This window comes from Lissotriton vulgaris, chromosome 10, assembly GCF_964263255.1.
Source record: "Lissotriton vulgaris chromosome 10, aLisVul1.2, whole genome shotgun sequence".
NCBI classification, from domain to species: domain Eukaryota; kingdom Metazoa; phylum Chordata; class Amphibia; order Caudata; family Salamandridae; genus Lissotriton; species Lissotriton vulgaris.
Genome location: NC_141698.1, coordinates 207,691,382 through 207,979,739, shown reverse-complemented (window position 1 = coordinate 207,979,739; position 288,358 = coordinate 207,691,382).

Genomic DNA, 288,358 nt, shown 5'->3' with positions numbered 1-288,358 from the left:
AGAGTATCCTTAAAACTCAGCGGAGTTCAGTGAATGGCAGAATTTGGTGCGTCGTGCTGCTCACCCTGACTTTTGGCATCAGGAGCTTGCCCCGTACTGTAAATCAGCGTGAACTACACCATGTGGCATGCTGGGGGTGCTGCTTCTTTCTGCCACACGAGTAGATTTTCAACTCGAGCGGCTGCTTTCTCAGCACGAGCATCAGCTGTATCAATGCGAGCGGTAGCGACCTGCCGTGACCACTCGCATTGAGAAATCACAATGGAGATGATCTAGCGCTCAATTTTCTTGCTTGTGCTCGCCAACTTAATGTTGGAGAGCCGCATGCAAGAAGAAACTTTGCCGCATGGCGGTTTGGGAGTTTTTCCAAAACTTTGTGAACTGGGTGGGCAAAACTCTGCAAAATCGACCTGAGGAGCAGAGTTTACCGCCCACCCCTACTTTTATGTAATATAAGGAGAGTTTAAGGCTTGGCAAGGGGGATTTACTGTCAGGTCGACGTGGCAGCTTAAAACTGCTTTCAGGCGGTAGTGGCAGATCTGGGATATGTTTTATTGTGCTACCTAAATGGGTGGTACATTAAGTGCTGCATGCCCACTAGCAGACTTTAATTTACAGACCCTGGGTAGATGGAACACCACTCTACAAGGGGCTTAAAAGTAAATCAAATATGCCAATTGGGTTTAAACCAATGAAACCATGTTTTAATAGAGTGAGCCCAAGCACTTTAGCATTGGTTAGTAGTGATAAAGTGCACGGATTCCTAAGGTCAACAAAAATAAATTAAGCAAACAGTGAAGGGTAAAAGGCCAAACATTTGGGAGTGCACCTGCAGAGAGGGCCAGGTCCAACAATGAGGAACACTAATCTCTCTTAAATGTGTTGTAGTGGCAATTAAGAAAAAGCTAAAAATTGTAAGGTCCGAAACATAGTCTTGCATGGGCCATTTTAAAGGAAATATGCTGTTTGCAGCCCCATTCAGTCTTTTGGCATTTCCATTGCGTGCAGTTTGTCCCAGATGATTAAACAATTAACCCTTTCAAAAGCAATGTTTATGTTTAGAAAAAAGCCATAAATTCGATCTAATATATCAGTGAACCTCTGAGCCAAGTTTTAAATGACAGAACAGTGATCCTTAGTGCTAAATCCTACTCTAATACTATTTGGATTTTTTGTAAACAGAATTTTATTGAAGTACCATTCATGTAATCATATGAGAGCATAAGGCTGTATACATCAAGGGAGCTTATGCCACCCTGCACTGCAGCATCATTGACATAGAATGAAGCTCACATCACCTACCATAGTGTTCAGCATGCGGTGTACAATGCCCCGTCAGCCAAGGCAGAGGGCCTGTAGTGGTCTCATCACTTCAACTGAAATATGGCTAAACAGGATACCTCAAACACTGCCTTCCTCCCCCTCCCCCCTCCTCTGAACCATGTGGAGCTCACCCCCTATCCCTGCCAACTATAATGCCATAAGCATGTGGAATGGGGCATGAATCTACACAACCCTATGGAGCTTGCCATCTTGGGCCCACTGATGACCAGAAAGTCATAGTGGGTGTCTGCCAGCCTCGCAATGACAAGGTACCTTTGGGCCAAAGGTCACCCCCGGTTTGAAGCCACCATCCGGTTGCCTATTCCGGACCGGTTGCAACCTGGTTTGTGCTATTCCTACATAACAGATATCAAAGAATAAAAATCAAGCATACCCTCTCCAACTCCACTCCAGTCTATATCAGTGTGCCTCAAGGATCAACGCTCTCTCCTACGCTATTCAATCTCTTTAGGGAACCCCTACGGTAATTCTAAAGCACTCAAATATTCTTTCTCATATGTTTGCTGAAGACAGTCAAATATACTTGAAAATCTCAACCCCAGAAGATGTCAAGACTCTCAAACACACCCTGCTGTAAACCCGGCATTGGCTAACTCACAATCACCTCATGCTCAATGCCCTCAAAACGGATTTGCTCCAGATTACCCCCCCCACAACTGCTCTATCCCAAAACAGGTATGGCCAAAAAACAAGCTTACAGCTCTCAACTGTGTCCCGACTCCCGACCATCATCGACCCCACAAGAGTGCTTGCCATTACTATGGACAAACATCTGAATATGCAAGATCATATCAGCGCAACAACCAAGGGAGCCAACTATCAGCTAAGCATCCTAAAGAAAATGTAACGTTTCTTGCCCCCTTACAACCTTTGCATGGCAGGACAATCCCTTGTCATTTCGAGATTAGAATATGGGATGGCTACTCTTGCAGGCCTGCCCAAAACTAGACTAGCACCATTAAGAGCTGTACTGAACTCAGCAGTTAAGTAGTCTCGGGAACCAGAAAGTTAAGGAAAATTTAAGCTGGCTCCCACTTAAAGCAAGGATCCAGCTGAAAATAGCCTGCATGACTCATAAGGCTATGCCCCACAACACTCCCCTTTACCTGGCCAATAAACTGGAGCGGTCAGGGGGCAGTCACTCTTTGAGACGTGCCAATTCACTATTGCTGAAACCGCAGAAGCTTAACAAGAAGACAATATACATCCGCCCATTCTCTGGCCTAGCACCTAGAATTTGGAACTCACAGCCACCTACTATCAGAACTAATCCCTTGATTTCTGCCTTCAAATTGGAAATGAAAAGATTTCTGATAAACAAATATCTCTATTAACAATTTTACTGAACACAGGATGAATCTTTTGTTGACAATATTTGATCGCGCTTCAACATACTAAATCTATGCTCTGCAGTTGCTGCTCTCACTCATTACTATCTTTGCCATTTACTCTGTATGTATAACCTGTCAACGATTTGTTCAGTGCCCTGATACCCAGATGGGTCACGTTTGTGCTTTATAAAACTTTTAAATAAAAATATATATAAAAATAAGATAGCAACTAATGCAACTCTCCATCCCCATCACAGTCCTCCCCTCACCTTCAATGCCTTAGTTAACCCCTCCCAAGCCCAGCAATGCCCATACGTCTCCTGCCATGGTGTGCTTCCCTTAGAAATGTGCCCCCCCCATTGCTAACTCCTGGTCCAGCAGTTTCTTTCCACTGCATTGATATCTGTCTCTCGGTAAGCACCAGGGCCAAGTCAATGCACCTGGATGCCACTCTTTGCTTAGCCTACTGGGGATAAATCCCCAGCAAATGGAGCCTGGGAGAGGGTTCCAGGGGATGTTTCATAACCTCAGCTCATAAATGCAGCACCTAGGACCAATACGAGGCTAAGTAGATACATCTCAACAGCATGTGAAGCAGATCTCCACCCTCCATGTGGCATTGAGGCTATGCATAGGCAGTAAACAGGAAATAGGCATTAAGTTGGCTAGGATGTAATAGTGAATGAGCTTGAAGAGAGCAGTAGGGACACCTTAGGTGCAACTTCCCACATTTTAAACCAGAGTCCATCTGCCAAGATTGACCCCAAGTTGGTCTCACACTTTTCTCACAGTAGAGTAAAAGGTAACAGCATGTCTGCCCGAAGTGCCCCATAATGCCCGGAGACCAGTCTCCAAGTGGCAGCAGTATCGCAAAAAAATGGCAACTACAATGCATCTGAGGGTCGTTATCACGCTTCCCCCAGAGACTCCGCACTGGCGCAGTCGGAGTGCCATGCAACAGACATTGCCCCGCCAGGGGGTCAAACTCTACCTGCAGATCCTCAAAGAAGCACAGTCCTCCATCTACTTAAAGTGCACCCACTGTAACTAGGCCTGCTGCCAACCGAGTCCTGCAGGTCACTTCACTTGAGCCCCCACCCCCATGCAAGCAGGGTCCAAAGCGGCTGCCTCAGAGAATACAAAGCACTCAACCTCATTTGGCAGAGCACCCTCAGCCAACAGTTCTAGAGCACAGCCAGGTCCTGTTGGCCAGCAGTAGGTGCCATTTTAGGGTCAAGCAATAGGGTCCAAAGTAGGGTCCAATCCGAGGCACCTGGCAAGTGCAGTGCCTTTGGATTCTCCAGCCCCCGAAACCACCCATACACATGTGCAGCTGGGCATTGATCCTCCCAGCCTTGGACGCATGCTGCAGCTTAGCCAGTGCCCCCCACAGCTGGCCTCTACCCCATCTTGAGTCAATCAGAATTGTGCACTAGTCCCGAAACATACACTGAGGCTCAATCACAGAGAGTACATCAAAAGAAAAGGATAGGCAGCGCTATCATTTTAGTTATCGTTACCCGGCTAGCCGCCAAAATTGGAAGAGACTTCCAGAATCCTGCACTAGCCTGAAATGCTGGAACGGCTGCCCCTACATTTCCCTTCAAAATCTCAGGGTTTGTGCGGTACACGTGGATCCCCAGATTCTGCACTTCCCCCTCCTCCCAGCGCATGCTGCACAAATCTGGTGACTTACCTAGGTCTGCCCTGGTCAGGAATAAGCTAGTCTTGAGCCAATTGACATGCAGTCTGGAGGCCTCTCTGAACCATGTGAGGAGATGCACAGCTTTCCCAGGTTCCGTATGCATGTCCCCTAAAGTCCAGCTCTCAAACTAACCTGTTTCCATGGAATAATTGGACCAAATTTGGCCCATTTTTGAAGGTGCATTAAATCCCTTTTTGCAAAGTTTGAACATATTATATTTAGTAATACTACTCAACAGACTACTGACCAATACCCCTCTTTTTGCAATGGCTTTATTTTTTTTACACTACCACGAATTAGGGGCCATGCCGTTTTCAAATACACAAGAGCACAGTGGTTTGAAATTGAGAAACACTCAAGAATGATTCATCTCAATTGTAAACGCAGGCAAGGTTTGGGCTAGATTTCAAATTTTCAATATTCTTTTAAAAACGTATGGTTACCACAACATAACTGAATGAACTGGGAATATATGAGATTTTGTGTGACATGTTAACACTCCATCGGAAGCAAGGAGGAAATCTACGTGTGTCCCCTTCGGGAAACATCCTTTACAACACGGTGAGTACACCGTGATGCTGTTCCAACGCAGCGGTTAAAACACAAGTCGTTACATCCACTTGCGCTGGATGGCCCTATAACCTTCAGCGCCTTGAGACCCTCTGGGTAAGTAGTGCGCTATATAAATGCGATGATTGATTGATTATAACCTCAGGAATAGTAAGATTTACTATTCCAACACCTTCTCTACTGTACAAAGACTGGTGTTGGAATAGTAAGTCTTACTACTCCTAAGTCTAGCGCAAGTCATTGTAACAACTTGCGTTGTAAGAACTGCAATGTAACATACCGCAATCATTTTGATCGCGCTGTTACATCACATATTCATCTCATTACAAATTACCTAAATCTAGAGAAGTGTGTGAATCAAAACATTAAAAATTAACTAACCGACAGCGATTCTCTACAGAGTGCATATGCACCATCATTTTCCATGAGGTGATTATTGAACACATGTTTTTAAATGTTTCTCTTCATGTGTTTAGATATAGTCAAATTATTTCCACTGCCAGAATCAAGATACCTTTAGAGTAACAGTAGAAGATTATCTTTTAACTTTCTGTACAGAAAACCTTCCCTATCTTCTTCTCTTTCTTTGTTTCCCTGTATATAAATTATATAAGTCATTATAATTTAACGTATCTATGATATAAAATATTAAAATTAATACCACATATTAACACATTCTTAGTTTTAATATGAGGGACCCATTCAGGTTTTGTTAAGAGATACCTGATTGTAACTGGCCCATTTTTAGGTCTGGGCTAGAGAAAGTTTTATATGTATGCATATATTGATAGGCTGTTGGCCATCTCTCTTCATCCATTGGTCTCCTCAGCTGTTACTCATATTTTGCTTGTTTGAAATCTAAAATGCAATTTTCTCTTTTACATTGTAAGTGCATGGTCACGTGCGTATCCTTCTACGAAGGAATGCACTCCAATGCCAGGGCTTATGGGCCAATGTTTCACTGTTTACAAAGAAGAATGAGAGGGACCCCTTAGATCATGGGTACTCACAAACTTTCTCTGGGGGGCCAAATTGAAAGTGTGGTTTGTGGCCGAGGGCCGCACCGGTGGGGGCGGCCCTAGAGGGGGAAAAAAAATCACTGCCGTTTCAAAACATTACTAGACAATGCTGTATTTCCAAAGCAGTTGTAACTACATGGAGCACATGTTTATAACATGTTTTTATTAGCAGACAATAGCAATGTAAGAATGCAGTTTGTTGTTCTGAAAAAGATCATGCCACAGACAGTTCTGGATGGCTCACTCTGCAACATTTGCAGTCACTTCTTTCATTCTGGTAAAAACTTGCTGTTTTTCAGGGACAGAACATCAGTCACGGGAATACAAACCTTTTTAGATAACCGTCTTGTACATCAGCAGACCTAAAGCAATTGTTTTGCAATGTAGCAGGGTTTTCAAAATGCATTTGCAGGGAAACAAAGGTAATGCGTAAATGTCCTTTTCATGTTAGGAATGAGGAAAGGAATAGTAACCACTAAAAACGCCATATCTGTCCTCAATGATGATTTCAACATGAAAAAGAGTAGAATTAATCTAATATTCAGTTGCATATGGCAGTCGCATTAGAATTTTCCTCACTGCAGACATTGAACAACATAATATGCTCCTATTCTTAATGCCATCTGCCATTTGAGGACATATCAGTTGGCAAATTATTTGGCAATTAGCGGGCATAGAAACACAAACACACATATGCCCCCCACCTTCCACCTCAAGTTATTTTCTCTTCTCCCTTGCTTCTCCTCTATGCTCTTTGCTTCCTTTCTTTGCCCTCATTTTGTGTCTCCTGTTCTTGCCATCCCTTTGAGTTCCCTCTTTTATTCCCCGATTTCCTAGTTTCTGTTCCCTCATTTGCTCCTCCAATCTCACTTTGCTCCTCCACTCCTCTCTCCTTCATCTTCTCCTGAACATACAATGAAGCAGATTTACAGTGATATAATTTCGATGCAATCTATCAGCAAAACAAATTCTACAACTGCTGGAATATATTAAATGCATATGTTATTCTTCATGGCATTTTGGAGTGTACCAGACAACAAGACCCAGGAAAAATCTCTGAAGTTGCCGCGGAATCGGCTCTGTGAAGTAATAAGGCCTGATTGATTGTTGCTTGAACTAATATGACATGAAATATTTTACATTACAAATGCCCGGGACTTCTGGAACTAACTGCACATACAATTTGTGGCCGCTCGTGGACGGCGGCAGGTGCCTCACCACAAATCACCCAACCTGCGGGCCAGGCTTTGCATTAACACAGTGCAGGTTATCTCCTGTGCTCGGAGTGAGGGGTCAGAGGCCAGGAGTGAGGGGTCAGAGGCCAGTGAGATGAGGCGCAGCCCATACATCTGCCACATTATGCAACTGCCGGTTGTATTTCAGTGCACTCGACAATATGACCTTTACACATAAGAAGCGGGCATTCCTTCCCTCTAAGCCGGAAATGGGATGTTTCAGCAAAATGCATTTAACATTCAGTTATAACCCATAGTACTGCCCGCGTTTCACATACCTGCAACTAGAGTGATGCTGAAGATTCTCCGGGGCTGCGAGGACGTCGACTCAGACACAGAAAGCTTCTTAAAAGGTCCTTTAAAAGTCAGCTGCAACAGCGCTAGTAACAGCTGACTTTTAAAGGGTCTGTGCTTCGCGCCGTGTGTGACGTCTCTGAAGCTCAGGCAAATGAGAGGCAAGCATAAACAGAGAAGATGGTCGCAGGAGCAAACGTTGTGTATACGTATTCACTACGTGTGCCCCTGCGTTCGGCCATCTTCTCTGTTTACAGGTAGGAACTCCTGCACATACACGAGCATGTGTATGACTCGTATGGTAAAGAGGTCCGCGGGCCGCCAGTGAAGGCCAGGCGGGCCGCCACTGGCCCGCGGGCCGTACTATGAGTACCCCTGCCTTAGATTAACCAAGGGAAATAAGGTACATGTACCGGATTAAAAGAAAGGTTCCCTTGAGCGCAATATCGTCCAGTACATCTAATTACTATGCAACACAATAATTCTAAACTATAATCAGCAAGTGTCAAATACTACAGCAAAAAAGTTATTTTTTTCTAAAAAAACATTTATCTTTATTTATATGCCTTTGGCAATTTCAATAAACTTCATCAGATACTTTCACAAATAATAAGATCCAAACATTCCTAAGTCATAACAAAATATGTACACATTTAATATAATTTAATATAATTATCTAGTTCTATTGTACATCGATTTTGGGTGTACAATAGAACTAGATAATTTTTATGTCTTTTATTGTTATGTAATGTTATTATAAGCTTGTAGAGCGCTATATCACCCAGGGGTATCTAAGGTTGTTCTTGTCTCGATTGTGCAGGTCATAATTGATTTATAATAAGTGTGCACATGCTTTGTTATGACTTAGGAATGTTTGGATTTTATTATTTGTGAAAGTATCAGATGTGATTGTGCTTTGTACACACTTGCACAAAATGTGTTGTTTTAAAAAAAAATGGAAGTTTATTGAAATTGCCAAAGGCATATAAATAAAGATAAATGTTTTTTTAGAAAAAAAATCTTTTTTGCTGTAGTATTTGACACTTGCTGAATATAGTTTAGAATTAATGTGCCGCATAGTAATTAGATATCCTGGACAATATCGCGATCAAGGGAACCTTTCTTTTAATTCAGCCAATGTTTCACTGTCCCAATGCTTTTTCTTTCTATCATTATCTATTTTAATTGTTAGTCATCCTTATATTTTGAAGCTATGTCAGAATACTGTAATTTAAACCCGATATTACTTTTTCGTTATGCCAATAAGAATAATATTTTCCTGTAACGTGAACTAGAACTCAAAAGTTTTTCAATAGCTCTTCTGTACACCTGACTGTTAGGATGCAACTTTACTGTTCTGTTAAAATGTTAAGTGATAAGTAGATTTTTTCAGCTTAAAATTGTATTGCAACCACAGGACCATCTCGATTAGACCGCAGAAGGTGTTATTTTCTTATTTTTGAGGCATATACTTGGAAATAAAAAACAAAAACAATTTTATAATCACACCAGATTGCCAATACCAGGCCTAATGACTATGCCAGGTTTTGGGAGATTTTGGTTGCATTGTCTACTGCTTTATGAGTAGGATTCTTTCCTACAATGTTAACTTTTGTAAGGATCACTGACATAACATCCTAACCAAAAATATCATGTGAACAGAATATTGTGTCAAAAATATGGAGGACCAGAATATTGAAAAGGTAAGTGCAAAAAGGTAAGTATAGATTTAGGGGCATTTTTATAAATTTTGTGGCGCAGGGCAGCACAGCAAGTCACATTGCTCTGCTGCCATGCATCACTGGGAAAGGGCAGGAAATTATCTGAATTTATCCAACACAGCACATTTGTGTCCTTTACACTTACAATGGAGCCGTTTTGGCAGCCTAGCGTTGACACAGGCGCCCTTGCACAATGGTGCATGGGTGCCTCCATTGCATGCAGGATTGTTTTTGTACAGGAAGGGACAGCTTCCTGCACAAACTCATACTTAAGAGGCTTTTCACTCTTTCTATGTGTATTGCAGAATGCAGCACTTGAAGAAAGGGGAACAAACAAGGAGAAATTGAGCTATTTCTCCTTGTTACACATGACCTGTGGAGTCATAGGATTTTGGTAAATTCCCAAGTTTACAAGTCCTTGTAAATTTAGGAATACGTCAAAAATCATGGGAGTCACACGGGAACACTCACCGGGATGCACATGGAACACCTCCCTTGTGCAGAGTAAGGCAAAGCAGCAATTTACACTGCGGTGCCTTACTCCAGCTTTTTGAGGCCATTTAAAGCCATGCAAAGTGGCTTTGTGTGGCTTTAAAAATATGACTTAGAGGCATGCCTGACGCTTGTATCACTTTGCATGAGGCAAATGTAATGCAACCCTCTCATAAATATGTCCTTTACTAGTCTTGACTCCACATCTGCGCACCTTAAAGGTATATATTTATTGGAAGAGCGCAATTTTGGCTCCACCCCACCACGTCACAATACACAATATATATGTGCATTTAGCTCTACATATTAAAAGTGTCCTTACGTTATTAATGTAAATTGTTGCACTTGAATTAAATAATGAAGGGCATTCACTGTAGAAATTAGAGATTCATATACACACAGTGTACCTTCATCTTATTAAATTAATGTTGTTTTAGAGATTGATGAACCATCCTCACACCACTAAAATGTATTTACATTAGAAATGGGAGTTATGTAATGTGTGCACTTATGTTTTCGCATTGGTGTTCATAATGTAGTTCTCAGTTACACTTTTATTCATAAATTCAACGTTACTTTACATTTATTTAAACTGCAATATGAATCTAGATTTGAATCTAATTGAATGGCATTTCCATTTATTTGTAGTTAGTTATGTGTGCACAAATTAGACATATATTTAATGTGCATCATTGAATGAGATGCTTAAGTTGACTAGAGTAGGCCAGTATTTCTTTAAAAAAATATTGCTTTTCAATTTTTGCTTGTGCGTTTTTTCGTTGCAGGTGCAGTCGCATGGTTTGTTAGTTTGAGAATAGATGTAACACTATATTAGTGATAGAGAGCCTGAGAAGAAGACCTTGATAAAGAACATGGAGAGACTGACCGGCTCTATTCATTAATGTTGCGAGGAGTTACAGGTACCCAAGGATGATATCCTTCCTAGGTTTGGTCTGGGATAATTCACAAATGTTGCAGCTCACAATGTGAGAATGGAAAGGACAAGGGAACCCAGAATCATGTGAGCATGGGGTGTTACCCGGGAGAGTTGTGAGCTTACCTCCTTGATTCTTTGCTGAGTGTGGCTTAAGTTAGCTTGTATTTCCCTATCCCTAGAAGCGGCATGACCAGGCTTCTGAAATGCTGACACCTTCCCGCATACTTCGCAGAATATTCTCTTTTTTCAACATTTTTCTGACCCTTTGAGATCCCTTTAACTTAACCATCCTCTTTAGTTTGCACTTTAAATTAGAGGATTTTAGACTTTATGACTATGAGAGAGGGTCAGAGACTCTTCTGCGATCATCAAATCTTAATATTGATCTTCTGTATTGCTGTAACTGTAATTCTTGTTTGCTGTATGCTAATGTCCCTGAACTTCTTTATGAGGTTGGGCTATCCCGTTGTTGTTCTCATCTTTTCAGCATGGTTTGAGATTAATTTACCTGAATTTGAATGCTAACTTGTAATAACTCATTTAACTTTATTCATTAATTCCTGTTCCTCATTGTGTAACCAAATGGGTCACACTGTTAATTAAATGTGTTTGACCAAGCGCTAACTCCCTTCAAAACTCAGTAGCATAGAAAGACCTATCAGATAACCAATGATAGGAGGGTTGGCCCAGCGCTGGATCAATATCGTCAAGGTGGTTAATCTGTAAAGCGATCTCCTCGTTCTTAGACAAAATTCTGGATACCTTTGATTTAGAGTGAGGTTTTCCAACCCTCCTGGATACAGCATTTTCTGAAAGTAGCAATAGCCAAGCTATGAATTGAGATGGCAACCAAAACAATGTATGGGCCTATTCACAAACTACATTTTAGAGTATGCAAATTAGCAAGGTATTTGTACATGCATTTGTGAGATAGCAGCAAAATATCCAAAATGGGAATAAAATGTTAGTAATCATGGAATATACATACACAATTGGTACAAATAGAAAGAACTGAGGGGTATATTCACAAGAACATGTGATAACTACCGCAAGAGTAGTGTAACGCAACGTTCAACATCGCAGCCTATCGCTGGGAAAAAAACAGTGTCGAGGGTGGAATTCACAACGCAGCGGTGGCATGCGGTAGACACCAGATAACGCGTCACATGTCAGCGCGAAAATCAATGCCACACTGCAAAAATGCGATACGCAAATGCTAAAAAACATGCATTGAGGCCAACCGTGGTACAAAAATCAGAGAAAACCAGCCACAGGCCTGCAAACGCCACACATCTGGTGGGAAAATGCACTATGAAAGAAAGAAAAAAAAACAAAAAACAACATGGTTGTACCCGGACCGAGTGCAGAGTACAAGCCGAACTCCACAAGTCCCAATGAGGTACTGCCAGGAACCCCATGTTCGGGAAAGGGCAAGGACAAGAGGAAGACGGGGTTCAGTCTGCAGGAAGACTGGCTCATCGTCATGAAGGTGATAGGACACCATCAACAACTGTTCGGCACTGGCAACCCAAAAGGAAATATGGCAGGCCATCGTCACCAACGTCAATGCAGTTGGAGTGTCGAGGAGGTCACTGGAGGAGGTCAAGAGGCGCTGGCATGAAGTGCACAGCCAAACCAAGGAGAAGCTCTCCACCAACAGGAAGGCAGCAAGGGCGGGTGGAGGTGGGAGTCCTGCAACACAGGAGGAGATTGATGAGCTGTAGGAAATGGTGGCCACAGTCAGCAGTGTGGAGAAGGTGGGAGAAATGAGGTACAAAGTGCGATACCATCACCATAGGACACAGCTCTCAACAGGTCCTGCACATGCGCAGTAACTGTCCGCTCACATCTGGCATTGCCTGACACTGTGAGATGATAATGTACGGGTACTACCACACATCCGTCATGTAGTGGAAAAACACACTGACTGCCATCAAATAGCCAGCTCCACCAAAACAGTGACAATGTACATTGGGATGCAGTCTGAATGGAAACATCTGCAAATCCTCAACAGACATGTGCAACTCCATTAACCTGCATCTCCCCTTTCACATTGCAGAGGGACAAACAACGCCACCTGCAGGGCACACCACACTTCACAGCATTGATGATGAAGAGGAAAACCTGCATATATGTCAAGACACCCTCCAAGGGATAATGGACAGCCTCCGCACTCCATACCCAGGAGCAGGGCAGGCCAGCTGCCCCAAGGTGAGCCCACCACCTGCACAGACCACACAGCAGGAAACACACACACCCACAGCTGTCTCCCAGCACCCCCAACCAATACATGGAGTTCCAACAATGTTTGTGGGGTTGCCAGGTGGAGTTGGCTGAACAGCTGTGGGTGGGTTTCGAACTCGTGGCTGCCAAACTTAATGACATACTTGGGTGTCTGAGTCCCATCAGAGACCAGGTACAGTCCCTATCGGACAACCCCTTTAAAGCACCATTCTCCGCCACAGACCTTGGCTGACCTCGCTGGGGCAATGAATCGAATACAAGAACTGTCTGGTCAGACAGGCACCAGTGATTATAGCACAGAGTTGGCACGGATGCAGAGGTCAATGGAAACCATAGAGCAGATGCGGGCTGGAAGTATGTCTGCGATTGCTGGACACCAGAGAGTAGTGTCTGGGAATTACAATATCCTGCAGTACTTCGTCTTGCCATTGCTGGCACTGAGCTGTTCCCAGATGACTGCAGCGGGAACATCGACACCCACAGCTCATACCCCTGATGTGTCCGTGGCACACAATGATGCTGCCCCATCACCCTCGCAGTCTGTTGTGTCAGTGGCACACAGTGATGCAACCATCACCCCTACAACACACACCGGACACACCGGACACAGAACCTATATCTGGGGAGTAAGTAGGGGATGGGAATTACTGTGTGAGGAAGGAGGCAGTAGCATCCATCACCGCCATATGCCCTTTCCCTGCCTGGTTATGACATATGCATCATGCCCTGGAAAATATCTCCTACTGACCCCCGGGAACACTCTGCAACATTCACCGGGACCCCGACACAGACTCCCATTTCATCACTGCTGGCCAATGACACAGCAATCCTGCTGTGTACTGCACTCTCCCACTTACTAGTCACATCACTATCCCCAAAGCACTCTGGTTGGTCCACCACTTGGCTTCCATGTGATGTGGGCTTGGATGGCCATGTACAGCTCCAAGTCAGTCAATCACCTGAATGTGAATAAAACATTCTAATTCACACAGATGTGTCATTACTATGTTCACTCACGTATGGGAGTATGGCTAGATGTAGGGACAATGATTGCACATGAAGGTACACCATGGTAACTGACATCTTTGCACATGTGTATCCCTTAGACACATGGAAAATTGGATGACTGTGAAGGTGAGCACTAGCTGTGTCCCCATTGCACATCAACAACAATCTCACGACCACCCAACGTAGGCCCACGACCATGTGTTGAATGGGGCTGTGTGTAGGAGTGATCAAATCGGTAGCAGGCCAGGAGTGGTGTCCTACTTCACATATGACAACAGAACTTCACAACGCATACCTACTTACACACATCTGTGTGGACGCATTCTGACATGATATATGACACTGCTCTACATGGTTAGAGGTTGGACACCATATTCACATTGCTGAAGTCGGCCAGCACCTATCCCATAACAATGTCTGCCTCACAGAGGTTGAGCTTGCAAAAGGATCCAACCCCCATTGCACATGCGTCAGTCAGTTCCTTCCTGTGTAGGGACGATGTTCATTGTGGCACGAGAGTGGACAATCTAATGAGCACACCTCACAGTTAGACACCTGTGGGGTGGCATAGACTTTAATGGCAAGTGCAGGTCAGTCCAGATGAGGCAACGAACACAACAGGCAGGGACATGCTTAAGACACATACAAGCAGCATGGGTACATGTCGAGGTTCAGACAATGTTGGTGCGAAAATGGAAAACAATCATCACAATGGCAATGCCCCACCCCACCTGCCTTGCTGGATGAGTCAATGTATGGCATCTGCCCATTGCCCCGTGTGGGGGGGCACCACTCACTGCCCATGGTATCTGCTTAGTGCTCTGCCACCAGAGTGCGCCGATTGTCTACTCTGCTGACAGTGATCAGGTGAAAGGGTCCGAAAGGTTCACATGTCATGCTAGGTTGCCATGTGTGTGTTCAACCCCAAGCAGTGTGTCCGACTTGGCAATGTTGCAAAACGACACTTTGTTGCTCTGACCATGGACCTGCATCACCTTGCACAAGTGTGTGTACACACGCGTTGTTCCACGCACATGCATCCGGACGATGGCAGACGTGTCCACTGTTGTGGTAGGCTATGTGAGCATCTCCACAACGCAACAAGTTGTTGTGACCTGTGGCTAACAATCGGATGTAGCTGCAGGAACATAGTTACTCATCCATGAATGCAAGGGCAGCTTCATGTGTCATGTGTTCCAATAGTACGTTTTTGTCATGTTCAAGGAACACCAGGGTGAGCCAATTCATTAACTGGTCCGGGCAGGTGTGCTCAGCCCACACCATTTCACCAATCTACAACACAGCCCAATAGGGGAGCACCTCAATATGGTCACTACACACGAGGAATTGTGCAATCTCCTGTGCACAACTTCCAATACATATGCAGTATGTCAAGGCATCTCATGCACAACTGTCTGGGTTACATTCCTGTTCGTGATCCAACAGGGGGCACAGGCACAAGTCATAATCCAATTCATCCACAGTTGTGTTGGATAGGCAGACTTCCATGGGACACTCAAATGTTCATGTTCGGCAGTAGAACCAGGGCTGGACGCAGGTGACGTAGGCAATGCGGAACCTGAGCCGATAACTGATCCGGTGCAGTGCCAGTGGCACTGCACCCAGTAAATGCAGCATACATGCACAGTAGTGATCCACGTGATGGGGGTTGTGCATGTGCCCGGTATGGCTTGCCATTGCCTTGGTGCGTCTCGTGCAACCGGCACTCCTCTGAACTGCAGCAGTTGTGTGGAGGATATGCCACAGCTCTGGGCAATGATTTGAATGCGTGTACTACGTCGGGCTGAATGGGTTGCTGTTTCTGTGTGTGTCAAGGGCATCCCATGTGGGGGTCCATCAGGCAGGGGCTTCTGTGTGTGGGGTGTGGATGAGTCGGATAGTTCATTTGCCAATGCGTGGTGTGGGAGTCGTCCACATCTGCCATGGCATCTCTCTCAGAGTGTTCCAGGCATATTCTGGACCAAGGTCAGAGGTGCAGGTGTCCTCCCGCCTTCTGCATTGGGACGATGGAGCTTTCATCCATGTAGTCCATCTGACTGCTACTTGCATTTTCGGAATGTGATGTGGCTTTGGCGCTGAGATTGGGACATGGCCTTGGGCTCATGGGGTACGGATGACGATACACACACACTTGTTGGCATGTGGAGCCAGGTGCCCTGCAAGGCCTTGCGCTGCTTGTGCAATCTCACTCCATCTCTCTCCCTCGCTCTCTACCTCTCTTTCCTTTGTGGTGCGCATGGCACACCATCTTCTCTTGGATTATTCTTCCAGGCTGTGTCCTACGGATTGCCCAGTGAGGACCCACTAGGACTCATCCAAATGGTTGTTTTGGCTTTTGTTTGGCGATGTTTTTTGCGGCTGCTATCGCTGGTATACTGGTGCTGTGGGCTGTTAGCACCAGCTTCTGAATGGGGGGTAAATTTATCACAACTTTGGCTGCAATAAACTGCAGTTAATTCGGCGATAGCTCCTTGTGAATATGCCCCTGAGTCCTCATGCACTTCTACTGATAGAACTTTCTGGGCTGATTCGCTCCTGAAGAACTACCTTCCCTAGTCATAAATGCTTTTATGAATTGGCCACTGCAGCTTTATGTATACGCGGAATAATTCCTTTCATGTGATGTCAATGAGAACAAAAACATCCATTGATGAAATAACATTGAGTTATTTTAAGAGATGCTCTTTAAGGCCTTATAATTCTAAACATTGCTGACGTCTTCGGATACATAATTTCATCAAGCTCTCAAACAGATATCTCAAGAATGAGTAGTCTATCGCCGACGAGCAGCTCCCCTCTATAGTTATTAGGTTTGCTGTTGTTCTGAACTGAAAAATTGTAAAGATGTCAATTTACTGGAAAATACATGCCTTTCGTGGCGACGTTTCCCTCAAAGCCTAATGTATGTATTTTACTGAGGAGTTTAAATGACAGTGAATTGTACTAATGAGTGAAATCCGGGGTCTAGGTAAGACCTTAATTTGTATAATTACATGTAATGCATAGAATGCACCACTTTGGCAAATAAGACCACTTATTTCCTTCCAGGAAGCTGCAGCATTCACGTTCAAGGAAAAAGATGAAAAGGCGCACATTTTTAGTCCATAAACCACATCAAGACATAAAGATTGATGGAACAGAGGACGGTGAGTTCGAGGTACTCGGAATGCCTCTTACAATACACGAAAAGCAATGTCTGCGGGCATTTATGACCATTGCATGAATAATGCATGTGACTATTGTTTATTTTTTAGAATGTTTGTATAGTAGACCATATACTACTAAATACCACTATCGGTTTCCATAGTAAATTGTGCAAAAAGTCACCAGTAATGAATAACATCCGTCTCAGAGTGTACATCCAGCAGCATGTAACCGTTTAATAAAAATATAAATTTAGTATCTTTTTATTTTACACTTTGCGGTTGCCACAGGAAGGAAATAATTATGCAAAATAATATATGCTATGTATTTATTATATTGATTTAAAAAAAAATATATGTAAGCATTAAGGCAACAAGAAGGGCCTTCACTCTGCAATGAGTGTTCGTAGCATCTGTACTTGTATTACAGTAAATCATTTTCCAACAAACAGTGGAATGGCAGATCACTGTACAAAATGTTTATAGGTTCCACTGTGTGTATATCTTTAAATGGGCGTGGGGAAGGCAAGAATAGATCAGCTGAGCCATTCTTGAATCATCTAAAGACAATAGAGTCTTTGTCAGTGTCGATTTGAGTCTTAGCTGGAAGAACGCTCCAGTACCCCACCCAATTAGAACTGACTAAATATACAAAAACAAACAAGCATTGGCAATGCCAATTCATCTTCCTCACCTTCACATGCAAGCTCGAGCAGTAGGCATTGTCTATGCTTATTTATAGTAGAATTTCGAGATCTATGTTGTACCTTCCACATTTCTTTTACAGTTTTTCAATTGACCACTAGTGACAATGGAGGCAGCAAACTGGTGTTGCTTAAACGTGGCTCTGTTTGCAGTGCTGCATTCAGAGCAGGAAGAATGGCGAATCTACTTGTAGCAAAAGCAAAAAGCTCCTGTGGGTGGATCAAACACACAAATGGAGGAAAGCAACACATAACTTAGACTGACAAGAAATGCATACACTCTTGAGCAAGGATTGGCTCTACGAAGTAAGGTATACAATACTGTCTCCCTACAGTTATACGGAGGGTGTCTGTAGTGAGACCACAAACATGACCGGGATGAGGCGCCATTTGCAGGCAAAAATGCAACATTACTGCAGAAATTACAAAGCTTTTCTCATGGTTCTTTCACCTGGCTTAGGTTGTAATTAAACAAATCCCACTTTGTCCTATTCTTCATATCTCATAGCAAAGGTAGTTTTTTTTTTGCATAGCTTTTTGGCTTTAGGATAGAATGTCAATGACCTCTTAGACAGGTCTAAACCTTTTCTTAACAATGTCCCTATATTCGTTTAATCTGAATTATGCTGCTCGATGTTTCTTGATGCTGTTATCTGTATATAAGAAAAGACGTTCCTAATTATGCCCTCATTAGTGGACTGGAAGAAATCCAGTGGCGTAGCTAGGGGGGGGGGCGGTGAGGTTAGACCTCTTCAGGCGGCATGAGATTTTGGGGCGGCGGCCAGCCCCCCCTCTTTGACCTTGCGGCCGTCGCGGCCACAAGAATGGGCAGCACCCCTCCACACTCCGCTCTTACCTGCGGCCTTTGCACCCCCATGAGTCACCAACACCAGCCTCCCACCCCACCACTCCACTGCTCTCGGATCAGGCAGCCGCGGGAAGCAAATGCAGGGGCAGCCACGGACGGCCTAAGGCAGGGGTCTCCAAACCGGTCCTGGAGGGCCGGATCCATGCCAGATTTTTCAAATTACTACATGTATCTCAATGGGGATATCCAAAAAATCTTGCATGGATCCTGCCCTCCAGGACCGGTTCGGAGACCCCTGGCCTAAGGCCTAGCAGCATCACTGAAGTAATCGCTCAAGATTGGGCCAGTAAATATGTGAGATATATCTGCGGAAATTGATGTGAAGACAATGAATGTCAAGGTTATTCCCCATTCCAGCCTCTGAAAGTGCTGGTAGAGCGATAATACCACACTCTGGAATTACCTCACTGAGTTCTATCGGGAAGTTGAGTTGAGATATGTAATATGGACCTTCTACGCTTCAGATTTTTCACCGCCGATTGGTGTTTGTCATCACCCTTGGTAGTACTCAGCCCTCTTGACTTTCCTCTTATAGGGCCATATGTACAGAATTTAGGGATTGTGAGTCACAACTAGGAAATCACAATTCTTAAAGTACAAAATGTACAAGTTACTAATAGTGATTCCTAATGGGATCGCAATAGACGTTCCTCATGCATATTAATGAGGTAGGATTCAATTTGAAACCCATTAGGAATTGCAGCCATCAGAGGAATGGTGGCCTCCCCATGTCAGCAGACCACCATGTCCGTGTGAGAAGGCTTTTTAACAAAGCAATCTTTTTTTCAACACAGGCCATTTTCCTTAGAGAAAAAACAGGATGAATTTAAAAAGAAATAAAATTTTATATTTTTAAGTTGCAAATTTTAATAGAATACAGTGGTCCATGGATAGTGAAAATGCTTCAAACTTAAGTAGCCTCTCTGTGCCTGATGTCTGAAACCTTAGGCACACACGCCAGCATAAATCAAGTACAGATGTTGGTGATACTACACAGGCAGGCAATGCTGAGGAAAATAGTGAAAGAATAGGTAGAAGACAGAACTAATCTGTTTGTTGTCGATTCATACTCATTCCACTTCCGAATCAAAACAATTGTGTAAGCAGTTGTTCACTATGTACATTTTTTTTTATCTTTCAACACAAAATGATAATTAATCTATACTAATATAATAAAGAAAGAGCCCAAACCTTTGAGGCGGGTAATCTCAGGAACCACAGCACCAATCACAACACCCAATACAGCGTTGGAAAGGGCAGTTGCAGCAGAAGGACATTGGCTATGCAGACGCCCATCATATACATTTAAAAGGTAAAAGAACCATGCCAGTAAAGTAGTCCCTTGTGGGCATGTCTGCGTTGTGCTGTGGGCTTGTGCTGGGGGCGTGACAAACGCTGGAGGCGTGTGGTACGTTCCGCCCTTCATGCCATGTCTCATATCGTGTGCTGTGTACGTGTGCTGGGGGCGTGGGCGTGTGCGGGCGCGGGATTCCGAAAAAAAAGTGAGCGTTGAGCCCAATATTTCATTGTTTTTTCGGGCCAGGTTCAGTACATTCCAGCTCCGGGTGTGCTTGCCCCACGCTCCCAGTGACGTGCACCTGCTTTACTGTATGGATGTCAGGCATGGCGCTATTCCCAAGGGCCGGAAGGAGCACAAACAGGGGCCATTGTGCAGGAAATCTAATCTCACCTTAACTTCCGGTGATGCCTGAAGCGCACACTGGAGATTTTCCACTTCTGTTGCGCACAGGCCTCGCGCTATGCACATCCGGACACAAGGCCCGCCTCCACAGAAATAGCAAGAAAGGGACTATCCCTCCCCTTGTAAGTATATTGGTGGCACGGCAGCCAACATCTCCAGCAACATACTCATATTTTTTCACCACCCATTTTAAAAATGCACAGGTCTCTCTCATTGATGGCCAGCACCGACATACACTTTTTGACACACCTCCCGCCAGAAGTTCTTTCGAACTTTAGAGCTGGGGAGCTACATTCGAATCTCGGCATCAGCTCAACATCCTGTGATTCCAGGCAAATCGCTTTGTCTCCCCGTGCCTACCAAAAATGAATGTGTTCTTCTGTAATGTAAATTGTTCTCATGCCATGTTGTCGAGTTCGCGCTATATAATATTGCAAGGAAAAATAAGGTAGGGAAACTCGAGTTCACACACTACTGACCGAGCACTCTTAAGTGCATCGGCAGTGCACTGTGAATCGGAGCGTTTCACAGGCCTGTCACAGATAAGAAATGCTATCAAAACGAAATGTTACAAAACAATATACTAAAAAAACACAAGAGGGTCAAAGGGGAATATTTAACGACCTGACTGCTCGCTCCCCTACTGCAAAGATACAAAACACACAACAGAGCAGACCAGGTCTGGGAATGGTGTGTAGCTAAACTGGTAAATGTGAGACCCTTGGGTGCATGTGTGGCCGTATGCTGTTGAGTAACAAAGGCCAAAACAATCCCCTCAGCCCACCCTTATGGTGGAATTTCATCATGTGGGGATTGTTGATCACTAGATATCAAACCCAACTACAAAATGCCGGGAATGGATATCGGTGCTCAGGCCATAATGTTTCTCAAAAGGAGATGTGAATGAAGTGCAGTGCTTAAGTGATCGTGGTGAATAAAATTGACTACCAAGACTCAGGAAAATGTTCAGACAGAAATATCGGTGTCAAAAGTTAAAAACGCGCCAAGTAGTTATACATTGGGACTACTTTCTTGCGCTGTGCATAGCGGTCGACATGTTTCAGCCTATAAGGGGAATTACCCCGGCTTTCTTCAGGACCTTCGATATGGTATAGCTAATTCTGAGCCAAGCGGAAGTGGACCTCCACTTCCGCTTGGCTCAGAATTAGGGGCACCGACGGACAGAGCGGGGCCTCATTCTCCCGAGCGGTCGCCGGGTGAGGTGAGGTCTTCACCCACACAAAGCTGGGAAGAAGACATGTCCCTCTTCCCCTAGTGGACATTGGAGCACAAGTTCCTGGTAGATATGTAACTTCTCCTTAGTACATCTCATGTTATTCCTCATTTCACAAAGTACTTTTAGTTGCAGTAGCTATACCATATCGAAGGTCCTGAAGAAAGCCGGGGTAATTCCCCTTATAGGCTGAAACATGTCGACCGCTATGCACAGCGCAAGAAAGTAGTCCCAATGTATAACTACTTGGCGCTGTTTTAACTTTTGACACCGATATTTCTGTCTGAACATTTTCCTGAGTCTTGGTAGTCAATTTTATTCACCACGATCACTTAAGCACTGCACTTCATTCACATCTCCTTTTGAGAAACATTATGGCCTGAGCACCGATATCCATTCCCGGCATTTTGTAGTTGGGTTTGATATCTAGTGATCAACAATCCCCACATGATGAAATTCCACCATAAGGGTGGGCTGAGGGGATTGTTTTGGCCTTTGTTACTCAACAGCATACGGCCACACATGCACCCAAGGGTCTCACATTTACCAGTTTAGCTACACACCATTCCCAGACCTGGTCTGCTCTGTTGTGTGTTTTGTACAAAACAATATACTACTGGCCGGCAGCAATTCATACCCGGACAACGTCGGACAGGCTGCTAGTCCTGAATAAATGGATGATTTTGATTTAAAACCTTCTTCAAACATGTGGTACTGTTTCCATTTTCAATATTCCCTTTGCTGCCATTGTGAAAGGGTCTGATGCATTTTGGAACAGATTATATAGGTTGCACCTGATTAACACCTAATTGAAATTGATGGTAATTGAATTTCCTAACACTGCATTTTGTAACTAGTCACAATTAGGAAATGCTTCCTACATAAAAATTTAGATTTGCAATTTGGAAATCCCTATTTGCTATTCCCTATTTGGAATCGCAAAAATAGGGATTTCCAAAAGGAAGGAATTGCAATTTAGACTGGCCAAATTGCCTTTCGTACATTACGAAAGGGGCTTCTGCATTTGCAAATAGCGATTCAGTCCATTTCTGAATGCAAAAACTTTTTCATACATCTAGCCCTTAGTGACTCCAAATAGTGATTCACAATTGCAAAGTTGTTATTTGCAAATAGTTATTCATATGTTAATCACTGGCGCACAAAGATAACAGTGGCAAAAACAGCAACATGCACAGTCAATTTGGTACCACCTCGACCCAGGTGGTAATCATGTGCACACTATATGAAGCGCCCCAAAATGCAACAGAGCTTTTCCAAAATGGCTGCTCTTTATGTTATGGCATGGAGAATGAGGATTTTGGCTGCATTGCATAGAAGGCAGAGAAGACAGAAGAGGATTTTCAGAGTGAGGTTTTCACTGCTTGAACAAACAGAGGAGATATACACAATGGCTGAGTAAAGTCCTAGAGAGATTCATCAACGGCCAACTGGTCGCTTACCTAGAAAACAACCAACTGTTAGACCCCACCCAGACAGGCTTCAGACCGAAGCATGGAACTGAAACCACCCTTCTCATGGTCACCGAGGAATCCAGAAACATCCTGGACCAAGGAGGATCAGTGGCAGTGATCCTCCTCGACCTCAGTGCGGCCTTTGACACCGTCAGCCATGACATCTTGCTGAATCATCTGACTAGTATTGGTATTAAACACAAGGCATGGCTATGGTTCGAGTCCTTCTTGAAGGACAGATCCTTTCGGGTATTCGATGGCGAGTCAATGTCCACAAGCAGACCATTAAGATGCGGGGTCCCACAAGGTTCCTCATTAAGCACTGCGCTCTTTAACATTTATATGAGGCCACTGGCTGAGGTTGTCCGTCCGTTTGGAGTTAAGATCATTTCCTACGCTGACGACACCCAGCTAGTGGTCTCATTTGCGCAGGAAGCCAATATGCCAATGGGAGGAGGGCTCAGAAAATGTCTAGAGGAGGTAAAGAGCTGGATGTCCTCCTCGTCACTTAAACTAAACGGGGACAAGACCGAGCTGATGCTTCTGGGCCCGCTGATCCTAGTTCTTTCAATGCCCTATGGCCACCATGTCTGGGCACCCCCCCCGGCACCTAAGGATAACATCAAGAGCCTTGGGGTGTGGCTGGACAGATCCCTTTCATTTGGCATTCAAGCTACCAAACTCTCGGCTACCTGCTTTGGCCTTCTTAGGATGCTAAAGAAAGTTCTTCATCTTTTACCCATGGAAGCTAAGCAGGTAGCCATCCAGGGTCTGATCCAGTCCCGCCTGGACTTTAACAACGCCCTCTACCTTGCTGCCCCAGATTATACACTGCGGAGACTTCAAACAGTGCAGAATTGTGCAGCTCGCACACTACTTCAGCTCCCTCGTCGACAATCAGTTAGAGCTGGCTTTATCAGCCTACACTGGTTGCCAGTACGCCAAAGAATCCACTTCAAAGCCATGTGTATCGCCTACCAGGCTTTCTGGGACACAGGTCCTCTGATCACCCACAACCTAGTCTCCCATTACCAACCAAGCAGAAACCTCCGCTCAAACCAGGCCTTTATGGACACAGCACCCAGAATAAAAAAGGCCAGATCAGGTGGTAGGACCTTCAACCATAATGCTTCCAGGACGTGGAATGCCCTACCCCTTCATCTGAGAGCCAACCCCAATCTCTCCTCATTCCGGAAACAGCTCAAAACATTCCTCTTCAACTCCCCACAGTAATTCTCAGCTAGCCCTCCTGCTTCCGCCAATCACCTCTGCTGGTTCCTAGCGCTTGGACTCCCCCGGGCAGCAATCGAGCTCTTCAAATCCACATACAGATACAAATACAATTACAATGTGTAGGCTAAGTAGTGAAGTATTCCTAGATCTAATTACTAAATTAAAGCCTCAGCTTGAGAGACACACCTTATGTAGTAAGGCCAACCCTGAGCCTTTGCAGGTGTTATACTACAGTTTGCATCTATTACCGTCTGGTAGCTCTCAAGGTGTAATTGGAGAAGCTGGGTGTGTGTCCCTGAGTACACTGTCCCAATGTTTCTGTGCATTCCTTTATTCTATGTTAATGAGAATTAATACCGACATATATTTACCTAGAAATGACCATGAACTGCATACAGTCAAGCTTCAATTTTGCAGGATAGCAACATTTCCAAACGTCATTGGATGTGTAGATGGTACACATGTGTCAATCTGCTCACCCTCGACCATAGAGTATTTATTCTGCAACTGTAAAAATAATCATTCTATTACTATACAAGTTTTGTTTGAAGCAACACATCTAATCACAGACATAGGGGCATGATATCCTGGGAGCACCCATGATTCATTTACTTTCTGAAACAGTGGCATCTATGCAAGGCTGCAAAGTGGAGATTTCGATTATGCATACATTTTTGGTAATAAGCCTTTGTTATTTTTTGACATTACAGAACATTCTTTTTTGTGATGTGTAACAATATACTTTACTATTTCAGGTGATAGTGGATATGCAAAACACCCTTAAAAAGGACTCCATCCATATTCAGTGAGTGTGGCTACAATGTGGCACATAGAAAAACCAGAAGTGTGATTGAGCGCACATTTTTAATCCTGAAAAGTAGATGTAGGTGCCTGCACAAGAGTGGTTTTACCCTACAGTACTCTCGACATCTGTTGCAAGATTGGTGCAATTTTTATCAATCTAGCAACACTCAGAGGTTTACTGTATCTGACTCTGAAACTGATGAGGATAAAGAAAAAGCTACCGCCATGTTTGCAATATGATGAATTTGGAGCAGCAGAGGGTCGCAAGCACCATGCCAAAATTTACAGAGAATTTGTTTTATGAATAAGGGAAATCTTGGCAAACTAATACTAAATATAACGAAAAGCCTTTTTTTGCAGCAACAAACAATCTAAATCTAATCTTACGATTTTCTACGAGTGTAAGCATAAAATTAAATTACTTCATGTCACACGTAGTATAGAAACATAATTTGACATATGGGTAATGACAAACAGGACAATCAACATAGGCACAAGGATATCAAACCATGACTTCTGTTTGGTACAACCAGAAGTGCTGGCACCAAGATTTTATCCTCAAGCAGTGCAAAACCTAGTTTCACTTGCACTAATAGTGTCACTGGCAGACATACTACTCACACTAGAGTGGTCCTCACTCTCAGGACGTACTACTTGGCTGATACCTGCTATCTGAGTGGTTTGAAACATATACACAGCATTTGTGATCTATACCGGTTCATGGGCCCCATCCCCGCTGTAGTGTCCTAATTCAACCCATCGGTTCACAGTATATCTTGAGAACTCAGATATTGCATGTGCAAGTTTATTTATTGCTCTTATTAAGCCATCCATGTGGGTAGACTGCTGGCGTTCCCTGCACCTGTGTTCTACATAGTTGGTATTGATATCTAGACATAGGGTCTTCACAGCTTCTGAACAGATTATCACTGTGAGCATTCATGTGTTATTCATTACCAGGTAGGGGTGCTGCAAAGTTCTCCAATCCTGCTGCCATGCTATTCTCAATATTAGTGGGTTTGTTATTAATCTGCCTTATTTCCCTCTGTTGTAGGCACTGAACTTTCAGCATCGATGCCTCCAATCCACCAAACACTGTAACATTTGTGTGATGTCAACATGTTCATGGTTTGAGGGGGATGGATATGTGGAAATACAGCAAGTGTGACATCTACGTCTGCCCCAATGTTCCCGTGGCCTGACTACAGGTTCCCAGCTCAGTCTAAAAGTGCTTTCTGCACTCCATACATTGGATGGCCGTGAGAGTACTAGCACTGTGGTGCTGAATGGTGTAAATTATGGAATTGTGTCTTCACTATCATCCACAAATGACTCTTCTTCGTGCATTGGGATCTCCTCAAGGGCCTCCCCTTCAGACACATCAGTCCCATGGGTATGGATAGATGTTTAAAATGGAATAAGTATTATTTACTGTAATAAGGCTGTTTTGTAAATGTTTAATTTTATTGTGTTGCTTTATTCAAGTTTCGGAACTTTACGGCAGTTTTTTGTGAATGCACTACACCACTCATAAAGCACTGTTTATGTGGAAGGATATTTTAATCACACTGGCATTTCTGTGGGGGCCCCATATCATATGCATTTGGTGTTTGATACACACACTTTCACTATCTTTTGCTAAAGGTCAGTGCTTAATATGCATTTGGTGTGGTGATTAGAATATTGCAGTGCACTTACCTTGATAGCTACCTGCCATCTCAGAAGTTTCAATGGTTCTGAAGCCTTCCAGTGCCGTTGGTTCCAATGTTGTTTTAATATGTTCCGTAAGAGCAATGTCGGGGGGGACATTGGGAGGGCCTCCTCCACTTCCTCTGGCCTCAGTTAGCTGGGTTACCTCAGTTAGCAACCTTCTACTTTGTCCGGGAACTTAGGTTGTATCATCTTTATCTTCTCTCCTCAATGGACCTCTGTGTAACTCTCACCCCACATAGGGGCATATTTATGTTGAAGACACACAGCACGGCAAGTCATCTTGCTGCGCTGCTTGAGACGGAAAGGGCAGGAATGCACTGTATTTAACATATTATGCCACATACCTGCCTTTTCTCAGCGCTGGCACACAATGTGCTGGTTGCCCCAATGCAAGAACTCTTGCACCATCATGCAAGGATACTGCATTGTAAGCAGGATTGTTTTTGTGCAGGAAGGGACATGTTCCTGCACAAAAAAATCCCCTGAGGCATTTTTCTCTTTCTATGTTATGTTATGTTATCTGGTTTTATGCAGCGCACGGCTACTCAGAGAGTGTTCTAAGTATGGTGCAGAATTCAGCACACATAGACAGAGAAAAAAAGGAATAAATAAAGCTATTTCTGCTCATTACGCCTCCTCCGGCAAGGCGTAGCATTTTGGTGCATTCCCGTGTCTACCAGTAATGGTAAATCTGTGAATGCTTCAAAATCCATGGGTGTTGCATTGGAACACCCACACACTACCCATAGAGTGCCTCCCTGGGTCAGAGTAACACAACGCTGTGATTTGCACTGCGTTGTGTTACTCTGGAATTACCATTCATTCATTAAATTCTTTATTTCGGCTAATATGCCATAAAAGACAGTGCATACATTACATTACGATTCATTAGTAATTAAAAACATGTTATCACATAAATACATAAAACACAAAATATAAAATACAGTACAAGTTGGAAGGTAATTTGAGCAGAAGGATACATTCATAAAGGATATAGTGGACCATCCTGAAAAACCCAACATCGATACAGTTACAATTGATGCCCAACTTTTTTCCTTTGATAAAAGATAGAGAGCAAAAATCTGCTAACACTAAATACCATTTGTTGAGATGTGTTTGTTAATAGGATTCTCAGAGCCTGGGAGCATGACCTCAAGCCCAGAAGTAAGCATATTGGTTTAATCCACCTCCCTCTAGCATGTGCGTAGAGGGGACAGAAAAAAAGAATATGCTGTTCATTTTCGGTCTGATTTAGGTCACACAATGGGCAGAGTTCATCCATTACTGGGGATGTTGAATCGCGATTTCTAGCCCACCGTGCCAAGGTAGTTTTAATCAATAGATTTCCATACCGAAATTTTAGAAATAAAGTTTTGGCAAGTGGCGGCTCGATCTCATCCATAAACATCTCGTAGAGCGGTTCATCCTTAAAGTTTAGGAACTTTGCAACTAATGTGCCACTGGTTGTAATATTTACAGTTCTACTTAACATAAAGCTCCAAAATGCTCTTTTTAGGATTAATTTGGGATTAACAGGTAATTGCTCGGGATTCTCCCAAAAGTGTTTCAATCCTATATTATTCATCCAAGTCTTGATGTGCCTTAGCCATGGAGTGGTGCTCTGACTGTCAAGAGTCATAATTTCCTTTAACCCGTCTCGGTAGTCCCGAAGTTCGGGCACTTTCCATAGTCTTACCCACAGCATTAAAGGTCGGATCAAAACTTGGTGATCAGTCCTTTTGAAGTTTAAGTCAAGCTCCAGGGGAACTAACGGGGTACCTCTAGGGACTCTTACCAGGCTACGCATAAAATTATTATCCAAAACACTGAAAGACTCCCTAGACCCGGAGCCCCATATTTCAGCACCATAAAGAGCAGATGCTTGAACCTTGAATTTGAATAATTCCATCACTGGGGATACCGCTTTACTGGTGCTCATACTTTGCTCCCTAAGTATTGGTTTTACATTTTGCACATAGGTTAGTTTGCTTTTATCAATTTGGGCTTTCCAAGTAAAGTTTGAATCCAGAGTCACCCCTAAATAAGAGAAATGTGGCACTGATTCAAGCGTAACTCCTTTGAGTGTTAAACAGCCCTTATCTGGTTTAATAGGATTTAGGGCCATACATTTGGTCTTCTTGCCATTGATCTCCAATCCCTTTTGGCTACAATATTCATTAAAGGTATTTAATAATGTCTGCAACCCATTTTTTGTTTGGGAGATCAGAATGGTGTCATCGGCAAAAAGCAAGGATGTCACCTTCTCGCCATTCAGTTTTGGAGAACCGTTTTTACATCTCTCTAAAAAGGAGGGGATGTCGTTTACAAAAAGGGAAAATAGCGTCGGGGCCAGAACAAAACCCTGGCGTACTCCTCGTTCGATGGGTATTTTTTGGGTTAATTCACCATTTGGACCCCATCTAACTCTCGCGAAGTTCCCTTCATGTAATTCTTTGATCTGGACGACAAGGTTTTTTGGTATGCCTGCTGCACTCAAGGTTGCCCATAGAAGACTGCGAGGCACCAAATCAAATGCAGCCCTTAAATCTACAAAGGCTACATATAAATGGCACCTCTTAATCACTACGTACTTCCAGTAGAGGCAGCAAAATCTAAAAATTTGGTCTATTGTACTGACCTTCGATCTAAATCCAGCTTGGAATTTAGTTAAAAAGGAATTTTCATCTAGCCAATTACTCACTCTTATTAAAATGTGTCGTGAGTATATCTTCTGTAAAATGTCCATTAGACTTATTGGCCGATAATTACATGGATCCATCCTATCTCCTTTTTTAAAAATTAAAACAATTTCCGCTCCCTTCCAACTTTCTGGGAATACTAAAGTTCGAGAAAATGTATTGCACAAATAATTAATATAAGGTGCCCATACTTCAAGGTTGTGCTTGTACAGGTCCCCTGGGATTTTATCCAGACCTGGAGCTTTCCCGGATTTGATTTGTGATATTGCTAGCTCTGTTTCCCCTATAGTGAAGACCAGACGTTCGGCTGGGGATTCAAGATTTTCTACGCTCGTATTCATGTGTGGGTCATCGTATTTTTTATATAAATTCGAGAAGTGTGTGACCCATGTTAGCTCATCCAAAAAAACATCTTTGGTTACCCTGCCTACATGGTTCCCATTAGCGACCAGCCTCCAAAAGGCCACATTATCACGTGACTTGGCGGCTAGTAGCAAATCGGCCCATTTGTCTTCCTCCCAAGCTGTCTTTGCGGCCCTTTGAGCGGATTTGTAGTCATTCCTTGCTTTTTTTACGTATATTGAAGATTTGGTCTTAATTGCCAATAGTAATTCCCTCTTTGACTCTCTACAGGATCTGTCATACCATGGCTTACTATGGGACAGATTCTGGGTCTTCTGCTGGATTTTTTTTGGCATCTTTGTGACTAGTAACTTTAGGTCAGAAAAAAAACTTTGATGGATTTGGAGAAATGAAGTATTTCTTTCATTATCGCCTGTACTTTCTAAGTAAGGACCAAAAGTGTCTGCCAAAAGCGAGTAGATTTCTCTTAAAATATCGCTATGATCCAATATAAATGGCCATTTTAGGGACCTTCTATTATTACTGATATGGATCTCGGAGTTAGCAACTTCATCTTCCCCAGATGTTGATTGTTGGCCCATGTCATTTAACAAATGGGCATCCAATATCAAGTTTAAGGGAAAGTGGTCACTTTCAAACCGTTCCATTACTTTGAGGTCTAGAAGATGAGGCCAGAGGGGAATAGAGCAATCACAAAATCCAAATTGCTTTTATAATTATTCCTGGTGAATGTTGTTTTTTTTTTGCTGTCGGAGGATAACCGTCCGTTACATGCCCTAAGGGCGTGTTCCGTACATAGGTTAATAAGTTGTAAGCCCAGTGTTGTACATTTAACCTGTTTTACATTCTCCAGGATAGGAATGTTGTTTGCTTGATCTTCATCATTAAAGATTTCGCTAAGACCCAGGACTGGCTCAAAATTACAATTTAGATCACCAGCCAAGATGACAAGATTCTCCCTGGGATCTAATCTACTCAGAAAACAATCCAACTTGGCAATGGTCGGTGATTCTTTTGAAGGGGGTGAAGGCCTGTTGTAGACATTTATAAGAAAAAGGATCCTCCCATTGCAAGCTGTGATCTTTAAAGCTAATATGTCTACCGAGTCAGTGGGTATCTCCTCTATGTGAACCCTTAAATTTATTTTCACCCATATCAGAAGCCCCCCTGACGCCCTACCACTTCTAGAGGGTATCGCACCAATCCCATAAGTCTTATAACCCACCCTATGAGGCGTCACCACTGCCCAAGTTTCCTGAAAGAGGCAGAAATCAAAGGACTCTATATAAGAAGCCCACTCCGGGTCCCTTAAGTTTTTATCAACTCCGGCTATATTCCAACAGATCATTTTTATCGGAATTTCAGGAGTAGCTAATCTCTCAATGAAGGGCCTGGGCGTCACTGCCTGAGAATTTAGGATGACATCATGGGGTACATTAACATTGTCATTATTAGTTTTGCCCATACAAGAGGGAGCTGTATTAACCAATACATCATTCACATCATCGAAAAACACAGCATTAGCCAATACATTCTGAGTGGTATTACTCACATCATCGCAACTCAATATATCTGACCCCACACACCCCAACACCTCATGGCATCAATCACAGTCCTCTAGACCGCTGAAGATGTCATATCTATTAGAGGTTTCTAGCGGTGTAAATGGTTTCAGATTATCCATCCTGCCCCTCTGGATTTTATGAGTTTTGGCCGATACATAGTTCCATCCCATTGGATCTGGTGCTATCATGGGGCATGGTATGTAGTGCATGTTGTTTACACTCTGCAGAGGTGGGGGATATGGTGCGTAACAATTACTCCCAGCGTTCTGTACAATAGGATGGTTATTTGGTTGAGTTGTGGGTATGTGATGTAGTTGCTGATATTGCGGCAAGTGAAGCTGTGGCGGAAAAACCACTGACCTCGGGTAGAAGTAGGTCAATGGTTTGGGGATTATTATGTTATTAGTATTTCCAACCTGCCAGTTCAATATAAACTGGACAGCGTTTGGATCCCTAAAATTCACCACCACTATGTCACCATCAATGTCTTTGGGTCTACCCCCCAACCATTGAAGGCGACGTACATGAACAATTTCTCCGTTGACGTGATTTGCAATAGGCCTATATAGGCTAAGCCAATGCATAATCTTATTTTTTAATTGGGCAAAGCCTTCCCTCTTGTTTGGTCCGAGCGCAGGCACCCCTGTTAAAACTACCACAAAGGGTACTGCCTCTGGTGGAAGTTCGGGCAGAGGTGCCCTTCTAGCTGTCCCCCAAGCATGGCTAGTGTCACCCACCTCCCTTGTTGGTTTCACCAAGGGTGGATTGGATATGTTACCAGTATTTTTATTTGTAACATTTGATGACGATGTAGGTGCAAGGTTTTTTTTTTGGTGTGGAGGATTAGGGGGTGGGTGAGTTTGTGCAGTCGTCATCTGCTTGTTCACCGTAGATTTAGAAGTAGATGCAATTGGGGGAGGGATATTAATAGGAGTAGTGGTAGCTTTGGCTGCTTGGGCTTTAGCTGATGTGGTTTGTAGGATATTTGCTACAGTTGTTTTGGTCGCATTATTCAAACCGGTGTTAATTACATCGTCCTTTTTGCCCAATGCACGCTCAATATTACACAACCTACATTCCACCTCCATCAACCTCTCCAGTATGCTTGCTGAGTAAGATTTAATCAAACTCTCTATATCAAATATGGACACAGGATCCCTGCTCACAGTAGGTGCATTAACAACCACAGACGTGTCCATAGAATCTTCGTTGGCTAACGGGGTAGTTGGTATAGCGGAAACTATCATTGGAGCATTACCCCCCTTGCTGTCTGTATGTGAAGTACAGAGATCTTTAACAGCATTACTTGTTTTCTTGCCAAAATCGCGACAACTTAGTTTTGGTTGAAGCGGGTCTCCCCTTTTCCGCTGTTTTTTATTCGGTGGTGGACCATATGTTTTTGGGGCAGGATTCAGTTTTTTAACCTTAGTGCGAGATATTTTTACAACAGGCGAGGCTTCTCCTTTTGATGTACTTTGATTATTAGAAGGTAGAGATGATCCACTCGCATCCTCTGTAGGTAAGGGACTTTGTGTGAGCACAGTTACATTAGCTTCCAAGAGCTGACTATCCAATAAGAAGGACAAATTATTTACTGTCGCATCAGTGTCATTTTCATTGGAACCGTTAGCTGGAAGCGAAGACAAAGGGACTAAGCCATTTTTTATATTTTCCACAGAGTGATGTCGGTCAGCCCTCCTCTCAGCCAGGGCAGATTCCTTAGCGATGTCAGGGGATGATTTGGAAAAATAATTGTCTAAGGTACCATTTAACAGCACTCCCTGTTTATCAGGTCCAGGCAGGTCTAAGTTTACCGACGCCATTAGCAAAGGCTGGGGTGGGGGAACCAAGGCAGTCAAGCGTAATAGAGGGAGATGGCAACAAAAAGTACCTTATAGGCCAGGAAATCAGGCCAGTCCGGTCTCCTCGGTTCTCGGAGGGTCTCAGAGGGTCCGCCCTTAGTCCGGGCTTTGTCCCGTGTGATGTCCCGCACACGCGTCCCGCTAACGCGTGGCTAAGCCAGATCTTATACAGGATGAAGAAGGGAGGGGGCGGAGACACGGGAAGAGGCAGCAGGTGTGCTTGGTGGAACGCGCACAGCCTGGTGGGCCTCGCAGTCCCGTCCTCCTGCAACAAGCACTCCCCAACAGCGTTTTCGATGTCCTACGGGGCTCCAGACGGCCAGCAGCAGCACAGGTCAGTGACTCCTTAACGAGCGGCACCCGCGGAGCGGGGGCCGCGAGGAGTTTTCAGCGGCAGCACAAGCAGGGGGCGGAGACACGGGAAGAGGCAGCAGGTGTGCTTGGTGGAACGCGCACAGCCTGGTGGGCCTCGCAGTCCCGTCCTCCTGCAGCAAGCACTCCCCAACAGCGTTTTCGATGTCCTACGGGGCTCCAGACGGCCAGCAGCAGCACAGGTCAGTGACTCCTTAACGAGCGGCTCCCGCGGAGCGGGGGCCGCGAGGAGTTTTCAGCGGCAGCACAAGCAGGGGGCGGAGACATGGGAAGAGGCAGCAGGTGTGCTTGGTGGAACGCGCACAGCCTGGTGGGCCTCGCAGTCCCGTCCTCCTGCAGCAAGCACTCCCCAACAGCGTTTTCGATGTCCTACGGGGCTCCAGACGGCCAGCAGCAGCACAGGTCAGTGACTCCTTAACGAGCGGCACCAAGCCACTCAGGGCTACGCAAGGTGACCTTGCATGGCTTGATGAAGTGCATTTTAGGGTTGCATCTCTCATGCATCCCATTGTGTTGTGCAAAAGAGATGCAACCCATACATAAATATGGCCCTTATTTTTCCCTGCATTGGATTCCATTTTTTTGTGAGAATCAAGCACAGCAAGGGAGGTTTTCTCAAACAGTTTATCATGGTGGGACACATACTTCTCTGTAAGGATCTCTGTAAGGATCTCCAACTCCTTTTCCTTACGTGACATGTTCAGCTTCTTTAGGGCTGTATGGCAAGCTCTCTGTGAGATTGAGAGTGTATTCTCAGCCATTCTCCCAACAGCAATTTGGCTTTTGTACATTTTAGAAACTTTTTTGCAGGCACAAAAAGTCTGATTCTACAAATCGGGCAATTCATGACCTTTTAAAAAGGTTTTGTACATATGGCCCTTAGTCCCTATTCTTAGATAGACAGTTATCAAAATACAAGTGTTTTGTTTGAACATCAGCAGATTCACTCTTATTTTTGCTTGTCTCAGTCTCTGTGACCAATTACCTCTTGACTTGTGAGGTATCCATGTTAGTAAGACTAAAATGGTTGCACCTTACTAGGCATATGAGAACTAAGGGCCATGTGTACCTTACATAGATCAATCACAACTGACATTTTACTCTGCAAGTTCCTAAATAGAGCTTGTGGTTCTGTTTCGAGATGTTAAGGATTTGAGAGTTCTATGCTCATTCAACCCTTCTTGAGCTACATCATGCTTTCTATCTCTTAGTTGTCAGTTGTGTCTAACGAGGTGAGTGTTGGCTCCGGCAACCAGTGGAATCAACGCCTGCGTTTTGGATACAAGCCCATAGTTTGGTCCAGATTACATCACAAGAGCTTATAATGTGAAGGTGACCACTCCTTTCAATACTGTGCACAAGTGCCAAGCATTCGACTAGTGTGTCTGTGTGGTTTATTCTCGCCCTTGGCCAAGCGTTGACATGCTGCACGGCTTGCCTATGCAACACTTCTCTATTCGACATATAATTGCATATTATACTTCATTTCAGCAGCAGCCGGTGCAGGTAAGCGTGGTGGGCCAGGGCGGGTGGGGGGACGTGGGGGGGAGGGGGGGTGTCGACAGACGATGGAATAGGATTTCTTTCTTTCTTTCATTTTCCCTATTCTGTCGTCTGTTGACATCCCCCAGTCCCGCCCCACCGCCCGCTGCCCTTACCTGCACAGGCCCCTGGTGCTTAATGTCAAACACTTTTATTGAGCTGTCATTTGTACAGTTCTCTGATGCAAGCAGGCTTTTTGGATCTAAGCTCTAATGAGTGGAAACTTTTATGACATGTAATCCTCTCAGGGTTCTTTCTTCATCAATACAGATTTGGAGTTTGGTGTGATTTTTTAAATTTTACAACATATGTCTGCCCTTTAAATGCCCTCTTTCTGTGTTGAGCGAGTGGATTCATTGAATGTTTTAATATATTAAAACCATTCTGCACAATTGCAAGTGTTACTGGTATGGCAGTGCTAAATTCGAACTAGTGATTGCTGGATGGGCAAACCTGCACTCATTTTTGAGGACTGGCACTTATTTTCCCTCAGTAGACATTTCTCGAGAGCGTGAGTGGGAAAAACATATAAAATGGATAGAAGGAGGAAGAGAAAGATGGAATAAAACTTCCCAAACGGAAAAAGAAGGATCCTGCATGAGTGACATAAAGGGGCATTGAGTGTCTGGTGGTGAATTAAAGAGGCCCGAAGTAAATTCAACACTATGGAGCCTAGGTATTCGGGGCACCTACATTTGATAGTGTTGGACGTGGGCATCTGTGCAGAACTTTGGGCACTGGTACTCATTCTTTTATAAATTAAACCCTGGTGTATGGAATTACCAGGTGGTCTTATTACTTGCCATTCTGGTCACAAATTGAATACGCTCAGACCAGTTGCAATTTCTCAATGGAAAATTTCATTGGAATTCAGGATCGCAAGCTGTAAATAGCCCAGTTATACCAAGTACTGGATATTATTCACAATTCCACGCTCTAAAATTGTAATGACCAGTAAATGGGACTGTAAATACTGCATGGTAGCAATAACTGCTGGACTGGTACTATCACACATATTTTAACAACTGACATATAATGAGACCCTTGCTGAGCACCAATACTTTTGTTTTCCACGGTCATCGTATATTTGAAGATGCAAACTGCTGCAGTCATTCATTTGGGGCCTCCTCAACAGCTTTGTGTCACATCTTTGACCAAATGGCAAGATTACTAAACAGCAATCACACTCCCCCCCCCCCAGCCAACCCGAAATCATGTAATGAATGTCAAAAGATTGTTCTCTTAGGTTAAGTTGCAGAATGTGTAACTAAATGGTTAGATACCATGTCCCATTTTATGCCTCTCATGCACCCCTTCTATAATTTATTACATTTAAACAGGCATAAAGTTAGACAAAGAACATACACACTTTGGTGAAGAACTACTACATTTTATGGATGCTCTTATTTTTTTCGCCGGGTTTTCTTGCAGTGTCTGCTCATGTCCCATGCAGACAATGCTGGACAATCCACTGTTTGGTCAAGTATCGATGTATGAAACTATCTCCTGGAATAAAACTCTTAAAGAATGCTGTACTCCACCTTTAAAGTTTGTGTCCACGTCACTGCCCAAAACAATCAGTCTCTGTCATTTTTGTAAATCTGTCAGAAGAATAAATGACACAACACTCATAGTGAATATGTCTATTGCAATATGTATGTGGTAATATATATTCCATGTTGCACGATGATTCTCGCCTATACATTCTCCTCATATACCCAGAGGCAAAGTCACCAATAGAGGAAACGGGAAATTGAATTAATCAGTACAAATCTCAGACCCCATACTCACACACATAATTTATGTATATATGTGTTGTTTGAATTGTGCAAACCTAGCCAAAAAGTAAGAGTGTTCTGTAGTATTAGTAAGATAGCTGGTATCTGGGAGCAGAAGTGTACTGTTACTGAATTGTGAAGTTGAGCTTTTTAAAAAGGTGCGTTTTCAGCTCTTTACTTAAGTGGGCCAGGCAAGCGGTGGTCCTGTATTTAGAGCTGAAATATCCTCTCATGCCACATCACAGCCTCCTCCTCATTTCATAAATTCCAGAAGAAGTTGAAGACCTGCCCTTTCAATTCAGAACCTATCCTCTGCAGGACTAGGCACACACACCTGCTCAATCCCAGGATACCCTTACAGGTGATAGTCCACTTCACAAATGAACGTAACGAATCACTGTCAAAATATCGACCTACAAAATATCGACCTACAGGAATATCGATGCAGAAATATAGGAGGCAAGAATATCGACATCCTATCTACAACATGGTAAGTACAAAAATATAGAGAAAAACAATATAGATGTTAAAAATATCGATGTTAAAAATATTGTTTTTTTTCTGTAAAAATATCAATGTAAAATAAAGTAAATAACGCTAATAAATAAAATAAACATAACTAAAAATATCTAATAATGCTTAAAATTAATAAATAATACATATATAATAAGAATACATTAATTAAACATATACATAAAATATATAAAGTATACATACTTAATAAATTGTAATCATTATTTTAATAATTTATCAATTAAAAAATATTATAAATTACAAATACATTTACAAACATAAAACAAAAACATAAATAAAAAGTAAAGAATTACGTTGAATAAATTAAAAAAATTAAATATACCTTTAATAATTTAATGATATACTACATAATCTAAATTTATACAAAATAAATTAAATAACTAAATAAATAAAAATACTATTCAAAATCCATAAGTAAAAAAATGCAGTAATAAAAATGTTGGATAGCATAGAATTTAAAATAACCATTCCCACTCAATAGAGCGCAACAGTAGAGAAATCGCTGTATAGCGTAGAGGTAAAAATTACTATTCCAACTCCAGAGAGTGGTACAGTAGGGAAAACATTGGATAGCGTAGGGGAAAAAATTACTATTCCAACTCCAAAAAGTACAACAGTAGGGAAAGCGTTGAATAGCGTAGGGGTAAAAATTACTATTCAAACTCCAAAAAGTGCAACAGTAGGGAAAGCGTTGGATAGCGTAGGGGTGAAAATTACTATTCCAACTCCAAAAAGTGCAACATTAGGGAAAATATTAGATAGCGTAGAGGTACAAATTACTATTCCAACTCCAGAGAGTGCAACAGTAGGGAAAGTGTTGGATAGCATAGGGGTAAAAATTACTATTCCAACTCCAGAGAGTGCGACAGTAGGGAAAACGTTGTATAGCGTATGGGTAAAAATTACTATTCCAACTCCAGAGAGTGCAACAGTAGAGAAAGCGTTAAATAGCGTAGGGGTAAAAATTACTATTCCATCTCCAGAGAGTGCGACAGTAGGGAAAACGTTGGATAGCGTATGGGTAAAAATTACTATTCCCACTCCAGAGAGTGCAACCGTAGAGAAAACATTGCATAGCGTAGGGGTAAAAATTACTATTCCAACTCCAGAGAGTGCAACAGTAGAGAAAGCGTTGGTTAGTGTAGGGGTAAAAATGAGTATTCCATTTCCAGAGAGTGCGACAGTAGGGAAAACGTTGGATAGCATAGGGGTAAAAATTACTATTCCAACTCCAGAGAGTGCAACAGTAGGGAAAGCGTTGGATAGCGTAGGGGTAAAAAGTACGATTCCAACTCCAGAGAGTGCAACAGTAGGGAAAACATTGGATAGCATAGGGGTAAAAATTACGATTCCAACTCCAGAGAGTGCAACAGTAGGGAAAACATTGGATAGCATAGGGGTAAAAATTACTATTCCAACTCCAAAAAGTGCAACATTAGGGAAAACATTAGATAGCGTAGAGGTAAAAATTACTATTCCAACTCCAGAGAGTGCAACAGTAGGGAAAGCGTTGGATAGCATAGGGGTAAAAATTTCTATTCCAACTCCAGGATGTGCAACAGTAAGGAAAGTGTTGGATAGCGTAGGGGTGAAACTTACTATTCCCACTCCAGAAAGTGCAACAGTAGAGAAAACATTGGATAGCGTATGGGCAAAAATTACTATTCCAACTCCAGAGAGTGCAACAGTAGGGAAAGCGTTGGATAGCGTAGAGGTAAAAATTACTATTCCAGCTCCAGAGAGTGCAACAGTAGAGAAAGCGTTGAATAGCGTAGGGGTAAAAATTACTATTCCATCTCCAGAGAGTGTGACAGTAGGGAAAACGTTGGATAGCGTATGGGTAAAAATTACTATTCCAACTCCAGAGAGTGCAACAGTAGGGAAAGCGTTGGATAGTGTAGGGGTAAAAATGAGTATTCCATCTCCAGAGAGTGCGACAGTAGGGAAAACATTGGATAGCATAGGGGTAAAAATTAGTATTCCAACTCCAGAGAGTGCAACAGTAGGGAAAGCGTTGGATAGCGTAGGGGTAAAAATTACGATTCCAATTCCAGAGAGTGCAACAGTAGGGAAAACATTGGATAGCATAAGGGTAAAAATTACAATTCCAACTCCAGAGAGTGCAACAGTAGGGAAAGGGTTGGATAGCGTAGCGGTGAAAATTACTATTCCCACTCCAGAGAGTGCAACAGTAGGGAAAGCGTTGGATAGAGTAGGGGTAAAAATTAATATTCCAACTCCAGAGAGTGCAACAGTAGGGAAAGCATTGGATAGCGTAGGGGTAAACATTACTATTCCAACTCCAGAGATTGCAACAGTAGGGAAAACACTGGATAGAGTAGCGGTAAAAATTACTATTCCAACTCCAGAGAGTGCAACAGTAGGGAAAGCGTTGGATAGTGTAGGGGTAAAAATTACTATTCCGACTCCAGAGAGTGCAACAGTAAGGAAAGCGTTGGATAGCATAGGGGTAAAAATTACGATTCCAACTCCAGAGAGTGCAACAGTAGGGAAAACATTGGATAGCATAGGGGTAAAAATTATGATTCCAGCTCCAGAGAGTGCAACAGTAGGGAAAACATTGGAGAGCATAGGGGTAAAAATTACTATATCAACTCCAGAGAGTGCAACCGTAGGGAAAGTGTTGGATAGCTTAGGGGTAAAAATTACTATTCCAACTTCAGAGAGTGCAACAGTAGGGAAAAGGTTGGATAGCGTAGGGGTAAAAATTACTATTCCCACTCCACAGAGTGCAACAGTAGGGGAAGCGTTGGATAGCATATGGGTAAAAATTACTATTCGAACTCCAGAGAGTGCAACAGTAGGGAAAGCGTTGGATAGTGTAGGGGTAAAAATTACTATTCCGACTCCAGAGAGTGCAACAGTAAGGAAAGCGTTGGATAGCGTAGCAGTAAAAATTACTATTCCCACTCCAGAGAGTGCAACAGTAGAGAAAACATTGGATAGCGTAGGGGTAAAAATTGCTATTCCAACTCCAGAGAGTGCAACAGTAAGGAAAGCGTTGGATAGTGTAGGGCTAAAAATTTACTATTCCATCTCCAGAGAGTGCGACAGCAGGGAAAACGTTGGATAGCATAGGGGTAAAAATTACTATTACAACTCCAGAGTGCAACAGTAGGGAAAGCGTTGGATAGCGTAGGGGTAAAAAATTACTATTTCAACTCCAGAGAGTGCAACAGTAGGGAAAGTGTTGGATAGCGTAGGGGTAAAAATTACTATTCCAACTCTAGAGAGTGCAACAGTAGGGAAAGCGTTGGATAGCGTAGGGGTAAAAATTATTATTTCCACTCCAGAGAGTGCAACAGTAGGGAAAGCGTTGGATAGCGTAGGGGTAAAATGTACTATTCCAAATCCAGAGAGTGCAACAGTAGGGAAAGCATTGGATAGCATAGAAGTTAAATATAACATACTTCTAAATAATTGTTGTAAATAAAAAATAAAAAAATGTTTTAAATATCTCTACATCATTTGCAAATACCCATTAATAATTACTAACAATGTATTTAAAATTTAATAATTAATGAACAATAAATTAACAATAAATACCAATAAATATGAATTAATGAATATAAATGACCACCTAATAAATATTGAACACTTAAATATTTTTCAAAACAAAAAACATATTGATAATTAAAAATTAATTAACAATTAAAAAATGGTAAACAATAAATTTATTTTTAAATAAAAAACATGTTTTATGGAAAATGTATTTCCAAAAATAAAATACATTTCCAAATAATAAAAAGTAATTAACAATGAAAAATATCAATTATCAATTGTAAAAAATGTATTACAATGAAAAAAAAATAATTGGCGATTAAAAAATGTAATTTCCAACTAATTAAAAACCTAATTACCATTTAAGACAATGAATTGCCAATTACAAAATGCAATTATCATTTACAAACCCTAATTACCAGTAAAACAATTAATTACCAATTAAAATAATTATTTACCAATTATTAATTAATTAGAAATTAAAAAATTATCAATACCAATACAAAATAAATAATTACTTAATTACAATTAAATTACTTCCCACTCAATTCCCCTATAAACCCACAACCCACTACAGAACTTAAACGCAAAAATCCATTAAAATTAAATTACAATTACTAAAAATTAATAATTTACTATAATTAAATTACTTTCCACCCTATTCCCCTATAAACCCGCAAACCGCTCCAGTACTAAAACATAAAATTAAATTAAAAATAACATTTTAGTATACAAAAAATAGTACACATATAATTTAAAACAAATAAAATACTTAAAAAAACATATAAAACATACATATAAAATACATAATATAATACATAACAACAAACAAATTTCGATATTAGTAACATTGATATAATAGATATCAATATTACTAAGTTCGATATTACTTACATCTATATAAAAAATCGTTATTACTTACCTTAGGGTCGATATTCTGTCCAACGATATTCTTGACCTCGATATTCTTCACCTTCGATATTTTAAACTCGATATTAATGTAACTCGATAATTAGGGATCGATATTTTGACTGTGCAACCCACTTAACATAAGTAGAAAATTGCACTACTCGCTCAGGGGGGTGAAACCCTTCTCAAGCATCAACCACAATTCTCGTCAGGGTGAAACACTAGCAAACCACAAATTAACCTGTGTTTAACCCTCTGGTAATGTGGCACAAAAGCTGTCATCTTAGAGGCAATCTGTAAATTATCTATGCAGTACTTCAAACAGTAATAGAGTGATAACTCAACGGAAGGAAAATCTACACCAAATTTGAAAAAACAAAGTAAAATGTAATAAATTATTTGACACCAAAACATAAAGAAACTCCAGGCAGTAGAATTAAAGATATACAAGATATATGTAGAAACAGTGCTAAAAATCACAAAGTGTCGGACTGGGACAAAGTCACAAGTTCAAACCAACTGCAGTAGAGCGCAAGCTGGACACAGGGACCAAGTTAAACCTGTTGGACAAAGTACCTTAAATCCTGGTTGCGGAACCTTGTGAGGCCCTGCGTCAAGGATGTGTTGCACATCTGCTTTTCTGAGGATCTGCTGACTGTGATTTGAGGTCCTACATTGAGGTTGGTCCTGGGTTCAAGATGCAGGTCTAGTCATTCTCACTCAGGCCACAGGACAATTGGGCAGCAGGGCAGCAGAGTAGCAGTCCTTCTTACAGCAGAGCAGTCCTTCTCCTGAGTCTTCCATTGGTTCAGATGTGTACCAAAGAGTTGAGTCTCAGGGGTCAGTACTTATCCTTGATGCCAGCTTTGAAGTAGCTGATGTTTGTAAAGGGTTTCACCCCCAAAGGTGATTTTTCTGCCTCCTTGGCCCCATCTTATCTGGGGGCCCAAAAGACTAGAGTGAAACCTTTTGTGAGTGCACTGTGGCAAAGCCTTTGTGTTGTGCCAGCGTGATAGGTGACAGCTCCACTACCTATCAAGTCAGAGATTTCCCATCCTGCCAACACCTGTTACCCCTTTGTCTCACTGTCTGGGAGGAATTCACAAGGACCAACTGCCAGCTACATCTTGTCAAGTGACCCAGGCTCCAGGTGTCAGGCACCAAATTGTTGGGACAAGAAAATGTCAACTTTCTAAAAGTAACATTTTCGGAATTGGACTTAAAATCCAACTTTACCATTAAAGAGGGTTTTAAATAAAATTCTTTAAAGACCAGACTCAACAAGACTTAGGTACATATTGGGAATGTATTTGCCCAAGATAACTATGAAATGTAAAATCATTCAGTTTAAATGGGACAAAACATTGTGATTGATGTCAAGTTTTATCACTCATGCACCTTTAAATGAGTTAACTGTCTTTTTAGGTGTAAGGCAGCAAACTCTGAAGTTCCATAACTGAGCAGATATTAAAGCATTAAATATAGTGCATGAAACATCTATTTACCTTTCACCTCAGAATAACACATGGAAATATCATTCCTGCTTGTCATAAATCTGTATTTGCCAACGTTTTTATGGATGAACCTTTTAAGACTCAAGGACAATTATTACACTTCACTTTTATGCTTTGTTTACACAGTATCCGGAGAAGAGTCTCTAAATACAAAAAGAACTTGGAAAACTCTGTCCACGAAACAGAAAAGCTACAGTAGAAACCCAGGGCAGTTGGAATATTGATAACGTCACAGGTGAACAATTAGTCTAATATAAGTCTGTAGCAAGTCACATCTGCTCTTTCTTGATGTAGTGCCGCTCAGTTCATATTGTGGAAAAACAGAAGCATTATATAGAAAAACGGAAGAAGATCAAAAGGAAGTCCACAAATATTTTCCATCCTGAGCAGAAAATCATGTAGTCTATTGTCCCATATCTATAGTGCCCAGAAATAATTAGATCTAGTCAAGAAATATATAAAGGAAGCGATGCGAAACCTCCAAAAATCCGGTTTCTATTTGAATGTATAAAAGTAGCGGTGGTATAATACTCGACTCAGTCTTGAATACAAAATTGGGACTATCAGGAGGCTTGTGTTATGCTTTTTAAAGCACGCCTATACCATTGGCTAAAAACAAACATGTTTTGAATGTTGATAGTGAAGACCCATCAGCTGCTCTCAGAATGTCCTTTAATCATGAACTGACGAGAAAAACTTGAGAGGCCATTGTTGTTCTAGATGGTGATGTTACCAGAACCCACCCCTTACAAGGTGAAGGCATTTTCAAGCTATTGGAATGTCAGTACATTTCATGCATTATTCTTAAACAACGGCTTTCCAGTTACAGCTTTTACTTTGTGCATGACTGCTGAATGTGAGTACTATCGTAAAATCTTTAATTTTACATTATGCGAAAATATCCTTAAATGGTACACATTGAAATACCTAAACATTCCAAGCAGCTACCCAAGCCTCACTTGAACTCAGTGTCACTTGAATGCTTCATCGCTGCCACAAGGAGTTCTCAATGTATTAATTATGTCGTAGCGTCTCAAGGTCTCATCCGCTGTTTTTGTCTGGGCATTTCAGGTTAACACACTCTAACTTCACGTTCTATTTGTATTTTAACTTGCAATCCTCTTTACAAGATGGACACAGGGAATGTGTAGATTCTCACTTTCTAACAGGCTTTTTAACCATCTTCAACGGAGTCAACTATGAAATGAGAAGCATGGCATGAATATTTTGGTAATTATATTTGTACATGTGAGTATTATGACCTCACACCAGATAAGAAGAGGATTCTTCTACATTGTTTGGGTCAGTCCAATTGTGTAGAAAAGAAGCAGAGGCAACCCTGTCAGGGAGATGCATTCACCAATACTCTGGAAGACTTAGACAGGTATTTCACTCTGACTTTTTGTGAAGCTTTCACTGGGTATAGGTTTTATCACAGAAAACAGAATACATTATATTTGGTTGAAGGTTATGTTACAGCTTTAGCAATCTTAGCCCTCAATTTGAGTTATGACAATCTACTTGATGAAATGATATGCAATCAAATTATTGTGCATACAGTGAATTGCAGCTTTCAAGAGAAGTTATGGGTCAAGAGTGAATCTCCCTTGCAGGATGTTATCGACATAGTAAAAAGGGCAGAACTCACTAGACAATGTGCTAAAGCTGTTCTGTGTAAGTAAGAGGAAGAGAATCGGATCGACAAAACCTACATCACACAATCAACATGTTACTGGAAGGTCAGATTTTTTCCAGTGTAAAAATCAACTACAATAAGAAACCAGTTTAAAACACTCATTCGGGAAAGTGTTACCTTTGAGGCAATACTTGTCATTTGAAACTTGACAAAAATTGCCATGTCACAAGCAGAAATGTTCTGGGTGTAGAGTAATTGTGATAAAGTATGTTGTAAATGTTGTATAAAGTAGGATAAATGCGTGAAGCTTGGACAACAAGATTCAAACTCTGAATCCGATAACACAGATGAAGGAGAAGACTTAAACTTATGTGTTTTAAGTATTGACTTTGACGTGTTAAATGTTAATGTGGATAGAATAAATAAGAAACCCATGTGTGACATGTCTATTGGCAGAGTGACCATTTTCATAGTTGCAGACACAGGTTCTCCCTACCCAATTGTAATTAATGAGGTTTGGCTCTGTAAGTTTGCTCCTGCTTCAGGGGTGCATTCTAGAGGCTGCTGACATTGCTCCAAAAACTTTCCCTAGAGAAACAATTGACATGGTTGGTTATTGGAAACTGCTGTTGAGATTTAAGGATGGGGAATCTTATGGTACATTTTATGTGTCAGTCAATGGACTGTCAGCTCTGGGTTGAAAAAATAAGGGTGAACTGGGTATCACTTTATATGCCTGAAGCCCTAGTCTAGTTTTATCAATTCATACTGTAGAAGAATTTGAATGATGCATTTTAAATTCCCTCCCCAAATATTTTCAGGAAAAATTAGCAAATTGTTAGGGTTCTAAAATGAAGTTATCCTTAAACATAACACCGTCATTTGTATGCACAAAATAAGGAATATATCAGTAACATTAGGAGAAGAAGTGACAAAAGAGCTTGAAAAATTGCATATGGCTGCTGTTATTATAATATCAGTAGAATCCCCCAAATGGGTTGCATCCATAGTAGTGGCACAACGCACTAATGGGAAGTTGAGATAATGTGTTGATATGGGAGACCTTCACAGGAATATTTTAGTGGACTAATTTAGCTAACGGAAAGTAATCAAACGCTGTCCTTAATAAAAAGGAGTTCAATGGTTCACCACTTGGTACCACTACATCCTGAGAGTAGGAGGTTCACAACTTTTGTTACCCCATTTCGATTTTACCATTTTATAAGAGTACTGTCGCCCTTGCCACTGCTGCGGCCATGTTTCAAAGGGTAATGCACAATTTGTTTAAGGATGTAAAAAATCTGATGTTCTTTTAGGATGACATCCTAATTCTGGGTAGGAGTAGAACTGAGCATTGCTCAAAATTGACATTTGTTTTGAACATATTAAAACTGATGGAGCAAGGTTTCACTCGTAAAGAGACTTGCTTGGATTCAACCCTCTCGAAATAAACTGTAATTCACTAATAAACATGTTTTGTATTACTAATAATGCAACACAGAACATTTCTAGTATCCAGAGGAAGCTTTCCTATGTGCTTTTTTACTAACCATAACTCAAGTGTCCTAATATGGCCGCTGCAACGCGGGAACCTTTCTGCGTATGCGTCTGTCACACTCACATGACATGACATATTTTCTGCTTTGGAGGGAAAAACTTTGGTTCTGCGCACTAGAACTAAAGATGGCTGCTCTATGTTTTCATGTGCTAACGCTTGCATTACAGCTTTTACTAAATTGTTCGTTCTGCCTAAAACCTAACGATGTAGTTAAAATAAAGTAATGGGAATAGAGTAGAGATTAGTGTTATATAGTGCATTCATTTATTCTTCGTTTTAAAACTGTTCTTCTTTGATTTTGCTATTAGCTCATGTTTGGACCAATCAAGTACAATGTTACTCTATCTTGAGTCCTGCGAATGCGCATGAACTGCATTTTCAAGAGTCCACAAGCCATGGCATTGAATCTATGGCAACGACAGTCTTGCCTGCGATGCGCCTGGGAAAGTGAACTATTGGCCCACAGAAAGGAAGACAACTTACCAATCTTGGTATACATTGTATTTGTTACTGAAACATCCATTGTTGGGAGGAATAAAAATGCATGGGAAAATAAAATCATGTGAGGGAACATTAATTTTAATATTTGAATGAAATGACCTCATAACTAGTGTGGTGTGATGACCTCTCCTCGTCATTTGACCAATCAAATTGAGGGAATACACACATTTGCAATATTGGGGGGTGGTACACTGCCCTAGAAAATGGTATAACTAAGGTAGGCTTAGCTAGTTAGATTTTCTGACTTGTCCGAATAGCTGACCTGTCACTGACCCAACGCACTCAATAGGCGATCAAGAACAGAGGTGCAGGCGGAGCACTCTGTCAGAAGATTCGGGAGCAGAGGTGCTGGTGGAGCACTCTGTCAGAAGAATCGATAACCCAATCGGGGTACTGGGAAGGAGTTTGATTACCCAATCGGGGTTCCTGAAGGAGAAGGTTCGCTAACCCAATCGGGGTCCAACTGTTAGCCGCAGAGAGGGGTGTAACGCTGGTGTTGCACTTAGCCGAGGGTACCTGGTTCCATCATGAATCCATCCTAATTTAGTCTTCACTATTCTTGATCTACACCTGTGCCATCTTACTGGCATCTGAACTACAAGAAGTCCTATCTTTTATCCCAGCCCGTGGCAGAGGGTTGGTCTTCACACCATTCTAGGTAAATATAAAATTCATGTGGGTATGTCATTGTACTGTTTCCCTTTTCTTACCTTTCCTGTGTTTCAATGCTTAAAGAAAGTTTCATAATATGTTTGCATAATCTTGCTTTGATTATATTCTTTCTAATTGAATGCACTTTAATCAAATTGGTAGGGACTCTGGCATTTAGGAATTTACATAGATAAAGTGTTTAAATCTTTCCCGAGTCTGTGGTTATTTTATGAGTGCAAATGTTTATTTACTGCCTATTTTCTTGCTAACTCCCTTGATCCCTTAGGACTCTAGGTACTAGTGACTAGGATTGGTAAGTCAAAGGTATAGGTCCTAAAAGGTTAAATAAAATCCTGATTTAGCGTAGGTTTACCTGTTCAAAGTGTGTATGCTTTATGGGCCCAGGTAAGTATGGTAAAATCTCGAGCAGGTGAGCCCACGCTCTATCAGAAGAGAAAGGCTCACCCGCTGAGTAGAGCACATGCACATTGACAAAGAATAATGTAACATACCTGTAGAGGGCATTAAACCCAAAAAATAACTAGTGGGGACCATAAGAGATTCACCCATACCTAAAAACAAGGATGATGTAAGGGTATTTTTAGGACTGCCTACATTTTATAAGACATTTGTCGAAGATTTATCAAATCAAACACACCATATTTGTCAACTTTCGCAAATTAAAAACAAATATGAGTGGCCAACTGAGTGTCAAACCATGTTTCAGATGATAAAATCTGGCACCTGCTGTGCACTGCCCCTACAGGGTTTTCACCCTGGCTGAAAAAGTGCAGTTGCCACAGAGGCAAGCTAGAGAGGCAGTGGTGCTGTTTTAACTCAATCAACAAGGGCACAAGTGGGAAAGACAGTGTTTTGTTTTTGTTTCTTGTTCCTTAACACCTACTTAAGAAAAGTAGTCTGTAATTCAGTGAGAAGCACTAGCATATGTGTAGGGTCTAGAGCAGTGTAGGCAATACATTGGGATCACAAACGCCTAACAAAAGTACTACCTACCAGAGGGTTGTGCAGTGCGTCCCCATGTTGGACACACATGTCAGTTAGGTTATTGGATTATAAACATGAAGTACAGCACACTCCTGGGGTAAACATTAAGTTGATAATTTTTTAAGTCATTTGCCTCTGCCTTTGAAGTGTGTTGCCAAAGATGATCTTGAGAAATACACTGTATGTAATCTGTCAATAGCAAGATTTGAGGTATTGCTGATAAAGAATGTTCTGTCTCAAAGGAAGAAGATTAAGTGCTGGTGAAGATATGTGAAATAGTTGTTAATGGTTGGCCATAAAGGAAATTACGTGACAATGACTTACAAGAATTTTGGGAACTTAAAGAAGACCTGTCAGCAGAAAATGGAAAAGTGTTAAGGAATGGTAGAGTTATTCCACCAGAGAGTTTTAAATCTAGATTACTGATATTTGACATGAAGGTCACCTGAGTTTTGGCAAGACTAAGAGCAGAATGAAATAATTATATTTGTGGCCAGGTTTAGGCAAGGCATTCAAAAGGAAAGTCAGGAATTGTGCTCAGTGCAATAACTCAGACAAATCATTAACCACTTTCTACCACCACTATGGCCCGTCACCAGTCCCAGTATTTGATGGAAATGATTGTGATAGATAATATAATGCAATTCATGAAAAAGGATAATCTAGATTCTTTATTGTCATCATAGACCACTTTTCAAAATGGCCGGAGCTTGAAATTGTGGATAAAACTGATACTGTGGAGAAGTGTGGCTCAATGGTTAGAGCGGCAGACCCTGATGCAGTAGTCTGGCCGGGACCAGGGTTCAATTCCTGCCTCGGCGGGTCTTGGCTCAATTTCCTCAGACCTGATATTTCTTGCCTCAGTGCCTATTCTGATCATGAGCCCCACTCTGCACCTCTGGGCAATAGCGTGCTTAATCTCGACAACGGCCCCAACAACGCTGAGGATGCCTGACTTCACCTTTGGGGTGCCCAGGAGTGGGCTCCTCACAGGGAAAGGCCAGGAAGGGTTCCTCGGCGGTATTCGTACAAGCGCCGAGATGCCTCCGGGTAGTCGTGCGCTATATAAGTGCGTAATTAATTAATTAATTAATTACTGTTACCATGGTAAAATGTCTTACAATGAAATTACTTGGGAAAGGACTACCAAACTGTGAAGTCAGCAATAATGGGAAATAGTTCTTGTCAGATACTTTCAAAGCTTTCTTGAATAGGAATGGTATTACACATAAGCTACTTCTGTTTATCATCTGTTAGGGTGTGTTCTCAGCAAAGAGCCAGTCATTTTACTGCTCATTAAACCTGGCATGTAATATGTAATAGTATTTCTTATTATTTCTTGTTCATGTGCCTATATACAGCAGAGAAATGAATATCATGTTTGGGATGATGCAAAGCACAATATCATTCAAATGTATGCTGGTATATTTATTGAAAAAACATCATGCTCTTTTTCATGCTCCTTCTCCACATAACATCTGGCCTCAAGACTCAATAGCATTTAGAAGCCTGTTTTTGTAAAGCTCTGCATCACGTGTAAACGGAAAGCTCTCCTCTGCAGTTTACACGTGCAGAAACCCGACCCCACCCTTGAGCACTTATAAAAGGCAGCGCGGATCACAAGGCGGCGCTTGTGTTCGTCGTCAGTTATCCGGCTCACCTGCGATCCAGCTCAGCGACCTGTCAGACTTACCCAGTGGCTCACCCAGCAGCATTCCTCGGCCGAGGCAGCTCCTGGGTACCTGGCGACATCTTTTTCCCAGCGTCTTCATTGCTTTACACTCCCTCGTCCTTCTTCGGCTTGTTCCTACCTGCTCGCATCCCCTGGAGACCCGGAAACGATTCCTGCACCCTGCAAAATAAACACATAAAACTGTAAAACGAGGCTCGGAGTAAGAGCATCAGAACTGTAAGTACTTTACCTGATAAAACAAGTGCAAACACCATTTGCTACAAGCGACTTTGGAACTTAAGATATCGTGAATATAATCAAGCGGAAAAGACATTGCAAATCTATGGAGATGAGACTTTATGCAGATCTTATTTATGCACATGATGGTTACTGTCTTGGAAGCCCCATTCCTTTGTAAAAACTGATAATACATATGGGATATTTTATGATTGGACAGCTTCTCAGGGTGATAAGAAAAATAAGCAAAGAACAGAGACATTAAGGTTTAGAATTCTGTCAAGTAGATTGTATAGGTTTATTTGTTTTTTCTCTTTCTTTTGTTCAAGATTCTTTAGGAAAGAGAAGATCATATCTTTCCTAAAGCGCCCTATCTGGTGACATTGAAAAGGTACATTAATGTTTAGACTGCTCTTGATGTGTTTGCTGTAACTGCTTTGTGTTAATTGTACTTTACAAACAGAAGCAGTTAAGTAATGGGTATTTTATTCTCATTCTTTTGTTGAAGACATCGCTCCACAGACAAGCCGTTCCTCGCTCCTAAAAAATGAAGACAGAGTGATAGGAAGAGAGTCAAGAGGAGCAGTGTTTCTCTTTTGTTATTTTATCCACTTCCCCCTTCCTTTGGGCTTCTTTCACTACTGCATATTGCTGTCAGCTGTGCAGTGGGGATTGAGGTTTAAGAGAGGGTGCAAATTATCATCTCATCCTTCGGGCAAAAATGGATGTGCAGGTGAGTGAGACAGTGATATCACCCTGCTGTAAATGGTGCAGTTGAGCAATTTCACCTAGTGAATAAGGAGTTCATTTAACTAGTCAAAAACAACAAGTTGGGTTGGAGGAAAGAATTGTTGTTCACTATATGGTCATATAGAATTGCTTATCAAATGATATCGGACATAGCTCTTTAAAACTAATACCAGGGAGGGCACCATTTTCTTAGGATGACATAGGGTGGATACCAAGTTCAAAGAAAGTGGGTTCCTCAACAGAAGTAATTAAGAAAAAGCTAGTGCATGAAAACCAATCTACAAAAAACATAATGATGAGAAACATAACTGTAAATCCGATCACATTAAGGTGGTGGATCAGTTCAGAGCAAAGTAATCTCGAGGTTTTTTAAAAAGTCAAGTAAAGTTCTCTGAACCGCTTGTTGAGAAACTGATCTTCTGTAATTCAGTGCTTCTTACTGATGGTATAGTGTGGAATATTAATTCCATTTTGTTGTGCAGGAAAGGCATTATAGTACATGGATTATCGAGTACCTCACATGCTAAGAATGTAAGTAGAAGGTATGAAGGGATGCATGATGAAGATATGAGTGGGCATTGCGAGGAGCAAGAAAGGGATGTTAACATGCAGAATGGTAACAGTTCAGGTAATAATTTAGAGAGAGGTGAACAAAAGCAATCTGGGTCTGGGAAAAGAAGCAGCATTGACAGTTCTGTAATTAAACCAATGAGGTTAAGAAATTATGTTTGTGAGTGACTCCACTCATTTTAATGCATCTGGTCCCTTTACTTGTATAGGATGAAATATGTTTTTTATGATGTTGTTAGGATATTTCATAACATTCTTTCCATCTGAATAGTATACTTTAATGTTCTTTTGATTTTATTTACACTGTAGTAAGAAAGGTAGGGGATGTGTTGTGATGGAATCTCTTATGTATGCATGTAGTAGCAATTTATGTACAATATACATGTAGCACCAGCATGTCCCTGTGTGGGTGCTATACAGTGGTATCTATGATGTAATAAAGAACTGAGAAGAGTGGCCATTCTGGAAGATGGGCTTTTGGGAGCTGTGTTACCGACAAGCTGCTTGGTCATATTATGGTGCTAGGATCATTTCATTATAAGAATAATACTAGTTCTGGAGTATTCATTTTTACACAAGGACATCAGGTGAGATCCGGATACCATATCTGTGAAGGTCAGAGAGGGATCATAATCACTTGAGATCCTGACTCTCTCCTGAGCTGTGACAGACAGCAGAAATTGTTATGAAGGAGGAAATGCATAAGAAAGACCTTGAATCTAAGTGTGAGAGTAGCCATAAGTTCCCCGAGCCACTGAATCTGGTCTCCAACTGCAAAAGAGATTAAGTAGGGTGTTAATTCTGGATGTGAACAACTCAATCAACAATGGTTTTGGAGAGAATGAACAATAGAGATATGAAGCTGCCAGTTGCTGATGTCTTGAGCTGACATGAAAACAAATAAACCTTGAAATGTATAGATCCGGGGATACGCTCTGCTGTAACTGAGTCGTGGCGTTGAAGACAGTATTCCTAAATTCGTTTTGCCATTTCAGATACAGATTTTGAATGACTGCTTCCTAGATGGTTTATGTATCTTTTTGTTGTAGGTTTATCCATCCAGAGAAGAATTGACCAGCCAGCCCTGTGTTTTGTGAATGCTTGTATGACAAAAGTGCTGACAAACAGCTCTACACAGTTGATATTCAACTGACTGCTGAGACCATGCAACTCTGTTTAAATGTTGGCCGTGAAAAGCACCCAAAACTGACAAATTTGCATCAGAGTCTGGTGGAAGTTAAAGATGAAAATAAAAAAGGCTCAATAATTCCAGGTGCGGGATGTTCAAGTTTCTTCTTTTGTTTCTAAATCCAAAGGAATTGCATCTGAGTGCCTCGTCTGAGATGACTTCTTTTTAGGCTTTGCGAGGCCCAGTAATGAAGGTGATCCAGGAAGTCTGCTTGGATTGAAAATGGCAATAAACCCATAATTCTGCTTAGGCAACAGCACAAAATATGGGCAATGTTATGAAATAAGCTACTTTTTTCTGGTATTTGGACAATAGAAGAAAGGGAATTCGCCTAAAAACCCAGAAATTGCAATGACTAAGCTAGGAGAAGTAAGGATTTCTCCTTGTTTACTAAAAATCCCAGACTACCAGTGATCAATAGATACAAATGTTGTAGAAAGATATACTTAACCTGGGTCCCAATGACAATTTGGGGTCAAATGTGCAAAGCATTTTTGAGGTTCCAAATGGCCCGATTCACAGAATCAGGCAGTTTGCAACCTAAAAAATATTATTTTTAGAGTAAAAACCTCAAATTGCAATTCAGTAGCAAGTTACTGAATCACAATTTGGGTTTGTGAATCGGTATTGGGAAGGGGGTGTTTAGGGCATCTCTTACAAATACCGATTTGCAGTGGTATGCATTAATGTTTTGCAACTGAATTCCGGTCGCATAAGATTCATATTGTGTCTGCACCTCGAAGGTGCAAATGGGAAGTGGTCTACTTCCAAAGTGACCCTTCTCCTTTGAGAATGTAAAAAAAATATTTTTGAGAGCAAGCAGTGGTCCCAACTGCCACTGCGTTGTCTAAAAATTGAAACATAAAAGTTTCATTTTAGTTTTTTAAACACATCCCATTTTCCATTAAGAAAATGGGCTGTATTGAACAAAAAGATTACTTTTTGAAAAAACAATCATAGACATGGTAGTTTGCTGACCCCAGCAGGTCACCATCCCTGTGTGTCCTAGTTGGTCTCAAATTGAGATTTACCTCATTATTGTTAATGAATTAGGTATGTTTGCAACTCACTTCTAATCACTAATTCGGAAATAAGGGCCAGATAAAATTTTAGTACATCAGAAATAGCGATGACCAAATAGCAATTTGCAGAAGATCACTGTTTGATCATTGTAATTACTAATGTTAGTACATCTGGGCCACGGAGACTGATTAAGAGTGTGGTGAATGGGATACTCCATCACAAACATGGATGATATCTCAACAATTGTATTACGTGTGGCATAGCATTTACTCCACTTACACTATGGCAGAGGGATCGATCACATTGTGACAAAGTAACCCATCCGCCAAACCCTAAATCAGGCCCACATTTTAAGTGAATGGTTAGAAACCTTTGATAGGCCTCCACTGGTTTGACTAGCTAAGAGAAATGCCAAAGAGATGAAGATAATCCAAGTGTGAGGGAAGAAAACTGATATCTTTGATCACTCCAACTAATTTGAAGGAATTTCCTTTGTTGGGTGTAATTTGAAGCAGATGGATATGCATATTTGTGGTCCAGATGGAGAATGCCATCCTGAGGATGAAGGCAATCCCTTAAATAGAGAATAATCTCCATCTTTAAATGATGATAAGTAACTAAAGAATTGATATGCTTTAGGTTGATTACTGAGCATAACTTATTTTATCAAAAAAGCATTGCTTGCAAAATACAATATATCTAAAGTTACTTGTGCGACAGAACCCTTTATTAACAGATCCTGAATCTCCTGGTGGGCTAATGCATGGTCTATGAGCAAAAGATTAAAAGAGTTTGGAAGCAAGGTCTGAATGGGTTCTTTGACGAATGTGGTAACACCTATTCAGGGATTTGTGGAAATAGAATCCCAGGTTTGAAGAAAAAATTGGATTTACCCCCTGTACATGGAGGTCGACAGTCCTTATAAGGTTGCACAATTACAAGGACTGTTATTGACTTCTACATTATCCTTGGAATTAATCCCTTCTTTTTCAGTCGAAGAAGGTAGTTCTGGATTGGAATACAAATGTCCTCCTTTGTTGAAGAACTGGGCCATGTTGTAAAATGAGAAGTGATCTTTTGGACACCATTTTTACTGGTCCTGACAAAATGATGTTGCCAAAAAACTTTACAGATAGCAGCCTGGACATTATCAATAGATGTAAATGTATTTATATTTTTGGAGAATCATTGTATAAAGTTGTCTCAGAACAAAAGTCCCTGAGCTGAAGGACCAGGTTCCAATTGCGGCAATTCTTCATGCTTTTGATCTATTTTGATTAACATCCCCTTACAGCGTTCTTGAGATACTGATGTATTAGGACTGTTGATTGAATATTTCATTCTCTGAATTAAGCTACCTACTTCAGCATGGTTGATGGAGATCATGACTTCATTGGACTGCACAGCATTGTCAAACATTTTAAACACTAGACCCATAACTTTGAGTAACTAATCTTGGTACAAGGACTAGGCTCTATCTATACCCTTGTTTGTGTCTTCGATGTATTTAGGAAAGAACACCAGGTGTTTTGATCAATAACCAGTGTGGCAAGGACCAGATCTAGATTTGACAGATGCGGACACTCAGATTCCAGCCTGTTTCTGGCTGGATCATCAAGGGGAATCCTTATTCTGGCCCTGATTTAGGCTGCTTCATGAGGGAGGGCAGTCCAGTCAGAGGAGAAAGGATGAAAGAATGGGGGAGAGTCAACTAAAAGGTTTACCAGCTCCCTTTGAATATCTCAGACGCCCTCTGAGGAACATTCTCATTGGAGAACTACAAAATTATTTTAACTTATTTTTAGTGGGACCAAGCCAATTTTAGTCTATGCCAGCTCCTTTGAAAAAGTCTCTGTCGGTGGTGTAGGTAAAATCATCAACATCCCCTAAGTTCATGAGTTGAGAGACGATGCATCAGTTTTTTTGGACATCTAGACCCTGTCAGAGGGTTTAGACAATGACTGACAGAATCTGAAAAGGATGTAGCATCCACACTCATAGGGGCTGATTACAATGACGGCCAGACAAAGTCCGCCTGCCTTCGCAGCTGCAAAAGGGACCGCCCGTCATAGGTGCGGCTGTCCCACCATACAAATTAGGATGCGCCCGCCACACTGGCAGGCGCATCCTGTATTTTATCATTGCGGCCGGTGGTAGCACCGGCCACAATGTGAAAAAACATGTTGTGCTTTTGTATGTACAACGTGACAGGCACTGTGCAGTGCCTGCCACCTTGTACATGCAAAGGCAGGTACCCCCCATGTGCAGCAACCAGGGGGCCCACAACAGGCCCCCAAAGGTATTCACTGCCTGTCTTTGTGCGGGGGCATCGCCGCCAAAAAAGACAGGCATCCTAATGCCCATGGTGGTGCCTGCACGGCACCGCCACCATTGCCCCATTGTACCTGGTCACGTAAGGCGGGCGGAAAAGGCCCGCCTTGCGGGACGGCAGCGGTACCTTTCCCATTCCCACCACCATCCTAATTTGGCGGTGCAAATATTCAGGATGATGGTGGGAAGTCCGTCACCGCTGGACCGGCGGTCCTCACCACCGACCTAGCGGTGGCGGTCTTCCCGCGATCGTAATCGGCCCCCATAGCTCTGCAGAGGTCAGAACTCAATTGAGCAAACTTTGAAGCTGTGCCCATATTGATATTAGATTTGTATATTCTTTTTGCATCTTAAGCCACCTCCTGTTCATTGGAAAAGACAACACATAGAAATCAGGAGAGTCATCTTCACTTTTAATGAGGGATGACTTGTACCCTATACCACCAGCAGGTTGGGTCTGGCAAGAATCACTTCCGTGATGTTTTTCCCAATGTTCTAAATCAATATATTTATGGAGGCTGCAATACCATCTTTTTTTACAGAATCACCGACAGTTTTCAATACATTTCCCTTGAAAATCTCTTTGCTCTTATCAATATATGACTCAGAATCTATGATATCCAATCTTTTCTGTGCTTTTTATTAGAAAAAGGGATTATACAGAGTCGGAAAAAATACCTAGAGGCGAATAGACTGAAATGTGCTGTAATTTGAATTGCTTTTAAATAAAAGGTATTTTTCCCTCAAAAAGCATTTAATAAAACGTTCCATAGATCTTTTAAGTTCTACTTTCAATGAACAATATATGTGGGATTCCCACCTCCAACTCAAGTAATTACAGGTCGGCGCCACCTCAGCTGAATTAAATAAACTGAGAGGCCTTAATGCTCTGTAAAAATAAAAGTATTTGCCGCTACAACAAAGTATCCTGGGGGCGACTTACTAGCAAAAGTGGTGCAAGCGGCTTGTAAATAAGCCCCCTTGTATATTATAAAGCCAGTGCTCTCTTGCGTGTCACAGAAGAAAGACAGTGTCCATTTTGAGGATGCGAGAGAGTAAGAAGGTCCCGTGTCTGCAACGCTGCACGAGGACTAGCCGAAGCGGAACTGCCGCGTGACTAGGGTGGCCCCAGGTGACAGGACTCGTTCCTGAAAAGGACACAGTGGTCAAAGAAAAAAAAAGTCGCCTGCGGCACAACATGGAGTAAAACCTGATGGAAATAAAGCAGTAAAGTACAAAATTAATCTTACCACATCCACATCAAATTTATGGGGAAAAAAATCTTTGGCTGCACAGCAGCAAAGGAAGAGGATGACGTGCTATAGACGCATATGAGTAATTGTTCACATGTGATGTTATCAGTAGTTCACATGCCCAGTATTTATGAGTAGTGTAGGTTTTCTTTTTTGAGCACAGAAATTTCCCCTGTCCTTTTTTTCTGTTTTGGTGTTCTTATCTTGCTGCTGTTTAAATAGAATAAGAAAGTAAGGCATAATATGAGCCTCCAGTCTTTTAATAACATGTGAGTAAGTTTGCCTAATATGGATATTGGTCAAGCGCCCCTGCGTGTGTCACACATTCTCAAACAGACCATTAAACCGTGTAATTTCAGCATACAGGAATAGCCTGAGAGGAGGCAAGTGGTACAGAAATTATTTAAAACAAATGAAATTCAGACGAATGCTTCCACTGGAGTAATATAGCATGGCAAACGATTCGCATGGCCAGACTCACCTAACGCAGTAAAATAACCAACAATATTGTTATCCCTAAGGGTCTGTTCTACTTGTCCACCAGAATCCGTAAATTGTATTGCTCCCTGATTTTTTCCCAGGTACCTGCACATCAATTATTTATTTTTGGTGTCATGATCCTGTTTCACCACTGCATTTTGAAAATGTAACTTAACTGTTGCTTGTTCTAATTCGGTGTGCACTGCTTTTGACAATGATTTCAGTTAACATCTCTGTCACACCGAGTTCCCCCTTACTTCATAGACAAAGGGCGCATGCTGCTTGCTGTGTAACTGGTGAAATGCTTCTGTTCTTTTACACCGTGAATTGTCTAATCCAGTGGTTCCCAACCTGTGGTCCGTGGACTCCTCTGGTTCCGCCACGCCTCCTCAGGAGATCCGTAACTACTTAGGAAATTTAATATTATTAGCAGATTAATAAAGTGTATATAAATAAAGAGGTTAGTTGTACATTTTGAAATGTACTATAAATGCGAATGAATTTGAAATTGGAGGCTAAAAATTAAACTATTATCCTCAGATTGGTTCATGGGAGCAATGCAGGTGCATTAAACAGAATATAGTATGGACGATGAGTGGCCTCAATCGAATTTAGAAAAGCTCCAACCGTTCTATTAGAAGTGTTTGTGAATTAAATAAAATGTGTCATTATTTGTGTATTTGTTTGATGAATGTTTTTTCAGCATTTTTTGTGTTTTGTCTTGGGGTTCAAATCATGGACAATGCTTATGCTGATGCATCCAGTAATGTCTCAGTTGGGGGGGTTCCCAGATTCAACTTTGTTTTCCTCAACCGTCATCTCTATCCCTCTGGACAATAGTCACACTAAATTCCTCGTAATTATATTGACCTGAGAAATACCCAAAATCTAACTTTATTAGTGTACTGTGACTGTTTAAGTTTCTATTCATGTACGTTGATGTAAAGCGCTCTTATGTCCCTCGGGTCATTTAAGCGCTATATAAAACTCCTAAAAGAAAAAAATATAATTAGATTAAAAGAAAAGAAACATATTGATTTACTAGGGTCCTGGGGTTCCAGTAATGATCAAATGAGTGTCCCCTGAAGTCAAAGGAGTAGAAGGTGGGTCTGTGTTCTAGCATGGCGCTTTTTATTTTAAATGGCACATTGCAGTCTATTGCACTGAATCATTTTTAAATGCTTTTTAATTGAGTTTGCTGTTTTAAATATGTACGGACAGATTTATATTAACTGGCGCATCCCTGCATATCAGCAGGGATGCACCAGTAATTGTGCGCCGCGGCTCCGCCACCATAGATGCGCCACATTTACATTGCGGTGCACCATGGGGCAAAAACGGCACAGATGCGTGACGCATCTGTAGCATGAGGAATGGGACCCCCTCAAAAGGATAATTTGTGACCAAGGAACAGAGGGGAAGAGAGAAATTTGTTCTAGAAAGTTGTTCCTTCAGTGGTCATATATATCTGTAGGCAATATACATCAGATAATTTTGAGAAAGGTGACAGACTTATATAAACATGTTTATTTTGTCATAGTTTTTATTTTCATTTGCTTAAGTTTTTTTCATTTCAATTTCTCATATACAAATTACATAATTCATCATAAATACATTTTACAGACTCAAACATTTTTTGGGGTTTTTAAAACACACATTATTGATAACACACCAGAAATACAAGAAAGAATTATTTATACACCAAAGAAATTGATTGATTTTTAAGAAAGCCACCTGATATACAAATACACAACTCAATTTGCAAACATACACACATGCATACCACAATTACACTACCAAAAGGGGAAAAAAGGGAAGAAAAACTACGTATGGACTGACAAGTTCACAGGTTGTCGGGTTTTAGGGTCTCAGAAAAACTTAAGACCCCCGCACATGATTGGTCGACGCGCATTTCGGTGGATAACCACCTTCCTCGGGACCTTTTTTTCTCTTGTGGGTCAAAGATATCAGGGGACCTAAAAGGAGTTTATTTACAAGAAAAGACAAGAAAAAATATCTGTCACCAACACTTCTTCTTATTGATTTACAAATACAAAAATTTACAAATACAACTATATAAAACATTGCCTAGGTCTAACATGGCTGCACCCCACATGCCCGACAAGTTTTGGAAACATCAGAGCCACTGACTCTGGTAAGCATGGGTCGTAGATGATTAATTTGTTATAATGAGAGGCCAACAGGGACTTGAAAGGAGAGTTCCAATTATTTAGGAATAGAAGACAGGTAGTGCTCTTTTTGATTGAGGACCCTCTATGCTAGTTTAAAATACAGGGATTATTATCATGTAAACCAGGACATAGTGCTACTCACAAGAAAGGGTAGGCCAATATGGATTCCTTGCGTGCTCAGTTGCTAGATTTTCAGATTGAATACTTGTTAAAAACACCTGCATGGAGAATACAATATTCCATGTTTTTATCATTTGTAACTCAATATGTACAATATATAATACCCAATAGGCTGTCATTCTTACCACTTTTCATTGTGAGACAGGGTTCGATTACTTCAACCTGTTCAGAGAAGATTATTTATTCTCCAGGGAGTCAATTAAAAACTATAAGGCAAGAAAAGTGTCCATATATAGTATTTGGTTTCTCCTTTCGATATGTACATACACTATATAAGCGGAATATAATTAGCCTAAATGGCGTAATGTGTGGAGATATACCTTTAAATGGCTGATGATGCCCTCAGTAGTACAAAATGAATTGGTAAGATGTGGTCTCAGTAGTTGCGGTCTACACAGGTAGAGAAAGGAAACACAAGAACCACATTTCATCAGATCTATTGCACTTTTGGTCCCACAAGTTCTACAGATGGATACTCATAAAGTGAACTTACGTCTCGTTATTTACATAGACGAAGGAATCATTCCTTTATATGGCTAGTGATCTGCTGCCAGTTCCTGGACCGGGAATAGTGATAATACTTTTCTCAGCTTGATGAATCTGACCCCGTTCTTTACACTGCATCCATCTAATAGCTAGAAAGATTAGAGACATTTGTACGAACTGAAGCAGTGTGGTGGATTTAAGCTACTATACTGTTCGAAGTCTCTCCTATTTTTTGCAAGAAAGAGTCGATGTAATTTAAATGCTAAGGTCGGACAGTTAAAGATAAATAGCAGGGTTTTTAACTACAGCGCGGTGGGGTCTAAGCATTAAACTCTCTACCATATTTTTTACCAAAAGAAACCTCGGTGGAGTTTAAATGCTAAGGTAGGACAGTTAGGGATAAGTAGCAGGGTTTTTAACACGAACGTGGTGGAATCTAAGCGTAAAACTCAGGCAGTTGATGCGCGATAGTCTAAGGACTTCTAGTGGTGTAAGATTACTAACAACGTGGGCGCGGCAAAGGTTCCGGTCGGACTAGCAACTAAACCGCGTTCCAGATGGCGACATACCTGTACATGTGGGGTCTCGGAGTTTACTCGGATCTTCCTCGGTCCTTGGCGGTAAGCGTCCTGCAGTGTCTCTAGTCCGGTTTATAACGCCGTCCCATTGTATCGCGAGAGGACGATTGGCCGGTGCGAGTTAACATAAATGATGGACTCTTATTTCGAAGTGTCACAAACATAAAAGACGGACGTAAATCTATTTACCCGGCAGAGCGGAAAAGAAAAAAATACTAATTCTTTTTCATTTGTTTTGATCGAGCAGAGACGGGGGCTGGACAATCATTTATTATTCTATTACAAAACATTAGACCATCCCCAAAGTTCTAATAGGGTAGAGTGGCCATGCTGGAAACCGGAAAGAGTGGGTGTTGAACCATCATTGAATGGTCAGTTTCGAAATATATCACTATCTCATATGTCCTAAAGGCACATAATGGTTGTGATACTCACTGATTATTACGCTGGAACCTAATTCAAAAATAAGTTAAAAAATGAAGAAAATTTTAACAATTTTTAATTAAAGGAGATGGACCAGACGTATTCATGTGATTAATTAAGAGTGAGTGATAGGGGTCCAAGGATTTAATGGGTACATCCCACAGGGTCTGCCACTGAAGTTTTGTTATTAGCATAAGTTGAATGTCGCGCTGGGAGGACAACTGGCATGTGATTTGGGCATGATTCTGCAGGGTAGTAATGTGTACACAGTAACACCGAGGGTATAGTGTAACCCAGAAGAGCGGGAGGACCTGGGTTATATGGAGTAATCAGAGGAAGGTCACATTGGCTAAGTACTGGATATGAATGAGGTATGCGTGAGTTTATTTTGTAACATACCATGAGATTTCCTCATTCAGTCCATGTTTCACAGTGTCAAGATGGAATATCCAAAATGTTTCTCGCTTCTTGCGAGTCACTTCATTGGGTTGACCTGTTTTGGTGATTACTTTCTCCAATATCGACCATTTAATGTCTTGCTCAGAATGATTGTTATCCAAACAGTGTTGGACCAGGGGTGCCAGCAATTTTTTCGTCTTAATGGCAGACTTGTGTTCGCTATAACGGACGCGAAATTCACGACCCGTTTCTCCCACATAGGCCAAGCCGCAACTGCAAAAAAGAATATAGACAATGTTGCTACTACGGCAGTTTGTCAGATGGCGTAGTTTAATCTTTCTGTCATTATAGGTTATGGTATCTGAGGTGATCGCTGTATCACATGCGTGGCAAGAGCCACATCTGTGATTACCTAGGACTACCGGTAAGCCAGTAATTGAACGTTGATTTTCTAATGGGACATTTTTGTTTTGTCTAGTGTGTACTAGCATGTCCCTGAGGTTTCTATTTCTTCTATAGGCTACCAATGGTAATGGTAGAGGGGACGTGTTTTCATCACAATTTAGGATTCTCCAGTTTTTGTTGATGATATTCCTGATTTTGAAATTCAGGGTGGAGTGATTAATTACGCATGTAATCCTATTTTGTTTCATCCTTTTGGTGCCTTGAAGTAATGCTGACCTGTCAAAATATTTGGCTCTTTTATAAGCATGTCGCACAAGGCGATGGGGATATCCTCTTTTGAGGAGTCTATCTTGGAGGGCATCTCCATGCTTATGGAAGGATTTTATGTCTGTGCAGTTGCGACGGATGCGCAAGAATTCCCCAAAGGGGATAGATTCCCTTTGACAGTTGGGGTGGTAGCTGTCAAATTTTAGAATAGTATTCTTGGCTGTGTTTTTTCTGAACAGGCTTACTGACAGTTGGCCATTGGTGTTCTCAATGCTAATGTCTAGGAAATCCACTTTCTGTTTGTTGAAGTTCACTGTGAATTTCAGATTCGTGTCACTGGCATTCAACCAAAGAATAAAAGATTGTAAAAGATCTTCCGGGCCTTTCCAAACAAAAAAAATATCGTCTATGAAACGTTTCCAATAGGAAACGTTTTCAAAGAATGGGGCCAGTTCGTTGTAGATGTTCTTAAGCTCCCATTCTCCCATAAAGGTATTAGCTACACTAGGGGCACAAGAAGCCCCCATTGATGTCCCTTTAATCTGTTTGTAAAGGCGGCCATTACACTCAAAAAAGTTGTTCAGTAAGACGACCTCCAGACATTGTAGGATAAACATGTCTGGACGGTCCGACGGATATCTCTGTAAGAGGTCTGAGACTGCCTGTAACGCTCGGCATTGAGGGATATTTGTATATAATGCCTCAATGTTGAGCGTCACTAGGATGTCTGAGTTGGAGTTGAATGGTAGGCCCTCTATTTTGTTGATTATGTCCCCAGTATCTCGGATATAAGAGGTATACTTCTGGGTCAGGGGGCAGAGGAATCTATCCACATACTTGGACAGTGGTTCCGTACAGGACCCGATAGTCGATATTATAGGTCGCATGGGTGGATTTGTTTCTGATTTATGAGTTTTAGGCAGGCCATAAAGGGCCGAGGTCACAGGGGAAGATTTATTCAAAAAGACATATTCCTCATCACAGATGAGCCCATCTGTGAGTGCCACACGAGTTAGTTCTTGAATATGTTTGTTTAGTCTTTCTAATTCTTTTCGTTGAGCTGGTCTATAGTGATCTGTCACTGATAGCATCTCTGACATTTTTTCATCATAGGTGACTCTATCAAATATGGTGATACCCCCACCTTTATCACAAGGTTTGATAATGACTGAAGGATTAATTTTCAAATCATTAAGGGATGCGATTTCTGAGCTTGATAGATTAGGTTTGGGTTTGTATGGGTTTTTCACAATCTTAGCAATATCTTGAAGAACGGTTCGTTCGAATATACCTACGTCAGCACTAACCATGTCCAATGTCGGGGTGAAGGTCGATGGAGGTTTACATCCTGAGAGATTATTATCTTCCTCCTGTTGAGGTCGGTCTAAAAAGAATTTGTTTAATCTCACCTTCCGGAAGAAGGAAAACAAATCTTGGTGTAATTTAAATTTGTTCAGGTATGTGCTTGGGACAAAAGATAGTCCTTTGCTTAGAATTTGTATATCCTCGGGTTTGAGTGGTATGGAGGACAAGTTGTAAATAGGTAGATTCTCTTCAGTAGTGGAAGTAGGGTCATTTGTATTACCTACCACCAGTACTGCTGATTGCGTGTCCTCACATACTGTTGTGGAGGTTGAGGGCTCATTTGGGCTTGTGCTTGGTCTTGCCATCGTACATTCCTCCCTCTGTACTGGCCCCGGGGTAAAAAACCCCTTCCATTAAATGGGCGTTGGGTGGATCTACCTCTAAATGGTCTGGGGTTGTTTTGCCCATTGTTCATTTCCTGATAGTTGTCTCCATCTGATCCCGAGGAGCCAGAGTCTGAGAAGTTAGTGTATCTCCTCCCAGGGTGACTATTAAAGTTAGAATTGTAGTTACTTTGGGCTCCTTCTTGATAGTAATTGGGGGTAAGATAAGGATAGATCTTTTCCTTTGTGAACCACCTAACATCCTTTCTCAGTTTCTCTGTTTTTTTGTTAGTTATGTAAGCCTCAAAGTCCTTCATCTCAGTTTGTATTTTTTCTAGGCTGATCTTAGCCTCATCCACTGCTGTGGATGAGTTTAGTTTAGTTTCTAGGTCATTGATTTCCTGTAGGAGTGTGGATGCTATATCTTTAGCTGTTTCTATTATCAGCATCATCCAGTCCCTGGAGCAGCGGTTAGAAATAAGGGACCACCGCTCCAGGAACTTTCTGATGTCGACAAAAAGTGCTGGGGCATTCCGTACTCTCAATCCTGTGGGGATTACTCCTGCCTTGAGATACTCAAACATATAAAATGCATGAGATTCTATCCGTTTTAGTTTTTTCCGCATATTAAGGAGATTTTGCCAATCGCTATTACCTAATTGGTGCGAGGGGACGGGTACATTATCCCCCGTAACCTTACCCATCAGAGCATTAAAGTCATCATCGGAAAATCCAAAGGTTTGGAAATTATCCATTATGAGATACTTTACAGAGGCCTATTTCTGTTTAGACAGATACAATATTACAATTTCTTTATGAGTTACCCTGAAATCAATCAATGGAAGTTGTTTACAGACCAGTTCTGTAGACGGAAGAAAGAAGAGATAGTTCTTATTAAATAAGGGAAGTGCCAATCAAGTGTCTCAAAGTGAGACGACCCCTATCATCAAAAAGGCTGATTTGGCGGACATGCGAGGGAAGCCAGTGATTACCCAAACAATGTAAAATCTTGCACATCAACAACAAAAAACAACATCAAATTACTAAAGAAAGTTACTTCTATAAACAAGGAAGAAAATCCCACGGTTAAAAAACCGCGAATGCTACAGCATGAGGAATGGGACCCCCTCAAAAGGATAATTTGCGACCAAGGAACAGAGGGGAAGAGAGAAATTTGTTCTAGAAAGTTGTTCCTTCAGTGGTCATATATATCTGTAGGCAATATACATCAGATAATTTTGAGAAAGGTGACAGACTTATATAAACATGTTTATTTTGTCATAGTTTTTATTTTCATTTGCTTAAGTTTTTTTCATTTCAATTTCTCATATACAAATTACATAATTCATCATAAATACATTTTACAGACTCAAAAATTTTTTTGGGTTTTTAAAACACACATTATTGATAACACACCAGAAATACAAGAAAGAATTATTTATACACCAAAGAAATTGATTGATTTTTAAGAAAGCCACCTGATATACAAATACACAACTCAATTTGCAAACATACACACATGCATACCAGAATTACACTACCAAAAGGGGAAAAAAGGGAAGAAAAACTACGTATGGACTGACAAGTTCACAGGTTGTCAGGTTTTAGGGTCTCAGAAAAACTTAAGACCCCCGCACATGATTGGTCGACGCGCGTTTCGGTGGATAACCACCTTCCTCAGGACCTTTTTTTCTCTTGTGGGTCAAAGATATCAGGGGACCTAAAATGAGTTTATTTACAAGAAAAGACAAGAAAAAATATCTGTCACCAACACTTCTTCTTATTGATTTACAAATACAAAAATTTACAAATACAACAATATAAAACATTGCCTAGGTCTAACATGGCTGCACCCCACATGCCCGACAAGTTTTGGAAACATCAGAGCCACTGACTCTGGTAAGCGTGGGTCGTAGATGATTAATTTGTTATAATGAGAGGCCAACAGGGACTTGAAAGGAGAGTTCCAATTATTTAGGAATAGAAGACAGGTAGTGCTCTTTTTGATTGAGGACCCTCTATGCTAGTTTAAAATACAGGGATTATTATCATGTAAACCAGGACATAGTGCTACTCACAAGAAAGGGTAGGCCAATATGGATTCCTTGCGTGCTCAGTTGCTAGATTTTCAGATTGAATACTTGTTAAAAACACCTGCATGGAGAATACAATATTCCATGTTTTTATCATTTGTAACTCAATATGTACAATATATAATACCCAATAGGCTGTCATTCTTACCACTTTTCATTGTGAGACAGGGTTCGATTACTTCAACCTGTTCAGAGACGATTATTTATTCTCCAGGGAGTCAATTAAAAACTATAAGGCAAGAAAAGTGTCCATATATAGTATTTGGTTTCTCCTTTCGATATGTACATACACTATATAAGCGGAATATAATTAGCCTAAATGGCGTAATGTGTGGAGATATACCTTTAAATGGCTGATGATGCCCTCAGTAGTACAAAATGAATTGGTAAGATGTGGTCTCAGTAGTTGCGGTCTACACAGGTAGAGAAAGGAAACACAAGAACCACATTTCATCAGATCTATTGCACTTTTGGTCCCACAAGTTCTACAGATGGATACTCATAAAGTGAACTTACGTCTCGTTATTTGCATAGATGAAGGAATCATTCCTTTATATGGCTAGTGATCTGCTGCCAGTTCCTGGACCGGGAATAGTGATAATACTTTTCTCAGCTTGATGAATCTGACCCCGTTCTTTACACTGCATCCATCTAATAGCTAGAAAGATTAGAGACATTTGTACGAACTGAAGCAGTGTGGTGGATTTAAGCTACTATACTGTTCGAAGTCTCTCCTATTTTTTGCAAGAAAGAGTCGATGTAATTTAAATGCTAAGGTCGGACAGTTAAAGATAAATAGCAGGGTTTTTAACTACAGCGCGGTGGGGTCTAAGCATTAAACTCTCTACCATATTTTTTACCAAAAGAAACCTCGGTGGAGTTTAAATGCTAAGGTAGGACAGTTAGGGATAAGTAGCAGGGTTTTTAACACGAACGTGGTGGAATCTAAGCGTAAAACTCAGGCAGTTGATGCGCGATAGTCTAAGGACTTCTAGTGGTGTAGGATTACTAACAACGTGGGCGCGGCAAAGGTTCCGGTCGGACTAGCAACTAAACCGCGTCCCAGATGGCGACATACCTGTACATGTGGGGTCTCGGAGTTTACTCGGATCTTCCTCGGTCCTTGGCGGTAAGCATCCTGCAGTGTCTCTAGTCCGGTTTATAACGCCGTCCCATTGTATCGCGAGAGGACGATTGGCCGGTGCGAGTTAACATAAATGATGGACTCTTATTTCGAAGTGTCACAAACATAAAAGACGGACGTAAATCTATTTACCCGGCAGAGCGGAAAAGAAAGAAATACTAATTCTTTTTCATTTGTTTTGATCGAGCAGAGACGGGGGCTGGACAATCATTTATTATTCTATTACAAAACATTAGACCATCTCCAAAGTTCTAATAGGGTAGAGTGGCCATGCTGGAAACCGGAAAAAGTGGGTGTTGAACCATCATTGAATGGTCAGTTTCGAAATATATCACTATCTCATATGTCCTAAAGGCACATAATGGTTGTGATACTCACTGATTATTACGCTGGAACCTAATTCAAAAATAAGTTAAAAAATGAAGAAAATTTTAACAATTTTTAATTAAAGGAGATGGACCAGACGTATTCATGTGATTAATTAAGAGTGAGTGATAGGGGTCCAAGGATTTAATGGGTACATCCCACAGGGTCTGCCACTGAAGTTTTGTTATTAGCATAAGTTGAATGTCGCGCTGGGAGGACAACTGGCATGTGATTTGGGCATGATTCTGCAGGGTAGTAATGTGTACACAGTAACACCGAGGGTATAGTGTAACCCAGAAGAGCGGGAGGACCTGGGTTATATGGAGTAATCAGAGGAAGGTCACATTGGCTAAGTACTGGATATGAATGAGGTATGCGTGAGTTTATTTTGTAACATACCATGAGATTTCCTCATTCAGTCCATGTTTCACAGTGTCAAGATGGAATATCCAAAATGTTTCTCGCTTCTTGCGAGTCACTTCATTGGGTTGACCTGTTTTGGTGATTACTTTCTCCAATATCGACCATTTAATGTCTTGCTCAGAATGATTGTTATCCAAACAGTGTTGGACCAGGGGTGCCAGCAATTTTTTCGTCTTAATGGCAGACTTGTGTTCGCTATAACGGACGCGAAATTCACGACCCGTTTCTCCCACATAGGCCAAGCCGCAACTGCAAAAAAGAATATAGACAATGTTGCTACTACGGCAGTTTGTCAGATGGCGTAGTTTAATCTTTCTGTCATTATAGGTTATGGTATCTGAGGTGATCGCTGTATCACATGCGTGGCAAGAGCCACATCTGTGATTACCTAGGACTACCGGTAAGCCAGTAATTGAACGTTGATTTTCTAATGGGACATTTTTGTTTTGTCTAGTGTGTACTAGCATGTCCCTGAGGTTTCTATTTCTTCTATAGGCTACCAATGGTAATGGTAGAGGGGACGTGTTTTCATCACAATTTAGGATTCTCCAGTTTTTGTTGATGATATTCCTGATTTTGAAATTCAGGGTGGAGTGATTAATTACGCATGTAATCCTATTTTGTTTCATCCTTTTGGTGCCTTGAAGTAATGCTGACCTGTCAAAATATTTGGCTCTTTTATAAGCATGTCGCACAAGGCGATGGGGATATCCTCTTTTGAGGAGTCTATCTTGGAGGGCATCTCCATGCTTATGGAAGGATTTTATGTCTGTGCAGTTGCGACGGATGCGCAAGAATTCCCCAAAGGGGATAGATTCCCTTTGACAGTTGGGGTGGTAGCTGTCAAATTTTAGAATAGTATTCTTGGCTGTGTTTTTTCTGAACAGGCTTACTGACAGTTGGCCATTGGTGTTCTCAATGCTAATGTCTAGGAAATCCACTTTCTGTTTGTTGAAGTTCACTGTGAATTTCAGATTCGTGTCACTGGCATTCAACCAAAGAATAAAAGATTGTAAAAGATCTTCCGGGCCTTTCCAAACAAAAAAAATATCGTCTATGAAACGTTTCCAATAGGAAACGTTTTCAAAGAATGGGGCCAGTTCGTTGTAGATGTTCTTAAGCTCCCATTCTCCCATAAAGGTATTAGCTACACTAGGGGCACAAGAAGCCCCCATTGATGTCCCTTTAATCTGTTTGTAAAGGCGGCCATTACACTCAAAAAAGTTGTTCAGTAAGACGACCTCCAGACATTGTAGGATAAACATGTCTGGACGGTCCGACGGATATCTCTGTAAGAGGTCTGAGACTGCCTGTAACGCTCGGCATTGAGGGATATTTGTATATAATGCCTCAATGTTGAGCGTCACTAGGATGTCTGAGTTGGAGTTGAATGGTAGGCCCTCTATTTTGTTGATTATGTCCCCAGTATCTCGGATATAAGAGGTATACTTCTGGGTCAGGGGGCAGAGGAATCTATCCACATAGTTGGACAGTGGTTCCGTACAGGACCCGATAGTCGATATTATAGGTCGCATGGGTGGATTTGTTTCTGATTTATGAGTTTTAGGCAGGCCATAAAGGGCCGAGGTCACAGGGGAAGATTTATTCAAAAAGACATATTCCTCATCACAGATGAGCCCATCTGTGAGTGCCACACGAGTTAGTTCTTGAATATGTTTGTTTAGTCTTTCTAATTCTTTTCGTTGAGCTGGTCTATAGTGATCTGTCACTGATAGCATCTCTGACATTTTTTCATCATAGGTGACTCTATCAAATATGGTGATACCCCCACCTTTATCACAAGGTTTGATAATGACTGAAGGATTAATTTTCAAATCATTAAGGGATGCGATTTCTGAGCTTGATAGATTAGGTTTGGGTTTGTATGGGTTTTTCACAATCTTAGCAATATCTTGAAGAACGGTTCGTTCGAATATACCTACGTCAGCACTAACCATGTCCAATGTCGGGGTGAAGGTCGATGGAGGTTTACATCCTGAGAGATTATTATCTTCCTCCTGTTGAGGTCGGTCTAAAAAGAATTTGTTTAATCTCACCTTCCGGAAGAAGGAAAACAAATCTTGGTGTAATTTAAATTTGTTCAGGTATGTGCTTGGGACAAAAGATAGTCCTTTGCTTAGAATTTGTATATCCTCGGGTTTGAGTGGTATGGAGGACAAGTTGTAAATAGGTAGATTCTCTTCAGTAGTGGAAGTAGGGTCATTTGTATTACCTACCACCAGTACTGCTGATTGCGTGTCCTCACATACTGTTGTGGAGGTTGAGGGCTCATTTGGGCTTGTGCTTGGTCTTGCCATCGTACATTCCTCCCTCTGTACTGGCCCCGGGGTAAAAAACCCCTTCCATTAAATGGGCGTTGGGTGGATCTACCTCTAAATGGTCTGGGGTTGTATTGCCCATTGTTCATTTTCTGATAGTTGTCTCCATCTGATCCCGAGGAGCCAGAGTCTGAGAAGTTAGTGTATCTCCTCCCAGGGTGACTATTAAAGTTAGAATTGTAGTTACTTTGGGCTCCTTCTTGATAGTAATTGGGGGTAAGATAAGGATAGATCTTTTCCTTTGTGAACCACCTAACATCCTTTCTCAGTTTCTCTGTTTTTTTGTTAGTTATGTAAGCCTCAAAGTCCTTCATCTCAGTTTGTATTTTTTCTAGGCTGATCTTAGCCTCATCCACTGCTGTGGATGAGTTTAGTTTAGTTTCTAGGTCATTGATTTCCTGTAGGAGTGTGGATGCTATATCTTTAGCTGTTTCTATTATCAGCATCATCCAGTCCCTGGAGCAGCGGTTAGAAATAAGGGACCACCGCTCCAGGAACTTTCTGATGTCGACAAAAAGTGCTGGGGCATTCCGTACTCTCAATCCTGTGGGGATTACTCCTGCCTTGAGATACTCAAACATATAAAATGCATGAGATTCTATCCGTTTTAGTTTTTTCCGCATATTAAGGAGATTTTGCCAATCGCTATTACCTAATTGGTGCGAGGGGACGGGTACATTATCCCCCGTAACCTTACCCATCAGAGCATTAAAGTCATCATCGGAAAATCCAAAGGTTTGGAAATTATCCATTATGAGATACTTTACAGAGGCCTATTTCTGTTTAGACAGATACAATATTACAATTTCTTTATGGGTTACCCTGAAATCAATCAATGGAAGTTGTTTACAGACCAGTTCTGTAGACGGAAGAAAGAAGAGATAGTTCTTATTAAATAAGGGAAGTGCCAATCAAGTGTCTCAAAGTGAGACGACCCCTATCATCAAAAAGGCTGATTTGGCGGACATGCGAGGGAAGCCAGTGATTACCCAAACAATGTAAAATCTTGCACATCAACAACAAAAAACAACATCAAATTACTAAAGAAAGTTACTTCTATAAACAAGGAAGAAAATCCCACGGTTAAAAAACCGCGAATGCTACAGCATGAGGAATGGGACCCCCTCAAAAGGATAATTTGCGACCAAGGAACAGAGGGGAAGAGAGAAATTTGTTCTAGAAAGTTGTTCCTTCAGTGGTCATATATATCTGTAGGCAATATACATCAGATAATTTTGAGAAAGGTGACAGACTTATATAAACATGTTTATTTTGTCATAGTTTTTATTTTCATTTGCTTAAGTTTTTTTCATTTCAATTTCTCATATACAAATTACATAATTCATCATAAATACATTTTACAGACTCAAAATTTTTTTGGGGTTTTTAAAACACACATTATTGATAACACACCAGAAATACAAGAAATAATTATTTATACACCAAAGAAATTGATTGATTTTTAAGAAAGCCACCTGATATACAAATACACAACTCAATTTGCAAACATACACACATGCATACCACAATTACACTACCAAAAGGGGAAAAAAGGGAAGAAAAACTACGTATGGACTGACAAGTTCACAGGTTGTCAGGTTTTAGGGTCTCAGAAAAACTTAAGACCCCCGCACATGATTGGTCGACGCGCGTTTCGGTGGATAACCACCTTCCTCAGGACCTTTTTTTCTCTTGTGGGTCAAAGATATCAGGGGACCTAAAATGAGTTTATTTACAAGAAAAGACAAGAAAAAATATCTGTCACCAACACTTCTTCTTATTGATTTACAAATACAAAAGTTTACAAATACAACAATATAAAACATTGCCTAGGTCTAACATGGCTGCACCCCACATGCCCGACAAGTTTTGGAAACATCAGAGCCACTGACTCTGGTAAGCGTGGGTCGTAGATGATTAATTTGTTATAATGAGAGGCCAACAGGGACTTGAAAGGAGAGTTCCAATTATTTAGGAATAGAAGACAGGTAGTGCTCTTTTTGATTGAGGACCCTCTATGCTAGTTTAAAATACAGGGATTATTATCATGTAAACCAGGACATAGTGCTACTCACAAGAAAGGGTAGGCCAATATGGATTCCTTGCGTGCTCAGTTGCTAGATTTTCAGATTGAATACTTGTTAAAAACACCTGCATGGAGAATACAATATTCCATGTTTTTATCATTTGTAACTCAATATGTACAATATATAATACCCAATAGGCTGTCATTCTTACCACTTTTCATTGTGAGACAGGGTTCGATTACTTCAACCTGTTCAGAGACGATTATTTATTCTCCAGGGAGTCAATTAAAAACTATAAGGCAAGAAAAGTGTCCATATATAGTATTTGGTTTCTCCTTTCGATATGTACATACACTATATAAGCGGAATATAATTAGCCTAAATGGCGTAATGTGTGGAGATATACCTTTAAATGGCTGATGATGCCCTCAGTAGTACAAAATGAATTGGTAAGATGTGGTCTCAGTAGTTGCGGTCTACACAGGTAGAGAAAGGAAACACAAGAACCACATTTCATCAGATCTATTGCACTTTTGGTCCCACAAGTTCTACAGATGGATACTCATAAAGTGAACTTACGTCTCGTTATTTGCATAGACGAAGGAATCATTCCTTTATATGGCTAGTGATCTGCTGCCAGTTCCTGGACCGGGAATAGTGATAATACTTTTCTCAGCTTGATGAATCTGACCCCGTTCTTTACACTGCATCCATCTAATAGCTAGAAAGATTAGAGACATTTGTACGAACTGAAGCAGTGTGGTGGATTTAAGCTACTATACTGTTCGAAGTCTCTCCTATTTTTTGCAAGAAAGAGTCGATGTAATTTAAATGCTAAGGTCGGACAGTTAAAGATAAATAGCAGGGTTTTTAACTACAGCGCGGTGGGGTCTAAGCATTAAATTCTCTACCATATTTTTTACCAAAAGAAACCTCGGTGGAGTTTAAATGCTAAGGTAGGACAGTTAGGGATAAGTAGCAGGGTTTTTAACACGAACGTGGTGGAATCTAAGCGTAAAACTCAGGCAGTTGATGCGCGATAGTCTAAGGACTTCTAGTGGTGTAGGATTACTAACAACGTGGGCGCGGCAAAGGTTCCGGTCGGACTAGCAACTAAACCGCGTCCCAGATGGCGACATACCTGTACATGTGGGGTCTCGGAGTTTACTCGGATCTTCCTCGGTCCTTGGCGGTAAGCGTCCTGCAGTGTCTCTAGTCCGGTTTATAACGCCGTCCCATTGTATCGCGAGAGGACGATTGGCCGGTGCGAGTTAACATAAATGATGGACTCTTATTTCGAAGTGTCACAAACATAAAAGACGGACGTAAATCTATTTACCCGGCAGAGCGGAAAAGAAAGAAATACTAATTCTTTTTCATTTGTTTTGATCGAGCAGAGACGGGGGCTGGACAATCATTTATTATTCTATTACAAAACATTAGACCATCTCCAAAGTTCTAATAGGGTAGAGTGGCCATGCTGGAAACCGGAAAAAGTGGGTGTTGAACCATCATTGAATGGTCAGTTTCGAAATATATCACTATCTCATATGTCCTAAAGGCACATAATGGTTGTGATACTCACTGATTATTACGCTGGAACCTAATTCAAAAATAAGTTAAAAAATGAAGAAAATTTTAACAATTTTTAATTAAAGGAGATGGACCAGACGTATTCATGTGATTAATTAAGAGTGAGTGATAGGGGTCCAAGGATTTAATGGGTACATCCCACAGGGTCTGCCACTGAAGTTTTGTTATTAGCATAAGTTGAATGTCGCGCTGGGAGGACAACTGGCATGTGATTTGGGCATGATTCTGCAGGGTAGTAATGTGTACACAGTAACACCGAGGGTATAGTGTAACCCAGAAGAGCGGGAGGACCTGGGTTATATGGAGTAATCAGAGGAAGGTCACATTGGCTAAGTACTGGATATGAATGAGGTATGCGTGAGTTTATTTTGTAACATACCATGAGATTTCCTCATTCAGTCCATGTTTCACAGTGTCAAGATGGAATATCCAAAATGTTTCTCGCTTCTTGCGAGTCACTTCATTGGGTTGACCTGTTTTGGTGATTACTTTCTCCAATATCGACCATTTAATGTCTTGCTCAGAATGATTGTTATCCAAACAGTGTTGGACCAGGGGTGCCAGCAATTTTTTCGTCTTAATGGCAGACTTGTGTTCGCTATAACGGACGCGAAATTCACGACCCGTTTCTCCCACATAGGCCAAGCCGCAACTGCAAAAAAGAATATAGACAATGTTGCTACTACGGCAGTTTGTCAGATGGCGTAGTTTAATCTTTCTGTCATTATAGGTTATGGTATCTGAGGTGATCGCTGTATCACATGCGTGGCAAGAGCCACATCTGTGATTACCTAGGACTACCGGTAAGCCAGTAATTGAACGTTGATTTTCTAATGGGACATTTTTCTTTTGTCTAGTGTGTACTAGCATGTCCCTGAGGTTTCTATTTCTTCTATAGGCTACCAATGGTAATGGTAAAGGGGACGTGTTTTCATCACAATTTAGGATTCTCCAGTTTTTGTTGATGATATTCCTGATTTTGAAATTCAGGGTGGAGTGATTAATTACGCATGTAATCCTATTTTGTTTCATCCTTTTGGTGCCTTGAAGTAATGCTGACCTGTCAAAATATTTGGCTCTTTTATAAGCATGTCGCACAAGGCGATGGGGATATCCTCTTTTGAGGAGTCTATCTTGGAGGGCATCTCCATGCTTATGGAAGGATTTTATGTCTGTGCAGTTGCGACGGATGCGCAAGAATTCCCCAAAGGGGATAGATTCCCTTTGACAGTTGGGGTGGTAGCTGTCAAATTTTAGAATAGTATTCTTGGCTGTGTTTTTTCTGAACAGGCTTACTGACAGTTGGCCATTGGTGTTCTCAATGCAAATGTCTAGGAAATCCACTTTCTGTTTGTTGAAGTTCACTGTGAATTTCAGATTCGTGTCACTGGCATTCAACCAAAGAATAAAAGATTGTAAAAGATCTTCCGGGCCTTTCCAAACAAAAAAAATATCGTCTATGAAACGTTTCCAATAGGAAACGTTTTCAAAGAATGGGGCCAGTTCGTTGTAGATGTTCTTAAGCTCCCATTCTCCCATAAAGGTATTAGCTACACTAGGGGCACAAGAAGCCCCCATTGATGTCCCTTTAATCTGTTTGTAAAGGCGGCCATTACACTCAAAAAAGTTGTTCAGTAAGACGACCTCCAGACATTGTAGGATAAACATGTCTGGACGGTCCGACGGATATCTCTGTAAGAGGTCTGAGACTGCCTGTAACGCTCGGCATTGAGGGATATTTGTATATAATGCCTCAATGTCGAGCGTCACTAGGATGTCTGAGTTGGAGTTGAATGGTAGGCCCTCTATTTTGTTGATTATGTCCCCAGTATCTCGGATATAAGAGGTATACTTCTGGGTCAGGGGGCAGAGGAATCTATCCACATACTTGGACAGTGGTTCCGTACAGGACCCGATAGTCGATATTATAGGTCGCATGGGTGGATTTGTTTCTGATTTATGAGTTTTAGGCAGGCCATAAAGGGCCGAGGTCACAGGGGAAGATTTATTCAAAAAGACATATTCCTCATCACAGATGAGCCCATCTGTGAGTGCCACACGAGTTAGTTCTTGAATATGTTTGTTTAGTCTTTCTAATTCTTTTCGTTGAGCTGGTCTATAGTGATCTGTCACTGATAGCATCTCTGACATTTTTTCATCATAGGTGACTCTATCAAATATGGTGATACCCCCACCTTTATCACAAGGTTTGATAATGACTGAAGGATTAATTTTCAAATCATTAAGGGATGCGATTTCTGAGCTTGATAGATTAGGTTTGGGTTTGTATGGGTTTTTCACAATATTAGCAATATCTTGAAGAACGGTTCGTTCGAATATACCTACGTCAGCACTAACCATGTCCAATGTCGGGGTGAAGGTCGATGGAGGTTTACATCCTGAGAGATTATTATCTTCCTCCTGTTGAGGTCGGTCTAAAAAGAATTTGTTTAATCTCACCTTCCGGAAGAAGGAAAACAAATCTTGGTGTAATTTAAATTTGTTCAGGTATGTGCTTGGGACAAAAGATAGTCCTTTGCTTAGAATTTGTATATCCTCGGGTTTGAGTGGTATGGAGGACAAGTTGTAAATAGGTAGATTCTCTTCAGTAGTGGAAGTAGGGTCATTTGTATTACCTACCACCAGTACTGCTGATTGCGTGTCCTCACATACTGTTGTGGAGGTTGAGGGCTCATTTGGGCTTGTGCTTGGTCTTGCCATCGTACATTCCTCCCTCTGTACTGGCCCCGGGGTAAAAAACCCCTTCCATTAAATGGGCGTTGGGTGGATCTACCTCTAAATGGTCTGGGGTTGTATTGCCCATTGTTCATTTCCTGATAGTTGTCTCCATCTGATCCCGAGGAGCCAGAGTCTGAGAAGTTAGTGTATCTCCTCCCAGGGTGACTATTAAAGTTAGAATTGTAGTTACTTTGGGCTCCTTCTTGATAGTAATTGGGGGTAAGATAAGGATAGATCTTTTCCTTTGTGAACCACCTAACATCCTTTCTCAGTTTCTCTGTTTTTTTGTTAGTTATGTAAGCCTCAAAGTCCTTCATCTCAGTTTGTATTTTTTCTAGGCTGATCTTAGCCTCATCCACTGCTGTGGATGAGTTTAGTTTAGTTTCTAGGTCATTGATTTCCTGTAGGAGTGTGGATGCTATATCTTTAGCTGTTTCTATTATCAGCATCATCCAGTCCCTGGAGCAGCGGTTAGAAATAAGGAACCACCGCTCCAGGAACTTTCTGATGTCGACAAAAAGTGCTGGGGCATTCCGTACTCTCAATCCTGTGGGGATTACTCCTGCCTTGAGATACTCAAACATATAAAATGCATGACATTCTATCCGTTTTAGTTTTTTCCGCATATTAAGGAGATTTTGCCAATCGCTATTACCTAATTGGTGCGAGGGGACGGGTACATTATCCCCCGTAACCTTACCCATCAGAGCATTAAAGTCATCATCGGAAAATCCAAAGGTTTGGAAATTATCCATTATGAGATACTTTACAGAGGCCTATTTCTGTTTAGACAGATACAATATTACAATTTCTTTATGAGTTACCCTGAAATCAATCAATGGAAGTTGTTTACAGACCAGTTCTGTAGACGGAAGAAGGAAGAGATAGTTCTTATTAAATAAGGGAAGTGCCAATCAAGTGTCTCAAAGTGAGACGACCCCTATCATCAAAAAGGCTGATTTGGCGGACATGCGAGGGAAGCCAGTGATTACCCAAACAATGTAAAATCTTGCACATCAACAACAAAAAACAACATCAAATTACTAAAGAAAGTTACTTCTATAAACAAGGAAGAAAATCCCACGGTTAAAAAACCGCGAATGCTACAGCATGAGGAATGGGACCCCCTCAAAGGATAATTTGCGACCAAGGAACAGAGGGGAAGAGAGAAATTTGTTCTAGAAAGTTGTTCCTTCAGTGGTCATATATATCTGTAGGCAATATACATCAGATAATTTTGAGAAAGGTGACAGACTTATATAAACATGTTTATTTTGTCATAGTTTTTATTTTCATTTGCTTAAGTTTTTTTCATTTCAATTTCTCATATACAAATTACATAATTCATCATAAATACATTTTACAGACTCAAAATTTTTTTGGGGTTTTTAAAACACACATTATTGATAACACACCAGAAATACAAGAAAGAATTATTTATACACCAAAGAAATTGATTGATTTTTAAGAAAGCCACCTGATATACAAATACACAACTCAATTTGCAAACATACACACATGCATACCACAATTACACTACCAAAAGGGGAAAAAAGGGAAGAAAAACTACGTATGGACTGACAAGTTCACAGGTTGTCAGGTTTTAGCGTCTCAGAAAAACTTAAGACCCCCGCACATGATTGGTCGACGCGCGTTTCGGTGGATAACCACCTTCCTCAGGACCTTTTTTTCTCTTGTGGGTCAAAGATATCAGGGGACCTAAAAGGAGTTTATTTACAAGAAAAGACAAGAAAAAATATCTGTCACCAACACTTCTTCTTATTGATTTACAAATACAAAAATTTACAAATACAACAATATAAAACATTGCCTAGGTCTAACATGGCTGCACCCCACATGCCCGACAAGTTTTGGAAACATCAGAGCCACTGACTCTGGTAAGCGTGGGTCGTAGATGATTAATTTGTTATAATGAGAGGCCAACAGGGACTTGAAAGGAGAGTTCCAATTATTTAGGAATAGAAGACAGGTAGTGCTCTTTTTGATTGAGGACCCTCTATGCTAGTTTAAAATACAGGGATTATTATCATGTAAACCAGGACATAGTGCTACTCACAAGAAAGGGTAGGCCAATATGGATTCCTTGCGTGCTCAGTTGCTAGATTTTCAGATTGAATACTTGTTAAAAACACCTGCATGGAGAATACAATATTCCATGTTTTTATCATTTGTAACTCAATATGTACAATATATAATACCCAATAGGCTGTCATTCTTACCACTTTTCATTGTGAGACAGGGTTCGATTACTTCAACCTGTTCAGAGACGATTATTTATTCTCCAGGGAGTCAATTAAAAACTATAAGGCAAGAAAAGTGTCCATATATAGTATTTGGTTTCTCCTTTCGATATGTACATACACTATATAAGCGGAATATAATTAGCCTAAATGGCGTAATGTGTGGAGATATACCTTTAAATGGCTGATGATGCCCTGTGAACTTGTCAGTCCATACGTAGTTTTTCTTCCCTTTTTTCCCCTTTTGGTAGTGTAATTGTGGTATGCATGTGTGTATGTTTGCAAATTGAGTTGTGTATTTGTATATTAGGTGGCTTTCTTAAAAATCAATCAATTTCTTTGGTGTATAAATAATTCTTTCTTGTATTTCTGGTGTGTTATCAATAATGTGTGTTTTAAAAACCAAAAAAATTTTTTGAGTCTGTAAAATGTATTTATGATGAATTATGTAATTTGTATATGAGAAATTGAAATGAAAAAAATTAAGCAAATGAAAATAAAAACTATGACAAAATAAACATGTTTATATAAGTCTGTCACCTTTCTCAAAATTATCTGATGTATATTGCCTGCAGATATATATGACCACTGAAGGAACAACTTTCTAGAACAAATTTCTCTCTTCCCCTCTGTTCCTTGGTCGCAAATTATCATTTTGAGGGGGTCCCATTCCTCATGCTGTAGCATTCGCGGTTTTTTAACCGTGGGATTTTCCTCCTTGTTTATAGAAGTAACTTTCTTTAGTAATTTGATGTTGTTTTTTGTTGTTGATGTGCAAGATTTTACATTGTTTGGGTAATCACTGGCTTCCCTCGCATGTCCGCCAAATCAGCCTTTTTGATGATAGGGGTCGTCTCACTTTGAGACACTTGATTGGCACTTCCCTTATTTAATAAGAACTATCTCTTCCTTCTTCCGTCTACAGAACTGGTCTGTAAACAACTTCCATTGATTGATTTCAGGGTAACTCATAAAGAAATTGTAATATTGTATCTGTCTAAACAGAAATAGGCCTCTGTAAAGTATCTCATAATGGATAATTTCCAAACCTTTGGATTTTCCGATGATGACTTTAATGCTCTGATGGGTAAGGTTACGGGGGATAATGTACCCGTCCCCTCGCACCAATTAGGTAATAGCGATTGGCAAAATCTCCTTAATATGCGGAAAAAACTAAAACGGATAGAATCTCATGCATTTTATATGTTTGAGTATCTCAAGGCAGGAGTAATCCCCACAGGATTGAGAGTACGGAATGCCCCAGCACTTTTTGTCGACATCAGAAAGTTCCTGGAGCGGTGGTCCCTTATTTCTAACCGCTGCTCCAGGGACTGGATGATGCTGATAATAGAAACAGCTAAAGATATAGCATCCACACTCCTACAGGAAATCAATGACCTAGAAACTAAACTAAACTCATCCACAGCAGTGGATGAGGCTAAGATCAGCCTAGAAAAAATACAAACTGAGATGAAGGACTTTGAGGCTTACATAACTAACAAAAAAACAGAGAAACTGAGAAAGGATGTTAGGTGGTTCACAAAGGAAAAGATCTATCCTTATCTTACCCCCAATTACTATCAAGAAGGAGCCCAAAGTAACTACAATTCTAACTTTAATAGTCACCCTGGGAGGAGATACACTAACTTCTCAGACTCTGGCTCCTCGGGATCAGATGGAGACAACTATCAGGAAATGAACAATGGGCAATACAACCCCAGACCATTTAGAGGTAGATCCACCCAACGCCCATTTAATGGAAGGGGTTTTTTACCCCGGGGCCAGTACAGAGGGAGGAATGTACGATGGCAAGACCAAGCACAAGCCCAAATGAGCCCTCAACCTCCACAACAGTATGTGAGGACACGCAATCAGCAGTACTGGTGGTAGGTAATACAAATGACCCTACTTCCACTACTGAAGAGAATCTACCTATTTACAACTTGTCCTCCATACCACTCAAACCCGAGGATATACAAATTCTAAGCAAAGGACTATCTTTTGTCCCAAGCACATACCTGAACAAATTTAAATTACACCAAGATTTGTTTTCCTTCTTCCGGAAGGTGAGATTAAACAAATTCTTTTTAGACCGACCTCAACAGGAGGAAGATAATAATCTCTCAGGATGTAAACCTCCATCGACCTTCACCCCGACATTGGACATGGTTAGTGCTGACGTAGGTATATTCGAACGAACCGTTCTTCAAGATATTGCTAAGATTGTGAAAAACCCATACAAACCCAAACCTAATCTATCAAGCTCAGAAATCGCATCCCTTAATGATTTGAAAATTAATCCTTCAGTCATTATCAAACCTTGTGATAAAGGTGGGGGTATCACCATATTTGATAGAGTCACCTATGATGAAAAAATGTCAGAGATGCTATCAGTGACAGATCACTATAGACCAGCTCAACGAAAAGAATTAGAAAGACTAAACAAACATATTCAAGAACTAACTCGTGTGGCACTCACAGATGGGCTCATCTGTGATGAGGAATATGTCTTTTTGAATAAATCTTCCCCTGTGACCTCGGCCCTTTATGGCCTGCCTAAAACTCATAAATCAGAAACAAATCCACCCATGCGACCTATAATATCGACTATCGGGTCCTGTACGGAACCACTGTCCAAGTATGTGGATAGATTCCTCTGCCCCCTGACCCAGAAGTATACCTCTTATATCCGAGATACTGGGGACATAATCAACAAAATAGAGGGCCTACCATTCAACTCCAACTCAGACATCCTAGTGACGCTCGACATTGAGGCATTATATACAAATATCCCTCAATGCCGAGCGTTACAGGCAGTCTCAGACCTCTTACAGAGATATCCGTCGGACCGTCCAGACATGTTTATCCTACAATGTCTGGAGGTCGTCTTACTGAACAACTTTTTTGAGTGTAATGGCCGCCTTTACAAACAGATTAAAGGGACATCAATGGGGGCTTCTTGTGCCCCTAGTGTAGCTAATACCTTTATGGGAGAATGGGAGCTTAAGAACATCTACAACGAACTGGCCCCATTCTTTGAAAACGTTTCCTATTGGAAACGTTTCATAGACGATATTTTTTTTGTTTGGAAAGGCCCGGAAGATCTTTTACAATCTTTTATTCTTTGGTTGAATGCCAGTGACACGAATCTGAAATTCACAGTGAACTTCAACAAACAGAAAGTGGATTTCCTAGACATTAGCATTGAGAACACCAATGGCCAACTGTCAGTAAGCCTGTTCAGAAAAAACACAGCCAAGAATACTATTCTAAAATTTGACAGCTACCACCCCAACTGTCAAAGGGAATCTATCCCCTTTGGGGAATTCTTGCGCATCCGTCGCAACTGCACAGACATAAAATCCTTCCATAAGCATGGAGATGCCCTCCAAGATAGACTCCTCAAAAGAGGATATCCCCATCGCCTTGTGCGACATGCTTATAAAAGAGCCAAATATTTTGACAGGTCAGCATTACTTCAAGGCACCAAAAGGATGAAACAAAATAGGATTACATGCGTAATTAATCACTCCACCCTGAATTTCAAAATCAGGAATATCATCAACAAAAACTGGAGAATCCTAAATTGTGATGAAAACACGTCCCCTCTACCATTACCATTGGTAGCCTATAGAAGAAATAGAAACCTCAGGGACATGCTAGTACACACTAGACAAAACAAAAATGTCCCATTAGAAAATCAACGTTCAATTACTGGCTTACCGGTAGTCCTAGGTAATCACAGATGTGGCTCTTGCCACGCATGTGATACAGCGATCACCTCAGATACCATAACCTATAATGACAGAAAGATTAAACTACGCCATCTGACAAACTGCCGTAGTAGCAACATTGTCTATATTCTTTTTTGCAGTTGCGGCTTGGCCTATGTGGGAGAAACGGGTCGTGAATTTCGCGTCCGTTATAGCGAACACAAGTCTGCCATTAAGACTAAAAAATTGCTGGCACCCCTGGTCCAACACTTTTTGGATAACAATCATTCTGAGCAAGACATTAAATGGTCGATATTGGAGAAAGTAATCACCAAAACAGGTCAACCCAATGAAGTGACTCGCAAGAAGCGAGAAACATTTTGGATATTCCATCTTGACACTGTGAAACATGGACTGAATGAGGAAATCTCATGGTATGTTACAAAATAAACTCACGCATACCTCATTCATATCCAGTACTTAGCCAATGTGACCTTCCTCTGATTACTCCATATAACCCAGGTCCTCCCGCTCTTCTGGGTTACACTATACCCTCGGTGTTACTGTGTACACATTACTACCCTGCAGAATCATGCCCAAATCACATGCCAGTTGTCCTCCCAGCGCGACATTCAACTTATGCTAATAACAAAACTTCAGTGGCAGACCCTGTGGGATGTACCCATTAAATCCTTGGACCCCTATCACTCACTCTTAATTAATCACATGAATACGTCTGGTCCATCTCCTTTAATTAAAAATTGTTAAAATTTTCTTCATTTTTTAACTTATTTTTGAATTAGGTTCCAGCGTAATAATCAGTGTGTATCACAACCATTATGTGCCTTTAGGACATATGAGATAGTGATATATTTCGAAACTGACCATTCAATGATAGTTCAACACCCACTTTTTCCGGTTTCCAGCATGGCCACTCTACCCTATTAGAACTTTGGAGATGGTCTAATGTTTTGTAATAGAATAATAAATGATTGTCCAGCCCCCGTCTCTGCTCGATCAAAACAAATGAAAAAGAATTAGTATTTCTTTCTTTTCCGCTCTGCCGGGTAAATAGATTTACGTCCGTCTTTTATGTTTGTGACACTTCGAAATAAGAGTCCATCATTTATGTTAACTCGCACCGGCCAATCGTCCTCTCGCGATACAATGGGACGGCGTTATAAACCGGACTAGAGACACTGCAGGACGCTTACCGCCAAGGACCGAGGAAGATCCGAGTAAACTCCGAGACCCCACATGTACAGGTATGTCGCCATCTGGGACGCGGTTTAGTTGCTAGTCCGACCGGAACCTTTGCCGCGCCCACGTTGTTAGTAATCTTACACCACTAGAAGTCCTTAGACTATCGCGCATCAACTGCCTGAGTTTTACGCTTAGATTCCACCACGTTCGTGTTAAAAACCCTGCTACTTATCCCTAACTGTCCTACCTTAGCATTTAAACTCCAACGAGGTTTCTTTTGGTAAAAAATATGGTAGAGAGTTTAATGCTTAGACCCCACCGCGCTGTAGTTAAAAACCCTGCTATTTATCTTTAACTGTCCGACCTTAGCATTTAAATTACATCGACTCTTTCTTGCAAAAAATAGGAGAGACTTCGAACAGTATAGTAGCTTAAATCCACCACACTGCTTCAGTTCGTACAAATGTCTCTAATCTTTCTAGCTATTAGATGGATGCAGTGTAAAGAACGGGGTCAGATTCATCAAGCTGAGAAAAGTATTATCACTATTCCCGGTCCAGGAACTGGCAGCAGATCACTAGCCATATAAAGGAATGATTCCTTCGTCTATGCAAATAACGAGACGTAAGTTCACTTTATGAGTATCCATCTGTAGAACTTGTGGGACCAAAAGTGCAATAGATCTGATGAAATGTGATTCTTGTGTTTCCTTTCTCTACCTGTGTAGACCGCAACTACTGAGACCACATCTTACCAATTCATTTTGTACTACTGAGGGCATCATCAGCCATTTAAAGGTATATCTCCACACATTACGCCATTTAGGCTAATTATATTCCGCTTATATAGTGTATGTACATATCGAAAGGAGAAACCAAATACTATATATGGACACTTTTCTTGCCTTATAGTTTTTAATTGACTCCCTGGAGAATAAATAATCGTCTCTGAACAGGTTGAAGTAATCGAACCCTGTCTCACAATGAAAAGTGGTAAGAATGACAGCCTATTGGGTATTATATATTGTACATATTGAGTTACAAATGATAAAAACGTGGAATATTGTATTCTCCATGCAGGTGTTTTTAACAAGTATTCAATCTGAAAATCTAGCAACTGAGCACGCAAGGAATCCATATTGGCCTACCCTTTCTTGTGAGTAGCACTATGTCCTGGTTTACATGATAATAATCCCTGTATTTTAAACTAGCATAGAGGGTCCTCAATCAAAAAGAGCACTACCTGTCTTCTATTCCTAAATAATTGGAACTCTCCTTTCAAGTCCCTGTTGGCCTCTCATTATAACAAATTAATCATCTACGACCCACGCTTACCAGAGTCAGTGGCTCTGATGTTTCCAAAACTTGTCGGGCATGTGGGGTGCAGCCATGTTAGACCTAGGCAATGTTTTATATTGTTGTATTTGTAAATTTTTGTATTTGTAAATCAATAAGAAGAAGTGTTGGTGACAGATATTTTTTCTTGTCTTTTCTTGTAAATAAACTCCTTTTAGGTCCCCTGATATCTTTGACCCACAAGAGAAAAAAAGGTCCTGAGGAAGGTGGTTATCCACCGAAACGCGCGTCGACCAATCATGTGCGGGGGTCTTAAGTTTTTCTGAGACCCTAAAACCTGACAACCTGTGAACTTGTCAGTCCATACGTAGTTTTTCTTCCCTTTTTTCCCCTTTTGGTAGTGTAATTGTGGTATGCATGTGTGTATGTTTGCAAATTGAGTTGTGTATTTGTATATCAGGTGGCTTTCTTAAAAATCAATCAATTTCTTTGGTGTATAAATAATTCTTTCTTGTATTTCTGGTGTGTTATCAATAATGTGTGTTTTAAAAACCCCAAAATTTTTTTGAGTCTGTAAAATGTATTTATGATGAATTATGTAATTTGTATATGAGAAATTGAAATGAAAAAAACTTAAGCAAATGAAAATAAAAACTATGACAAAATAAACATGTTTATATAAGCGTGACGCATCTGTGCCATAAAGGTGGCCCTATCTGGGGGGCCCTATCTGTTCAATGCTGCATCAATCCTTACGCCTTCTTCAAGCAGGCGCAGGGTTTTGACGCAGCATGGGCTCAAAAGTGACTGAGTGAAATCGTGTAGATTTCACTCAGCCACTTTTGGGAGGCATTCCTGTGCCGGAACGCCCCCCCCCCCCCCCCCGCACAGGAACAACTTCTTCTGGTGCCAGGCTTTATAACATGACGCATCACCCAGATGCGTCAAGTTGTAAATACTCCGCACCATGGCACATCTTTTGCGCTGCCGCTGCATCACAAAAGTGACGCAACAGTGCCATAAAAGAGGCGCAAGGGGCTTGTAAATCTGCCCCGTAATACCTTTAATATGGATGCAATAACTGAACGTACAGGGGCATCTTGATTGGGGCTCTGTGAGGGGGAAGTTGCACTGCACAGGAAGGGAGGAGAAAGGAACCTTCTGTTTAGACAACTCGAGTCACCATTTGTGGGGTTGTGCATGCTCTAAAGGTCACTAGGGCTTCATGCTTAAAAGCAGCAAAGCTGCACGGACAGAACAGGAGAAGGGCGATCCGTGTTCTAGCACAGCCCTTTTTGTTTCAAATGGCACATTGCTTTTTATTGCACTGTATCGTTTTTTACTGATTTTTAATTGAGTTTGCTGTTTTAAATTTGTAATACCTTTAATCTGGAAGCAATAACTGAATGCACTGAGGCATCTTGATCGGGGCTCTGTGACGGGTAAGTTGTGCTGCGCTAGAATGGGGGAGAAAGGGGTCTCCCAGTTAGACAACTAGAGCTGCCATTTTTCTGGTTGAGCATGCTCTAGGGGTCACTGGGGCTTCATGCTTAAAGCAGTCATGCTGCGCGGACACGCCGCTTGCACGCCTAAGGGAAGCACATCAGTGCCCGTCAGCGTCCCGGAAGCGGCCATCGACAGCCACACTTCCGGTGAGTTTGTATACAATAAGATGCACATCAGCTACAGTAGAGGAGCTCTGCTGAATCGAGTGCTGCTGACCAAGTACCAAATAGAACCTGGGCCCCTTCAGTGGGGAATAAGCTAAACTGCCCAGCCTGTCCTTTCTATCATATGTGGGGCGCTGAAAAAAGATAAGCACATCCCGATCCGTTCCTCAAAAAAAGCTACTATTCCAGTGTGCGCTGCACTGATAAATGCACGCTCAATGCAAAAACACACAGCATCTATGACCCTTTAGAGGAAGGCAGCCTGGGCTTTCTGTGTATCTCAGAAACCTAGCTATCAGAAGAATCAAACCCTACTATCGCCAACGCTATACCGAAGGGCTTTAAAATGTATAAAAAAGACCGTCAAGAAGGCAGGGGAGGGGGACTAGCAGTTATTCTCAGAGAAGAATGGGGTTTCCAAGACAAAGTGGTGAATGACCTGCTGAGCGAAGAAGCCATGGGCCTTTGCATCTCTCTATCAAACCAACAATCAGTAGCCCGGGTGCTCATTTACAGGCCACCGGGCCCTGCTGTTTTTTTTTAACTCTCTCGATCAAGCCATCACACATATAGCTCTTAGGTAAGAGTATTTCATGATCTTAAGAGATTTTAAAATACATTTAGATAAAACAGATAACGCGGATGCTTTAGTATTCAAATAAATAATGAATGTGCTCAATGTTAGCCTGCATGTGGTGAAACCGACACATCAAGGAGGAGGCACACTGAATCAAGTTTGTTCCAATGTGCCAATACAGATGGAGGATCTGCAACCACTATCTTGGTCGGATCACTTCTTAATCAGATTGTCATGGCAATGACCAGTAACACAGGAATCTTGCCAGAGCGCTTTGACTCGTAATGGGAAAGCTTTTACTAGAATAGATCCACAGGAAATCTTGAATATGCTAAAGCAAAATCACCCAGAGTTATCTGGCATTCTGAATGACAATCTCATAAAATATGACAATTGGATCAGAAAAGTTGCAGAAGTTCTAGCCCTGGTTTTCTGGAGCAGAGCACATAGAAGTGCGCCTTCTAATCCACGGGTTTCAGCTGGCCTTACAATGAAGAAAAAACACTGTTAGGCACTAGAGCGTAAATGGAGGAAGGATTATAATTCAGCCGACTAAGAGACCTTTAAGCTTGCTCAAAGGGCATATTATGCGGCTATAACCAAAGCAAAGCAAGCTTGTTTCGAGGAGCACTTAGAAAAGGCAGGAAATAGATAAAAGCAAGCCGGGCTGAAGACGGCTGGAATGCCAGAAACCAGTCCTCGGCAGCTTGCTTCCGGTCCAGGGAAGACATGGCTTGCCAGTTCGGGCTGGACTGTTCCCATGAGGCACAGGGTCAGACTGATTTGCATATAGCCATGTCTGAACTGGGGTGACAGAGTGGGCTAAAGAACGGTGATGGATTAAACCCAGATCTTTTGACTGGGTGTGAGTGTTTGATTGATTCAGATGCTCCGTCTATCACCACCCCCCCTTGTATAACCAAAGCAAAGCAAGCTTGTTTTGAGGAGCACTTAGAAAAGGCAGGATATAGATAAAACAAGATTTTCTCTATAGGCAAAAGTTTATGTCCCCGGCGGTCTGCTCTTATACCAAGACTGCCTTGATTGACTGGTGTGAAATACTGGCTATCTAAGGTTGACACCAAGATCCTACGGCTTGCTAAGAAGAACTCAACAGCTAGGATATATTTGAGTGATTTTGATACTATTCAGTTAGACTGCAGGCTGAAGGCTCTTAAAGCCATCAAATCTGGCTATCCCAATGATCCATGCACCTCGAAATTGCAGACTTTTGTGGCAGAGACTATCGATCTGGCTGTAAACTCAGTCTTAAATACCTCAATAAGTACAGTTCAGTCCCTAATGAATGCAAGCAGGCGAAGCTCCTTCCACTTAGTAAAAAGCCAACGGTGGACCCGGCTATTCTAGACAATTACAGGTCAATTTCCTTGCTGTCAGCCTTATCTAAAATATTGGAGAAGTAGGTGAATATACAAATGTCAAACTTCTTTGAAGCTAATAAGTTGCTAAACCCTAGCCAATCTGCCTTTAGATCCCGCTACTACACAGAAACTGCATTGTTTGAGGTATCAGAATATATTAAAGGAACTCTAGATTGGTGAGCGGCCGTACTGATCATGTTGGACCTGTCAGCGACCTTTGATAGTGTACCCATTACGCTGCTCCTTGACCGCCTCGCGGACATTGGAGTGGCAGGGCGAGCATTGGAATGGCTAACATCATTTTTAGCATAAAGAAGCCAGCAAGTTTTGATACCTCCCTGCTTAGCTAGCCCAAGGAAGGTGGACCCAGTTGTTCCCCATAGGCTCGGCCCTAAGTCCAATATATATCTTTCACCCTTGGCTCTTCTAGCAGAAGAATTTGGAGCAAAGGGGTTATCCTATGCAGACAACACTCAATTGCTTTTTTCTTGGAGTAAGGGTTCTGAGCCGGAGGGCAAGCAAATTAAAGTCTACCTTCTCGCAGTCTTCTGCTGGATAGCCAAAGCTCAACTTAAATGCAATGAGAAAAAAACTGAAATCTTCTTCTTTTGGGCTTTCCCACCAACTTTTGGCTTACTATTTGGCAAGATGTTTCCTCCCCTCCTGGTACTGAGAAGGACTCGGTAAAAAACCTGGGAATAACCTTTGACAATAAACTATCTTTTTGTCCTCTAGTTAAAAAGCTGGTAGGTACATGTATTGGAATTCAGAGGTCTTGTAAAAAATGTCTGACCCTGCTCTACTTTTCAGCAAGGAAAACAATCGTCTTGGCATTAGTTACATCTAGAATAGATTATGACAATGCTCTTTATCTAGGCATACCAGAATACCTAATGTATAAATTGCAGGTGATCCAGAACCCAGCATCTCGCCTTCTGCTAAATCTGCCAAAAAGACAACACACATTAGCCCACATCTGCATGGACTTCACTGTTATCCTTCAGGGAGAGAATCACATTTTTGGCTCTGACACTGGTACATGATTTTCCATCATAAAATAGAAGGTATTAACTCCTCTTTTCCTAAATCTGTCACCTCACTCAGAGATTCCATCGACAAAGGCCCCATGATAGTCCCACCTGAAGCTCTTAATAGCTTCCCGACACTAGATCTAATTAACCTAGAAAAAATCATGGGACAGGTCAAATCTGGATCACCCATCGACCCAGCTCCCCCGAGGGTTCTCACCTCGACAACCAGTATGATCTCACCTACCATCCAAGACCTGCTCAACTCCTCCCCCCATACTGGCATCGTTCCGCCTCTATGGAAAAGAGCTATGGTCAAAGCTTTACTGAAAAAACCCAGCCTCGATCAATCCAATCCTTCTAACTATCGACCTATCTTCCTCCTGCCTTGGCTCAGCAAACTTCTTGAGAAGCACGCCAATTTTGTTCTGACTGACTTCCTAGAGTCCAACAACATACTAGACCCTACCCAGACGGGCTTTAGGCCTGGTCATGGAACGGAGACTGCCCTGATTGCAGTGACGGAGGAGGCAAGAAGGATCCTGGACGGTGGCGGGTCCATGGCCATCGTCCTACTCGACCTAAGTGCCGCCTTCGACACTGTAAATCATGACATTCTACTTCACTGCATTGGTATGATGGGAGTGTCAGGAACAGCACTTGCCTGGATGAGATCTTTTCTCACAGACAGATCCTTCCAGGTATTTGAGAGGGACTTCACCTCCTCCAGTAAACCTCTTAATTGCGGAGTACCTCAGGGCTCCTCCCTGAGTCCTACCCTTTTTAATGTTTACCTTAGTCCCCTAGCTGATGTTGTCCGCCCTTTTGGTGTGAAAATTGTCACCTATGCAGACGACACACAGCTAGTGGTAGCGCTGGACCCCCCCCTCAATGCCCACCACAGCTTACACAAATGCCTGGAAGCCGTTGCCTCCTGGATGTCAGGCTCCTGTTTAAAGGTTAACGGGGACAAAACAGAGGTAATGCTCCTCGGAAATAACATCACGAAATCCATTGATTCCATCTGGCCATCGTGCTTAGGCAGCCCCCTGCAACCAAAGGAAAAAATCAAGAGTCTAGGCATTTGGCTTGACCAAACCCTTACCTTCAACCACCAAGCAACTAAGCTTGCCGCCACTTGCTTCGGGTTGATGAGACTACTTCGAAAGATTCTCCCTCTTCTCCCGTTCCACTCTAGACAGATCATGGTCCAAGGACTAATCCTGTCCAGTCTCGACTGCGGCAACGCCCTGTATCTCGGGGCCCCACAGTCCACACTTAATAGGCTTCAGATCATTCAAATTTGTGCGGCAAGAATCCTTCTGGACATTCCCCGTCGAATCTCAGTCAAAGCCAGATTGAAGGATCTTCACTGGCTCCCTGTGAGAGCCAGAATTGAATTTAAGAGCATGTGCATCGATCGATCATCGCTCGTACTGGGGAACAGGCCCCACCATCAATCACCACTGCTGGCGGAAGAACATAAACCTATCCCTATGTTCACGGACAATACTTTAATCGTCTCCAAAACTCCCAGTGGTCTGCAAAAAGCCCTAAGTAGGTTAGAGGATTTCTGCGCCATTTGGGCCTTGTAATTAATACGGAAAAAACAAAGTTCATGTCCTTTAATAAGCATAGATCCTTTCGGGGTAAGGTATATATGAATAATGCTCCCCTCGAGAAAGTTGATGCATTTACTTACCTAGGAGTCACGCTACAGGCAGATATGGGGTGGTCTAAACAAATTGCCATGGCATAAACAACAGGCTGGGGTTCATGCATCTAAATTCAGATCTTCGTTCTCCAAGCCGATCAGCCCATTGATGGAGATCTATGGCATGAAAGTGCTAAGCTCCGCTCTTTATGGAGCTGAGCTCTGGGGGTTTACGAATTTATCTACCCTATCTGCAACTGAAAATTCGTTCCTTCGAAAGGTCACCAGTGTCCCGAAAAGTACACCTATGTGCCCATTGCTGCTAGACCTGGGTAGGAAAGCAGTAATGGATTTGGCAAAACTCTGCCCCCTTTTATATTGGCGAAGACTGTGGTGTACGGCTGAACTTGCACATTATGCTAAGGGTCTCAAAGATGTAATGGTTACTGATCGCTTTCATAGGGTTAAATGGTTGAGAGAGTTCAGGTCATTGTTGTTGAACCTAGGTTTGAGTAAATTATGGGCGAATCCCATTAACGCCCCTTTTTCGTCAAAGAAGACCTTGAAGGAGATGTACTGGGCTATGGTAATTGTAACAGTATGCTCTAGTGGCTCAGTAAAGGATTTGACAGGCCGGTTTTTAGATTTCAAGACAAGGCCTGCACTAGAACAGTACTGGGATGTCATTGAGAAACCATTTGACAGGAAGTTATATTTCCAGCTGAGGGTTGGTACACTACCGATCAGGACATTTACCAGCAAATGGACAGGGGTCACTGATAATGTATGTCCAAAGTGCCTTGATAGACAAGAAACCGTCAGTCACCTGCTGTTTTTTTGCCCATTATACAAGAAACCTTGCGCCATGTGGGTAGTACCAATTTGCAAGCAATTAGGCTTTAGTAGGCATGAAGCGGCACTGAGAGTCCTCAATACGGACCCATCGCAACCAACAGCAATTGCAGTAGCCAAGTTCTTGGGTTGGGCCTGGTCTATCCGTGCTAGGGTGCTCTCTTAGGACTACCCTTAATGTCACACTGCATTTCTTGCGATGAACTGGAGTTATGAAATACTTGGGGCTAGTGTTGAATTTTAAGGAATTCTATATCTTAATAATAACTTCTTAGATCTACTTTATGCGGCAGTTTTTCAATGTTTAATATTTTCTTAAATTGTTTTTTAATAGCTGGAATATTTATAGATTTTAAACTGTATGCTGTATTATCTATGTCGTGCTTTTATGACAAATCTGTTGAATAAAGCTATTTAAATTGAATTGAATTGATATTTTTCTCATCTGTTAGAGAATGCGTTCATACGCTGATTTTTGACAGGTTGTCAACAACCTGCCCTTCAGCTGTTCGAGCCTTCACCAGATGGATTTGGATTTTGGCCACCTTTTTAACAAAAAAGTGAGCAATCTCCTTGCATTGTGATTGAGACACCAAAGGTGATGGAGATACTTTGCTAGGCCCAGAGAGTTCCTTGACCACGTTAAAGAGAGTTTTAGGACATTGATGATTTTATCCCCAAAAAATACGGCTGATCTGCTCTACAAAGCCCATGATAGTTTTTTATAGGGGTTCTGCACTTGAACTTGAACTTCTCACCACAGTACTTTCTCCAGGACCTTTACATGCCCTTGAAACATTTTTTCTCCATGTAAAAAGCTTCTTCAATCCATGGGGCAGGTGTGTGAAGCCCTGCAGGGGAAGTGAGTTTTGCTGGCAGGATTACCTCTAGCAAGTTCATAATCCAGCAATTGACCATAGGCTGATCTAAGTCAGCCATCTGCTTTAAATCTTGTTTAGTACTTTGCAGTTGGGGATTTAGAACGATTTCTCGATTTGATTGGAAGTTTAGCCACTCCAATAGAGGGGGTTGCCTGAGTCCTAATGGCAAAAGGCATTGCCAAACGATCTGACCACAGTAACAGCAAGGGGAGGGTCTGTCATAAGGCCCTTGATATTTGAAAAAATGGGATCGAGAAGGTACCCAGCCTTATGTGTGGGCACTGAATTAATAAGAGCTAAATAAACATGCTTTCATCCTCAGCAATTATCCTGCCCAGACTGCACATGGGATCTTCAAGATGGATATTATTCTCGACAAGCAAAATAACATTGGCACCCTTATGTATGTAAGGGGAAGGTTTGTGCAGAACCAAGGACCACCACTTCCCAGCATATCCCAGAGGCTGGTAGATCAAGGCACCGGATACCGTGAGTTTGAATTTTATTTATTTATTTATTTATTATAAAGTTTTGTATAGAGCGAACAAGACCCGTGGGTATCAGAGCGCTTAACATCGAGGTAGGTTACACATTGACAGTCAAATATCAATTCTAAAAACAAACAGATATAAGGTAAAAGACGCTATGGCTATAAGGGGTGCCTAAATAAATATATTCCAAACACATGTGCAATTAGTAATAAAAGGTGAGAAGGCCTAGTTTATAACACGATCCATATCAGTAGATAAGGTGGGCCTTGCGAGACCCCAATTGCATTAGGACAAGGGGTTGAGATTGCTTGGTTAACCCGGACTCGTTGAGTTCTGCTGCTTAGGAACGGATTGAACCATCTCAGCATATTACATCACATTACATCGAAGTAGGGTACACATTGACAGTCAAATATCAATTCTAACAACCAACAGATATAAGGTAAAAGAAGCTGTGGCTATGAGGGGTGCCTAAATAAATCTATTCCAAACGCATGTGCAATTAGTAATAAAAGGTGAGAAAGGCCTAGCTTATAACACGATCCATATCAGTAGATAAGGTGAGGTAGAGGTTATATAGTTTGGCTAAGAAAACAGCTATTGAGATTGCTTGATTAACCCGGAATCGATGCGTTCTGTTGCTTAGGAACGAGTTGAACCATCTCAGCACATTACATCACATAACATCAAGGTAGGTTACACATTGACAGTCAAATATCAATTCTAATACCAACAGATATAAGGTTAAAGAAGCTGTGGCTATAAGGGGTGCATAAATAAGTATATTCCAAACCCATGTGCAATTAGTAAATAAAAGGTGAGAAAGGCCTAGCTTATAACACGATCCATATCAGTAGATAAGGTGAGGTAGAGGTTATATAATTTGGTTATGAAAACAGCAATTGGTTCACACAAGACTGTGGTATCGATCAGAGTACAGCCGAGGCTTGTGAGTGGAGTCAGTCTCTTGACAATGTTAGTATTCATGGAGAGGGACCACTCTTCAGCTGAGGTAAAAGTCTATACCAGCGCTCCGTCGGCTTCCCTATGCAAGGTATTTACTCATCATATGGCTTTTCAATTCCCGTTTGAATGTTGCAATATTTTGAATCTTCCTAATGCTAGGAGGGAGTGAGTTCCAAACTCTGGGGGCTGCTCCAGTGAATGCTCGATCATAGGTCTTTTTCTTTCGAAAAAAGGCCGGCCTCAACAGCAGCTCCTTGGCGCTTCTCGTTGGTCTGTTTCCTCCCGATAGCTTTATTTTCTTGCTTAGGTATCCTGGCGTGTTATAGTGCACCGCTTTGTGAGTAATACATGCTGTCTTCATTTGAATTCTGTCCTCATAAGGTAGCCAGTTTAGTGCTTTCAGGTGAGGAGATATATGATCAAATTTCCTCAATCCAGTGATAAGTCTTGCCGCAGCGTTGAGACAGGTTTTTAGTGGTGCTGTGGATGTTTTAGGTAGGCCAGTTAATGTAGAGCAACCATATTCGATCCTGGATATGACTAGGGACTGTATAGCCAATTTTAAGTCTGCCTCTGATATGAATGGTTTTAATTTTCTTAAGTAGCTCGGATGGAAGCGGGCACTTTTCGCCATTGAATTAATGTGTGCTTTCATGTCGAGGTTCTCATCTAATATGATTCCTAATGATTTAGCTGAGTTGACTAGGGTTGGTGTGCAGTTAAGCGCAGTCACCAATTTGGTCCATTCCTTTACTTCCGGGTGGCTCCTTGGAGGTGCAATTAGCACGAATTCTGTTTTCTGGGCATTTAATTTCAGATGATTCGTCGTTAACCATTGCATAGCCATCTTTAGTGTCTTATTCATTAGATCTATGTCATCCAGGGAGGCGATCTTTAAGTATATTTGCGTGTCGTCAGCATACATGTGGTAGGATATCCTTGATTTCCGAAGGATGTCTGTAAGAGGTTCGACATACAAGTTGAATAGATCTGGGGATAGTGTTGAGCCTTGCGGGACCCCAATTGCATTAGGACAAGGGGTTGAAATTGCTTGGTTAACCCGGAATCGTTGAGTTCTGTTGCTTAGGAATGAATTGAACCATCTCAACACATTACCGGCCAATCCCATCCTGTCCTGTAGCCTGGACAGTAGTGTTTCGTGGTTTACCGTGTCAAAAGCAGATGACAGGTCTAGGAGAATCAATAGGCATGCTTGATTTTGGTCTAGGGCTTGTAGTGCGTCATCAACAATATGCAGGATCGCTGTTTCTGTTCTGTGCCCTGCTCTGAACCCTGATTGGCATTCGTCTAGTAGGGAGAACTTGGTGATGTGTTGCTTCAATTGGCTCTGCACACATTTCTCAATTAGTTTGCCCAGTAAAGGGATGTTGGTTACTGGTCGATAGTTATTCGGATCTGATGCGTCCGCTGTCGGTTTTTTGATTATTGGCACTACTTGTCCTGTTTTTAGGCAATCAGGGAGGATCCCTTGTGTAAGTGAAGCGTTTATTATTTTGGTCCAGATTGGAACCACAATGTGGCTGATTTCTCTTACACATTTTGCAGGTAAAGGGTCTTGATAGTGGTTGTTTGGTCTGATTTCTGACAGTGTTTTGGCGATCTTGACCTGGTCATATAATTCAAATGTGTCCCAGTTTGCTTCATTTTTTGTCTTATTACTCTCTGTTGTCACACAGGCCTCGCTCCTCGGCAAAGTTTGGGTCGAGAGGATAACCGCGGCGTTTGAGAGCTCTACCTCTAGCGCTTTTGTTTTCTCAGAGAAGAATATAGAGAATTCCTCACAGCTTAAGGGAGTTTTTGAGTTTTCTTGGGTTGATTTGGCTAGTTTATCTGATTGCTGTTTTAGTATCTCGAAGAGTTTTCGTGGTCTGTTTTTGGCATTGTCTAGTTCTGCTCTTATAAATTCTTTTTTGGAATTGATTACCTTTTTGTTATATTCGTTTCTGATTTTTCTGACGGCTTTCAGCTCAGGTGAGGAAGGGTGTTGTCTCCATTTTCTTTCGGCTGTTCTCAGTTTGCGCCTGTCCTCATTCAGTGACCCACTAAACCACGGATTCTTTGGCTTATCTGTAACTTTTTTCATTTTTTGAGGCATGGTGTCATTGACGATATTTCCTATTGAGGTTATGTAGTGATCAGTCAGCTCATTTACATCCTGCATTTCGTTAGGTGGCTTTAAGTCTCTCTCGCAGCTTTCGACCAATAGCTCAATATTCGCCTCTTTTATATCTCGGATCAATTTTCTGGACTTGGGGGGTTGCACGGTTCTACCCTTTTTCACTGTGGGAATCACAAATGTTATGGCGTGATGGTCAGACCAGTCGCATGGATCTATGGCGCAGATCGATGTCTCTTTGTTTCTAGAGAGGATCCAATCTAAGGTCGCTCCTTGCGCGTGGGTAGGTTGGGTGCATGCTTGTATGAGGTTTAGTTCGGCGAGGAACTCTTTAAACAAATTAACCAGTTTGTCATTGCCGTCGTCCCAGTGTAGATTAAAGTCACCCAGGAATATGTTGTTGGCATCTGGATTGGAGTTGGCAGTTATGATCTCTATTAGTTGCTCTGTGAACTTTGCGTTATCTCCTGGTGGATGGTAAAATGCATGCAAATTGCATTTTTGATTACTTGATGATCTTATATTCAGACCTAGGTATTCACAAGATTCTAAGGGGTCGGCTTGGATCATGTTGACCTCTATCTCGGATCGATGAATACATGCTATACCTCCTCCTGTTTTCCTTGGCCTATCTAATCTCACAATGTTATAATGAGGTGGTACTAAGAGATCAATGGCGGGGGAGGATGATTCCTTTAGCCATGTTTCCGTAAGGATTGCCAGGTCGATTTCGTTATTGATGATGAGGGCTGCTATGTCTGATGCATGTTTGGATGCCGAACGACAATTGAGTAGAAGGCAGTTCAAGGGATTATCTGAGTTAAGGATGTTCCCATTTTCAGATTCATTTGCTGATAACTGAATATGTTGTAGGTTGAGGTGAATTGCTTTCCTGTCATTCTTTCTGGATGTTCTAGTAGAATCAATTGGTACTGTTCTGATTCTCTCCTCACTCCCCCGGGCCGGTTGTTCAAAGGTTCGAAGTAAGGCCAGGGTTTCTTCGTTTGACAAGGGGTTTATCCTGTCTGGTCTATTGAGCCTATTTTTTAGGGACAAGGCCATCTCGTCATTCCTTTTTTGTGCGGCGAGTACTAGATTCTGGATATCGGAGACCTTAGAGTGCATGCTTGCCGTCAGCTCCCACAATTTATCGAATGCCTGCGAAATTATCATCGAGCCTTGTGCCAGGTTGCCTACTATTTTCTGGAGCTTCTTAATTTCTTTCTGGTTTCGGGGTGATTTCTTAGGGAGGATTGCCCTGCCACTTCGGGTTATGTATTTTGCTCTACTCCGTAGTTGATCTGTTCTCATTTTCCCAGTTCTATCCTTTGTATCCTTGGTTGGGTTGTCGCTTCCGATTCTGTTTGGGATGTCGTGTGTGTTATTTATGTTGTGCACTGCAGGTATTGAATTTGTGGGTGGGGATCTATCATACTCTGGTATGAAATTCGGGAGAGGTATCAGGTCATTTAGTGACTTGCTAGGAGCTGAGGTATTCACTTCAAGCAGATTCGCACCGACTGGTGGCGGCATCAGCTGTATCATTTGGACCTGGACCTGCTCTTCATTTGCCCTATTGGAAGATCTCTCTGTTCTTTCTGGCTCGTTCTCTGGGGTTGCCATCTCCCTTTCAGTTATGTCTCCCGAGCTGGAAGGTTGATTGTTATGGTCCCCGGTTCGGTTGGCGTCTCTAGTTGTAGTATCAGTGTTGTCGAGAGTGACTTCATGTGGGGTCATGGGTAGTTGGTGTCTTGGTCTCTCCAGCGTTTCTTTTATTATTAGGAAAGACTTTTCAAACTCTTCCAGGTTCCTATTAGCTGCTTGTATCAGCACTATTCCCGTTTTATATAAAGTGATGCATAATTCTGCATTGCAACTTATTGACGGGGAAGACATTATTTTTGTGCCATGAGGGATGTTTCTCATAACTTTTATGAACAGCATTTCTGTGAGGACATAGCGCCATTTCGCTGTTTTATTTGTGTAGAAAATCAAGTCATTCATTATGGTGCCTTTGACACTATCAAAGTATGGGTCTGCGAACAGTATGTCTGGGTTCTTTCTCAATGTGTTATGTTTAAACTTTTTGGCAGCATTTTTGGATAGCGTGGGAGGATATTTTATACTCTGTGCTTTGGAGCTAGCCATCGCCCGGTAACTATTATCTATTTTCCTTTCCCGTTGTAAATCTTATGGTGATTAGTTCTGATTTGATCGCTTGCAATTGTACAGTGGTAGTCAGAGGCTTAGAAATAGGTCAGGTACCAATATTTCGTGGTAAGTATATTTTCCTCTGCTATCCTCTAATTATATCTTTATAGCTGCGTTACCAAGCCGTAAGAATTAGTTTAACTATCGCTTATTAAGTTAAGTTAAGTTAAGAGAGGTCTCATGTAGAGCTAGCCGTTACAAGATGTCCACCGTTTCTTTCTCTGTTGTTCTGGGGGGAGTGCCCTTCCTTACTTTCCACTCCTGTAGTTGGTCCCTTTTTCCTTTCACTTATCCGATTACTTAGCAGGCTCTCTTCCCTGTTTTGGTATGTCGGCAGTCCCTTCTCAATGTCTATGCCCCTGGGTCGATGTTCTTTGCTGGCTATGTGGCAGTGTGAATTAGTCTCATTCCTTCCCCTTCTTTACCTGTGGTCTGGGTATGCTCTCACATTCCTTATGGTCATGTCAGGATAGACCTCTTGCCGGTATATGTAGTGCTTAGGGGATCGTGAGTATACACAATGACATGTCTTAGGCAGCCGCCATTTTAAGGTCAGGCGTGCCGCTTTCCCTTTCCTCTCAGTCTTCTCAGTTCCCCTCGATATCTTTCTCCCTTGTGTATAATCAGGCGGGGGGCAGCCCGGTGGGGTAAGGGTGTTCGTACCTTGCCCGTCGTTCGTCGAGGCTGCTCCTCCTCTTCTATTTGCAGTGACCGGATCTTGCCTGCAGTCACCGGAGGTGCAGTCCCCGAAGCCTCTTAGTTCTCAGCATCGGAGGTGCAGTCGAGGAAAACTCTTCTTTTTCCGCCCCGAGCAGCCCAGGGTGACAACAATGGTCCGCTGTGGGTCCGCCCTCAACTCCGAGTGTCAGCTCCGAGTGTCCATACAGTGAGGCTTGCACTCCGAGGTCCGTCTTCCGTGGAGTCCGATGAGCTGGGTCAGCCTAGTTGATTACTGACCAGGTATGTTGTCTTCTGCGATTCTTAGCTCTGATCCTTCTATTTTTCTCTCCTCTGTGCCTTCAGCGATATCTTCGGTGATTCTAGGTCGCACATAGGGTTATTCAGGGATTTACTCCATATTTGGATATCCCCAACCCCAGAGCTCTTCCCTAGAAGATCCAGAGAAGGGAAAACAAAGCCACAAAGTGGGAACAGGTAGCTCCTGTATATTATATATGTCTTTAGAGATAATAGCAATTTCACTTCCTGTCTCATCCTGTCGGTCCCTTTTAACAAAGAAATAATTTGGAGGAAGTGTAGCAATAACATCCCGGAGTGACGCTTCATGAAGCCATGTCATTGCGCCAGCAGCGCATCCACACCACAGTCGCTCTAAGTATGGCTGTGTGTATGAGGACTAGACCATTGACCTAAGCGGAATAGCAACACACCACAAATACTTCTAGTGTCCTCTGAAGCAAGCACTTAGCATGTGCTCTTCACTTCTCAAATTTAAAAAAAAAGCGAAAAGGACCCAGGTCACCCCAACTAATAATCATTCAAACTGTAACATAAAAAGTTTTACAATAGCACAGCAACAAATGTAACAGCGGTGTCTCAGAGCGACACCATACCTTCCTTGGAGTGGTGATCCCTTTCTTATGCCAAGCTCTGCATACTGAAATGTTGTAACAGAATAACAGGAAATCCTGGGTAGGCTGTTGGACCAAGGACTGCCTTCAAGGGCTGCTGCCTTCCAGATATTAATGCAGCATTGAGCACTTCCATCAGCTGTATTTCTGTATATTTATGCATATGTTGATCCTGTGGGGCCTGCTCAACCTCAAAATTCATGGAAATAATGGCACAAACTGCCACTTGAGACTTTCTGCTCACATACATTCGTGTGGTTGGTAGCAGGAGGCCTGCAACACATTGGTCAATCTGGACCAAGCTGGATGATGAGGGACTCATGAGTTTCAGGCCCCACCGTGTCATTCACAAAGCATGTATAACTAAGAATGGTCTTCTCTTCGGAAACATTATTGCACTGTTGAACACCTGCTGTCTGGCTCCTCCCTTACATTAACACAGCCTAAAATTCAGGGCCACACTGATGGAGTGAATAGTGAAAGCTTGTAATGAGGTCTGCAAGGAATCAGATTATTGTTTGAGTGATGTTGAAGCCCCACTCGGGCAACAACCCCTATCCTTGTTATGGTGAACCACAAAAGTCACTAAATTTGCATGTGCTTAACCCTCTGGTACCTTGGCGCAAAAGCCGTCATGCCTAATTTTGAAGCTATGTGTAAAGTATTTATGCTTAAAGGTCAACAAGGGCGCCCATACGAGTCAGCAAAGGACCTCGGGGAACATATTATGAAAACAACAGTGGTCCCATGCCTAATCAAAATCTGACAATAATCAATATAGACACAATGGATACTATATTAGTTTTGGACATGTCCAGCCGGACAGAGGTCTCAATCTTTTTTACTTTTTCAAAAAAATCAACAAGAATTTCCTTCAGCAATTCTTCGTAGTGGGGCACAAGCCTGTACCCTACCACATACAAATTGGCATAGGGAAGAGTGTCACAAACAGAAAACACAAGGCTTTTAGGCAAGAGCTTCAGATTCCTGTAGTTAATAATGCAACAGAAATTCAAGTCACACCATTACAAACATATAACACATGGTGTACATTGTAGGTATATGGTGTACAGGAAAGTCGACAGCGTTTCAATCTCACTATCTAGTCATGTGGATCATCATCAGGACAGTGATAATGCCAAACAATATAAACCTTTGTAGCCTAGAAAAGATAGTAGGGAGAAAGAGACAAGGAGAAAGCAGTTTACTAGAATAGCAAAGAGTTATAGTTTTCTTACAGTAGTGCAGTGGGTGCACGTGGGTGGTGGTTCACGGTGATCACTGGTGACTATTTACAACAGTGAATGACAGATGTGGCAGAAATAATAACTGGACGGCGCATAGATAACAAAACAGTGGAGTTGCGCATAGATAATCTACAGTGGAAAGGGTCAATACGGCGAACGGAAGAGTGAGGGAGAACGTGCCCGAAATCTAAATTTGTGCTTGGCAGTAGAAGTGTGCAAGACAGAGTGAGAGAGGGAGTTACCGCGGTGCGAGGGAGTGGAAACGAATAAGAATACGCCGCATACACTGGGATAATTAAGGTGAGCATAAGAATAAAATCAGGGAACTGAGTAGCAGCAGCCGTGTGCATAACTAAGTAAGTGAATTATGAACGGAGCGTAGGAGTAGAAAGGGTGAAACCTATTAAAATGGGCCGCTAGAACCAGGAAAATTAAAGTGCGAGTGAATTAGGACCGGGGACTGAATGGCAAGCCCAACCCAAGTGTGGAATTTAATCACGCAGGAAATACAGCATTGTCAAAGTCGAGGCTTACCGATTACGCCCACCCAAGGAGTCAGGGCAGGACAAGAAGAAGTATTGGGTAAATGAACCCGGCAAGCCTACAATTAAAAGGACACATAAAGGTCAGACGGATTACAGCAGAACCAGGGGAACCAAAACATCCGTACAGGTAGGATATCTTACCAGCAATCGGGAGCCTAGGGAAGACGCATCAGCATTGTGCTCAATCGCGTATGGAAGAAGGAAGTTAGTCCTAAATCGGAATCAAATCAAGAGGACATATATTAAAAGTGCGATCCTCCTTGGCCGTACATCTAGCAGTTTAAATTGTTACATAAAGGTCACCCTTACCGGATCAGTCGGCCGTGGCTTCTTCCTGGTAATGCAATGGCATACCAATGCGGAAGTTATATATAAGAAGGCTTACTATTGGCTGGTGCTGGTATCCTGGGGTCATGAAAATAAACTACAGACAAGGTGGGGGCCATCTTGGAAGTGCGAGGTGATCATGCTTAGGTGCTCAAAGGAGGCACAGAAATAAAAGACAGACAACGTGAAGGCCATCGTGGAAGAAGAGTAGATTCATACAGGGAAAATGCAAAATCGTTATCTAAAGTGCAAATGATGAATAAAAGGAATAAAAAATAAAAAACAAAAAATTAAAAATAAGGAACAAGGAATAAAAAGAATTAAGTGCTGTACAAATATAATACATGATGAAAGTGAATGGCGTTTATCACTGGAAATCACATTTGCAAAATTTATATCAGGTTAGTCCAATCCTCTTGCAGATTCAGCCCTGAAGACAGGCTATCAGTTCGCAGGATTCATTTGAGTTCCTCTTTGTTGAGTATTTTGTTCAAGTCACCACCTCTTGGGGGTATGGTCACCTGGCTGATCACAGTCCATCTGATATCGTTTTCGCTGTGTCCTTTTTCACATAAGTGTTCAACCAGAGGAGCGTTAATTGTTCTGCATCTAATCCGACTCCTATGTTGGGAGATCCGCAGTTTGATCTTTTGTTTAGTCTGTCCCACGTAGATCATATCACATGGGCACAAGATAGCATAGACCAGGTTGCAGCTGTTACAGTTCGTGAAGGTTTTAAGTATGGTTTTTACATCTTTGAACACAAATTCTTTACTTTCAATGCAGAAATCACAAACCACACAAGATAGCATAGACCAGGTTGCAGCTGTTACAGTTCGTGAAGGTTTTGAGTAAGGTTTTTACATCTTTGAACACAAATTCTTTACTTTCAACGCAGAAATCACAAACCACACATGTTGACATTTAGAATGGTCCCTCAGAGAAGGAAGTAACCAGAGGTCGTTCAAAGTGGTGCTGGCAGATTTGGGGCAGGGAAGAGCCACCCTAACCAGTTGATCTCTCAGATTGTTGCTTTTCTTAAAAGCAAACATTGGTGTTTCTAGATCAAGAGTACCTGAGTTGAGAATGTGCCAGTTTTTTTTAATACTCTTTCGGATTTTATTGGACACAGGGGAAAAAGTTGTGACACAAACTAGTTTGTCAGAGGGTTTCTTGGATCGAGGTTCTAGCAAGGTATCGCGGGGGCAATACCAAGCCCTTTTCATGGCATTTTTAACCAGGCAGCGTGGGTAGCCCCTGAATCTCAATTTGGCTGCTAATGTATTAGCTTCCGTGAAATAGTCTGTCTTGAGGAAACAGTTTCTCCTTATTGTTAAAAATTGGGAGTAGGGCAGACTATCCCTAAGACTCTGGGGTGGCAACAGTTATAACTATGCAATGTATTCTTCTCAGTAGGTTTACGGAATAAGGATGTTAAAAGCAGCCCATCCTTATGTTGAATACATAGGTCAAGGAAAGGGATACTAATTTTACTGTGGGTCAAAGTAAAGGTTAAGCCATTACAATTGTTATTCAACCAATGCAAAAATAATGTAAGACCTTCCACAGGGCCACCCCAGATAAGAAAGACATTGTCTATATAGCGTTTCCACTTGAGAACCCCTTGATGGAACGGGTTAGTGGGTGGGAGGATAGTAGTACACTCAAGCCAGTCCATGTACAGAATAGCCAGGGTGGGAGCAAAAATTGCTCCCATGGAAGTGCCCTTAACTTGTTGAAAATACTCATTATCGAACATGAAACAAACAAAGTCGACGCGACCCGAGTCCGCTAAAGATCGAGGTGTGCACTACAATGCGGCAAATGTTAAACTGTTAGAAAAACCATTAATTGACGTTTTTCTGTTCAGTTACAGAAAGACGAACGCTGTCTCATGACGCACGTTCGAGCGTGCAATACATCTATTTTTCAAATTTTCTAACTACGAAATGTATTTCACCTATATTTTATAAAATAGAAACTCTGTGCTTAGGAATATAACTAAATAAAGTTTTTTCCATCGCAAATAGGAAACGTTTGGGCCAATAATATTGAAGCAAAAAGAAACATCTTAACTTTGCCATAGCAATAAGAGAGATAACGTGGAACACGGAGTGCAGAAGGTATGATATGGCCTAATAGGTTATTCATATAAAGACAAGCGTCTTCTGTTATTACCACTGAGATTGAATTAATGTCTCTTTTAACAGAAAATCCCCAGTCTAAAAAAGAAACCCTCAACTAAGAAAAACAGTGATATATGAGACAAAACAAATAAAGAATATTGACATCTTATAAGGTACTAAGAGAGTAGAATTGAAAGCTAGTCATAATGCTTGTAGAACAAAAAAATTTCCCTTCACTTAAAATTTCTTTATCTATTTTTTACATCTCGTACAGAGAATCAGAGAGCCCTGATGAGAGTCTAGGCAATGATAACCTAAGATTCGTAACGTGTCGGCACATCAAAAAGATCATAGAAGAATAAGGGATTTTTGTCCTGTATTGATGAATTATTTGTTTAATGATTACATGGTCTTATGGATACATAGAGATTTTAAAAAAAATCTATGTGATTGATTCATTGAATGTATGAGTTGCACTTAAGGTCACAATTGGTTTATTGTGTTTTTTTGTATATAATCGTGTGTACTGTGATGTAATATGTATAGTTTGTTTTATGCATTTGAATGGGTTGCCTGATCTTCATGGCCCTCGCTGGCACTGCTCCAGTCTTCATCAACTCGAAGATCAGTGCTTACGTTCCTAGCAGATGCCTTCGCTCCTCCACTCAGTCCCTCCTGAGCGTTCCTCGTTTTCGGAGGAAAACATTTGGAGGCATGAGGTTTTCCACCCTTGCCCCCCATTTCTGGAATGCCCTTCCCTTTTCCATCAGGTCTACCCCCACCTATATGGACGTTCTTAAAGCCCTAAAAACTCATCTTTTCTCCCAAGAATTTCCATCGAAATAACCCTCCTGCAGCCCCTCAGTGCTGTCATTTCACAGTGCCAAGAAACTGTATGGTGTTAGAGTGCTTTATAAAACTTTTCAACTTCAACTTCAACTTCAATGTAAATAGATTTGTTGAAAGTATTTTTGGAATATGTTACTTATGTACTATCTTTACCTTTTCATAAAAAAGAGCCTAAAAAACAAAAATAAGACTAATGAAAAAGGTATAAATAAAATAGAGGTACAAACATAAAGAAAGGTGCTTGGCTAATGAGTATAAATTATAAACACTTAGAAAAAGTAGAGATCCAGGCAAACTTTGTTTTTCTGCATTCATAGGGCCCTGCCTGTTTCTTTTCCCTTAGGGCCAAACCCCTTCTATTACATAACTTCTAAAAGTGGCATTTCTCCACCAGTCACCATAAATCTGTGCACACCATTGCGCAGCATTTATTCTCACGAGTTCACACATGCTAAACTTGACCCTGCACTCCTCTCACACCAGAAATTATCATCCCCCATGCATTCCTATTGGAGGGCAGGCCAATCTCTCCACACACACACTCAGAGCGTGCAAGCACTTTACACTGGGCCACAGTGCTAAAGTGCCCAGAGGCCTAAAATCACTACCACCGTGTCAGAGCTTAAGGCAAAAAGTTCAGGGGTGAACCTGCCAAAAAGGGCCAAGTCCAACATAGATCATCTTGTAATGTAAAATGTAATGTAAAAATAATTTATAAAGCGCGACTAACACCTGACGGTTTCTTGGCGCTGAGAGCAAAGAAAGAAAAGAAACAAACAGACAGCGCATGGGGCTGAGAAGATTAGTTGTAAGCTTTGCGGAACAGGTGGGTTTTTAGAAGGGACCTGAAGTGGGTTAGGGGGGAGGCCAGTCTTAAGCCTAGGGGAAGGGCGTTCCAAAAGGAAGGGGCAAGGAATGAGAACCTTAGTCCTCCCTGTTTTTTACGTTTGAAAGTCGGGATCTGAAGTAGGGCCAGGTGGGCGGAACGGAAGTTGCGAGAAGGAACGTATGGGTGCAAGAGTGAGGAGATGAACAAGGGGCCTGTACCAGCAAGGGACTTAAAAATAATGCAGCCCAGTTTTAATTGACACCGCTCAGCGACAGGGAGCCAGTGAAGAGATTTTAAAAGGGGGTGTACGTGTTGGTGTTTGGGTTGGTGATGAATGAGCCGTGCTGCCTGGTTCTGCACCAGTTGTAGCCTCTTTAGTTGGTATGCCGGTATGCCAACATAAAGAGAGTTGGCATAGTCTATCCTGGAGATGACTAGCGCCAATAAGGCCAGGGTGAGGGCTTCGGTGGTCAAGAAGCGGGAAATCTTACGGATTTTTCTTAACTGGAAAAAGCTGGAGGACACCACCGCGCTAATCTGGGATTTCATCGTGAGGTCATTACTAATGATGATCCCAAGGCTCTTCACTGAGCTGACAGGATTAGGGGGGGTGCCCAACCTTGTGGGCCAAAAGGTGGAGTTCCAGGGGTTAGTTGTACCCCCGACAAGCAGAAGTTCTGTCTTGTCGGGGTTAAGTTTCAGATGATTCGCCCCCATCCAGTCACTGATGTGACAGAGGGTAGTTTGAAAGTTGTTGATAGACTGGTCCGTAGAGTTAATATCGAAGACCAGCTGAATATCATCCGCGTAATTAAACGCGGTGACACAGCTGCCTCGTAAAGAGCGGATAAGGGGGGTAAGGTATAAATTTAAAAGAAGGGGAGATAAGGAGGAACCCTGCGGGACGCCGCATGTTAGCTCAACCTCATCCACGGAAAACTGAGAGAGCCGAACCGCCTGATGGCAGTTGCTCAGGAAGGAGCGGACCCATGCCAGGGCAGAGCCCTGGATGCCGGCCTCCTTGGCACGGCCGACCAGAATATCATGGTCGACCATGTCAAAGGCGGCCGACAGATCCAGGAGCACCAAGACCTGGCTGATGTTAGAATCCGCTCCTCTCCGCAGTTCCTCCATGACTGAAAGTATAACGGATTCCGTGGAGTGATTGGGTCTAAAGCCAGCCTGTTCGGGGTCGAGGAAATGAGAGTCCTCGATAAAGGTACTCAAAATATTAGTCACATGGGACTCGAGAACTTTGCTAAGGTAGGGAAGGAGGGAGATGGGGCAGAAATTACTCATAATTGTGTGGTCTGCTGTGGGTTTTTTAAGGATGGGCGTGACCTCGGCACATTTGAACGACCCGGGGACAGTGCCAGATGAAAGAGAGTTGTTCAACAGTGCCAGAGGGGGGGAGGGGCAGACTTTGAAGGCCTCGCGGAGGACTAAGGGGGGGCAACAGTCAGTAGGGGATCCAGAGGCAACCTTCTTAAGGAGGGCGGGGAACTCTGTCTCCGAGATTAAAGGGATCTGGGTCAACTGCCTAGGGTTGAAGAAAGGCAGGGTGGAATCAGACCCAAGGGGGTGAGGTGGAACTGAAGATAAAATACTGTTCCTAATGTTGGCTATCTTCTCCACAAAAAAATGATTTAGGGAGTCACAGAGTGCCCGAGAGGGAAGGGGTTTAGGGGTGATCCTGTCTGGGTTTGACAACTCCTCGACGATAGAAAAGATGTCCTTGGTTTTGGTGGCAGAGCTGGCAATCTTGTTTGAAAAATAGGTGGTTTTAGTTCGCAGGACCGCCAATTTATAATCTTTGAGCAAGGTAGTGAAGCGTAGTTTCATGTCGGGGGCATAGCCACGTTGCCACTGGCGCTCAGCCTGCCTAAGGCCCAACTTCAGGGCTTTAAGGTCATCCGTAAACCATTTTTGGGCATCATGCGGACATCTAAGTTTTATCTGTCTGAGAGGAGCCACAATGTCACTGGCTGACTCCAGCCAGTGTGTGAGGGCAGAGGCTTGGGTATCAATGGACCCCAGACTGGAAGGGATGGTGGTTTTGAGTAGGGTGGCAAAGTCATTGAGATTGGCCTTGTTCCAATTCCTGGCCAGGAGGTTACCTTACTTGGGTCTACCAAGGCTGGGGATAGCCGTAATGGAGAAGGAGATTATAAAATGGTCTGACCAAAGGCAGGGTGAAATGAGAGGGGTAGAGATGTCCAGGTTGAATGTCCAAACCTGATCCAAAATATGGCCCTTAATGTGAGTAGCTGCCTTTATATGTGTTAGACAGTTCATGCTGGACAGGAGATCGGTAAATGCTATGGAGCAGGCATTCTCCTTTGCGTCGGAAGGCCAATAATTGAAATTGCCTAAAACCAAGATTTTTGAATTGTTGATGATAAGTTGGGATAACATATCACCAAACAGCAGAGGAAATTTCGGAATAGGTTGGGGGGGGGGGGCGGTAAACTAACACACAACTAACACACAAATAAGTGGGGTGGTGGAGGATTCCAGTCTCAGCGCGAGATAGTCGACAGAGGGGATGCTGACTAAGGTCAAGGCGGAAAACCGGATAGGGTTTTTGATAATTGCTGCCACCCCGCCTCCCGGCCTCCCGGAGGCTCTTTTTACCTGGAGGATGTAGTAACCAGTAGGGATTGCAGCGAGTATATCGGGAGCAGAATCCTCGTTCAGCCAAGTCTCCGTTAACAGAAGTATATCCGGTTGCTCAGGGTCTAACAGAGCAAAGACTTCCAGCTGGTGTCTAACCAGTGATCGTGTGTTGAGATAGATCACTGTCAGCTTGAGGGATGGAGTCTGATTATTGGATAGAAGATTGGTAGTTGAAGGGAGAACTGGGAGCGAGCTTGTTACTATCTCGGGGAATGTATCTCTGGTACCAAGAAATCCCAGTGGCTCAGAGTCCGACAGAGTCAAGGGGGGGGGTAGACCTGTGTGGATGTAGTCGAACCAAATCTGAAGAGGTGTATTGAATTAAACCAGCAGGGGGATGTGCCCCGTGCCCCGGCCGGCCGCGGACGGGCGCAGACGGGCTTGCCTTAGGCGCGCCTTCGGTGCGCAAACGTCGCGCCCGCTGCGCTCGTCCACTGCGCGTCCGACTGAGGCACATCCTTTAAATGTCGAGGAGGGGGGGTGTGGCCTCGGAGTGGTGGGTGTGGCCTCGCTTCTTATGTAGGGTGTTTTAAAAATCTGTGACTGTGCTGGTGCAGGGCAAAAGTGCGTAAATGCCCTGATTTACCAGCACTTTGTGAGTTTGCTTTAGTTTTATAATGCAAATCCAACACAAAGTGCTGGGATTTACAATCCAACACAAATCTAATTTTTTCCTACTTTGCATGCAGGCTGAATTGCACAGCATAAACAAATCAAGAAAAGCATTAAAGGATAGCTTTTGTACTTGAATGCCCCTATATAGTGCTAAAGCTATTCCTCACAGAATACATAACCTTTGCACTATGGCATAAAAATGCATGTGGTTGTGTATGGCAGTTTAAAGTGTGCCAGTGAGAAGAGAGGGATAAACAGCACCATATCTGAGTAGATATGGTGTTTTTCTTCTCTCTCCCTTTCATGCAATGCAAAGCAGCAACTTTGGTTGCTGCACAGCATGTCATTAATGTTTTGTAAACCTGGGCTGAAATGTGTAATAGACACACACTTGATGGATGGAATGCAGAACAAATTATAACATTCACCCCAGTCAAGAGATCTGGGTTAAATCCATCATTATTTTGCTCACCATGCCACCCCAGTTTAGACCCAGCCATATGAAAATCAGTCTTGACCCAGTACCTCATGTGAACAGTCCAACCCAAACTGCCAAGCCAGGTCCTTCCTGGACGGGAAACCAGCAACATAGGACCGGTTCTGGTACTTCACCCCACATCAGCCAGGCTAGCTTGAATCCAGTGGCACAGAGAGCCCGGGACCCACGTCTGGACATACACGGCGCACTTAGGGCGAGAAAGCAAATGACACACAAATGATGGAGAGAATGTAGAGCAAATCAAAACATTCACTCCCAGCCAAGAGATCTGGGTTAAATCCCTTGTTCTTTTGCTCACCATGCCACCCCAGTTTAGATCCAGCCATATGCAAATCAGTCTTGACCCTGTGCCTCAAGGGAACAGTCCAGCCCAAACTGCCAAGCCAGGTCCTCCCTGCACCAGAAACAACCATACTAATACTGGTTTCGGGTTTTCACCCCTCATCATCCAGGCTAGCTTGAATCCAGTGGCACAATGAGCTCCAGACTCCGGTCTGGGCACACCTGGCCTACTTAGAAGGCAAAAGACAACCAAATGATGGATGGAATGCAGAGCAAATCAAAACATTCACCCTCAGTCAAGAGATCTGGGCTAAATCCATAGCTCTTTTGCTGACAATGCCACTCTAGTTTAGACCCTACAATATGCAAATCAATCTTGACCCTGTGCCTCATGGGAACAGTCCAGCCCGAACTTCCAAGCCAGATCCTGCCTAGACTGGAAACAAGCATTCTTGTACCAGTTCCGGGGTTTCACACCTCATCAGCCAGGCTCGCTTGAATCTAGTGGCACTGTGAGCCCAGGACCCACATCTGGACATACCCGGGGCACTTAGGGTGAGAAAGCAAAAGACACACAAATGATGGACAGAATGCAGATCAAATCAAAACATTCACCCCAGTCAAGAAATCTGGGTTACATCCATCATTCTTTTGCTCACCATGCCACACTAGTTTAGACCTAGCTATGTTCAAATCAGTCTTTACCCAGTACCTCATGGGAACAATCCAGCCCAAACTACTAAGCCAAGTCCTTCTAGGACCTGAACCAAGCATCCTAGGACTGGTTTTGTGACGTTAACCCTCGTCAGCAAGGCTAGATTGAATCCAGTGCAACAGAAAGCCTGGAACCCACATCTGGGCATACCCGGTGCACGTAGGGGAAGAAAGCAAAAGACACACAAATGTTGGACGAAATGTAGAATAAAACAAAACATTCACTCGCAGTCAAGAGATCTGGGTTAAATCAATTGTTCTTTTGCTCACCATGCCACCCCAGTTTAGACCCAGCCATAAGTAAATCAGTCTTGACCCTGTGCCTCATGGGAACAGTCCAACCGAAGTGCCAAGCCTGGTCCTCCCTGTACCAGAAACAAGCATCTTAGGACCAGATTCGGTATTCACCCATCATCAGCCAGGCTAGCTTGAATCTAGTGGCACTGTAAGCCCAGGACCCACGTCTGGACATACCCGGCACACTTAGGGTGAGAAAGCAAAAGACACACAAATGATGGACAGAAGGCAGAACAAATCAAAACATTCACCCCAGTCCAGAGATCTTAGTTAAAGCCATTGTTCTTTTGCTCACCATGTCACCCCAGTTTAGACCCAGCCATATGCAAATCAGTCTTGACCCTGTGCCTCATGGGAACAGTTCAGCCTGAAATGCCATGCCAAGTCCTCCCTGGACCAGAAACAAACATCCTAGGACTGGTTTTGATGGATTTAGGCTCAGATCTCTGTACTGGGGTGAATATATGACATTGTTCAGCATTCTGACAATCAATTGTTCTTTTTGCATTTGTCACACGAGAGGGACAGGTATGCCCAGACGTGGGTCCCGTGCTCTCCATGCCCCTGGAGTCAAGCTAGCCTGTCTGATGAGGGGTGAAACCCTGAAACTGGTCCTAGGGTTCTGTTTCCAGACCAGGAAGGACCTGACTTGGAAGTTCGGGCAGGACTATTCCCATGAGCCACAGGGCCAAGACTGAACTGGTCTGAAGTGAATCTCTTTTTAGCATGTTCATCCCCTAGTTTAGTGCTGATGCTTCTATTTTGTGAAGTTGTGCACCGGAACTCTGCAAGATAGGTCCAGTGTGTGCTCTGACCCCTACAACATGTATGTCAAAATTGGCTATACTCAAAATTGGCAAATTTAACTTACCTATAAACGTGTAGTATATGGTAAAAAGTGTTCATTGGGTCTGCAAGTTAGGTATCACTACTGGACTGATGCACTCATTCTGCCACCACTACAGTGACAGTGCGAAAATGACTACAGGCCTACCATTTTAGCCTAACTGTACAGTTTTAAAACTGCAAGAATGACTTGTCAAAATAATCCCTTTTGACAGTCCTAAATTATTTCTTTTTAATATTACCAAGTCACCCCTATGTAGGCCTTACTGCTCATAAGTCAGGGTGCATGGTATTTAAAAGTAGGATATGTACAATTGTATTGTTAAAAATGTTGTTACAGTGAAAATGTCCGAAAAGCTATTTTCACAGTAGCAAGGTTGACTGTTCAATACTAAGACTCTAAGATATGATATTAAATTTAACAATGTTATATCTGGCTTAGAAACACCTCCAAAGTTCATGCTTAGACTTTTTGAATTATGTTACAAATAAGCCGGGGCGGAGAAATTCACTCTGCTTGAAAAGTTTTTGGAACTCCGCATTCTGCGAGGAACGTGGAGTTCCTGATAAATTCTGTCTTCCACCATGTAGTGCAGGTTTTTTTCTGTTGGCGAGCACAGGTTTTGTTTTAGTGTACTCTGGTGAGCGCAACAAGGATTGCTGGCTGCTAGCGAGGTCGCACTACACTTTGCAGCTGCTAGCGCAGCTTCCGGCATGTTTTCATGGCGTTGGCAAGGGTGAGAAACTATGGGTGCACCTCAAGAAGATTCTCTATCTAAGAAGCAGCTAAATCTGCTGAAGATACATTTTCGAGTTACCATTCTCCTCCAACGGACCTTCAGGTTGTTTTTTAGTGTGAGAAGCCTTTTTTTTGTTTACCTTTTTTTTCAACAAAAAGGAAGTGCTACAGAGACTCCAGCTTCATGTTCGTATGCAGCAGGCTCATTCCAGTGCTTTGTCCTTCTCCTGGTCACTTTTTATTTAGATTTGGAGCTGAAACGACCGCTCTTTTTGTCTGTAACACATATACCATTGGATTTAAGGACTTTGTTTTTAAGATTTCATAGGTTCTTGATTAAGAGTGTTCTTTGTTTGATAGAGGGCATGGACCAGTATTTATTTGTACTTTTATTTGATTTTAAAAGAAATTGTGGTGGCTGGCCTGCAGTTTTAGTAAGGGTCTAGTTACATTTTTGCATTTAATTTTTCTTCTTTGGTATGGGAACAAAGGTGCACAGTACAGTACATTTACTCCATGTTTGTTAAATTTGCAATATGTATTTATTTTACTATATGGCCTAGTCTGCCAATGGCCCATCCAGTCTGTAGGCCAAGGCCAGTACAAGTCATGGGTGCATGATACATCTGTTTCTGTGGTATGTGGTATTTTAAAACGTCATTTAGGGCTCTTATGGCAGTAGAATAAAATAAAAATGTGGTGAGTTTTTTGTATTTCACAGTTTTGGTATGTACAAAAAGTGTGTATGTGGGGTGGGGTAGTATTTGATGTATTGGGAGGATTTGTGGTGACTTGTAACATTTTTAAAGCTCAGTTAAATTCTATTTCTGGTATCGCTGAATTAACTGTAGTGTTTCTTCAGTGTTACCAATGCCTCCATTGTCTGGCCAATGTGTGTGTGTGTGTGTGTATGTTTCCCATAGGCCACAATTTGTCTTTGTTCTCCATGCCATGCGGCTAGGGAACGTTTTGAGTAGACAGTGTCTGTTGGCCTGCATATCTTTTCTATTTTTCCATTGCTCCTTACATGTTGTTATTTGACCATGTGGCCAGTGACCATTTTGTGTAGCCAGCCAGAGTGCATTTGCCTTAGGTCTGCATGTATTCTTTGCTGTGGCCCTTTTCCTTGCATCCTGTTGTTATTTGACAATGGGACCGCCAGTGTGCTTTTGCTATAGGCCTGTATGTGTTATTTGTTGTCGCTATGCCTCCTTGCTTGCTGCTAGACCATGTGTTTGGTGACCATTTTGTGTAACCAGACAGTGTGCCTTTGCCAAAAGCCTTCGTGTGTTCTTTGTTTTGGCCATGCCTCCTTGCTAGCTGTTGTCGTTTGACCATGTAGTCAGTGGACATCTGCTGTAGCTAGCTGCTGGGTGCTTTTGCCACAGGCCTGCAAGTGGTCTTTGTTGTGACCATACCTCCTTGCTTGCTGTGTGACCATTTGGTTGGGGGCCACTTTGTGTCAGTGTGCTTTTGCCATAGGTTTGCATGTGTTCTTGTTGTGGCCATTACTCCTTGCTTGCTTCTTGACCATGTGGTTGGTGGCCATTTGGTGTAGCCAGCCAGTATGCTTTTGCTATAGGCCTGCACATGTTTTTTGTAGTAGCCATGCCTTCTTGTTTGTTACTTGACCATGTGCTCTGTGGCCATTTTGTGTAGCCAGCCAGTGTGCTTTTACCACAGGCCTGCATTGTGTTCTCTGTTGTGGTCATGCCTCCTAGTTTACTGTTTGACCATGTGGTCGGTAGCCATTCTGTGTAGCCAGCCAGTGTGCTTTTGCCATAGGCTTGCATGTGTTGTTTGTTCTGGCCATGCCTCCTTGCTTGCTGTTGTTGTGTGACCATTTGGAGGGTGGCCATTTTATTTAGCTAGCCAGTGAGCTTTTTCCGTAGGCCTGCATTAGCTCTTTGTTGTGGCCATGCCTCCTTGCTTGTTGTTGTTGGTTGACCATGTGGCCAGTGGGCATTTTGTGCAGCCATTTTTTTCCACTCTTCAGAGGGCGATTGATTGGAGAAGGCTATGCCTTTTTGTATTTGTTAATTTTTTTTAACTTTTCCCTAATATTATTTTTATATTATGCTTGAGGATCAATATAGTATTTGTATATTAAAAGTTTTATATTATATGCATTTTTCACCTGTACCCCTATGTGCTCCCAATAGGTTTCCTATAGTCCCCTACCATACCCTAGTACACCAGCAATTTATTTTTGTTGTTATTTTTTCTTTTAATTTTTTTCTGTAATTTTATAATTTTAATTATTTTTTATTTTACTTAAATGTTTTTCTATTTTCTGTATATACATTTATTTTTAGATTTCTCAATTATTTTTCCACCGCCTGCCTGCGATAGGCACACAGCAGCATTATTTTTTTATTTATCCCCCGGACCCCCTGCCTGCCAAAGGGGCACAACAGACAGCAGCATTCATTTTCAAGGATTATTCAATTTCCCCTTGAAGCCCTTTATTGCCATAGGTACACAACACACACCAGCATCCACTGTGCCCTGTCTGGCATAGGTGCACAGTGCACACAAGCAGTCATTTTGTAAGGATTATTCCATTTTCCTCGGACCCACATGCCTGCAATAGGCACACACCAGCATTCATTTTTTAAGCATTATTACATTTTCCCCCACACGTCCTTGACTGCCACAGGGGTCTCCCTTAGATGCACTCAAACCAAACAGTTACATCTGTATGTTGTTATCCTGATTGGAAATTAAATATTATGTTCTGATGGTGTGGTTGGACTTTGAAATGCACTCTTGTTTTGAGTTATTTAGGAAAATAATGCTAACTTAATTAACCATATCAAATTATAATGTCCGTACTAATTCAAACTGCGACAATGCCACATTTCACTAAGGGGCATATGTTTGAAGCCCATTTCCCATTCGCAAACGGGCCGACTGTCAGAATTGGCCCGTTTGCGAATGGGACAAAGCCTTTTGGGATGTATTATCCAAAAAGGCCCTCGCAAAATAGGGAAAGGCAAAATTTGCGATTCCTTATTTTGCGAAAGCATTTAAGGAATCGCAAATTGTGATTCATTAAATGCGCTGTAAAAAGCACCCAAGTTGTGTCATTCCCCGTTAAGAAATCGCAAATTACCACCAACTTCAAGTTGGTGGTAATGTGCGATTTCTTTGAAAAATGCACTTTTTTGCATTTTTCGAGTGCCATGTGGTGCACATACTTGCCCCTAGGGCATATATGTGTGCCATATGTGCACACATGCACATTTCAGGGGTACAGCAGGGTGTCCTTTTGACACCCTGGCACCCTTGAAATTGCATTCTCAATTTGCGATTCTCTAAGTGCAGGAAAGTGGACAACAGTCGTAGCCAACAATTACTTAAGTAGGAGCCGAACAGGAGGTTGAGCTTCCTGTTGAGCAAGAACCTCCTCATTTACAACTTTTGGTATCCAGATCTCCAGCAAGAAAAAGAAAGGATACTCCACTTAATTCTCCAAGCCCTCAGAGTGGTCCCTGCTGAGTCTGAGACAGTCCGGGAGAGGCTCAGGAAAAAAATAATTCCTGATGACTTACAATTATGGGAGGGGATGATGATGACAATCTGGTCATTGTACCACTGAATTACACCCTTCCTGAAATACCACAGGAGGAGGAGGAGGGTGATTGGTCAGACTCGGGTCAGAGTGTGTTAGCTGACCAACTTCTGGGCGATCCACCTGAGTTTGGGGCACACTCTACTTCCCTGACTGAATAGGCCACCATAGAACGTCTTCTCGACAAACTCATTTCCCCCAAAAAAAGGATATAGATAAGGGAACATTTTATATTTTGTTTGTTTGTGTCTGAATGACTTATGCAGCCCCACAATTTTAGGCACATATCTGGCTGGATTGGAGTTGGAGCAGTGTGTACTGAAGAAGCCTCCCCCATTCCATTGAGGGATATTTGAGAGACAGTGCCTGCCTCCATCCTGTGCCTATCCTTTTTTCATCCTCCAGAAGGACTGTCCAAGAACATTTGATGTGCAATAATGGCCCAATTCAGGTTACATGCATCAAAGAGGATCGACCATTGTGTACCACCGTGCTTGAATTGGAACAGGTACATTTATTGCACCAATGAGTCATATAGTATTGAGTGATTGATTGACAGTGATGATTCATGTGGTGGCAGACAGTGAGTGAGGGTGTTCAATTGTAATTTGTGAGCTTATTTGTGATGATTTGAACGGTTTGTGGCCTGATGGGTGAACATTTTTCTTGAAGGTGATTGGCCCTTCCCCTTTGAGACTTAGCAAGATTTGCTTGCTGGGTCCACTCCTTTTTTTCTGGTTCACCAATTAATCTTCAATGACCAGATTAGTCTTTTTAGTTAACAAACACAATTTAAAAAAAAAATTACTCAATGTTTTCCTTCTTGCTCATCAACAGCAGGGCACTACAGGTCAATCTCGCTCGTTCAGGTCGGGAGTCGGGATGGAGTTGGACAGATTCATCACTTGGAGTCAGGAGGATGATGGAAGGATGCAGGGCGAGACTCCCTCAACAACAGCCAGAAGAAAGAAGTTATCAACTTCAGGGAAACCAACATAATGATGACTCTAAGAGGACTCTAAGAGGACTACTAAGCTCTGTGGTCTGGTGAAAAGTGATTTGGGAAATGCAATGCTGCATAGTGTGTGTGCTGGCTCAAACTTGAATCTCCTCTAGTATATGGTTGTTTGGTTGGGTGGGGGCCTCTTTATGTAAGTAACTGGAGACAGAGACGTGATGTCACATCATCACATTATGCATGCACTTAGATAAATGTTATGATGGCAGTTGTGAGATTGATCAGCCCAGTACATGAAACCATTTGCCCATGATTGGTTGTAATTTGCTCTCGCTCCTCATAAAATGAATGATTGCAGCAGATTATGCTCTTGCCTCTGAGTCTTCTTGATACACTCCTCATGAAACTTACCTTCTGTGCTTCTTCTTGAACCTACTATATCATTTTTGTTTTAAAGTTTGCAGGACTGCACAAAAGGTGAAAGATCCATAACACTCCTGCTTACCATACTGGACCACTTTAGCCAGGCAACTAAGATTGATGGACAATCCAAGAAGAATGCAGATGCACATTTTTAGAACTCTGTCTGTTCACTTTAGTCCTCCATTATTTGTATTTTTCAAACCTAGAATATTTAGATCTATAACAATAAGGTGTGTCTCTGGGGTTGAAAGGCTGTTGTTTGCAATGCATTTAACTGACCTGTGTCATACTCATTACTTCATTTCTTTCCACCCCAGTTTGAAAATGATGTGCTGCTTATCATCCAGATGAATATTGTGAATTCATTTGTGCAGTGTTATTCATACCTTTCCCAAGATCCCCTTACCCATCCATTCATCCAACCCCTAAACTCTTCCCTCGGGCTGTGATTTGTTGAGGTGTGACATCTTTTTCACCATGAATAGATCACACACTTGGTGGGGCAGATGTGATAAAGCAACACCAACTCACTGAGGGATCTTCTATTACCTGTGCAATAGCTCATTTGCCCCATTTACCCAGCCACTCATAAATGTATTCCATATTTTAGATATAGAATAACATCATTTGTCAACATCATCATTCAGGCCTTGTGTTGTGTTGTGTAAATGCTTAACGTTGTTCACTCCTGACTCTGAATCCAATCCTCCTGACTCAAAGATTTGGAAGTTTAGTTTTAAATTCTAGCTCACCATTGCTCGGAAGAAGTTACTATTGCTAGTATGTGTTATCATATCAGGTCTTCTATTTGTGTCATGGTAGTAGTCTGGTTTCATTCTTTCTAAAGATATGATATAATAATATAGCCCACTTACTCTGTGTTTTCTGTCAATCTAGTTGCCTGTGCTTGATAATAAGAGATCAAAGCCATCATTCTCCCCTTATGGTCTAAGATTGAAAATGCCTCGCTAGGTCAAGGCACCATCCCTGCCTGTTTAAAAGCAGGACAGGTAATACCCACTTTAAAAAAACCTAAATGCGGACTGCTCGGATCACAACAACTACTGACCTATCTCAAACATCCCCACCCTGGCGAAACTACTGGAAATTTGTGCCCAGATCCAACTTTGTAACCACATAGACAACTTCCAAAACCTTGACCAACACCAATCAGGCTTCTGACATGGCCACAGCACTGAATCAGCACTCTTGCACGTGGTGGATGACATTTTAAAAATGCAGGATGTAAATGAATCATGCCTGCTAATACTACTTGACTTATCTTCTGCCTTTGACACTGTTAAACATGATAGTCTATTGACCCTACTTGAACAAAGAGTGGGCTTATCTGCGGTCGTATTGAAATGGTTTACTTCATTCGTTCACAACAGATCAAAAAGAGTCAAGGTGAACCAATTCCTTTCTAAGCCTTCCGCAGTCACTCTGGGTGTTCCACAGGGATCCACCGTCTCAATTATTCTCTTCAATTTATTCATGGAACCGCTAACAGACTCCTTAAAATCTGCCAACATTTATTATCACATGTATGTACATGACACGCAATTATATCTCAAAATCTCCTCCCCAGAAGAGAGCATATTCCTCAACTCTACTCTACAAAACAATGCATCCATGGCTCACCAACAATCACCTCAAACTCAACGCAGCCAAAACAGAATTCCTACTCATCTCACATCCGAACAATATTCCCAAAATCGATCTCTGGAATACACATCTTACATCTTAAACTGTTCTCCTCACATCATTACCTCTGCCAGATCACGGGGAATGACATGAGACAAACATTTGAATATGCAGGATCACATCAGCACAGTCACCAAAGGAGTGAATTATCAGATGAGCATTCTACGGAAACTTAAATCTCACCTCCCCGAGGAGGACTTCAAGAATGCGGTTCAAGCTCTTGTGTTGCCCAAACTGGACTATGATAGTGCCACACTATGCGGTCTACCTAGACACAAATTGGCCCCTCTAAGGGCCACCCTTAATGCGACTGCCAGACTTGTCTCCGGAACAAAAAGAAACAAGCACATTTCCCCTAAAATCCCTGATCTGACTACCTTATGAGGCAAGAATCCAATGAAAGACGCATAAAGCCCTACATTTCAATACCTCCAGATATTTGGCTAAAAAAATTAAAAAATCAGGTGGTTGCAAACCATCGCGAAGCGCAAACCCCCTGCTACTGAAAGCACAACGTTTTCATAAAAAGAAACCAGTATGCAGAACTTTCTCGGGTGCCGCTCCTAAGATATGGAATTCTCTACCACCGGACGATCGCCGAATGGCATCTACCACTTGCTTCAAAAAAGAAGCAAAATCTTTTCTGATGAATACGTTTTTATCTTAAGCTATCATTTCTGTGCTTTATCGACAGTAACCATACCAATGTCTCTTCTTGTGATGCTAGACATTTTCTTTGCTGACTACCTCTCATAACAAGTGTAGTAATTTGTGTATTCTCAAGGCACTTTACTTCATATAAATGTGAGCATGTAAGCTATTCCAATAATACCCTAACCTTCCTTCCTGTAAAGGATTCTGATACCCACTAGGTTCCTGTTTGTGCAATGCAAAACTTTATGAATAAATAAATAGGTACATACTTTGTTTGATCCTACCATTGGAGTTTACCTAGGTGGGAGCGAGACCTCGCTTTTGATTCCTTCCCTGCTAGCCTTATACTACTGTCACCACCATGGCACCTTGGGAAACCCTGCAGTAAAAATACTGAGAGAGGTAGCAGTCCTTACTTCATCAATTCAGGTACGAGAGACATGAAGCATTGCTGTAAGCAATATAGGCAATGGTAATCCCACCATAATGATCAATGTAGTTACAGAGGGTAGTAAGACAAGGGTACTGTATAACTAACTGGTGTACACTTTCTTAAGCAGATTTAAAAACCAGGCTGTTTTAAAAGGCAGCACAGGAATGCAAATGCAAAGTAAAGCACCCAAAACAAGATTTGAGGAACAAATAAGGTAAAATAATTATTTATTACCCTGAACAACAAGGTAAGTATAACTATCATTCTATTGCTATATGACAAACTGAGTCACCGAATATAGACAGGTTAAATATAGAGTAGTTTTAATAAACAGTGTATCTCAACAAACATCAGGACAAAAGGTTATAAACATATTTAAACATCATCCTAAGGGACTCAAACTAGCCATATGTACATACATGCATGTTCTAGGGACATAGTTAGAATCGTTATTATTACTCTATTAATATTCTTTCATCCTCGGATTGAAAGCATGGACGTTTTAAATAAAGAATACATTGTCAGTAATATATTGCACTGACATCTTTGAAGTACACATCAAGATCTCAATCGCATCATCATATTAGGTATTTCAATAATTATTAACCACATATTACCTCCATAGTTACATAGAACGCATCGTAACAGAAAGCTGTTTGTACTCCCCAGTGTTCCTAGGTATACCCAACACAAAATACTGTGCTGCAACCACAGTAGACTCAGCACAGGGACATTCAAGTCAAGTCAATTCGAGATTTATATAGCGCACTACATACCCAGAGGGTCTCAAGGCGCTTGAGGGGGGGGGGGGGGTTATTTATCGAATATCCAGGTTTTAAGCTGTTTTCTGAAGGCTAGGTGGTTTTGGAAGGGAATTCCAGGTTTTGGCCGCTAAGTAGGAGAAGGATCTTCCCCCCATGGTGGCTTTGTGGATGCGCGGAACAGCGGCGAGGGCATGGGTGGACGAACGCAGTTGGCGGTTGGGAGTGTAGAAGGAAAGGCGCGTGTTGAGGCAGTCAGGTCCAAGTTCGTAGAGGGCTTTGTGTGCGTGGGTGAGGAGACGGAACGTTATCCTTTTGTTGACGGGGAGCCAGTGAAGGTCTTTCAGGTGACCGGAAATGTGGTCTGTACGGGGGATGTCTAGAATGAGTCTGGCTGAGGCGTTTTGAATACGTTGGAGTTTTTTCAGTAGTTTTGCGGTGGTGCCGGCGTAAAGGGTGTTACCGTAGTCCAGTCGGCTAGTGACCAGTGCGTGGGTGACCGTTTTTCTTGTTTCGGTGGGGATCCAGCAAAACGTTTTTTTGAGCATGCGTAAGATGTTGAAGCAAGATGATGAGACGGCGTTGACTTGTCTGTTCATCGAGAGAGAGGAGTCCAGGATGATGCCCAGGTTCCGTGCGTGGTTCGTCGGTATGGGAGCTTTTCCTAGTGCCGTTGGCCACCAAGAGTCGTCCCAGGCGGAAGGGGATGCACCTAAGATGAGGACTTCCGTTTTGTCCGAGTTCAGTTTCAGATGGCTTTGCTTCATCCACTCGGGTACTTCTTTCATCCCTTCATGTAGGTTGGTTTTGGCGGTGATTGGGTCTTTGGTGAGTGAGAGGATCAGTTGAGTGTCATCAGCGTAGGAGATAATGTTGAGGTTGTGTTGACATGCGATGGTTGCGAGGGGGCTCATGTAGATATTGAAGAGGGTAGGGCTGAGAGAAGATCCTTGTGGGATGCCGCAGATGACTTCGGTGGCCTCTGACTTGAAAGGGGGAAGGCGCCTCTGATTGTGGTCTTGGGGTCGGTGTGGATCTGGAAGTGGAGGTGTTCGGCGATGGCGAGGTTGTCGTCTGAGCTGGTTGAGACGATGAAATGAAATGCAGGTACAGAGCACAAGTATCGTCTAATCACAAGGCACAATGCGGCGCTAAGAAATGTGGCGAAATGAAATGAACTGCAGTTACAGAGCACAAGTAGCGTCTAATCACAAGGCACAATGCGGCGCTATGAAATGTGGCGAAATGAAATGAAATGCAGTTACAGAGCACTAGTAGCGTCTAATCACAAGGCACAATGCGGCACTATGAAATGTGGCGACATGAAATGCGAAACAAATGAAATGCAAACAAAGCCCAGGCAGCGTGGAAAAAAGCGCTACGATACCAGGAGGATTGCGGGGAGCGACCGCTTCTGTACAGGACAGGACAACAACATTATCTTACTACTATGCCTTTCACTGGCAAACACCACTTAGACCACTTAGATCACTATGGTAAGACTATAATACTTTTGGATAGGGTTCTATCACTATTGCCTATTTTCACATGAAAAATAGATTCACTTTAATCACTTTTCCTTCTAACTTTGCATATATTTTTTTCAACTTTTTATCTTTTCCCTTTTTAGTCTTCTGATCTTACTGTATCTATCGCACTACACAACCTCTATATTGTAAATAGGTGTATGCCACTCCGTTCTTTCCACATTGCTTTAGAGATTAGCATTATAAATTTCAGCCATTAGATAAATATTTTTCTATTGTTCATAACGCCCGCTCCCTGAATCTTAGCGTGCAAAAATGTAATTATCTAATAAATGCCTTGGGCTAGTAACATGAATGTTACCAGAAAGAACCATTCAAATGCAGTATTTTCTTCACAGATATCACGCATAGAAGACCACTGTCAAACATAAGTTGTGCCACACTTTTTTGTCCACGGAAACCATAATCGAATATCAATGATCATGGACGATGTTTTTAAATGTGCTTAGTGCTCATTAGATTGTACGATTGTAGACATGAATGGATCAGCATGATTGAGTTATTCCATTTTTACTTCTCTGTTACATGATTTTCAATAAAATAATTGTTTTACTTTTCTAAGAAACATAGTTATGTTGGTTCGTTCTTCCCTTTATTTGTCAATTGCATTATATCGACTGTAATATGAATGTTTTGTATATGTTGCTTTAAGTATTTACATTGACATATTCTAGCCCTGCATTAAGGAACATTACCTCTCAGCAGGGGGCCTCTTTCTTTACATTATATAAATGAATGATAATACACACGATAATGATAATACACACACAAAATTTGGGGGGTTCACCCATAATCATGGTCACTCTCTAGTTTTTCTCTTTGAGCATGAGTAAGAAAAATAAAGCATTCTCAACAAACATGCTTATAATAAGAATAGCTTACTTGGGAATGCAATCTTCACAGTAGAGTACTTGTCCTAAAACCAGTTCTCTTAGTCTTACAGTACCAGTCCACAAGATATATAAGGGGAGAGGTAATCTTACTGTCAAAGCAGAAGAAATAATGCTGCAGACAGACTAGTACAGACAGGAGGAAGTCTACGACACAAACTTGAAATATAGAAAAGGACGAGAAAAATGAAAGGATAACAATAATTTAACTAACATTAAATAGAACAAAGAGGAATTGGAAAATAGGAGCTAGGCACAGCAAAACAAAAGGAGAAATGATTCTAAATGTGGAGCAGTAAACGTTAGGGAAATATTAATAATAATAATAGCAGGAGGACTTCCTGGGGCCAGAAGATCTGATGGCCATGGCACTGGTGGTAGTGGTGATGGCGCTATAACTTCCATCTGCTGAGGCACTGGTGGTGGCACACCCAGGTCCCTGACCCACCTCCGTTCTGCTAGCCCTTGCTTGCACATGGATGCTGATGTAAGAAATAAAGAAGATAAAATCAAAAAGATCAGTGATAGTTTTCCCCAAAAATATTTTAACAGGCAAATGCAAAAACAGTAACAGTGGACGTTGCTAAATCAGATCACCTTTAGTACTAGTATCAAATTAACCTAGTACTAATTTCTTAAATCTAAGCCCTATTCCAGGTTTTCTACATTTTAGAACCACTAATGGATTGCAACAAATGATTTTTGCTGCTCATCTCATTCTTATACTCAACCCTCCATTGACGGGCCAATTCAGTGTCCCTTTTTTTCAATGCATAGATGCATACTACCCAACACTGAGAGATTGCTTGGGACTGTTCGGGCTACATAAAGAAGGGCACAGAGAATACTAACTTGCTGATATTACTTCTGCTACTACTACTACCACTATCCTAATGACAAGTAAAAGGTGTCTGCAGAATTCCTTAAATAATCAGCCCAAGTGAACACCAATGAGTACAATTAGGTAGCACTGAGCACCTGGCTGGATCAGGTGTGAAACTGACTCCCAGAGCAGAACAAAGGCCTTGGGTGTGAGAAGGTGTTCTTCGTCTGGCAGGGAGCCCTTATGGATTATGCCCAGGAACTAGACTAATTTCAAAGTAGCCAACGCTGTCACAGGCAAATGTTAGCTGACATCCCCGGGCACCTTCTTCAGAACACGGATGAACCTAATGAAGACAGAAGAAGAACTGCACATGGTGTTGAGACAAGTTAGGACACCTGAAAGACTGAACCTGCCCTCACTGGTACCTAGGAATGGGGGGCAAGAGCTTGTGGAGATGCACTACGCTGAATTCCGCGGAGTTGCTTAAAAACCTCTGTTGAATTCTACGGAGTTTCATGAGCGGGCAGAGATGCTCCACTCACCCACCCCTACTTCTGACTAAAATATTTTGACTCCACTCTGCTGCCTGAAGCAGGTGCAGTGCCTATTCATAGCACTGTAGTGCATATCAGAGGTGGCTGGGCGCACACTGCTGCACAGAGCACACGACTCCTACTTTTCTTAATTAGTCAAACACTGGAGCATTTGGTTTCCTTCTTTACTTGTTTACGGCACTTCGGTTATTGAGTGGCAGGGTGCTTTCTGACTGGGACAGCACTGGGTCTGGAATGCGCAATGAGGCTATGTTAACTGAGGCAGCAGTTTGCAACAATCACCTTATTGAATGCAAAGAGCTGCTCCTGCATAAGCCTCTCCCGCCGCAGGTCCACTCCTCCTCCTACTGTGAACTGCGTCCCACTGCAATTGCAGCCAGAGCAGAGAGACCCGGACTGCCCGTCACGCAGTTTCTGTTTGGCTGCTCTCTCTGCTTCTCTCAAAATGGCATCTCCATTGACAGACACCATAGGAGGGTGGGGGTGTGAAGGAGGGGGAGGCATCAACCGCAACTGCGCATGCCCAGTAAAGTTGCTCCAAGCCATGGATTTTCTGGCAGCCCCAACTCCCTCTCAGAAATCAGTTAATCAGAGCTTTCTCTGACAAATGTGTAGTGTTCTCATGTCATGGTATTTCTCCTATGTTACCCTTTCCCTAGCTGGCCAGCCTGTATGTGTGTTCTGAGAGGAATGTTGGTGTGTGGGCTATGTGTAGAATGCCTGGGTAACTAGACGAGGAGTGACAGTTGGTGGATGGGTCTGAGCAGCTAGCAGGCTGCTCCTGGTGGGGCTGCAGTGCATGATGATCTACAAGTTACCTGTCAACCTGTGAATAAACCTACTTGGTTTACATCATACCAGCGTGGCATGTTTACTACAACAATTTTGGCAATGATTTGGAGTCCTCCCCACGCTCTACAGTTGATAAAGATTTCTTCTACAACATCTTGGGAAGAAATTACAACATGGAGAAGATGGCAGGCGCAGACAAGAGTAACAAGACAAAAAAAACAGGTACCGCAAGATGAAACATAGAAACTTAAGGAGTTACAAAGGGAACATAAAGAGCATGCGAGTCAGCCACACTAGCCTCCATTACAACGGACAGCCCGCACAAAAGCGTGCTGTACCTGATCTCAAGTGGCCACAACAACGAGTTCAATTACAGAGAGCCATTTCTTCACTTCTTGGTGGAGTGGAGTGGTGTGGCTCACTGGTTAGAGGCGGCAGACCCGGAAGCAGAGAACGGCCCGGGACCAGGGTTCAATTTCCAACGCGGCAGGGTCGTGGACCAGGGTCAGCGGACTCGATAATTCTCGCCTCAGTGCCTACTCTAACCAGGGATCACACTCGGCAACTCTGGGCATTAGCTTCCCTCATCTCTACAACGGCCCCCCACATTCGCCGGGGATGCCTGGTTTCACCTTGGAGATACCCAGTAGGGACCATCTCACAGGGATAGCCAGGACGGGTTCCCCAGCGGTCTACATCGCCTCAGGGCAGCAGTGCGCTTTACAAGACACATACATTTACATTTACATTTACTTCTTGGATGCTGTGCAGAGTGAGCCAACTAGTACAGTATGCCACCACTTCTATTTCACAGATGCTGTGCAATGTGTGTTGACAATCTTTACAAGCGTGTCCCTTATTTCTGACTGCGTTGGAGCAGAATCCCTTACACACTGGGACTTCCACAGAGTCACGTATGAAGGTGCCAAAACAGATTTACATGGACTCTTCTATCGGAATATCGAACTGCTGGGTGTTTTTACATTAGCAGTGGTTGGCAGTAAAGCAACATGTGAGTGGATGTGTTTGGGGGCACACAGCAATGATGTCTTTTGTGCCCTTGGGGACAAAGTGAGGTGAGACATGATCTGTCTTTTATTTCTGGATTTTGCTTTGACCTATAGCATGTTCACTGGATGGTGGCTTTGTCCCTGCTTTCTACTTTATGAGTACAGTGGAATGGAGCATTTAGACCATGCTTGTTGTACTGGCATTGAACCATTGGAGTATGTGGGAGGTGAGCCCCTTTTTTCTTTTTTTTTTAACATTCTTTCTGCCGTCGCGCAGTCTGCACCAGTTAAACCGCTTCAATTGTTTTTAAAAAAATGGAGGCGTGTGTCATATTCAGCACGTGCACACATACCTGCATCCTGTTGTCCTGGAATGCCTGCCATGGTTACTCTGCCATGATTTTATTCTACGCAGCATAGATAGCTGCCACACAACATTTGGGAGCAGCTGCATGCAGGGAGCCACTTGATGCAACGTCTACAAAGTGCTGCCATTGTAAATAGCGGTGTGACTTGTTATTTGATGTGCTTTTGCCTTCTGTCAACCAACATTATTGTGTAGCACTGGGAGAGTTTGCCAAAGACTACACTGTTCGTTTTTTTGTCTTTGCTCAGTTGTTGGTCCTTTTATCTTATTTGTGAACTCACACCAACAATTCATGGATCTTTTGGGTGAGTTGGAGTCAGTCACTCCACTGCAGGTTGTTTTAAATGATAAACTATTTTGTTTAACAAAATTGAGAGTAGCTTTTCAGCTGTTTTACATGTTGTGGTAGATGAAACATTTACTAGATTGCATAATGCACTCCTATTCTAGTCCTGGTGCCACTCAAACTTCACTTTGGAACTGTTGGTTGCCAACAAAAGTTTGTCTGATTTAAAGGAGCATATTTTGATTGACTTTTTGCTCTCTTTGGCTAGAGTGGAATTTCCCAACATTGGCCTGTATCGCTGGTTCACAGTTACAGGCACAACATTGGCATTGTCTTCATTTTAGTTTGTTTACAAAGCTAATAGTATTCGTATGTGCTTAGTTTGTTGTACTTTAAAAAAATATATATACATATCTGTTTTTAGTGACATGTCTTAGATTGTACATAGGTATGTTTAACATTTCTTTCCCTTACACAGGGGACGGTTCATGGGCACTGTTCCCATTTACACAATTTCATTTTGTAACCTTTACACAGATTATGTTTTTGGGTTTTACACATTTTCATTAAGTTTAATCCTTATGCTGGGTTGGTTTGTATGGGGGTAGGTTCCCTGTGTGCGTAAGACACATTGTGCTGCACGTTATTTGTTTTTGCAGGGGTGGGTTCCCTGTGTGCACAAGACACATTGTGCTGCACGTCATATGCTGTTGCAGGGGTGGGTTCCCTGTGTGCATAAGACGCCTTGTGCTGCACGTTATTTGTTGGTGCAGGGGTGGGTTCCATGTGCCCGTAAGACACCTTGTGCTACACGTTATTTCCAGTGCAAGTTTAGACCTTGTATGCCTCCTTAAGTGATAGGGGAAGGACATTGGGATTTTAGTTGCTCTAGTCCACATGACTTGATTCTCCTCACGGAGAGCACATACGGTTGTCCCTTGTTAATGGTGGGGGCAGGATGTACAATTATTTTCCTTATTTGAGGAGGTGATGGATATTCTTTATCCATCTTTCCTTCTTGTCTTTGGTTCCTTTCCCTCTTGTGATGCGGTGTTCCGTCATCCCTTGGCTTTTGACTCTGTTTTAAATAGTTAATTTCCTCTTCATGATGTGGGTGGTGTTCCCTTCATCTTTTGGTTGTGGACTATTTACTTTTGATGTACTTTTATGTTTATAGTTTATTGCATGTTTATAGTTTATGCATTTGTTTTCTTCATTCTTCTGTTCATTAGGGAAGAGGTCTGCAGTATTCTCATGTCATGGTATTTCTCCTATGTTACCCTTTCCCTAGCTAGTCAGCCTGTGTGTGTGTTCTGAGTGGAATGTTGGTGTGTGGGCTATGTGTAGAAAGCCTGGGTGACTGGAGAAGGAGTGACAGTTGGTGGATGGGGCTGAGCAGCTAGCAGGCTGCTCCTGGTGGGGCTGCAGTGCATGATGATCTACAAGTTACCTGTCAACCTGTGAATAAACCTACTTGGTTTACATCATACCAGCGTGGCATGTTTACTACAACAATTTTGGCAATGATTTGGAGTCCTCCCCATGCTCTACAGTTGATAAAGATGTCTTCTACAACATCTTGGGAAGAAGTTACAACATGGAGAAGATGACAGGCGCAGACAACAGTAACAAGACAAAAAAAACAGGTACCGCAAGATAAAACAAAGAAACTTAAGGAGTTACAAAGGGAACATAAAGAGCATGCGAGGCAGCCCCACTAGCCTCCATTACAACGGACAGCCCGCACAAAAGCGTGCTGTACACCATCTCAAGTGGCCACAACAACGAGTTCAATTACAGAGAGCCATTTCTTCCTCCTGCTCCTGGAGAGGCTGCAGTTTATGATGATCTACAAGTTATCTTTCAACCTGTGAATAAACCTACTTGGTTTACATCATACCAGTGTAGGTTGTTTACTACACAATCCAGTGAGCAGTGTGGGCAAACTCCACTACATGTTGTAATCAGAGTTTTTTTGCTGAACTCAGAGTCGCAAGAGCACAGAGTCACAAAAGGCACTACAATAACACATGGCAAGGAAGAGTGTTTTTGCCATATACGAAAACCTATTTTTTTATTTTTATAAATCATCATATAAGAGTGCCTTCTTAGCTCACAGGTCATAGTGCTTAATGTATAATAGAGTGCCAAACCTTTTTGATAAATCAACTTTTACTGATTTGTTTTAAGACACAACAGTATACAACACTGTGCCAATGATACAATTCAGGTTAATTCAACATGGTAAATAGGACAGATCATGCTGACAATCATTTCAAACAATGATAACCCCACCATTTGACCCAGATTCTGGGATGCTTGTTGGGGCATCCATATGCCACATATATAGGTTCTTCTAATTTGGCCCACCAGTCCATTACTGATGGCCAAGTGGTCAGGGATGATGGGTTTATGGAGTTCCAGCCATAGGCAATGTTAAAAGTGCCATTATTTATATTTGAAATCTCTGCCCTCACAGAGTCAGAAGACCTAAAACATATTTTCATTGAGAACGTTTTAGCTAGATTTTCCTTGGACAAACCTAGGTCAGATTAAAATCTTTACTTCACATCTCTAGTTAGGAAAATAATAGAAAATAATTCAAAGTTATTTTCCTCTTTCTTTCCAAAATCTGATTTTATTGTGACAACAGGATACCTTTAGCAGAAAACATACCTTATAAAATGTTCTTTGGACTGTTTCAGCCACAACTCTCTTAAAACTCATTCTGCCAATCTTCACACTCTCATAGGACATTGACACATTCCAGTCTGAACATAACAATCCTACCTGCCAGAGGACAGTAGCCTTGGTTACAAATGCTTGAATTTGAACACTTCGTATTTTTGCATGCTGATCCCAAATATTCTAGGTATTTCCCATTAATTCTAAATAAAGAGTGTTGAGCCCTTGTAGAAGGCCGAGGTGTAAAGGTACCAAACAAACTATGTACGAAAAAAAGAGTTACTTGATGGACATATTATATCTAGAATAACCTTGTTATCAATCTAGATAAACATGCACAAGATATGTAAAATCTTAGCCTGAAAGAGGAGAGAGGCATGACTATTACATACCCATTAGAATAAACACAAAAATGCTATAATCGAATATGAAATTTGGTATGTGTAAAGTTAAAGAGAAAATCAAGACGTGTGCTCAAGAAAAACGGGTGCACTTAACATGGCTTTTATAGAGCAGATCAAAACAACATAATCAATTCATGAGAAAATGCAAAGTAAATGGATGTAAAGGTCAGCCAATTGTTGCCAAATTACAAGGAAACACTAAATAACAGTCCTTGATGTTCCCACTTCAATGAGCTGAGTCATGATCATGTTTTTGTGGAGATGAATACTTGAAAATCTTAGATGTCAGAATCTTGGCACGTAGCCGGGCTGAAAAGGCATCTGTTAAGAATGACACCCAATTAATCTTGAAGGTGTAACTTTATTTTCTGTCATAAACGAGACACCAGTAAGAGAGAGCGCTCTGATCACCAGCTCACCCTCATGCCAGTTCAATTGTCAACTCAACTGTCAGATCGCTATCTAACGTAATGCATGCAAATGCAGGGAGTCGCGCGGCAGTGACGGGGGCATGCAGGGGACAAACGCAAATGGGGAAAGTACCAACGTAACACATCTCCTTCCGAAGGGAAGAAAGAAAAAAGAAAAAGTAGAACATGTAATTGTTAGTCAAACAAGACATCCTTGTACTCTATGGGTCAGTTCACAAGGCGACATGTCGATACTGGTAACTGGTTTCTTACCCGTTGTTATCATCTGTGTATAGTCCAACTTCGGACCTCTTGTTGTTCTTAGCTCCAGGATCACTGGTGGTGTTGCTGTCAACAAGGTCTGCTTATACCGTAATGGCCTACACTAAGTCCTGTCCATCCTCCAACGTGGACAAATTAATTTCACAGGAGGATTCGACAGAGTCCTCTGATCGACTGAACTCGTGCTCTCCAATAAACTCAATATGCATCCAGTCAGCTCCTAAGTTTACTTCAGGGTGTGGACATTGTAGGTGTTTGTGTGTCTCCTCACCCTCATTCTCTGACTCCTCATAGTACAACCCGCCAAAGTAATCCTTTTTGTTATCGTGCTCTTGTCCTCCCTTACTCGTACCATCTTCTCCATACAGGTCAGTGACTCCTGCCTGAAGACCCATTTTCTTGGGATATTTCCTGGACCAGACCACACTAGGTCTACGCCTACACATACAACTGGTCTCTTCCCCATCGTCATAACCTGTGTTAGGTTTAACGCCGGTCCTTTTGTTGTACACTGCGCCAGATCACTGGTAATTTTCCTCCGGACAAGGTCCACTCCATCCTTATGAGTTTCATCTAAGACCTGTCCGTCCTCCAATTTTGACGAGTGAATTCCGCAAGAGGATACAGCTGAGTCTTCTGTTCCACTGAACTCGTATTCTCTCCTTGACTCCATAAGCATCCTGTTCTTTCCTAAATCAAGTTTGGGGTGTGGACATTGTAGGTGTTTGTGTGTCTCCTCACCCTCATTTTCTGGCTCCTCACTATGTAACCAGTCATAGTGATCCTCTTCGTTGCTGCACTTTAGTTCATCTAGCCTCAGACCATCTTCCCCTTCCTTGTCAATGTCACCAACATTTTTCTCCTTTACCTTTGGCTTGGTCTCAACCAGTTCAGTAGCATGCCACTCTTCCCCATTTTTGATGTGGGCAGAATTTCAAAAGTTCCCCTCTATCCCAATGGGCTGTGTAACTCTACATTGTCCTTTTTTTTAAACAGTCTCTTTTCCACTCCTTCTCCTTCACTTTTTTTTTATCTCGAATTAATTTCTTATATGTTTTCCATTCTCTTTTTCCATGTAGGTACCTTGTTGTGTTTGAATTTATCAATTTCTGCTTTGCTTGTCCATTCAGTTCTCCTTGCAGCCCTTTTCCATCCTACATTGTCCTTAGATCGTGGTGTTCTCCCACTTAACAACTCTAAATGTGTATTTTGTGTACTTTTGTTTACAGCCAATCCATTCACTGTTTCTGTACTGTTGGGATTTGGCGTTATTCTTAATTTCCCCAGCTCTTTCCACCCCAGTACAACGGGTCCATTTACTGAAATGTATACCATACTCCTGGTACTTCTCTCCTTGAAACCCAATTCCATCTCTCTGCATCCAATTATTTCAATGTTTTCACAAGTGTATGTTTCCAGGGATATGTTGGCTTCCTTTAATTCTTTTCCTAGTTTGTCTACTAATTTACTCTTCCATATACTCTTGTTAACCATTGTACAATGTGACCCTGAATCAACTATTATATCTATGTCAACACCTCCTAAGGTGATGACACAGTCAGGATTTTTTTTACCTTCTTCCTCATTCTTTTTGGTATCTCCATCACTCCTGTCGAATTTGTACCTGTGTACATCGACACCCACCTCTGGCTTATAATGAGTATCCAAATCTTTCATTGCTTCCTCAAATACCTTCCTGTCTGCTCTATCATGGACTTTCTTTGCAATGTTATTGTACACTTTCAGACCACCTGCCCCCAAACTGTGTAACAACATTTTTACTTTTTCTTCCGGTTTTAATGGTTCATTCTCCTTCTCAAATATGGATATATACTTACAAAAATATTCCTTCCACTCTTCCCATTTTATATTTGGTGTTCCATCCCCTTTCAGAAATGGCTCAGGTGGCTGTAAATTATAAATGTTGCTGTTAGCCATGTTTTTAATTTACAGTTCCCAGTACTATCCTTTTTTTTTATTTCTGTAAATTTTGCTTTAAAATTCACTTTTCCCTTGTTCTTTACTGTAAAGGATACTGTTTTTTGTACTCTTCCTGTTGGTTTCGCTGTTAAACGATGTTTGTTGTCCTTGCATGCTATTGGTGATGCGTGTTAGTGTAGTTGTTCTTGCTCTCAAAATGGCGCCCAGCGCAAAACCCGTCATACACGCCAAAGCACAGTTTGCATTCTCCTCACGTAGCTCCCTTAGTTTATGTCCTCACAAGATTGTTCGTTTGAAGTGAGTGCTCAGCCTTTACACTTAACTTAAGTATATTTTTACTTACAGTTTCCTTGTATCAAATGTTTTTATATATTTTTCCTTTGACGTAGTTCTTGTTTCACTCAATGTCTCTGCCAGTAGTTTCATTTTGTTTTACTTTTTGCCTTCAGTGCTTACGCCCCATATGATTCATATGATATTTTCGATTTGTTACATGCATTTCATTCGTCGCTGTCCACTAGTTTAAAGTTGTTTTGTGTTCGTTTTTATTCACTTTTTCAATGAAGTTTGAAATTCATTTACTTGTTTTCAGATATTCCTCACGTTTTATTCTCTTTGTAACTTCTGTTTACTTGTAACTCATTTATTTTTCCCTTTTATTATTATAAACACTTCTGGTGCTTTTAGGTTATTTACTTCCTATCAATATTAACACATGCGTTCCATTTGCTTCACAACGCGGTGACTACCTCACTCAAAATGGCCTCTTGAGGCCAGTACGTTATCACGTTTGCTCTTGGATTTACGCTGTAGTTCTGAGGAGAATCTCACTTCACACGCTTAATGCGCTGCTTAAACTCAATTTCAAAATGCGGTTTCAGAGAATTAACAATTGCCCCTTGCTCCACTCACTTCTCCTGCTCCCAGCATCCAAGGCTCACCTCATACACCTTGCGCAGATTCAGTGTTCCGAAACTTCGGGTCTTCCTTATCTTTACAATTTCATTTCCTCACGATATGCCAAAGTTCAATGTATATTCACCGGCCACACTTCTTCCGCTCAGCATCCAAGGCTCAATTTATCAACTTCACTCAGATGTTTCAGATATTAAACTTCAGGTCTTCATTTATTTCTTTTTGCTTCTCAAATTAACCCAAGGTTCAATCTGTACTTGCCGACTTCACGGAGACTGTACTGTTTCCTTAACTCAATTTAACTTTGTGTATGTCAATACACATTTCACGATGCTGTTACGCTTCTTCCCTCTTCACCTTTAAATTATTCCTCAAGTTGTGGGTTCTCCGGTGTTCCGTCCTCGTCGCCAAATTTGTTAAGAATGACACTCAATTAATCTTGAAGGTGTAACTTTATTTTCTGTCATAAACGACACACCGGTAAGAGAGAGCGCTCTGGTCACCAGCTCACCCTCATGCCAGTTCAACTGTCAACTCAACTGTCAGATCGCTATCTGACGTAATGCATGCAAATGCAGGGAGTCGCGCGACAGGGACGGGGGCATGCAGGGGACAAACGCAAACGGGGAAAGTACCAACGTAACAGCATCAAAGCTTTTTTTTCTGTCTAATTGCTTAAAAAAGTCTCATTAGGATGAGGAATAACTTAGTGGTGTAGTAAGTAATAAAAACTGTTGGGATTTGGAATGTTGGTGCGGGTGGGAGCTCGTGGGTGTTCCTGCCTGGAACCTGGAATGCTGGACTATCAGCTGTTGCTGCTGGGAGTTGTAGGACATCGGACGTAATAAAGTTATTAGCAAGTCTACAAGCCTTACTTCTTTTCAGTGACAACAAGTTGTCCAGTTCCTCCAGCTTCGCGTCCATGGTGTTTCCTAGCGCTGTGCATCCAGTTTTTCAGACTCCTTCCTGGATTACTTCAGTGCTGTTCTTCCCAGATGGTGCCCTCTTGGGCCAGAGTTTCGTAGCGGCCTGAAAATCATGCAGCTGCATTGCTGAACCTTGCAGCTTGTGTCCATTGTTTGGAGTCCTTTCCTTTTGCTACTGCATCTGGGCAGTGTGGCGTTAGAATTGCAGAGCTCCAGTGAGCACTGCTGCCTGGCAATGGAGTCTTTTGCCTGCTTGTTACATGCCCAAAACCTCTCGGACGGCATACCAGCATTGCGTCAAGATGCCAGAAGGGTCCATCAAGCCTGGTTGCCTCATCGAGTGCGTTGTCCTTGTCTGCGCGTCACTGCGTTCTTGCATCACCGTAGCAACCAACGTCCTGTGCCATCAAGCAACGCTTCCGAAGCACAGTGCTCTCTGCTATCAGCCGCTACCAGCCTCTCAGCACAGCGTTACGCATTTGGAGATGTGCACACCATAATCAACCTGTCTGTTGATTGTGACTCACCATGGATGGAGTCGTGCACTCGGTGATGCGTACACCCTTACCAGTAACTGTTTTACTTATTGTTACTGAACGTGTCTATTAACAACCCTGCTAATGTTTTACTGTAATCAGAGCGTGAAGTTGTGCATTCAGTGATGCACACTTTCTGTAAGTATATGAGAAGAAAAAATGTGCCTTTTCCACTGCTATGTTACTACAGATATGTTTGTGTTCATAAGAATGTGCACACATGAACTTCAATGTTAGGTCCATGTCTTTTGAGGGGTGTATACAATATGCAATAGCAAGCCTAAACTTTCTGCAACAACTGCAAAGTTTGTTTTAGGAAGATAATTTGTTCTTCATAGGCATTGTGCATTGGGCAGCAACTCACCCACGCACAGCCATGGATCGTGTTTTGGCGCCAACGCCTTTTTTGCAAACTGCTGGTACTTCTCCATTGCATTGGCAGCAATGGAAAGACACGTTCAATGCCTAGAGGCTATTGATGGAGACACCTTTACTTCAAAGGGAAAAAAAGCTTTAATAATCTATAATTTAGGTTCTGAAGGAAGGAACATCTTGAAAACATCACCCGTGGAACTGGTGAGCACCCACGTGACAGGTGGTGAGGATAGGGATTCACTGATAGTTGATGACTATGCTTCTATCGTTAAAACGGTGGACAAGTGGTTAAATCCCAAAAAGGAATGTTGTGCTCGAGCGTCACAAATTTGTGAAACCTGATAAGATTCCTGGTGAATCCATTGATGACTTTGTGGCTGCTCTCAGGACTCTAGCAGCCACCTGCAACTAATGAATTAAGAGAATGTGCAACAGAAAAATTCAGGAAAAGTTATTGTCTTCTGAATGTCCAGATTTAGAGATTGCTCTCTCTTTGGCCAGGAATATTGAACACTCCTAATTTTGTGTGAAGGAAATGAGTGGAGTTGCTTCGTCTGTGGAGGTTAAGTTGTTAAATGCAAAACTTAATGCTAAATCCATGAAGGGGTCCAACATCAGTTATGTGCGTTATTCTATGACGCATTCATCCAAAAACAAAACTTAGCAGGGGGAAATTGCACGTTTTTGTTGTGGGAGCACATCTCATGTTGAGAATACAAAGTTTTGTTTTGCCTTAAGTCAAACGTGTTTCAAATGTGGCAAAAGGGTAAGTTTGCTCGAATGTGTTAAGCTGTAGCTGTGAAAAAAATTCTGTGCAGATGGTAAAAACCATCGGAGAGGATTTTGTTGACTCTGATGATGAAAACTATGAGTTGTTGATGCTATCTTCTTTAACTTCACATGTTGAAGGTGTAGTTGAGATATCATCTATGGCTGGGTCGCACAAGAGAAAATCTCCTGTATGCAATGCCAGTGTTAATGGGAAGTATATTGGACTCTTAGCTGAGTCTGGCTCCCCTTTCACACTAATTAATGCTAAGGATTTTGAGGGGTTGGAAGCATCCACCTGCATCAGTCCAATATCAGAATTTTCGCTTCTGGCGGCAAGAGAGTGAAAGCTCTTGGGAAGTTCATGGCCGATCTGGCTTTTGGTGAGGATTTGGCTATCGGATCTATGTATGTGGTGAAGGATGGTGCAAATTTGTTGGGGTGGGATGAGCAAGGGACGCTTGGTATCATTTTAGATCTTAACTATCCTGACATGGTTGTGTCCAGAAGAGCAGTCAATCAATTTTATTGCAGGCCCCCATCTATTTCACCCAGTGATAATGTAGTTGCGTAAATACCAGGTAATAAATGGATCCAGAATTTTCCTGAAGTGTTCAATGGAGATCTTGGCAAATTAAGGGGATTTCAGCATTGTATTATGCTCAAGGAAGGAGCTAAAGCTGTGGCGCACAGGTTGAGCAAAGTACCTTTAAGTCTGCGGAAAGCACTTTTGTGTGGATTGGACCGTTTTAGTGCCATGGGTGTAATTGAGCCCATTGAAGGTTCGGAATGGTTGCCCCCCATTGTTTTAGCAAGCCAAGCTGACAAGTCTCTGAGGATGTGTGTGGACTTGAGGGATCTCAACTCTCGGTTGATCGCTAAACTTTAACGAACATCAATGAGAAGTTGGTGACTTTAGATGGTGCCTAGTTTTTCACTTCCCTTGGCATTTCCTCTGCTTACCATCAGGACAAAATATGTAAGGATTCTAGGCACCTCACATCATTTGTTACACCTGAGGGGGCTTTTCGCTAAAAACTCATGCCATTTAGTCTGGCATCGGCTTCTGCAGGTTTCCAGTGTTTGATGAGCAATTTATTCAAGGACACAATGGGGGTCGTGTTTTTACAAGACGGCATCCTGATCTATGGAAAGACAGAGTTGGAACATGGGGACAGGGTTAGGCAAGAGTTAAACATTGTCAAGTCTAGTGGTTTGACTTTGAGAAGTGACAAATGCAGGTTTGTTCAAGAGGGAGTGGATTAACTTGGTCACCTTATCTCTGACAAGGAGGTGGAACCTAAATTGAAAATTTTAGAGGCTATCCAAAACGTGCCCACACCTGTGAACACAGACCAGCTACGCTCTTTAATGGGGTTAGTAGAATACTACGCCAAGTTTGTGAGCAATATTTTGAGCAAAAAGTGTGTTTTTTTTGTTTTATTTTTATTGTTCATATCCAGAAAATATCATTCACAAATTCAGCAAATACCAATCAATAATCAGGTCCAAAAAACAGTTAATACAGTACAAAATGGTAGCTATCAATTGAATATATCATAAAAGCATTAATACAGTAAAAAGTAGATTCGAAAGGCATTACATTAGTATAATGATTAGCTTGGTCAATCATAAAACAGTTAATCCGAATCTATACATTGGGGATAACTAAAAGCAAAAACAGTTCAATATGGCCTCACCCTGTTTAATATTATTAAATAAACCCCCTGACCTAATAATATTCAAGCTTAAAATCTTGGGACCCGAGGAACTCTAAGCAACCCCAATTAACTCTCTCTTATACCGCCCTTGCTTCTCTACTCCAGTCGGTGATATGTGCCGATATCTTCTTTCCCCGTATTCTGGCCTGTCTGCCCTACAGGCATAGATAGCCATCTGTTGGTTATAAGTTCAGAGGAGCCTAGCAAGCCACATATGAAATGTCAATGGTTCTACATTTTTCCATCTAGAAGTTAGCATTATCCTGAGTACACTGTGCCCCAAAAAAGACAATATTACTGTTCTGTGTTAAGACCCAGAGAGCTATCATACACCAGGATCAACAGAGTAGGGGTCAATTCTAGTCTTCGGCCAAATAGTTCTTCCCAGAAACCTAGCAACCCTTCTTTTAATAGTGCCAGTTTGTCACATTATACAGCATATGAATCACAGTGGCTGGTCCTAACCCACATCTAGGGCATTTATCATCTGTCCCTTTCCCCCATATATATAATTTGGAAGGTGTAAAATATAGATTAAATATAGTTTTGTGCAGTTGAGCTTTTAAGCTTGAAGATGAAACTATTTTGACAGTTAAGGAAAGGCTCATATAGATATCCACATCTGGGTTTTCTAATTTCGGTGCCCAGGTTGTTTCAGTTTTTTCTAGATAGTCTGGGACCTCATCAAGTAGCAGGCTGTAGTTGTTCCTGATTCTGCTAGATTTCTTAATCATAGCTCCCATCAATAATATCTAGTCTAATTTAATTTTAGGTCTACATAAGGTGAGGATGCTCCTAATCGGAACAAATTTAAAATATTGATTATACGGTATACCAAAGACCTGCTGAAGCCTAGAAAACTGAAAGTCTTGCTCTCCCCTGCAGAAGTCCCCAACCATTACAACCCCGTACCTTTCTCATTTCTTTCCCATAGCGTCATTGACCTGAGATGGAGATAGCGATGAGCGCCACAAAGGGAGAGATCTACAAATTTTCAGAATTGCCATAAGTTTAGAAACCTGTTTCCATACTTTCCATGAGCTGTAGATTACTTTAAAGTGTACCTTCTTTTAATATCTCGGCTCCAGTTGTCTCAGTAACAGCCCCGGAGCTTCATTCCCTATAGAGAGTTCATAAATTGTAGGTATTCTCAGATCTTGCTCAAATTCATTCTTACTATCCACTGCAAACAGGGAGACCATTTGATGGAGAAGAGCCGCCCAGTAATATATGATAATATTGGGCGTTGCAAGACCGCCACTATCTTGTGGTAAAGCCAGATATTTTAGAGCCCTCCTGACCTTCTTATTGCCATATAAAGTAAGAAAAAGTTGACTCCAAAACCCTCAATATACTATCTTCCACAGCCAGCGGTATTGCACGAAACATATACAAGATTTATGGTAGTTTGATCATTTATAGTTCCCCCTCCCTATAATAGACAGATGTAACCCATTAACTCTCCTTAAGTCAGTTGCTATTGATTTGATCAGAGGTTCAAAGTTGCATTCAACAATTTTGTCTACCTTAACACTTATTCAGACCCCAAGATAAATCGCTGAATCTGCTCTACTAGGGTCATTGAAATCTATATTGTCTGTGCATATAACAGTAGGTTTCCCTTTGTTGAGTGCATAACCAGAGAGTAGCCAATAACTCTCGGCAATCTTAACTATTTCTTCGATTGCCTCTGCTGGATTTGTAGTTAACACCGCAAAATCATCAGCTTACGCCAATGCTTTGGTCTCATACCCCCTAGTTATTATTGGTTTAATCTTCCGGGTCTGTAGGAGCTTAACCATTCTGGGATTAATATATAAAGCAAATAGAATTGTGGAGCAAGGGCATCCCTGCCTAGTCCCCCTTGATATCATAATATAACTAGATTCCTTCTCCATAAGTTGCAGTCAAGCTCTTGGTTGACAGTACATTGCCTTGATTGCCTTTATAAACTGGGATCCAAAACCGTTCAGCTCCAATATCACTCATAAAAACTCCCAGGGACACCCGATCGAAAGCCTTTTCGGCATCGAGGAGAATCATAGCCATCTCGTTCCCCGTCCCGGATATGACGTTACAGAGAGAAATAACCCTGCAAATATGATCTGTTGTTCTTTTACCAGGGATAAAACCATGTTGCCAGGGGAAGACCGGATGTTCTATAACCCTCCCTAGCCGATTGGCCAAAATCTGAGAATACATTTTTGTGTCTGAGTTAATCAAGGATATCGGCCGGTAAGAAGATGGATTATCTACTGGTTTTCCTTTTTTGGGTAAAAGTATGAAGTCCGTCTCTTTCCAGGACTCAGGGGGCTTCCATTTTACTGTACACCCCTAAACAGGTCAAGCAGAAGAGGTGATATAACTATTCCTAGGATCTTATAAACCTCCAACGGTATCTTGTCAGGACCAGCAGCTTTCCCTGATGCCATTCCTAACAGCGCTAAATGAACTTCCTCTAGGGTGATTTCTTCTTCTAGCTCTTCTTTAAGTGGCCTATCCAGTCCCCCTCAGAATTTGGTGCTAGTTGCCAACCGTAATATACCCTGAGCGACTTCTGCTCCACCTTTATTAATATCATCTTGATACAGGATTTGAAAATAATTATGAAGCCCTTTGATGATATCTTCTGGATCGGTATATACTTGTCCGTTTATTTTAATAGAGGATATTGAATTTAAGGATATCTTTTGTCTAGTATGAAGAGCTAGCCTCCTACAAACTTGCTCTCCGTTTTCATAAGTGCTATTCTAATGAGATGGATATTCCTCTGCCGATCTCTAACCAGTTATTTAGTTCCACCTTTAAGCGATTATTCGGTACTTGGTTTGACCCCCCCTCTTGTCCCAGTGTTATTATTAATACATGCTTCTCCTCTGCCCTGGCCAAGTCCCACAGTAGTTGTTGATTCTTGACTTCCAGCTGCATCTTAGCCCTGGCAACAAAGCTAATAGTTTCACCTCTAAGAGCAGACTTAAAAGAGTCCCACACAATCCCCCTACTAGCGCTATATCTATTTATAACAAATAAATCTTGCGCCCATTTTTTAATAAATTTGATAAATTCACTATTCACTAACAATTTCCTATTGAACGTCCATTTACTCTGTGGTATTTTAAAGCTCGCTATTTCAGTTTCTAAAATCAAAGGGTTATGATCAGATATTATTTTAGAAAATGTCTTAATCATAGCACATTCTAATAGATCCCTTGTACCATAAAAATAATCAATCCTGACATCTTTTTTGTGCGAACAGGAGTACTATGTGTATCCGGGGTTATTTGGATTCTTTATAACCCAGATATCCACTGAGCTGTGGCTATTTTTAAGGCAATTTAATGCCCTGTAAACCCTAGTCTTTCGACCCAAATACCCCCCTTGTCTCTGCTGCCCGGATCCCATAATCTAGAAAGATATTGAAATCTCCACATAAAATTAAAGGGCTCAGCCAAATAGCAAGTTCTACTTCCAAATCTTCAAATATCTGAGGATCGTCTTGATTTGATCCATAGATTGAGCATACCATACCTCGCACTACCCATTCGCGGTTTCCAGTAGGTGTAGGTAGCTCCTGACGGTCCTTGGGGAATGTTGTAGCTCCGCACTACAGATTACTGGGTTCATCACTCCGTACTTCTCAGTGCAGAATTTTGAACTTTCCGACTCTCTGTGATCTGTGTGCTCCTACGGTCTCAAGCTACCGCCATCTTGCCTCCCATCTTTTGAGTAGGAGCAAAACTGTGTGTATGCGAAATCTTTCGAGAAAGAATGTCAAGTATGAGTGGGATGATGATTTTACCAACAATTTTGAATTGATAAAGCAAGACATTTTTGAAGCTCGCTCCTCCAACTATTTAACATCAATGACTGGTGCATTATATCCATGGATGCAAGAAATATAGATTTAGGTGCCGTTCTTATGCAGAAAAAAGGTGACAATCATGAGGAAACTATTGCTTTCGCTTTGAGAACAATAAAGGGGGCAGAAAGCACTTATTCCACCATTGAGAAGGAGGCTCTAGCTTTGTGGTGGGGCATCCAGCATTTCAAGAATTTCTTATAGGAGAATGAATTTATTCTAAGGACTGATCATAAACCCTTAATTGATCTTTTCACTACTAGAGGTGGAGGAAGGGCTACTCCACGCATTCCAAAATGGCAATACATACTGCAAGAGTTCAATTACCACTTGTATATGTGGCTTGTGTGAAACACCATGTAGCCAACTGTTTGTCCAGGTTACTCCTCACTGGATGTGAGTGTATGGGGCATCTGATGACTTAAAAATTGTTTGCGTGGTGGGTTCCCTGGAGGATACCACAGGAGGTGCACTTTCGGAGCAAGAATGGTTGCAAGCAATGTTGAATGATGTTGAGCTCAGAATGGTTTTTGATATTTCGACCGAATTGTGCCCCAACAATAAGGACTTTCCGTCTGAATTGATTCCTTTCAATACAGTCGGGGAGGAGTTGTCTATGGTTGGTAGAGTTCTAAGGAGAGGTGGTTTGCTGGTGGTTCAGGTGAGCATGGGGAAAAAGATATTGGATTTAGCTCACAGGGGCACCTGGATATTCGAGCCATGAAATGCAGGGTCAGGGTGTTTTTTGGTGGCCGGGTTTGGATAAGGATGTTGAACACTATGTGCATGACTGTTGCATTTGTGTTTTGAGTGTCAAGTCTCAAGTAACATCTCACTCCCCTGTTGATACTATTGTGGTGAAAATCTCTCCTTGGTGTAAGATGGCATTTGATGTTGCCCGTTCCCTTTGGGGTTGTTCGGAGTTCACCTAAGTATGCTTTACTTCTCTGTGACTACATGTCAAAATGGCCAGGTGCCTGGGGTCAGGTTTGTGGACAGTGTCAACTCCTTGACTAACATTACGTTTTATCCAGACGTGTTTCTTAGAGAGGGGTTTCCTAAGGAGCTGGTGTCTGACAATGGTATCCAGTTGGTGTCCAGAGAAATGCTAGACTTCCTCAAGGAAATTTGGGTCAAACACGTTCTCACCTCCATTGATCATCCTCGCAGCAATGGCCTGGTGGAGATCTTTAACGGGGTAATTAGGGAACACTAGCAACTGTCTTTAGTCAACGGTTTGCAGTGGAGGGGGGCTATAACTGACATGTTGTGGGCTCTGACAACTACCTCGCACTGGCATGGCCCCATTCACTCTGATCATGGGTAGAGTTGCGGGTTCCAAGTTGAATAAGGATTGGATGTCCAGAAGAGGTGTTGATAAAGAGAAATGAATGAATGTGGTGGATGTTAGAGCTGCTGTATAAGAAAAATACAGTATTAAGTCTGGCAATGCTAGGACTCTTTCTGATTGTGTGGGCGATTGGGAATGGGTCAAGAAACCAGGCTTTGTCTGTAAAGGGGGAGTCGCGCTTTTCGGCACCAATGAAAGTGAGAAGTGAAGGATCACGTTGTGGTGTTGGAGAATGGCAAAACTTGGAACAAGTTTGTTGTTTCTGTGATGCCTGAATCAAAGGCTGGTTACGTGAATGGAAAAATGGGTGTTCACTCAAATTGTGCCCCTGGTAGGAGGGTTTCTTCCAGAGTGAGGAGTTGGAGGACATCGGATGTAATGAAATTATTGGCAAATCTACAAGCCCTACTTCTTTTCAAAGACAAAAACATATTCATGAGAGGTATGTAATGTACGTTAGTCATTCCCCCTGTTGACCCTCCATTATGTGAGATGTAATGCAGGCATTTCTGCCATCTTTTCATAATCTGGCTTATAAACCACTGGGCTGTAAGGATTAATTGATAACAGTCATTTATAATAGAAATTAAAGAGTAGAGTCAATGAAAGCAATATGCCTTGGCCTTCAAGACCTGGCTGTTGGAATAAGCCTCCAGGACTTGCAAGCGCCTCGATACCCTATCAGATGATTAGCAGAGCTTTAAAAATCCTGATTGATTGATTGAGCCTTCACCCTGTCTACTGCTTCACAAACCACGTTAGGAGGCTACCACGTCAAAAGCTTACACTCATTAGCAATATTAAAGATTAAGAAAATGTTATCTACATGTAAATTACTAAATACTTTCACTGTGATACAGTGTCCCACTCTTTAGATGATGTCCTCAGTGATGTCATCAATTATGCTATTTGAGATGTTATGAATGATGTCATTGGTGATGTCATTGAACATGTTATGAGTGATATAATATTTGAGGTCATAACCTGTGCATGGTGGGGGCGTAAGTTATAGTTAGCTCACTATACTGACGAAGTTCAGTGGTTTTTCAGACCTATGACTGACATTGTCACCTAACTATAACACCTCTTTTGCGTTTGTTTTTTTCAGATGACTTGAAGGTACTCTGCCCACCAAATTTAGATGTGACTTCTGGTCCTGTGGTCATCTCAGTACATTGAAAGGAACCGTGGGCATTGCTATTCCTTTCAATGTACTAAAAGTATTGCGTATGGTTTGTGAAAGAGTACCCTGCCTGCCAACCTCAAAATCAGGCCCTTGGTTTGAAGTTGAAATCTTTAACAGGCATGGCCTGCTTGATGAATCTGATCTCCGGATCATCGGGTCACCCTAGGTCCTGGTTAACAAACGTTAGCCGTAACTTTTTGGGCATTTTAAATTACAAAAGTAATAGGTTGCATATAAATAATGTAATAAGATTATTTGATAGGTCAAAAATAAATTAAAATAACTGCAACCATATTTTAATTAGTACTCTTATTAGGAGTACACATTCCATCCTCATTTAACATAAGGTTCATTACCAATGTTGCTAAGAAATATTAACAGGTGCACACTAGAAGCATTAACACATTTTGCCACCTCAGCGGCAGGCAGTGACTTTGGAATGCTCGCTACCCATTGTCCATCGATGTTGGTGGCGCATTTCTGAGATGAGCATGGCATTCGTGGCTCCCCCATAGTACTGGTTTCCTTGATGCGTTTAATAAAAAAAATAAAAACTTCATTCTGCTAAATAAAGGACAACTGGCAAGTATTTTTACACATATGCATACATCAAATCAAACTCTAAGGTATTTGTTTTTACTTTTATTTCCGCTACTCAACTTGCAGTTTAAATGCAAAACTAGTCATATCTGCAAACTAAAGCTGCATTTAGTAGATGTGTCCTAGTAAATCTTGTAACCTGAGGACAACCTCCTTGGAAGCTTCGGCTGGAATGTTTAATTGGGTAATATAACTGTCTATATTATGGTGCTGCGCACCTCGTGAAACAGATGTGTTTGTTAGGTCAGCGGGGACCAATTTTATGAACATAAATACAGTGAGCTGTCTTACCGACTCCTAACTTTGTGATGTGGAAAATTACAAAGATGCATTTTTGATCCTTTTTTTGCTGCAGTGATTTGCAAGCTAAGATCAGTTTTGTCCGATGTGCTTACACCCCAATTTAGACAGAATTATGGGATTTTCTTACTTGCTTCTATAATGTCTTTTTCTTTTGTGTACAAGTGGCAAGAGAAGACAGTCTCTGTGCCGTTTGTGTGACTACGTAAAGTAGGTTCACATCAGGGCTCCAGATAAAATCCTCATGTATGCATTATTTAAACGGCCGTCGTGTCAGTCTGTGTATAATAAAAATATTACCCATTTTTATAATGCACTTCACACACTGAATAATTTCGAGGCTCGGTCATGGCAACATCTTCATGCATTCTAGGAGAGAGTGCATTCTCTCATCAATCTTTCTAAGTTTATATTTAGAGAATATTTATGTTAATACTGGCACTTTAGAGGAAGAGCCTTTTATGTTATATTCATGACATTTCGGGGCATATTTACCAGCCCCTATCGCCACTGTGATGGCGATAGGAGCCTCGACTTATTTACAATTCAGCGTTAGGCCACTTAACGTGGCTTAACACTGCCTTGTAAATAAAGCCCCCTTTCACGTTGTAGTAAGTGTGAAAGGGGAGGGTAATTGGTGTTGTAGTGGGCATATCCACCGCTACACCCAGTGATTTTGAGGCTGTCCCCTATGTACAAGGGAAGCATAAACTGGAGGCGTGCCAAAATTAAGACCAGGGAAGAGCTGGTCTTAAACAGGCGAAACTAGGAGAAATGCTTTATTTCCCCTCGTTTTCCGCTGTTTTGCCCTGTGCAGCACAAATAGATATAGCAAATTTCCTATGATCGTTTATGTGCACATAAACAATCATTAAAATAAAATGCTGTTTTTTAACTTCTATATGTGCTCCATTAAGCAGCACACATAGAAGTTACAAAACCGCATTTAAAGATTGTTTATGTGCAGGTAAGGGGGCCTCTTTCCCCCAACGCGGACACCCTTGAACTATGGTGCAAAGGAACCTGTGTTGGCGCTAGGCAGTGGAACTCAGCGCCAGTTTTAGGGGAAAAGCAGGGGTTCACCGCATTCTTGTGAATACGGCACATCCCTGTGTTTTCAGAATGGAAAAGAGTGGTGTTAGCATTGATTGCTTAACAACACACTTCTCCATTCAGCTGTAAATATGCCCCGTTGTTTTCAGAATTTGGCTCTATTGTGTCTGTGAGTGCAAAGGTCAGACTCTGACTAGGAATATGATGGCTTGCACACCTCAGCCATGCACACTCACACACACACAAAGACATACCAGATATCCACACAAACAGACATGCACACACCCCCCTACACACACACACCCACACACACACACACACATACAAGTGTTCTCTTTGCAATAGCTGAAGATAAGTGAAAATAAGTTGCCAATCGTTTACTCAATACACCTTATCCAACAAAGTGGGTCCTTACTCCTTTCCTTCAGAAACGCAGCTATTTTCAGAGGAAACTGCATCTAATCGATAGATGCTATCAGCTATAAACCTGCTTCCAATTAAGAATTTTCTTAATAGTTTCTTAATTGTTGTTCTGACTGTTACAGCACATTACTAAAATACGAAGCAAAAATAGTAGAACTCTATTTTACCATCACCATTTTTAGAATTAAACAAAATAAGTACCTTTCCTCCCCATTTATGATAAACTTAACATGTACAATTTTTCGTATCAAATTTCTGCATTCCGTAAACGTTGTAACCTGAAAAAAGTGCATATAAAAGCAGCTATTAAAGAGAACACATTTTTGTTTAAAACGCACTATCAATCAAAATTTGCTTTCCAACAGAGATCCTTTTGCACCACTTGTTTTTCCTGGGGCACATCTACTTATTAGATGCCATTACCTTCCCTACTCCCTTGAAAGCAGCTGATTCACACAGCATATGAAACACATGTATGGAGCCTTGGGATGCTCAGCTGGAAATGCGGAATAAACATTGAGAAGATAATGATATGCCTTGTGGGAATTGGCCATTAATGTCCCCATTGACTCCTCTGAAAAATGTAAATTGCTCTGAATGTCATAGCAAAAAGTCGTCTATCATTGAAAGGTTTAAAAGATGGCAAAACTGGAATATCTGATTGCTTCTAAAACTTGAAATGGTAATTCATTGCTCAAGGCCTAACACAGAAAAAAACATTTGTGCTTTCTACTCCTTCTCACTCAAATTATCCTACTAGGAACGCGTTCCATTTATCAGAGTTGCAACAAATTGATGTACTTATCCTTTATTTATTGATAGTTTACTTTGGTTAATATAAACCATAGAAACATGTTTTCCAATGCCATATTAAAATAACATAACAGTTAAAAAGGCAATAAATCATTAGAATTCACCATAAATTTGCAGGCTGCTACAATACTATTTGCATATTCTTGCATTTAATATTAATGACCCTATTTAGACTTTGGGAAACAGGGTATTCTGCCACATTACCATAGAGTACTCTGTACACCAACCTTCCAGTCTAGCAGTTCTATTTAGAGTCAGGGTACCGCCTCATCTTATTCTGCCAATTAAACATTTTATCCTGTTCGGGACTAGCAGGCAAAGTCTCGCAATGTTGAGCAGGAAAGAAAAGAAATTGCTTTCACACACTGGAAGACATCTCCTAGATTGTCAGGGACCTTTATTTTTCCACATAGGGAATTTGTTGTTGAAGAACAGAAAACAGTGCCCAGAAGCTCCATTAAACATGGCAGCCAGTCAAGACGTTCAATGCCTTCAAAGAAGCCACTGTGATGGCTGTTCTACTGATACCTGGAGGAAGTATTTAGTTGTGAGGCCTGCACAAGTAATAGGTCCACAGTTCCCCTTTTTGAGAACCTAGCACCCTAGTGTAGCATTTGACTCTCTCAGGGTAACAAAGCAGAGGAGTCCAAGGGCTACTCAGGGGAAGTGGCAATCACTGTTTGCTGTCACGCAATAATAGCATCCTAGAAATGATTTTCTTCTTTAGAAAAAAGAGAAGTACATTTATTACACTCACACTTCTTGATACTATATGGTCATTTAGAAATATATACATTGAGATATATGCAAAATACCACAGATTATCACAATAAAGCTTTTAAAACTAGCAAAACATGCATCTGTGTATTTTTCTAGCTTTTTCAAATGTGAAAATGCAAAAATAAAAATTGTCCCTAGGGAGCATCACATTTGGATTACATTCCATGCAACCATAGACAGCTCTTAGAGGACTCTTTAGTACACGAGTAACGAGGAGCAGAGTTTTCGCTTGACAATATGGATTCGGGTATTGGATTGGGGGAAGGATAGTTGTCCCCCTGGAACATTTTCATTAGTTTTGACATTTATTCACAATGGTGAAATACATATAAATAATAGTCACTACGAAGTTCAACACTGCTTGAACGAAACGTGTTGGGTGGAAAGTTTTTTACTGATTGGATTTCACGAATATGAATAATGCTGAAACTTTCCTAATGGACTGAAGGCTTCTATGATTAGTGTGTTTCCGGGTGCACCATTCCACTCTCATGTGATGTCAAGACTTTACCTGCTTTTGCAGTAATACCATACAAACAATGGCTGGTACTGGAAGAGGAGTGCACCGTATTCTACTATTTTGAACTTTATGTGAGGTGCAGTTGAGTGGTGCATCATTGCTCTCTGCTTCTTCTTGTATGACTCTTTAGTACATGTATCTTTAGTATCCACTTTTAGGCCACATTTACTGCAATCCTAGAAATAAGCCCCTAGACGACGCAGCACTCCTAGATATTGAACAGGAGCTCAAGCATTTACAATTCTTAGAAAACATTAGGGAAATTTCAGAGAGGTCCTGGTTTCAAGCATCCCCGCGAACATAGGGTGAGTTAAAAAACTCTATTAAAGGAGCTGTGACACTACTGCAGCCCCCATGTTTTCTTGATGTCATTGGTGGTGCCCCTACCATCATGGGGCCACCACAAGGAGAGGAAATGTGCAAAACGGAAGAGCCCCTCTGGGGATTATAGGGCACTCCTCCAGGAGCGGTGAATATTTTAGTAGTAGGTCTCTTGTTATGCTGAGAGAGGCACAGAATATTATTTTTCTTTTGCTGCATGCTTCTTTTTCTCTCTTTTTTGATGGTGCCCATTCCCAACCGGCCCCCCCACATGCTCCAAATATTGGGGGCAGCCCAGGGAGACCACCCTGGCTACCCTGCTGACTCCCATGCTGCAGCCTCTTCTGCTGCTGCCAGAGGGCCCAGCAGCTCTATTCTCCCCTGCCCGCTCTGTGCAGGCAGGGATTATGTGTTGCAGATACCACCCCACCTCCCCCAGACATGGGCACAGAGAGTGGGGGCAGGTCCAATGCTATTCGGGGGGCCCAACATTGCTCCCATCCGGTATTGTTAAAGGGTGGGCGCAGTTGGCAGAGTGGGCAGACAGGTGAGAAAAACAAGGACCCCCTGGACTACTCTGTCACACTCTTTCCCAATGACGCGCGCCATCTTGGATTGGGACGCGTTCCTGAGTTTATAGTTGCATTAGTCCCACCTCGCTATCCAGTCATTAACATTACCAATTTAGGTTTTCGCGCCGATTTTGGGGCTTTAAAAAGGGCACTAGAATTCCGGCGTTTATTCCATTTGCCGTGAAGGACCGTACCCCACACTGCGACCATCGGAACAGCACCATCTTGCTGTCCGCCAACTAATTACTCTTTTAAGGTAAGAACTTATTCTTGTCGGTAATTAAAGCCGTCCACTCTATTGTATGTTATCGCCGTTGTCTCTCCAGTTAGACTGTCTCCAATCTATATTCTACCCTGGCTCACTAACCTAGGGAATCTTCTTGATTCACTTTTGTAGTTTTGAAATTTCTGCTGAACCTAGACGTCCCCGCCTGCTGATGTATACCAGACATCACGCATCATATCTACTCTAAATAAATAAGGTATTTGAACGCTCATGATACTATTAACTTTTTACCATTTCCCTAAATGTTAAATATGCTTCCTTTTTTATCTCTTTATTAGTGCTAATCGTTGGTGTATCCCCTCCCCCCTTTTTCTTTTAGTTTCACCTCCAATTAGCGATACGTGAGACAACGTCTTTTGAATAAGAAATATCTCGCTGCTTTACACATTTTCGGTGTTTTTTATCATCGTCATCCTAAAATATAATACTGCAACAAGCATGCAGTTTCTATCAGGTAAACATATGATTATAGTAATTATGGGACTTCGCATTAGAATAGGCTGTCTAGGAGTCTCCATTATGTTCATGTTTCCTTTCAGAGCTCCATTACCTTATTGCTCCATCTCACCACTATGAGAACTCTGAATATATTAGGGATATTTATCCGATTGCTCACAAATGAGTGTCTGATAATCGGAACAATTATATTTTTCTATCTTGGTTCATGTTCCATGTAGCAGTAGATACATGCAGACATTCTGTCGGTCCACACAATATGAGAGGATATATTTTATTCCGACAGTGTTGGTATTATCTCACCGTATCTCTATCCCTAACATGGATCACTTAGACCATCCCCTTATTCTTATATAATCCCATATAACTCAGCCATCTATTGACATCAACCTTCCTGTCCCCCCAACCATCTTCTGTGAGAATCCTTATTTTGATGATTATTTAGCTGTGTGACCCATTGTGTTCATAGATGATAGTATATGTTTTAACATTACTAAACATTATTATGTCTCTCTTTTTGATCAGGAACTAGCCTTTATCGAGAGACTCATTTTTCATAAATATATGAAGATATCATCTTCTTGTGATGTACTGCAATGAAATAAAATCTTTAAATGTAAGTCTATACCTATGTACCATTACATGCTCAATCAATATGTTTCTCACTATGTTATGTTTTAGTTTAAGAGCTTGTTTGTAACAAACTTTCATCAACTGAACTAATATTGTATCCGAATGGACTTTTGATAATTCATATATTTTAGTCAAGTACTGTACAATTGTTGGATACTATTTGTCTATCATACGACCATGAGTGAACAAATTAGCAGTTTAGACCAGATAGGTACTAAGGACTTTCAAGTCTGAATTATATATTGTTAGCCTCCCTTCATGCCATCTGTAATTTACTTAAACATTGTCATTAACTTTTTAGGTAACAGTGCATATGTATATACGGTAGTCTGACATATGTTTCTCTTATGAATGTATTTTCAGAGTATCACCTGCGACTCCTGAGGAAGGCGTTTTTCTGCCGAAACGCGCGCCGAGTTTTCATGTTTCTCCAGCATTTTAGGCACCAATTATGACTTTGAATATATTTTGAAATGTATTTTGTATTATTTATATGTAATGTACCTATTTTTATAACGCCTGTATATGTTGTCTGATGATTTATGTTTTATTCTCATCCTATAGTCTGAACTTTTTTCAGTTTCTATATGATTTTTAATATACCAATTAAAAACATGTTTTTCATATAACTTTTATTTTCGATTGTTCCTTTTACCACTGGTTTAGGTCAGTTGTTCACCTATTTAATTGATGGCCTAGGATTTTTCACTCACACTCGGAGTTGGCAGAGTGCCACTACGCGGAGTTCCAAGGAGTTGCCTAAAAACTCAGTGGAACTCTGCTCCACTCCACCCTACATGAGCAGTGAGCACTTACTTGGTCTGGCGTTACAGGCAAAGCACGGAATTGGCAAAACTCTGCAAACTCGGATGGCGGAGTGGAGTTCTCCACCCACTGTTAGTATTGTTATCTTGGCCCCCAGGGAGATGGGTATATCCGGAGGCAAAAGTGAAAATACCCCCTGCCTGATAAAATGAAATCTGTAAATACCTCTCGGACCCCCAGGCACTGTCGCGCCCGTGGGTATTTTTAAGAAAAAAGCAACTGTGACCCACACTTTTTGTTGGAGTTGGAAAACGATTAACCTTGCACTTTGCACCAGGCTTGTGAGGTGTACACAGCTCCACTCTGCCCGCCCACCTTCTCTATTTTTAGCAGCTAGTTTGTTGTGGGTTTACAATTAGGGTAAAACAGTTAAGCAGGCTACTGGAATCCAAAAAGTAATGTTTGAAAGCAAAGGGCAAAGCATCTAGTTTCAATACAGAATCCCTAAATCGCACGTCATTACTATGCACCTACAGTCCAGTTAGATCACGGGTACTCATAGTACGGCCCGGCAAGCCTTCCCTGGCGGCCTGCGGACCTTGCATACATGTACCCGTGTTTAACTTTTTTTTTTTACAGAGTGTCAGCAAACACCCCTGCTGCAGCGCGACTCAGACTGCTGCTCTGTGGGGACCGGACGATTTCTGTCGTAGTCAAAGTGGGGCTGCAGGGGTCTAAGAGGTGACAAAGCCTCATTAACTCACGAATGGTCTTTTAAAGACCTGTGAAGTGCTCCGGTGAGGCTGTGTGTGCCCAGAAGCTGTCTCAGCCCGGGCACACACAGGCAAGGTGGAGGGAGGGAGACAGGGAGGGAGGGAAAGGAAGGGAGAGAGACAGGGAGAGAGAGAGACGGAGGGAGGGTGAGTGAGGGAGGGAGAGTGAGGGAAGGAGTGTGAGGGAGGGAGAGTGAGGGAAGGAGTGTGAGGGAGGGAGAGTGAGGGTGAGGGAGAGTGAGGGAAGGAGAGTGAGGGAGAGGGAGAGCGAGGGCGAGGGAGAGCGAGGGAGAGCGAGGGTGAGGGAGAGCGAGTGATTGCGAGGGTGAGGGAGAGCGAGTGAGTGCGAGGGAGAGTTAGGGAGAGTGAGGGCGAGGGAGAGTGAGGGCGAGGGAAAGCGAGGGCGAGGGAGAGCGAGTGAGTGCGAGTGAGGGCGAGGGAGAGTGAGGGAGAGTGAGGGCGAGGGAGAGTGAGGGAGAGTGAGGGAGGGAGAGAGTGAGGGAGAAGTGAGGGCGAGGGAGAGTGAGGGAGAGGAGAGCGAGGGCGAGGAGAGGGAGGGAGAGCGAGGGAGAGGGAGAGTGAGGGAAGGAGAGTGAGGGAAGGAGAGTGAGGGAGGGAGAGTGAGGGAGGGAGAGTGAGTGAGTGAGTGAGGGACAGTGAGTGAGGGAGGGACAGTGAGTGAAGGAGGGACAGTGAGGGTGAGTGAGGGAGTAGAGGGAGGGAGAGGGAGGGAGAGTGAGGGAGGGTGAGTGAGGGAGAGTGAGTGAGGGAGAGTGAGTGAGGGAGAGGGAGGGAGAGTGAGGGAGGGAGAGTGAGTGAGGGAGAGTGAGTGAGGGAGGGAGAGGGAAGGAGAGTGAGCGAGGGAGAGGGAAGGAAGGAGAGTGGGGGAGGGAGAGGGAAGGAGGGTGAGGGAAGGAGAGTAAGGGAAGGAGAGTGAAGGAGGTAGGGTGAGGGAGGTAGGGTGAGGGAGGTAGAGTGCGGGAGGGAGGGAGAATCAGGGAGGGAGAGTGAGGGAGGGAGAGGGAGGTAGGGTGAGGGAGGTAGGGTGAGGGAGGTAGAGTGCGGGAGGGAGGGAGAATCAGGGAGGGAGAGTGAGGGAGGGAGAGTCAGGGAGGGAGGGAGAGTCAGGGAGGGAGAGTGAGGGAGGGAAGGAAAGTGAGGGAGGGAAAGTGAGGGAAGGAGAGTGAGCGAGGGAGAGGGAAGGAAGGAGAGTGGGGGAGGGAGAGGGAAGGAGGGTGAGGGAAGGAGAGTGAGGGAAGGAGAGTGAGGGAGGTAGGGTGAGGGAGGTAAGGTGAGGGAGGTAGAGTGAGGGAGGTAGAGTGAGGGAGGTAGAGTGAGGGAGGGAGAGTGAGGGAGGGAGAGTGAGGGAAGAAGAGTGAGGGAGGGAGAGGGAAGGAGAGTGAGGGAGGGAGAGTGAGGGAGGTAGAGTGAGGGAAGTAGAGTGAGGGAGGTAGAGTGAGGGAAGTAGAGTGAAGGAGTGAGGGAAGGAGAGAGTGAGGGAAGGAGAGAGTGAGGGAGAGTGAGGGAAGGAGAGGGATGGAGAGGGAAGGAGAGTGAGGGAGCCCGCCAAGAGTGAGGAACCCACCAAGAGTGAGGGAGCCCACCAAGAGTGAGGGAGCTCACCAAGAGTGAGGGAGGGAGACAGAGGGAGGGAGGGAGACAGAGGGAGGGAGGGAGGGAGGGAGACAGAGGGAGGGAGGGAGACAGAGGGAGGGAGGGAGAGGGAAACTGAGGGAGAGGGAAACAGAGTGAGGGAGAGGGAAACTGAGGGAGAGGGAAACTGAGGGAGAGGGAAACTGAGGGAGAGGGAAACTGAGGGAGGGAGAGGGAAACAGAGTGAGGGAGAGGGAAACTGAGGGAGAGGGAAACAGAGTGAGGGAGAGGGAAACTGAGGGAGAGGGAAACTGAGGGAGAGGGAAACTGAGGGAGAGGGAAACAGAGTGAGGGAGAGGGAAACAGAGGTAGAGGGAAACTGAGGGAGGGAGAGGGAAACTGAGGGAGAGGAAAACCGAGTGAGGGAGAGGGAGACAGATGGAGAGGGAGACAGAGATGGAGAGGGAGACAGAGATGGAGAGGGAGACAGAGAGAGTGAGACATTCAGAGTGAGTGAGACAGAGGAAGAGAGGGAGTGAGACAGTCGAAGTGAGTGAGAGGGAGGGAGGGAGTGAGACAGAGGGAGAGAGGGAGTGAGTGAGGGAGAGAGGGAGTGAGACAGTCAGAGTGAGTGAGACAGATGGAGACAGAGAGAGAGAGAGAGAGAGCGGGAGAGAGAGAGAGAGAAAGACCGAGAGAGAGAGAGATGTCTGTATGCCGGGTCTGGTTGCTAAGTGGACGAAGGCGTCAGCTGCAGGGACCTGTGATCAACCTCATGGTCACAGTTATTTTTCTTGCTCTAGCCCCGCCCCTTCCCCCACTGACCCCGCCCCCACCGGTGCGGCCCTCGGACATAAACCACACTATAAATTTGGCCCCCGAGAGAAAGTTTGTGAGTACCCATGTGTTAGAGGGCAGCCTTACTGGCCCTTGGGGAGACCCTGGGGTCAACTGGGCAGAGTCCCTAGTCCTTTCTGGTCATCAGGGGGTTCTTCCTTCCAGTAATTCATCACAACTCCAGGTCCTGGCAGCGAAGTGCCCAAAAATCACAAGCTAGAGAAAGTCTCCCCCTGTGCAAGAGTTTTTAAAGGGGAGTGAGAGGTTCTAGAAGAAGCCAGAATCGCTGCTCCAAAAAGTGTCTTCCTGCTACAATGGTATTATTTAGGATTCATAAGAGTCAGGGAAACCTTCTTGAGATACATATATGTTTTATATATGTTGTAAACGTTTTTTAATTTTGAAAGATTGCAGGAAACCTTGCTCTTCAATCAGGTTTATCCTCAGGACCTCATTATGCATGCTGCATTATTTGGGGCAGTGATACCACATAAAGTGCAATGTTACTTCCCGTTCTGAGTTTTAGAATGGGGAGCATTAGGCCTGACATTTGTGACATGGTATTCCCCAGGGGGAACAACCATAAAAACGCAACTTTTACGACGCAGTGCAATCACAACGCAATTATTACAATGCAGGTGCCTTTACAACGCATGGCATTACAACGCATGCCATTACAACGCAGGTGCTATTACAATGCATGCCATTACAACGTAAGTATAGATAAGTATTTAATTCTATTATTATTAATTTAATTTTAATTTCTTTTAATTTTATAAAATAATTTTTTTAAAAATATTTATATTTTTAATGTAACTTTTTTATATTATAAATTAATTTATTTAAAATAATTATAACCTTTTAAATACATTTAATATATTTTTAAATTATAATTTAATTTTTTTAATACATTTTAATTTTTTAATTACATTTATATTAGATTAGTAATTATTACCCCAACACTATCCAACAGTTACCCTACTATTACACCCCCTGGAATAAGAAAAGGAATTTTTACCCCTATACTATCCAACAATTACCCTACTATTACACCCCCCCTGGAGTTAGAATAGTAAATTTAACCCCTACACTATCCAACACTTACCCTACTATTACAACCCCCTAGAGTTAGAATAGTAATTTCTACCCCTACTCTATCCAACACTTACCCTACTATCACACCCCCCTGGACTGGAGTTAGAATGGTAATTTTTACCCGTACACTATCCAACACTTACCCTACTATTACACCCCCCTGGAGTTAGAATAGTAATTGTTACCCCTACACTATCCAACACTTACCCTGCTATTACACCCCCTGGAGTTAGAATAGTAATGTTTACCCTTATACTACCCAACATTTACCCTACTATTACACACCCAAGGAGTTAGATTCGTAAATTTAAATTTTTTTAATACATTTAAAATTAATTAAAATGATTTAATAAACAATTTTTGAAATGTATTTAAAATTTAAAAAATATTAATAAAAATAAATACCTACCTCTACTTACATTGTAATGGCATGTGTTGTAATAGCACCTGCATTGTAATGGCATGTGTTGTAATGCCATGCATTGTAATGGCACCTGCGTTGTAATAGTTGCTTTGTGATGGCATGTGTTGTGAATTTATGCGTTGTAACGTCATACATCCACCCCCGACTTTTTGGCTTTACCGCCCTATTTTTGCTGAACTTGTTATGATTATTGGCTATAGGACTCTGTGCACTTTACCCCTGCTAACCAGAGGTAAAGTGCCTGTGCTTTCTCCCTTCAACATGGTACACATTGTATATGCCTAATTTGGACATATAATTTATTTAGGCCCTAGTAAATGGTACTAAGAATACTCAGCGGCAGGAAATTAAATTCTGCACATGAGTTGCAGCACTCATTGTACCACCCACTAAAGTAGCACTGTAAAATATGTCTCCTGCCTGCCGCTGCAGCCTCTGGTGAGGTTTTTGAACTGCCAATTTGGCCTGGCAAAATATTACTTTTGCCCCTGCTATACTTCCTTTTTAATACTTGTAAGTCACCCCTAAAGCTTATAGGGCAGGGTGCATGGCATTCAAGAACTAGGATGTTGGACTTGGCCCTCTCTGCAGGGTCGCCCCCAAACTTAGTGCCTTAATCCTTTTTAATGAATTTGTTTTTGTTTGCATTTGGACTCTGTGTATTTTACCACTGCTAACGAGAGCTAAATTGCTCTCCTTTAACCCGTTTGGGGGCCGTCCGACGTCACAGTGGGCGGGGGCGGAGGACAGCCAAGGGGCGTCCGAAACACACCCACTCATTAATTCACCCACACTGGTCAGATTGGCTTAAAACCGATTGGCAAATCTATTTAATTATAAGCCCTTTTATAGTGGTAAACTATACCAGGGCCCGTAAATGAAATGCTACTAGTGGGCCTGCAGCATTTATTGTGCCACCATCTTAAGTATCCCCTAAAACATGTCCCAGGTCTGCCATTGCAGCCTGAGTGCATTTATAAACTACCAATTTGACTTAGCAAGATAAACCATGCCCTTTTATTACATATAAACCCCCCCTAAAGGAGAGCCTAAGTAGCCATAGGGCAGCGTGCATTAAATTTAAAATGTTGGAAATGCACTTTTAGGTTTTACAGGTCCTGGTAGTGAAGCGCTCCTGAATTTATTTTTCACTATTGTGAGGTCTACCTCTCCCATAGGATAATGTTAGGTTGCCTTATTGCCTTTAATAATTACTAACATTTGATTAGGAACAGCTAAACCTTTCATGTCTACTGTCTGAGAAATTGTAATTAAAATCTTCTTTAATGGTAAAGTTAGATTTTAATTTGCAATTCTGAAAATGTCCCTTTTAGAAAGTAGCCATTTTTCTGCACTAACTCTTTAGTGCCTGGAGCCTGTTCCTGGGTCATATGACTGGATGTAGTTGGCCGCTAGACTTTGTTTATTCCTCCCTGAGAGCAACACAATAGAGGGATTAGGTGCGCTTGGATGGGACATCAATGGGCTGGATGCGCTTGGATGGGGCATCAGCAGGCAGGATGGGGGTGCGGAGCTTGGCACAGCCCCACTTGCAACTGAATAGGCTGTGCTCTGCCTTCAAACAAATGGTTTGTCACCCCTGCATTGTTCATGTAGCCAGCTTGCAGCCAGGGCAGGAGAAGCAGGTAACTTCAAACACTTCAAAGGGACTGTTACATTCTGTATCTTGTCTCATATATATTTATTTATATCTGCTTGCATGACATCATGAGGTTCTTCAGATGCCTGCCTCCACACCATGTTATGATTCTAATATGATTCTGGATTCTAGAAGGTGTAAAAGGCTTAAGGCCAGTTCTTATCTGGACCTGAAGCAGAAGAGTTGTAAATGCTGTGCTGGAGATTAAATCTACAATTTAACCTACATTGATTCCTGTGTGATTTCAACAGGGACTTGTCTAGAAATTTCTCCTATTTGCACCAGGTATATAAATGTGACCCTCAGACCCACTTTTCAGTTCAGTTTCTGGTTCTACAGAAGAACTCTCAGAGGACTACCTGCTGCTATGGCCTTCTGTGTACTACACAAGACTGTTTTGCTGCATCTGGAAGGACAGCTTTGCTGCATGGAGGCTGCCTTGAACCAATAGAGGCCTGACCTGCTGCTTGAGTCCTGTTTCATCACATGAACCCAGGACTATCGGAATGACTTTAAGGGCCAGTTGACTAGCTTGCTGATCAGAGTCTTAGCAATGGAAAAGAATTCAACCATTGTGAGCCTGCACCTGGACTAGCCTGAGGGAGTCTTAACAAGCTCAAGTGGTGCCAACAACAATCTCCTGGCCGACCTCAGCAGCAAGAAACTCCAGCTGAAGCTCCTTGCATGTACTTGGACTTTGAGACGGTAAACTCTTCGCGGGGGACAAACCTGATCCTTGTTTCCATCACGCTGTCCATTGCAGTCAGCCTGAACTTGAAACTTTTAGACCAGAATACTGCAAGTGATGCCCTGTGCTTTTTGCCACTATTTTCAACTAAAACTTTAGAAATTAATAATTTCAGTTCTACTGATTAGATTGTTGGTCTGGTGTAATTTCATTTATTATAATTCACTCTATTTTTCTAAAATTTTCTGTGTGCTTTCTAGATGAATTTAGGGTGGGGTAAGAGAGAAAAAATACCAGTTCTCGCAAGTTGTTTTGGTAACTGGAACCTGATCTAGGCTGCCCGTTAGCACGGGCCTGGGATAGTTTATACATGCCCCCACTGCCGTTCCCCTCGTCCCAGACCCTGCAGCCCTGCAGAAGGCAAGGATCGCAGGTTGTCTGATGACAGAAAGAGCAGGTTTCTACATTTAACCTCAGTGGCGGCTCGCAGAGGTAACAATGTGGGGCAGTGAGGCGGGCGAGGTCTGGGCTGGGTGGAGGGGTAGTGGAGTCTAACATATGACAGCAGATATATATTTCTTTTTTCCTTTCACCTTTGCCGTCATATGTTGGACTCCACTACCCCCCACCAAACCCCTCCCTCGCCCGCCTCACTGCCTCACACCGTTACCTCAGCAAGCCGCCACTGTGTAAACTCTCTTTGGCATAGGTCATCCTCCAGTTCGAGGCGCTGTGCTGCTGGAGACTCTGTGAGGAGACAGATTGTGACATAGCACAGTCCTTGCAGTATTTTTATGGCAGGAACATTTTTTGGCCACCTCAAAAATACTGTAAATTTTCAGGTTTTAGGCCTCAAAGTTTGCTTTTTTTTGGCCGATTACAGGTAAGTAAACATAGAAATAAATAAAACGATTTCGTTGTGCGCACTGCATCGCCAAATGCAATGCAGTGCGTGCAACGAAATTCGTTTGATTTATTTTTATGTTTACTTACCAGTAATCTGCCATATTCCATAGTTTACTACCCCCACGCTGCCCTTCGCCCTCCCCAAATCAACACCCTGCAGCACTTCGATGACCGACCGCTACTGGCCGTTGATAGTGGACTACAGCCATTTGAGTCCCTCTGCCTGACTGTTTTTACGTCACTGGTTAAAATATATCCCGATTCAGTGTGCCACCGCCGACCACTGGTGGTTTCCAAAGGTAAGGAGTTGGATAATCTCTGCCAGGCAAATATAACACATATTTTAATGTCACTTTTATTGGACCCTGAAATGCAGTAGGGAGGGGACCAATGTTTTCCACATCTAGGCCCTCAACCCTCAATTAAATGCACATCAGGAGGCAATCTCTGACATTCTTTCAGACAGATGCATATTTGCTGTTACAGAAATGGCTAAATCAAATCTGTTGCGTATGGCCAAGCAGCCTAAGAGAGTGGTAGTAGCACTTACATTTTAACACCATGGCCATAGTCTGGTTAGTCCTTGGTCGTTGTTGCTTAGCGGTTAGGCCATGCGGAGTGGTAGAACAGGATTATCAATTGCTGCGCACTTGAGTCTTGCATTGCTGCAGTCACTTATAGAGGCTTTAATGCTTCAAAATGTTGCAGGTTTTAAATGTTATCTGCATAGAACAAATACCATCATTCAGGCAAGTCGCCCTGCATTTCTATCTCTTCTGGTTTAATTGCCTCTTCCTAAAGCAGAGCGCAGAATCACACCTACATCGAAGAAGGGAGAAGAGGAGATGAGTTGCTGTTGGATAAAATTCGAAGTAAGTTCCGTGTTCGGCCTTCTTGTATTGTTGTTTGTTGTTTACCACCATTGACTTTGCAGATGCTTGTAAAATTTGCTCTGTCAAAGACAAAACCCAGGGCCACCCAATCTGACGCACTGTTTTCAATCCGTTTTTATCTCGTAGGTAAACACAAATATATTTACAAATATTCCTTAAGCATTGGCCTAGCCAATAGGTCTCGCCTTTGGGACCTTATAAGTGTTTAGCCATGCCACAGTTGATGTTGTTGCACTTAGGATATTGGGTTGCATAACTAAATACTTATAAGGTCCTAAAAGCGAGACCTATTGGCTATGCCAATGCTTGTTTTTCTTCTCTTATGTGTTGACTGATGATATATCTTAAGGCACGGGGGTAGATAAATGTTAGAGATTTTCTACACTCTGACCAAAATTACTGGTGTAAAACGCGTTTCAGTGCAGAAAGTTTCTATTTAGGCTTGTTAGCTTTTTGTTGGAAGAGGTTTCATAGGGCTGTCTCCTTTGTATAATGAATTACCATAGTGCCTTTTCGGCGTTCACAATGTTCTCAAATCGAATAATTTCGAGATTAGGTTGGCATGAGTAACCTCACATTTCTTTGCACAGCAGGGCACCAGCAGTGAAACTGCAAGCTCGACGGCTGTGTCTGAAGACATCACATCATCCTGCGAGTTTTCTCTCGCTGTTTTGTACTTGGTTGAACTCAAGGAACGCAAGAAAGAGCACACATTTGTTAAAAGGGAACATTATGGGGCATATTACCAACAAGTAGCGATATTTATCGCTAAATAGGCTTAGCGACAAATTTTTTATCGCTGCCTATCGCTGGATATGTTAGCGGAGAAAACATGCTATTAGCAACGTTTTTCTCCATTGTGCTAAAGTATCAAGCGATAGCGGCGAAATGCATGAATATCGCTGAGAATACAGAGATATTCACGCATTAGCGATGAAATGCTCTTAGCCATGTTATCCACCTTCCATTGGATAACATGGCTAAGAACTGGTCTGGGCAGGTGTTAGTATTTGGCAGGCGTAAGACTGACACAGGCACTAACAACATGGGACTTGCCCATGTGAAAGTACACATTGCTGGAGTTGCGTCACTTTTGTGACACACTCCAGCAATGCGTCACTTTTGCACTTACAGATACGTCAGAAATACTGACGTATCTGTAACTCCTTGCGACATGATGCGTCATACATTAAATATGACGCATCAGGTATGTGGCAGGAGTGCGCACTGAGATGTGACGCATCGCTGCTTTCGCGCAGCGAAGCGTCATTTCTCATAAATGAGGCCTGGAGAGATTAAGTGATTTGCCAAGAATCACAGGATGGTGAGCGTCACTGCCGAAACTTGAACCCGGTTCCCCAGCTTCAAGGTCGACCACTTTAGCCATTAGGCCAATTCCTCTCCCCAATGTGGATGTTGTTGCAGGACTCTAGGTTTAAAGAACTCTAGCATGTCCAAAATATTGCATACCTATTGATAGGGTACAGTGCTATAACCTGTTTGGGAGTTAGGTGGAAGAAGTTAACACGAGTCCTGCTCATCCCTTTTTCTTGAAATCTGGACCCTCTCTTCCCATTAGCACCCTTTCCGAATTCCAGCTCCACATTCCTTTGAAAATGTCTCTTCTTTCCTTTCCGTAAAGGCTGATTAAGAGCAATTGCTGCCATGAAGTTGAAGAAACAACTGCCAATTGCCGTTTTTCAATTTAGACACAGTTTACAACTTTAAACTGTTATGGACCTATATCTAAATACCATCACTAAATGAATGGAGACTCGAAACTCTACTCGGCTATAAATGATCGAAGGTATGCCTGTCACTAAGCAACAGGATTAATGGCAAAACAAATTCGAAAGAATGGTGAATGTACAGATCCCACAGGTAAACTAACCAATATATACTACCAACGTCCTAACCTAAATAGCCATTTAAATTATGAATGAATGTTAAAGTTAAACTCCACCACAAAGTCTTAGATCACGCTTAACATTGAACCTAAATGGGGCCTCGGTTTCTTGGTAGAACAATTTACAAGCCACATTTGAAAAAACCATTAGAAGCTTTTAAAGGAAGCTTCAACATCCTACTTTCAAAAAGCACTCAAGATGTCTAAACTTATTAGCTCTGTTCCCAAGGGAATGTCTTAATTTGCTGCATTCTGATCTAACCTGCCTGCTTCACTTGACTCACTTCTTCATATGTACAAAAAAAGTGACATGTGTGCATGCATCATGCCTGCTAGTAGCCTGCTTTCTAATAACCCCCTGAACCCAGCCTGGTGAAGGATGCTTTAACTACACTTTCTCACTGGCTGCTCTACATTAGTTTAATTTGATCCTGTTCCTCAGCAGTTTCACAATAAAACATGAAAGATGCCTTTCTTCTTTAACTCCTTGTCTATTTAATAATACATCACTACATGTACAACTCCTTCATCCCAAATTACAATCGATTGTATACAGTTTAAACATTTCAGATAATAAAATGTTTGATGTAGTTAGTCAAGAAGAATACATATTTTTTCTTCTATTAGTATGGTCAACCAAAAATTGTGTTTTCCCAGAGAGAGTAATTTTGTGCAAGCTTCATTTCCTGCACCACATCTGGCTCCTTGGAACAGCTGCTCTTAGATTCTGCTCTATTACTTCGTACCACAAGTCAATTAAATGCAGCTGATTCACATTGAACTTGGAGCAGCTGCATTTGGGATGCTCAGCGGCAAACTAGGGGCATTTCTGAATAGATTATGTTATGCACCCTGGGAATCAGTCATTAATGTCAGTTTTGGCTCTCTCAAGATTTGTAAAGTACTCCAAAACTTGGCATCTCCTGAATCGGTTTGGTTGCTATCGAAATTAGCAAAGGTTTTTTTTTATGCCCAATGCCAAGCAATGAAGAAACTCATTTTTGAACTTTACTTTTTTGACTGAAACTACACTGGTAGCAGAGAGTCATGTTCATCGAAACTGAAATGAAAAGAGATTTGTAAGTAGTGTCAAGATTTTTTTAAGGTTACAACTCTGAAAAATATTGAGATTTTCATCATAGATTACTAGCATCGATTATTACTTAGCAGGTGTAATGTTGCACACGCTCTTCTGGAATACACGTGTTGTAACGTTTCGACCACCTGATATTGTAAAAAAGCAACAGGACTTACATGTTCTGTTTTATAGTAAAGGGCAATGCTTTGTGCATAGATCTGTTTCAAGAGCAAAGGTAGTTTGCTGTGTATGTTGGGTGTAGAGAGCACGTAGGGAGAGAAGTAATAATCTGGAGCTAAGAATCAGAACCAGGAATCTAAGACAGTGAGTAGATAAGAACATGAGAAGGAGGGACATGCCCATGATTATAATTACCTGGTCTTATCGAACCATTACTGCTGAAATGAATACATAAATAAATATGAAATTGTATTTAACAAGACTAACACGCGAAAAGTGTATACAGCCTCCAAAAATAGGTATTTTACTGCTAAGATGAAGAAAAAAAATAGAAAAAACCCCACACCTCCCCAGAAAGGTGATAGAAAAAAAGAAGAAAATGGGGCTTTGGCAGGGACAGAGATGACAAAGAAAAAAGAGCTGGGGAAAAGGGTGAATGAATAGTGGTTGGGATGAGAGAGAAAAAGAGGTAAATGAAAAATAAAGAGGTGGAACTGTCCACCAAATTATGGCGCTGTTCTGCTATTTTCTACTGTAGTCCTCCAATTAAAAGTAGTAGTAGTAGTAGTAAAGACTTTATTTCGGTTTTTGTACAAACCATAAAAGTACATATACAATAATAAAACAATTTAAAACACTTGATTTGTAAACACATATCAGATAAAGTGCCAAAGGTGCAGCAATAAACTGTCTTCCAAACAACAGAATCAAAAAGTAGTTAATTAATCACAAGGGACCATTACCGGTCCATACAAATTCGCAGCCTCACAGTCAATTTTAAAAATTCAGTAATTTGGAGAATACTGTCACTATGCAAATGTTGTAAATACATTCATGCCGGTCTGATCTGAATAAATTTGTTTTTTTTTAAAGAGTAACCAGATATCGCTTGCGTGGGTATTCATAAAACCTACATAAAAACATAAAATGCAGCAAATCCTGCAGAGACTTTCAGTCGCAGCCGCAGGGTGCTGCAAGTTTATTAAAAATATCAGTTTTTGGCCTAATCAGCAGATGGTGGAAAAGATTTAACCTAAACCTTGTTAGCAGGAACTTTTCATGAGAGGTCAGTGAGCCCAGCAAATACGGCTCTATAGTTTCACACGTTTTCAGCATGACAAATTTTCTCACACTTTATTTCTGGAGCTCTACACCTTCCCTCTGGGTCGTCCTGTCCATAAGGAAGGCCCGTTTAGTTAACTACATATCCCCTTTTACAATCCGACTTGGGTGTTCAAACAGATCCAGGCGGCCAAGCCTGGCAAAACTGGATTTCAGATATTTTATCCATGGAGTACCCATTGCCTTATCCTGGATCAGATAATCCCTCACTATCAGATGTGTCAGCGGTATATCCTGATTCAACCACAATTTTAACCAACGGGTCAGCGGGCGTAATGTTATGTTATGTTAAAATGGGTCTTTTATAGCGCACGGCTACTCCTAGGAGTGTCCCGGCGCTTTGGCAAAAACCCGAGCAAGAAGAGACCAGGGCAGATGCAGGGCCAACAGGAAAGTTAATGGGTAAAAAGCCATGTCTTCAGCTCCTTCCTAAAGACCAGTAAGTTGCTGATTTTCCTGAGGGAGACGGGTAAAGAATTCCAACACCGAGGCGCAAGGCTTCGGAAAGATCATCCTCCAATTTTAGCCCGCCTGATGAAAGGAACAGAAGCCATAGCCAAAGTGGCCGATCTCAAGGTTCTAGAAGGTACATAAAAAGTAAGGCGCCTCCTAATATATCTGGCCCCTTCATGGTGTAGCGCCTTAAAGGCAAGAGTCAGTCCTTTAAAAGTAATTTGTCTTGAGACAGAAAGACAGTGGAGCTTTTTGAGCAACTCCAATGCACTCACTCTTCGCTGAAGGCCATAAATGGCCCTTGCGGCAGAGTTCTGTACCACCTGAAGGCGCGCCAGAAGAAATTTTGGCAATCCCAGGTAGAGCACATTTGCATAGTCCAAGCATGAGCCTATCAGGGCCTGCACAGTAATCTTTCTATGCTCAAAAGACAAGATTGGGAGGAATTTCCTTAACATTTTCAAAATGCCAAAGCATTTCCCTGTGAGTTCCCGAATCTAAGGCCCAAAAGAATGCCATCATCAATCTGAAACCCAAGGTTCTTTGCTTTGGAGGAGGCGTCTGCCGGAGGATACATGTCCGGAGGCCACCAGGCCTTCCATCTAGGATCAGGAGAGCAGCCAAAGAAAAGCAGCTCCGATTTATCGGAATTGCATTTCAGACTGTGCTGTTTAAACCAGTCAAAGACCGCCTCCAAACAGCTTCTGATCTGCCAAACCACTGCTGCACAAACTTCATTGGCTGCCTATAGAGCAGAGAGTGGCTTTCAAGGTGGGCTGCCTTACGTTCAGAGCACTTCACGGCACCAGCCCCACCTTCCTAACCTCACTTGTTCATCCTTATCGCCCTGCTCGCGACCTACGCTCTTCCCACCTTCACAAGCTTGTCGTGCCCAAAATCAGAACCAATAAATTTGGTGGTCGAAGGTTTGCCTCCCTGGCCCCTAAACTCTGGAATCCCCTCCCTCTGACCATTAAATCCAGCAGCTCCCTCCTCCATTTCAGGAAGCAGCTTAAAACTTTCCTCTTCCCTCCACCCTGCAAATCTTGTAAATCTCCCAGCCTGCATCTTGCCTCTCTCCTACAGCGCCAGGAAATTCATGGTGTCAGTGCGCTCTATAAATTTCACTTAATAATAATAATACCGTCAAAGTCAGAGCCCTTTGAGCAGGTGAAAAGGAGCTCGGTGTCATCAGGGTAGGATACGATCTGGGCACCAAACGACTCCGCCACTGCCGCCAGAGGGGCCATATAGATGTTGAAAAGGGTGGGGCTTAAGATAGAGCCCTGAGGCACCCCCACCTCCAATGGCGGCATATCGGTGAAGAAAGGTGGTGCCCAGACCCTTTGCCGGCGGCCGTCAGAAATGACTCAAACCACTTCAACACCGTTCCGCGTAATCCGTTCTCCCAGAGTCTTAAAAGGGGGGGAGGAACGGTGTCGAAGGCCGCCGACAAATCCAGCATAACTAATATGGCCTTTCCTCCAGTGTCTAATACTTCCCTAATGCCATCGGTAACTTCAAGAAGAGCGGTCTCCGTACTCATATTGGCACGAAAACCCGACTGAGTGTCGTGTAGAATATCATTACTCTCAATGAAGTTAGATAGGGAGATGTGTACATGCTTCTCCACCACCTTAGCCAAGGCTGGGAGAAGGGAGATCGGCCTATAGTTAGCATGGACCAAAGGGTCCAAATTGGGCTTCTTGATAAGCGGCAGGATCAAGGCATGTTTCCAGGCCTGGGGAACCGCTCCCATGCTTAAGGACATATTGAGCACCGGGTTGAGCAAGGAGTTTATGGCAGGGGCTACTCTTCCAAGACATTTTGCGGGACAAGGATCCTGCGGAGAGCCAGACTTAAGCTGGATGAAAAGGTCAAGTGAGGCAGGAAGAGACAGAGGTGGAAACTCGGAGAGAGAGGGCCCTTCTACAACCAAAGAGGGACACCGAGAAAGCCTAATCTCAGGTACAGATACTAAACTCGGGGAGGTAAAAGTGTCTTGAATAGCTTTAATTTTTGTGGCAAAAAAGAGGGCAAGTTGACAAACCCAGTCTTCAGTATGGGAGTGAGCTGGTAAAATCGAGGTGGGGGAAATAAAATCTTTTACAATACGGAATATTTCTTTACTCATATTCGCTGCATCCTCTATTACTCTATTCGTGTAAGGAAAAAGTGTCACTTAGATATTGTGTCCCTAGCTCTTCGTGTACTACAAGATTTGACGTACCTGCAGGGACACACAAGAGACACTTCAGGAAAAAAATGTCAGCGATCTGCAGCTGCTCACCAGCAACATACCCCCAAATTTCACTGTCATATATAGCAGTTGTCACTGACTTTGCATTATAAAGTTTCAACATGGCACTGGTAGGTTTTTTTCCCAGTTTCGATGCAAAATTAAGGATTGAAGCATTAACCCTAACCAGCTCCCCTTTCTTTTTTGCAAGATGAGGTCCCCAGTTAAGTTTAGTATCAAAAAGAACTCTAAGATACGAGAATGTTTTTGATATGGGGATTACTGCTTCATCGATTTTAAATGAAAAGTTCCTTCTTGGTTGTTGGCCAACTTGCATAACAAATGATTTTGAATTGTTGACCAAAAGGTCTCTTTCCGTCATGAACAGTTTAAAAGCATTTAAGAGGGCCTGAAGACCCCTCTCAGTTCTAGAAATTAAAACCGCATCATCTGCGTATAAAAGTACAAGAATTCCCCGCCTGCCTACTCTTGGGCAGTCAGCCGATACCTTCTGTAAGACGCTATCTAGCTCATTAATATAAAAATTAAAAAGGAAGGGGGCCAAGATACATCCTTGGCGAACACCCTTTCTAATGTCAAAATTATTAGTTGTACTCAGATCTTGAGAATATCTCACATTTGCTCTAGTATTGCCATGTAGATCAACAAGAAAATTAACAATTCCACTATCTACACCCTTCGCCCCCATGGACTGCCACAACTTTCCTCTGTTTACACAGTCGAAAGCTGAGGACAGGTCCATGAAGGCGAGGTGAATGGTACCCCTTTGAGCAACAGTGTGCTTACTTAATATTAAAAAGAGGTTAAGGCACTGAGTTATTGTTGAGCGACCACTGCTGAAACCATACTGGGAGATGGACATGATGTTGTTTTCCATCGCCCAGTCTAGGAGTCTCTGTAGTAGAATTCTTCCCACTATTTTAACAATAGAGTCTATTAGTGAAATAGGTCTGTAGCAATGTGGACTGCCTTTGTCCCCCTTCTTGAAATCCGGGACAATCGTAGAGACCCCCCATGATTGTAGAAAACCATTTTTCACAGCAGCATTAAAACAGACTCTAATATTGGTGCCCAAAAATGTGGCTCAGACTTAAATAAGTCTGGAGGAATCCCTTCAGGACCAGGAGCTTTCCCAGCTGTTAGTCCTACAATACCCTCAATAACCTCCCCTCTATCAAAACTGATTATTTCACCATTATTACAAGGGGCAGGGTTGAATGTTTCAACCATTGGGCAGCAATATAGTTGCTTAAAGTGTACTTCCCACTCCTCCTTTGGTAAATAGGATTCCAGAACGTTACCTGGCTCCTGGACCAAAAAAGGTTTCTTCATTACCGCCCAAAATCTGGAACTACACCGAAAGGTAGTGGGATCAAGAATCTTACTCCATGCCCCTTCTCTTACAGATACCTTTTGTTTGGCTATGGTAGATTTATATTCTTTCCGACACAGCTGAACTGTCTCCTTTATTCTTGGTTTATCTACCAGTGCCAGCCTTAGATTTCTTGCAGCTTTAGAGCAATCGTGGTTAAACCATTTTGGTCCCACGTTCTCTAAATTCTTTGCTGGCGCAGACAGAAGCTGGGTGACCTTGCCCGATAGACTTTGGAAAGCACTAAGGACCTTACACTGCAACTCTTCCTGAGTGCAAACCGTAATTTCATCTGCACAAATGGTTTTAATGTCTTTGTACAGCAGATCTGGGTTAATCTTACAACATCTTAGGCGGAGTCTCCCATCTGTTGTGCTCACCCTACCAGTGATATGATTTGGTCCTTCTTTAGCTATCCATGGACCCATCAGGTGAACAGTGAGCGGGTTAAGATCACTAAATTCACTTTCTTCAATAGTAAAAGAATCCACAAAGGACTGCATAGGAGATGTGAGTAATACATAATCAATGAAAGTTCCCCTCCCATGTCCCTTAAACGTCGGGGTCTCAAAACACTTGGTAGGATCCAGCAATGCCATTGACAGCGTCAGGTCCAGATCCTTCAATAGATCATTTAAGAGTTCCCCCTCTATTGTGTGTTCAAGATGCAATCCCTCGGATCGTGCGCAATGCAGATCCGAGATACTTTTCAAAAGGGGGTCACCACAAGGGTGGACATTAAAATCACCAATAATCATGAGATTGTGGAGGCAAACCTTCATAGAAATACTAATAAAGACATTCAGTGCTGAGATTTGACTCAAGGCTTAGTATGGATTGACAGCATTGTAAAAGTTGACCAAGCCGGTGCGTACAATTTTCTCCAGTTAAAATTAAACCAATGATTCCAGAATTGCTTGTTAAGACTCTACGTACTTTACAAGATAGTGCAACAAAGATGAATGTGACCACTCCCCCCTTAGGTCTTCCCCTAGTTGTTGCTATTGTGGGGACATAAAATGCCTTATACCCTTCAAGGAATTTGTCACATTCAACTGACCAAGTCTCCTGCAAACAGATAATCTGATACTGCTTAGTATACCTGATCCAATTGCAGTCCTTCATCTTAGTACCCAGTCCCGCAATGTTCCATGAGATTACATTATTTTGACTCATTTTTGTCCGTGTACTCTCCGTACATTCCACTTCAGCCAATTTCTCCTTTCCCAGTCTCTCGGGTTCCTCACATCAATCGCACGCTTCCAGACCCGAGAGTGAATCAAATCTATTCTGCGTTACAACATTGAACCCATTCATACAGTGGTTTTCAACATTATACAGATATGTCACTTCAGGGGCTGGAGGCTGGATAGGAATAAATGGTCTGATTTTCCTAGGATTAGGAGGGGCTTTGAGTAAATGAGTACAAAAATAACCAAGTGGGCGTACACATACACTGTTCACATTGTAAGCTAAGGAGGCCGCTCTTAGTAAGACTGTAGCAACGTGTTGGGGATGCTTAAAGTTTACAATAATACAGTCCCCACTAACTGTCTTTCTAGACGGGCCAATCTAGTTTACCCTTCTCGTTGACAATATTTGATCAGAGTAAGTGATTGGAAAGCCACATCTATTATTCAACCTCGATACTGTTTTGTTTTTTAATGAATCATGAGATTCCTCATAGGGTTGGGCAGAGTGACAGTCAGTGGGCGGGACATTTGTTAGTACAACCACATAAGGTGCACAGTCAGGTGGAAGATTAATGTAGCGACATTTCTTTACTTGTCTAATATCCGGGTTACCCTCTGGATCTACTGTCGCCTGTTCGTTCTGCCCGATTGGTGGAGTAGGATAAGGTGAGGCAATTTCAATAGTTGTTTGCTGACTAGTTTGATGTGAGTTCACTCTAACAGTTTCCCGCCCCTCTCCAGCAGAGCCCTTGTCCACAGCCTTAGATCTTTTAGCCGAGGCTGAGGCCAAGTGTGTTGCTAACAAACCACCTAATCTATTGACTTCTAGGGCCACAGTATTCAATTTAGATGTCAAGGGTTTCAACAGCTCTTCTATCTTTGTCTCCATCTTAGTTTCTATAGTACGAATCAATAGGGCAAATTGCTCCGAATTTATATTTGTACCAGCTGCATTTTTATCTTCATGTAAATCAGTTCCAATAGCAGAGCCATTTGGAACTAATTACACTGTTTCTACTCTTTTTTTGCTGTACTTCCCCCCACGTTTGCTTTGTAACTTTCTACAGGTTCTCACTGGTCTGGGGGCAGGCGGTGGCTGTTCTATTTCCTCAGTAAGTATAACAGAAGCAACAGATATATCAGGTAAATCCTCATTTTTGGTCGGCATGTACCTGCACTTCAGCCGTTATGACAGCCCTATCAGATACAACAGGAATATCAACCACAGCTGGATCCGCCAATGGGGTGGGCGTAACTTCATATAAATCAGGATTAGTCCCTCGACCTAGCGAGGCCCTGCGATCATTATGAATTTGGTTCAACATTTTCACCAAATAATTGTCCATGGTGCCCAACCCAGATGCAGTTTTATCAGTTTTAGATTTAGACTTTGTCCAAACTTGCTATTGAACTTAGGTATCAGATGGAACAACAGAGCAGACTACAAAAGCACTTTATCCAGATAAAAAAGTTAAAAGTCTCACTTGAGTATATTAGTTCTTTGATACAGGGCCTAAGTCCGTGGCCCAGCCCGGCCTCTGACGGCCTCTGACGGCCGCAGACGGCCCCGCCCTTGTCCCAGGCTTCTCCCGGCGCGCTCCCGCGCGCGTCCCGCAGGACGAGGGACCGAGGGAGCCTTTATGCGCCTCCTGGCGCTTGCCTCTGATGTCCGCTGCTGCTGGTCACGGGGGTGGGAGGGGCCCGGCAGAGCCATGCCCGGCCGGGGGAACAGGCGGATCAAAGCCCGGCCCCTTTTTTCTGGAGCTGCGGGGATCGGCGGAGCCAAGCCCGGCCCTCAGGAGCAGCTGGAAAACAAGTAAGACTCCCCCCGGACTCTGCACCGAGGTAGCCTTTATGCGCCTCCTGGCGCTTGCCTCTGACGTCCGCTGCTGTTGTTGAAGGTATGATGTTACTTGTTGATCATATATCTGTGAAGAGATAACAAGCTGTGTGCTTTTGTTTCCCCTCCATTGCATTTGCATTTAAGGGTGAGGTTCCAGGCCATGTCAAGTCAGGATACTCAAATCAAAAGGAGGTCTGATGGCCCCTTAACTTCTGCCTTTAGCTTTGGCCCAGCTATCCAGGAGTGTGAATTCGACTTTCACGTGCACGACCGGAAGGAACAACACCGGCTCCCTTCCAATTGAAAGTAAAAATCAAACACCTTTAAAACCGTGGATATTTCCAATCACTTGACAACTATGAGGCAGACGATTGGTATCTATATTAGTAGTTATATTTTGATTTTTCTTTATTAACTATTGGACTGCAAGAATATGGTGCTTTTCACCGCCATGTAGGCACCCATTGCTTTGCTTTTTTTCTCTTTCATCAATTATTTAGATTTTGTTGCGATTCTACTTGAGCTACTGGCTGGTACTAGAACTAACCAAAGAAACGTGTTTCTAGGGCAGGTTTAGCGTTTACCATGAACAGCGAAAGGTAGAAATAAAGTAGTAAGAGCTACAAGCAGTGCAGTTTTCATGTGGTTTCTCTCCGTTTCAGGAGTTCATGTACACTTTATAGTTACTACAATGTCTGCGCCAAGGGTCGGCGGTTGTATTAAGTGCACTTTTATGAACATTAGAAGTTGTAGGCCGCCTGCACACAAAAAGTGTTTATATATGGATTTCTGAAGTCCTGTAGCTGTAGGTTGATAGCGAAACAATGAGGTGTCTTCGGGAATGGTTTCTGTTTCATTAGCATAAAATATATCATTCTCGCCCATGCCCTTTTTTTGCAGCAGACTTGCTATAGAGTTAAAGGAACTAATTAATTCTGTCTTTCGCACTGAGCAGTGGACATGGAGAAAGTGAATAATGTTCTGTTGAGTATATGGAATGTTAAACTGGATTTGTACAGCGTGCTGGTGTTATGGCTTCTGGTTGTTTCCAATTAAATTCCTAGTGCTGCTTTTGTACATGCTGTTTCGGGTTCCACGTACATAGAATGCCTGAATACCAAGTACATCTTTTAATTAAGGGCAATGTAAGCACGAACTTGAATCTCTTCTTAATGCACTTTTTTTAACCATAAACACAAACCTATAATAAGATTTCTTCCATGAGAACTTTCAGATGGTCCTCAGCAGGCCTAATTTTCTTACACGTATTAGCCCTGCTAATTAACTTCAGATCATGCCTTTTTTTAATCTAAAGGGTAGGCTGATCAATATAATAGTTTAGGTTAGTCAGTCAAAATCACTTTTTTCAGTTAATTCAAACCATGCAAGTACACTACAAAAATCTGAGAAAAACATGAACAACATTTACAGATTTCTTTCAAAACATGGTTTAGGCACCAAAAACATTAGGTAAAAGTCATGAATGTGCATATTTCTTTTAAAACATGATCTTATGCACCAAAACATACAGATAAAAACATTTACCATCATTACAGTATAAAAATCAAGTATTTACCACATCATAAAAAACGTATTTTCCTTTCCATAACCACCGCAACTAAAAAACGGGCAATATTAAAACATTCTGATGGGTTATTCACCATCTGTCAGAATATTAATGCAGGTCTTACCTGCCTATAGCCTTTTGTCTGCATAGGTAATACATCAGTAGTCGCAGAACATTATAAAGTGCAAAGAATCTTCGATAGAGAAGTTGTCACAAGAGCAAGGGCCCAAGTCTTTCACCTTACACCACCCCTGAGGTTCTGCCACTGCAAAGTGCAAAATATTAAATCCCAGTCTTTTTAAAAGGAAGCAGTGATAAGGCTTTGTTATTTAGGTATGATTCTATTCAACATAGTAGTCGATGATTGTGTTCAAAAGTGTACTTCTGTTATGCGCTTTTATAAAGCAAGCGATTATTAACTTCACCGGCAGCTGGTGTAAGAAGTGTGCTGGAAAAGTAAAGAAAGCCAGAGCTCATTTCATGCACTGCCTCACCATCATCTGCATTAGGAGTAGAACACCAGTAAGTTTTTTCATTTTTTATTTCTGACTGATTGTGCTAACATCATGCCAAAGTTAATTTGTGCTGGATTTTGGGCAGTGCTTAAATGTATGAGTTAAAATGATTTTAAAGAGTCTCTATACGGTTCACGCAATAATGAAGAAAGTAATGTGCCTGCGATCACACAGTTTGCCTAACAGTGAAGCCAGAATTAAATCAGATCTCCAGATGGCACAGTCAGGATTGCAGCCATTAGAGCAAATCACCTCCCATTTGATTGTGTGCTATCTCCTTTGTCTCATTTTCCTCTTATCACTCTGAATAGTGTCTGCTCTGTAATATTTCTGCAGTGTTGTTGACGCCACATAATCCCACTACACACTTACACTACACACCACACAATTTCACCCCACACAATTGCTCAACTAACAATTCAAAGTCAAACTACTTAATTCACTACAAACAACATACATCAACTTCACAGCAAACAAGAAAAACATGAGTACAAAATCATTTCATTGAAAATACTTGTTCATACTTGTAAGTCACCCCTAAAGTAGACCCTAAAGGCTCCTAATGCAGGGTGCATAGTATTTAAAAATTAGGACATGTGGTAGGGAAAAGCCTCCTAAAGTCGTTTTCACTATTTTAAGTCTAGCAAACCCATAGACAAAAACCTAGTTACCATTTTACATTTAATAAGTGCTAACTATATATCTATATATTGGGAATAAATACAGACATGTTGGTAACACTCAAATGATTTGTAATTTAAAATCCTCTTTAAAAATGTAGTTGGATTTTAAGTTACAATTGTAAAAATCCCACTTCAGAAAGTTGACATTTTCTTGTCCCACGCTTCTGCGCCTTCTGCCAGTGTCTATTGACTGTGATAGTCTTGCTGTTGGGATGTGTGCATTGCTTCTAGGCAGTAACACAAAGGGGGCATACATGTGGACAAGATGGGCCATCCTATGATGATGGCTGGGGTGGAGCTGTACTAAGCCTCACTTACACTTCAAAGGGCTTTGCCTACAAAACACAAACTAAGTTTATAGGGATAATTAGTAACCCAAAAACAAAAACTCTTTTTCAACAATTTCATGGATAGGGTTCCGTGGGGCTATAATAACCTGTCTTTAACATTCAACGCTGCTGCATTGAACTAAGTTCACATGTGTCACCCGTACTTTAGCAAAAGGGGTATAGGGTAATAATTGACTGCACCTAATCCAATGTCGCTGGTCTAGTAACTTTCTAGTGAGTGCTTTGTGGGTGCCAGGAACCTGAAGTCATATACCCCTAGACTTCCAAGGGCAATGCCCAAACTTCACAACAACACACAATGGTTCGGCACTCACAACAACGTTCAAACGAGTATACAGATTAATAATTTGAAGATTCCATTCAGTAGGACTTTAAATATTTCTTTTTATTCAGATTTCTTCTTTAAAAAGTAGCCAACGTGTTTCGTCCAGAGGACTTCTTCAGGGCTACAACATAAATATACAAAAATACATATATTACACCAAAACTACATCTATATATTTACAATAAAAACCACAGACCACAATACATCATCCCTATATACAAATCTGTACAATTGCATAGTAACAGATCCCAATGCATATTTCACCTACAGATGGAATTATCCTAGCCATGATTGTTCATGCACTTTCGATATACCAATTGTGCTTGTACCAAAACTGTATAGAAAGCATTCTCAATTTGCCAACAGGATATGCACACAATCACATATTCTTAGAAAGTCAACCTGGTATTCCTAAGATTGAGAGAGAATGCGAGATACTAAAATAATACAAATCATGTATATAACATTAGTAAGGAACAACTGATCATGGGTATTTTATGAATACACCCCTAGATATTTAAAAAAACGTGAATGACACAAATACCATATGTAGTTCAGCCTCAAAAGAATAAATAACATTTATAATTCTACACTGTCTAGAGAGAAACCAATCATAAATAATTATAGAGCATCTTACAGAAAGGAACAAAGACTATGTGGTGTATGGTCAAAAAACAGGGTATTGGTCCTATGAGATGATTTCAATGGATTTCGCAACGATAGTATAGGTCCTACACGGTGATTTCAAAATGTTTCATAGCGATCACCTGGGTGGATAAGAGTCATGCCTCAAAATAGAATTGGTATTTAAAAAGGAATGTAAAGAGGTAGAGTGCATACCTTATAAAGAAAGAGGCTCAAAATAGTCACTTGTTTCACGGTGTGGCGAGCATCTTCAGACGATGTGGACAGTAGTGTGATGTGGATGTCGGAAAACACATCCAAGAAGTGATGTTCCCAGTACCCTTATAAAAGGAAAATAAAACATGAGTATATCCAGACCAATGCTCAGCGGTGAGGTGATCTAGTGTCCCAACAGAAGAGGTTACCCACAATTTCTTATTGAAAGAGGGGCACAAGTGTATATATCACTTGCTAATTTTATAATAGTTGTGTTAGGACAAAACCGGCTATATGGGCCAACTGTATAATAACATAGCTAAAAGTTGAGCACAAACAGACAAAGCTCACCAGATATATAATGTGATCATAAGCTCTGGCAAATGGACAATCAGAAGTTAAGCCGTAGCCTAAGAGTCAAATAACCAGAGACGATATCAGCCGCGAATAAACATTCAACCGGAATGTAAAGAACTAATATGTAAAGGGACCATTAGTAAGCAGTACCATCAATCCTATGGGACTATGAAGAATATATGAACCAATAATACGAGATTATAGTAGAAGTTTGTAATAGTAATCATGTCCCCGTTAGCATTATATGCTGCATTCCATTTCATATATTCTCACACCCCATTTGAATAAATAAATGTCATGTCCACGTTTTTTATGTCCCAAGGCGTGTGATATATTGTTGAGCCATGATAAGATGACGACCGCTGAATTTTGTGTAACTTGCTGTGTTTGAAATATATGCAATACATGCGGATTTCAATGGATTTCGCAACAATAGTATAGGTTCTACACGGTGATTCCAAAATATTTCATAGCGATCACCTGGGTGGATAAGAGTCATGCCTTAGTACCGTGCCCCAAAATAGAATTGGTATTTAAAAAGGAATGTAAAGAGGCAGAGTGCATATCTTATAAAGAAAGATAGTTGTGTTAGGACAAGTGGGGCACAAGTGTATATATCACTTGCTAATTTTATAATAGTTGTGTTAGGACAAAACCGGCTATATGGGCCAACTGTATAATAACATAGCTAAAAGTTGAGCACAAACAAACAAAGCTCACCAGATATATAATGTGATCATAAGCTCTGGCAAATGGACGATCAGAAGTTAAGCCGTAGCCTAAGACTCAAATAGCCAGAGACGATATCAGCCGCGAATAAACATTCAACCGGAATGTAAAGAACTAATATGTAAAGGGACCATTAGTAAGCAGTACCATCAATCCTAATCATGCCCCCGCTAGCTAGAGTAAATAACCCTCAAACTATTATGAGCCAACAAGGCAAACAGCTCGGGAGAGCTGAGTATAATAGTTTTGCATCCCGATAGCAAACAACAGGGAGAGACTAACCGTAGAGCCAGCACCAACCCTTCAACACTTACTTACTTTAAGTCAAGAGTAACCTCGGTCTGTATGTCGGCATGTAAATCAGGAACGTGAATCTAGGTAGCAGGGTACCAGTTTAAATATCCCGCACAATTGAAAACAGCTGCGCCGGACCTGCAAGACGCGAGAGGAGCGTCCAGCTATACAAGCGCCATCTTATAATGGTGAAAATGCTATAGCAGGAGACGTTTTAGGCCCGCAAGCGTTGGCATACAATTTATGTATTTAACCAGAGTGTGACAATGTATAAAATGAAATGCAGCATGTATTGCATATATTTCAAACACCGCAAGTTACACAAAATTCCGCGGTCGTCATCTTATCATGGCTCAACAATATATCACACGCCTTGAGACATAAAAAGCGTGGACATGACATTTATTTATTCAAATGGGGTGTGAGAATATATGAAATGGAATGCAGCATATAATGCTAACGGGGACATGTAATGTAATGTAAAAATGTAATGTAAAAATTACTTATAAAGCGCGGCATTCACCGGACGGTTTCTTGGCGCTGTTCATTTTATTCGGTGAGAGGCAGAAGGCGAGGAGAGAACTTATGAGTAAATGCTATGGAAGAGGTGGGTTTTTAGGAGAGACCTGAAGTGAAGGTGAGAGGAAGAGAGTCTCAGTTCCAGCGGCAGGGAGTTCCAGAATGAGGGTGCCAAAAAGGAGAATCTGAGACCTCCGTGTTTTTTGCGCCTGAAACGGGGTGTCTGAAGGAGCGCAAGATGAGAGGAACGAAGGTTGCTGGAGGGGGTATAAGGGTGCAAAAGAGAGGAAATAAAGGAGGGACTGGTGCCGGCCAAAGATTTATGAGTCAGGCAGCCAAGTTTGAACTTGCAGCGCTCCGAAACGGGAAGCCAGTGGAGGGCCTTGAGGAGAGGGCGGACGTGGTGATGTTTTGGTTGGTGGTAGAAAAGGCGAGCTGTCTGATTCTGAATCAGCTGCAATCTGTTGATTTGGTATTGTGGGATGCCAGCGTACAGGGCATTGGCGTAGTCGATCCGAGAGATGACTAAAGCCAGCAGTGCCAAGGTGAGGGCTTCAGTGGTCAAAAAGTGGGCAATTTTCCGGATCTTCCGGAGCTGAAAAAAGCAGGAGGACACAGTAGCACTGACATGGTGCTTCATAGAGAGGTCTTGGGAGATGTAAACCCCGAGGCTTTTCACTTTGTCAGCAAGGTGGGGGGGAGGGCCGAGGGAAAAGGGCCAGAAGGTGGAATTCCAGGGATTGGATGGGCCTCCGACAAGAACGAGCTCCGTCTTGTCGGGATTGAGTTTAAGATGGTGAGTGCTCATCCAATTACTGATATGACAAAGGGTGGACTGGAAATCTTGAGCCGCTTCGTCCGAGGAGTCGAGATTGAAGACGAACTGAATGTCATCTGCATAGTTAAATGCAGTGACATTCCTACCGCAGAGGGAGCGGATCAAGGGGGTGAGGTAAAGGTTAAAAAGAAGGGGTGACAGGGATGAACCCTGCGGAACACCGCAGGTGACCCTCGTCCTGTTTGCCGTAAACTGGGAAAGACGGACCGATTGATGGCGGTCCGCCAGGAAGGAACAAATCCAGTTAAAGGCCGTCCCGTTGATGCCTGCCTCTTTGACACGGTCGACTAAGATGGCATGGTCGACCGTGTCGAAGGCCGCTGACAGATATAAGAGCACCAGGGCTTGACTGATGTTGGAGTCAGCGCCTCTACGAAGTTCCTCCATAACAGAGAGGATAACCGCCTCTGTCGAATGGGCAGGTCTAAACCCGGCTTGCTGGGAATCTAGAAAATTGGAGTCCTCGATGAAGGAGCTGAGGACGCTGGTTTCATGTGTCTCAAGTACCTTGCTCAGGTAAGGCAGGAGGGAAATACTCATACTATAATCTCGTATTATTGGTTCATATAATCTTCATAGTCCCATTGGATTGATGGTACCGCTTACTAATGGTCCCTTTACATATTAGTTCTTTACAATCTGGTCGAATGTTTATTCGCGGCTGATATCGTCTCTGGTTATTTGACTCTTAGGCTCCGGCTTAACTTCTGATCGTCCATTTGCCAGAGCTTATGATCACATTATATATCTGGTGAGCTTTGTCTGTTTGTGCTCAACTTTTCGCTATGTTATTATACAGTCAGCCGATATAGCCAGTTTTGTCCTAACACAACTATTATAAAATTAGCAAGTGATATATACACTTGTGCCCCTCTTTCAATAAGAAATTGTGGTTAACCTCTTCTGTTGTGACACTAGATCACCTCACCGCTGAGCATTGGTCTGGATATACTCATGTTTTATTTTCCTTTTATAAGGGTACTGGGAACATCACTTCTTGGATGGGTATTCCGACATCCACGTCACACTATTGTCCACATCGTCTGAAGATTCTTGCCACACCGTGAAACAAGTGACTATTTTGAGCCTCTTTCTTTATAAGATATGCACTCTACCTCTTTATACTCCTTTTAAAATACCAATTCTATTTTGGGGCACCGTCCTAAGGCATGACTCTTATCCACCCAGGTGATCGCTATGAAATATTTTGGAATCACCGTGTAGGACCTATACTATTGTTGTGAAATCCATTGAAATCATCTCATAGGACCAATACCCTGATTTTTGACCATACACCACATAGTCTCCGTTCCTTTCGGTAAGATGTTCTATTCATTATTTTTAATTGGTTTCTCTCTAGACAGGGTTGAATTATACACGTTATTTATGCTTTTGAGGCTGAACTACATATGGTATTTGTGTCATTTGTGTTTTCGAAATGTCTAGGGGTTTATTAAAAAAATACCCATGATCAGTTGTTCCTTACTAATGTTATTTACATGATTTGTATTATTTTAGTATCTTGCGCTCTCTCTCAGTCTTAAGAATACCAGGTTGACTTTCTAAGAATATTTGATTCTGTGCATATCCTGTTGGCAAATTGAGTATGTTTTCTATACAGTTTTGGTACAAGCACAATTGGTATATCGAAAGTGCATGAACAATCATGGCTAGGATAATTCCATCTGTAGGCGAAATATGCATTGGGATGTTACAATGCAATTGTACAGATTTGTATATACGGATGATGTATTATGATCTGTGGTTTTTATCGTCAATATATAGATGTAGTTTTTGTATAATATATGTATTTTTTATATTTATGTTGTAGCCCTGAAGAAGTCCTCTGGACGAAACGCGTTGGCTACGTTTTAAAGAAGAAATCTGAATAAAAAGAAATATTTAAAGTCCCACTGAATGGAATCTTCAAATTATGAATCTGTATACTATTTTGAATGTTGTTGGGAGTGCCGAACCATTTTGTGTTGACATGTGTCACCCGTGGTGAGAAAGCTAACTTTTTAGAACTATGCTAAAGTCATAGATCACGCAACACCAGAACTTCATATTAGGTGAAATTTGAGAAATGTTCTGTAACACAAAGGGTGCATACATTTGGACAGGATGGAGCATCCTAACATAGCTGGGGTGGAGCAATACTCAGCCTTACTTATACTTCAAAAAGGCTTTGCCTTCAACACACAAAGTAACCTGACACCATCCCTGCCCTGCCTTTTAGTCACCCCAGAGAGTTTCAAGCTTTTACCAGGCAAAGGGAAGAATCCTTTCAGGCCTAATTGCGGGGCTAAGTTAAGGAATCCCCCACATAAAGGCTGCCACAAGCATTTTGGCCCTTTAGCATCACTCATCCGAACACTCCTGGACTGTAGAAAATTCAGAAGAAGGAATGCTCTGCTGCCAGAGGACTGCTGTGCTGCTTGAAGGACAGCCTTGCTGTCTGAGAAGGAATATTGGACCTGCTTGCCTTCTTCCCAGGCTACCCAGAGTGATTCAAAGGGTCAGTTGTCTGACATCTTGTCTGATCTACAGGGACAAACTTCAGAAGCCTCCCTGCACTACCCAGGCTGGTGTGCTGCAACTGGACCTACCTGGAGCTGCTAGATACCTGCTTCTGGCCTCTGCTAGACTGAGCGCTGATCCCCAAGAGGTGACCCTGATGTCCCGGACACTTGGCTGGTATTAGTGTAAACTCATCCAGCAAGAAAAGCTGAAAATTCTGATGTTTGAGTCTTTTGCAATTGTGAATGGACCAGTTTGCAACATGACTCAGCTACCCTGGATGACCGCCAAAGGGAAGCTCTGGTGATTCCTGCTCTTCGTATCAACGAGGACTCTCCTTGGTGATGAGCAATACAAGACCTGGACCATGAGCTACAGCAATGACAGCCTACAACTACTGTCACTGTGAAGCTACTATGACAGACGTCTGCAACACCTGTCCTGCTCTTCACCCTATAGCAATGACCATCCACAACACTATGCCTTCTCATCGCAGCCTCCTCCAAAGTGATCTGAACTCTTTGCTCCAGACTTGAGGACGTAACCTTTCAGCTGTGCTAACGTAGTCATGTTTCTGACCCTGGCTCCATCATGGTCAACCTGAACTTGTGACTTCCCCCCAGCCTAGCATGTGACTTTGATTTTAGTAGCTATTTTCACTTAAAACTTGCATTGAATTGGATTTGTGTCATTCTGGTCTAATTTTATTTATTAAAAGTGACTCTGTTTTCTTAAATTGCTTTCGGATTTTTCTTGTGTTGTGTTTTCACTTTATTACTGTTTGTGTGGTACATACATACTTTCACATTGCCTCTAAATTAAGCCTGAATGCTTTTGTGCCAATAAGAGAATGAAGCATGATAATTAAGTGATTTTGTGATTACCCTTGACAAATATCATGGTTCATAAATGAGTGGGGCTTCCATCCCCCTCAATGAATAACTCCAAGTTCTCACAACTACCAAGAACAAAACCTCCCGCTCTAAGGATGATCACTCTCTACTGGCCATACTCTTGCACACACCTTTTCGACCACATTAAAGAGCACACTGAATCTCCATATCATTTTCTGCCACATAGCCACTCTCACTTAAACCATCGGAGAATTCAGGCCTCTAAGAAACAGAATACCAGGCTATCTTGTGCGGGGCTTTCTTGACCAGTGATGTAGAATTTGGAATGTGTTGATGTACCTGGTCAAGAGATTCCACGAGTGACAGTTGCAGGCTACTGATGGGGCATCTTGGAGATGAAATGTCATGTTTAAAGAAGAAGTCCTTACCTTTATCATGTGTGGTCATTTCATGAGGACAACTTCACAAGTGCTTTGGTAGTGTCATAACACCCATCTTTAAAATGACATTCAAGGAATACTCTATGATCATGGTTTAAATGCATGGACAAATGGACCACAATAGGTATACAACATACCAGTCATTGACACCACAAAGAATAAAGTGCTGTATAACAAGGGGAAGTTGTCCACTGAGCCAACCTAATAGAAGTAGTAGTTAGGCTTCCTTGACAATTTAACTGTGCAGGTGTAATTTGCAAGACTGTTGCACACTTCAAAGATGCTACAACTCAATCAGTGCTGATAAAGTCAAGTACCTGGCGAAGGCTGCCAACATTCTTTGTTTGACTTTCTCAGGGAACACTACCTTTACACCTCCACTGATAATGACAGCCCTTGCTATCAACAAGGTATGTAGTATATCTCTTCTCCCTAGGAAACTCTAGATTGCAAGTTGCTCTGCTTTCCATGTTCTCTCTAAGTGTAACACATAGAATTCGTTTTTAGGGGGTTAAGTTTTAGATGATATTCTAAACATGTTAGAAATGTGCATTTTATTCACACTCTTCCACGATAAAAAGGTTTCACTCTTGACCTCAAAAGAAGGGATGATTATTATAATCCCAGTTAGCATATTAGCCACCATCTCATTTCCTTGTTTCCTCACAACTGAGAAGGTTGTAACCAGGACATCCTAGCAGAAGAACACTACGGTTCCCATGTTAGCCCCTGAAGTGTAATCTAACTCTCCCAAGAATATTGATTCTCTCATGTTAGTCTCTGAAGAACAATATATCTCTCCAGAGAAATTAATTGGCTCACAGCTTATTACTCTGAAGACGTGATAGGATAAAGGACAAGATAGCCCAAAAGTACATTAAACTAGTGGCCCAATGGACTGGGACTGCTAAGGAGCAGAATGGACGAAGAAAATCTCTTGTAATGTAAAAACAATTTTGGCATCATGATCTCTTTTCCTGTTACCAACACATTATTAGGTTGAAACCCATCAGATCTCCTTAACCCAATAAGGTGAAAAAAGCTTTTTCAGAGATAAGGAGAACTAGCAGGTGTGTCTCACCCTGACTGCACTGAGTTAGGCTCAAGTGGAATGGAGTGTTATGAATCAGACACACCAGTCAGAAAATCTTTCATTGACATGTGATAGCTATAAAAACAGTATGCGCACAAAACATTTGGTATTTTCCTATATGATAATTTATTGTACTTTTTTCTCTATAAATAAATGGCATTGGTATGGTTGTAAGAATTATAAACAGCTCAGCAATAATTATGCAACTTAGTGCAAAGATAAAATATTCCCCAATGAGATTTCATCACCCATTCCCATCTTTGTTGGTTTTTCATAAGTTGTTTTTAATCATCTCTTAAAGGTACAGTTGGGTAGGTTTTATCATATGCACATGTTAATATACGAATGTAAAAAGACATGCCATGCCTCCCCACATTCCTTAAGGTGCAATCTCACTGGAAGTCTGAACTCCATGTCTCAATTCTTCCTACAGCCCTTTATTCAGAATATCGGGATACAAAATATCGGCTGTGAGAATATCGTGATAAAGAATGTTGAATCTAATATAAGTAATCTCGTTTTTAAAAATATCAAAGTTATTAATATCGGTTTAAAAAATATTGAAATGATTAATATCGTTTGCAAAAATATAGTTGTTCAAAATATAGTTTTTTAGTTAGTGTTATGTATTTTAGTATGTATTTTAAATGTATGTGTTCTAATTTTTGTCTTAGAATTGCATTTGTTTTTTAATATATGTATTACATTTTTAGAAGTTATTAATTTTATTTTAAGTACATTTTGCATTTTAGTTCTGTAGTGGGTTGTGGGTTTATAGGAGAATAGGGTGGGAAGAAATTCCATTATAATACATTTAATAATAATATTCAGCTGTTTTAATTTAATTTTAATTAAATTTGGCATTTCAGTTCCTTAGCTGGTTGTGGGTTTACAGGGGAATAGGGTGGGAAGAAATTTAATTATAAATAATTATTTTTTACAAATTAATATTGATGTATTTAATATTTACTCATGTTAATTTGGGTAATTAATGTATTATTAATTATTTATTAATTGGTTGTTAATTATTATTAATTATTTGGTAAAACCTTTAATTGTGTAATTTTTTAGGAGTGGGTAGTGGATTGATAGGGGAGTAGGGTGGAAAGTAAATTACATTTTAATATGTTTTGAAATATTTTTATTATACAATTTCGTTAATGTTGTTTTATATTGTTAATTGTGTGAACTAATGTTTTATTATATTTTTATTTTGCTTGTTAATTGTTATTAATGTAATTTAATTCAATTCAAAAAGCAAAAACATAATTTTGAAACACACATATAAAAAACATTCAATACATGTGACGATCCAATTAATAATAATACATAAAATATTTCTTAGCAGCAATTTGTTAATAACTATATCCAATGCATAAAAAAAGTCAAATTAATTACCAAGTATAATAGATTTCATAGCAGAAATTGAGTTTAGGATATAAGAAGCAACATAGAAATATAATCTTGGGTATTGTTAGCTAATTATGTTAATTGTGTCATGTTTTTCAACATTGGTGGTGTCATTTATAGTGGATTATGGTGAGAGGTAAATTATTTATAATTAATAATGTTTTTATCAATTAATGCTAATTAATTAATTAATACAAATTTAATATGAAAATTGTGAAATAATTTTGATGTCTGAGTTGTGGTGTTGATAGTTGTACTTTTTGGGAAGAATTACAAAAATAAATTAATGTATAATTTTATGTTAATTGTTATTAATTTATGAATGCAAAATTAGTAATGGAAATTGTCTAAAAAATTAAGGGGCAGATTAGGATTGCGGTTTTTCCGCATCTTCCGGGCCGGCGGAAGCCACCGCCGGCCCGGAGGATGCGGAAAAACCGCAGCGGACCCACCAAAGACCCACCGCCACATTAGGATGGCTGATGGGTCCTGTTTTCTGTCCGCAGCTTTTTCGCCGCGGTTGGCTTACAACCGCGCCGGAAAAGCCCTAATATGGTGGCGGTGTCTCTCAGACACCGCCAGCCATATTAGGATGCCCAAAAAGAAATGCTTTTCCACGGCGGGTTTTCCGCCGTGGAAAAGCATACAGAGCTTCACTGCGGGGGCCCGTTGCGGGCCCCCTGGTTGAAGGGGGGGTGGGGGGTGCACATGGGGGGTACCTATGGTACCCTCCTGCATTTGTATGCAGTAATCGGCATGCACCACACGGTGCCTGCCACTTTCTGCATACAAATGCAATGTATGCATTTTTAACATTGCGGCGGGTGCAGCTTGAAGCCGCACTCGCCGCAATGCTAAAAATAGAAGATGTGACCGCCAGGGTGGCGGTCACATCCTAATTAGACAGGAGAGAACTCCGCAGGCCATGCGGAGGTTTCCTCCTCCTCGATGGTCGCAGACGGACTCAAGTCCGTCCGCGATCAAAATGTGCCCCTAAGAGTGTGTTATGATGTCTATTGAGGTCAAGGGTGGAAAGTAATTTAGTTTAAATACATTTAACATTAGTTGATCATTAATAATTATTTATTAATTGATAATTATTTTTGGTAATTGTTTTGTTTTTATTTTGTTTGGGGATTTAGGTTCAATAGTTGTAATGTTTGGTTTTATCCCCTCGCTATCCCACACTTTCCCTACTGTTGCACTTGCTGGAGTGTGAATAGTAATTTTTATCCCTCCGCTATCCAACACTCCTACTGTTGCACTTGCTGGAGTGGGAATAGTAATTTTTACCCCTCAGCAATCCAACATTTTCCCTACTGTTGCACTCCACGGAGTGGGAATAGTAATGTTTTCCCTTCCGCTATCCTACACTTTCCCTACTGTTGCACTTGCTGGAGATGGGAATAGCAAATTATTTCCCTTCGCTATCCAGCACTTTCCCTACTGTTGCACTCGCTGGAGGGGGAATGGTAATTTTTACCCCTAATTTCTAATTTAAAACATTTATAGAGCGCAGCGTGCACCGAACGGTTTCTTGGCGCTAGTGGAGGGTATTGGCCTCAGAGACAAAGTAAGAACCAGTGGTAGAGCCGGGAAGGGAGGTTACACAGGGAAGGCCTGTTTAAAAAGAAACGTTTTTAGTTCCTTACGGAAGGATACATAATGGGTAGCCGCACGAAGGTGGTCTGGGAGGGAGTTCCAGAAAGTGGGGGCTAAGGTAGAAAAGTTGGACCCACCCCACTTTTTGCGTCTGAAACGTGGGATTTGAAGGAGGGACTTGGAGGAGGAGCGAAGTTCTCTGGGGGGAACGTATTCTTTTATTAATGAGGAAATAAAGGCGGGGGCGGTGCCTTGACGGGCCTGGAAAACCATGCAGGCGGTTTTAAACAGGGAACGTTCCTTGACAGGGAGCCAATGGAGCTCCCTGAGGAGGGGTGTGGAGTGGTGGTAGCGTGGGAGACCAAAAACCAACCGAGCAGCTTGGTTTTGGACCATCTGAAGCCTCCTTAGACTGTATGCTGGTATGCCATTGTAGAGGGCATTGGCATAGTCCAGCCGTGATATCACTAGAGCGGCCATGATCATTTTGAGTGCCTGAGGGGAAAAGAAACGAGCGACAGTGTGGATAGTTCGGAGGGTGAGGAAGCAGGAGGAAACTACAGAGCTGATTTGAGAGTGAAGGGTGAGCTGATTATTCATTTTAACCCCTAGTGTTTTGACCGTGGTGGAAGGAGTGGGGGCGGGACCAAGGGTTGGGGACCAGAAGAGAGAGTTCCAGGGACTGGAAGAACCCCCGGTAAGAACCAACTGGGTTTTATCTGGGTTCAACTTGAGATGGTTGTGGTTCATCCAGTCCCTGATGAATGTCATGGTGTGCTGGAAGCTAGAGACAGAGAGGGGAGAGGAGGATAAGTCAAAGATGAGCTGGAGGTCATCCGCGTAATTGTACACGGTGACCTCCAGCTGCTGAAGGGCGAAAATGAGGGGATAGATGTAAAGATTGAATAGTAGGGGAGACAAGGAAGAGCCCTGGGGGACACCACACGTGACGGGGAGTGGGGTGGTTGTGAAGTCTCCTAGCCGGACCGCCTGGGTGCGGTCCCTCAGGAAGGAGGAAAGCCACACCAGGGCTGATCCCTCAATTCCAGCCGCCTTGACACGGGACAGTAAGATGGTGTGGTCTACCGTGTCAAATGCGGCGGAGAGATCGAGGAGTACCAGCGCCTGGTGTATGTTGTGATCCATACCTTTCCTGAGGTTATCCAGGACTGATACCACGACTGATTCAGTCGAGTGCCTAGGTCGAAAGCCATCCTGGCGGGAAGCCAGTCCCCCATTAGCCTCTACATGGGTGCTGAATACCGCGGTGACATAGCGCTCCAGCACCTTGCCCAGGTAGGGCAGCAGGGAAATGGGGCGGTAGTTGGCTGAGATGGTGGAGTCGGCGCCAGGCTTTTTTAGAATGGGCACTATGGTGGCTGATTTGAGCGCAGGGGTCACTATTCCCTGCGCTAGGGAGCTGTTAAGGAAGGTAATGGGGGGTTCAGGACAAGAGGAGTAGATTTGTTGCAGGATTCGCACCGGACAGATGTCTGCCGGAGAACCTGACTTTACTTTGGGGAGTAACTCCAGGAATACCTCTTCAGTGAGGGGAGGGATGGAGGTAAGAGGGTTTTGAATGGTAGGAGGGGAAGGGTCAACAAAGGCAGACGAGGGGGGGGGATGTTGGCCTTAATGGTAGCGATCTTGTCGAGAAAGTAAGTATTTAATTGGTTGCATAGAGGCTGGGATGGGGGGATTTGAGGTGAAGCTCTATCGGAGTAGGCCAGGTCCTGCACTATCCAACATTTTCCCTACTGTTGCACTCTCTGGAGTAGGAATAGTACATGTATTCCCCCCACTATTCTACACTTTCCCTACTGTTGCACTTGCTAGAGTGGGAATAATAGATTATTCTCCGCCGCTATCCAACACTTTCCCTTGTGTTGCATTCATTGGTGTGGGAATAGTAAATTATTCCCCTCCGTTATCCAATACTTTCCCTACTGTTACACTCGTTAAAGTACTAATAGTAATTTTTACCTCTCCGCTATCCACCACTTTACCTACTGTTGCACTTGCTGGAGTGGGAATAGTAGGAATATCCCCTTCACTATCCCAAACTTTCCCTACTGTTGCACTTGCTGGAGTGGATATAGTAAATTATTCCCCTCCGCTATCAAACACTTTCCTTGGTGTTGCATTCATTGGAGTGGGAATAGTAAATTATTCCCCTCCAACACATTCCCTACTGTTGCCCTTGTTGGAGTGGGAATAATAATTTTTACCTCTCCGCTATCCAACACTTTCCCTACTGTTGCACTCCCTGATGTGGGAATAGTAATTTTTTATGTCTATGCTATCCAATATTTTCCCTACTGTTGCACTTGCTGGAGTAGTAGTGGGAATAGTAAATTATTCCCTGGATTTATGCACCGGATTGGGGATAGTAATTTTTACCCCTACGCTATCCAACACTTTCCCTACTGTTGCACTTGCAGGAGTGGGAACAGTATTTTTACATCTACGCTGTCTAACACTTTCCATACTGTTACACTTTATATAGTGTAAAATGAAGTTTTAAAAATGAATACACCATTTCATAATTTAATGTATAATATATATATATATATTTAAGTTATAGGTGTATGTGTACATATATATATATATATATATATATATATATATATATATATATATATATATATATATATATATATATATATATATATATATATATATATATATATATATATATATATATATATTACCTACTGGCGGTCGCCAGTAGGTAGTTATAGTTAGGATAATTTTCAATGTTAAATCTCAACATTCTATTTTGAATAACTTTGGCGCCGGTTGACGAATCTGCCTGAAATTTTCAGGAAAATGGTCTCATGGCGGTCCGGTCCTTCCCTGAAAGTTTGGGGGGGATTCGTCAAGCGGGGGCCGAGATAAAAGGGGGGTCCCTAAACGCGTTTTCCCCATGTTAATTTCCATAGGGCGGTCGATTTCACTTTTAGCCCGAACGGCTGAATGGATTTCCACCAAACTTGGCAAAATTGTAGGGACTGGTAGCCCGATGTGCCTTTGCTATGTCTCAAGATATGTGCTCCAGTGGATTTTGAGTAATTTAGGTTCAAAAAAATATATATATCTATAGGCGCTCTCCCGTGCGCGCACCGGAGTGCGCTCCAGGCGCGACACGCGACTTGCGCGCAGGAAGCTGATTGGCTCTCAGTTGTCTGTAAACATTCTAAACAGTCCGGAGCGGCCGCCATCTTGTCTATCGGTAAAATCTAGTCATAAGAGGTGGCAAAAACAAAGGGTGGAATTGACCATAAGGGGGCAGGGTAGACCCCCCCTGACCCCCTAGGTTTGATATGGGGGCCATTAAAGGGCCCCGCGGGGCCTCAAATTTTTTTTTTCTTTTTTCGATTTTCGCGGGGGAAGCGCCTGGTGCGCGCACCGGGGAGCGTATCGAGGAGGGTACTATGGAAAAATAATCACTTCAAAAAATTGTATGTTTATTAATTGTTTATTTTTTTATTTTTTTATTTTATGTAAGTACCTACATGTAGGTACTAATGAAGAGACTTAAATTTAATGTTCACCATCTTCTTTGTAGACATCTTGCATGTTGTTATTGTATTTTTTGTGGTATATGGAATTCATAATATAGTCTGTCTGGAAAGGAGAAACAGATCTTTTAAGCACTCCCTGAGAATTTCTAGGGGATCATGAGTAGTCTATCCTGCTCACTTATGAAAATGAGGTGTAAAATATTCATATGAGATAATATAGTGGGAGAAAGGTAGTAACTATGAGTAAACTTACTATGTAACAGAAAAATAGTTGAACAGTATACTATAAGTCTCACTTTATATTTTAAACATTTTTGGTAATACTTTATGAATTACATATAAAAAAGTATATTGTCTGAAACAATTGAAATTATGAAAGATAAATTTATTCCTCTGATTCTTTTTCATAATTTAATAAAATTTCTAACATAATATTGTCCGGAATTTCCTCATAATTATATGTACATGATTCAATTTCTTCCAAACATTCTATAAACTGTTCATCCAAAGAGTCATCCATGAAATCAACTTCTTTTTTTTCATCTTCTGGTTTTTCCACCTTTACTTTGATAGAAGTATCATTTGCCTTATTTTCTCCTTCCATTTTCTTTCTGAAAATTGCATATAAATTAACTATATTAGTAGAGCTAGTATACCAGAGAAGCCTAATTCAATCCATAACTATTACAGAGAAGTCTATCTCTATCTCTAACTATTAAAGAGGGATAGCATATCACTAACAGAATATTTTTTAAGAAATAAACTTAAAGTGTACAATATATTTCCATAATTAGAAGTTACCTTAGAGAAATTAGTTGAAGTTGTCAGTGAAATTTGTTTTCAAGTGTACTTCAGGAAGCAGTAGTCAAAATGGCTGTGTTTCCCTCTCTTCTTTTATATATATTGTTGTACTTAACCAATCAAACGTCAGGAAATAATCGTAGAAAATGAGAGATACTTTTTAATTGGTTGTAAATTCTAACATTACAAGTGTGTTTTTGTCATGTAATTTACCTCAGGATATTTAGACAGGCCTGTAGCCTAAATGTCTCAATGGAATTTCACCAAATTTGGGCAAATGGTAGGGACTGCTATGTAGTAGGGCGTATTCTATATTTGATGAAAGTGTCTCCATTGGGTTTCCCGTAAATTACTTTCCCACCTTTTTTTTAACGAGCGCTTAGGGGTGCGCGCTCCTTTACGCGCACTGGCAGCGTTACGGGAGTCCTCCATTTTGTGTTTCGGAACAATCGAGACACAAGATGGAGGGTAAACAATGTTCGGAATGGATAGAAGGGGGAACTGTAGAGACTTCTTGACCCTCTAGGTTTTCTGAGGGGGGCTTAGGAGGCTCATAAACGAAAAAAAAAAAAAAAATTCTTTAATTTTTCGCGGGGGTAGCGCCTGGTGCGCGCACCTTTAGGCGTACCCGAAAGCGTACTTTGGTGAAAAATAGTGAAAAAAGTTAGAAAAAAATAAACGCTTTGAATGATCAGAGTTAGGGTAGCTCTGAAAAGAGCTTTTGGGTTCTGTGGTTGATTTAGGTACCTATAAGTAGGTTCCAATACACATTCTTAAATTCAGGAGGAATATTCTATTCCCCTCATCTGAGAAGTGCACTCCATCTCCTCTGTAGATGTCTTGCATGTTGTAACGCAAGTTATTATTGTATAATGAACCCATTCCATAGTCTCTCATGTAAGCAGAAACAGATTTATTTACATGTTTCCGTGCTTTCTCAAATTGTGGACCAAATTGGTTGGACCAGTTCCATTTCTGTCTTTGGCATATATTGGAATATACCAAGGCAGTGTGGGGAAAAAGTATCATCAATTGATGAAAGGTGTCCTTTAATAGCATTTCCAGACCTACCCCAGTTAATGTGCCTAGATCGTTTCCACCACAGTGCACAATTATAAGGTCAGGTTCTGGCAGATGCAAAAAGGTTTTCACCAATGGTATCAATTGGTGACATTTTAATCCTCTGTGGCCAATCCACTTGATTTCCACATTTGATAAATCAAGGTTATGAAAATTTCTGCTAGCTGCATACCTTTGAGCCCAGTGGATGTAGCTATGTCCAATAATCCAAACAGAGTACATGATGTGAGAAGGATCTGGTCCAGTCAGATGAAGTGTGGGAATGAAATGGCAGTTGGAACAGTAGGAGTTCACAAAAAAATAATTGTGGAGTTTCTGTGCTCTTGAATCACAAGCAATGATTGGTGGATTCAGATAGTTGAAAACTGAAAGTTAGGGTGTATGGTTATGTTGTGTGAAAGAAGCAATTTGAATGGTTTAAAAAAAGTCACCAAAAGCAAAAATACCCTGTATAGGCTGCTGTATTGACAGGTCAAACATCCTTGCTGAGTTAATTTGCAACATTGTAAGATAAACTTTTGAACCTTACAGTTCAGTTAGGAGGGAGTTGCTATGGTAACAGATAGAAAGGTTTGAGAGGGGGATGGGTGTTGGTTTGAAAATAGTGAGGGAAGAGTTTTCATTGGTTGAATTAAGGCATATGTGTACAGAGATAGAGATTTTCTATGCCAGTCTTGGTTTCAGTGTATTGAGAGCACACCTTTTCCTCTGCTAAAGAAAAATTGGTGTGTGTGTCTGACACTGTTTTCAATCTCCAAAAGCATTTGTAAAGGTAAGTAATGATTCATTTAATTTAGATAGAGATTTATTTGCTCTATGGAGAATATTTGGAAGCAGATAGTTTTGTTTTAGAAGTGAAATTGTATGTTAGTATATAAGTATAAAGCGAAATATAAAAAAAAATATTTTAAATTAAAAATATTATCTCAATATACATTATAGTGTTCATTTTTACAAAAACATACTTTAGCAATTCACTAAAAAACACATAGGTATGAGTATGAATAAAAAGTTAAGAATTAGCATTAAAAAAACCTATGAAATTCACTGAAAAAACCATAGGTTTCACACCAGTTATAGTTAGGAATTAGCATTTAAAAAACCTATGAAATTCACTGAAAAAACCATAGGTTTCACACCAGTTATAGTTAGGAATTAGCATTTAAAAAACCTATTAAATTCACTGAAAAAACCATAGGTTTCACACCAGTTATAGTTAGCTGGAAATTTTACTGATATAAAACCATTGAAATTCCCACGTTATAGTTAGTCGGACTCACTATAACTTGCGCGTGCAATGCACTGCTGATGACATCACATATTACATCACTCATGACATGGTCAGTGACATCACTCATGACACCATCCTTGTGACATAGTGACAGACCTCCTTTCACTATAATGTAACCCTTGAGACACATATTCAAAAATAGAAACTGAAATTTTTTAAAAAATGGAGATACCTATATCAGTTACAACAAGCAATTCAGTAATTCCACTATCTATATACACATCCACTCATTCACCAACAGTTCTATATAGTCACTCATACATATACTCACTCATCATATGAAGTGATACACCCATACATCCTGTTACACACCGACATTCATCCAAAAGTTACTCACACACATATTCACACGTGCAAATAAACTATTGGACATCCATTTATTTGAATATAGAGTTATACACACACTTCCACCTTACTTCTATTTAAAATTACACATATTTATTCTCTTAAACAATCACTTATAGAAACACATACTTATTTAAACAGGAACTCTTACAATCTCTTACTCTCACATATACTCACTTATATACATCAATATTCACATATACTAGATTAAAACATATGTAGTTACTGATAAAGACACTAGTGAGACAGTCATTCACTCACTAACAAACACATATAGACACTCATCCACCCATACAGTCCTGTACATATGTTGTCTTCAAAACACATACAAACAAAGAGTCAGTCACTCATGCATCTATGTGCTAAGTAATACCCCCACCAAACCATATAGACACTCATACTGATACTAATAAAAATATCTAATAACCCATATACATACACATGAGTGGATGTGTATTAGATGGTGGTATTACTGAATTGGTTGTTGTAACTGGTATGGGTATATCCACTTTTTTGAAAATATTAGTTTCTATTTTTGAATATGTGTTTCATGGGTTACATTATAGTGAAAGGAGGTCTGTCACTGTGTCACAAGGATGGTGTCATCAGTGATGTCATGAGTGATGTCACTGACCATGTCATGAGTGATGTAATATGTGATGTCATCAGCAGTGCATTGCACGCGCAAGTTATAGTGAGTCCGACTAACTATAACGTGGGAATTTCAATGGTTTTATATCAGTAAAATTTCCAGCTAACTATAACTGGTGTGAAACCTATGGTTTTTTCAGTGAATTTAATAGGTTTTTTAAATGCTAATTCCTAACTATAACTGGTGTGAAACCTATGGTTAAAGTGCGAACAATATGGGTGAGCACGGGCAACCCTGACGTGTACCCCTTTTGATCGTTATCTCCTCTGATTGAAGCCCCATAGTGGTAATTCTGGCAACCGGGTTCGTATACATAGCCTTAATACCATTCCTACAGTTTTCTCCGAAACCCCTTTTCTCCAACACCTCCCACATAAAATTCCAAACAACACGGTCAAACGCCTTCTCGGCATCCAATAAAATCATAGCCATGTCACTCCCTGTAGCCGTAACAGCGTCAAATAATGTAATAGCCCTGGCTGTATGTTCGGTGGTACCTCGCCCTGGGACAAACCCATGCTGCCAGGGTGACACTAGTTGACCTATAATCCCTCCTAGTCTTTTAGCCCAAACTTTTGAGTATAGTTTCGCGTCAGTATTTATTAAAGATATCGGCCTATATGAACCGGGATTCTCCTCTGGCTTCCCCTTTTTGTGAAATACCACAATATTGGTCTGCTTCCACGTATCCGGGATAACACCTGAACATATGACTCCGTTAAAAAGATCCTCCAGTATTGGGAGAATTTCTTCACTCAGAGCCCTGAAAACCTCGATTGGAATCCCATCTGGGCCAGCTGCTTTACCCAATGCCAGTTCACTCAGAGCATTTTTTATCTCCTCACTTGTTATACTCGATTCCAATCGATCTCTATCTTCCTCCCCCACCCTAGGTGTTATAGGAAATTGGTCTTGTATATGATATACCACCCCCAGCTCCTGATCATAAAGTTTTTGATAAAATTCTTGAAACACCTGTATTATAGATTTTGGGTCATTATATTCTCTCCCATTATATTTCATCTTACTAATTTTATTTCTATTCAAATCCTGTCTTATACGCAGTGCTAATGCTCTGCCAGCCTGCTCCCCTGTCTCATAGCGCCTAGCTCTTTGAGTCTGATATTCGCAGATCTCTTTTTGGGTAATTATTTTTAAGAGGTCCCCCTTAATCCTGGCCATATTTCTTGTGGTCTCTCTACTGTCTTTGCCAGTTATTATTTCGTCAATATGATATCTCTCTATTTCTGCCAGATCTGCTGTAAGTTTATCTATCTTGTTTTTATCCTCTTTCCTAATTCTTGATGCACAGCTGATCGTCTCCCCCCTTAATGCGGCTTTAAACGACTCCCAGACTCCATTTCTGGAGGCGCTATATCTGTTACAGTCAAAGAATTCCTTTGCCCATCTTTTCATATGCTTTAAAAACCTTTCGTCGTTTAATAACTTTCTATCAAAAGTCCATCTGGAAATTTTTCTTAGTACACTGGGAACTTTATAAGAGAGTATCAAATGGTTATGATCAGAAATTATTCTAGGTAATTTCTGAATATTTTCCTTACCTATCTCCCCTATTGTAATAAAAAAATAATCCAACTTGGAATACTTTTGCGCTGGATGAGAGAAGTATGTGTAACCACAATCACCTGGCATCTTATCTCCCCATACATCTAACAGGCCATGGGATTGCATCATGGAACTTATCGCTGTGTTAACCTTTCGTTTGCGGCCTGTAAATTTAGTCCCCTGTTGCCAATCCGCAGAGATATTCATGTCCCCACATACTATCATTGGGGCAGTCCAGTTGGCCATTTCCTCTTCTAGTTTATTGAACATCATAGGATCATCCTCATTTGGACCATATATTACGCATAGTGTAAACCCCATACTCATTTCCGCTAATAACCATCTACCCGAGCCATCCGTTTTTATGCGTTTTGCACCGCCCAGATGATATATATTACATTTTATACATGTATGCTTAATTTATTTTTACATTACATTTATTCTTTTGAATTGTTACCATTTTATAATAATTCACAAAATATGCATTATTAAATGTATTTACAATTTTAAAAAAGTGATATTTTTTCTCAATATTTTAGTACTTACCATTATGTAGATAGGATGTAGATATTTTTTACATCAATATTTATGTCCCGATATTTTGGGAACACAATATTTTGACCTTCCATATTTTGTCAGTGATCCATTAATACCTTATTATTTTTTTTTTAAATATCTTTATTGCATTTTATTTTTTACGTTACATACATTACAAGCATCAATACATGTCAGCACTTACTATAATAACATTTGTTCTATGATATTGCGTACATAATTTCAAGTATTTCTTTCTCATATTTGTAGTATCGTTCATGTCCTCAGTGTGAGAGTGCTCCTACATTTATATAGCGCATGGGCCCCTACAGTCCGCAACAGTCTGTTTTCTCCAGTCAGGTGTCAGAATGGATCTAGTGAGTGCGCTTCTCCATGGAAATGTTTGGTAATGCAGTAATGCATCTATACATACAGGAATATTCTGTTTATGAGTGGCATAATTGTGACATCTTGTGAGGAATGCAAGGTCTGCGCCAGGCGCAGTTTCCATGGCAGGGTGACACTTGGATACAGCGCATCCCCTACCTCTACACAGCCTGCAGGACATTTGGTCACGTCTGCCGTGCAAGAGGAGTCTGTAAGGTGGCATTAGTAAGCATGGGTGGAAAATCCGTTCTGCTCGCGGATTTTGCAGATTTTCGGTAAATTCACAATCCGCGAGATTCGCGAATTTCCCGGGAAATCCGCAAATTCGCACGCAGCGGATTTTTTTTTCTTGGTGATACAATTTTGCAGCGTGCAGCATTCACTTACCGTCATTCAGCGTTTGCCGAGTTGTTTTTCTCAATATTTTGCGAGTGCTGCGCCATTTTGGATCTTGCTGGGGGATCCCGCGGGAGTTTGGCGACCGCGATTACGTAATCGCGGCTTGCCACCTTGCACAGCACGCATCGCGAGAGTTCGCAATTGCGAACACGTAGATGCGGCGAGCAGCAACAGTCTCGCACTTGCGAAATTACAAAATTTGAAATTCTGCACAAGAAATCCACCAGCAAGCAGCATAAACCTTCTGAAAATGATGATTTTTATCAGAATAACTCCTCAGGTTGACATTTGCCTGCACTTTTTTTTGCAAGGAGTCCATTTTGGGGGGGGGGGGGAAGGAAGTGCCCCACAGTCTCCAACTTCCTGTTCCTGTCCAGCAGGCTCCTCCCAGTGCTTTCTTCATGTGCTGGTCACTTTCATTCGGATTCTTCACCTGGAAGGATTACTTTATGTGGATGCTGCTGGATATTTGGATTTGAGGCCTTTTCGACTTTCTTTGGATCACTTTTGGATTAGAAATTTCACAAGTAAGTTTGTTTGGGGCATTACAGTTGCTGCAACTACAATTTTGGAATTTTCGATTTTTGGGCTGTTGTTGGGGCCTTTTGCCCAGGGGTACTCAGTGGTGGGTGGACTGAGTCTTTCTGTGGGGTCTCTTTAACAAAAACATCATGGAGGGCCTGGATGGCTTGGGATTGTGCTGATTGTTCTGTGATTTTCGTTTTTTGGGTTGTTGTTGTGGCCTTTTCACCAGGGGTAGTGAGTGGTGCATGGGCCTAGTCTTTCTGTGGGGTGTCTTGAATTTAAACATCATGGAGGGCCTGGATGGCATGGGATTGTGCTGATTTTGCTGTGTTTTTCGATTTTTTGGGCTGTTGTGGCCTTTTCACCAGGGGTCGTGAGTGGTGCATGGGCCTAGTCTTTCTGTGGGGTGTCTTGAATTTAAACATCATGGAGGGCATGGATGGCATGGGATTGTGCTGATTTTTCTGTGTTTTTCGATTTTTTGGGGTGTTCATGGGGACAGGCCATGTGGGTGGGGGCCATTTGGAGTGCTGCTACAGGCAGGCCCTGGCCATGTGCTGGGAGGCAGGGGGCCATTTTGAATGCAGGCAGTGTTCTTAGGTCTGCAACCATTTTGCCTAGCTTTCAACCTTTAAGCCCAGGGGTAGTGAGTGGTGCATGGGCCTAGTCTTTCTGTGGGGTGTCTTGAATTTAAACATCATGGAGGGCTTGGGATTGTGCTGATTTTTCTGTGATTTTCATTTTTTTGGGCTGTTGTTGTGGCCTTTTCACCAGGGGTAGTGAGTGGTGCATGGGCCTATCTTTCTGTGGGGTGTCTTGAATTTAAACACCATGGAGGGCCTGGATGGCATTGGATTGTGCTGATTTTTCTGTGTTTTTCGATTTTTTGGGCTGTTGTGGCCTTTTCACGAAGGGGTAGTGAGTGGTGCATGGGCCTAGTCTTTCTGTGGGGTGTCTTGAATTTAAACATCATGGATGGCATGGGATTGTGCTGATTTTTCTGTGTTTTTCGATTTTTTGGGGTGTATAACTGAACTGATGTTCCTCTGTCTTCCATTGCTTTTAGGTGCACAAGACTCAAGAGAACCACCAGTGCCAGGAAGAAGTCCTGCAGTGGTGTGTGTGTGCAGCATAACGTCACGCGACATCACGTCTCGCCACAGACAACTCTGCAACTCGTGCAACTGCGGCCTGCTGTTCTGACCTCTGAAGAAGATGGCCCCAAAAAAAGTTTCCCGTAGCTCCTCTAGCAAGAAAGTTGCCAGTAAGGAGCAGAAGAAGCAAGTTACCAAGGAGACTGGTGTGCCGCCCGCCATATTTTTGGGGAGTAAAAAAAAAAGTACGCCTGCAGCAGCAGCGGGATCTGCTGGGGACCAAGCTGGGAGCAGCAACCCCGCTCCATTGGGCTCAGTGCCACCACCACCACCACGTCAACTTAAGTCCAAGCCCTTGAGTGCTGCAGAGGCACTTAGTCTAGTTGTTCAATCACCATCGGCCAGTGATGTTGGCTCATCGCAAGAAAGTAGCAATCAACACAGGCTGTTGTAACTCATCTGACGAGTGTTGAACAACCCCAACCGCAACAACAACCACATGCGCAAGTAGTACAAGCCCAAGTACAAGTGAAAGGAGAGGCAGCGCAAGGAGATGCGCAAGCAGAGGTGCATGGAGGGTCACAAGTGCCCACAATAGTTGTTCCTCCCGAAGTAGGGGCACATCAGGAAATCGACAATCAAGGTGAGGTATCATTTGAGGAAGCCACTCCTCCTGATGATCATTCATTGCCTTCCACACCCCTAGCAAGGAAGAGATCAAGGGTGGTGTCTACATCTTCTTCAAGCACACCTCCTTCTGATGATACGGATCAAAATTGGGAACCAGCACCACTGCCGTCTGAGAGTGAGACACACCATGATCTGACAAAGGTAGTTAAGCGTAAAAGGAAGCTCGTCCAAAGTCTCATAGTTATGGAGTGTGATGAGGCTCAACAAGAAGTGGCGGATACTGCTGCTGATGAAGACTCTCACGATGACGACCCGGTCATCATAAAGGTCACTGCAGCCCCAACGGGCATGTAGCAAACAGACATTTTGACCCTAGCCCGAGAAGCTGCTGAGCGTGATGATGATGTTGTCGACGAGGAGGCAATTGAAACACCACAATCATTGGAGTTAACTAGTACACCAACACCTACCGCTTCCGTATTTCTTCCTAGCCAGAAGGGACCTCCATCCACCTCGACCTCAATTAGTGGTGGTGAAAGTGCACAACGTAGTAAAGTTCGGCAATCCACATCCTCCACTTCATCTGGCATTAGCAGCATGACCACAACCAGCAGTATCGCCGCCTCCTCCGGCCCCCACAGACATTTCAAGTCCGCAGTTTGGGACTTCTTTAGTGTTTGCCCAAAAAAGGAAAACTTCGCCATTTGTAGCATTTGTAAGCATGCAGTTAGTCGTGGTAAGTTTGGTGCCAACTATGGTACCGGAGGCCAGAGAGGTCATCATAGGAGACAGCACGCTGTCCAATGGTTTGCGCACCTAAAGGAGATCAAGGAAGCGCGAATTGCAAGTCAAGAAAACGTTGATGTTTCATCTGATGATGACGAGGAGGAAGAAGACGTGTCAAACACTTCACTTACACCCAGTACCCCTGTCAGCAGCACACCCCATGTGAGCCACACTAAGAGTGTGGGAGAGAGTGAGACACCAAAAAGAATTGTGGGCACAGATCTCCAACCTGGCTATAAACTACTTGTCTTGCCCACTCGCAAGCGTGTCTTCTGAACGTGTTTTCAGTGCTGCTGGTGGCATTGTAACTTCCAAACGGAGCCGCCTCTTGCCCAAAAATGTGGAGAGGTTAACAATGATCAAGATGAATCAGCTCCTCATACCACCAGATTACAAAGTACGAGAAAGGACGCCGGATGAAGACGAGGAGGACAGCAACGTAGATGAGGGAATTTCTTCTCTGTTAGGTGACACTGACCTCATTCTGCCTGAATTCGCAGAGTATGATGACGAACCCTTATTCTTATTCCCTGACACCGAGCCCTGAAAATGAGACAATGAATTAATAGCTTTCTTTTTCGTCCTTATTCACTTTTATTCCTGTGTGTCTGTCTTTCTTTGTTTTGCACAGTTAATATAATTCAAACTTTAATCACCTAATCACAAAAACAAGCCCATCAGCAGAACTGTCTTCACTTGTTTGCTTATTGATTTGAAGGTGCCGCAGTCTGCATTCCTCAGGTTCACAAGTTCACAAGAACATGCTCCTCTACCCTCCTCCTCCAGACTCCTATTTCCCTCAAAGCAGAGGGCTGGATTACGCCCAATGAAGAAAGACTCTGCACTTGTGGGGGTGTTCTACTTCTTTGCGGGTGAGTTAACGGCTCTGGGGCCATTGCTGGGAAGCTCTAATACCGGATAAAAGTGGTTTGGACCAAATCGGAGGAGAAATTCTTTTTGTGTTTTTGCTGACTTGCTTGCCTTTGAGATTCTCTTTGGGGGGGTTCCGGGTGTTTGTGGGTGAGTTTTGGGGTCTGGGAGCACTGCTGGGACAACCTAATCTTGATTGCATTTACTTTTCAGGAAATCTGTGGTGGAAAACGGGAGTTATGACCTAGCTGCACAGCGCGTTTGGACCGAAGGCCGATAAATATTGTAAGTATGATATTTCCCTTTTTGGCTGTTTGGGGGAGCTGTGCTTTTTTGCGGGTGGGTTGGTGGGTCTTGGGGCATTGCTGGGAAGGTCTAATACCGGATAGAAGTGGTTTGGACAAAATCCATGCAGATTTTTTTTTTGCTATTTCTGACATTTTGCTCAATGTAGCGTTTTCGGGGACCTGTTTGGGGGGCTTCCTGGTGTTTGTGGGTGGGTTTCGGGGTCTGGGAGCACTGCTGGCTATGGATACTTTAGATTGCAAGAGGTTTGAAGCAAATCCATGGTGGCAGAGGGGAGTTAGGGCCTAGCTGCAGAGCGCGCGCAGAGTGATTTTGGAAATTGCCAAGAAAATGACGAAGTCCCTATTTTTGTACTTTTGCTTTTTGGCTGTTTGGGGGTCTTCTACTAGTTTTCGCCTGGGTTGACGGCTCTGGGGCCTTTGCTGGGAAGCTCTAATACCGGATAAAAGTGCCTTGGACCAAATCGGAGGCGAATTTATTTCTGCATTTTTGCTGACTTGCTTGCCTTTGAGGTGCTCTTTGGGGGGTTCCGGGTGTTTGTGGGTGAGTTTTGGTGTCTGGGAGCACTGCTGGGACAGTCTAATCTTGATTTCATTTGCTTTTCAAGAAATCCGTGATGGAAAACGGCAGTTATGACATAGCTGCACAGAGCGTTTGGACCGAAGGCCGATAAATATTGTAAGTATGATATTTCCCTTTTTGGCTGTTTGGGGGTGTTGTGCTTTTTTTGCGGGTAGGTTGGCGGGTCTTGGGGCATTGTTGGGAAGGTCTAATACCGGATAGAAGTGGTTTGGACAAAATCCATAAGGAAAAGCCTTTAGCCACTTTTTGTAACTTAGGGTTCATTAGGGTTAGCTCTAGCAGCAGGATTGCATGTTTTTCGGGGGGTTCTAGATTTTTGCAACTGAGTTCTGGGGTCTTAGAGCACTCATGGGAATGTGTAATTTTGGTTGCAAGTGATTCGAAGAAAATCCATGGTGGGAAAGGGGGGATTTGGCATAGTTAAAGAAAGCCTTTGCCACTATTCTTAACTTAGGGCTTGTTAGGGTTAGCAGTATTTGTATTGCATGTGTTTGGGTGGGGGGGTTTGCGAGTCTTGGAGCGATGCTGGGTATGGATACTTTTGCTTGCTTGCAAGTGGTTTGAATACAATCGACGGTGGGTAAGGGGGTATTTGGCCCTACTTTTACTTACAAAGTACGTTTTGTCACCAGTTTTCTACTAGGCCTCGTTTTTTGAGATCTGATTGGGGGTCTTCTACATTTTTGCGACTGGCTTTAGTAAGGGTCTGGGTGGGAGCACTGCTGGGAAGGTCTAATTTTGTTCTAAAACACAGTTTACAGTACACCTAGCTTGAGGGGAAAGATCCGCTCAATTAATTTGCCCATACTTATTTATCCTTCAAAAGGAGACTCAGACAGAGTACGCACTTTCAAAAATATTGTACTGTCTATTAGGAAACTCAAAGTGTGACTTTTTGCACTACACAGCGTACATACCTTATATTTATTTATCAGTGGTGTTCTAATATCACTTCCTATTTTTTTGTCAATAATTACAGGCCGGGTTTCTGTCTGTGCAATGGGAAAAAAAGGATGGAGTCAGGCTTCACATTAGCGAGCCGCAATTTAGCATCCGCCAGGCAGGCAGTGGACAGGGTGTCTTCTGGTCACCAACATTGATGGACGAAGCGTCAGCTGGAATGGAGGAGTGCCGCTAATAAGAGGAATTGTTTGATGCGTGCAACTTACTTACCAAATTCAACAGGACAACTACAACAACAACATACAGATACAGTATCCATTGTTTTCTTCTATGAGTGTGACTGCATTTCTTGGATCTCTCTCTGCTTCTAAATTGATCCCTACAGCCATTCTATAGATTTTACTTTGTCTATTTTTTAAACCTAATTTAATGTAAGAAGTGTTTCTCTGAGTGCAGAGATAGGCAAGTGAAAACGCTGCAGCCCTGTACTGTCGCATTCTGTCATTCACGGTTGTCGAAAGTACTACTTACTTTTCAGTAACAATGCATGCAGTAGTGCATGCACTCCCTTTATGTCACTTAAAAGATTTATGGTTAGCTTTGTACCCAAAGATTTCTTTATCTTCAATTATTGTTTGTCCATGCTGTGCTTTTTTTATTCTTCTCTCAACAAAACCTACCCAAAAAGAAACCCCCATTCCCATCCATTTTCCAAACCCTAACCCTCTTCCCTCGGGCTGTGTGGTTTTGATTGATGTGTCACTAAATGACATCAATAATTCCACACACTTGCTGGGGAGGATAAGGTCATAGCAACAGGCTGGTGAAGGAATCCGAGGATATATTCTAGACTTACTCAGCTTCAGTACTATTTCTTGTAGTAGTAGCCAATGTCAATGAAATTCAACGCAAGTACTAGTTATACTTTCAATACTTTACCATTTGTTAGGCTACATTGTGGCACTGTTCTAGTGTACTGTCACCTGCTATATTCTCTATCGTACCGTTGTAATGCTACAGTAAGGACAAACCAGGTTTCATTTTCTTTTTTTCCATAGGCATGCAACTGCCACTGTGTCACACCACTAGTACCACCGCAATGAGGACATTTCATCCGCCCAGGATTGCCAACCTTAATCGCCATTTCCCATGGAGCCAGCCCTGGGCCTAGCCCTACTTTCAAACACAAGTTACAGGTAAGATAAGCGTTTGGTGGGAGGTAGTATAATGGAGTATTAGGAGAGACGAGAGATTGAGGGTAGTACTACTAAAGTCCTAGGACTCTTAAATTCACTTACTCTGTGAGAGGCACTTAGTGTTGAAAACATTTAGCCATTTACACTTAAAGGAAGAAAATGACACAGACTTAACTTTCAGGAACACAAACTTTCTGTTAAACCCCCACCCACCAGACTCAAAAGCAGTAAAAAACAGGTATGCTCAGATAAAGTTTCAAAAAGTATATTTTTGTAGCCCTAACAAAATAATCTCCCGCAAGACCCTCCCTAGCCCCAACGATTGTCCTTCAAAAGTCCCAAAAACAACCCAACTCCCAATTCCCACCCCCCAAAAGTCTCTAAAAAAGGGGCAAGGGACACTACAGCAGGATGCTGTTCACTTTTGCGGCCAGGGCATCATACTCCTTGCGGAGGGTGGCATGGTCGGAGCGGAGGCCCTCCACCAAGGTCTTATACGTTAGGACCTCCTGGTCCAGGTAGGACACTCTGAGGCATAAGCGGTGCTGGCGTGCCTTGCGACTCCTGTGGGGGGCAGCTGCTGTCTTTTCTGCTCGGCGGTGGCCGTTGGCTTTGGTAGCCCGGCTCCGTACCGCTGGAGCACTGCGCTGGCTGGCAGCCCGTGGGGGCACAGAGGAGGATGCAGCTGTCCCAGTGGATGTTGAACCGGTAGACTGCGTGTCTTCCTCCTCCAGGGCCACCAGCTGCCGATATTCGGCGACAGTGGCATCCAGCCTCCGTTGCCGGGCCATTCGAGCCAGCTCCCTCCTTGATGGTCTGTTTGATTTGGAAGGAGCAACTATATGAAGAAAGAAAGACATAGTCTGTTACCAATGCTCCTTAAGATTAACACAAAATGATTGAGCAGAAAGTTGTGTTACAGTGCAAGTAGCAAATTGAAAGCACAGTACATAACTATTGAGGACAGTATCTATCTAACCTCCCACTTCTTCATCCTTGCTCTAACATTAGTGGGAGTTTAAGGAACAAATTCTACGAGCACTATGGACTTCCATTACAGTCGACTATGACAGTACACCAGTCTTATTCTTCTTCTTCTCTCTTGTTTAGGAAAATTGGTACGTTATCTTATGCAAGCCGGCATAATGCCAGCGCAGTGAACTTGCACCCGAGAAAAACAAACGCACACCATGATGAGTGAGACAGACTTGCGTTACTGTACCGGTCCAGTACATGCAGGTGGTGAAGCTCTTACTTTTCTATTACGGGTGGCACTGAGAATACTCTGTTAAAAGGGCTATTGCTTAATTAATTTAGCTTTCACCCTACAGCGCAAATGAGTACTAGAAAAGGAAAATGAAGAAGCTAAATAATCTGATTATCTATCACTTCACATGGGATGTATTTGATTACATATGGGATGACTTTAGGTGCTTTGCTATTATTGAGTGAACAGTGATACACCCACACATGAATGACGTACTACTACTAAACTAAAGTTATTAAGAGAGGTAGGGAGTGTCCACCGTAATAACCGGATATATGCTGTGCTTGCAGTTGCAATACAAACTACTGCTACTATTCATGGTAGTATTTGGACAAAATTACAACTTCTTTTCCTTGCCTTTCCTACACTGGAACGGACGTGCGGGTTTGGGGTTACATGCTCTTCAAAGTAACACTTAGTTCATCCAGTGACCGTCTACTCTCTCTAGATACACATATGCTATCTAGGAGTCAGATAGTACCATGATCCAGGCATCCATCCATTCAAAGTATATGCACACATACAGTTTCTGTTTCACCCACCCAGGCTGTTCTCCTTCCACCCATCCTTGCTTCATCATTCACCCAGCCATGCACCATACCATATTCTTTCCTTCCCAGCCACCTCGGGGACCAAGCAAACACATATCATTCTTCTTTGCCAGTCATCATTAAATTTCTCGTCCTTCTACACTTACTTACATCCTTCTTTCGCTTTTCGTTCATCCCATCCATCATGTTCATCTCAGATCTGATTGGGATTCTTCTCGCCAAAAACTTCACAGCTAAGTCGAAGTACATTTAGAGGAGGCTACTACCTGGTTGATTTATAATACACCCATGCAGAAAGCACACTCTGCAGTCTTCAATCTCAATAAGTAAGGAATATATAGCTTACCTCTGTCCACCACCACCGTGTGAACCCTCACAGGCACACTGGTGTCGTCCGGCACTTGCACCGCATACTCCCCAGAAGTGTTCCCCTCATCCACCACCACCACCTCCGCGCTGGCACCGCCACCGGATGTTCCTCCTACAAAGTACATTTGAGAATGTTAGAATACACCACACACTACTATATAATATTTGGTCTAGGAGGAATAAAGAAATGTGAAAAAAACTGAAAACAATGTAGTAATTTGTGACTGTCTACTCTAAAGTAAAAATGTCCCTTTTTCCAGGAAAGGCTGTTTTCTTGCTGCACTTTTTGGCACAACTGATGAATGCTTGCTTTTTATTTTTAACACGCACCACTTTTTCTCCTAACAGACAGAAGCTTGACTTCTAAGAACACGAGCAAGGTCAAGTTCAAACCAGGTGAGAGCTTGGCTCGACCACAAGAAATGTGTCTAATTAATCGTCAGCACTAAGCACTTTTCCATTTTCAGTTAAACGTTTAGTTTTATGACAAACTTGATTTTAATAAATGTGTTTACTTTTAATAAAGCTTTTAAACTTAAATAGACTCTGTGGTTTTTGGTCCTCCAGACTAGAGTGGCTGAGCTAAAGGTTTTGGAATTTTTGCAAGCATGAGTCCGTGCCTCTGACACTTCTTGACTCTGACTCCGTACTCTTGTCCTGCGTTGGATAATCTAATCATCTTTGGGGATCAATCATCAGTGACTTTGGGAGCTAAATGACTCTGCCACACTATCTAGTCAGTAAGGAGATTGGGGGTTCAACTACAAAGTCTGTTATCACTGAGGTATGTGGAAAGTCTAACAGCGCCTATTATAATTGATAAGCTAAGCAATGCATTATCTAGTGTCCATAGTTCTGTTTGTGCAGATTTGTCCCTGCAACAGTAGTAGAATGGATTGTCCTCCTATCCAAACCAAAAATAAAGTAGCATCTTATTCTTTCTTGGTGGTCATTCACCTTTTTATTGTTGGCAATTGTCAAAGCATAAACATTTAGAAGACTTGAAAAGACATTATGGACAATCCCAGAGGATTGCACTCAGTGCATAGAGCTATTGCTGACTAGAATGGGAGTCCAATGGAATTGCCAAATGTGCAATCTTAGTTAGCTACACAGACAGACTAATAAGAATAATCTAGTAATACCACAGGGAGTCATAGTCGAGGCAGGATAAGAATTTAGATCCAGTCTACAAGAAGATCAAAGACGAATTAGAAAAAATCGAATGAGGAACGCTAGGAAAAAATAGGTACTGTATATTAAAATTAAAACTTACCGGGGCCAGCAAAGGAGCCCTCGCCTGCCCAATCCTGGCCTGTATCCTGTTGAACAGCACCCTCCTCCTCCTGTGTCCTCTTGCCCCTGGGGGGAGCTGATGTACATTATGAAAGAAAGAAAGACCAGAAAACATGGATGATATTTGTCAAGCAAAGCAAACATTTCAGAACAGATGTTTAATGTTCTGTCATATGTCCCCCTTTTTCCCTGTTTATACAGGCTTTAATTCAGGCAGGCAATGGTTGTCCTGATGATGATCCATTATCTTTGACTGGATCGAAACGCCTTCGACATGATATGTGGGCTTAACACTAGTTCACTATTATGTGCCTAAAACGTTCTGTTTCCCACATATGTGAAGCAAATACATTGTAAATACTGCCTTTTTTGCTCCGTTTTTCCTCACATGCCTGAAATACCTTATGTGTTTGTATTGTCTAAATGTACGTATAGCACTGTGGATGCAGGACTGTGTCCCACTGTTCCATTGTTTTCTTCTAAATCAATTTATTTAACTATTGAATAAATTTGCAAGTCCGGCTGGACTTTTCTGGTTATTATAGTGCATATTGTGGCCTATAATTATTATGGTTGTCAACTTCCTTGTCAAGGACCTTTGTTTCTTTTTCAGTAAAATGTCCTGCATGGTCACTTCTCTGTTGCAGCCTCCATTAACGATTGTACTTGGAGAAAGCAGCCGGTTTAGCGAAGCCTCCAGCAGAGCTCTACCCAAACACGTCTGCCTCCATTGCAGTCGTAGCCACGCCCCATCCATCAATACCTTATATACCTTTCCAAGGCATAGGATTCAATGGAGTTGGGGGGTTCAGATCATGCTCGGCTCCTGTAGCTTTTGCATGTTATTAAAACTGTGATATTTGAACAATGCTTGTTGTTTAAAAAAGGTATGCAGAAACATACTACCACTTTTTTTCTTCTTAATATAAGGTAGACCCAAGGTAATTTCCTTTGTAGCTACTTTTTTATAGCCACGTTCTCAAACAATGCATGCTTTGAAGAAAGGAAAATGTTCCTTTTTGGTCTTGTTAACAAGCATTTGAAAAAATATAGCAAAAGAGCAATCCAATCAGACACATATTAGCTGGAAGAATGAAACAAAGCAGACTGTTATTTTTTCTTTCACTTACACCTTGCACAAATGGTATCCAGATGAAAAAGCATACTAAAATTAGAATGTGTTACATACAATCAGGCCTTCTTTGTATGTAACACGAAATACGCATAAAAAGCCCTGCTAATGTCAATGTTGTGTGAGAGTCGTCATAATTTGTAATCAATGGCTCCATCCTGTGCACAAATTAATGTCTTAATAATTACTTTTTTCATATTCATAACCTAGCCATATGTAAAACTAAGTGAAAGGGCATAGAGTAAGGATCTAGTTCTGACAGTTAAAAAACCTGTTCAGGTTGAGCTTCAGCTTTGCATAGCTCAGAGTTTCAGGCCAATATAGTTCTTGGTTTTATTCTTTACTGAGTCACACATAGAAAGGTGTTTTGCTTTCTGTATGAGCAAAAATTCTCAGACCATAAACACTCAAATGCATGGCGTTTTCTTTGGAGCACTAGGCTATGTTTAACCTAGCATCTTCATCCTCTAATTCACAATGTGAACACCTCTTCGGTCTACTGAATGCATTAATTCAGCAATTGCAAGTAGAAATATGCCCCCTCTAGTAGTATTGGAACAAATCCATACAAAAAAAACTAGGGGGAATATTTGCAAATAAAGTGGCGAAACGTGGCATTAAGCCAAAAAGGCTAAAGCCATGCTCAGTCAGTTTAGAAACTCAGGGCTGCACCATATGTACAACAACACGGTGCAGCACTGCGTTCCTCCCTGTGCAACCGCTAATTTTAGCTGCCTAGCACCAACACAGGCACCCTTGCACAATACTGCCAGGGTGCCTGCATTGTAGGGGAAGATTGTTTATGTGCAGGAAGGTAAAAAAGTAATGGCCTTTTGCTGTTTTTATGTGTCCTGCACAACTCAGCACATATGGAAACAGCAAAAACGAGGAGAAATGAAACATTTCTCCTCGCTGTGCCTGTTTAAGACCAGGTTTCCCTGGTCTTAATTTTGGCGCTGCTCCATATTTATGCTGCCCTTGTAAATAAGGGGCAGTGTCAAAATCAATGGATGTTGTGTGGAAACGCCCACTGCAGCACCCATTGCCCTCCCCTTTCACGCTAAGGGCCTGATTCCAATCCCGCTAGAAAAGCCCTCCATACAACTCGGTCCGGAGGGTTTTCTGAGCGAAATGTGCTCCAGGAGTCCAAACGAGCGAGTACGATGGAGCCGTATGCTTATGGACTTGGTACGCTCGGACTTCCATTGAACTCTAGGGGAGCCTGTGTACAAACAAGTACACAGGCTCCCACAGCAAAAGGGGTGGGTGGGGAAAAGCGTACACCTTGTGGCGGGCACCCCAAAGTGCCCACAACACTGTGCATCGCTGGATCGGGGGACCCATGGGCACACCTCGGAGGGCCCTGGCTGAAGGGGGGCCTGCTATGGCCCCCCTGAATTACGATTCTGACAGCCGTTTCATCTTGCTGAGACCGAGGAGTAGAGGCTGTCTGAATCGTGCAACTTACACGCTCGGTCAGAATTCTGCCCCATTGTGTGGCACCATTCAACTATGAACAAGTTGTACGGACAAGTTCGGGTCCCGGAAACAATTCGGTCGGCACATACGCGATTTGCGCATCGTACTTGTTTGGTCAGACCTGTGTAGGTTTCGGTCGTAAACAAGTGCTACAAATCTGATCCAGAGAAGGCAAATTCAATTGGGAAGGCTTTTGAACAACATCCGAATCGGGCCCTAAGGGTAGCGTGAAAAGGTACCTTATTTACAAGGCCGCATTAAGCCACATTAAGTGGCTTAACGCTGCCTTGTAAATAAGGTGAAGCCCCAATCACCACCACAACATGCAAAAATGTGACTTGGTGGGGATAGGGGCTTGTAAATATGACCCTAAATGTGAATATCTAGTACCCTGGAGCTTGTGCACCTGACCCTAATGTGTATTTAATTGTATTCAATATTCCTCAGAAACAGCATTGATATGTGAGACCAATCCTAATATGTTTTGTGTGGGAATAATAGTTTCTAATGTCCACATAAATGTTGGGGATGTACGCTGTTTTAACAGCTCTTTCATCTCTGTTACACTTTGAATTATTGAATGCGGAGATTGGCTTTCTAGACCCCCCCTTTCTAGACCCCTTGGTAATACCAATGCACTCAATGTGCCAACCCATGTGGGTACACCCATCGTACATGGGGTACTGCTCGTACACCCATCGTACATGGGGTACAGCTCGTACACCCATCGTACATGGGGTACGGCTCGTACACCCCATGATCGCAGGGGTATGGTGCGTACCCCTGCGATCATGGGGGGTACGCACCGTACCGGGGGGGGGGCCGTTCCGTACCTGTTTCGGCGTGAACTCTGCTTTTACGGCTGTTTTCAGCTCCCGTAGAGAAAGGGTCGTACGATGCGTAGCTGACACGTATCGTACTTGCTTGGTCGTAAAAACCAGCCGCGAACCATACAGATGTCACGTACAGCGGGTTCCGAGGGAGAATCGTACGGAGATTAGAGTCGTACGGTCTCTGTACGACTCGTATGGAGTACGGCTCCTGGTATGAATCGTACTTGGTCGTACGTACGGGGGACGTTGCAGGGTACGATTCGTATGGGAAAAACGCTCTGAACGGCTATTCAGAGCTGTTTTTCCAGAAACGGAATCGGCCCCCAAGCTAATTCTTTGCACAGCAGAAAATAAAAAGCCTCATTTTGAGTTTCATAGATGGTTCACAGATACATATTGTCTGAACACTAAGGGGTCCATTAGAATGGGGGGGGCGGACTTTGTCCGCCGGCCATCCCTACGCAAAAAGGGACTGGCCGCCATAAGGGCGGGGGTCCTGTTTGGGCCATTAGGATGCACCCACCACAGCGGCGGGTGCATCCCATATTTTTAACATTACGGCAGGTGGTGCTTTGAGCACCGCCTGCCGCAGTGCTAAAAATGCACACCAAGCAGTTCAATGTACAACTTGACAGGCACCGCGCGGTGCCTGCCACTTTGTATATTGAAATGCTGGGGGGTACCATAGGTACCCCCCATGTGCACCCCAATTGTTGCCGCCACGGAAAGGCATGTGACCGCCCATCATAATATGGTTGGGGGTATCTAACAGACACCGCCACCATATTAAACTCTTTTCCGCCTGGTCAATTTGTTGACTGAGCGGAAAAGCGGCGGACAGTCTTTCCATCCGCCATGGTCCCCCCCGCCATAGTAATATGGTGGGGGGAAATGGGTGGCGGGCGGGGGCGGATGTCGGAAGGATCGCCACCGCCATGTGGGCGGTGGTGATCCGCCCAACATCCTAATGTGGCCTTAAGTGCATGTTTTCAGTAACATAGCAGTCTGCTGTTCTCACCATACAAGGCCAAATGCGCAAATAACCTAAACAAATGAAGTCTGTATACCTCCCTCCCAAGTAGCATTTAATTAGCATGTGTGATAGCATTCAGCATGGCCTATCCCATTGTCATGTGGAGGAAATGTCCTTTCTTGTCCCTCACTTCTTATCCTCATTTTTCAGAACCATCTATACTACACTATGGTTGAATTTCTCAGAGAGAATGTCTAGATGCCTTTATACTTATGTTTAATCTGCAAGAATGTGTTCTTTTCAATTACAGCAATAAACAAGACAGTTATAACCATATTTATGACCCTTGTGGCGCAGGGCAGCGCAGCACATCACCTTGCTGGCCTGTACTGTGTCACAGGGAAAGGTAAGGAATGCAGCATATTTATTCCAATATGGTGCTTTCCTGTTCTTTCCTCTTCGGCTGGTGCAATTTTAGCAGTCTAGCGCCAATGCAGGCATCCTTGCACCATGGTCAAGGGCGCCTTTGTTGTTGCCAGGATTGTATTGTGCAGGAAGGGGCAACTTTCTGCACAAAATGAATCCTTAGGAATGTTTCCTCTTTCTAAGTGTGCTGAAAAATGCAACACACATACAAAGAGGAAAAAAACAAGGAGAAATAAAATATTTCTCCTTGCTATGCTCGACCTGGGGAGGCCTTTCGTTTTGGCGCATTCCCAGGTTTACCAGTTTTAGTAAGTCTGAGACTGCATCATAAACCATAGGAGCTGCAAGGGAACATCCATAACAATGCCATGGAACACCTCCTTTGTGCAGAGTAAAGAAACACACATGATTTGTGCTGTGTTGCAATGCTCCATATGTTTTAAGCCATTCACAGCCACGCTAAAAGACTGTGCATGGTTTAAAAAAATATGACCATAGGTTTGCGTCACTCTTGCACCACCTTGCGCGAAAACAGAACAGCCAGCTTTTAAATAAACTACTGCAAAAATATTCAGGCAATCTTGATTATTACTTTATATAGAAAATAAACTAAATGTGCATTCAAAATTAGTCTCATGTACTCACGTTTGAGTGATTAGCACATATAACTCAATAAGGAGAATACCTAGAAAGGAAATGTCATACTAATCATTATATTGTAAAATATAATATTAATATGCAAGTTTTATGTTATATCTTGTTATATTATTAGTGAGACTATATTAGCTAATATGTCAATGTTTGCATATAAGTACATGGTGTTATTTGGTCAACAAAGTAGTATAGTTGTTTCTTGTGGTGGTAGGAACAATTCATATCCACAACACGTAGGTACCCAATCATTTAGAAAAATCTGTTGTGCTTACAAATAGAGGATGTTGTCCCAGTAAACATAGTAATGAGTGCATGATTCTTCAAGAAGGGCATATGAAAACATTGCCTCATTAGTTATGCCACCTAATTTCTATATACAATAAACAACCTTCCAAACACAAAGCATTTACCAGTGTTGCAAAAAACAAACATTGATTAACAGGAAAATATTTTGGGGCGCAAGATGGCGGCTGCTTAGTTGCAGCCGAAAGCAGCAGAGCAGTGAAGCTCGTACGAACTCCCTCACCGAGATCAATGGCAACGGCTATCTATAGCTTTCATAAGCTATGAGCCGATGGATTTTTAGATGTGGCACCTAAAGGAAGTTTAATAATTCCGGCGGAACCTTTAGGAAAGACTTTTGGATGCTTTTACCGCTTACCTGTCGTGGCTCGGCGGTACGGCTGCTCCAGGTGCTGACGCGGGCGGCTCTCTCACTGTGCTCCGGTCGGAGAGCAAGAGGGCGGGGCTCGGGTGAAGCTCCATGGACGCCGCGGAGCAGAACAGCGTACGAGGCCAGATCACTGTGGATTTCAGGACGGGACGAGCAGCTTGCATTAAGGAGATTCCGGGCAGGAAAGAGGCGATCCGCTATGGCTCCTAAGGTCAACACAGGAGGGAAGTCAGTCACTGAAAGAAAGAAAAAGGCTGGAATGAAAACAGCGCCGGGTGACACAGATGGCAATTTGCAGACCCCTCCGGTAAGAAAACAGGTGGTGGGCAGAACAAGACAAGCAACAGCCACAGCTATGGCCCCAATAGCCGACATATTTGCAAGGGTTGGCAGAGAGAAGGGGGCAAAAAATCTAATACCACCACAGGAGGGGGGAGAGCCTGAAACAGGGATTACTGTCACTGGCATCATGATTGACTCAGAAGTAACTGTTTCTACTGATCCTCTCCTCCCCATGAACACTAGAGGGCTATGCTTAATGGAAGGGGACGATTTGAGGGAACCCGAACATGAACTTAGCCTGAACTCGACCTGGAGCCTAAGTATGAGCCTGATATGTCAGGCAAATGTGATAGCGAGACCATGGGGAATTTGAAAGAGACTGACAGCAACATCATATTGTGTGAACCAGGGGTCTCTGACACCGGTAACACCCAGAGGAGTCCAGAGGATTTGGTTGATGTCGTGAATATGGCAAAGGATCAAGAGGGACCGAGTGATGGCTTACCTATTAAGGAGAATCTTGTCACCAGCGGGGAAGCTGAGAAGGGGAAAGAAAATGAAAAGGTCCCGAGTGAGTGCTTCTTCTCAGTGTCTGAGGGGGGGAGTGGTCAGATGATGACGAAGATGAGGATCTTGGCTCCAATGCTGTCTCAGATCCAGATATAGAAAGTGATCCTGAGCATGGCTTCCCCGCAACAGCAGTTAAACCACCAAAGAAGCGTGAGCTTAGTTGGGACCATTCCTCAGCACTGCCCCTGCAGGGGAGCCCGGGAGATGGTGCCGCACAGATGTCGCTATTAGAGACTATCCATAGCGAGATTCTGGCCCACAGAGAGGAAGCTCGGCAGGACAGTCGAAAATCTCAAGCAGCCGTGAAGAAAATCCAGGGAGCTGTTAGGAAGTTGTCTAAGGCTTGTATCAATCTGGGAGACCGGGTAACTAATCTGGAGGATAGAGTTGTCTCCACGGAGGCGGAGGCAGCAGCCGCAGTCAATAAGGTCGAAGCCCAAAATACACACATCACAGATATTCAGTGGAAACTGGAAGACATTGAAAATAGGATGAGACGGAATAACCTTCGGGTTCTTGGGGTCCCCGAAGGGGTGGAAGGGTCCGATGTCAGAGCTTACATCATTAAACTATTCGAACAAGCATTTCCAGAGCTGTCCAACTGGATTTGGTCAGCAGAGATACAGAGAGCTCATCGTACTCCATTTAAGATCAAAAAAGGCACTAAAGAAGGAGATAAACCTAGAGCTATCCTAATCTTTTTGGGTAATTTCGTGCTGAGGCAGGCAATTGCGGAGAAGGCTAGACCGGATGCTAAGAGGAATGCGGATGGGATTTCTTTCTTTGTTCGCCCAGATTTTTGTCATAGTACAGTAGAGAGGCGTTGGAGACTCAGGCAGCTGATCAATCCGTTTCAGCAGAAGAAAATGCAGGCCTATCTAATTAATCCAGCCCAATTGAAAGTTATAAGCGAGGGGAGAACTTTGTACTTTACCTCTGAGATTAAAGCTAGAGAATATCTGGATTCTCATGGGAAATAGAACAGTTTTGGATGTATGAAGCATTTGTCTTTGTTTCTAGTTGTATAGAAACTATTGGTGAAGGTTCAGGTGAATTTGTAGTTTGGGTGTCCACTTTATTTTTTAAAAAAAAAATGCGTCTCAAGGGGGGGTCAGAAGAGTTAAAGTATAATAAGATGAAGATCTTCACTGCTCTCACTGCGACCATCACACGCACAGGCCAGGTCTGAGCGCCTCGCTAGCTAGGGAGCAGGGGTGGAGGGAGAGGGCGGGGAGGGGGGAATGGGGGGGGAGGAGGGTGAGGAGGGTGGTGGGGGGAAAATTGAAAAAAAAGAAAATAAGGTGTATTAAGGTAAAAGTTGTTAACATTAAAATTCAGCAGGAAAGCTTAATACAAAATTATGTCATGCATTAAAATTTGTACAGTTAATGTAGGTGGCTTGAATGACGCAAGAAAACGCCAAAGGGTGGAGCATTTTGCTAAGTTTAACAATGTCGATATTTTTTGCATACAGGAGACCCACCTTCCTTGGGCAAAGAGAAATCTGATGAAATTTAGGGGGTTTGAAATTTTAGCCTGTTCATCTCAAACGTCAACTATTAGAGGAGTGGCCATTTTAGCTAAACCTATGGTTGGAGGAGCAAAGCGGTGTAAGGCTGACAGTGCAGGGAGATGGGCGATAGTTGAACTTAATTTAGGCTGTACAATATGTGTGATATATGGCTCAAATCAGGATGATCCTGAAATCTTTGATTGTTTGGAGGTGGAGTTAGCTAATTGGACAACACCCATAATGGTCTGTGGAGATTTAAATATTTCAGTAGACTGGAGCAAAGCAGATGATTACTCTGGGCGGAAACCCAAAGTGTTCCGAGCTCTCGACTCCCTTATGAAGTCACATGGTCTCAAAGATGTGTGGGCGGTCAGGGAACCCTCGGATCCTTGTTTCACTTATTTCTCCTGTCCTAATCTGAAATATACTAAATTAGATTACTTTTTGATTTCCTCCACGGAGCTGAATAAGGTGCGAATTAAGAAACTCCCAAAATCAATATCAGATCACAATCCTCTAGTGCTGTACTATGATATGCCTAAAATAGAAAGGAAACGAACCAGTTGGTCTTTCGAGAGAAAATTGTTATTAGACACCAGATTTGTTCAACATCTTAAAAAATGGGCCGTGGAGTTTTATGATACCAATAGGTATAGTGCGTCTCGCAATAGTGTCTGGGATGCCTTTAAGGCTGCTCTTCGAGGAGAGACGATAAGCTGTTCCGCCAGGATTAGGAAAGATGACAAAAGGGAGATCGAGAAGTTGTTAGATATGCTAGTGGTAGCGGAAGAACAGCATGTTAAGGATTTAGGTCAGGGACGGGAGGGACGGGAGAGTCTAAAAAGGATAACAGTTATTAAAGCGGACCTGCAGAAAACAGTCACTCAGAAAGAAACTAGCGAGTTTCAGGCTTCCAAGGCAAGTCGCTATGAAACAGGAGAACAGGCGGGTAAGGCACTTGCCTTGCAGATAAGGCAAAAGAGGACTAAGAATGTAATCTCCCGTATACAGGATGAAGATAAGGAGTATACAGAGCCCAAAGATATTTTAGGAGTCTTTCAGAATTTTTATCAGAACCTTTATAATAAAGAGGGCGTTTTGGGTGAACACGGATCAGATTCAGGCTATGTGGATGATGGGCCTTGTCTAGACATTCAAACTAGAGAAGATCTCGATAGAGATCTAGATATGTCAGAATTAACTAAAGCCTTACAGGAACTAGCCTCAGGTAAAGCAGCAGGACCTGATGGAATCCCTCTAGAGGTGTATAAATGTTTAGAAAAAGAGATCGCCCCAATTTTACTAGATTTATTCAATGGTATCTTGTGGTCAGGTTTAATTCCCGAGTCCTGGAAGGAAACTAATATCGTTATCTTCCACAAGAAGGGGAAACCTAAAGAACTGCCGGGGTCCTACCGACCAATATCATTAATTAATGCTGATACCAAGCTATATTCTAAGATCTGGGCTGGCAGGTTGGGGGGGATCATTGGGCGTCTTGTTTCCCCGTGGCAGCATGGGTTTATACCTGGGAGAGGTACTACAGAACACACTAGAAGAGCAATTGCGCTATTTGATGCCCATGATGCCACGGGGGGGGGGAGATGGCCATGATCCTCCTCGACGCTGAGAAAGCCTTTGACCGAGTGGTTTGGGACTTTCTCTGGGGGATCTTGGTCGGTAGAGGCTTTGGTAATAATTTTCTGAGGGCAATTAAGGCTATGTATCTTGATCCTGTGGCTCGGGTTATGGTCATGGGGGAAAGGTCTGATAAAATAGTGATAAAGAGGGGGACACGCCAGGGGTGTCCTTGCTCCCTGATCCTATTCTCCCTATATATAGATCCTTTTATTCAAAAAATTTTAGGCTCTCGACAAATCAGCCCTGTAGTGTTTAATGGCTTCACTACAAAATTGCTCGCATACGCTGACGACTTGGCGATAACTACATCCGACCCTCACCAAGCAATGCCAGCGTTGGTTCAATTGGCCAACGAATTTGGGCTTCATTCAGGCTATCGGCTAAATGAGGGGAAAACGCAGATAATTTGTACTAAAAATATAGTGAAGACCGATCATAGATTTGTAAATTCAGCCACATACCTTGGAGTTAGAATTAATTCAGCAGTCAAGAAGATGGTTGGAGAGAATTATATCTATATTAATGAAATCGAAAGGGATTTGAAAAGAATTGACGTCTTACACCTATCATTAATTGGTAGGGTAAATGTCTTAAAAATGACAATGTTCCCTAAATTGTTATACTTGTTTAGGGCTATCCCACTGCTGTTAGAGGAAAGTGTACTGAGGAAAATCGAATCCACATTTGTTAAGTTTGTCTGGCAGTACGGCAAAGTTAGACGTTCAATTAATTATATGTCACTACCATGGGACAGGGGAGGTCTGGCTATGCCGAACCTCAGACTATATCATTTGGTTTGCCTTCTTACACAGATGAACATACTAATTCAACCGGACCATCTAACATCTGAAGATCAAACTGAGAGTCAGGTCCCTCCCTCTATCTTCAAGCTGTTATTGGGGAGGAAGGCTTATGGGTTATTGCACTGCGAGTTAGATCGAAGATACTATAGGAAGGCTAGGTATAAGATCATTGAAGGGGTCTGGGGGACTTGGAAAGCTATCAGTAAAATCATGAAGATTCCCAAAATAAATAGCAATGTAAATCTTTGGAAATCAAATTTATTTCCATATCTGGGCCAAAGTGTGTACTGTACTGTATGGAGAGAGCATGGGATAAGAACTCTGGGCGACATCATGAAAGGTGGTGCTCTCTATAGTTTTGACGACCTACAGAAGATGTATGGGATCCCCGGTACCCACTGGATTTTATATGAACAAATTTCTCAAACATTATTAGCACAAAGACCAAAGATTTTGATACCCCCAGATAGTCAACTGGTTGAGTACCTAAAAAAAGGGGGAAAGAAGATAGGTACTGCCTATAACTTTGCGTTGCTCGCCCTCACAGATGATCTGGAGAAAACTGAGGCCACATGGGCACAAAAATTGGGGGATACGGATGTTGATATAGACCTAGCCCTAATATTAAGTAAGAAAGTTTTTCGTGCAGTAAACTTTAGGTCTCAACATTATAAGACGTTGTTTAACCTTTACTATACCCCTGCGAAATTGTATGGGTGGGGAATTAGAGAAAATGATAAATGCCCCAAATGCAATTCAGGCCCGGCAGACCTATTGCATATGTTTTATGACTGTCCTAGTTTGGTCTTAATACGCAGTGAAATAACTTTATTTTTGGAGGGGCTGCTAGGTATCAATATCAACCTATCCCCTACCCTGGTTATTACAGGGATAGACAATAAACTTCATGCTGAGAGAGATACCCAAGCGTTATTGTTCATTGCAGTAGCGGTATTACGAATTCTTATATCGGCTGGGTGGAAGGATACTGTTGCTCCTACATTTCAAATGTGGTTATCCAGATTGTTAGGTATGCATAACCTAGAAGCATGTTTATATGAATTTAAGGGGAGGACAGCTCGAGAATTTGGTAGAAATATCTGGGAGCCCTTGAAGAAATGGAGGAACTAACAAAATGATAAATTACATTACTTATGAGTGTTTTAAGTCGATCAATGTATTTATAATAGGAATATGAACCCCCTAGGAACTATGAATTATGAATGTACATTTTTATACTATGTTTTGTACTGTGCTGACTAACTGTTTTTTTTTTTTTTGTGTTACATTCTGCATTTTATACATGTCTAATTTGTAACTGTATTGGATTTTAATGGAATTACACCTTATTTTTCAATAAAAAAAAAAAAAAAAAGGAAAATATTTTGGGGCTTATTTACAAGCCCCTTGCGCCACCGGTGCATCACTTTTAGCATGGGAAAAACTGGCACACCAGTGGTGCAAGGGGCTTGTAAATAAGCTCCAGAGTGTTTCACATGAAGTGAAAGGAGATAGTGAAACTATAGCATGAGTATTGTCCAGTTTTCTCAAAATGTCATCATGCCCATTGATACAATAAATTATACAAATTAAAGGGTTGTATGTACTCTGTGACGTTTAAAGCTTACAAACAATACAATGCAAATATAGCTTTGCACTGCTCCCGCAAATGCTAATAGTTTTCCAGCATGTGTTTCATTATTTTAAGGGCAGACAATGTCAGAAGTGAAAATCAAAGGTCTTCATCTATTATTATTAGTGTACCTCTAATATTTTTGGCATCTATCTCCCTAATTCTACTGGTTGAGTTCCCAGATGATCGCTGACTTCTGCATTAATGCCATTGTTATCTATGATATTAAATATCTTCTTTATCTACTTTTTTGTTGTGGTCGCTAACGGAAAACATTCAAATAAATGTATTCATTAAATGATTCAATATGTTTTGGTATTAAAGTCAGAGTATAACTAGTGATCATGCAATACCTTTAGCAAAACTTTGATAACACTCAGGGTCTGAATATGATGATGGTGGGACTGGCACCACCATCCTTATCAGCCCCTCAGTTTTTTATATGCTCGAAATACATGTTCCTTTAGCTTCATCTGTTACTTTCTCAAATGTACCATTAGTATTGAAAGCATTGATTTCAGTTCCATCAAGAACTCTTATCCACTTTGAGTTTGGAATGTTTGAATACTTTTGTACAGGAACAAATGGAAGTAATAATTCTCTAATATCTGCAAAATCAAAAAACATTGCCTATCAGATAGTGTCATTGAGAAATATAAAATTTTTAGGGGGTGTAACTTGGAAGCCAATCAACATGGCGGCTCTCTTTTGAGCTCCAGGCTGTCCTCCACATTTAAAAGCCTTTCTCAGCATTGCCAGGGTCTGTGACTACCTGTTGTTTTACCAAATAGGCTGCCTTTTGGATGGACCATCCGATCTCTGTCCCGTTAACGTGCTGGCCAATGCGAAGTGCACCTTAATACATGTTGCCAACGTGGGAACGGCTTTAACAATGGTTATGCTACTCTCATACTATCGCCTGAGTAAGTGGAGACTGTAGCTACGTCCCATCTACATCCCGATGCTCTGCCTTCGAGCATGCACCCTGTGAACCCTAAGGTCCCTACATCAAAACCGCAGTAAGAGCATGAGTGCAGCTACTCCTCAGCTGCTTCCTTAGCCAATACCTACATTAGAGGCACTCCGAGATTGCGAATTGTGAGTCCTAGTGCAGTGGCGTATCCTCACCAATCCTTGCTTTTACTCACTTGATATTGCATTCTCATTTCTAAGGAGACTCCTGCACACTAGGCTATTTTTTCTATCCACTACAAGGTACACAAAGCTATACTAAGGGGACATCCTACTGCATACTTTTCCCTGGGTACACAAACCCATTATAATAGTGGAATTCAGCAACATCTGAATCTAATGTTGTGTATCTAGTGTCACACCAGATACCTCACACTAAATAGTTACTTTAGCTCTTCAAAGGAACTGTCCTGTTTTTCACTTTCAGTGCTCTCTCCCGAATCTTTTGCAATATCAGACTCTAAATTTACTGAAGAGAAAGATCCTAAAATCCTAAAATGGTCTAAACAGGAACTTCCAATACTGGACTCCCCTGTGAAGCACAAACCCAATGAGAAATCCACCATGGATACTAGTTTGAAAGAAACTGAATGTGGTGAATAAAAACACTATTTTAGAAGTGGAAGTGATTGTGATATGGAAAGACCATAGGATCTGAATCTCAGATTCATAAACACCGAAGGAAGAATCAGTGCATTGGAGGATCACAATAATGCCCAGCAAAATGACTTTGGGAATCAGATTAATTTCTTGGCGTTACTGAAGATTAATGACTTAGAAGACAGCAACAACAGAAGTAACCTCAGAGTTTTTGGACTCCCTGAGGGTGCAGAGAATGAGGCTCCCTTCACAATTGCTTTCCTGGAATCTTGGCTTCATGCAATGTTCAATCTCAATTTTGCTACAGACTTTGAACTGGAGAGGGTACACAGAACACCTATCTTCCAATCACAAAATGCTTCCCTTTCAAGCCTGATTATCTTCAAATCATTGGGGCATCAACATTTTGAGTTAATCTTGACCCACATTAGGAAGATTAAATCTCTCACATGGGAAGGAGTCAAGATTTCCATATCTCGAAATTATGGGACGGACAAGGTCCAATGCAGGAAAGGTTTTCTTGTCCTTTTGCATCCTCTTAGAGACAAACATATTCAATCCTCTTTTGTGGGTCCCTCAAAATGTAAGATAATTTTTCAAGGGGAATCATTAGTCTTTATGGAACCTGCCCATTAGCACAGATGAATGAAGTCTATCCATCCACGGGAGTGTTGTGTATCCATTCCATTATTTTCATTCTACCAATGTCTAAAAGAATATCTAGCCTGTAGTTACCTTCTCAGCTGGTTATAGCTACCTGCAATATTCTGCTTCTTCGCCAATTTTGAAAGTTTTGGTTTCTCATACGCATTAATTGATGGTAAGTATCTCTAATAGTAGGAATTGCTCATGATGTTGCTGCTTATTCTGGTTGGGGTATCACTGTGTCTTATATGCTAACTGCCATCAGGTTAGGGTATCTTGTTCCCACCCTGCAGTCTCAAGGGCCCTCTTGCATGCTGATTGTTGCACAGCGTTTGCAATATGATTGTCACTGTTCATTGCAATTTAAAGTATCTTCTACATTGTGATGTGCATGCTGTTTGCTATAAAAGTTCAAGTTATTGAAGAAAATTGGTCATGTCATGTGAAAACTATATGGTATTCTTTTCTCGAAGTTCATGTCTTGGGACACTTTGGGGGTGATTCCGATTCGGTAAAATCCCCTTTGAATAGCTGTATGGAGCTTATTTCCTTTACGAATCGTACACCTTCAACGTCCCCGTACGTACGATGAAGTACGATCCAAACCCAAAGCAGATCTCCATACGAATCGTACGCAAGACCATACGACTTAATAATCTGTATGAATCGCATTCGGAACACGCAGTACGCGACGTCCGTACGGATTGAAGCAGCTTTTTCCGACCCAACAAGTACAATTCGTCACGTCAACACTCCATACAACTCTTTTTCTACTGGAGCCGAAAACATCTGGAAAAGCAGATTCGGACTCGAACAGCGTATGAAACGGACCCCCCGGGTACACGAGTAAACCCCATGATTGCAGGGGTACGGTGCGTAGGGGTACAGTGCATAGGGGTATGGTGCATACCCCCATGATTGCAGGGGTATGGTGCATAGGTGTACGGTGTGTAGGAGTATGGGGCATAGGGGTACGGTGCATAGGGGTATGATGCATAGGGGTACGGTGTGTAGGTTTACGGTGCATAGGAGTATGGTGCATACCCCCATGATTGCAGGGGTACGGTGCGTATGTGAATGTGTGGCTCTCCGTACGAATTGCTCATATGACGTTTTCCATACAAATCGCGTTCTCGTTCCCTGGTCCGGATCGTACTTGTCGGGTCCTACAGCATGTTTACGAATTGTACGGTTCACCATGAGGGTCCGTATCGTACAGATTTTCCCTTGCTTTTCGTACAAATCACAAAGATTTGGACGTATTTTTTTACTACGGATCGTACTACGCGATTCGGACGGATTTTTACGATTCGTACGGAACGGGCTACGAATTGGAATCGTCGTACGGATTAGTTTCCCGAATCAGAATCGACCCCTTTATGTCCATGCCCCTAGGCAACAATGCTGTTCTGTGCTGTTCATGCTATCAATGTAAAATGGGAGAACATCTTCCTAGCAATATGCAGTGAGCTTGGTCTCCCCCTTGTCTCTCATATGACATTGTCTTTTGGGACTCTTCCACTTTGTTCTTGAGGTGGTTAAGTAAACCCTTATTCTTTTCCTTCCTTTTGTTTTTCCCTGTACTTTCTTTCTTCCGGAATAGTCTTTTTGGGTAGTTCTTTTTTGTTTATCGTCTTTTTGTGTTCTACCCCATTTCTTGTGGTCTTGTTTCTTGGGTTTGTCTAGATGCAACTAAGTATGGGCGAATTTTGCGGATTTGCGGTCCGCAAATTCACGCGATACTGCAAAAAAATCAGCGAGTGCGCAAAAATTTGCAAACTCGCGAATTTGCACAAATAGACTGTTTTCCACTGTCTACTGGCTAATCAGTAAGTGCTACCTCGTTGGGTAAATGTATAGTGCTTTTCCTACACTACAGCTGCGTAAAGTGCCAGAAGAATTGTCTCCAGTGACCATGTGTGTGTTACTATACCATCGCGCCGAAGGGCGCATGGGTCCCTTGAGTGAGCTGTCCATCATAGTGGGTAAATGGCGGGAAGACATTGCACATAGCTAGTGTGTGGGCGGGGCCAAATGGGCGGGCCTTCTATGCGAGTTCACATGCCTCTTGTGTGTATAAAAGGTCAGAGACTGATTAGAGCAGCAGATGAGGAGACAGAAGCCCCTGGTCACAGGAACTGCACAAGAATTGCGCTCGTTAAAGTCAAGGATGCAAAGGCCTCCATCCAGCATCACAGCTAATTTTCGACTGTAGATATGGGGAGAAAGCACACCTGCCCAGCCTCGACAAAGCTCACGATTGTTTTTGGGCATGATGAATTTGTTACTGAACTTGAGCTTCAACTCGGGCACCTGCTTTATTTATATCTGTAAGTGCTTCCTGTTGAGGTTAAATTTTTGTGTCATGAGCATCGTGCCAGAATGAACCTTGCCCTTCATATTTATCCAAGAAGACGCCACCGGTTTGTGCGATACCTCTACTCAACTGCCCAAAATCCACCTGCGAGCGGACTTGTGACTTTTTTTTCGGATCGCAAAATTGCTGAAAATCCGCAAAATCCGTGAGCGGAACGGATTTTGCGCCCACGCTTAGATGCAACCTGTTCTCACTATTCGGCTCTCCATACCTAATATGCTCAGCGACTCTCAAGACCTCCTAGACCTCAGAGATCTTCACCAATAGTGGATTTGTTAAATACGCCGGGGTTAAATCACCCAGTGGAGAGATGGAAAATTCTTGGGTTCACTAACAGATTATCGACAGCTAAAATATTCCTATACCACAATGTGGAGTTATAAATATCGATGACAAAAATATTGACATTCTGTATTTATAATGGTAAGTACAAATATATTGGGGAAAAAATATCGGTCATAAATATAGTTCTAAAAAATATTGTTATATATATATATATATATATATATATATATATATATATATATATATATATATATATATATATATATATATATATATATATATATATATATATATATATATATATATATATATATATATATATATATATATATATATATATATATATATTATATATCCAAGACACCGCGTCTTTACTCCAATCGCTCAGGTATTCCCCCAGGCAAGGAAACGAAGAAGAAAGTGGATCCCAAATAACTTCCACACAAATACTAAATGAAATGGAAATAGTGACAGACAAGCATAAAAAATCTCCTTTCAAACCAAGATCTAAATTCTATCCAGTTCTCCATCCAGGCAACAAAATCGACCTGTTTCATGACCTTGTAATAGGAGACATAGAGAAAATGACAAACAACTACCCTCGGAAAAAAGAAAATCTGTCCAAAAAAGAAAGAGCAGCGATACAAACTTTGAAAAACAATGCCAATATCGAAATAAAACCAGCCGATAAGGGGGGAAACATCATCATAATGGACAAAGAACATTACATAGAAGAAGCCCTAAGACAATTGACTGTGAAAGAGAACTATGAGCCTTTAAACACGAATCCAATCCCTAAACTTATAACAGAATTGGAGAACAAGCTCAACACATGGAAACAGAACGGCCTTCTAACAGATGATGAAAAGAAATATTTAATGGTGGAAAATCCAATCATACCCACGATATATTTCTTACCGAAAGTTCATAAGACACTCAATAAACCCCCGGGAAGACCGATAATATCTAGCTGTGGCAGTTTGTATGAGAATGTGGCAAATTATGTGGATTATTTTATTGCTCCAGTAGTTCCTACCCTGACATCTTACATAAAAGACTCTGGAGATTTTTTAAAAGTACTCATGAATACTGACTGGCATCCAACCTACTCGTTGATAACGATAGACGTGGTGTCGCTCTACACCTCTATCAGCCATGAAATTGGGATCAAAGCCATAGAGTTTTTTCTGAAACAAAGACCCATTACAGAAAGAGAACATTCGAAAATGCTAACTGAAATGATCAGGATGTGCCTATACAACAATGTCTTCTTATTCAACCACAAAATGTACCAGCAAAAGTGTGGAACAGCCATGGGAGTTTCCTTCTCTCCAAGCTATGCGAACCTCATGATGGGGTGGTGGGAGAGGAGCATAGCTTGGAGAGAAGAAAACGACCAACATATGGCCAAAGTAGCACTTTGGGTGAGGTTCATAGACGACCTGTTTCTCTTGTGGAAGGGAAGCACATCAGAGTTCAAAACCTTCTTTGATGTACTAAATGAAAACGATGTTGGCTTAAAGTTTACGTATAACATAAGCCAGAAAGAAATTGAGTTCCTAGACATCAAAGTTTTTGTACAGAACAACAAAATTGAGACAACTACCCACAGAAAGAAAACGGCAACAAACAGCATCCTGCACGGTTTAAGTTTCCATCCCCAAAAATTGGTTAAAAGCATAACCTACGGGGAGTTTCTCCGTATGAGAAGAAATTGCTCAACAGAAGAGGAGTTGGAAATAAAATTTGATGACACGAGAAAAAGATTTCTTGAAAGGGGTTATAAACATAGAGATGTAACCACTGGGGAAGAAAAAGCGAAATGTAAAACAAGATTGGAAACACTAAATCTGGAAAAACCTAAAGAGTCAGAAGAAATTGAACAACCTGAAGAAAACAAACAAACAACAGAGCATGAAGAAAAACCGAGAATGATTGCAACATATAACAAAGAAAGTTATAAAATCCAAAAAATCTTGGCAAAATATTGGCATATCTTAATGAAGGATCCGGACATTGGAAATGACATTGGAACTGGCCCTCTAGTAACATATCGGAGAGCGCCAAATCTCTCGGACCACTTGGTAAACAGCCATTTCTCACTGACGAAACAAAAAGACTGGCTACAGAAAAGAAACATTGGATTTACCAAATGCAAAACATGCAAAGCATGTAGAATAGGTCAAAATGCAACATCCATCACAGACCCCTCAGGCAAAGACTTCATAATCAGAACAAAAATAACGTGCGAGTCCTCCTTTGTTGTATACATGCTCAGGTGCCAATGTGGGAAAGAATACATTGGGAGTACCAAATGTCCTCTCAAGAAGAGAATTTTAGAACACATTCGGGCAATACAAAACAGTGACAACAACTATGCCATGGCGAAACACCTGAAAACACACACGGACAAAACCTAGGAAGATATAAGATACTTGGGTTTAGCATCTATCCCCACCCAGGAAAGAGGGGGAGACAGACTTCTGAAATTGAGACGTTTGGAGTCTAAACTTATAATTAAGTTCAAAACAAGACAGCCAAGAGGGTTGAACGCAGACGAGGAGATGCATGTACACCTCTGAAAAACACTGATCATTGACCTTATGTATAATCCTGTGTGAAGGAACACAATACAGGCCATAACGCATAATCAAGGGAAATGTGTGGGACATGGGGCACTCAGCCCGCTGAACGTAGTATAACGTAAACGTTATATCAATAGGTCCTTGATGAAAAGTGTTTATTGTGAAAGCACAACATGGACTATAATTGTGAATTTAATTTAATAATTAGCATATAATTTTATTGTTATAAAATTTATGTTAGAACATTTCTTATAAGGAATGTTACCCACACGTGAATCCCAACATGAATGTTTTGTGTGATTTTGAAAAACATACGTTTAAATGCATAAACTACAAGGCCCATAATTCCTCATTCTTGTAAAACTGAGTGAATAGTATAAATGGTGGAAAGTGAAAAGGGACTCTTGTAGAACACTGCCGTGACCAAGAACGTTAGTTCGAAACGCGTAGGAGTTTTTGCAAAGAGACCTAAAAATAAACTATCGTGTTCAAGAGGAGTGCCGCGTCCTTGCCTTTTGTTTACAAAAATATATATATATATATATATATATATATATATATATATATATATATATATATATATATATATATATTATATATCCAAGACACCGCGTCTTTACTCCAATCGCTCAGGTATTCCCCCAGGCAAGGAAACGCAGACACGGACCAATTTGGTGCAATTATTTACTCAGTACAAGTTAGCGCATGAAGTTTCGTCTCTCAGCGAGCCTTGTTCACATGACAGCGATCCAAATGCAACTCAGTCTTTTTAAAGGGCCCAAAGTTGATTTAAACAACATCACGTGTCAGGGCTAAAGAAGTAAAAAGGGGAAGACATACTTGGGGAAAATACATGACGCTCCCTTTGGAATCCTTAAACACATTCAGGTCAATTATTTACATGTTTTTGTCACAGTAAAATATCAGTAAAATACTCATGATTCATTGTGCATTAAACAATAGGGGAAATTGTTATTATTATTTGTAACAATTGATCATTTGTAAAATACTAATTATAAAATCTCAGTAAAATACATGTACAGTACGAATGATTTGGGCAACACGGTTACAGTACTTGGAGATGTAATAAAGTGCATGTGCATTCTAATTACTGTGCAAAATACGCAAAATCTGTACTGGTCAAAACTACAGGGATTCAAATTCCCAGTAGATATGTGCAAAATGCATTTATGTGCAAATATCAGCAATAAGGTGCAATAATGCTTTTTAAAACCAGAAATGCCCTGTTATCTTCTCATCGTATATGTAATAAATATTTTTAAAAATCATTATTTATCCATGCGTAGTTCTACTAAATCTCTGTGTTATAATACACATAACATCCCCTACTTGCACCATTCGTCCCGAATGTTATATTCCATTTGGCACCATGTCCGCCCTCAACTTCTTCCCAATTGTGCTCAAACAAATCAACAACATTAGTGCGTGCTTGGCTAATAACATTTTTTTAAAAATATCGACTATTGGGGTATTAGGATCCGCCTAGTCTAAATTAACCATGTTATGCCCTTGGTGTGTGTTATAAAATAAAATTAAATCAAATAGTAGCGGTTGTAACAATGTAATTCAGTGATTACTGCAAAGATTCAATCATTTGATGTAATTCCTTTCATGTATGCATACCTAATGACGGCAACCCAATATCCAGTCCCCAATCCTGAGACAAAGAAGAATGAAAAAAGAAGGAAAAAGAAGGAAAAAGAAAAGGGGAGAAGAGAATGGAAACGCAAAAGCAAATCTGCCTCTACTAGTGCCAATATATAACTCATTGTAGACAATCATTAAGGTAAACAGGTGTACATATCTTCTGTCACATTTAAACCCACTGGGGCCTTGGTGTCGAGCAACAGGATATAATGAGTCTCCAGCCTTCTCAATTTGACCTCCCTCTCTCCGCCCCTCCTGCTAGCCTTAATCGCATCTATCACAAAATATCTAAGCAATGAATTGTCATCTTGATGGTGATCGCGATAATGCCTTGCGACTGGGTAGGTATTATCCCCATTAGCGATAACTCTAAGGTGCTGGAGGATGCGTTGATGTACCGGGAGTATTGACATCCTGTATTTATAATGGTAAGTACAAATATATTGGGGAAAAAATATCGGTCATAAATATAGTTCTAAAAAATATTGTTATATATATATATATATATATTACCTACTGGCGTTAGCTAGTAGGTATATATAGTTAGGATTATTTCTCTATGGAACTTTTGAAAATTCTATGTCTAATAACTTTGGCGTTTGTGGACGGAATCGGCTGAAATCTTCAGGAAAATGGCACATTTTATTTCTAAGCAGCCCCTGAAAATTTGGGGGGGGTTTGTCAAGGGGGGGCCGAGAACAAAGGGGGGTCCCAAAACGTGTTTTTCCCATTCATTTTTCCATAGGGCGTTTGGCCTCACTTTTAGCTCGAACGGCTGAATGGATTTACACGAAACTTGGCAAAATTGTAGGGACTGTTAGCCCGATGTGCCTTTGCTGGGTCTCAATATATGTGCTCCAGTGGATTTTGAGAAATTAACGTTTTAAAAAACATATATATCTGTGACAGCGTCCCGGATAGCGCTCCAGATCGCGTACTTTTTGCGTAACGGAGCTTTGCGAAGCGAAGCTGATTGGCTCTCCGGTATCTGTCAACATTCTAAACAGTCCGGTGCGGCCGCCATCTTGTCTCTCGGTAGGATCGAGAGACAAGAGGAGGAGAAAAACGAAGGAGGAATTTAATGAAAGGGGGCAAGGTAGACTCCTCTTGACCCCCTAGGAATGATGTTGGGGTTATTAAAGGGTCCAGTGGGGCAAATAATTTATTTTTTATTTTTCGCGGTAGAAGCGCTTCTCGGTTCGCGAACTGGGTCGCAAACTGGTAGCGAAACGGGAATTCGCCATTTTGTGTTTCGATTTAATTAAATTACAAGATGGAGGAAAAGCAATGTGAGTATTGGGTATAAGGGGGTACGGGAGATGTATCCTGACCCCCTATGTTTTCTGAGGGTGGTTGAGGAGGCTCATATATGTTGATACTTGTCTTCCAGCGGCTGCGCGTGAGCGTTGTTTTTTTTTTTTTGCCGCGTGACGTCTGTTGACGTTCGATTCGAAGGAAATCAGGAAGTGTTGATCCCCATTTTGACACTGCGAGTAAATATATTGATAAAAATAATTGTTATAAATTAATCCGTATTGATAAACATTGTGTGCGCCATCTTGCTTTTTTTCTAATGCCACACTTTTGTTGTGCACGGCAGCCATTTTAGATGCTTTGATCAGACCCACTCTCTGCACGCCACCGATCCTCAGCATGGCTCCCCACCCTCGCAAGCATCTTCTCCACGCACTGGTCACCCCCGCTCTCTGTCTTATGCATGGGCCATAAACCTCCCCCCATTTGCGCTGCTCTTCCATGAGAATCACACCCTGTGCCCGTCCGACACCTCCCTTTCACCCTATTCACTACCGCACCCTCTGACACTCCTCTTCCTCTGTGTCCAATTGTCCAGGCCGGTCCCAGGCTATCACGTAGGCCTGCGGATGTAGTTTATGGCCTCAACTGTAAAGATTCACCCCTCTTCAAAGGAGTTACAGTAGATCAAGGCCCCCACCCGATGAGATCCGTCACACTACACGCGTTCCTACAATCTGATAACCATCCTGTATTGTGATTGCGGAGGGGATTTTCACTGTGAGGGTGTGTGGGACCAAGCCTAAAAAGGAAGATTCCAGGGCTGCCTTTTTGTACATCAAAGTCTTCACAATTATGTGTCACATTAATAATAAATAGCACTCCAACAAAGTAGTAGGATTATAACACTTTAATAACTTATAAATATATACATCGCAACAAAAACAGTAAACACCTTAAAACATTTTTTATTAAAACAGAAGGAACAATGGTCAGTATACGCAAAGATTTAGCTAATCTGCTAAAGGGGGGAGTCGCTATTTCTTTACAATAATCAATAATGAAAAATCAACATCAATAGGGTTGTCCATATTCCCGATGCAGCACTATAGTGCAACATACACAGCACCTGGGGTGTCAAGAGTGAACAGGTCCTAGCTGCTTTACCAATGACTGACAAATGCTATATTAAACACTTATTATGTATAATACTTGCGTTCACAATAGTTTTATTTTTCAAAACAGAACAAAAGATGTCCCCTGTAAGTAAACCCATATTAGCTGTTTCAGTTATTGAACATCCTAAGGTTTTATGACATGGGGAACAGTAGTGATACCCTGGGCGGGTGATGGAACTGGGTTTGTTAATGGAAAAACATCTACAGAGAAAACTATTGGTAAATTATACTTCTCCGGAAATTTAAAACTCACAAATGTTTCATTTGTGTAATCGTTTCAAAAACATGTACATTAAAAAACGAAATACGCTCCACTGTTTTAGAAAATCTTTACAGTTTGCTACATCACCCTTTAAAGTTACAACTACGAAAACCTACTTACTTTAGCTGTTGAATTCGGCTTCAAATGTAAAGCATAAGTTCAAGCTAGCATATCATATTTTTAAAAGGTTAAACATAATTGATATGCAAATTTAAATACTACCCTTTCCTAATGGTGACACCTTATCTGTCCTATGTCCCACAATTTCCATGAGCAAAGCAAAAGAAATTCTGAGGCCCTGAAGAAATAAGGCTTACTGTGGGGTTCAACTCAATCTGGTGTTTGGACGCATTCATGTTTTGGGGTGATATTCTGTGACAGGGTGCAGGCACCAGAAGAATTTTAGCCGAGTTCATCACATTGGAGAATGAGGGTCTGGGTAAATATCTAATCTGGTGAAGAACCATCCCTTTTTTAAACCCCATGGTGACCAACTATAGTTTATTCTCTATTTCGTTTCCTTACCATAACAAAATAAAAGTCTTGGGTTATTTATGGAAGGGAAGACTTTTTGTTTCTTCCAATTTTTAAAAAAACCCAAAAGGTTTAAGGAAAGGCAATCCTTAATGTGCATGTTTTCCACAGAAATTTGCCTTTGAAAACTAGAGGCAATAAATAAGGCCGAAATCTGTATTTTCTTTTTGGATACACCTGTTATTTGTGTCTGTGTATTCATTTTTATGCATGTTTTATATGGAATGGTTAAAATAACTTATGATGCAACTTAACAGGAAAGATCACAAACATTCCAATGAGTGCTATGTCCCATGTTTTACATAAAGTAGTGTTTACCTAGAGTGGTGCTGTGTAGGACACTCTGAATGGAAATTAACCAGAACTATAACCATCTACTTCCAATAATATAACTTTAATGCCCAAATTACGCAATTACTCAATTTTCGATGATTAATCAAATGGCCTTTTTTCTGCTTCACTAGACATCCTTCATAGTCAATGACTGCATATTTTCCATTATTGAAAAAACTAAAGTGACAACTTCCTCATTCTTAATTTGTCTTTCTTTGTTCCTTAAGATGTCATCTGTGTCAACCTCTTCCGAGAATGCAGATGCGTTAGGGATTTCCTTGTGTTTCTTAATAGCATTGGTGTCTGCACACTTCTTTGTCAATTCTGTGAACATGACAGCTGCTTCATAGACAGACGATATCTTTGTTAAGTTATTAGTGTTAAGTGTGTCTGAAACTACAGTGACCTTCTCTGTTTTTCTTTCCTCCGACACTACAGAGTTTTGTGTGGTGTTCTTCTGTGCGACAATTATTCCAGATGTTATTCTAGCGTTGTTCTAGCGTTTCACTTGCCATTCAGCGGTTTTCCGCCCGCTTTTGCTGCACTGTGTCTCGTTAGTAGCGGTCTGTTGTGCGAATAGTCCCAAGGCAGCAGAACGCGTTGAGATCTGGACGGCACCCAGGTCATGTCCAGTAAGTTGCCGCACTGGTTTTGGTATCCTACAATGCTGTTCCGAAAAACAGCGTGGGGCGCCCCCGGGGGGGGGGGAAGGGTGGAGGGGGGGGGGGGAAAGTTGGCGTGAATGGGCCTCCGCAGGTGGAGGCTCGTCTGCTGTAGTGGGGCGCCCCTTTACCGTTTCAGTTGCCATTCCGCCCGCTTTTACTACACTGTGCCTCTTCCGCCATTCAGCTGTTTACCGCCCGCTCTTGCAGCTACAGCGTCTCGCTCACCATGTAGTTGAGTTGCTTCCACTCTTGCGGTGCAGTGATAGGCGGCTGCCACAGGACTCTTAAAATGGAGGCCGGCTCTTCGGAATTGGGCGTGGTCCACTAAAATGGCCCTGGGCCACCTTGAAACTCGGACGCTTGTCTGCTAGGGCTTGGGCCCCATTCTCGAAAGCGTCCGTTCAGCCGTGAAGATTCTACAAAAGTCTTGGGGGCCCCCGACTCCCGCAGGCTTCCGGTGGGGAACGGCTGCCATGATTACTTGCGGAATGGCCACGACGGAGCTACGAGATGGAGGTGCTCTCATGCTGACGCCAGCTTCAGTCTGAAACATCCAGAAACACTGTAGACTATCAATTCGATGAGTTCCGGTGGAGCCCCAACGTGACCCGGTAGGGAAGAACTTGCCTTCCCCTTTTTTGAGTGATGGTTCTTGTTGCCTGTCCCCTCTGTTGTCATCTAACGGAAGCTTTTTTGATTGCTGAGTGAGAAAAAAAAAGGTGGGTCTTTCATCGTTTGGGAAAAAAAAATGTTTTAATCCAATGAAAAGTGGTATTTTTAGGTCATATGATCAAGCCTTCCATCATTAGGAAACCAAAAGTAAAATGAACCAATGAAAAGTTTTATAAACAAGTCATATGACCTGCTATGCGTCTTTGGGTTATACAAAGCATACAAAACTCGTTGGCCCATGAGGCGGCGTCAGTAGCGGACCGATGTGCGAATAGGCCGAAGGCAGCACAACGCGCCGAGATCCGGATGGCACCGAGGTGGTGTCCAGCAAGTTGCCGCACTGGTGTGGCCATCCTACAATGCTGCGCCGAAAGACGGCGTGTCTCCCACTCAAAATACTTAAAATGGCGAAAGACGGCGTGTCTCCCACTCAAAACATATAAAATGGCGAAAGACGGCATGTCTTCCACTCAAAACACATAAAATGGCGAAAGACGGCGTGTCTCCCACTCAAAACATATAAAATGGCGAAAGACGGCGTGTCTTCCACTCAAAACACATAAAATGGCGAAAGACGGCGTTTCTCCCACTCAAAACACATAAAATGAAGTCTAGACTAAAAGGCAAAGATCACATTTTCTACTCTTGCTATAGTTGTTCATGCACTGAGGGTGCTGTAGAAAAAAATAGAAAAATGTACCCGATTCAGCACTATAGTGCAACATATACAGCACCTGGGGTGTCAAGAGTGAACAGGTCCTAGCTGTTTAACCAATGACTGACAAATGCTATATTAAACACTTACAATGTATAATACTTGCGTTCACAATAGTTTTACTTTACAAAACAGAACAAAAGATTGTTTATTAGCATAGTGATTGGAGCAGTTATCTACATATTCGGTCATAGCAATAATCAGAATAACACATTCACATGTCTGCTCTGTGTTTACAGGTACTTAGTATCATTGATTTTTCATTTTCGTCCGGACCATGGTGACCAACTATAGTTTATTCTCTATTTCGTTACCTTGCCATAACAAAAAAAAAGTCTTGGGTTATTTATGGAAGGGAAGATTTTTTTTTTTCTTCCAATTTTTTTTAAAAACAAAGGTTTAACGGAATGCAACCCTTAATGTGCATGTTTTCCACAGAAATTTTCCTTTGAAAACTAGAGGCAATAAATAAGGCCGAAATCTGCATACACAGCACCTGGGGTGTCAAGAGTGAACAGGTCCTAGCTGCTTAACCAATGACTGACAAATGTTATATTAAACACTTATTATGTATAATACTTGCGTTCACAATAGTTTTACTTTACAAAACAGAACAAAAGATTGTTTATTAGCATAGTGATTGGAGCAGTTATATACATATTCGGGCATAGCAATAATCAGAATGTCACATTCACATGTCTGCTCAGTGTTTACAGGTATTTAGTATCATTGATTTTTCATTTTCGTCCGGACCATGGTGACCAACTATAGTTTATTCTCTATTTCGTTACCTTGCCATAACAAAAAAAAAGTCTTGGGTTATTTATGGAAGGGAAGATTTTTTGTTTCTTCCAATTTTTAAAAAAAACAAAGGTTTAAGGGAATGCAACCCTTAATTTGCATGTTTTCCACAGAAATTTGCCTTTGAAAACTAGAGGCAATAAATAAGGCCGAAATCTGTATTTTGTTTTTGGATACACATGTTATTTGTGTCTGTGTATTCATTTTTATGCATGACTTTATATGGAATGGTTAAAATAACTTATAATGCATCTTAACAGGAAAGATCACAAACATTCCAATGAGTGCTATGTCCCAGGTTTTACATAAAGTAGTGTTTACCTAGAGTGGTGCTGTGTAGGACACTCTGAATGGAAATTAACCAGAACTATAACAATCTACTTCCAATAATATAACTTTTATGCCCAAATTACGCAAAGATTTAGCTAATCTACTAAAGGGGGAGTCGCCATTTCTTTTCAAAATGTATTCACCCATCCGTAGCCTCTCTAATCTCCATTACAATGTGTTTGTTGCTATCGCTAGCAGATAAAAAAACTAAAGTGACAACTTCCTCATCCTTAATTTGTCTTTCTTTGTTCCTTAAGATGTCATCTGTGTCAACCTCTTCCAAGAATCATCAGTGTGCATAAATACGAAAATGTTTTTACTTACCACGTACTTGACATTTTACAGCTTTTCATATTTGCTATTAAAAAAACAATGAAATTCACTGAAAAAAACATAGGTTATAGACCATATATAGTTAGGAATTAGCATTTACAAAACCTAATTTTACTCACACAAAACCATTGAAATTTCATATATAGTTAGATGCACTAACTATATATCGCGCACCCGCAATCTACTGCTGATCATGTCACATATTACATCATTCATGACATGGTCAGGTCTACATTTGCCTGTAGAGGGCGCCATTGAAAGAAAAAATATTGTTGTTCAAACAAAATTGCATCATTTGCATAATCATTTTAGAATGTTCACGATAACATATCGGTCTATGGCTTAGATAGTGATCACAAGCTTCTAGGCCTTGTTGGTGATTGATTATCGTGTACAATGAATGGACATCCAAAACAATAAACAAATACTCCGATTCCCAAACAATATTCTCAATCTGGCACAAAAAGTCTTTAGTGTCTCTGATGTAACTGGGTAATAAGGTTACATAATCGCGAAGGAAATGATCTACATATTTGGATATGTTCTCACTGATGCTGCCAATGGAAGACACTATGGGCCTACCTGGAGGGTTGGTAGCATGTTTGTGGAGCTTGGGTAGCAGGTATAAAATGGGAAGTTTGGGAAAATCACTTTTCAGGTAACAATATTCTTCCCAAACCAACAAGCCTTTGTCTTTCCAAGTTTCAAGTAATTCCCAAATATATGTGATACTTTGATTGTATATCTCAGTACTAACAGGTATATAGAAGTTAGTGTCACTGAGTTGTTTATGTGCCTCATCAATGTATGCCTCCCGATCCAAGATCACAATATTGCCGCCCTTGTCAGCGGGGCGTATTACTATATTGGTATCATCACACAGTGTTTTCAGAGCTTGTTTTTGGGAAAGAGAGAGATTATGTTTGAACCTTCCATGTTTGCTGGTGTTTTTCTTTTTGCGTAAGTCAACCAAATCCTGGATGATGCATTCGTGGAATGTATCTATGTTGTCATGTGGAAGCATGGGCATAAAGGTCGATTTGACCCTAAAGTCAGTTTTGGCTGGTGCATCTTGTGTCAAGTTCATATCATTCAGACATTGTGTGGCACTAATGCTCTGATTATCAGTTTCACAGTCATCAAGATTAGAAATCATAAGTAATGTGTCAACATCACTAATGGCTAGGCTCGATGAACTGGGTCTGGGATTCCTAGAGTTATTATGATTCTGACCCAGTCTTTTTAGTTTGTGCCATTTTTTTAATTTTAGTTTGCGCACAAACTTGAAAACTTCAATTCTAGTGTCAGTGAAATTGAAACCAGTAGAGGGGCAGAATGAGAGACCTAAGCACAATGTCTTTTTATCAGAATCCGATATTGACCTTTTAGACAAATTAATAACTGTTTTATTTACCGTTTTAAGGTCCATTAATAGTCCTTGTTTGAGCGTGTCTTTTTTGTTCCCACTGCGCCCTTTGGTTTGTCGGTACTCCCAACGTTGTCGGATCCTTTTCTTGCGGTTTCTCCTCTTCCCCGGCCTCTGCCCCTTCCCCGTCCTCGTCCTCTCGGTTTCGGGGAGGCAAATTCCGTTTGATGCTGTTTTTGTCGATTTTCCTGCATCACCCAAAACTCGTCTAAAAAATTCTTCCTTCGTACCACTTCATCGCTGGATGCACTTTCCACAGTGGTGTCAGATTCATTGCCACTGGTGGTTTGGTTGTTAATCGTGGATTCGCTTAAGTTTACCACACCAGATGCTTCATTGGCTTTTTTGTATAAATGGTCATATTTGCGGCTGAAAGTTAATATGCGTCCACAGTCATAATCAGCATAGTCACGGTTCATTTTGCGTTGTTTTCTTAGCTTGATTTCCTCTTCTTGTTTGGACAGTCTTTCTTTCATGTTTTCCAGGGTTTTTTTGAGTACTTCCTCATCCATGAGTAGAGATAGTTCCGAGATAAGATCACCAATCTCCTTTAGTAATGTCTCCCTGTCTATCCAGGCATATTTAATGAGAATTTCTAGCATCCCTTTGGAACTACTAGCTGAATGTTCTGACCATTCTGTGAGCATCAGTGGGTTCGGTGTCTCATAGGTCGGTGTTATGAAGATTCTCAATCCTCGAGGTACCATAGATTGATCCACATAATTCTGAAGCGAAGTAGCTTCCCACCATTTGGCCACTTCTGCACGTTTCAGTTTTTCTAATCTTTTTATTTTATCTTCGGTTGTCTGACTTCTTCCTTCCGTTGTCTGGACATTCCCGATGTTGGTATTGGTTGGTTTTCTGCTAAAGAGAGCGAGAGCAGCCGCTCTTCTCCCGGATTCTTCTTCTGACATGTTTGTGTTTACAGAAAACTGCAGATGGTAAATGTTTGTTGGAATCGCTTAGTAAAGTCTCTTCCCCCTTCCCTGCAAATGGGAAGTTACTCCTGCCACAGTCTCTTTGCCACGTCCTGGCGGTAAAATAGCAACGGGACGTTCAAACCGCACTTTAAGGCAATCCAAAGTAGCGGTTAAGTTAGAGTTGAACCTCACACGTAGGAAAAACCGGCCGTCCAGCCGCTGCCCCAGGGAAAGCCTTGTGTTTAGGGTCCGCCGACCGTAAACCACAATTTTCTCACACACAAGGGACGGACTGGTCAGGCACGGCTTACCGGCTCCGTGAAGTGATGCGTTCAGGTACTCGCTCCAAACCACAGCGTCGGTGAGAATTACCCCTGGGCCGGTCCGTTGCACTCCTCAATAAATCCAGAGGACCAGAAAACGCTTCTTCTGGAGTGCTGGGACCCGTGGGAGTTGGCGCAAATGCCGGCGAAGCAGTCCGGTAATTTAAATAATCCCAAGGAAAACAGGTTAACGTTGCGCTCTCAGGAAAGAGACAAGCGAATCCAAAGTGTAATAGTAGCAGTTTATTACACAACGCGTTTCAGCATAAAAGCCTTGTTCACGTGTAACATCAACACAAGTGACACCGGTATTTAAACATGAGTTTTCGCGCTATATCCAATCAACAACATAAGTGTAGGACTAATCCCCATATGAGAAAGCTGAATGGCAGACATGTTGGAAAGGTCTAATAGTCCACATAACAACTGAGTGTTATCTACAGATATCGCATGTATAAGGATACAACATAATCACAGTGTGTTATAGCCCATACAGATATCAAGCAAGAGAAGGGTATTAATAATTTGCGCGCGATATCAGTCAACAAAAATGGCAGTATAGCAATATTGTGACTCCACACAAGTATGGCGGACATCTTAAGGTGGTGTGTTCACCATCGCGCTTCGTAAGTACATGAAATAGTGTACAAAACAATCAAAGGAAATGATGTACATAACAATCAATGTAAAATACAAAGCATTGGTTCCGGATGTCAGAAGATTGTAATCAACGCGTCATAGTCAGGGGTAGACATATAACTCTAGCTGACTAAGCACAGTTATCTCCAACACAAAATATACAGTAGCGCAGTAAAAGCTTAAGTGAAGCTTAAATAAATAATATAGATTGTTATGCTTTATTTAAGCTTTCGGCCTTATTTATTGCCTCTAGTTTTCAAAGGCAAATTTCTGTGGAAAACATGCAAATTAAGGGTTGCATTCCCTTAAACCTTTGTTTTTTTTAAAAATTGGAAGAAACAAAAAATCTTCCCTTCCATAAATAACCCAAGACTTTTTTTTTGTTATGGCAAGGTAACGAAATAGAGAATAAACTATAGTTGGTCACCATGGTCCGGAGGAAAATGAAAAATCAATGATACTAAGTACCTGTAAACACTGAGCAGACATGTGAATGTGACATTCTGATTATTGCTATGCCCGAATATGTATATAACTGCTCCAATCACTATGCTAATAAACAATCTTTTGTTCTGTTTTGTAAAGTAAAACTATTGTGAACGCAAGTATTATACATAATAAGTGTTTAATATAACATTTGTCAGTCATTGGTTAAGCAGCTAGGACCTGTTCACTCTTGACACCCCAGGTGCTGTGTATGCAGATTTCGGCCTTATTTATTGCCTCTAGTTTTCAAAGGAAAATTTCTGTGGAAAACATGCACATTAAGGGTTGCATTCCGTTAAACCTTTGTTTTTAAAAAAAATTGGAAGAAACAAAAAATCTTCCCTTCCATAAATAACCCAAGACTTTTTTTTTGTTATGGCAAGGTAACGAAATAGAGAATAAACTATAGTTGGTCACCATGGTCCGGACGAAAATGAAAAATCAATGATACTAAGTACCTGTAAACACAGAGCAGACATGTGAATGTGACATTCTGATTATTGCTATGCCCGAATATGTATATAACTGCTCCAATCACTATGCTAATAAACAATCTTTTGTTCTGTTTTGTAAAGTAAAACTATTGTGAACGCAAGTATTATACATTGTAAGTGTTTAATATAGCATTTGTCAGTCATTGGTTAAACAGCTAGGACCTGTTCACTCTTGACACCCCAGGTGCTGTGTATGTTGCACTATAGTGCTGAATGGGGTACATTTTTCTATTTTTTTCTACAGCACCCTCAGTGCATGAACAACTATAGCAAGAGTAGAAAATGTGATCTTTGCCTTTTAGTCTAGACTTCATTTTACAGATATCGCATGTATAAGGATACAACATAATCACAGTGTGTTATAGCCCATACAGATATCAAGCAAGAGAAGGGTATTAGTAATTTGCGCGCGATATCAGTCAACAAAAATGGCAGTATAGCAATATTGTGACTCCACACAAGTATGGCGGACATCTTAAGGTGGTGAGTTCACCATCGCGCTTCGTAAGTACATGAAATAGTGTACAAAACAATCAAAGGAAATGATGTACATAACAATCAATGTAAAATACAAAGCATCGGTTCCGGATGTCAGAAGATTGTAATCAACGCGTCATAGTCAGGGGTAGACATATAACTCTAGCTGACTAAGCACAGTTATCTCCAACACAAAATATACAGTAGCAAAGTAAAAGCTTAAGTGAAGCTTAAATAAATAATATAGATTGTTATGCTTTATTTAAGCTTCACTTAAGCTTTTACTGTGCTACTGTATATTTTGTGTTGGAGATAACTGTGCTTAGTCAGCTAGAGTTATATGTCTACCCCTGACTATGACGCGTTGATTACAATCTTCTGACATCCGGAACCGATGCTTTGTATTTTACATTGATTGTTATGTACATCATTTCCTTTGATTGTTTTGTACACTATTTCATGTACTTACGAAGCGCGATGGTGAACACACCACCTTAATATGTCCGCCATACTTGTGTGGAGTCACAATATTGCTATACTGCCATTTTTGTTGACTGATATCGCGCGCAAATTATTTATACCCTTCTCTTGCTTGATATCTGTATGGGCTATAACACACTGTGATTATGTTGTATCCTTATACATGCGATATCTGTAGATAACACTCAGTTGTTATGTGGACTATTAGACCTTTCCAACATGTCTGCCATTCAGCTTTCTCATATGGGGATTAGTCCTACACTTATGTTGTTGATTGGATATAGCGCGAAAACTCATGTTTAAATACCGGTGTCACTTGTGTTGATGTTACACGTGAACAAGGCTTTTATGCTGAAACGCGTTGTGTAATAAACTGCTACTATTACACTTTAGATTCGCTTGTCTCTTTCCTGAGAGCGCAATGTTAACCTGTTTTCCTTGGGATTATTTAAATTACCGGACTGCTTCGCCGGCATTTGCGCCAACTCCCACGGGTCCCAGCACTCCAGAAGAAGCGTTTTCTGGTCCTCTGGATTTATTGAGGAGTGCAACGGACCGGCCCAGGGGTGATTCTCACCGACGCTGTGGTTTGGAGCGAGTACCTGAACGCATCACTTCACGGAGAGGGTAAGCCGTGCCTGACCAGTCCATCCCTTGTGTGTGAGAAAATTGTGGTTTACGGTCGGCGGACCGTAAACACAAGGCTTTCCCCGGGGCAGCGGCTGGACAGCCGGTTTTTCCTACGTGTGAGGTTCCACTCTAACTTAACCGCTACTTTGGATTGCCTTAAAGTGCGGTTTGAACGTCCCGTTGCTATTTTACCGCCAGGACGTGGCAAAGAGACTGTGGCAGGAGTAACTTCCCATTTGCAGGGAAGGGGGAAGAGACTTTACTAAGCGATTCCAACAAACATTTACCATCTGCAGTTTTCTGTAAACACAAACATGTCAGAAGAAGAATCTGGGAGAAGAGCGGCTGCTCTCGCTCTCTTTAGCAGAAAACCAACCAATACCAACATCGGGAATGTCCAAACAACGGAAGGAAGAAGTCAGACAACCGAAGATAAAATAAAAAGATTAGAAAAACTGAAACGTGCAGAAGTGGCCAAATGGTGGGAAGCTTCTTCGCTTCAGAATTATGTGGATCAATCTATGGTACCTCGAGGATTGAGAATCTTCATAACACCGACCTATGAGACACCAAACCCACTGATGCTCACAGAATGGTCAGAACATTCAGCTAGTAGTTCCAAAGGGATGCTAGAAATTCTCATTAAATATGCCTGGATAGACAGGGAGACATTACTAAAGGAGATTGGTGATCTTATCTCGGAACTATCTCTACTCATGGATGAGGAAGTACTCAAAAAAAACCTGGAAAACATGAAAGAAAGACTGTCCAAACAAAAAGAGGAAATCAAGCTAAGAAAACAACGCAAAATGAACCGTGACTATGCTGATTATGACTGCGGACGCATATTAACTTTCAGCCGCAAATATGACCATTTATACAAAAAAGCCAATGAAGCATCTGGTGTGGTAAACTTAAGCGAATCCACGATTAACAACCAAACCACCAGTGGCAATGAATCTGACACCACTGTGGAAAGTGCATCCAGCGATGAAGTGGTACGAAGGAAGAATTTTTTAGACGAGTTTCTGGTGATGCAGGAAAATCGACAAAAACAGCATCAAACGGAATTTGCCCCCCCGAAACCGAGAGGACGAGGACGGGGAAGGGGCAGAGGCCGGGGAAGAGGAAAAACCGCAAGAAAAGGATCCGACAACGTTGGGAGTACCGACAAACCAAAGGGCGCAGTGGGAACAAAAAAGACACGCTCAAACAAGGACTATTAATGGACCTTAAAACGGTAAATAAAACAGTTATTAATTTGTCTAAAAGGTCAATATCAGATTCCGATAAAAAGACATTGTGCTTAGGTCTCTCATTCTGCCCCTCTACTGGTTTCAATTTCACTGACACTAGAATTGAAGTTTTCAAGTTTGTGCGCAAACTAAAATAAAAAAAATGGCACAAACTAAAAAGACTGGGTCAGAATCATAATAACTCTAGGAATCCCAGACCCAGTTCATCGAACCTAGCCATTAGTGATGTTGACACATTACTTATGATTTCTAATCTTGATGACTGTGAAACTGATAATCAGAGCATTAGTGCCACACAATGTCTGGATGATATGAACTTGACACAAGATGCACCAGCCAAAACTGACTTTAGGGTCAAATCGACCTTTATGCCCATGCTTCCACATGACAACATAGATACATTCCACAAATGCATCATCCAGGATTTGGTTGACTTACGCAAAAAGAAAAACACCAGCAAACATGGAAGGTTCAAACATAATCTCTGTCTTTCCCAAAAACAAGCTCTGAAAACACTGTGTGATGATACCAATATAGTAATACGCCCCGCTAACAAGGGCGGCAATATTGTGATCTTGGATCGGGAGGCATACATTGATGAGGCACATAAACAACTCAGTGACACTAACTTCTATATACCTGTTAGTACTGAGATAAACAATCAAAGTATCACATACATTTGGGAATTACTTGAAACTTGGAAAGACAAAGGCTTGTTGGTTTGGGAAGAATATTGTTACCTGAAAAGAGATTTTCCCAAACTTCCCATTTTATACCTGCTACCCAAGCTCCACAAACATGCTACCAACCCTCCAGGTAGGCCCATAGTGTCTTCCATTGGCAGCATCAGTGAGAACATATCCAAATATGTAGATCATTTCCTTCGCGATTATGTAACCTTATTACCCAGTTACATCAGAGACACTAAAGACTTTTTGTGCCAGATTGAGAATATTGTTTGGGAATCGGAGTATTTGTTTATTGTTTTGGATGTCCATTCATTGTACACGATAATCAATCCCCAACAAGGCCTAGAAGCTTGTGATCACTATCTAAGCCATAGACCGATATGTTATCGTGAACATTCTAAAATGATTATGCAAATGATGCAATGTTGTTTGAACAACAATATTTTTTCTTTCAATGGCGCCCTCTACAGGCAAATCACCGGTACTGCTATTGGATCTTCTTTTGCCCCTAGTTTTGCTAATTTATTTATGGGATTCTAGGAACAGGAAATCCGCAGTAGTACCACCTTAGCAGGAGATTTTGAAAGGGTCGTCATGTGGCTTCGCTACATCGATGACCTTTTCATTATATGGAAAGGATCTGAAAAGGAGGCAGAAAACTTTATTACTAAGTTAAACTGCAACAAGTATAATATCCGTCTATCAGGCAACATCAGCAACATCAGAACTGAATTTTTGGATGTACAATTGGAAATCAAAAATTTCAAAATTTGTGCTTCTTTGTTTCGTAAGGCGACAGCTGGAAACAGTTTTCTCCACGCCCTCAGCAGCCACCCAGAGGCACTCAAATGGAGTATACCTTATGGGGAACTGCTGAGGGCAAAGAGAAATTGCAACACTAAAGAAGCCTACCTGATAGAACAGGACAATATAATACACAGATTTGAGAGTAGGGGGTACCCCAGCTGGGTTCTCAAAAAAGCAAAAGAGAGAGCAAACCATATAGAGAGATCACAGACCCTTGAGCAACAACCTAGTGTAGACACCTGTGAGAATGAAGATTCCACCAGACTCATACTCACGTTCAATACTGAAACAGCCAGTATCAAAAAGATTCTCTCCAAGAATTGGGGGATCTTGAAAACTGACACTGTACTGGGCAAAAACATACCTGACCGGCCCCTCATCACGTACAAAAGAAACAGAAACATAAGAGACCTAGTGGTCAGAAATGACATCACACTATACCCCAAGACCACAGAACATGGGCTCAAAGGCTTTTACCCCTGTGGCCATTGCAAGGCCTGTAAATATAGCAAATACAGGGGGTCTGTTGAATACGGAGGCATAACCAAAAAACGTACCCAGTTTTTCACTTGTAGTACCACCTTTGTGATTTATGCCATAGAATGTACTTGTAAATTATGGTACATAGGCAGTACCAGTTGTGCTGCGAAAAAACGGATACTTGAGCACCAGAGAGCCATTGTTAATCACGACCCTAAATATCCTGTGGCACGCCACTTTGAGGAAAGACATTTTTCCAATATTGCAGAATTTAACTTCTTCGTTTTGGAACATGTTCCCAAAAATCCCAGGGGTGGTGACAGAATCTTGAGCCTTAGACAACGTGAGTCTAGACTCATTATTGAGTTCCAGACCAAATTCGCGGGTGGGCTCAATATGGATGAGGAATTGGCCAGTCACCTTAGGGAGCTATGATGTGCCTGATTGCATAATCTGTACTGTTTCGATACCAGTTGATTTTTATGCTATGACTCCTTTGGGCTGCCTAGAATATGTATAACCCTGATTCTTCTTCTGTCTTATGTCTCATGACATACTTTTATCATGCAGTGGATCTTATATACTTTATTTATGTTTTTTGTTCCACAGGAGGAAAGGTTGGGTCTATCTATGAATTCACCAGCACAGACTCAGTCTCCCTTTGCACTCCTGGAATCACTTTTTTTGCACCATGGGACTCACGATTTGTAGATTTATTTTTCTCCGGTTAGCTAACACACTTTATCCTGTATTTTATCATCATGCATAAGTAAGAATTTGTGTACTATCTTGGCTACATGTTTTGGACTAATATAATACTGAGGTTCCATGACACTATCTCCTTGCCAGTCATAATAGGTGACTGTGAATTGTGTATTTTACATAGATTGTTATGCTTTATTTAAGCTTCACTTAAGCTTTTACTGTGCTACTGTATATTTTGTGTTGGAGATAACTGTGCTTAGTCAGCTAGAGTTATATGTCTACCCCTGACTATGACGCGTTGATTACAATCTTCTGACATCCGGAACCGATGCTTTGTATTTTACATTGATTGTTATGTACATCATTTCCTTTGATTGTTTTGTACACTATTTCATGTACTTACGAAGCGCGATGGTGAACACACCACCTTAAGATGTCCGCCATACTTGTGTGGAGTCACAATATTGCTATACTGCCATTTTTGTTGACTGATATCGCGCGCAAATTATTTATACCCTTCTCTTTCTTGATATCTGTATGGGCTATAACACACTGTGATTATGTTGTATCCTTATACATGCGATATCTGTAGATAACACTCAGTTGTTATGTGGACTATTAGACCTTTCCAACATGTCTGCCATTCAGCTTTCTCATATGGGGATTAGTCCTACACTTATGTTGTTGATTGGATATAGCGCGAAAACTCATGTTTAAATACCGGTGTCACTTGTGTTGATGTTACACGTGAACAAGGCTTTTATGCTGAAACACGTTGTGTAATAAACTGCTACTATTACACTTTGGATTCGCTTGTCTCTTTCCTGAGAGCGCAACGTTAACCTGTTTTCCTTGGGATTATATATATATATATATATATATATATATATATATATATATATATATATATATATATATATATATATATATATATCAATGAAAAAACCATAGGTTATAGGCCATATATAGTTAGGAATTAGCATTTACAAAACCTTATTTTACTCGCATAAAACCATTGAAATTCCATATATAGTTAGCTAACTATAAGCGCTAACTATATATCGCGCACCCGCAATCCACTGCTGATGATGTCACATATTACATCATTCATGACATGGTCAGTGACATCACTGATGACATCACTGATTACAACATCCAGTGACTGTATGTTTCTGTAAAGTTAAAATATGTTTCACATATTGAAGAATGAGTGGATGTATAAGTGTCTGGATGAAGAATTTAGTAGGTGCATGACTGACTGTATGAGTGAGTGATTAAATGTGTCTCACTGACTACATGGGTTAGTGACTAAACTGTCTTAATTCGTGCATCAGTATGTTTGTTGTTGTGTAAGCTGCTGCATGTGTTGATCAGTAGCTATAAGAGTAGCCATATGGGTTATTGATTGGTTGCCCAAATATTTGAATGGGAGGCTGAGTGTGTGTGTGGGTGGCTGGGAGGTGCGTGACTCTGTGCATAGATGTGTAAGCAGTTGATTCACTAGGAGTATGAGTTCAAGAGTGCATGTGGAAACAGCTATATGAGCGGTTGACTGTGCATGGGTGTGTTGGTGAGTGAATGGATTTCTCATTGCTACATGTGCAAGTAAGTACGTATGTAAAACACAATACATGTGAGAGTTGAGATATATAAATAACTGAACATAAGAGCCAGTGAATGTGTGAGTGGCTGTATCGATCACTGTGAGCTTGTATCAGGGATTATATAAGAGAGTAAATATGTGTTATTATATGTTTGAATAAGTAAGATGTGTATAACTGTATAGTTGAGGAAATGGAGGTGTGATTGATTCTTTGCATGACTGACTAGGTGTGTGAGTAAGTCCATGGATGAGTGACAGTCTGTGAGTGTCTGTTTATACTGAGTGTATGTAAGGTTATATTAGAGTCTGAAGAGGTTCATTGTATTATCACATGAGTGATGTGATCAGTGATGACAAATGAGATGTCATCAGTGATGTCATTTGAGTTGTCATCAGTGATGTCATTTGAGATGTCATCATTGATATCATTTGAGTTGTCATCAGTGATGTCATTTGAGATGTCATCAGTGATGTCATCAGTGATGTCACTGACCATGTCATGAATGATGTAATATGTGACATCATCAGCAGTGGATTGCGGGTGCGCGATATATAGTTAGCGCTTATAGTTAGCTAACTATATATGGAATTTCAATGGTTTTATGCGAGTAAAATAAGGTTTTGTAAATGCTAATTCCTAACTATATATGGCCTATAACCTATGGTTTTTTCATTGAATTTTCAAGGTTTTGTAAATGCAAATTCCTAACTATATATCCACTATAACCTATGGTTTTTTCTGTGAATTTCATTGGTTTTTTAATAGCAAATATGAAAAGCTTTAAAATGTCAAGTACGTGATAGATAAAAACATTTTCGTATTTATGCACGCTGATGTGCTTTGAACGCTGCCCCCCCCCTCCCCTCTTTTGCCTTTGTTAGTACTCTCTCTTTGCAGATACAGAAGGGTAGTTAACGCAGGCCTTTACCCCCGTTGTAATCCGTCGTACCTCCTTGTCTCTCCATTTGATTGATTGTTGTCCAAGCATTTACTGTTTTAGAATTGGTTCTCTTTGGATCATTCTCTATTTACAAACAAGCACAAAGTCGCAATACTCTGTTTAGTCTTTGCAGATAGTGAAAAATCGTGTAAAAAAATAAAAGTAATCGAGCAAAATCAGTAGGCCACTAATTGGATCTCTTTTTGACCTCGCTAAAATAGAAATATTAGGAACAACCCTTCTTGAGAAATACGAAAATAGTGAGATGAACTGAGCTCCACACCATGAGGGCTGCAAGACAGCTCGGCTCCATCACCCATCCCGCACAAAATAATGACAAACCCTATGCAAATATTAAAAATATAGACAACACACCAGCAAAGAAATAGGGTAAAACATTTTATTAAAAAACTATTTACATAACGTTGGTTTATAAGATGATGTCAGTAGTGGACCGATGTGTGAATAGATCGAAAACAGCACAAGGCTCCAAGATCCGGATAGCAAGCTCCTGGATGTTGGGTGCCATAGTTTAGAGTTCTGAATTTCAGCCTTTTTCAATGCCTGTGCTTTGTTGAATCAAAATGGCGGCTTGACACAAAGCTGACTCAAGCGTTGTTACTGATGCTATGCAGACCAAAACTGGTTTTCAGTTTGTACATTTTTCTAGATTTTTCAATCCAAGTTTGGTTGACTTTGTAGAACGATGGCTTCAGATTTTCAACATACGGTGTGGTGGCGCTGACTGGGAGGGGGCGCTTCGCTCCTGCCCCCTCCCCAAGTAAGATTTTCATACGTGAAAGTACGTTAATGGTTTTGGTCCCCGAGATGCTTCGATGTCACTACCATTCTCAAATAGCATAAGTTCTGGATGTTGGGTGCCATAGTTAAGAGTTCTGAGCAGCGCTTGTAACACTGTCTGAAGCTTATTTCCTCCTACTGCAGCTTCACTATTCTCAAAGTAAGTGAGTGTCGTTTGTGGACCTGACTGCATTAGAAAACAATATGATATGTTACCTTCCTAAACAGCTTGACGGAGGCCCCTGAGGGGCGCTGTGATGGCCATGGACTCGGAGAAGACGCTTGGCTCCGACACCCTCCCCAAGTCTTATAGCACTGGTGTAGCCTGAGATCGCCCCCGACATAGGCGGCCGGCTCCCGGGGTCCGGCGGTACTTTTTGCCTTTTGATGACTCTTCAATTCTGGACCTTGTCCCACAATCCGTTTGACCTGAAGACAAGCTGTAGTGAGGCGCCCCTTTATCGTTTTAGTTGCCATTCCGCCCGCTTTTGCTACACTGTGCCTCTTCCGCCATTCAGCTGTTTTCCGCCCGCTCTTGCGACTACAGCGTCTCGCTCACCATGTAGTTGAGATGCGCCCGCTCTAGTGGTGCAGCGATAGGCGGCTGCCACAGGACTCTCAAAATGGCGGCCGGCTCTTCGGTTTTGGGCCTGGTCCACTAAAATGGCCCTGGGACACCTTGGAACTCGGACGCTTGTCTGCTAGGGCTTGGATCCCATTCTCGAAAAGCGTCCCCTCAGCCGTGAAGATTCTACAAAAGTCTTGGGGGCCTCCGACTCCCGCAGGCTTCTGGTGGGGAGCGGCTGCCATGATTGCTCGTGGAATGGCCACGACGGAGCTACGAGATGGTAGTGGTCTCATGCTGACGCCAGCTTTAGTCTGAAACATCCAGAAACACTGTAGACTACCAATTCGATCAGTTCTGGTAGCGCCCCAACATGACCCGGAAGAGAAGAACTTGCCCTCCCCTCTTTGACTGATGGTTCTTGTTGCCTGTCCCCTCTGTTGTCATTTAACAGAACTTTTTGGACTGCTGAAAGGGGTTGTGTTCTGAACGCTGGTTGGTGGAGACATTTAGACTATATTCTTGACCTACGTTGTCGCGTAATGCGTTTTATGACACGCCGCGTTAGCGCACCCGGAAGTGATCCGAGGCGCGGCGCGCAGCGCGTAACGTAAGCATAACAGGTCATGTGACTTGTTAATAAAACTTTTCATTGGTTCATTTTACTTTTGTTAATTTAATGATGAAAAGCTTGGTCATATGACCTAAAAATTACGCTTTTTATTATTTTCGAACAATATTTTTTTTTCAAACATATGTTATAATATTCCAGGCTAATGTACTTTCCCGGAAAATTTACAACTGTCTGGCAAGTAAAATATATTCCTTTTTCGAGAAAAAGGGCGTTTCTTCCTTCCATGACGGAGCCGTTGAGTAAAAGAGATTCGGCCTGCTGTCTTAGTCGCCGATACGCCTGATTATCAGATTCTTATCGATCACTTTATGTTGCAGACATGAAAAACACAACTGCCCTTGACCATTTATCTTTACTGCGTTCCTACATATTATACCTTTTATCCGTCATGTAATTGGACTGCTTTATTTCACTTGCCTTTTACTGATTCGAAAACAGTCACTAAAAGTAAAAACTTTACAAATGAAAATACTACTACCGTGTTTTGTTTTAAAAACCTTTATTGTGAAAATGTCAGTATACAAATACGGGCCTATAACCACGTGGGCCGGCCACGGAGCAAACTCAAATCGTATATGATGAGGAGACATTTACACTGTAGAAGAACGTAACGAGCGGGCCATTAGGTGACAAGAACAAAGGTGTCTAACAGTTGCGGTATCGGTGGACGTACATTTTGTAATTAAAATACGACAGGGCCACTTACAATAACATTTTCTAGATATACATTTGCGGGCAAAGAGTTACGAGTCCCATTTATACCGGCGCCATTTTGGGCGAGGCCGGGCAGGTCCAAGATATAGTCAAAATGTCTCCACCAACCATCGGCCAGACCAGAACCCCTTTCGGCCCTTTATGTTACAAGATGATGTCTTCCATTCAGAAAATATTGGTGGCAGCATTTTGAAAGGAAACAGAAACAGCCGTTCTCCTAGTGAGTTTCACATTGTTACATTTAGGAAGAATGTTGAAGAGTAGTATGTGGAAAATCTGAAGCCATTTTTCTACAAACTCTCAATCAGACTTGGATGGAAAAAAAAACCTGAAGAATGTACAAACTGAAAACCAATTTTTGTCTGTATAGCACCAACAGTAACGCTTGAGTCAGCTTTGTGTCAAGCCGCCATTTTCATTCAATCAATAGCGTCCCCCTGCACACATTCAGGGACCTGGTCGTGTCTTCAGATGAAACGCATTGTAGGAAAAGAAGCAGAAAGGAAAAGGAAAAAAGTTCCGCCGGACCTAGTGAAGCTGCAGCAGGTGCAAATAAGCTTCAGACAGTCTTACAAGCACTGCTCAGAACTCTCAACTGAGGCACTCAACATCCAGGACTTGCCATTCGGATCTTGGCGCCTTGTATTTTTGTTTTGTTTTTGATGGAAGGGAAAGAACAAAAAACAGACATTGAAAAAGGCTCAACAGTGCAGGGCGCCTTGTGCTGGTTCCGACCTATTCACACATCGGTCCGCTACTGACATCACCTCATAAACCAACGGGGCACCCCACGCCGACTTTCGGCGCAGCATTGTAGGATGGACACACCAGTGCGGCAATTTGATGGACACCACCTCGGTGCCATCCAGATCTCGGCGCGTTCATTCATTCAATAGCGTCCCCCTGCACACATTCAGGGACCTGGTCGTGTCTTCAGAAGAAACGCATTGTAGGAAAAGAAGCAGAAAGGAAAAGGCAACAAGTTCCGCCGGACCTAGTGAAGCTGCAGCAGGTGCAAATAAGCTTCAGACAGTTCTACAAGCACTGCTCAGAAATCTCAACTGAGGCACTCAACATCCAGGACTTGCCATTCGGATCTTGGCGCCTTGTGCTGGTTCCGACCTATTCACACATCAGTCCACTACTGACATCACCTCATAAGCCAACGGGGCACCCCACGCCGACTTCCGGCGCAGCATTGTAGGATGGCCACACCAGTGCAGCCACTTGCTGGACACCACCTCGGTGCCATCCGGATCTCAGCGCGTTCGAGTCACTGTGCCGGAAGAGTGACCGGAACTCAGCTGAACACGCCGTCTTTCGGCGCAGCATTGTAGGATGGCCACACCAGTACGGCAATTTGCTGGACACCACCTCGGCGCCATCCGGATCTCGGCGCGTTCGAGTCACTGTACCGCAACAGTGACCGCAATTCAGCTGGACACGCCGTCTTTCGGCGCAGCATTGTAGGATGGCCACACCAGTGCGGCAATTTGCTGGACACCACCTCGGTGCCATCCGGATCTCGGCGCGTTGTGCTGCCTTCGGCCTATTCGCACATCGGTCCGCTACTGACGCCGCCTCACGTGCCAACGGATTTTCTACGCTTTTTGTAGCCCTATGTCGCATAACAGGTCATGTGACTTGTTTATAAAACTTTTCATTGGTTCATTTTACTTTTGGTTTCCTAAAGATGGAAGGCTTGGTCATATGACCTAAAAATAACACTTTTCATTGGTTTAGAACATTTTTTTTTCCCAAACGATGAAAGCCCCACCTTGTTTCTGGATCATTCAGACTGAAGCTGGCGTCAGCATGAGAGCACCACCATCTCGTGGCTCCGTTGTGGTCATTCCGCGAGCAATCATGGCAGCCGCTCCCCACCGAAAGCCTGCGGGAGTCGGGAGCCCCCAAGACTTTTATACAATCTTCACGGCTGAGGGGACGCTTTTCGAGAATGGAGCCCAAGCCCTAGCAGGCAAGCATCCGACTTCCAAGGTGTCCCAGGGCCATTTCAGTGGACCAGGCCCAAAACCGAAGAGCCGTCCGCCATTTTAAGAGTCATGTGGCAGCCGCCTATCGCTGCACCGCAAGAGTGGGAACAACTCAACTACATGGTGAGCGAGACGCTGTAGTCGCAAGAGCGGGCGGTAAACCGCTGAATGGCCGCCACCTGGGGAGGCCCGTTCACGCCGCCTCCCCCCCCCCCGGGCCGCCGCACGCCAATTTTCGGAGCAGCATTGTAGGATACCAAAACCAGTGCGGCAGTTTACTGGACATCACCTGGGTGCCTGTCGTACATGTTGTGTCAGCCATGTGACACTGGACACAGACCGCTACTGACGAGGCCTCCCCCCGCACCACCCGGGACGCCCCACGCTGTTTTTCTGTGCTGCATTGTAGGATCCCTAAACCAGTGCGGCACCCAGGCGACATCACCTGGGTGCCGTCCAGAACTCTGCACGTTGTGCTGCCTTGGGACTATTCGCACAACAGACCGCTACTGACGAGGCCTCCCCCCGCCCCACCCGGGACGCCCCACGCCAATTTTCGGAGCAGCATTGTAGGATCCCTAAACCAGTGCGGCACCCAGGCGACATCACCTGGGTGCCGTCCAGAACTCTGCACGTTGTGCTGCCTTGGGACTATTCGCACAAAAGACAGCTTCTAACCATTGTTGCTTTTTGTGTTAATAAATGTTTAAATGTTTTTAGTTTTTGTTCTGTTCATTATCGTTAAAAGTTAATAAAGTTTTATAACCTTACTTTGTTGGAGTGTTATCTATTTTTTGAAAAACGGGTGAATGGGGCCTTGAATCGGGTTATTGTCATGTGTGGGCTTTGGAAGTGTGCTGCTGCAGGATCGGACATTTCAAACTCAAATGCACGTTCTTTTTCTTACCTTTCCGAAGCATGGAGCGCAATAGCAGGCAGAGAAAGGGTGATGCACGTGTTGAACACTACCTGACCTGGCAAGTTGCTGGCAGTGCCCCCCCGCCCGCTCCTGAAAGAGGGCACACACACACCGCCGCCCCGAGTACTTCAGAAATCTTTAAAAGACCATGCGCTTGTTCATGAGGCTTAAATGGTTTATCACCTCTTCTAGAACCCCTACATCGACCCTCTGACGTTTCATGGAAAAATTACCATGTAACACAATACCAAGCCCTATCAGCTGAAACCCCCAAGGAATCGTGGGGCATATTATCAAGGGGGTTTATCTCCGCTTTTTTGGCTTTAAAAACCATGAAAGCGGAGATAAAATTATTTCCCTATTATCAAGCTGTCGCTAACACCAGTTAGTGACACCTAAAAGGAGATAGCGACCATCTTGGGCCCGGCTTTGCATGTCAGTGATACTTATCACTAATGACATGCAAAGTGGCGTGCCAAGATGTTAGCGACTGGAAACAGTCCCTAACATCGCTACCTTCTATTACCAACTTTTGGAGATATTCGCACTAAGCGCGAATATCTCCAAAAGCTAACACCTGCCCTGAGCAGTTCTTAGCCATGTTATCCAATGGGAGGTGGATAACATGGCTAAGAGCATTAGGTCGATAATACATGAATATCGCTGACTTTTCTGCGATAATAGCAAGGTTTATCTGCGATAAAAATCGCCGATGTGCGGGCGATAATTTTTGTCTCTAAACAAGTTATAGACAAAAATTATCGCTAGTTGTTAGTAATATGCCCCCGGGTTTTTGCTTGCAGAAATCGGGAGGCGGGAGACTAGCACTGAAATCAGTACTCACACGCCTGAATCAGGAGAATTGGCATGTCTGAATTCTCTACAGCTGGGGCCATAAACTACATCCGCAGGGGTAGGTGATAGCCTGGGACCAGCCTGGCATCTAAAATGGCTGCCGTGCACGACAAAATTGTGGCATTCGAAAAAAGGCAAGATGGCGCAGCCGCTGGAAGAGATATATCAACATATATCAGCCTCCTCAGCCACCCTCAGGAAACATAGGGGATTAGGATATGTCTCCCGCACCCCCTTATACCTAGTACTTTAATTAACGAAGCACAAAATGGCGAATTCCCGTTTCGCTACCAGTTTGCGGCCCAGTTCGCGGCCCGTGAAGCGCTTCTACCGTGAAAAATCATTTTTTTTTTATTTTCCCCACGGGACCCTTTAATAACCCCAACAACATTCCTAGGGGGTCAAGAGGGGGATACCTTGCCCCCTTTCATTAAATTCCCCCTTAGTTTTTCACCTTTATTTCTCTCTCGATCCTACCGAGAGACAAGATGGCGGCCGCTCCGGACTGTCACGCAGCAAAAAAAAAAAAAAAGCTCACGCACAGCCGCTGGAAGAGATGTATCAACATATATCAGCCTCCTCACCCACCCTCAGGAAACATAGGGGATTAGGATACGTCTCCCGTACCCACTTATAACTAGTAATTTAATTTACGAAGCACAAAATGGCGAATTCCCGTTTCGCTACCAGTTCGCGGCCGCGCTTCTACCGTGAAAAATCATTTTTTTTTTTATTTTCCCCACGGGACCCTTTAATAACCCCAACAACATTCCTAGGAGGTCAAGAGGGGGATACCTTGCCCCCTTTCATTAAATTCCCCCTTCGTTTTCCACCTCTTCTTCTCTCTCGATCCTACCGAGAGACAAGATGGCGTCCGCTCCGGACTGTTTAGAATGTTGACAGACACCGGAGAGCCAATCAGCTTTCTGCGCGCAAAGTTCCGATAAGCGAAAAGTAAGCGGACCGGATCGCTGCCCAGAGCGCTGTTACAGATATATATCTTGGTTTGAACGTTAATTTCTCAAAAACTACTGGAGCACATATATTGAGACCTAGCAAAGGCACATCGGGCTAACAGTCCCTACAATTTTGCCAAGTTTCGTGCAAATCCATTCAGCCGTTCGAGCTAAAAGTGAGTCCAACCGCCCTATGGAAAACTCAATGCAAAAAACGCGTTTTGGGACCCCCCTTTTTTCTCAGCCCCCCCTTGACGAAACCCCACCAAATTTTCAGGAGCTGCTCAGAAACAAAATGTGCCATTTTCCTGAAAATTTCAGCCGATTCCATCCACAAACGCCAAAGTTATTAGACATAGAATTTTCAAAAGTCCCATAGGGAAAAAATTCTAACTATATATACCTACTGGCGAACGCCAGTAGGTAATATATATATATATATATATATTCACAGAAAAAACCATAGGTTATACTCGATATATAGTTAGGAATTTGCATTTACAAAACCTTGAATATTCAATGAAAAAACCATTGGTTTTAGGCCATATATAGTTAGGGATTTGCATTTAGAAAACCTTATTTTACTCGCATAAAACCATTGAAATTCCATATATAGTTATAAGCGCTAACTATATATCGCGCACCCGCAATCCACTGCTGATGATGTCACATATTACATCATTCATGACATGGTTAGTGACATCACTGATGACATCACTGATGACATCTCAAATGACATCACTGATGACATCACTGATGACAACATCCAGTGACTGTATGTTTCTGTAAAGTTAAAATATGTTTTACTTATTGAAGAATGAGTGGATATATAAGTGTCTGGATGAAGGATTTACTAGGTGCATGACTGACTGATTGAGTGAGTGATTAAATGTGTCTCACTGAGTGCATGGGTTAATGACTAAACTGTTTTAATTTGTGCATCATTATATCTGTTGTTCTACAAACTGCTGCATATGTTGATCAGTAGCTATATGAGTAACTGTATGGGTTATTGATTGGTTGTCCAAGTATTTGTATGGGAAACTGAGTGTGTGTGTATGGGTGGCTGGGAGGTGTGTGACTCTGTACATAGATGTGTGAGTAGTTGATTGACTATATGTATAGATTCAAAAGTGCATGTGCAAACAGCTGTATGGGCGGTTGACTGTGCATGAGTGTATTAGTGAGTGAATGGATATCTCAGTGCTACATGTCAAATTAAGTACATATGTAAAACACAGTACATGTGAGAGTTGACATCTATAAATAACTGTGCATAAGAGCCAGTGAATGTGTGAGTGGCTGTATGGATCATTGTGAACATGTATCAGAGATTGTATAAGAGAGTAAAGTAAATATGTGTTAGTATATGTTTGAATAAGTAAGGTGTGTATAACTGTATAGTTGAGAAAATGGAGGTGTGATTGATTTTTGGCATAACTGACTAGGTGTGTGAGTAACTCCATGGATGAGTGACTGTCTGTTTACACTGATTGTATCTAAGGTTATATTAGAGTCTGAAGAGGTTCATGGTATTATCACATGAATGATATCATCAGTGATGTGATCAGTCATGTCAAATGAGATGTTATCAGTGATGTCATCAGTGATGTCATTTGAGATGTCATCAGTGATGTCATCAGTGATGTCACTAACCATGTCATGAATGATGTAATATGTGACATCATCAGCAGTGGATTGCGGGTGCGCGATATATAGTTAGCGCTTATAACTATATATGGAATTTCAATGGTTTTATGCGAGTAAAATAAGGTTTTCTAAATGCAAATCCCTAACTATATATGGCCTAAAACCAATGGTTTTTTCATTGAATATTCAAGGTTTTGTAAATGCAAATTCCTAACTATATATCGAGTATAACCTATGGTTTTTTCTGTGAATTTCAATGGTTTTTTAATAGCAAACATCAAAAGCTGTCAAATGTCAAGTACGTGATAGGTAAAAACGTTTTCGTGTTTATGCACGCTGATGTGCTTTGAACGCTGCCCCCCCCCCACTCCCCTCTTTTCTCTTAGTAGTACTCTCTCTTTGCAGATAGTGAACGGTAGTTAACGCAGACCTTTACCCCTGTTGTAATCCGTCGTACCTGCTTGTCTCTCCATTTGATTGATTATTATCCAAGCATTTACTGTTTTACAATTGGTTCTCTTTGGATCATTCTCTATTTACAAACAAGCACAAAGTCGCAATACTCTGTTTAGTCTTTGCAGATAGTGAAAAATCGTGTAAAAAAATAAAAGTAATCGAGCAAAATCAGTAGACCACTAATTCGATCTCTTTTTAACCTCGGTAAAATACAAACATTAGGAATAACCCTTCATGAGAAATACGAAAATAGTGAAATGAATTGAGCTCCACACCATGAGGGCTGCAAAACAGCTCGACTCCGCCACCCACACCGCCAAAAATAACGGCAAACCCTATGCAAATATTATAAATATACACAACACACCACCAAAGAAACAGAATAAAACATTTTATTAAATAACTATTTACATAACTATTTTATACTTTTTATTGCCCGATCCGGCTAGCTCAATCGATCGAGCATGAAAGTCATGCACTGATAACAAGCGTTGAGAGTTTGTAGAATGATGTCTTCAGATTTTCCACATACAGTTTAGTGGCGCGAACTGGCAGGGGGCGTTTGGATTCTACCCCTTCTCCAAATAAGATTTTCATACGTGAATGTTCGTTCATGCTTTTTGTCCCAGAGTTGCTTCCATGTCACTGCCTTAAATAAATGGCATAAGTCCTGGTTATTGAGTGCCATACTTCAGAGTTCTAAGCAGTTCTTGTAACACTGTTTAAACCTTATTTGCACCTGCTGCAGCTTCACTATTCAAAGTAGTGGGGTCCATTTGTGGACCTGACTGCATTGGAAAACAATGTGATACGGTGCCTCCCTAAACCGCTTGACGGAGGCTCCCGAGGGGCGGTGAGATGGCGCGGACTGAGAGGGGGCGCTTGGCTCCTGCCCCCTCCCCAAGTCGTGTTGCCCTGGTGAGGCCTGAGATCGCCCCCGGCATAGGTGGCCGGCTCCCGGGGTCCGGCGGAATTTTTTCCCTTTTGAAGAATCTTTCATTCTGGACCTTGTCCCACAATCCGTTTCACCTGAAGACACGCTGTCGCAGGGCGCCCCTTTACCGTTTTAGTTGCCATTCCGCCCGCTTTTGGTACTCTGTGCCTCTTCCGCCATTCAGCTCTTTACCGCTCGCTCTTGCGACTACAACGTCTCGCTCACCATGTAGTTGAGGTGCTCCCGCTCTTAAGATTTGACCGAACTTTTTGGACTGCTGAAAGCGGTGGAATTCCGACCGCTGGTTGGTGGAGACATTTTGACTATATTCTGCACCTGCATTGTCGCGTAATGCGTCATATGACGCGACGCGTTAGCGCACCCGGATGTGCTCCGGTGCGCAAGGCGCAGCTTCCCGGAAACGATCCAGAGCGCGCCGCGCAGCGCGTAACGTAAGCATAACAGGTCATGTGACTTGTTAATAAAACTTTTCATTGGTTCATTTTACTTTTCTTTTCCTAATTATGTAAGACTAGGTCATGTGACCTAAAAATAACACTTTTCATTGGATTAAAACATTTTTTTTCCCCAAACGATAAAAGCCCCACCTTGTTTCTGGATGTTTCAGACTGAAGCTGGCGTCACCATGAGAGCACCACCATCTCGTAGCTCCGTCGTGGCCATTCCGCAAGCAATCATGGCAGCCGCTCCCCACCGGAAGCCTGCGGGAGTCGAGGGCCCCCAAGACTTTTGTACAATCTTCAAGGCTAAGGGGACGCTTTCGAGAATGGAACCCAAGCCCTGGCAGACAAGCGACCGAGTTCCAAGGTGTCCCAGGGCCATTTTACTGGACCAGGCCCAAATCCGAAGAGCCGGCCGCCATTTTAAGAGTCCTGTGGAAGCCGCCTACCGCTGCACCGCAAGAGTGGGAGCAACTCAACTACATGGTGAGCGAGACGCTGTAGCCGTAAGAGCGGGCGGTAAACAGCTGAATGGCGGATGAGGCACAGTGTAGCAAAAGCGGGCGGAATGGCGACTGAAACGATAAAGGGGCGCCCCACTACAGCAGACAAGCCTCCGCCATGTGCTTCAAAACTGCATATGTATCTCGTGATATCAAGGTTGGGCAACCAGTACACAACAAGCAGTTACGAGTCCCATTTACACCGGCGCCATTTTGGGCGCGGCCGGGCAGGTCCAGGATCTACTGAAACATAAAAAATGAGGCTGACGTCTCTGAAGCAGTTCACGAACAGCAGGACATAGCAAATAAACATGAACTCTCTAAAGCTGTTAACTCACTGCAGAACAAATCAAGTGAACCTGAAACCTCTGGAATAATTGTCGCTCAAAAGAACAACACACAAAACTCTGTAGAGCCTGAAGAAAAAAAACCAGAAGGGCACTGTAGTTTCAGACACACTTAACACTAATGACGAAACAAAGATATCGTCTGTTTATAAAGCAGTTATCATCTTGACAGAATTGACAAAGAAGTGTACAGACACCAATGCATCAGCATTCTCGGAGATAACATCTTAAGGAACAAAGAAAGACCTGTTCACTCTTGACACCCCAGGTGCTGTGTATATTGCACTATAGTGCTGCATCGACAAAACGGGCAACCCTATTGATGTGGATTTTTCATTATTGATTATTGTAAAGAAATGGCGACTCCCCCCTTTAGCAGATTAGCTAAATGTTTGCGTAATTTATACATAAAAGTTATATTATTGTTGTTGTTGTTGTTATCGTTATAGTTCTGGTTAATTTAAAAAAATGGTTAAATATATTTACAGTTTTTGTTGCGTTCGTTATATTTAAATATTAATAAAGTTTTAAAATGTAACTGTCTTGGAGTACTATATTTTTTTAAAAAATCGGGTGAATGGGGCCTTGAATCGGGTTATTGTCATGTGTGGGCTTTGCAAGTGTACTGCTACAAGATCGGACATTTCAAACTCAAATGCACGTTCATTTTCTTACCTTTCCGAAACATGGAGCGCAATAGCAGGCAGAGAAAGGGTGATGCACGTGTTGAACACTGCCTGGCCTGCAAATTGTGCCAGTGCCCCCCCCCGCCCCGAGTACTTCACAAATCTTTAAAAGACCATGCGCTTGTTCAATGGGAAGTGGATAACATGGCTAAGAGCATTTGCTGTCTAATGCATGAATATCGCTGACTTCTCAGCGATATTCATGCATTGCGGCCGTTTTTTATCGCATTTGCGATAAACCTTGCTAATAGCAAGGTTTATGTGCGATAAAATTCGCCTCTTCTCTAAACAAGTTAGAGACAAAAATTACCGCTAGTTGTTGGTAATATGCCCCCGCATTTTTCCTTGCAGGAATCGAGAAGCGAAAGACTAGCACTGAAATCAGTAGTCTCACACCTGAATCGGGAGGGTTGGCATGTCTGGATACTCTACAGCTGGAGCCATACACTACATCCGCAGGGCTAGGTGATAGCCTAGGTCCGGCCTGGACAATCGGACACAGAGGAAGAGAAGTGTCAGAGGGTGCGGTAGTGAATAGGGTGAAAGGGAGGTGTCGAACGGGCACAGGGTGTGATTCTCAGAGAAGAGCAGCGCAGATGGGGGAAGTATATGGCCCATGCATGAGAGAGAGAGAGCGGGGGTGACCATTGCGTGGGGGAGATGCGTGCGAGGGTGGGGAGCCATGCTGAGAATCGACGGCGTGCAGAGAGTGGGTCTGGTCAAGGCATCTAAAATAGCTGCCGTGCACGACAAAATTGTGGCATTGGACAAAAACGCAAGATGGCGCAGACAATGTTTATCAATAAGGATTCATTTATAACAAAATATTTACTCGCAGTGACAAAATGGTGTTCAACACTTCCTGATTTCCATCGAATCGAACGTTAACAAACGTCACGCAGCAAAAAAAAAAAAAAAAAAAAAAACCACGCACAGAGCGGTTTTTAGCCATGTTATCCAATGGAAGGTGGATAACATGGCTAAGAGCATTTGCTGGATAATGCATGAATATCGCTGACTTTTCAGCGATATTCATGCATTGTGGCCGATGTGCGGCGATAATTTTTGACTATAAACAATTAAAACGAAGCACAAAATGGCAAATTCCCGTTTCGCTACCAGTTTGCGGCCCAGTTCGCGGCCCGAGAAGCGCTTCTACCGTGAAAAATAATTTTTTTTTTATTTTCCCCACGGGACCCTTTAATAACCTCAACAACATTCCTAGGGGGTCAAGAGGGGTATACCTTGCCCCCTTTCAATAAATTCCCCCTTCGTTTTTCACCTCTTCTTCTCTCTCGATCCTACCGAGAGATAAGATGGCGGCCGCTCCGGACTATTTAGAATGTTGACAGACACCGGAGAGCCAATCAGCTTTCTGTTATCCAATGGAAGGTGGATAACATGGCTAAGAGCATTTGCTCGATAATGCATGAATATCGCTGACTTTTCAACGATATTCATGCATTGTGGCCGATGTGCGGCGATAATTTTTGTCTCTAAACAATTAAAACGAAGCACAAAATGGCGAATTCCCGTTTCGCTACCAGTTTGCGGCCCAGTTCGCGGCCCGGGAAACGCTTCTACCGTGAAAAATCATTCTTTTTTATTTTCCCCACGGGACCCTTTAATAACCCCAACAACAATCCTAGGGGGTCAAGAGGGGTATACCTTGCACCCTTTCAATAAATTCCCCCTTCGTTTTTCACCTCTTCTCTCTCGATCCTACCGAGAGATAAGATGGCGGCCGCTCCGGACTGTTTAGAATGTTGACAGACACCGGAGAGCCAATCAGCTTTCTGCGCGCAAAGTTCCGTTTCGCGAAAAGTAAGCGGACCGGATCGCTGCCCGGAGCGCTGTTACAGATATATATCTTGGTTTGAACGTTAATTTCTCAAAAACTACTGGAGCACATATATTGAGACCTAGCAAAGGCACATCGGGCTAACAGTCCCTACAATTTTGCCAAGTTTCGTGCAAATCCATTCAGCCGTTCGAGCTAAAAGTGAGTCCAACCGCCCTATGGAAAAATGAATGGAAAAAACGCGTTTTGGGACCCCCCTTTTTTCTCAGCCCCCCCTTGACGAAACTCCACCAAATTTTCAGGGGCTGCTCAGAAACAAAATGTGCCATTTTCCTGAAAATTTCAGCCGATTCCGTCCTCAAACGCCAAAGTTATTAGGCATAGAATTTTCAGAAATCCCATAGGGAAAAAATCCTAACTATATATACCTACTGGCGATAGCCAGTAGGTAATATATATATATATATATATATATATATATATATATATATATTACCTACTGGCGGTCGCCAGTAGGTAGTTATAGTTAGGATTTTTTTCAATGTTAAATCTCAAAATTCTATTTGGAATAACTTTGGTGCCGGTTGACGAATCTGCCTGAAAATTTCCTCAAAATGGCCTCGCGGCGCTCTGGTCCTTCCTCAAAAGTTAGGGGGGGATACACAAAGCGGGGGCCGAGATAAAAGGGGGGTCCCAAAACGCGTTTTCCCCATGTTAATTTCCATAGGGCGGTCGATTTCACTTTTAGCCCAAACGGCTGAATGGATTTCCACCAAATTTGGAAAAATTGTAGGGACTAGTAGCCCGATGTGCCTTTGCTATGTCTCAAGATATGTGCTCCAGTGTATTTTGAGTAATTTAAGTTCAAAAAAATATATATATCTATGACAGCGCTCCGGTACGCGCACCGGGGAGCGCACCGGGTGCGCCACGCGGCTTGCGCGCAGAAAGCTTATGGGCTGTTGGGTGTCTGTAAACATTCTAAACAGTCCGGAGTGGCCGCCATCTTGTGTCTCGGTAGGATCGAGACATGAGAGGTGGCCAAAACAAAGGGGTAAAAGACCATAAGGGGGCAGAGTAGACACCCCCTGTCCCCCTAGGTTTGATGTGGGGGCTATTAAAGGGCCCCTCGGGGTCTCGTCTTTTAAAATTTTTTTTAGATTTTCGCGGGGGGAGCGCCCGGTACGCGCACCGGGGTGCGCACCGGATAGCGTACTATGGGAAAAATAATCACTGTAAAAAAATTTTATGTTCATCAATATTTTTTTTTCTTTTTATTTTATTTAAGTACCTACATGTAGGTACCAATGCAGAGACTTAAATTTAATGTACACCATCTCCTCTGTAGATATCTTGCGTGTTGTTACAGAAGTTATTGTGGTATATGGAATCCATAACATAGTCTGTCAGGAAAGCAGAAACAGATCTTTTAAGCACTCCCTGAGAATTTCTAGGGGATCATGGGTAATCTATCCTGATCCCTTATGATGAAAAAGAGGTGTAAAATATACATAGGAGATAATATAGTGGGAGAAAGGTAGTAACTATGAGTAAACTTAGTATGTAACAGAAAAAAAGTTGCACAGTATACTATAAGTCTCATTTTATAATGTAATTATTTTGGTAATACTTTATGAATTACATATAAAAATGAATATTGTCTCAAACAATTTAAAATTATTCAATGTAAATTTATTCCTCTGATTCTTTTTCATAATTTAATAAAACTTGTAACATAATATTGTCTGGTATTTCCTCATAATTATAAGTACATGATTCCATTTGTTCCAAACATTCTATAAACTGTTGATCCAAAGAGTCATCCATGAAATCAACTTCACCTTTTTGCTCTTCTGGAAAGGGGCGACCATTCGGTCCCCCCGAACGTATGGCGGAGTACCACGATCCCCCCGGGAAGCCATCTTGGGCGGGAGGCGAGTCTCGGCTGGTATGCCCGAAGCGGCGTAGCCGGGGCGCGCTTTTTCCCGCCCTGGAGGGGGCTGGCCTAGACACTGACGCGGCCGGCCACGCCCTTTGGGGCAGGCAGGGGCGGGTTTACGCCCGCCCTGAAGACGGATAAAAGGAGCAACAAGCCAAGAAAGCATCCTCTTGTTCCTGTGCTCTGAAGCTGCACCTCCTCGCTGCACGTGAGCTCGAGACGGAACGAAGAGCCAATTTTGAGCGTGGTAATCTTTCTTTTTGTCTTACAGATACTCTGTCTGAGAATGCCTAAGAAAGTTGGAAAGCGAGTCACTACCGACCAGATGCTCCGTATGCTCATGAAGGAGGTAACCGACCTAAAGAAGAAGGCGGCGGCTAGAGACGGGGAAGGGGGGCCGAAACGACCATCGGCAGGAGCCGCTCCAGGAGGGAAGGGCAAGAGGCCCAGACGGGGGGCAGCGGGGGGAGACACCCTGGTTCCCGATACCCCACTCGAAGGGCCAACTCCGGTGCCGACAGAGGGGAACCCGATTCCCGTGGTGGTCACCCCCGTGTCCGGGGACGATATGCCGCCCGAGTTGGCAGCACAATTGGCAGCGTGGTTGGGAAAAAATGGCGAGGGCGCCACGGCTGACGACGCACGGGTGTTGATGAAGCAACTGCGTGAAAATAGGGAGGCGGTGAAGGCACCATCGCCAGTTATCACGCCGTCTCCGGCGGGTGAAAAATCGACAGGAGCAGGTTCAGCGGCAGACGCAGCTTCCGGTTCAGGTAAGCGGCCATTGCCGATTGCGAGGGATGAGTCTGCACCCTCTCGAAGGGAAAAATTGGGTCAGCATGCACCTCTGGCTATTAAGGAAAAGATGTGGGCAGATGAGTATGTAAACATGTTCTCGTTGCTTACAGATCATTATGAGATGGAGCATGTTAAGAGCCAAAAGGAGCTCATGCATCCGAGTGTTTGGCGCGCAAAGATGGCCGCCTTTAAGGTTGACGAAAACATTGGCAATTGGGGCAGGGCATGGGGAATTTTTACCGCTATCATGGGTGAACGTAGGCCCGAGTTGTTGTCCGAATTGCCTATTTATCAGTCACGAATCATGGAATATTCTGTATCATATGGGGGCAATCAGTGGTTCTGTTACGATAATATTTTTAGAAAAGCGAAAGAACACAACAAGAACTTGACTTGGGATTGTTACGATTCTGTTTAGTGGTCAAAAATGGAGAGTACTGGTATGTTGAAGTTACCATTGGTAGGGAGTAGCGGGGGTGAATCCTCCCGCCAATATGCTGGGACACCCTTTCGATCGAGTACAGTTAATGACTACCACTCGAAGCCGAACGGCAACGCAGGTAAAAGGGGGATTTGTTGGAACTTTAACAGGGGTAAATGTACGAGGCCCCAGGGGTCATGCAAGTTTAGACATGAGTGTGGAGGGTGTGGGCAGCCATCCCATCCTGAGTCCATGTGCAGAGCCAAAACGGGTGATAACGGTGGTAGGGGAGGCGCCAAACAGGTCTGAAATAGTCCGAGGGGCGCCTTTACCTACTCCGATTGATACCATGGCAATGATTCCTTGGCTCAGCGAGTACCCGGATCATGTTTCCGCTGGGGTGTTGCGGAACGGGTTTTCATATGGTTTCCGCATCCCAGTGGGGGATTTTCAGGGTGTAGCAAAATGTAAAAATCAACTGTCGGTCTTGCAACATACGACCGTAGTACAGGAGAAGATTGGGAAGGAGGTTACTCGAGGTCGAGTCGCCGGTCCATTTGATGAGCCACCATGTGCTAACTTTGTTTGTTCCCCTTTAGGGGTGGTCCCTAAGAAGGACCCGGGTGAGTTCCGACTGATACATAATTTATCAGCCCCACGTGGTCTTTCCGTGAATGATGCGATTGACCCGGAAGTGTGTTCGGTGCGGTACGCATCTTTCGATGAGGCCGTCGCCATGTTGAATCGCCTAGGGCCCGGTGCGCTGATGGCAAAATCAGATATTGAGTCAGCGTTCCGGTTGCTCCCGGTACACCCAGACGATCAGCGTCTCCTTGGTTTCATGTTTCAGGGTCACTATTACATGGATAGATGTATGCCGATGGGATGCTCTATATCTTGTGCCTATTTTGAAAAGTTCAGTTGTTTTCTGCAATGGGTCTTCACAAAGAGGACGGGTTTTCAACATGTCATGCATTATCTCGATGACTTTTTGTTTCTGGGGGCGGCCGGGGATCCAGAATGTGGACAGGCTTTGAATGAATTTTGTGTCTTAATGAAGCATTTTGGTGTGCCACTGGCACCAGGTAAGACTGTGGGTCCCTCGACTTGCCTCGAGTTCCTGGGGATCGAGCTCGATTCAGAGGAAGGTTGTTTTCGATTACCAAGAGAAAAGGTGTTAAGATTCAGGGCTTCCCTGAAAAAGTGTATTAGTGAGTCTAAAGTCAGACTGCATCAATTACAACAATTGGTGGGCCAGCTGAATTTTGCCCTGAGAGTAATGCCGATGGCCCGCCCCTTTTCCCGCTCGATCGCTCAGGCCATGGTCGGCCTGAAAGAGGGTCATCATCGCACGAGACTATCGGCAGAAGTTTGCCAGGACATGCACATTTGGTTGGCATTTCTGGCGGAGTTCAATGGTCGAATTGTCTGGAATAAACCGGCGGTGTCCTCCGAAGAGCTGGGGCTGTGGACAGATTCGGCTGGGAGCGTTGGTTTTGGTGCCATATTCGGCACACAATGGTCGGCTCAAAAATGGCCGTTATGGTGGCATGAGAGTGGGCTGACGAGTAACATTGCCTTTCTTGAACTTTTTCCCATTCTGGTGGCCCTGAAAACTTGGCCTGAGGGATTCAGGGATCACTCTGTGGTATTTTGGTCTGATAACATGACCGTGGTTGAGTGTATCAATAGCCAGGCAGCACGATGCAAATGGATTCTGAGATTGCTCAAAGAAATTGTGTTATTGTGTATGCAATTGAACGTGCTATTTAGGGCAAGACATGTGCCGGGGGTAATGAATCAAGCGGCTGATGCGCTTTCTCGTTTTCGTATGCAGGCCTTCTGGGGTTTTCTGCCCACAGCAGACTCGGTGGCGGCACCCTTTCCCGAAGCTCTCTGGTCTCTCGGTGCCCCGAACTACAGAACCTCGTGGGAGAGAGTTTAGCACCCAGGACGAGGAAGGCATATGAAGGGGCGTTCCGATCCTATTGGGCCTTTCTGGGGACTGCTAGGGGAGAGTTTTGGGGTCAGGAAGAGTTAGTGGTAAAATTTCTGCTGTCCTTACATCAGGCAGGCAAATCAGTGGCTACGGCCCAGAGGCATCGGGCCGCCATCTCCTTTGTGGCAAGGGCTCATGGGATCCGAGACCCGACTGCGTCTTTCGTGGTGCAGAAAGCGCTACGTGGGTGGCAACGCCTTGAGGGTCACAGAGTAGATGAAAGGCGCTCGATAGGTTTGGATAGGTTGGCTCTGTTGTTATCGGTACTTCCTGCAACGTGTTCATCCCAGTATGAATCAGTGTTATTCCGAGCCGCTTTTGTGCTAGCATTCCATGGGGCTATGCGGGTAAGCGAACTAGTGGCAAAGAACAAGCAGGATGCCATAGGGGGACTGTGCCGAGAGCACGTTCAGATCAGGGGGGAGACAATGACTGTCTCGTTTGTCAGGTCCAAGACCGATCAAAGTGCGATCGGGGACAGCATAATCATACAAAGGATTCCCGGGTCTTCCATGTGCCCTGTGGTGTGCGTGGAGGAATATTTAACGCATAGGGTGGCATCATGGGGGGGGACCTTGTTGAGACACGCTGACGCCACCCCACTGACGAGGTTTCAGTTTCAGCGGGTGCTTGCGATGTCAATTTCGGCCGCGGGCCTGAACCCCGGCGAGTTTGGGACCCATTCCTTTCGGATAGGGGCTGCTACAGAGGCTACAGCCAGGGGTCTGAATGTTGAACAAGTAAAACGTGTGGGGCGTTGGTCCTCAAACTGTTATAAGAGATATGTGCGGTTGCACATGTTGTGAAGCTGTAATGTTGTACTCACGCTTCTTGTTTTTGTTTGGTTTTCAGTTGCGCAAGCCTACGAGGCGGGGCGGACTGTGCAGTCGACCCGACACCGGGGGGCCAGCGGTCAGACATCACCGGCTGTGAAAAAGGAGGTGTGGGTCGTGGGCCACTCATACGTGAGGCGTGCCGCGGACGTATTCAAAGCAGGTGACATGATTCACGTGGCTGGGGAATACGGGTACAGTGTGTCCTTCTACGGAAAGGGCGGGCTCTGTATTGACCAGTTTCAATCATTTTTCGAGGGTTTGTTAGGGCGGACGAGGTCACCGCCGTCTGTAGTCATAGTACATCTTGGAGGCAACGATTTGGTGACCACTGGTAGACGACTTCTTCTCGAGGGGATGCTTTCCACTGTAAGTTGGTTAGCGAGAAGAGTTCCAGGGTGCACAATTGCATGGTCCCATATGATTCCACGGAAAGTGTGGCGGGGGGCTATTTCGGTTTCTGCTCTGAATCATTCAGTAAGAAAAATTAATAATAAAATGAGTAGATTGTTCCGTTCAAGTACACTGCATTCTATTCCGCATGGTTGTATTAAAGGGGATAGTATGTATTTGGGGGATGGTGTTCATTTGTCCCGGATGGGGAACGAGTTACTCATAGGAGACCTGATAGCTTGGCTGAAGACTTTGTGACATGACCTTTAGGCAGGAGTGTTGTCGGGGGTCCGGATAGCCGGTCAACTATCCGGCCTGTGGCGGTAAGGTCATGATCGGTGAGCAGTAATTGGAAGATCCCTAGGGGTGGGCGTCACCCATTACGGATGGGAGCGCTCGAGGGAGGTGGCCATTGGCCCCTCAACGGGGAGGCGGTCCCTTCTAAGGATGGGCCGCCGAAAGGAAAGGAAAGGCGGTCAAGGCCCCTTCCTGGGTAGGAGGGGTTACAGCCCCCTCCTGGGGAATTTCCCGGGGCCGGGACATCTGCGACGGCAGATGTGGTAAGTTGTGTGGGGTTTGGGAGGGGGTCTACGCTACCTTCTAGATACCTCACACGAGTCCTCGGACGACCTTGAAATGGCGTCGAGTTTATTGGGGCCCCCGTCAAGTCAAGGGAAATTGGTAAATGCACTTGAGGTACGCCTCTGTGCAGTCGCCCCTCACAAGTGAGGGGGATATGTCTGGTTTAGGGATCTTGACACCGGTTACGACCTTGCCGTTGGCCCTTAAACGTTAGGATGTACAATTTCAAGTTAAACGTTTTGTAGGATGTTAGTTCGGCTAGGAGAACCTTTGTATTAGAGAATATGTTAAGGTTAGCCAAACATCGCAATGTGGAAATGAAATTGTACATTAATATGAAACTGTTATTTTAATGTTTTAATTTTTGTTTCATATTTTAATAAATACGGCCGGGAGGGTCACTCCCTCCCGTCTTCCAAAAGTTCAGAACCGTTTCCGGTTTCCCATTCTTGGGGAATGTGTTGAGAGGGGGTGGCGGGTATCTCAGCCATATGGAAAGGGGCGACCATTCGGTCCCCCCGAACGTATGGCGGAGTACCACGATCCCCCCGGGAAGCCATCTTGGGCGGGAGGCGAGTCTCGGCTGGTATGCCCGAAGCGGCGTAGCCGGGGCGCGCTTTTTCCCGCCCTGGAGGGGGCTGGCCTAGACACTGACGCGGCCGGCCAAGCCCTTTGGGGCAGGCAGGGGCGGGTTTACGCCCGCCCTGAAGACGGATAAAAGGAGCAACAAGCCAAGAAAGCATCCTCTTGTTCCTGTGCTCTGAAGCTGCACCTCCTCGCTGCACGTGAGCTCGAGACGGAACGAAGAGCCAATTTTGACCCACCCACCAGCCCCTGAGGACAGCATGTGGTTTTGGAATAACGTTTGATCTGTTAACACTAATTTTACAGGTTATGATAACTATCGTGATAAATTTTGAATATGCAATAAAGAATGGTCAAATTGTAATATGTTTCGCAAATAAAGTAGTTATGCACTAGTGCTGATCAGTAATCATGCCTCTTAATAAATGGTAATTGTTACTGTCTCTTAGTAATTTAGTCATTTAGTAAATTTAGTTAGAATTGTCGTATTTATTTTGGTCGGGCGGTAAGGTCATGATCGGTGAGCAGTAATTGGAAGATCCCTAGGGGTGGGCGTCACCCATTACGGATGGGAGCGCTCGAGGGAGGTGGCCATTGGCCCCTCAACGGGGAGGCGGTCCCTTCTAAGGATGGGCCGCCGAAAGGAAAGGAAAGGCGGTCAAGGCCCCTTCCTGGGTAGGAGGGGTTACAGCCCCCTCCTTGGGAATTTCCCGGGGCCGGGACATCTGCGACGGCAGATGTGGTAAGTTGTGTGGGGTTTGGGAGGGGGTCTACGCTACCTTCTAGATACCTCACACGAGTCCTCGGACGACCTTGAACTGGCGTCGAGTTTATTGGGGCCCCCGTCAAGTCAAGGGAAATTGGTAAATGCACTTGAGGTACGCCTCTGTGCGGTCGCCCCTCACAAGTGAGGGGGATATGTCTGGTTTAGGGATCTTGACACCGGTTACGACCTTGCCGTTGGCCCTTAAACGTTAGGATGTACAATTTCAAGTTAAACGTTTTGTAGGATGTTAGTTCGGCTAGGAGAACCTTTGTATTAGAGAATATGTTAAGGTTAGCCAAACATCGCAATGTGGAAATGAAATTGTACATTAATATGAAACTGTTATTTTAATGTTTTAATTTTTGTTTCATATTTTAATAAATACGGCCGGGAGGGTCACTCCCTCCCGTCTTCCAAAAGTTCAGAACCGTTTCCGGTTTCCCATTCTTGGGGAATGTGTTGAGAGGGGGTGGCGGGTATCTCAGCCATATGGTTTTTCCACCTTTACTTCGATAGAAGTAACATTTGCTTGATTTTCTCCTTCCATTTTCTTTCTGAAAATTGCATACAAATTAACTATATTAGTAGAGTTAGGGTACTATATACCAGAGAAGCGTAACTCAGTCCATAACTATTACAGAGAAGTCTATCTCAATCTATAACTATTACAGAGGGATAGTATATAACTAACAGAATATTTTTTCTGAAATTAACTTAAAGTGTACAACATACTTCCAAAATAACAACTTACCTTGGAGAAATCAGTTGAAGTTGTCAGTGTTATTTGTTTTCAAATGTACTTCTGGAAGCAGTAGTCAAAATGTCTGTGTTTCCCTCTCTTCTTTTATATATATTTTTGTACATAACCAATCAAATGTCAGGAAATAATCGTAGAAAATGAAAGAAACTTTTTAATTGGTTGTAAATTCTAACATTTCATATGTGTTTTTGTTATATAATTTACCTCAGGATATTTAGACAGGCCTGTAGCCTAAATGTCTCAATGGAATTCCACTAAATTTGGGCAAATGGTAGGGACTGCTATGTAGTAGGGCCTATTCTATATTTGTTGAAAGTGTCTCCAGTGGTTTTTCTGAAAATTACTTTCCCACCTTTTTTTATGGAGTGCTTACCGGTGTGCGCTCCGGTACGCGCACCGGCAGTGTAACGGGAGTCCTCAATTTTGTGTTTCGGTACAATCGAGACACAAGATGGAGGGCAAACAATGTTCGGTATGGCTAGAAGGGGGCACAGTAGAGACTTCTTGACCCTCTAGGTTTTCTGAGGGGCGCTTAGGAGGTTCATAAACGTAAAAAAAAAAATCTTTAATTTTTCGCGGGGAATGCGCCCGGTACGCGCACCGGAAAGCGTACCGGGAAGCGTAGTTTGGTGAAAATAGTGAAAAAAGTTAGAAAAAGATAAACGTTTTGAATGATCAGAGGTAGGGTAGCTCTGAAAAGAGCTTTTGGGTTCTGTGGCTGATTTAGGTACCTACAAGTAGGTTCCAATGCACAGTCTTAAATTCAGGAGGAATATTCCATTTCCTTCATCTGAGAAGTGCACACCATCTCCTCTGTAGATGTCTTGCATGTTGTAACGCAAGTTATTATTGTATATTGAACCCATTCCATAGTCTCTCATGTAAGCAGAAACAGATTTATTCACATGTTTCCGTGCTTTCTCAAATTGTGGACAAAATTGGTTGGACCAGTTCCATTTCTGTCTTTGGCATATATTTGAATATACCAAGGCAGTTTGTGGAAAAAGTGTCATCAATTGATGAAAGGTGTCCTTTAAGAGCATTTCCAGACCAACCCCAGTCATAGTGCCCAAATCATTTCCACCACAGTGCACTATTAAGAGGTCGGGGCTTGGCAGATGCAAAAAGGTTTTCACCAATGGTATCAATTGATGACATTTTAATCCTCTCTGGCCAATCCACTTGATTTCCACATTTGATAAATCAAGGTTGTGATAATTTCTGCTTGTTGCATACCTTTGAGCCCAGTGGATGTAGCTATGTCCTATAATCCATACAGAATACATGATGTGAGAAGGTTCTGGTGCAGTCAGATGAAGTGTAGGAATGAAATGGCAGTTGGAACAGTAGGAGTTTACAAAAAAATAATTGTGGAGTTTCACTGCTCTTGAATCACAAGCAATGATTGGTGGATTCAGATAGTTGAAAACTGAAAGTTAGGGTGCATGGTTGTGTTGTGTGAAAGAAGCAATTTGAATGGTTAAAAAAAGTCACTAAAAGCTAAAATACCCTGGATAAGCTGGTGTATTGAGAGGTCAAACATCCTTGCTGAGTTAATTTGCAACATTGTACAATAAACTTTTGAACCTGAGAGTTCAGTTAGGAGGGAGTTGCTATGGTAACAGATAGAAAGATCTGAGAGGGGGAAGGGTGTTGGTTTGAAAATAGTGAGGGGAGACTTTTGATTGGTTGGAATAAGGCATATGTGTACAAAGTTAGAGATTTTCTATGCCAGTCTTGGTTTCAGTGTATTGAGTGCACACTTTTTGCTCTGCTAAAGAGAAATTGGTGTGTGTATCTGACACTGTTTTCAATCTCCCAAAGCATTTGTAAAGGTAAGTAATAATTTATTTAATTTAGATAGAGACTTGTTTGCTCTATGGAGAATATTTGGAAGCAGATAGTTATGTTTCAGAAGTCAAATTGTATGCTAGTATATAAGTCCTGTGTTGTGTTTCTAAAATGTTATTCAAAAAACGATTTTGGGTGCAAATGAATGGTATTTGCATTTGGCCATTTTTTATGATTGCCTTGTGCAGCTGATGCATCACTTTAAACATGGGTAATAAGTGATGCACTGGTGGCGCAAGGCCTTCATAAATAAGGCTTTGACTTTGTTTGCTGTTCATTTGTTTTTGGATGTTTGATAATGCTTGATATCAACATTTGAAAGATAGAGGATTTGTATTTGGAGAAACAGTGACGTTTCAAAAGTGATATTCTGTGCTTGTACATAGGTTGCGCGCAGTGTTTTTTAAATGTTATTCAAAAAAGGATATTGGGTGCAAATGAATGGTATTTTCATTTGACCCTTATTTATGATTGCCTTATGCAACTGGTACATCACTTTATACATGGGAAATAAGTGACACTCTTGTGGCGCAAGACCTTTATAAATAAGGCCCTGACTTTGTTTGCTGATATTGAGTGGTTGTACATAGGTTCTGCGCAGTGTTTCTTACATGTTATTCAAAAAACGATTTTTGGGTGCAATTGATTGGTATTTGCATTTGGCCCTTTTTTATGATTGCCTTGTGCAGCTGATGCATCACTTTTAACATGGGTAATAAGTGACGCGCTGGTGGCGCAAGGCCTTCATAAATAAGGCTCTGACTTTGTTTGCTGTTCATTTGTTTTTGGATTTTTGATAATGCTTGATGTCAACATTTGAAAGATAGAGGATTTGTATTTGGGGAAACAGTGACGTTTCAAAAGTGATATTCTGTGCTTGTACATAGGTTCTGCGCAGTGTTTCTTACATGTTATTCAAAAAACGATTTTTGGGTGCAATTGATTGATATTTGCATTTGGCCCTTTTTTCTCATTGCCTTGTGCAGCTGATGCATCACTTTATACATGGGAAATAAGTGACACTCTTGTGGCGCAAGACCTTCATAAATAAGGCCCTGACTTTGTTTGCTGATATTGAGTGGTTGTACATAGGTTCTGGGCAGTGTTTCTTATATGTTATTCCAAAACGATTTTTGGGTGCAGTTGATTGATATTTGCATTTGGCTCTTTTTTATGATTGCCTTGTGCAGCTGATGCATCACTTTAAACATGGGTAATAAGTGACGCACTGGTGGCGCAAGGCCTTCATAAATAAGGCTCTGACTTTGTTTGCTGTTGATTTGTTTTTGGATTTTTGATAATGCTTGATATCAACATTTGAAAGATAGAGGATTTGTATTTGGGGAAACAGTGACGTTTCAAAAGTGATATTCTGTGCTTGTACATAGGTTCTGCGCAGTGTTTTTTAAATGTTATTCAAAAAACGATTTTGGGTGCAAATGAATGGTATTTTCATTTGGCCCTTATTTATGATTGCCTTATGCAACTGGTGCATCACTTTATACATGGGAAATAAGTGATACTCTTGTGGCGCAAGACCTTCATAAATAAGGCCCTGACTTTGTTTGCTGATATTGAGTGATTGTACATAGGTTCTTCGCAGTGTTTCTTATATGTTATTCAAAAAACGATTTTTGGGTGCAATTGATTGGTATTTGCATTTGGACCTTTTCATGATTGCCTTGTGCAGCTGATGCATCACTTTAAGCATGGGTAATAAGTGACGCACTGGTGGCGCAAGGCCTTCATAAATAAGGCCCTGACTTTGTTTGCTGTTGATTTGTTTTTGGATTTTTGATAATGCTTGATATCAACATTTGAAAGATAGAGGATTTGTATTTGGGGAAACAGTGATGTTTCAAAAGTGATATTCTGTGCTTGTACATAGGTTCTGCGCAGTGTTTTTTAAATGGTATTCAAAAAACGATTTTGGGTGCAAACGAATGGTATTTTCATTTGGCCCTTATTTATGATTGCCTTATGCAACTGGTGCATCACTTTATACATGGGAAATAAGTGATACTCTTGTGGCGCAAGACCTTCATAAATAAGGTCCTGACTTTGTTTGCTGATATTGAGTGGTTGTACATAGGTTCTGCGCAGTGTTTCTTAAATGTTATTGAAAACACGATTTATGGGTGCAATTGATTGGTATTTGCATTTGGACCTTTTTTCTGATTGCCTTGTGCAGCTGATGCATCACTTTAAACATGGGTAATAAGTGACGCACTGGTGGCGCAAGGCCTTCATAAATAAGGTCCTGACTTTGTTTGCTGTTGATTTTTTTTTGGATTTTTGATAATGCTTGATATCAACATTTGAAAGATAGAGGATTTGTATTTGGGGAAACAGTGACGTTTCAAAAGTGATATTCTGTGCTTGTACATAGGTTGTGCGCAGTGTTTTTTAAATGTTATTCAAAAAACGATTTTGGGTGCAAGTGAATGGTATTTTCATTTGGCCCTTATTTATGATTGCCTTATGCAACTGGTGCATCACTTTATACATGGGAAATAAGTGACACTCTTGTGACGCAAGACCTTCATAAATAAGGCCCTGACTTTGTTTGCTGATATTGAGTGGTTGTACATAGGTTCTGCGCAGTGTTTCTTACATGTTATTCCAAAAACGATTTTTGAGTGCAATTGATTGGTATTTGTATTTGGCCCTTTTTTCTGATTGCCTTGTGCAGCTGATGCATCACTTTAAACATGGGTAATAAGTGACGCACTGGTGGCGCAAGGCCTTCATAAATAAGGCCCTGACTTTGTTTGCTGTTGATTTGTTTTTGGATTTTTGATAATGCTTGATATCAACATTTGAAAGATAGAGGATTTGTATTTGGGGAAACAGTGACGTTTCAAAAGTGATATTCTGTGCTTGTACATAGGTTCTGCGCAGTGTTTTTTAAATGTTATTCAAAAAACGATTTTGGGTGCAAATGAATGGTATTTTCATTTGGCCCGTATTTATTATTGCCTTATGCAACTGGTGCATCACTTTATACATTTTTTTTTTTTTTTTTTTTTTTTTTTTTAAATATCTTTTATTCAGTGCAATTGTTGAAAAAAAAAAATTACAAGCATATATCATACAGAGTCTTGGTATATGAAGAGCCAACAGTTAAAGAAGTTCATACATAAATCATGGGGCAGATCGCAAAGTGTGTTGTAACAGTTCGCTAATGAAGCTGACGTCCAAACATTGCGTGATCATGCTATCTCTGGTGTCGGATCTTGTTGAGCGAGCAATTTCAATAAAAGCGTAATAGGGTAGGGAGAACGAACTTGGGATCATGCGGCGTGCGGTGTGTCAGGTAGTGAAGATTGTGGCGGGGGGGGCGAGGTTGGGGGGAAAGGAGGGGGGGGGAGGGGAGAGCACGGTGGTAGCGCGGCTGTCATGTTCTGTCTGTTCCTGCAAGTGCGGGAGCTTTGTTGGTGATATGGGAGGGTGGTAGCAGTCCCGGCGTGTCGGCTGGGCAGGGGGGGGGGGGGAGAGAGGGGGGATCTAGGTGTCTGGTGCGTGGGTGGTGTGTCTGTTGTCTGTGGCGCCTGGCGTGTGGTGGCCATCGCGGTGTTCCCCGTCTGGGAGTGGCTGGCTCTCTGGGGTCCCTGGTGCCCGGGAGTCATTGTGGAAGGAGCGGACCATGTCGTCCCAAAGTGTCGCTATGGGGTATTTGCGCAGTCCCGCCGTCTCCTCATTATGTAGAGATATACTCTCCGCTTTCGCCCAGTTATCAAGCGAAGCGTGCCAGTGTTCCATCGCTGGTGGTGCCGCCCTTTTCCAATGCTTTGTGATGAGTCTTTTGGCCGTGATGAGGCCAAGGTCCCAGAAGCGGGAAGGTACCCTGTTTAATTTGGTCCTATGGAAGAGGCCCAGCAGGCATGCCTCCCACGAAAATGGGATCGGCATCGCCGTGCAGCGCTTCAACAATGCTAGTATCGATTGCCAGTATGCCAGAAGCCGGGGACAATGCCATAGCATGTGGGGGAGGTCTGCTCCCTCAGTGTCACATCTTGGGCATTTGGCCTCCGTGCCCGGGAAGTATGAATTAATCTTGTCCGGGGATAGATATGCGCGGTGCAGAATGTAAAATTGTATCTGTTTGAAGCGTGCATTACGTGGAATGTTGCGGGGGCCCGAGAGTATCACCGCCCACTCCTTGTCCGTCCATGCTTTCCCTCTGTCCACCACCCATTTATCCCGCAGGGGTTGTAATGTAGCTTGTGTGTGCGAGAGCAGCGCCTGTGTGAGCCAGTGCACTACATGCGTCCCGTTGCCCATCACGTGCATGCATTGAACTAACTGGTGTGTGGGCAGCTCGTTAGCAATGTTCCCCCATTTCCGCGTGAGTGTCCTAAGTATTGAGGCATGTTGCAGGAATTGTCCCGCAGGCAGTCCCGTGTCAGCAGTCAACGTCTCGAAGGGGAGCAGGGCGCCATCTGCGTACAAATCCGTCATTGTTTCTATGCCTGCACGTGTCCACTGTTCCAACGCCGCCTCCGTCACGACTGTCGTGGCCTTGGGGGTACCCAGGAGTGGCAACGCTGGTGCATATGGTATGGTGGTTTTAGTGAGACGTAAGCATCTGCCGTAGCATTTCGTGGCCACAGCTACATGTAATTGAGTGTGGCTCCTGGGGCTCGTCAATGGGTGGAATAAGGCGTGTATCTGCAGCGGGGAGAGGATGTCTGTGGCCGTAGCCGTGTCCTCGAGGTTCCTTCCTGCAATCCAGGCCACCACCCATTGCACCTGTGCCGCCAGATAATAGAGCTCCAGGTTCGGGACCGCCATGCCGCCTTCCGTGACCGGGTTGTGTAACTTCGCCAGCGCTACTCTTGGCCTGCCCGTGTTCCATATCAGATCTCTGAGCATGCACTCCAGTTCTCTAAATGTGCGGACAGGAATGTATAGTGGGAGATTGGCAAAATAGTACAGGAGCCTGGGGAGTACTATCATTTTCGTTAAGGTCACCCTGCTTGGCACGTTGATGGGGAGGGTTTTCCAGAAGGCGATCTGTGTTCTAACAGACGTTATGGCCCGTGTCAGATTGCCGTCCAATATGTCTAGGGGGGTCTTGTATATATGTATGCCCAGGTACCTGAACGTGGTGTGATACCATGGTATTCGTTCATTAGTGATGTGGAGTACAGGGTCTGGGGCGTCAGGAGTGAACGAGTATGCCCCCGATTTAGCCCAGTTGACTTTGAGGCCCGACATTAGTTCGAACGTGCGGAATATGTCCGACAGTTCCGGCGGCATATTATCTAGGTCTTTAATGTACAATAGTAAATCGTCCGCATATAGTGACACGACATGTGTGCCATCTGCTAGCGGAATGCCCCATCGCGTTCCGCTGGATCGTAGCCGTTCGGCCAGGGGCTCGATCGCTAGGGAAAATAGTAATGGGGAAAGCGGGCAGCCCTGTCTGGTCCCTCTCCTGACATGGATGGGCTCGGAGATCAGTTTCCCAGTGCGCACCCTCACCTCGGGTTTCCCATACAGCAAGCCCACTAGTTCTATAAAATCATCGCCCAGGTCAAATTTACGCAGCACTGCCGACAGATAGGGCCATTCGACAGAATCGAACGCCTTCTCCAGGTCCAGCACTAGGCAACCCGATCTTGGCCACGTCTGGACAGCATATTCCTGCACTCGAAACAGCCTCCGAATATTTTGGGAGGTGCATCTTGTTGGGACAAACCCGTTTTGGTCTTTGTGTACCAGGGCCGGTACTATGGCCGCCAGTCTACGGGCCAATGTTGATGCCAGGATCTTGTAGTCCGTATTGAGCAGGGCTAATGGCCTATATGACCCGAGAAGTGTCTCTTCCCTGTTGGGTTTGAGAAGTGATACCAGTAGTGCTTCGTTCATGGACGCTGGTAAGGATGAGCTGTCCAGAGCCGCCGAATATATTCTAAGCAGTTCGGGAATGAGGATGTCTGAGTATGCTTTATAGTATTCTGCAGGCAGCCCGTCCGGGCCAGGGGCTTTCCCGTTAGAGAGGGCAAATATGGCCTCACGTAGTTCTTCCGCTGCCAACGGCGCTCCGAGATCATCTCGTTGGCTGTCAGTTGGGGTGGGAAGTGTGAGTTCCTCCAGATATGCTTGGATGTCTGGTTGCGGATTGCACATTTGCGACCGGTATAATGTCTTGTAGTGTGTCACGAAGGCATCATGTATGCCCGTCTGGGTGTATACCACAGTGTCCGCGGTTGGGCTTATGGCCGTCACTGGGGCAGAACGGTCTTCTCGCCGTATCAGCCAAGCTAGTAATTTGCCTGGCTTGTCGCCGTAGCGATGTGTGCGTGCCGAGTGTGCAGCGAAGTTGACCAGTTTCAGTCTGCCTATCAGTCGGTCGTGTTCCGTCCTTGCCTCAAGCAGTTCCGTGTTGTCCCCTCCCGTCGCCTCCTGTTCCTTTTGTAGCAGATCTCTTTCCAGTCGTTTCAGGTCTGCTTCTAGCTGCCGGCGGGTATGTGCCTGGGTGCCTAGGCATAGCCCCCTTAGGACCACTTTGAATGCATCCCACTCTAGCTGGGGTGTGGAAGCAGTGTTATTGTTATCGTCGAAGTGCTGCGCCGTTTGTGCCCCTATCGAGGTTCTGAATGTGCTGTCAAGTAAGCGGTCTGGTTGCAATCTCCAGGTGGGGATCGGCGGCCGCGGCTGTTCCCAGGCGAGTGTCATAAGATGTGGGTTGTGGTCCGAGTGTGTGCGGCCCATGTATTGCGCGTCTCTGATCGCCGGTAGCAGGTCTCTAGACACCATGTACCTGTCCAGGCGTACATGCAGGTTGTGCGCCCCTGAGTGGAAGGAGTAGGCCCTTGTGTCTGGGTTGTGGCTGCGCCATGCGTCCTGCAGGTCCCATTGCACGGACCAGTCTAGGAGGGCTCGCGCTGCGTGGTGAGCTTGGGAATTAGGTGGTGGGGGACGGGAGCGGTCCAGGGAAGGATCTAGTGTGCAGTTGTAGTCCCCGCCCAGCACCCACTGTATGCCATGCCAAGGCGCCAGGATGCTGGATAGCTGTGTTAAAAAATCCTGAGTCCCTGTGTTGGGTGCATAGATCGAGGCTAGCACTATCGGGTTCCCGTCTATTCTGCCCTTGACTGCTACATGTCTCCCCTCAGGGTCCACTAAGGTGTCCTGCGCTATCCACGGGGTACCCGGGCGTATCCATACCAGCGTCCCCCTGGCATAGGAGGAGTGGCGCGGTGCATAAAGGTGGCCTCGCCATCTGCGGCGTAGGGTGGTGACTTCTGCTTCACAGAGGTGCGTCTCTTGTAAAAGAGCAATCTGCACATTGTGGCGTTTAAGGTATGAGAATATTTGATACCGTCTGGACGGTGTGTGCATCCCTCTCACATTCCATGTGCATATATTAATCACAGACATTGCATCACATTAACGGTCTCCCCAAAGCGGCCCCCCCGCCCCACCTCCCCCCCGCCCGCTGCTCGTGAGGAATATTGTCTGTCCCGCACGCCATTGCTGTATTGTGAAGGGGGAAAACAGGTGGTTAACACGGCCAATAAAACAGGTAGCCAATGAACATCGCCAACATGCGAAATACCAAAAGGTCGGTGGGCAAACGTGCTCCCGTCCATGCTCTCAAGGAGAGTAACAAAGTTTAGTTCAGTTCTGGGGGTGGCTGTGCAGTGCTAGCAGTAGCAGCTGAGTAAAAGTTTCTAGAGTCATCATATAGGGGTCGGTCCCCTTCCCGGGGGGTACATGAAAGCCTAAGCCAGCCTTAACCATAAGAGTCACTGGTACAAAGCAAACATTCAATGCCATACATTACGTGTCTTGATCCGTGTGTAGCAGGATAGGTGTCCGCAGGAGTGGAGGACAGTGTCCGTCGGGGCGTCTTCAAGTCGAGTCGTAGCTCACAGTTTACCAGAGGTCTCGCTGGGCCAGGGTTGTCCAGTCCGAGACTGCGAGCTCACCGCAGATGGCCTGCCAAGTGTTCTTGGGGGAGCTCCGGTGGATACGCTCTGGGAGCTGGTCAGCCAATGTACTCTGATGTTTGGGGGGTGACGTCCGGGCCAGGATCCGTCACAGGAGAGTCCGAAATCCCATACAGTGCTTCGTCGTCGCTTGGGTGGTCTCCTGTGTCGTTACCAGGTTGTTCGCTAGATGCCGGGGAGCGGCTGAGGTCCCGTACAAGTCGGAGGGCTTCTTGCTTTTCCTGCCGTGCAGTGTCTGCAGGGGGAGACGTCCTCTGCGACCGGCTCGCGTTTCCCTGCGCCCGTTGCCTCGGGCGGCGTCGTCTCCTGCTCCCGCCAGGTTGTCGCCCGCGTGTGTGGTCCGCTGGTGCTCTGGGGGTAGAGTCCGTGCCGCTGTCCAACCACGCCTCCACTTCGTCTGGGTCTGTAAAGAAATGGGTTCTCTCTCCGGCTATCACTCTGAGCTTTGCGGGGAATAGCAGGGAGTACTGTAGGCCCTGCTGGCGGAGGCGTCTTTTCACCGCCAGGAAGGACTGTCTCTGCCTCTGTACTTGTATGGTGTAATCTGGGAAGAACATTACCTTGGTGTTTTCTATTCTCACCTCCTCAAGTTTGCGCGTTTCTCTCAATATGGAGTCTCTGTCTCTGTAATTCAGGATGCGGAGAAGCATAGGTCGAGGATTAGAGCCTGTCGCCAGGGGTGTGGTCGGGACTCGATGGGCGCGTTCCACTACGAATTGAGGCGAAAGTGAGCCCTCAGGCAGGATGGATGCCAGCCATCTTTCCATATGCTCCTCCGGCTTCCTCCCCTCCCACTTTTCCGGAACGCCGACCAGGCGTATGTTATTCCTTCGTGCCCTGCCTTCCGCATCCTCAGCCCTGTCCTCTAGGAACTCCACTCGATTCAGAAGATCCTGTATGTGGGTATGTGCCTGACTGGCTTGGGGTTGGAGCTCTTTCACAGTTCCTTCCAGTGTCGAGGTGCGGTCGGTAAGTTTTTTGTGGTCTGCTCGGAGGTGCGTGAGGTCTATGGCTACGCTGTCGATCTTGGTGGCCAGAGAGGTGCGTGTGAGTTGAAGCGATTCTTCCAGCCGCTCCATGGCTGCGAGCATGGTGTCTAGCTTTGCTGCCGTTTGGTCCTGGTCCGCGGTTTTGCTGGTTTTGTCCATTTTGCCTTTGGACATCGCGCTTCCGGTGTTAGCCCGTGTCCTGGCCCCGCCAGACATCAGTGTCCAAGGTAGAGTCCGCTCTCCTCACCCCGGCGTGGTCCTGCTCAGCCTGGGCGGTGGTGGGCTGGAGGTTGTATGCTGTGGGCCCCCGGCGGAGGCTTGGCAACCGGCGTCAGCAGAGCCAGCTCGCTTGGTGATTGCGAGGTTTTCGTTCTCTCTTGGGCGATAGGTGACCGGTGGGTGCTGTTGTCCCCGGCACAGTTCAGTGCGTCTGGGTGTCGCCGGGTTTGCGGCGTGTTTCCTCGGAGTGCCCCTGGCCAGTTACAAGCACGTCTATGTAGCTTGTGTGTGCGAGAATGTCTACCGCTGTCGGCTGGCAGCTGTCTCAGTGTGTGGCCCGGCCGCCACTGCCCAACCGTTCTCCAGGCGTTGGGAGCCCAGTCGCGCTCCTTACCTCTTCTCCGTGTGTTTGGGCCCGCACGATGTTCGTCGCGATGTGGCCGCGTCCGGGCCTAGCAGCTGCTCCCAGCCTCAGGGTGTGTCTTGCGATCAGCTCCGGCGAGTGTGTGAGGGTACCAGCCGTACCAATGCAGTCGGTTCGCCTTATTGTCCCATCAGCATGTGCTGCGAGCGGTCTCTGGTGCACTGGGGCGCTGGTGTGCAGGGTCGGTGCGTTCTGTGTCCCCCGTGGCCTCCGATCCGTCCTGGCCCTCGGCGTGGACGCCAGGGCCGGTGGCACCACGCGTGGCTGTGGGCGGCGACGGCCGCTGTTTCTCCCGGGCTGGGCCTGCGTGTCTGGATGGCTGGTATTATTGCCACCGGTGAGCAGTGGGTCGCAGCGCCGTGGGTAGTCAGGGGTCTACATGTAGTTGCGGGTGCCCGGCTCCGCTCTGGTGCTGCCGGTGGCCAGGGCTGCGTGCGTGGTAGTTTGCGGCCTGTTTGTCTGCCGCCTCTCGGCTGTGGCCGCCTCGCTGTGGGTCCCCGCCGCCGCCGTCCTTTAGGCCCCCAGGGACTCAAGGCTGGATCGCTCACCTCTGCGCCTCGCTATGTAGCGGACGCGCGTGGTGTCCGCTACAGAGGGCCGCTGCTTCCAGCCCTGGGGTCCGTCCGTCAGCGCGGACTTTGCAGGTGGAGTCCGGCCGGGCTGATGTGGTCGTCTCTCCCCGGGGCCGCCCTGGCACAGGTGGTGGGCGATCGTCAATGCACCGGTATGCAGGGGGTGCACCGTGCGGGGTGAGGGTGGGTCGCGATTCCGGGCCTTCCGCCTCGTCTGGATCCCCGGTGTTTCCTGGGCACTCGCCGGGACCAGAGGCAATGCTCGCGGCTGCGGGCGGCCAGTGTCCCCCGGTGTCGGGGTGCTGCTCCGATCCGCGCCAAAATCAGGCCGGCGCTGCGTCAGGACCACGGGTGCAGTCGCCCGTGGTTTTCGGCTGGCTTCGCCGAGGATAATCCCGGATAAATGGACCGGGAAGGGGAGCTCGGCACGGAGCTTCACCCACAAGCGTCCATTCACTTCGCGTGCTAAGCCACGCCCCCGTGCATCACTTTATACATGGGAAATAAGTGACACTCTTGTGGCGCAAGACCTTCATAAATAAGGCCCTGACTTTGTTTGCTGATATTGAGTGGTTGTACATAGGTTCTGCGCAGTGTTTCTTACATGGTATTCAAAAAACGATTTTTGGGTGCAATTGATTGATATTTGCATTTGGCCCTTTTTTCTCATTGCCTTGTGCAGCTGATGCATCACTTTAAACATGGGTAATAAGTGACGCACTGGTGGCGCAAGGCCTTCATAAATAAGGCCCTGACTTTGTTTGCTGTTGATTTGTTTTTGGATTTTTGATAATGCTTGATATCAATATTTGAAAGAGAGAGGATTTGTATTTGGGGAAACAGTGACGTTTCAAAAGTGATATTCTGTGCTTGAACATAGGTTCTGCGCAGTGTTTTTTAAATGTTATTCAAAAAACGATTTTGGGTGCAAATGAATGGTATTTTCATTTGGCCCTTATTTATGATTGCCTTATGCAACTGGTGCATCACTTTATACATGGGAAATAAGTGACACTCTTGTGGCGCAAGACCTTCATAAATAAGGCCCTGACTTTGTTTGCTGATATTGAGTGGTTGTACATAGGTTCTGCGCAGTGTTTCTTACGTGTTATTCAAAAAACGATTTTTTTGGTGCAATTGATTGATATTTCCATTTTGCCCTTTTTTATGATTGCCTTGTGCAGCTGATGCATCACTTTAAACATGGGTAATAAGTGACGCACTGGTGGCGCAAGGCCTTTATAAATAAAGCCCTGAGTTGCTATTGTATAAACTTAAATATGTTGCAATTTATTGTTTATATTGTTTGCTTTTTGACATTACTTTGTTGTTTGCTAATAGTGGTCTTTCATGTGTTTTTTTTTACAGAACAACAGATTCAAATCAACTTCTGAAAAGCAAGCAAAAATGCCTTCAAGGCAAAGAATTATCAAAAATAGCATACGGAAAAGGAGAACATCAACAACAGAGTTTATGGAATCCTCTACAACAACTACTTCAAAAAACACCAGAAAAGCTTCTGGTAAGCCAATTAAGTCTTTTCTTCCCAACATATGTCGTAGAAAAAGAAATGATATTGCTAATGTGAATATTCAGAAAAAGTCAACAAATCTAAAAAGGAAGGAGAGGCCCACAAAAAATGTCTCGATTGGAGCAGGAGAGAAGAGAATGGATAGCAATAGAAGGGTAAATCTTTTTAGGGACATTCGTAGGCGAATGTTTCGCAATACGGTAGTTTTAAATTTGCTAAAAAATGATAAGAAAAGTAAACTGAGAGCTGCTTTTTACAAGAAAAAGAAAAGTGTAGAAAAGATTGTTGATCAGGCTTTTG